At 38.0% G+C, this 268698-nt stretch overlaps 4 protein-coding genes and 1 long non-coding RNA gene across 10 annotated transcripts in view; 3 read left to right on the top strand and 2 right to left on the bottom strand.

The window, feature by feature from the left end:
- Positions 1-8097, top strand: part of ppp1r1c.L (protein phosphatase 1 regulatory inhibitor subunit 1C L homeolog) — a 20972-nt gene extending 12875 nt beyond the window's left edge. For 2 of the 4 annotated variants that reach the window (XM_041575753.1, XM_041575752.1), the window contains exons 5-6: positions 1594-1740; positions 7573-8093. In XM_041575753.1, the coding sequence (XP_041431687.1) occupies positions 1594-1740; positions 7573-7661 (236 nt within the window). In that variant the 3' untranslated portion in view covers positions 7662-8093. Of the gene's footprint in view, positions 1-1593; positions 1741-7572 lie in introns of all 4 variants that reach the window. The other 2 variants (XM_018234600.2, NM_001171735.1) reach the window with 2 other exon arrangements.
- Positions 8098-11861: 3764 nt separating this feature from the next.
- On the bottom strand, positions 11862-132418 carry pde1a.L (phosphodiesterase 1A L homeolog). Of its 2 annotated transcripts, XM_018236013.2 has the most exons (15): positions 132249-132418; positions 131011-131130; positions 43514-43627; positions 41812-41994; positions 40233-40299; positions 38372-38488; positions 36107-36247; positions 34911-35011; positions 34157-34282; positions 26129-26230; positions 25657-25777; positions 24192-24273; positions 20109-20229; positions 18762-18949; positions 11862-12638 (listed from the first exon to the last, which is right to left on the bottom strand). In XM_018236013.2, exons 1-15 carry the CDS (start codon positions 132260-132262, stop codon positions 12586-12588), a joined length of 1650 nt encoding a protein of 549 aa, XP_018091502.1. In that variant the 5' UTR covers positions 132263-132418; the 3' UTR covers positions 11862-12585. The 2 variants fall into 2 exon arrangements, with proteins under 2 accessions (XP_018091502.1, XP_041432612.1); XM_041576678.1 differs by lacking the exons at positions 131011-131130; positions 132249-132418 and adding an exon at positions 98175-98488.
- LOC121398109 lies at positions 98519-111189 on the top strand. The gene is made up of 4 exons (XR_005964113.1): positions 98519-98867; positions 100285-100370; positions 110890-110946; positions 111044-111189. It is a non-coding gene; the product is annotated as an uncharacterized LOC121398109 (long non-coding RNA).
- A 34282-nt stretch (positions 132419-166700) lies between the features above and the next one.
- Positions 166701-205012, top strand: dnajc10.L (DnaJ heat shock protein family (Hsp40) member C10 L homeolog). Of its 2 annotated transcripts, none has more exons than XM_018236017.2 (24): positions 166701-166831; positions 167437-167851; positions 171661-171972; positions 174208-174376; positions 177608-177658; positions 178157-178239; positions 179067-179198; positions 180582-180675; positions 180776-180853; positions 181676-181719; positions 186871-187008; positions 190287-190376; positions 190925-191038; positions 191186-191300; positions 192128-192255; positions 193067-193183; positions 194239-194340; positions 194970-195125; positions 196355-196488; positions 198042-198095; positions 198589-198736; positions 199874-199996; positions 200966-201073; positions 201576-205012. In XM_018236017.2, exons 3-24 carry the CDS (start codon positions 171769-171771, stop codon positions 201585-201587), a joined length of 2394 nt encoding a protein of 797 aa, XP_018091506.1. In that variant the 5' UTR covers positions 166701-166831; positions 167437-167851; positions 171661-171768; the 3' UTR covers positions 201588-205012. The 2 variants fall into 2 exon arrangements, with proteins under 2 accessions (XP_018091506.1, XP_018091507.1); XM_018236018.2 differs by lacking the exon at positions 166701-166831 and adding an exon at positions 166990-167130.
- Positions 205013-236742: 31730 nt separating this feature from the next.
- frzb.L (frizzled related protein L homeolog) lies at positions 236743-248631 on the bottom strand (the record flags this gene model as incomplete). The annotated part of the gene is given in 6 exon segments (NM_001090261.1): positions 236743-237078; positions 238243-238306; positions 238674-238878; positions 239870-239935; positions 244433-244492; positions 248082-248631. Coding segments are annotated over 6 exon segments (960 nt in total). The 5' UTR covers positions 248551-248631.
- Between the last annotated feature and the right edge of the window lie 20067 nt (positions 248632-268698).

Genomic DNA, 268698 nt, shown 5'->3' on the forward strand with positions numbered 1-268698 from the left:
CAAATCCTAACCCCGGTTTGCATATACAATTTTGAGCATGAGCATGAGCTGTGACAAATAAATTGTGACATTTTTGTTTGACCATCGCTTTAAAATCATGTGAATTTAGGGTTCAGATTTCCTTTTTTTGTTACTGAAATGTTTTCGGGGTTGGCAGTGTGGTCAAAATGTAGGCACAGGTAGTGATTGCGTAAATACAACTGTAACATAACAGGTCATAGAGTTGCTACAGGTCCTCAATGCTTTATGGAGAACCTAACTCGGATTGGGGATTAGATACAACTCTTCTGGAAGATTTCTGACAGTTAGGAAAACATGTAACAGATTGATTCATTTATCAAACCTGATACCTGTGTCAGTTCTTCAGAATGAGTTCAGCTGCTTTGAGCACTTGAATGCCAGTCTGCCCCGTGGGATGATTAGTGCTTTGTGCAACTCACTAGCAGCATTGAGCACTAGAACCTGTCTGAATTCTTGCTTCCCAATGCATGTGAGAAGAATCTGGTCCATGGTCCATGGTTGAAACAATTGTTCCAGCGTCAAAAATAAATCGTTAGATCAAAAAGGTTCATTAAGATTAAAAATGAAAGATTAAATTATCCCTATCAGTTTGAACAGATCGATTATATTTCAACCCAAAAGTGGAATACGTCCCCAGCCAAACTGCCCAACAAAATTTCACATATATGGTACTTTTAGAGTCATTAATAAACTGTTTATAAAATATATTGTTAAAATATGTATTGAGCAAAGAGAACACTTTTATTTTATCTTTTAAGGTACTACTTATGGTAGTTGTATAATGGGAGGTGTATGGGGAGGGGCTAGTGTCAGGATGAGAAATAATAGCGAGATAGAATATTTCATGCTACACACACCTTAGACTAAAATGATACTTAATTACTAACCCCAAACTGATCTGAATACTGTTTGTGTACTAAACAGTACTGATTCTATTAACCTACCATTGTAATACATGTTTGTCATCGGTGATCAATTAAGATGAATTATACTGAAAATATACTGCTGAACATGGCAGCTCTGATCCCATGTTTAAAAATGTATTTAAATAAAATTTTGAGGTTTTTTTCAAGATAAAGGCCCATATTTATTAAAATCTTCTTATTCAAATTTAGATATATTAAATATTGTTTTCACATGATAAGCAGTTACATGTATTTTTGATTGAATTGGTCTGGCCCAATATGTACAGTTTTATTATCCAAAATTGAAACACATTTTAAGTAGAGTAGTAATAGTAGAGCTTGTAAGAAGCACTGTGCTCAGACAAACCATGGGCATTCATACTGCACATTCTAGGTTACATCAGCCATTGAATGGATAGAGGTGTGTCTTTTATTCCCACACTTCTTCCTGTAATGGTGTCTAAACTAACCATGGCTAGATGAACAGGCAGTTGTACTGTAAGTTTATGGCAGCCAAGTCTGCCATCTTGTCTGTGCACATTATAATCCATCCTTGCTGCCAATATTTTTAGCAATTCAATTGAAAACTAAAAGTCAGTTTTGGCTCTTAAAATCTGCTTTTCTAAGCATGACCTATTTCACTTGTTATCCTTTGTTGCATATGCAGGTGCTGAGCAGGCAAAGTCCTTTATTTATAATGATAACCACCAATCTTCCAGCATGTTACAGCACATAACTGTTGAGAATTCCGATCTGCTTATGAAACCCAGAAGGAAAGATACACCGTATCCCCTTGAAATTCCTTTTATCCCAGGTAGGGCTGAAACAAGAACAGCATTGCAGAAATAAGAAGAACAATGATAGAGTTGCATTTTAATGCCAGGCATTACATGTTCTTTTTACATATATTTTAGACATTTATAAACATACAGCTATGACCAATCTCGTTTTGCAAATCCCTGAAATAAAAGATGGACAAAAATCAACAGCTCCAGGTTTTCATGACTTTTGTAACTCTCCCCAAAACTAAAAATCTCTTTAAAAGTCTGTGTATAAATCTGTAGCGGATTTGAGTGAATAAAGACAGGCCTGCCAGTACCAGATGATTTCCAAGTGGGCCTAGACCCTAGTGTGTCCCAACCAAAGACAATTCTCAGCAACCCTTTCTTATTTACACCATAGGACAATATTAAACTTTTATTATTTTACATCTGAAACAGACATTTTGTGAGAGTGGTCCTGGTGGGCCCAATTAACTGTAAAAAGACATCTGTGGAAAAACAATTTTGAATTAATTTTAAACTAAAGTTCAATTCTATTTATTATTAAGAGAAGACAACCACCAGCAACCAAGAAAATTGTCCTCTACAAGCTAATGCCAATTGCTCATAAACTCAATAGGCTGAATCTTCTCAGCAAAAACTGTCAGTCCATGGGAAAGAGCAGCCAGGTTAATGGGGCCATACATTCATTATTACCATCAGCCAATTTAAGCCATCTGTCTAGAGGCAAGTAACAATGCATCTGCCTGACTGTCAGCAATAATGTTCTAGGGGCTTATATGCAGTTGTATTTAACCTTCTCACATATTCTTGAGAGCAGCTATCAAAGCTGTGGCTCTCGCTATAGAGAGAAGATATCACGACTGCCAAGCACTTTGAACATTGGAACCAGGGCTGTGGCAGAGGGTATAAGAAACTACTGTATGTTAAAGCAATGGTGGAAAAATAAAACTGCTATACCTAATGAAAAACTTTGTGAGAAGTCCTTGGCTTCTCCATTAAAGACAATACATATTATGATCATCATTCAACCTCATTCCCATGGCTGCAGATATTTTCAACAATAGCCACCACAGTGAAGCCGACAGCATGTGGCCTATAATCTCAGCTTGATTTTTTATTATAGTCCGATTCACCAATTTGGGAAAATTCTCAGATAAGAATTGAGTGGAAGAGAATAGAATTTGCAAAAAGAACTAGAAAAAATGAGCTCTTCCAAAAAAAAAAAAACCTGTGGGTTAATAGAGAATAAAGGAAACAGAGAACAATTATGAGCAGAACAGAAAATAACAGCCTTGTGACAAGAGCGCTAGATAATTAGGAACAATATAACTTTTGACAAGAGCTATAAAGCGAGTCAGAACAAATGCTCTACATGCCAATGAGGTACTAAAGTCAATGGAGTATCACAGTGCTCAGCCTAATAAACCACACAGCTTTGAAAGCAGAACACAGTGACCCCGTTCATTGCCAACATGGCAAACATACAAGGACAAACTATATACCGTATGTGGGATGCTGAAGGCAAAAGCATTAGTAGAGAACAAAACATTCTCACAGTGCAGAGAAAACAATCCCAAATGCAGCCAATGGCAACGTTTCACTCCTTTATCAACATCAACCTTCTTTCCCCCTCCAATTGGTTTTGTTATGCTGCATCTGGAAGCAGCCATATTGCATGAGTGCCCACCAGTACCAGATGTCCGTCATTTTATTATTGCCGATAAATTGTGCTTAGTTGCTCCCAGTGGTATCGTCCCACTAAAACAAATGGTCACATACGATGATGCCCGTAACAGAATGCACATGACAATTATAGCAGAACAAGTCATAGTACAATTCTGTTGGAATGAATGTATGGGTTGTGCTGCATATAAAATAAAAACTGGATACTTGAAGGCATAGCCTTTAGAAATTGTCATGGTCGTATCAGTCGCAGCTCATTTACTGCTGGATGCTTTGTTGTAGTAGTTTTTAAGGGTATGTAATCCTTCTGTAAATCTCTTCTATTGCATTACCCAGGAACCCATATAATAGGCTGCACACACTTAACTACAGATGGAAATGCTTCTCCAATGAGAGTCAGGCCTATTAACCTAATACATCAGTTCATTGACATTCTGAGAGTATGTGTTATTATATTTCAGAAAGGTGACATAATGGTGTTTAGTTGTTTAGTTCTCCCCGGCATCCATCATTATTTACCTTTCTCCCCTTGATGTCACCAGTGGTTCAAGAGCATGTGATATTTGTTTCTGACACATTACACATCACAATAGGGGAAAAGTGTTTAATCTTTCATAATATGTCGATGTTTGTTGGGAGCTTTATCCCAGCAACATTTGAGGTACAAATGGTTCTGCAACAAATAACAGTGTAGCAGAACCATTTGTACCTCAAATGCTGCTGGGATAAAGCTCCCAACAAACATCGACATTGCTTCTCCTACAAGATGCTATACATTTGGTTGCATAGTAAATATACGTGTAGCCTGTGGAACGCTACATAAACAAGACATATTGTCACCTATAGCTTACTTAATGGTCCTATTTTTGCCCAAAGAATTGTAGTCTTATAATGGAGGTCCTACTAAAGTGTTTTTAATGCAGTGGGAAAATATTCCACATTGTTCAGTACCAAATATACCAATTATTATGTTATTTTTAGCTAAAGCACTGTGGTGGCCAATATACTTTATGTTCCCATTGAACTAAAGGTGGCTATTTACAGTAATCCTACCATTTGGCTTTTGGCCCACATGTATGACCACCTTTATATTGTTCTGTTGGTGGCCACCTGAACAACCAGAACTGGAAAATAAAAACCGCAATGCTGTGGCTCCTCTTCAATTTCTTTCAGCTAACAGAAATATTCTGCCAGTCTGAAGTTGATAATGAAGAGCAATAACTTGCCCACATATTAGATCCATTTTCATTTGTAGGGGTGTGTGACAAACTGGCTGCCTGTACACGTAATTTTTGGGGAAAATAAGCTATGGTAGGCAGGTAAGCATAGGACCAGGAGCATAAAGACAGGGACACCATGTCTTCAGGCAAAAACACAGGTTTATTTTGGCAAACTCTTCACAACATTTAGTCAAAGGAACACAGTTCATCAGCATCTCAACAGCACACATTCAAGAAATTTCCCTGTTCAGGGTGGCTTTCACACTTTTCTGGGCTTCTCACTAAGCCTTGCTGACTCTCCCCTCCAGGGATATCAGCTCACAAGCCTCTGGTTTGTTTCACCTTCTGACTTTCCTCAATCGCTTTTGACTTTCAATAACCTGGTCACGTCTCCGTCTGCTCACAGGCAGCACCCCAGCTCCTCTGGGAGTTCCTAACACATACAGGTACCCTTCTCAGTGAGACCTTCCTAACACTTTTACTATAATTGAATACCTTTTCACAGGACAGCCTTCCTGTGGAAAGTAAGCTCCAACATGCAAACTGGACAACTGGAATGGATTGCCTGTTCCTTCCAGAACACTACAGCTTCCTGAGCCAGACAGCAAAATCCTGTACACAGAGAAACCATTCCCTGATCAGTAACATCTCCTTTGCAGCTTACATATCCCACTATGGAGAAATTCAAGGGGAAAGTCCCCCTTTTAGACAATCTCTGGTCACTTTACCACAGGGTGGTTAAGTAGAGTCAGTATATACTGTTTTTGGTTATGTTGAATTGGTTCATCTAAAAAAGGATAATAAAATAATCAGTGGATGAAAAAGGTTTGAGGTAAAGATATTTTTTTGAATTTTCCAAAGTGTTACAACAGAACTAAATATGGGATAAAACCGACGACTAGTTATAGATAATGTTCATAGAGAAGGAGTTATTTCATTTCAGCTATTATGGGGCAGATTTAGCAAAATGTGAGATTAGAGCTCACCATAGAAAAATTCACACCCACAGTCTATTCATTCCTATCAGATTTTTAAAAGTGTATTTACAGTATCTATAGGTGAAAGTTAAGAGTTTACCATTTGATAAATGCGATTCTAAAGCTCCCATAGGAATGAATAGACTGTAGGTCAGCTGTAATCTCACACTTTGATAAATCTGATCCTATATGTTTGTTTTTGTCTAGTCGTTGAATTTGCAGTGTTTATTTAGCATTCAAGAATAGCAACTTGCAATTAGCTTTGACCAATCAACTGCAGTAAGATTAATGATGTCAGGAATATCATTAGTTGCTTAAGGGTGTGGCTCTGGAGTTGCTTAAGAAGTTGAATACGTGGTTAATGTAATAAAAGTCGCTATATTTGCACCATGCCTAGTAACTGTTCACTGGTTTTTCAAAAAGCCAGAATTAAGCATTTGAACAAGACCCATGTGTCTGTAATAGTTATTTCATTATCATTTGAATCTGTTTTTTGCTAGCAGCCAGGGTAGGTAGGCACAGAGCCAAGATGCCATGCATTGGCATGTATTTATATGTAAGTGTGGGCACAATACTCCCAAGCTTTAAAATAGTCTCAGAATGATATTGGATATTTGGGTTATCTCATTTATCATCACCTGAACAGTCTATAAAAGATAACTAGAACAGTGACCTTTTAAAAATAAACATTCTCAGACAATCTGCAAGTCATGTGAATGCTCTAGCCTATATATTTTCCTATACCATCATTAGTACCAACTGTGAGAGGCAAGGGACTTGTTGGTATACTCTGGGTATATATACATAAATGATACAAAAATGTGTATATACATATATATTCCCATACGTTGAAGGGAATATATCAATGTCCTTGTGCTTGAGTTGTTGGATTGTCTAAGCAAATGCTTGCTTGGTTTCTTCATTTTGTTTTAATAATTTTGTTTTGTGTTTGGACATAGTTAAGACATGCAATTAAAGTGTAACTACTGTCCTTAGTATGCAATGTTAATCACAGGGTAACTCTGCAGGTTGGCTAAACGTAACGAATGCTTACTATCAGGTGTTTGCAGAGTAGGTTGCCAGTGGCTTATGGGTTCTCCTTGGCTCACTTTTCTACAGTGATACTAAGGGAAGGACTAACTGCATAGATGCTTCACCTTAAGTGGGTGGGCCAGGGGTGTAACTAAATTTGTAATACCGGCCTGGCCTTGTCAGGTGTTTCACATCTGTATGTAGTTAAAATAAAGCAAACAAAATGCATCAATGAAGCACAGAGAATTGAGGCACAGAGCAAAGTGAAAAAACATGACAGATTCTGTTGGCGATGAGGAAAAAAGTAATCCCCCAGAATTAATTGTTTACAAACTGTCTTTAGTCTTCTTTAATTAAATAAGTCAATATTGATATCAGCAACAATAATCTTCCTGTACCAATACAACTCCCACAGTGGCTTCTGTAGCATGAGCATGACACAATGCTTACTTGACTCTACCTATAACCTTTCAGCTCAGCAAGAAAAATTCTAAACAGATTCCATAGTTGCTGAATATGTTGTCCCGTCTGCATAAAATCTGCCCATGGTCTAACAAGGCAGATTCCTTCAAATAGCATCATCAATTATTCCAAGACACAAATGTAGTGTATTCACTTATGTCGTAAATACACAATCGATGGCAATAGCTTCTTAAATAAACAAAGCCCAAAGTAGGCAGTCAGCACATTCTCATGATATGGCTGGCTATAAAATGCCTTGCTTTATAGCTATTGACCCATCTGCCTGATTGCAAGAGAACCACAATCTCATATTACTGAGGCCAGTGATGTACTGACCCTGCAACACACACACATTAAAAATGGTTCAGACACTGCCTGAATTTACAAGAACATAGAAACGATTGATTTTTTAGAGAAGTCTACGTCAGTATGTCTGGCAAAGGAAAGAAAAGAAATCTAATACTAATTTTCATCTGTCTGTTTGCAGCGGTTAAGCAGATAAAAAAACAGAACGATTCTCCCTTTCCCGAGGAAGAGGAGGATGGAGAGGATGAAGAGGAGGTGTGTGATCACTAAACCAATTGCTTCACCCTTTGGTTTTTCTTTATACAGACTGTATTGTTGTCTACAGAGCCTTGTTCTACGGATTAACACTTTTATACAGAATACACCAGATGCGCAGTGGGAGGGGTTTCTTCAGGTGAAAAAAAACAACTTCCCCCAAAAATGTATATAAATTATAAAAAATCCACTTTACTGTCATCTTAATGGTGCATTTCTGTTTCTGATAACTATTACTTTGCTAATGGTTGCAAAGAGGCCTTTAACCCAATGTAAATATACACACGACTGTATAGATATTAGACAGACTTTCGGAGAAATCGGTGAGAATATAGAAGAAGAAGTCTGCTGAGAATGAATTACAGTTGTGATTCCCATGTTCAATGTACATTGTAGCAAGATACTCAAAGAGGAAGTCCAATAAATGTGACCTAATAACTTGCTTTATAAATTGGTATTTATTTTTTTTTTTTGCTAGCTTCTGATCTTCATTGTTATTATTGGTTAGAATTCTGAACACCATTGTGTGTGTGATATTATAGAATAAGGAATAGACAATCTACTATCCCATGGGAATGAAATGCTGCAACACAGTAAATATGCTTTGGGGTCGCCCCTGTGTCTGCAGCCACACTAGTGGATTCCAGCTAAGACCACAGGCAATACAAGACTATCCCATTCTAAGGGGGGGGATACTCATCAGATAGTTTCTCCTGCAGGCACATACTTGGCAAAGCAGATGCTGCTCCTGCCACATTTGGGAGGTTATTGGACACTATTTCAACAATTCTATTGAAAACATTTGTATGGCTTGATGTACATGATAAAGGGGTTGTAATAGTTTACATTTAAAGTAACTTTTAAGATATTACAAAATGCCCTTTCCTTAGTGTCAATTGGTCTTCATTATTTCTATTATATTGTTTTTTAATTATTTATCTCCCTCTTCACTCTGCAGTTTAAAGATGAATCTGGTTGTTTTCATTGACCCTTAAAAGTGCCCCCAGATCTGGTAACCTTATTGTATATATTGACATAACATTATATAATATAATGATTATTGAAAATGAAATGAATGTGAAATGAATTAGTTCAGCACACACTAGTGATATTGTTCTTTTATCATCACCGGTTGTTGGAAGATTGGTGACATGTTAAAGGGGATCTAAACCCAACTGTAAAGCTATACAACTGCACCCCCAAATTCTGTATGGAAGCAGATGGAAAATGTTATTACAGATGCAAGAATATTTACCAGGGAAAATTCTACTGATCAAACACTTAATTCACCAATGAAAATGCTGATCCCCAGCTTTATGTTAAACATCTTGTTGTTATCATATAATGTTACAAATGGAGAGTATTATGTCATTTTCACCTTCATTTTAATTACAGTCTAGTGAAACATGGGGATAAAGGGCAGACTTGTTTAATGCTAGAAAACTGGGCTTAATGTTTCCAACTCCAATTGCAGGACAAAGAACCTAGAGCCAGATAATGTTAATGAGTGGTCTTCTATGTCACTAACGTATGATTACTATTTATTGCCCTAATGGCCCACTTGACTCTAGAGGAAATAAGTTGGCATCCAATGGGCATTGTCACTCTCCTAACTATTCAATCGGACTCCATGTGCAGACCAGCAGAATTCACAAAAGCATGTGCCTACGACACCGATTTCTCCGAACATATCCATGTACCTTTGTAAGAAATGCAAATGCAGGAAATCATTCACATTTTAAAGCAGACATAAATAAATGAGTAAGATACACTGTTAATATTTTATATTTGTTTCATAGAAAAAATTGGGCACTATTAACTAGTTTTTCAGCACTGGTCAGCAGTATATTCCTGGTTTAATGCCTAATAATAGGGGTCCATCCTTTCCAACCTTCGCATTACTATGCTGGCACCAGGATGCTGCAGGTTCAGCGGTTATTGCCACTGAGAATATGCAACTGCCTTTGAGTGCTCTGTGCTCCTTTACTCCTCTAATAGAAGGCCTATATCATATATCATCCCAAGTGATACACATAGCTTTATCTGTGATGGGAAGATGTGCCGTTTGTATATAACAGTCTGGTCATATGCATTTCCTTGTTAATTGCCAATGCCATTGCAGCTACATATTTTTAAAAAAAGGAATATCAAATGATAACACTTTCTTACATATTGCCTTATGGAATAAATCAAAAAATGGTATAATGCCAAAATAATTTCAGGGATTTGTGAATATTCCTATTTTTTTTTGTACTCAAGCAGGGTAAAAGAAGGATTTTTAAAATAAAGTATTTATTGTCAAATTGGTTACCTTACTTACCTACAACTTATCTTTAGTGAATTGCTTCAGCGCACTGCCAAGCCTTGAAATATACTGGTGCTTCTTTCCTCAAAGACTTCACCGCAAGTCTTCAATATATGTATACAATCAGAGGAATGAGGAGAGCAATCCAACAGCAGAATAACTGCTACAGTGTGATTTATTTGCAATTACAAAACACCTACAGCTTATTTTCTATGCTAACATTTGTAGTATTTCTTTTTTTTTTAAATATGTTGCCTCTATATTTGCAGAATCACACCAATAATCTAAATATAGGAATATGCCTCAGTGTCTCTGCCTGGACAAAGTTTCCCCCAACATTCCATCAACTGAAAATTAAACACTTAAGGGGTTAAGGGAGTAGGACTTTCTTCTAGAAAAAAAAATGGGACTTTATACTATGTTAAATGCATTCAATGATGTCTGGAAGACGTCCAGAAGAAAATAATCCATTGTTGAAAGTGAAATAAATAGCTTTTGTCTATTGCAGTTTCTATCCAAGCCTGAACAGGTCTTTATTCACTTATAATCAATTGAGGCGTTGGCTTGGAAGATTAAATGAATACCTTATAAAGTCCCTTAATAAGCAGCAGTCTGAATAGTGTCCATGTTGTATTATGAATTACATTATGATCTACTGAGTGTGATTTGAGATTCTGTTTGTCTAAAAATTGTATTATGAATTAATCAGAAACAAAATAGCTCACAATGGGTTGGGAGAGAGGTAATGGGCTTAAACTTGTGAGAAAATTATTAGCTGTGTGTACTTTGCCACAAGCAGTATCTGGCTGATTCAACCAGTGTGTTCACTTTGCTTTATAAAGCCCAGAATTATACTTAATAAGCACATTTCTCAATAGCGTACACATCGACATGTTTAATAATTAGCTTGAGCTCCAGTAGAAAATCTTCAATATTTTTACTAGAATTCACTCAATCATTAACACAACACTAATTGCTATGACTGGAAGCTACTTCTGCCCATTTGTGGTCCTATTAAATGTACACTATATTGTCAAGTATGTGGACACCTTCATTTTCAACACCTCCTTCCAAAACCCGGAATATTAATATACTCTCTTTGCTGCTAAAGCTGCCTCTACCCTTTACCCTTCTGGGAAGATTTTCCTCCAGATCAGTGGTCCCCAGCCAGTGACTTATGAGCAATATTTTGTTAACCAACCCCTTGGATGTTGCACTTAGTGGCCTCAAAGCAGGTTCTTATTTTTCAATTCCTGGCTTGGAAGCAAGATTTGAATTCATAAAAAAATGATTTATGGCCAAACAGAACATTCTGTACGCTGCCAATCCACAATGGGCAACCAAATAGCCAATCATAACTTTGTGCCAAATGTTTGGAGAAGGCCCTTTCTTGTTGCAAAATGAGAATTCTCAATAATGTCATTCAATGAAGTAGAACAGGATTCCCCAATCTTTTTTTATCCATGAGCCACATTCCTATGTAAAAATAGTTGGGGAGCAACACGAGCATGAAAAAAGATTCTGGCAAATAAGAGCTGTGAATGGCTATTTGGTTTTCCTTATGTGAACTGACAGCATCAAAACATTCTGTTTGGCAGTACACATGGTTTGTTATGCAACCAAACCTTGCCTCCAAGCCAGGAATTCAAAAATAAGCATCTGCTTTGAGGCCACTGGGAGCATCATCCAATCCAAGGATATACAACATATTGCTCACAAGCCACTGGTTGGCACCACTGATGTACTGGTGCCTGTGTTGGAAATGATGGGTTTAGCCTAAATAGCCAATTTCAATAATAAGAAGGGTTGTCCTTATACTTTTGACAATTCTATGCAAACATTTAAATTTTCTAATAACATCCAGAAGAATCTGGAATCTAGTATGTCTGGAATGAAAGGATGAGCTGGTCAAATCAACATACTTTTATTAACAGTCTGAAAAAGGTGAAAAATGAAGTCAATGAGGAGAACTAAAAGAAACAGTGAAATTCCCAAGTAAATGACAAATTAAAATTTGGGTGGGGGGGGGGGGGGAGACAGAGAGTGCATAGGTCAACATACTAATATTTACACAGTTTTATTATTTACATACTTTCCTCTGGGTGTACCACTCCAACATAAATAGTTACTACGTAATGACAAGGTAATCATCTCATCATCTAGCCGCATGAATACGAATATAAAAAATCGACACATATATTGTCGCTGCTGTGTCTACAGTCCAGAAAGTTTCCATTCATTGAAACAACAGTGCATGGAAGGTTTTTGCTAGTATGTTCAGCCAGCAATCAAAAGGCTAAATGGGCATTTTAACAAACATCAATTTCTCCTGGTGCAAGTCAAGTTTATTGGGTATAGAAGGTTATTTTAGAGCCTGAAGGGAGATATCTGGCTACAAATACATCAGCAATTGTCATTTACGCTTCCTTTTTTTAACTACTTGCCTGGGTTCTTAATTTTGACGAGCAATGACTATCCATGATCATTTTCTCCAGTGTTAAACATGAAACCACTTCTGCCAAGTGATAAACTATGTGCTTCTGATTTGGGGAATCGTTGAGTCTTGTCGTCATCTCTTGTCACAGAGACCCCATCTCTGGATAGCAAGTATGGATTCACATTTACACAACAATATTAGGTTCCTCCAGTGCCTCCTTCACTCTTGTGCATTGATTTCAAATTTCTCTCTATAAAAAAAGAAAGAGAATATATTTAAGTAGCCATCTATGTGTGTGTGTGTTAGAAGTTCTGACTTAATTTAAGCTTTGCGCATCTTTATAGGGTTGGTGGCTGATAAAAAAGTTAGGGAGGGCCTATATTGCAGTTTAGGTCAGACTGTAAGCATAGGCACATCATAAGGTGTGGGTTATGTTAGCAACCAGCCTCACTGGATGATACTAGGACATCCAAGAAAGGTAAAAGAGAACAGTGTCAAACTGATGGGCCCCACCACCCTTGGCCTGCTCTTCCACCAGGACTGTGCCCTCTCCCTTGATCACAGCTGCAAAGTTAAAGAGGTAAAATGTTTACAGTACATGGTAAACTGAATGAGAGGGGAAAACGTGTGGGTGGACATTGGATAATGGGCCCTTGTGTTCATAAAGAGGGCCCATGAAATGTCAGCCCCGTTAGGTCCCAGTGGGCCCTGGACGCCTCTGTCTGACCTTGAAAGAGAGAATGCAGTGGACTTGCACAATGTGAACTGAATGGATCATTTAATGTGTGCTAAAATGCACTGTGCTAACTTCTCAAAGAGCAAGTCAACACTAATGTACTCCATCAGTTTTCCTGTGAGGCATTTTTGTACTCAGATTTTACATTTGAAGGCAGCTTATGCCCCCATTCAGCATGGCCACCAGCAGCTGTAGAATATCTTTGGTGGCCACAGGTGCCTTGAAGCACAAAGTATATGACCCTTTTAACCTCATTGATTACTCCAATGTCATAAATAATAGAACACAGGAAGCCTTATGCCATATATTTTTTTAGGAATGTAATTAATACATATAATGAGAGCTATAAAGACAAGAGCAAACAAAAGTAAACATTGTAATATCAATACAGTATGGAACATTAAGTTTGAAAGCCCAGAGTAGCAGATTTCTGACTGATCATTATTTTATTATGGATAATAAATTAGCAGATCATATCACAGTAACTTGGAAACTCATTTTTACTGCTCTGTCAAGTGCCCTGTAGACTTGAATTATCTGAAAATGAACACAGTGCTCTTTTATTTTGGTGGCTCACTACATTGATTGGGTGTTAATGGTTTATACTGCCACTAATGAAAAAGAATGGAAAAAGAACTTGAATCAATTCTGACAAAATGGCACATTTAGGGGCCGATTCACTAAGGGTCGAATATCGAGTTAATTAACCCTCGATATTCGACTAGGAATTAAAATCCTTCGACTTCGAATATCGAAGTCGAAGGATTTAGCGCAGATAGTTAGATCGAACGATCGAAGGATAATTCCTTCAATCGAACGATAAAATCCTTCGAATCGAACGATAAAATCCTTTGTATCGAACGATTCGAAGGATTTTAATCCAACGATCGAAGGAATATCCTTCGATCAAAAAAAGTTAGGCAAGCCTATGGGGACCTTCCCCATAGGCTAATATTGACTCCGGTAGCGTTTAGATGGCGAACTAGGGGGGTCGAAGTTTTTTTTAAAGAGACAGTACTTCGACTATCGAATGGTCGAATAGTCTAACGATTTTTACTTCGATTCGAAGTCGTAGTCGTAGTCGAAGGTCGAAGTAGCCCATTCGATGGTTGAAGTAGCCCAAAAAAACCTCGAAATTCAAAGTTTTTTACCTTCGAATCCTTCACTTGAAGTTAGTGAATCGGCCCCTTAATGATAAATATGCCAGTTTGTTTTACTGAACCACAGTGTGCAAAGTGCCCCGCTGGACACAATCACCAGCTATTTTTCAATGCAGTGTTTTCCCACCGTTCCAGTGCCTTGGTGATTGCCAGATTGTGCCTGATGCTTTTGGTATTCAAAATGGATGCAATTGTGCTGAAAATATCTGGTTGGCAGAGAGTGATGTGTAAACTATATTCTTTAAGCACAACTGCAATTCACTGGGGGGAACTATCTGGTTTGGAGGGTTCCCCTGCATCTATGGGCGACTGTATGAAATTCAAAACAGGAGGCAGGAAGGACTGGGCAGTGCCAAGTGCAACTAAGATTTTTCATGCAACTGATTGATCCTTTTGCATTGTCTCAGGTCCTACAAGCTGGTCTTAATAAACACCTGTAAGACCATGTAACTGTCCGAAATCCAAATAGATATCTGGCCAGTGCTGAACATCAAAGACAGCAGCAATGGCTACTCTGTAGTAAATAGCTTTGCAGCCTGTTATAGTGATTCCCATAAAATCATAGCTGGGCCTAAATCCTAGTTACACCTCCTGAGCCAGAAACCCATTAGAGCTCAGTCTATCTCGGCTGAATCCCAGCATTCCAAAGAAGAAAATACTGTATAAGGCAGAAAAAAAAATAAATGTAGTTTGAGTGTAATATAATGTAGTCCTTCATTTTAATAAAGCCAGTTCAGATTAGTAATGTGTCGCTATGAACGTTCAATAAATGTAGTTCTAATTAATTTTCTGAAGTGATCAAAATGTAATTGCACAGAGATTTGGTAATTACTTCATTTAACATTAACATATTGTTGACACGAATAAAATAATTATCACATTATCCTATTCCCTATAACCCATGAAATAAAAGGACGCTCATTTCTTGGCTAGTTTAATTTCACTGGCAATTTATTTAACACAAAATGGTCTTTCTCAATCAGCAGTTGCAATTCTTTAATGATATATATTCATTTGATTCAGCAATAGCACTCCGCACAGAAGGCAAGCGGTAATATGAAGCCGTGTTAATCATACCCAAGCTTATTCTTTAGGCACTAATGGACTGCAGATGGCTTTTTGTCTTTGTCATAATTGTAGCAGAGCACATTAGTCTATAAGTTTAAATGCCAAAGACGCTTTTTACAAAGATTTGCACTTTCACAGCCTGGACTCCTAGTGATAATGGTTTCTCATTTCACTTCCCCCTCTGCCTAAGCTGTTCCATGTGCAGACCTCATTGGATGCATTATTTTGCCATATGTTACCTTTATATAAAACACTATGATAAGACAGTATTTCTCTGATTTTGAGGGCACTGGTATATCAGGCTGCTTATCTATATTCAGATTCTATAAATTATAGTTCTATATTCTATAATGGTAGGCCCCAAGCCCCCCCCCCAGCTTAATTATGTTCCAAAGACACATCACTTCTTGCATTTTTCCCTGAAACCCACCAAATGGGGTATCTGAAGATGAACATGACCCCTTCCATCAGCATATAATCAAATATTTGTACATTTCAGACCTTGATATATAGCCCTCTTAGTGGCAGATTATTAAGCCCATACCTCCACAATAGGGAACTGCCAGCACAATAGGAAGCAGTCTTGGAAAGGAGGAGCTTTAACCTCTGTTGTAATAAAAAGTACTAGTTGAAGTAACCTATGGCAATCAGGAAGACCAGAAAATGCTACGTGTTGATTGCTTGCTATGAGTTACTGCACCTGGATAAACTTTGTGCCTTTTATTACTCAACCAAGGTCAGACTGGCCCACCGGGATACTAGGAAAAATCCCAGTAGGCCCTGATCCTGTTGGCTGTTCTGCTGAGCAGCAATCCACCCAGCTATTGGAAGATTCAAACAAAATTAAAGATGGCTGTGTAGTCCACTGTTCAACTGTGGACCCGGGTACCACATTCTGTCACAATACATAATCTAATAATCTTTAAAAGGATACTATTGCCTTTTGTAGGACATGCATTTTCCTTTCATAAATGTTCATTATAACAGATTGAAATGCACAAGGTTCTTTGTTTATTCCCATGTTTGTGTTTTTATATGAGTGCTGTGATTGGTAACCTTGTTTGAAATCAGTTCAATGGTTCCTTTATCATAGTTTGCTGGAACATATAACTTTAAAAATTAGCACTCCCATTTCTCTGACTTAAGGTGGCAAGGTGGCCAAATGAGCTGATCTTAACCCGATATGCCCACCAAAGGCAGGACAATATTTGGCTATTCCGATCATTTCGCCCTAGGGCCAGCGAACAGATTACAATGATGGCAATGGGTGCTGATGGGACGAGGACAACATCAACTAGTTGATCCAATCCTCGACCTCCAAGAAAAATCAAACTTGCCCAATTGATATCTGGCCAATTTTTTGGCCTGATATCGATTGGGGAGTCCTGTTGGAACGTTTCATACAAGAGTATAAAAGCTGCAGAATTGGTCTAATGGACTGATATCGGCAGCTTTAATCTGCCCGTGTATGGCCATCCTTAGGCATCCGAAGCATACACATGCAAGAGAATTAATACCTACCAGCCCCTATGGAAGCTATCTGTACAATTTTATCAAGCTGATATCAAACTGAGCAAATGTTTTGTTGTTTAGTGCTGGATAATTACTGTATGTTTAATGCCTCCAATGCTAATAAGTAAGAACAAAAAACTGGACGGTACATGTACACAGGGTAGGCTGGATTCTCAATGGAGGATAGCCTTGAATATGTGAGCTGCTGGCCCTGCATGTAGTTCTGAATTCAATGAAAGTCTAGTTTTCACTGGATATAGAACACTTTAATGAGGGCCCATTAAAGGAAAACAAAGCCTTCCATAAAGCTCATTGAACTCACAAGCTCTATAAACCAGTCCAATCTAACCTTCAGTGGGAAGCCTGCCAATAAGAGCAACTTGTGCCACTGAGTATTCCAGGCCTACATTTACCAACATTCTTCAGCATTTTATCAAGGTTTTGAACTGGGTTCTATGGTCCAGGAATATTATAGATCAAGGGTGCCCACGCTGAACATGTTGTAGAACAATGAGATGACTTATAGTAACCCTTCACTAACAAACATTATTTAGAACAAAGTACAATAACTGGTATTGTTAACCCTATGAAAGCACTAGAAAGCAAGCCTTTGAGTTAACCTATACACACTCTAAATCCCTATTTATTGCTTGTCAGTAATTTAACATTTTTCTACAATTCTCAATGCTGCATTGATTTGCCTACACAATAACAGTGACAAATGAGAAGGAAATAAGGGTACAAAGCAATGTCTCTATGCTCAGTTACATACTAACAATAATTTGCTGGGGCAGACACTTTAGCAGCTCTGGCTCATGCCTGTGTCTGCATGTGAACACTAAGTGTTTATGTTGCTTTTTCACTATAAAAATCCCTTAACTTAATGCGTTGCCCATACAGACCAGACAATATCCATTAAAAACATATTGTGGCTCAGTTAGACATTGTATTGATTCATGTAATAAAGCACATAATTCCACTGGCACTTCCTGTCCTTTATTGCTGTTGTAATTGTTTTACTCTATATAGCATTTGAATGGTTGATATTTACTAACAAATGTAATTACTCAAAACTTTTGTTATATGGAGAGCTTTTCAATATATGAGACCTGTGCCCATGTACCTGCTCTTGAACTAGACTTCCCACCATTCAAGAGCAGTCAACAATAAAGCATGTCCTCTGTACTGCTAGGCCAGGAGCCCTGGAGAAATATTTTGCATCTGTAAGTCTGAAACACCTACTTGGAAAGCTAGGGCCTCCAAATGGGGAGGTTTTATGGAAGGTCTAATCAAGGCTTATTTTGTGTTGTCATAATTGACTGGCACAGTGTAGACAGGTTGGAGCCTATATGATGGGTAATGCTGGTAGATGGTTCCATAAACGGTTTGTTAAAGTGGCATGGATTAATAACTGCCCATAATAAACATTAAAGGCAAGGGACAAGTCCAAAGTCAGAGCAGGCAAGCAGATTCCAATAAATGGTTCAGTGGTCAGAACAAGAAATCCACAGCAGACAATGAACCAGGCAAGGACTCAGGAATTCAGAGGCAAGAGGCTGGATCTCAGCTAATGGCCAAGAACAAGTAGTAGCTAGTGACATCCTTGTATAGGCCCTTAGTTACTAAGTGACTTTCAAAACTGTGTGACTGAGTGACTTAACAAGATTTAAGTTGGAGACTCCAAACACATAGGATGAAAAGAATGCTCATTACCATTACTAGAAAGGCTGGACTCTAAAAGCCACCAGTGGTGCAAAGGGAAATGTACAGGCAAGTTATTATACAGAACAATAACTTTGCAGTATTTAAGGTGTAGAACATGGGATGTGTTTTTTGGCAGTGATAGGTAAACGCACACTCAGTTTGGGGAGTCAATTTAATGCTAATGCATACATACCTTGAGCAGCCAGTTCTTTCCATCGTTCCTTATTTTGCTGAATGATTTCAACCAAATTGTTTTTGAAATGATGTAAATCTACAGTTGCTAATGAATATTCTGTCGGCGAGCTTCCATCCGTTTGGGAAGTCCGCACACTGGGTTTCCTTTGTAAATCCGTGCCACGAACCACTTCGGAGTTATTCTGGCTGGGGGAGAGTAAGAGTCAGATTCTAAAGAATGCCAAACTCAAGGCACTCACTGTAAAACACTATTGCATTTCACTCATCTCTAATCTAATATAAATAGAGGCACATGAAGAGATTTTGCCTGGTTTCTATTACGGATGCATATAATCCAGTTCGGGATTCAAACAAGATTCAGCCTTTTTCAGCTGAATTCAGAATTCCAATAAATTATGTGACTATTCTCTTTTCCTCCCTAATTTATATTATATAGTGGATTTGGTACATCCCTAGTTCCTATGCAGCTGTTACGGGTACCAGGTGTTCTTAACCAAGAACGACGGGTGAAGAGAAAGTGGAATATTCCAGCCAGTCACAGGCCACATTTAACTTCCTATGATAAGATGAATCTCTTTCACCCCAGTCACAGAATATAAGGTGCTTTCCATTATGAAACTAATGGGTGGCCCTCCGATAGATGGGTGTTTTAAATACTCCACAAGAGCAGATTTTTGCTTAATGGGAAAATATCAAGGATACAGGAAAGATTTATGCAATAACCACCTGTACATTTTTGCAGGAAATAATGTACAAATAGATACTCCTATGAGCTGTTCACCAAGTGTGCAAGAATGTTTATTTCTTGCTGATTTTTTTTTTAACCTTTAAAACATAATCTGGACAGACATAGTGCAGTTGGTGATAGAAATGATATGTTCAACATATAAATAATCAGCGTTGGACAGGGACACAAAATCTGTTCAAGGGGCCTCCACGCAAAATATTTCTCCACCCAGATATTGCTGGACTTTTAACCACCAAGTAGCTTCAATGGTGATTTCAAATGGCAGCTGTAGTCCAGCAACCATAGAAATGGATTTAGGCAACATTGTACAGTAAAACCTTTTCCTATCTATCTATCATCAGGTTTTCCAAGTACCCAAATGCACATATTAACATAGTAAGTTAGGTTGAAAAAAGACACACGTCCATCAAGTTCAACCTTTTAACTTTTTTTAACCTGCCTAACTGCTAGTTGATCCGGAGGAAGATATTACATCTTGTAATATAAGCAGTGGCCACTAGATGGAGATGATGTACAACTTGTAGAAAATCATCTGTGTGAAACAATAGCAAAGAATCAGTTTTAATAGTTCTTGGAAATGTAATTCAACTGACAAACCTGGATTTATCGAAGACTGAATTCTCAGATTTTGCAGCTTCCTCTATAAGAGGAAAAACTATTTTCTCTGTTGAGTCGGTAAGAAGCGTGAATGTCGGCTCCACTATGAAGTCAATAAAACCTGCAATTACATAAATAACATGTCAGAATTTGTATTTAATTCTTAAAGATAAAAAGCATTATTAAATGGACAAGTTGAATGGAAGTATTTCAGTTTTAAAGGGGACATGAACCTTCCGTGGATTTCCAAACCAGATGTCTTAGTTGCAGATGCAAGAGTTTTTCTTGCCAATGTTATACTGTAATCACACATCGAAGGGAGGGTGTAGTGCTGTTTTGGTGCTCTGAGCTACAATATCATTGGTCATTGACTTCAGCTCATATATCCAACAGGAAAAGGCCAAGTGTAAACAAAACAGGGAGTAGACTTTTTGAAGGTCTATTACAAAGCTGTTTGCATTTTCAGTTAAGCTCTCGTCTGCTGGTAGACCTGGGTCCCCTAGGTGTTGGCCTTGCCAAGTAGAAAAACAAATTCCCATGTAATAAATTGCACGTATGGCTCGGCCCCCAATTCACCCTAGTCATGCCATTTGTCATCACAGCCAGCAAATTGGAGCTTTGTGCCTCTTGTGGTCTCCATTTGCCTATAAACCCCTGAACGGACTCTCCCCTGTCTCCCCTGATGTCAGTGCTGTCTGTTAGCACATCAGTCCTCTAGGAGATATTGTGCACTGAAATAGCCAAGGGGCATATAAAATATCTAAAAAGCTAGAAAACATAGTAGTAAAGAGTAAATTGCAAAAATGCTCATAAGAGCACTTTAAACTGATTTATTTTAACTTGTCTTTGTCCCATTTTTAAAAAGTGAATAATAAAGGGGACATGGGCCCACCTGTGAATTTTAATCTAACACTTCTCTGAGCGTTCTTCTGAGTACTTTTGCAATTTACAGTATTATATGTTTTTTTTTTAGATTTTATATTAGTATTCATTTTTACACTGAGAGACAGGAGTATCCTCTGCTGGGCTGGAGAGAACAGGAAACAATTAATTTATTTATGCAGGAAGTATCTTCTCTGCTCAGTTCTATCAGTCACTAATGACAGGAATTAGTGATGTGTAGGTCAATAAAATTTCAACCCGCACCTGACCCTAACCTGCCCTCTCCCATCCGCATTCGACCGTAACCCACCTGCTCCCAACCCGCAGCCGACCCTTACCTGGTCAATACCTCCATTTCTGGACCAGTGCCTGACCCACCCATCTCTGATGTCACAAAAGGGGAGGGGCTAACATTCACATATTAATGGAGACTGCTGGAGCTGAAAGCTGGTAAGGTTGCTGGCAGGGAGAGTGGAACAGCTCAACCCGAACCTGCGCATAACTTGCCAAATGTGTGTCTGTCAGCCCAAACCTGAGACCCGTGGGTGACGTGTGTTTGGCCAGCCTGCTCATCACTCACAGGAACATTAGAATTGAGCAGAGAAGCTTAGGAAGATGCTTCCTGCATCAGTAATCTAAACTTTTGCCTCTCTAACTGGGTGACACCCAGAAAGTACAGCAAGTTTACTCACTATTGGCTTTTCCCCTTTAGGGAAAGCCAATAGTATTTAGTCTATAGATATGTTTCAGAGGATCATTATCCCCCACGTGTTAGTAGATAAATAAATGATTAATAGAGATGTTGGCTGTTGCTCATTATTTGGTGGATGTCGTGCTGCTTACAGTGTGCAGAAAAGTTCTGTTCAGTCTGAGTGGAACATTCATCGGGTTTGAATGAAATTGTAGAAATGTAATTTTTCAGCAAATTATTTTGCATGCAAAGTGCTTGTCAGTGAAAGAAATGCCAGCTTTATAGAGCGAGGCCATGGAGTTTATGCACAAAGCATGTGAGTGAGATCAACTGGAAAAGGCATTAACTAACATTTTGGGGAATGAAGTCTGTAAATTGCACATTTTGATGCAAAAAATCTTAATTTTATTTTAGCTGGTTTTCTCTTCTGTGGTAGTAATAATAATGTAATGCAACAATAATAATCAATAAATGAAAGCAATATAATTAGGAATGCACCGAATCCAGGATTCGGTTCGGGATTCGCCTTATTCAGCAGGATTTGGATTCAGCCGAATCCTTCTGCCTGGCAGAACCGGTTCCAGATCCTAATTTGCATATGCAAATTAGGGGTGGGGAGGGAAATTGCATGACTTTTTGTCACAAAACAGGGAAGTAAAACATGTTTTCCCCTTCCCACCCTTAATTTACATATGCAAATTAGGGTTCGGATTCAGTTTGGTATCCGGCAGAATCTTTCGCGAAGGATTCGGCCAAATCCAAAATAGCGGATTTGGTGCATCACTAATTGTAATTAAACCTTATATCTCTCTTTCTCTGTAACTGTACTGAGATAGTAAAGATGATTGTGAATGGAGAATTCTCTTGCATCTATATTATGTGTGGGACTGGCACTTTGTAGAGCTGGGGTGCACAAGAATCAGCTTTAGCAAATGTATAAGACCCCTTTAAACATTCTGTACAGGATCCAATATCACATCACACTATATTGTATTGTAATGTATTAAAATTTCCCAATTTTTTCACCAGGTCTAGTAACCCATTCCAATAGGGAGATTAAAGACAACTACAGGGAAAACAGACCTTTAAACCATTTGAAGCCAGGAATGCAGAAACACGTGCAAAATTTGGGCTGTATTCCCAGTATGAGAGATAGCAATGAGATGACTGACATTGCACTGGCAAGGATCAGCATGTGAGTGAATGTGAGCTTGTGACCATTAGTATAAGTGAGCATGTAAGCATGAGCATATATACATGGGTGAGAGTGAGCATGTGGACAAGACAGTATAAGTGTGACTGAGCATGTCAGCATGAGAGCATTGGTAAGAGCTCACTCATACTCATGCTTGCACGATCGCTCACAGTCAGGCTAACATGCTCAAAGGCACCCATACTAACATGCTCACTCACACTGACATTTTAACTCATACTCATGCTGACATGCTCACACATTCATCCTGACATGCTCACTCACATACATGGTGACATTTGCACACAACATGCTGACATGATCACTCACAATCATAATGACATGTAAATTCACACTCATGGTAACATACTCATTCCTATTTATGCAGAAAAGCGCAAATTCTTGGGGGCATGATTTCTAGTAACTCCTTACAACCTCACACTCATTCTATATGTTGACAATGTGAGCTCACATATGTGCTGACATTCTGACTCACACTCATCCTGACATGTTTAATCAAACACATGCTAACATGTTGACCTACATTCATGCTTATATGCTTATTCCCATTTATGCAGACATGCTCACTCATACTTATGCCAACATCTTCAATCAGAGGTACTGACATGCTTGCTTACATCTTTGCTGAAATATTCACTCACACTAATGCTAACATGTCTACTCACATTCATGCTGACATGCTCACTCACACTGATGCTAAGATGCTCACTAACACGTATGCTGATATGTTTACTCACAGTAATGCTGATGTTTACTCACACTTTTGCTTATATGCTCGCTCACTTTCATGCAGACATTCTGACTCACACTCATACTGACATGTTCACTCACACTAATGCTGACATATTTACTCAATCATGTGGGCATGTTCATTGATATTCATGCAAACATGCAAACTCACATTTGGGCTGAAAAATTCACTAACACTCATGCTGACATGTACACTCACACTCAGTCTAACATTCTTAGTCCTAGTTGCTTGCATGCACATTCACACTCATGCTCACATAATGTGACTCATGCTCATTTGTGCTCCCATGCTCACTCACTTGTGTTTGCTTACATGCACTTACATGCAGGTCCGGACTGAGAATTAAAATAGGCCCTGGCACTTTAGGTACATAGAGGCCCAATCAGCCCAAACTGAGGCCCAAACAGCCCCCACCAGCCCACTAAATACTGACTTTCTATGGCACCTTATACCAGCCCCTCTGGCATTTACCAGAACCCACAGATTGCCAGTCCGGGCCTGCTTACATGCAAGACTCAAACTTACTAAGTCAGGGAAGAATGTTACCTATTTGTGACTGTGCTACCATTGTGGATTTCCTGTCACAGAGCGGAGAGAATGGAAGCCCTAGTGAAGCCTCTTTATCACCCTGTAAAGTACAAAACAAGGCTTGTTAATAAATGTCCTTTCAGATACACACATCATAAATATGACAATAAACCACTCTCTCTCTCCAGTTGTTGCTGAACTGCAGAATACAACTACACAGAACTCAGAGAAGCAGGTAGGACATGCTGGCAATCAACTATTTTATTTCATGTTAGCAAATGGAAATACTTCCTAACCTGCCATATATAATGGCATTCAACAGTCTCAGGCCATAGAAAGCTTTTGGATGGCCAGATGTGGTCTGCAGAGATCCACTTGGACAAACCCAATTCAGACCATTTTTCCAACTGTCTCATATCTACTGGAACAATCCTGGTCAACAGACCCACAAAAGGGATGGAGTTTATTCACATTTTCTTGTCTTAAAGGGCTAGTTCATCTTTAAATGAATGTATAGTATATCTAATAGCCTATTCTAAACAACTTTTCAAATGGTCTTAATTTGTTTATAGTTTTGAAATTGTGCCACGTTATGCCTCTTTCCAGCTTAAATGGGGGTCACTGCCTCCAGCTAAAAAATAATTGCTATGTGACACAATTTTATTGTAATTGCTACTATTTATTACTATTTATTACTATTTATTACTTATCTCTCTCCATTTAAACCGCTGCCTGGTTGCTAGGGTAAACTGGACCCTAGCAGCCAGAGAGCTGCTGAACAAAAACCACAACCAACAAAACCAACAAAATTATTCAAACCCCACCAAAAATAAAATAATAAAACCAAACTGCTATTTATACTAAAAGTTAGTCCCCAGAAAGATTTAAGCTGAAATGATACGACATACTTAGCTGGGTTCAGAGTAGGCTAAGCCATATATGTATACGGTTAGTGTGTGAAGTGTTATTAATGCCATAGAAGTGACTGGTATCATTTTTGAATTGTTGAATGAACTTTGTCCCCCCCCCTTTCCTTTTTGCCTTCTGTACCAACCTTCCCCTTTTCTTGAAAATAATAAAGAAATATTTAAAAAAAATAAATAAAAAGTTTGTCCCCAGTCTAGACAATTTGCTGACTGATGTTATTATATGTTGCATTTAGCTAAGACAAACTGTATCTATTATAAACTGGTTGTTGGTATGTTGGTTGTTATTACAATCTTAAAGGGGCCCTAACTTGTTGGTGCCTACTGCCTTGGCAGCATTACAGCATAGGTTGGCCATTATACATATGCATAGGAGGAGGGCTGCATGGGCAAGAAGCCTGAAATTATAAAGCGTTGACCAGTATGGTTGATCAGTATGGTGGTCATATTTATGTATAGTTATCAAAATGTATTCTGAGATCCAAGTTGCCCTTTAATACAATATATAGATTGATTCTAAAAATGTCTATACAGTTAATGGAATATTGAACTAGCACCTGTCGGAAGAATTCCTCCATCAGTAGGTTAGTCCATCTCAGGTGCAAATCCCAAGGTTTGGCAGGGTGGCTGATATCTGCAGCATGAAGGATCAGAGACATGGCTTTGGCTTTATCTATCCTGTGAATAAACAGCACAACATAGTAATGCAGATTCACACAAGAAGGCAATGCTTAGCAGTAGTTACAACTATACTATGGAGAATTTCTATACTGCACCAACAGGATCATTTATAGTTCTGGTGACTCCCAGGGCAAACCCAAATTTGTAAGGCTCCAGTATTTACATAAAGTAGTATTGTCCAGCAACAATGGTAAAGATTGGCCCTCCCAATCTGTTTCTTTTAATGATGGGTAAATGAAGATTACAGGAATACCAATAATTAAATAAAATGACATAACAAATAATGAAGATCAATTGAAGAGTTGCGCAGAACAGTACATTATATCCTTATACAAGGAAATGTCTTACCCCTCCGGCTGCTGCAATGTGCTCCTCATAGTTTTTAACTGCTGGAAGTGGCCGGACATATCTGTAGATAAAACCATCTCAATCACCAGTGTTCGTAAATCTCTGTAAGCAATCACAAAATACCCAATGATAGCCTCCGTGTTTAACCTGAATTGATTTTTTTTCTTCCTCACATGATAACTTGAACTGGTCTGAGCACTTATATGAGGGGGGTCTGTAGCATAATTCTACAACAAAAAAGGAACTATTGTGAGAATGAAATTATTATACGAGCTCCATCATTTGAAAGCAAGGAATACAATTTATTAAAAATTCGGTGCCGTTTCTGAAACAATCATGTTATTCTTCACTGTCCCATCTCAGCCATGTGTCTCTCTATATGCAGCTTTGTATTAGAGGCAGTTATTTTGAAAGACAGGCTATAATACATTGTCTAGGTAAAGAGAGCACATTCCAATGTACTAGACCTAAGTGTTAATTAAAATCTCACTCTGACTTCTGCATATAGGGTGACATATTGCTGAGACGATTATTTTAAAAATGCTACATATTTCTTAATTGATTATTTGTAGAAGGTTTTCTTATTTCAATGAGATGAAGTGCATATTAGATTTTCAGAATAGTTCCCCTTTAACCTGTCTGTTATCCTTACAGTTTGGGAAATGGTACACATATGGCTTTAGCCTTATCTCTTATCTAATTTCTGTGATTCTTGCCTAGATCAAATATTTGGTGCTTGGGTCAGAAGTCTGCACTTCCTGATGCTCCTGTGGGAGGCACGGAGGCCTTGTCCCACCCTATTTTGGGGGATAGGGGGTGCTTGAGGCGCTTGAGCCACTGTGCATGTAACAGGTCTCTGCTCACTCAACTCTCTGAAAAGTAGTGCAAGTTACACAATGCAGTTTGCAGCCTGACAAGTGCAAAAAAAATGTCAGATTACAACCTTTTCTTGTACAGGCATGGGACCGTTATCCAGAAACCCATTATCCAGAAAGCTCCGAATTATGGAAAGGCAGTCTCCCATAGACTCCATTTTATCGAAATAATCCAAAATTTTTCTCTGTAACAATAAAACTAAGATAGAATTAATCCTTATTGGAAGTAAAACCAGCCTATTGAGTTTATTTAATGTTTTTTTGTGATGAAGATCCAAATTAAGGAAAGATATGTTATCCAGAAAACCCCAGGTCCCGAGCATTCTGGATAACAGATGCCATACCTGTACTTTGCAATCTGCATGCTGCAGGCCTTATTTTTTTTAACCCTCCAGCACATACAATATTGTTAGATTTACATATTCCATTTACATATCACAATGGTTTCCATTAAATTGAATTAGCAATTAGACAAAGCAAAATGATCTAAATGTTCCCAGCCAGAATCTGCCGGTTCTTCTGCACAATATGAATTGTTTGCCTCTTTGATCTGGCACAGTAATGCAGCTGTTTACAACGTTAATGATAATTGCAATATCTTCAATTAGCCCTCATTTGGGTTCTCTGATTTGTGTCTCAAAGCCGCTCAAGGTTGAACATTTCTAAAGGTTAAACCAAATATGAAAGTGATATGTTACTATAAATATTTAATTGTAGCGTTCCGCTGTGAAAAACAAGACATTCGCCCAGAAACCTGCCAAGCTATCAATAACACATGTTTCTGTTCTAAAGGCCAAGCTATTTATAACAACTAAATGGATTTTTTTTTTTTTACTTTGAAAATATTTCAACAGCTTTGTTGATTCATCATACATTTTTTTTTATAAACAGACAGAAGTGTGACACAAGTTCCGCCAAGCCATACATGGACACCACAAAAGCACCATTGAGACAGTATGTGCCCTTATGCCAGTAATAATAAGGCAGGGAAATACACAATCCATAGAAGTGTGCAGGTGCTTCACCCAGAAATCGTGGATTACAACTCCATCATATTATAAAGGATTAATGCATGCTGGTAGTTGTATTCCAGAAACATCAGGGGTGGATTCTTAAAGCAACAATTCTCAAGTGGGCCACTTAATATATGAGAATCCTGTCTGTTATTTGTACACCCAACATATTGCTCTTAGTTCATGAGATTGTTGTTCAAGTCAGTAAACATATTTATTCTTTATTCTAAAGACCTGATTAACACTCTATTGACCCTTCTTGTGTTTAGTATGTAATCAGCAAGAAAAAGACTCTCTGTAATATCACTAGGTTAGAATACAGCAAGATGAATGAAACAGCACTAGCAGGGATTATTGTGATTGGATAACTTGTAACTGAAAGTGTCATATTTCTGTGCTTATACACCTAGCCAGTAGATGTCCCTGTGTACTAGACTAGACTGTGTGATTGTACTATTCTACTTTCTGTAATTCTAGGAGAGCAGAGTAGAGGTTCCTGCTAGGAGTTGTTATGGCTTAAAAGGGTATTTTTACCTTTAACTTGTTGTATAATGTATTTTTATTCTTACCAGATTTTTTTTTCATGTCTGCCTCTTCCCAGCTTTCAAGTGAGTGCCACTGACCCCTTCAGCCAAAAACATATTGCTCTAATAGACCACAAGCTTATTGTTACTGATACTTTTAATTACTTATCTTTCTTTATAGTCAGATGCTATACTTTTAATCTTCCAGTCCTTCATTCAATCCAGTGCCTGGTTGCTAGTTTAAATCGGTTGCTAGCAACCAGATAGCTGCTATATTCCAAACTCGAGAGCTGCTGAGCAAAAAGCTAATTCATTCAAGAAATACAAAAAAATTAAAAAAGAAGACCATTTGCAAATTGTCTCAGAACAGTCTACATGATACTATACGTAAGTTAATTCTATCAGTTCATTCAAAGGGGAACTACCCCTAGTAGTGTCTCACCATACTGATTCCTGCAAAACATTTTTCTGCACATATTCCTTCTTTCAAAATCATCCCTGCGAGTGCCATGTCAATCCTCTTTCTGTTATCTAACATACTGAGATTACTGTCCAGTTTTTGCTTGCCAATATTACCGTTATTACAAACATCAGGAGAAAGAACAGGTATGGGATTTATTATCCAGAAACCTGTTTTCCAGAAAGCTCCAAAATATTGCCAGTACTAGGACATGAACTTTTTATTGACAGATTTGCTTTTTCTCTGTAATAATTAGACAGCATCTTGTATATGAAGGCAACTACACTGCATAAATCCATATTCATGGCAAAACAAAGTAGGTTTCAATATTTAAGTCTCCTTTATGACTGCAGCCATAACTGTGGTTGAGAAAAATGGAAGAATTTGTGGGCTTCTTGATGCCATTCGTTAAAGATACTTGTGCCTAAACATGCACCTCTTGCTTGTGTGTATTTGCAGGGAAGCCCTGGAGCTACCTTGAAGGTGGTGGTAATTCCATGGTTCCCACTGCAGGCTGCATTGAGAGAAGCAGTAGACATGCATGTAAACTGGAAAAAATAAAGAAATATTTTTATATGTATATAGTTAACACTATGCAAGTTTTGGCCAGCAGGTGGTGCTAAACATCCATCGGAGCCTATATAAGACAGTGCCTTGCTGGGGCACTTACTTATTGGCCTAGAGAACATCAAAAAGGCAGCATCAGACTGAAGTGGCCAGACCCTTGGTGGCAGTTGGTGCTGCAGGATTCGGTCCCCAACCTTTTTTGGCCCAGGGACCGGTGCAAAGGAATTTTTTTTTGCAAAGAACAGGGGTCGGGAGGGGTCGGGTGGGGTTGGGAGGGCTAGCGGCAACTGCGTGTCTAATTCGGTCGATGCAGCGCTCCAGTTCTGGCCCGTGGCCCAGTGGTTGGGGACCCTGAGCTAGCAGATAGTAGGGGCAAGTGAGTTTACTCCAGGAGTGAAAGTTAGAGAGGGCTAGAGAGCACCGACAGCCTGTTTTCCCAACAAGTAGGAATAGTTCGTCTAGAGGTGATTGTACACCAGGGATAGGGATTTGAGCGTTCAGGTGTAGCTTAACTGAAAGCCTATGGCAGTAGCTTGTGAGGTTACAGCAGAGAATCAGGGGTACTGTTCCTTAGACGAGGAAGCCCCTGTACAGCTAATGACACTCCTGCCAATGCATCTTGCAAGACTAGTGCCCTGGAGGTTTCTGAGGAGAGAACGTTTGGGTGTATATGAGTACTGATACTGTGTAAAGAATACCCTTGTGGGCAACCCAAGCCCCATGCTGTGCTGTATGCTGTGCCCTGCAATAAAGGAGCATTTTGAGTTCACCACATTCTTGCATGCCAGTGACTTCTTTGGGCAATAAAGGCGTTACACTTTCATTTCTACTTACGGATAACACACTAGCCATGGGTGCCCCCGTTACATGCGCCTAAACATTAACACGCTGGTCGTGGAGGACTTGAGCCGTGTTGCTATAAGTGTCCCTGTATGTAGTTGCTGAATGTTTTTAAGTGAACTGTTGCAAGTAGATATTAAGTAAAATGCCATTTTACTTAATATTTACTTGCAACAGTTCACTTGAAAAATGATTAATGGTGCAGTCCCTATGTGTTTCAGTAGTTAACTGCAGATAATTATACATTCTTTATTTAGTCACTAGATGGCAGTAATGGTTTTAGTTTTGTTTTTTGTAAACGTCTATATTTTTATTGAGCAGACCTGTTTGGAGGCACTTCCTGTGGAAAGAGAGCGTGGAAAGGGGCAGGGAGTTTCCAATTTGCTTGGCAGTTCTAGTGAGAGGGGTGGCTATCTATGAAGAAAAGTGTTAGGCCAAGAGTCAAAGTTACATGGTACTCTGAAGAAGTTCTCAAATGGTTGGAAAAATAAAGTGTTTGCATGCATCTAGACTGTTTTACTTTTGCAGGACAGTCCCGATTTGCAGCCCACATCCCTGTATCACCTGTTATTTTGTTTCACATGCTGTGAAACATCCTATATTTATCTGCCACCTCCTAGAGGATCACCACAGTCTTGCAAGATGGCGTTAACTAATGTTATAAAAATCATTGGCACCACCCACAGCCACATGAAGACAAGCAGTATTCATTGATGAGCACTCTCGGTGCAGGACTGGTTTTGGTCATGAAATGCTAGGGACAGCCATGAAATGCTGGGGACTGCAGTGTGTCTGTCATAAATTATATCTTATAATGCCATTCCAACCATTTAAAGAGGGGTGCATTTTTGCTAAATGGGGTGTGGTATTTTGGCACTGTGGCTACTAAATGGATGTGACCAAAATGTTGCCACCACTGTTCATTATCTTCCGCTTTCCATTTTTCAAATATTTGGAGGTTCAGTGCGTGCGTGAGAAAGTTCCATGCATCATTGTATTCTGTTGCCACTTACAAAGAACTGGAACTCTGTTGTAAGAAAAAAAAAACTACTAAAGGTAACTGAGAAAAATAAGCTAGGGGTTGTAGTTCTTCTAGCACCGGAATGCTGATGGGTGTGAAAAGCTACTTCAGGGAACAGAACCATTTATAAACATCCTACATGGACAAAAACATGCATTTCATTTATTCAGTGTCTACACCAATGTGCATGCAAAGGATGAAAAACAGTAACACTGAGGAAAATGAAGTACATTCATTGTTTAGTGCAAGACATTTTCTGGAATTAATTAAATCCCATCTAGTAGATAACATTCTTTACCACGGAAAACAGAAGAGTACATACAATTCTCTTCAAATGAGCAAGTGGTAGAGTCCTAAGGGAGCAAAGTTGCATTCCTTAGGGCACAACCATAAGCTTCCTGCAGTGGTGCAGCAAGTGTTAAATACAAGGAGCCCTTGTACCTCATCCTGCACCTTGTGCTGCAATTTTAATTCCTTTGCACATTGCCCCATTTTTTATAAATAAGGCTGACAATCCTTAATGGATTGTAATCCAGTGAAAATGAAAGAATTACATTCCTTGCGTTACTTATTAAAAATTACATCATGGCAGATGCCATTATACAAAATTCAATCAAGTGTGGGAAAAAATAACCTGTAAGTCTGACTTTATTAGTGAGGAAGCTAGGAAAGATTGTCTAGAAATGTAATTCAACATGACATTTTGGGCAGCAAAATAATTAGCAAGAATTAGTACATTTGAATGAGATATAGATTATATCAGGCAAATCCATGTCTTGGGCATAAAGAGTATAGTGAATATGGATGGGACTTTGATTGATGTAAATGCCTTTGATCCAGTATAACATATACTACAATAATTATGTATATATGTTTTACATTCTTCTTATTACATTTATATGAAGGTTTTGAAGATGTTTGAATTAGAAGCACAGATTGTAAAAAATAATAGCACATGTGACAATCCCTGGGATAGGAAGCCTTCAATCCGATATTGCATGTTCAGCCCTCACTAAGCATGAAAAAAAAACAAGTACAAATTCCCATTGACTCCAGCAGTGGAGGCCTATTTATCAAAGGTCGGATTTAAGAGGTTTTTGAAACAGTGACGAAACTCACCTTCTCTAAAACCACGAATGTCATGACATTTATTAAAAGATCCGAATAAAAAAAAGTATGAATGGAAAATTACACTTAACGATGCTCTAAAAAATAAGAATATCTCTCAAAACTCTTAGGGGTAGATTTATCAAGGGTCGAAGTGAATTCGAGGGAATTTTCGAAGTAAAAAAATTTGAAATTCAAAGTAATTTTTTGGATACTTCGACCATCGAATAGGATACTACGACTTCGAATTTACTTCGACTTCGATTCGAAGTAAAAATCGTTCGAATATTTGACCATTCGATAATCGAAGTACTGTCTCTTTAAAAAACTTTGACTTCAATACTTCGCCAAATTAAACCTGCCGAAGTGCTATGTTAGCCTATGGGGACCTTCTAGAGCAGCTTTCCAAGTCTTTAGAGGTCAAAGGAAAATCCTTCGATCGATCGCTGAAATCGTTCGAATCATTCTATTCAAACGATTTAATCGTACGATTTCCGTTTGATTGCCAAATTCGGTAAAAAATCGATGGTCGAATTTCAAAGTATTTTTTACTTCAAAACTCGACCCTTGATAAATCTGCCCCTTAGCCATTCTGGCTGGTGTTCCTATTACAAAAAAACTGCATTGGGCTGGGGAGAGATTTAACACAGCATGGCCTTTCCCAAGTAACCCTAGTTAGAAATGAAACTCATGCATGCACAGTCAAATCAGGAAATTAGGGTGTAGCTACCCCACTAGTGAAACTACCTTTCCTTATCTCTTAATCAGTTAATTCACTAATAATAGATTTTATATTTATCATTCCTTCCTGATTCACTATTGGAGACTAAACATGTTTAAAACATGACATCGCACCTCACCCATTCTGCGGCATTAATTCACATAACTATTTTCTGGGTGGCTATAGAGACCGGGGTCAATTTTAGCATGGCTAGCAGATAGTATAGCCACTTATGGCCATGCTTCATGGATGTGCTAATAGGCAAAAACATGTATACAGATTTTAACCATGACTAAAGAAGTGATTGCTGTTGCCATCTGCCAAAGGATTTATTCGTATCCGTTTAACTGACAAAATTTGCTGCACATTGAAAGACAACACATGTTCCCCATTGTGTTAAATGGAATTCAGAAATGTAGAATCTACGTTGCAGCTATTCTGTAACTTTTTTTTTGCCATTAATGTTGATTCTAAGGTTAAATACAAGTACATTTTTGGAAAAACATTTTTTTCTGCCTTGTTTGTCAGACTATACTGAGGGAGGGTAATTTTCCTACAGTTAAAAAGAAAGTGGTGTTAGCTCCTTAGTCTTGGCTGACGTAAAAAAATGGTTAGGAAATATGCTTTCCAAGGCCAATTTTGTCTGTCAAACACTTTCTAGAATTGCAGAGAATAAACATCAAGCAATAACTGTCTCTTGAAATGAAAAATGTCTATTAATGAATGAAATAAACAGTATAGTAGTTGCATAGTCTGCCAGGGAAATAACACTATTCTGCTTAGACTATATATGTCCAACTTGGAAAGTACAACTAAAAAGTGATCATTGCAGCGTGAAATCAAAATGAGACATTTTTTTTAGTAAAGTAAATTTTAGGGAACAATAAAACGTTTTCTTACCTCCAGTCATCTTTGGACAAATTGATAAAAATATTCATTTCATCATCTTGCATAATGCGGTAGGCAGCACTCACGTGATGGTTTTCAAGAACTGATCGATCATTGTACAATATTGCAACGTCAGACCTAAAAAGAAAGATGTAGACTCTTGAATGAATTAAAGCTGCAACTAAAGCCCCAAGGAAAGTCTCGTTTTATAATTGCTTCAGTGCATATGGCTGTCATATTGCTTCTGAGTTATATCCCCCACGCAAGTAAAAAGCGAACCTCTCTGATCTTTCTTATTTTCCTTCTATATCTAGTCCATCTACCCTGCCTACTCCCGGTGCTCGGCAGAAAGGGTACATTGCAGTACCCCAAGGGCATGACTAGTATCCATGACTTCTGATTCTGATCTGGACAGGGCACAATGCCACTGGCAGAGACAGGAACTAAACCATTAAGATCACATTTTTATTTTACTTGCATATAGGTAATATTAGCACAGGTTTTTTTTTCAACATGATGCAAAATAAATATACAAGGCTTACATATATTCTGACTATTCCTTTCATTAAAAAAAATAGGTTTTAGTATTTATTATGAAGCATTATTTCCCTTTACATTTACATTCTTACCATAAAGTAGTTGAGTTGGTTTAGCAAGAGATTCTGAGTTCTGTATAACCCATCCCCCCCCCACCTTCCCACCTTTTGTTGTAACTGGTCTACAGAAAATAAGCAATGGGATTGTTTTTTTGCTTCCCAATATTTACCTCGTCTGTATATGGAAATTGTTTGTGGTCCCAGTGTGCTCAAAGTCGTGGATAGCAGCAGCAAATATCATTGCCAAAATTTCCAGTTCTGTGAGCCAGTGCTGTTAAATGCAAAAATGACACAATAAGGATGGGGAAGATTCAAAAATAATATTCAATAAATTAGAATTGTTTCATTTAATTTTTTGTCCCATTTTGTTCACCCATTTTTTGTTGTATTATGTAGCCCTATAACCATTTCTTTTCCTCACAAGTATAGCATTTATTTCTTTATCAATACATTTTATTATTATCATCCTATATTCATATAGTGCTAATATGTCTATTACAGAGATCATCATTCTGTTCTATCGTTTTTACATACCGGTATTCCCTTCCCTTTTTGCTATCAACTTTTGGATTTCCCTGTCCACTTTCTCTTTTCTTTTGATATTACTTATTCTTGTTCTTCTGCAAGAATGATTTTAGTATGCCAAAAGCTAACCTTTGCCTGTGTTTATATGTCAGTGAGGATGGAGAAATGTGCCCTTTCATGGGATCAGGGCTGGAACTAGGGGTAGGCAGAAGAAGTACCTGTCTAGGGTGCAATGATAGGTGGGTGCTGGGCTAGTACCTGTTAAAGGTCTTCTGCCTACCCTTAGTCCATGTTTACTCCCATTTGCCACTCTACTCGCCCCTCTGTTCCCCTTTTGCCACCTCTTAATATAGGTTTTAGGGTTCGGGTCAAAACCCGAAAATCTGTGTATCAATAATTTTAAACAAGTCAATGGGAATAAGTAATTTTATCTATTTAAATATTTTTCCAGTTCATTAAACCAATTTTTTGGCCTCTGAATAAAATAATGTACAGTAGTTTTTTTTAAACTTTAATCCAGTTATTGAAATATTTATGTGAATGTCATAGGTTAAAATAATGTGTTATTATGATGATTTTAATATTGATCCATATGTGGATCAATAGATTGAAGATATTTAGATTATATTCTAGCAAATATAGTTTGTCTCCGTATTTGGACATAGTTTTATATTGTAAAACTAAAATTATTTTTTCATATGACCCTGTGGGAAAGATGTCAAGAAGACTTTGGTAGAAAGGCCCTTCAGAGTTTTAATGCAACCTATAGTGGTCCAGATTTACTTGTGTACTTGGTAGCCTACACAGAATATCAAGTTTTAGTGATCCTTAATTGGCTTACCATGATACCCGTATGAAGAATAATATAGTGCACAGTTTGGGTAACGTCAGCGGCATGAACCAGATTGTGGTAGGGATTTTTGTACTTGCTGTAACCAACTTCCAAAGCTTCAACAAAAGATACAAGATTGGAAACAGGAATCTGGAAGTATAAAATATTTCATGTTTTCCTATATTTCCATCCATATATTGTTCATCCAATTCCTTCTTCAATAGTTTAGGTTACTTATTTCCTACCTCAAGGTAAAACATTGTTAACACATGACCCAAACTCAGGCTGATAGTACTGGCCTAACACAAAGACTAATACAGTCATTCCACACAACTGCACAATGAATAGATTTGTAACCAATTAGTTTACACAAGACAAAGGTTGGTCTGTAAAGGTACCAGTTGTAAAGTAATTATATTTTTAAATGTGTTGATTAAGGGGTTTATTGATGCCTAAGGCTCCAAACCTCATAGGATTAGCAAACCCACTTGGAGTTTTCATTTAATCTTAAATAGACCCCCTGTGAATCCATGGTGGGTACTGGAAAGGTCTTTATCCAATAATCCTTCACATTGGCCAATGCAGTGAACAGTTGAACAGATCTTCCAACAATTTAGAGATAATTAAAAATATATGGACTTGTTCAACTAGAACATATACAGAACACACACACATATACAGTATATATATATATAAAACTATTACATATTAAATATTAAATATATAAATATTAAACTATTGTTGTTGTATTTTTAGCATGCAGAACCTTATTTTATATAAGTTTATCCAGTAGATGAGAGTTGGTAATGACTAATGATGTATGGCTTGAGAAAAACTCGACCTGAACCAACCCGCACCCACCACCTCCCCTCTATATACTGTATATATATATATATATATATATGTATATATATATATATATACAAAAATCCAATTAGTTCAGCACTCCAAAAAATCGTACAAAGTCCTGGTGCTACCCCAAGCAGCAATATGTAGAAAATCCAAAAATAAGGATGCACACAGGTATTCCATCAAAAAGTTAAAAAACGTACATTTTATTTAGTACATTTAAAAAAAGCAGGTCGACGTTTCGGTCTGTATCTAAGACCATTTTCAAGACCATATGGTCTTGAAAATGGTCTTAGATACAGACCGAAAACGTCGACCTGCTTTTTTAAATGTAATAGGGAGTAATAGGGTAGCGGTGTGCCGTCCATCTTTTGATATTTATATATATATATATATATATATATATATATATATATATATATATATATACCCCCGCTGATTACATCACTAAAGAGGTGGGGCAAGAGTGGGAGTATAAAAAAGGATGCAGGAAGCCGGCAGTGTATGGTCGAGGGCAAGGAGAGCAGGAAGAAGCACTCAACCCACAAAGGGTGTGTTGAGGTCGCCCCGAACCCTCCCAAACCACTTGTAAGGGGGTGAAATGTTAATTGTTTAATATAATTGTGTACTTAATGGTTAATATAGATACTCAGGTTGGCTACTAGGGGAAGCTGGAGGATAACAATAGGGAAGGTTTCAGGAAGTGAGGGATGAGATGCATCATGGGAGGAAAGATGAGCAGAGGGCACTTTAGCAGTAGAGTCATCTCATGGAAGAGGTACTGAGCCTAGGTAGCGTGAGGCCTATTGGTGAAAGAGTACACTCTAGAAAGCATAAGAGAGTGAGGTAATTAGCATGGGCAACTATGGCCCCAACTAGGAATTAGTGGGCATAGTGTTGCCAGCGAGAATTCCCCCAACCATGGCATAAGTGGAAGAGCTAGGTCTGGAGCCAGAGATGGTCAGGACCCAAGAGTATGTCCCCTCTGGCAGTGTGCAGTTACAGGAAGTATTATATTGAAAGCTGGTAGATTAAGCCTTGTTAATGTGCTACTGCTCTGCTGAAGGCCATGACAATAAAAAGAGAAACTGGTTGACTGCAACTCCCTGCATCGTGTGTCTTTACTGGAGGCTCCCACCGCACCTAAGGTTGGTTATTACTTTTACACATGGGTAAACCTGTGGATATCTGGCCAGCCTGCACATCACTAGTAATGACATTTGACCTCTATAGCCAATTGAGTACTGAAACTACACCTGGGGCATTGGTAAACCCCGAGACTACCAATAAAGTAAAAGAAAAGTATTCACAAGTGCTGTGGATGTGGTTATCAAGTCAGCATAGTTTCTAATGGAAAGACAATTACACTATGGCAGTTGAAGTAATAATAGGAAATGCACTTCACAAAATGGACATTGCTTTTACCTTAAAACGATTAGTAAGGTCATATCTGGTAAACAGCTCATACACCATGAATTTTAGGGCATGCTCTGCACTAGCTTCATTCAGAGTGAATACGTTAAAAGACCATCTGTCAACATCCTGTTGAAATAGAAATGTGTTAATCACATGTAAAGATACATTAATTCACTCCCTTTTTACCTTTACACTTATCCTGTGGAAATAAATGCTTTAAGATTGTATAGAAACTGAATACCCAGTACAACCACTAAATGATTGACAAATGCATTCCTCTCTTATGGGCACAAGTAACCAAAGAAAGCACATTTCATTTTCTGTTTAAAAAAATATAAACCACTTGTCTCAAGGCATTACAATTTTTTTTTTAATAATGATTTCCATAATTTGTAGGGTAATGGTACCCTTACTATAAACTTTAAGGATAATAAAAGCCCCAATGAAATATCAAGACCACAGACACATGAGGCTAAAGGTCATAACATTTTCAGGTAACTTCTAATATTCTTAGGCAGTTTAAGGAGGGGAACATTGTCACTTATCTAAGGCTTGTCATCCAGGTCATGATATCACTATCTACTAGTGACGAGTCTAAAGAAATTGTACACATTGTACTTATTTGAGCAGTTTCATCAGGTAATGTTTTTTTTTTAATTTTAAAATGTCTCTTTAAAGAGTAACTTGCAAGGTACAAAATGTTCCTCCTAAGTTTGTACAGATACTCAGGGTCACTATCCAATTTCTCTTAAATGGTATATACTGCTGGCTTCTCAGAGGCATTAGTAACATTGTAAATGCAGGTTTGTGAGCTTTTGGCATTTAAAGGAAAAGAAAAGGTAAAATCATAGAGAGGGGGTCCAAGCTGTTATGCAGCCCCAGTAATTCTAGTCATTTGCCTGCTACCTGAAACTGATGAGATTTTTTAAGAAGGGAGGCGTCAACTGTTCACTGAGCACCTTGTTGCTATCTTATTTTATTTTATTTTACAAGGTGTCCCCTGCACCAATTCTAGGAGGGCGTCTGCCCATTAAAGAAAATTCAATGTTGGTAGACAATGGCATTGTGGTATTTAAAGTGGACCTGTCTTCCAGACACAAAAAGCTGTACAATAAAAGTAATTTTCAAATTAAACATGAAATCTAATTTCTATTTTTTTATTAAAGCATTCACAGCTGTTGTAAGCTCATTTAAAAATCTCAGCTGTCAATCAAATATTGTCTGCTCCTCCTCTATGCCTTAGGGATTTTGAGTATTCTTTTTGGGTGACTGGTCCCCTTTAAAACACAGTCTGTCTGCCTGGTTGTTTTTTTAAATAAGAGGAGCTTCAGCCAGAGGTAGCAGGTAAGAGACTAGAACCACTGGAGGGCAACTTAGCACCCACTTCCTCAGTGATTTTACCTTGTGCTCCTGGTCCAGAAACAGTAACAAAAAAGGAACAGGAAGGACAACAAATTATCCAATCAGGTACAATGATGGTTCAGTAGGAAAGTCCCTGAAAGGTAAACAGGGGTGACTTTGGGGAGAGAAGGCAAAACAAAGTTAAAGGTGATGTAAAGCATCTAGAAAATGGCTCAACTGTGCCCCTAGTTCTCTAAAGCAAATGGCCCAAACATGCTTAAAGATGGAAGAGGAATCAACCATGAACATCCTGCTAATCAGCTGCAGATGCATGAAGATTACTTTGCATCATTATTTGAAACTATAACCAAACACCAGAAAGGAAAAATGCTTAGCGATTCGGTACTAGAAAAAAGGTACCAGGTACACCTGTAGGTGCAGAGAACAAGGAGCCAGATTTGCAGAGATTAGGAAGGAGTCCCTATTTAAAATTCACCAATTAATCCAGTACATATATATAGGACCATACCTTCAAAGATGCTATCACAGATGATGGATAGGTAAGACCAGCAATATTGGAAGATCGTCTATACATCCTTAGAGACCAGGAGAAAAAAAAGGGTTGTTTAATTATTAAAAATACCGTTAAGTAAATATCAAATTAAAATTAATAAATGACTGACAAGTATACCTGAATTCATTATTCACTAATGTACATTTACTGTGATTTTATTGATGATTGTAGAGTATGCAACATCAGTTCATGAATAATTTGACTCCATTTACAACCTACTTTGAAGTGACTCATTTTATAAAAATCTATTTGTATCAGGGTATTTATTGTTTAAAACTGATTTGCATAATTTAAGATTGTATCTATCTGGTCATTTTTTGGTCACATATCTATCATGGAGTTATTGCAGAGGCAGTCAGGGAGGGGTCTATACACAGGCAGATAAGATAGCTGAAGGACCCCGGATCTGCAGCCTAAAACTGCCCGTGAATGGCCAGCTACTATACAGAATAAAGCTAATTGTTGATTGGTAGGATTTGTTACTTTACTAGCTGTCTCTATACCAGGGGCGTAACTACAGAGGAAGCAGACCCTGCGGCTGCAGGGGGGCCCAGGAGGTACAGGGGGCCCCATGAGGCTCTCATTGATGAGCAATTTGAACATATATTGGTAAAACGGGACAAACACTGAATTAATTTGCTGTGGGGCCCAGCAACATCTAGTTATGCCACTGCTCTATACTATGTCCCTATACTATGGTAATATGATGTAGCAGCCGTTTTACTAAAAAGAGACTTAAAATGTATTTACATCTAAGACTCATTTTTATACTGGAGGGCTTGGCACTGAGAAAATCTCTTCAGTATAGTGGTGTCTCAGAGGCTTATGAAGCTTACTATATGTTTTTCTTTTCATGACTTCTACCATCCCAAAACTGGTTTTGAGATTGATGAGTGTAACAAAGACAAAAGGGCCACCAATTGGCATTAAAAGAACACCTCTGAGAATATTTACATTAAAGGAACAGTTCAGTGTGAAAATAAAAACAGTGTAAATAGATAGGCTGTGCAAAATAAAAAATGTTTCTAATATAGTTAGTTAGCCAAAAATGTAATGTATAAAGGCTGAAGTGAACAGATGTCTAATAAAACAGACAGAATCCAACTTCCTGCTTTTCAGCTCTAAAACTCTGAGTTAGTCAGCGACTTGAAGGGGGGCCACATGGTACATTTCTGTTCAGTGAGTTTGTAATTGATCCTCAGCATTCAGCTCAGATTCAAAAGCAACAGATATGACCCATGTGGCCCCCCCTCAAGTCTCTGATTGGTAACCAGTCAGTGGAAACCTAGAGAGCTGAAAAGCAGGAAGTAGTGATCTGACTGACTTATTATACATCAAATCACTCCAGCCTTTATACATTGCATTTTTGGCTAACTAACTATATTAGAAACATTTTTTATTTTGCACAGCATATATATTTACCCAGTTTTTATTTTTACACTGAACAATTCCTTTAATAGGCACAACACTATTTCTTGCCTGGCCAAACATATTGTAAATAAGAAGAAATGACAAGAACACATTTTTATCTCACCGTTCTACAAATATTCCAGCTTGGACTGCATGCACAATACTTCGGAATTTAGGTTTTTCCTCAGGCCTCCTTTTCCTCATTCCCATTTTTCTGGTGAAGGTGGATGCTAACCAGTCCCGTACTTCCAACGGAACTGAATCCGTATGGATATCAGAAAGTTCATCTTCTGTGTCCAGTAGTCGTCTATATCCACAACAGAAATGCAAAAAAAAAAAAAAAGTTACAGATGTCAGCTAATTAGTTTTCTGTGCCTAAAGTTGGTCATACACCACTTGTGGTCATCAGAATTCCTAATATCCTGTTGGATTGCAGTTACACATTCAAACAGGAAATTTCACCTGTTGTTGTATCTTGCTGGTAGATACATGGTGCAATGGTAAAGAGAAGATTCACTTTCAGAAGGCGTCAACTCACTGTGTGTGGCCACTGGCCAATCATACTGGATCTGTCTGTCTGTCTTAGGACATTTGTTTCAGGCATCCATAGGGTCAGACCCCATCTTGGCTCATTTCAGGGTAATAGAGGTGCAAATACTACTTAGCAAATTAGCCATAGTTCCTAACAGAACAGCAAATGTGTGTTCGCCCTCAAATCTCACCCTAGATAAAGTTCCCCAATGAACCTCCAAAATTCTTTATGAGAGAAAAAAGGCATTCTCCCCAAACTAACCTTTATACTGCAGGTTTTTCCAGTATTTATCAAAAATCAAAGCTCCCAGTTAGGAAGCTACAGTAGTAGGGTCTATCACATATAATAAAATGTATTCATAAATACTTTCTTCCCAGTGAGGCTGTAACCATGTACGGACAGGCCAAAAATATTTACAGAACTATTTTAAGCAATCTCTTCCGACACGTATATTCTTCTGTCCAAATCTTATGGGAAATCTGTCTCTAAAACAACTGGTTCGTTTCCAGGAACCAGAATTAGTATGTCTAAATATAAATGTATCTTATTTATAACCCAATTATTTTTGAAAATAGGTCTTTATTATTAGCACCATATATGTATTCAATCATTGAGATTTGAATTCAGTTTATCTATCAACATAGAAAGTGTTAAAAATAAAACACAAAGAACTAAAAGACTTTTGCAGACTTGTTCAAAGAAAAGACACCCATCTTTCTTTTCATTTGAATAGCAAGCCTTTCATTATTAAATTCATATTTTTTCAAATGAAGGATCATGTTCTTATTAAAATTAAAAATACATATATTTTTCTACCTGTGAAACAATTATAGGGTGCTGAGAGGTGCCGGATTCTTGATGGAGCTGACAAAGCAAGGTTCATACTGTCCCTGAAAATGGCGGTTATTTTGCCACAACACAGGAGGTAAATGTTTAAAGGAGAAGGAAAGGCTAAAATGAAGTAAGCTTTATCAGAAAGGTCTATATAAATACACCAGTAACCCCTCAGAGTAATGCTGCTTTGAGTCCTCTGTCAAAAGAAACACCACACTTCTTTCCTTCAATTGTGTACACATGGGCCTCTGTATTAGACTTCCTGTTTTCAGCTGAAACCTCCAGGGCAGGGCTTGAGCATGCTCAATTTGCTCCTCTCCCCCTCCCTCCTCCCATCCCTGCTGTAATCTGAGCTCAGCGTTGTAAGTGAGCAGGGAGAGACTCAGGCAGGAAGTGATGTCACACCAAGTTTATATGGCAGCTTGTATCCTAAACAAACAGAGACAGTGTTTGATTTTACCTGGTTTCATCAATATACACGGCTTCCAATACTGATGCTGCATATTCTATATTATTCTTTAGGTCAGTCACATTAATATCTCCTTTCTCAAGCTGCTTCACCAAACATCTTAATCTGTAAAAGAAAAAAGTGTCAGAATAGTTTTTTAAAAGTCTGAAACAAAATACAATTTTACCTTAATTAAATATTATGCTTATACACTGTATATTTAATTAATATACAGAACACAGGTATGGGACCTGTTATCCAGACGTGGGGTTTTGCGGATAATGGATCTTTCTGTAATTTGGATCTTCATACCTTAAGTCTACTAGAAAATCATGTAAACATTAAATAAACCCAATAGGCTGGTTTTGCTTCCAATAAGGATTAATTATATCTTAGTTTGGATCAAGTACAAGGTACTGTTTTATTATTACAGAGAAAAAGGAAATAATTTTTAAAAATTTGGATTATCTGGATAAAATGGATATAGAAAATGATCCCAATATACCAGCACTCAATCGAAAAGTTCATGCGAGGTGCAAGATCTAATTGTCATATATACGATGTGGATGGATCAGCACTTTCTTTTTGTGTGAATAATTTAAGATTTATTATTATTCATGGTGAAACACATTACAAGTCAACTTTTTTTGACAGAAACGTTGGATTGTGATGTGTTTCACCATGAATAACAATAAGTCTTGAATTTTTCACGCAAAAATGCTGATGCTGATCCATCCACATTATGGGGCAGATTTATCATGGGTCGAATTTCGAAGTAAAAAATACTTCGAAATTTGACCATCGAATTGAAATACTTCGAATTTGAATATCGAATTTGAACTTTTTTCATCGAATTTGGATATTCTGCGGACGAAGTCAAATTGTTAGATTGAACAGTTAAATACTTCGAATCGAACGATCCGAACAATTTTATCGTACGATCAAACGATTTTACTTCGACTTCAAAAAACGTAGAAAAATGCTGTAGAAGGTCCCCATAGGCTAACATAGCACTTCGGCAGGTGTTATTTGGCGAAGTATTGAAGTCGAAGTTTTTATACAGCGACAGTACTTCGATTATCGAATGGTCGAATATTCGAACTATTTAATTTATGTAAATTCGAAGTCGTAGTATCCTATTCGATGGTTGAAGTATCCAAAATATGAATTTCAAATTTTTTTACTTCGAAAATTCCCTCAAATTCACTTTGACCCTTGATAAATCTGCCCCATGTGTGTGTTTGTATATCTGTGTATATATTTATATTTTTATATATATATATATATATATATATATAATAAAATGTTATGAATGAAGTAAAATAGCACAGAAAAACAAAATTGAAAGTTTACATTTGTTATTGTTAAAATATAGTTTCAACTCATTAATATAACCAAGTATTAATATCAGTACTGACAAGTAAAGTATACCTTTGGTCTCCTTCAGATGGTACTAAGTGCTATGCGTAAAATTATAAAAATCTGCTGATATTTTTTTCCCCACTGCAGAATTTTTCCTAGAAATCTGTTGTAATTGTGCTCATCAATAATCATATCAAAATATTACCTGTGTTGCTGGTCTAGAACATGGAAACAAATCTGTCCCCTTTTGTAAAGGTTTTTAAGTTGCATTCAAGTCATTATGGGTATCATTCAGATGGGGCATGGGTGTTCTCTTGCACACGCTTCAGTTGCATGTGCAAGGGGAGCCCTGTACATTAACCTTAAAAATTCCAGGGCTCACTTGTTGCACCTTGCACTTAAGTCACAGTAATAGGTGCATGGGGCAAATTGGTGGTAGGCACAAAAAGACAGACATAAGTGCATGTTCTGCAGGTCTGATGAAGCTCCAGAATGGATACCCTGATGTTGCAGTTATTGAAGCACACCCCTGTGGATTGATAAGTTAGTTATGCACAAACACACACAAAATTCATGTAGTGCTACTACAACTTGACCATCCACTGTCCTCTTCAGAATAACTGACCAATAATAGATTTAGAATACAATACTGTATATGTTTTGCTTGATGGATCAAAAATATTGTTGGATAGACAACAGGGCCACAAGAGGTATATCACAGATATTATTTACCACAAGGGGAGTTCAACCTCCCCTTGATGGCTTTATATTTTTACAGATACTGTACATGACATTGTTGTTTGTCCTCCTGCTGTAGATTGAAGCAGGCCTGGATTTCATTTTGGGCAGCCCCTAGGCCAGAGGGTCACAAATCACCCCGAGTCCCCGACCCCTGGCATGCCCCCTCCCATTGAAAGCATGCCTCTCCCCTCGTGAGCACCCAGAATTAGATGCTTCGGACAAAATTGGAATGTCGCTGGGAGGCATGCCGCCCCTAAAATTTTGCCACCCTAGGCCCAGGCCTTTGTGGCCTTCGAACAAATCCGAGCCTGTTTTGAAAACTAGCAAGGATAGCAAATATGCACTTATTCCACTGTTATGGGCCTTCCTAAAAGAACAACCCTACAGTGGGAAGTTATACATAATACATCAGTCCATGAGGAAAGCGCTGGAAAATCCATTAGACCTCAGTCAAGTCAAAATCCTGTATAATTGTATAAAACCAATTTTTGTTAATACATTAAATCAAAGCAATATGATGACATTCACCCAGCAGCAGGGAGAGTATTGTGTTAGAACAGCTTCACCCAAATATGCAGATAAAGGAGCAATACTGGGGAGATCTACATACAGTATGCAGAAAGGTTCTTGCCAAAATAGCCAGGTGCTGTATAGATCATCTAGGGACCCTAAGAAACTATGGGGCAAATTCACTAAGCGCCTAACGCTAGCGTGAATTTGCTAGACGCTGGCGTACTTTCGCTAGTGTTACTTCGCACCCTTACGCCTGGCGAATTTGCGCAACGGACATAACTACGCAAATTCGCAAAATTTTTTCTAAGTCCCAAAAAACGCTGGCGTGTTTTCTTTATTATGGGTGATAGGCTGAAAAAGATCGAAAAATTTTTTGGGGCTCCCCTCCTTCCCCCCTACATTTCCTAACTCATGGCAACTTAACTATACAGTGGGCACATGTGTAGGGACAAATAAAAATTTTATTTGATGTTTTGAAGGTTTCCCAGGCTTGTGTAGTGCTGCTACGAATACTTCCATTGAAATTTGAATTTGGCACCGTATGCAAATTAACCATCGCTAGCGAAACTTCGCTTTTCTTGGCGAATTAACGCTAGCGCAACTTCGAAACCTTACGCTACCCCTGAGCGCAACTTTGGATTTTACTGAATTTGCGGAGCGAAAATACGCCTGGCGAAGTGCGGCGAATCGGACGCCAGCGCAACTACGATTTTTAGTGAATGTCCCACTATGTCTTCCAATAGACAAACTAAGGAAATGTTTGTTTATTTTCTTGAGAGAGAATCATATGAAACCAAGAACAGAGAGTCCAATGTGAACAGAGCAGACCTGATCACCAGTTCCGGCCAGCCCAGTCAGGCACCCCAGGCAGCCTAGCCAGTATGAGCGCCCAACAATGGCATGCAAGCGCGTAAAAACGTGCATGTGATTGTGCGGAAGAACGTGTGCAATAGGGACCGCACATGCATGCGCAAAACCCCTGAAAAAAAAAAAGATGCGGCGCAAAAATAAGGACAGGACAAGCAGGGCAGAGGGGCAATCAGGGACCGGACCAGGGGGTAGGAGAGGCAGAGAAGGCGCACCCTCAGCTTTGCGCCCTAGGCAGGTGCCTACTCTGCCTACGCCTACTTCCACACCCTGCTGATCACCATTGGAACAATCTCTTGGGTCATTGCACCAGGATTGCACCAGAAAGACATGCAATAGCTCCCAGTACTTCAATGAAAAGTAATGCTTGGAACACCTGGGAGTGCTAGAGTTACCCCTCTAGGGGGCATATTTATTAAGCTGTGTAAAACTAAATTCACTGAAAAAACGGTGTAAAAAACAGTGTAAAATAAATGGCGAAATTATCAAGGTGTGGACGCCAGATTGATCACCATTATTTTACATTGCTTCTAGCGGAAGTCACTCTAAGAAAAAATGCGTAAAAATGTAATGCCGTTTTTTCCACAGCAAAGCCTGGCAGTGTGTGGTGTATTATCCCATTGTTTATTACACAGCGTACTAAATATGCCCTTTATTGTCTTTAATGCATTAACAGTACAGAACTGGTCAGGAACGTTCTGTAATGTATGTAGCAAATAGTAATGTATGCGGAAATTCGACCTTCATCACAGGATGCCTAGGTAAGAAGTGGAAGATGGTGGTGGCCTACTCTGTTGAAAATTACTACAGGCCAGTACACTAAACAATACCTTTTCAGTTAAATGTATAAATTACTAAGTCTATGGGTGTCAAAAATGACACCCATAGACTTGTATGGCGTTGTGGGTCAGAATAATAATAATAAAAAATAATGCGCGTCAAAATTTTTTCGATGTCGCTGAATTTTTGCCGAAATGAAACGGGTCAAATTCACCCATCCCTAACTTTGTGTATCCCTTATTGTTAGTTCCATATATGGACATACTGAGATCATACTTGATCATACTTAGGGACAATATACTTTTCCTGACACTAAAATTACCTATTGGTTATCACTTTATCATTTTTAGAATTGTTAAAAATATTTTGACAATCCATTAAACTGACCTAGCTGAATGCACTATTACTTGTAAAAACAAACTTTGCTTCTATTCAGGCGCCTGTACTTTCAGTTCAAGTTTGAGCCAAACATTGCAATTTGGCTGGAGAGCAGCCAGTAGGTTCGTTATACTTATGTTCTCCCCAAAAGCATTTGGATGACTTTTGTTATGTGTCAGGATTAAGTTTCTGCAGAGGTGTGCAAATAAAAAATCTAGCACGCCATAAATGTAACCAGACATACCAAAATATATTCTGACGTACAAAGCCAGTATACAATGAAACCATCTCTACTTCACATCATGAACTTGATATTGATGAAAGAAATAAAACAAATAATGTAAATGTGTAAATTTTAGTTTACTTGAACATTTTTTTTTTGCTACAGTGTCTATATATGGAGTCCAATATTCCGTTAATACAAGCATATCATATGAAGAACAGTTGGGTATGACCTGGTTCAGATTGGCCTACCAGAGTACCAAAGGATATGTCAATGGACCTAAACCATAGTGGCTCTCAACCAAGGGCAATTGTCATTAACCTAATCATACTGTATTTCCACCATGGCATATACCATATATACATACAATTTATTTTATTTCCAGAGATTATACATCATTCACATCAGTCTCTGCCCAAGTGGAGCTTACAGTCTAAGGTCCGTATAACATTCACACACACACACACACACACACAGAAGAGACGGTTTTATCAAGAGTCAATTAAAGCATCTGCATAATTTTAGTGGGATAAATCAGAAAACCCATGCAGAGACTAAAGCTGGCCATAAACTCAAAGATCCGCTAGTTTGGCGACATCGCCAAACGAACGGATCTTTCCCCGATATGCCACTAACGACATGGCTATATCGGGAGTAATCCGAACGTTCGGCCATATGGTCGAACGATCGGATTAAGATACGCCAAGGAGCTCAAACCTTCCCGATCAATATCGTGGCCAGATATCAATCAGGAAGACCCGTCGGAAGCCCCCATACACGGGCAGATAAGCTGTCAAATTGGTCTAAACACCCGATATCGTCAGCTTTATCTGCCCGTGTATGGCCACCTTAAGAGAGCATACAATCTCCTTCTAAATAGTGCCCTGGCTGGAATTGAACTGAGGACACCCAATGCAGCAGAACTACACACTGAGCCATCATGCTACCAAATATAATGAAAGTGAGAGGCATCCCTGGTATTTAGGTTCTATGGTAGCTGTAGGAGACCCAGTGAAGCACTGGATGTGACCATATTGTGCCGATTAACCAATCTGACCAATGTTTAAATGAGTATATTTAAACAAATGCTAGAAGAAACAGCAGCCCATTCTTATTTCCGTACATTCTAGTTCCTCATTTTTTGGAAGCTCCATTGGAGTTGCTTTTTAGACTCTGGAAACTGGCTTCACCAAGTCCTATAGATGTTGTGATGGCTGAAATCAGCCAATGCCTATTTGGCTGCATATGTGTCCAACTTTAGACTAGTCTTGTCTAATAGATAAAATAGAGCTTACTAACCGAAAACTAAGAATATAAGATTGGAATATAACATTAGATATATGTATTGCGTGCTTGATTCATTCATTCGGCAACTGTAATTTAGCAACATTTATGCATTATATGATTGTCCAACTTATCAAAGGAGCAGTAAAACAGCAAGACTGAATCCTCAACACTGTTAAGGGGTATTGCTTAACTATAAAAGGATACTGCATTGAGAATTCCAACTACTCGTAGCTCATATTATCATCTCTGAAGACATTTAAAATATTAATGCTAGCTTCAACATTTCTAAGCAGCACTAAATCCACCATGTATTTTTAATTACAGTGTAATATGCATGTCTACATTGCATGGCAATCTCACTTATGATGGGAAAACACAGCGAGTTCTACTCATTTGGCAGATCATTGCTTGATTTGGCCACCCAATTGCTGGGCCAAACTGTTCCAACACCTTCATTTGGAGCCTGGGCCTAAGATCAGGTCATACTGTGGGTGTATGAAGTCCCATCAGGAAAGGACCTCATGAACTTAACAATAAACTGGATGATTTTTGCCAAGGTATGGTTGGTTGGGAAGGTTTCTGGAAAGACCCCATATACAGTGTGGACCAGTATGCTGTCAATTTGGTCTAGAGGGGCATAATTGACAGTTTTGGAAGGGTTTTATGGAAGGTGTCTGTCCCTTAATTTTTAAACAAAACTAGGCACAGTTTGAAAAGAAATTAATGTTTTCCATAGATCCATAGACATAGAAAGCTGACATTGGTTTTTGTGAAATAAGACATACTACAACCACTATTAAAGTCATTTAGGGATGTTTTTAATATGAAATAAAAGTATACACGATGCTGTCATCATCTGTCAAAATATGTTTAATGTTTTCAACTTCTGAATCCATTTGCCTTCAGCTAGCCCACTGAATATGCTAATACACCTGAATGATTCATTTAGAGTTAAAACCTACATGCATTGATCAGTTTTCATGTGTAAGGGAGTCTTGTTGTGAATGATCAGCATTTCTATACAAGAGTAAGTAAGTACAGCCTTCACTGCCTATGTACAGATGAAAGATATTTTCTCATATTGAGCCATGAGAGCCATGCCTTACCATTATTTACAGATTGCCCTTAGCTGCATCCTCTGCTACCTTTCTCTCTGACTTTGAAACTTATCTTTCTTTCTTTCTACTGACAAACCTACAGTTATCCTTAGAGAGCCATCAAAAAATGTAACCTTTCATATTGTCCATCTAAACTTCACATTGGAACTCCAGCAGCGACAGCCACATCAGTGTCTTAAGGATGGCCACTTTCAGGATCTAGTCTTTACCAAAAATCTGTCTCTTTCTGCTTTTAACAGTAATCCATTCTGTGGTGTTTATACAAATGGCCTGCAGTTGTCACTGTCTACATGAGTTACTGTGCATACTTCTTGGTAGCTTAAAAGTAAAAGTTACTGTTGTGTAATGGCTGCATGAGAGACTGCTAATAAAGCACTGTATACTCTTCTCACTCTCGGCTACCCAAAACATAACAAATGGCGACAAGGATGGCTCTTCTACCTCTGCAGCAGCCTGCACCTTTTCTTCCAGACCCTGGTGATCCTACCATACCTATTACTGCTTGGACCCGTATGTTTGAAAATTACATTATAGCTGCTGACCAAGGGGAGATTTCTGCTGCTAGAAAGTGTGCTTTACTTATTCACTGCCTGGGAGCAAAGGGACAGCGTATATTCTATACATTACCATTACCTGATGATACGTATGAAACTGCTCTTACTGCTATAAAGAACTTTTTCGTGCCAAGAGTAAATGTGATTGCTGAAAGATATAAACTCCGCCAACGTGGACAACATAATGGCGAATCCACAGAACAATTTGTAGCAGCTTTGAGAGAGCTGGTTGTTACCTGCAATTAATTGATGGTCTCATTACTACAGCACCAGTGCCTGCCAGACAGCCAGTGTCTAAAATTTCACCACAAAGCAACACTTCACTGGGCTGTGCAAAGAACTTTGTACACAAAGTTAAGTTGAGACCAGATGTAAAACCAGTACCATTCCCTGATTCAGCATGGGAAAAACTTGCTATTGATATTGTTGGTCCATTTACAGATGCTCTTAGAGACTGCAGATTTGCTATAACCTTGATGGACTATTACAGTAAATGGCCTGAAATTGCATTTGTTTCTCATATAACATCAGCTACAGTAATAACATTTCTGTCTACAGTCTTCAGCAGAGAAGGTAATCCAAAGGACTTACTATCAGACAACGGACCACAGTTTGTCTCATGTGAGTTTGAATCCTTTCTGAGAGAAAGGAATATTGTGCATAGGAAATCTTCAGTGTATTACCCACAAGCAAATGGAGAAATCGAGTGATTCAACAGAAATCTGAAAGAAGCACTACAGACAGCAAATCTTACTGGGAAATCTTGGAAAGTATTTACAACAGAGTTCCTACATAACTACAGAGCAACGTGCCATGCAACAACCCAATCATCTCCAGCTGAATTATTACATGGCAGACAGATGCGCACTAAGTTACATGTTGCAGACATCAAACTTCTACAAAATACTGTGCCTACAAAATCATCTACTGCTGACATTGTGAAACGTCAACAAGCCAAATGCAAGGCTTATACTGACAGAAAACATGGTGCCAGAGAAGTACACTTTCAGCCTGGATCTTTAGTCAGAATTAAGAAACCAGGGATACTGAAACAAGGACAATCTAAATTTACTACACCTCTTGAAGTGAGACGCCAGCGAGGACCATACACATATGAACTGTCTGATGGACGCATATGGAATGCAACTTGCCTTGCTCCTGTTAGATATGAGTTTGGAGAAGCTCCAAAGTGAACCTATAAGGCGTACTGAGAGAATCAAAAAACTACCTGCATGGACCAAGCTTACTGTTGTGTAATGGCTGCATGAGAACCTGCTAATAAAGCACTGTTATACTCTCCTCACTCTTGGCTACCCAAAACATAACACATTCTCCCTTAATGATCACCATGTTTCTATTTTCTGTCTCCCACTCTGATACTTTATCTAAACCTTCTCACACTTTTCTCATTCACATACATTCTTTCCTCAACCACTGAGAACAAAATTCTGCTGAACTCTCAAACAAGATTCTTCTGCACTTGTACATATACTAGAGAGTGTCTATGGAGGAAATCCCATGCACATATCAACTTCAGTCATTATAAATTTTCATCCTTAAAGTAAAAAAAAAACCCTCTCTCCTCCCATCCCCAGCCTAGCTGCTACCCTGGGCAAATGCCCCTAAGTCTTTACTTACCCCTCGGTGCAGATTCTGTCTAGCGGAGTTTACGGCAGCCATCTCTTCGGTAATCTTCGGGAATTTAGTGCCATCGATGCATGCGCAGTTGGATCAATCTTCTGGTTTTTGACATGTACGCATGCGCCGAAAGTCACGGAAATTGCTGAAGCACCACTCTCATTCTGAAGATTACTGAAGAGCCGGAAGATGGCTGCCGTGAACTCCGCTGGACAGAATCTGCATCGAGGGGTAAGTAAAGAGTTAGGGGCATTTACCCAGGGTAGCAGGGTAGGGTAGGGGGTAGGTTTTTTTTTTAACATTTTAATTCTCCTTTAAAGGAACAGTTCAGTGTGAAAATAAAAACAGTGTAAATAGATAGGCTGTGCAAAATAAAAAATGTTTCTAATATAGTTAGTTAGCCAAAAATGTAATGTATAAAGGCTGAAGTGAACAGATGTCTAATAAAACAGACAGAATCCAACTGCTTTTCAGCTCTATAACTCTGAGTTAGTCAGCGACTTGAAGGGGGGCCACATGGTACATTTCTGTTCAGTGAGTTTGTAATTGATCCTCCGCATTCAGCTCAGATTCAAAAGCAACAGATATGACCCATGTGCCCCCCCCTCAAGTCTCTGATTGGTTACTGCCTGGTAACCCGGGTAACCAGTCAGTGGAAACCTAGAGAGCTGAAAAGCAGGAAGTAGTGATCTGACTGACTTATTATACATCAAATCACTCCAGCCTTTATACATTGCATTTTTGGCTAACTAACTATATTAGAAACATTTTTTATTTTGCACAGCATATATATTTACCCAGTTTTTATTTTTACACTGAACAATTCCTTTAATGATATGCTAGGAGATGAAAAGAAAGACTTACTTATTTTAACAGCTCCTTTTGGTGGGAAGTCTCTTATTATGAATAGCACTTTTAATTAATTCAATGTGTCTTAACCCAAAGACTTGCTACTGGATGAATTTGATATACCTTCTGTATTTAACTGATTCATTGTTGGAAAATAACATTTAACAATTTCAGTGTGGAAACTGATTCATGGAAACAGGTCAGGAAGAAGGATACAGAGGGAGGAAAGTTTAATTCAAATTGACAGTCTTAATTCAACAAGTGTCTATAATATAAACTTTACAATGTCTTCTGGAAATATGAGTTCCTGGGATTCCCATGCATTTGTTTTTATTCATATACTGCGTTGTCAGTGTTACTACTGCACAGTGAGTTGTGTCACAGAGCAGGTGTTTGGTTTAAGCCCTCCTGTTGTGATCTAACATTTGGTAATGACCGACTGACTTATGATAAGGTTACAGGTACGATAAACATTGTCATAACAAGCAACTTGCTTAAGAAATGGAGTTGATAAGAATAGTAAATCAGCATACACCCAAAATCTTTTCCATTCTTGACAGGCTAGCCCTACAGCCCCAAAGTACCAAGTATCCTCTGTTACTGATTCTGATTGTAGTTTAGTTTATTTAGTGGAATGTTTCTCTGGTTATGAGACCATTATAAACTCCATGCTCCAATCACTACACAGACGCTTGTTCCAATGATTTCTTAATTATTGCTAGATCTGCTACTGCAATTTAAATGGCCTCAGAATACTGGAATATGAGGTAAATAATAGAAATAGGCACATGACATCCTGATTAGAATGTCAGAAGTGAACCTTTGGGAAAGTGAGGCCCAGGTGGTCTATGATAACAAAATGAGGCATTTGTTAAAATGTGTTGGGGACCCCTAAATTTGTGTATGTGAGGCTGATGAGAGATTCAGGGAATGGAATAAGATTGCCAGCAAGTAAATATGATTCATCTCAGTGTCTTCTCAAATTCACTCACTTCCCATTTATTAACTAGGCACACATTGTGTTGCATCTGTAACATGCTGCCTGGAGTTGAACCAGTGACCTGGTGTTTCTATGCTGTCTGCATTACCTCCACTCATGCAAGTAGGCATGGCTTGTTTCACCTGTTGTAAGCCATTAGTCTGGCTATAAAACCCCCTGCTCTGCACTTACTCACTGCCTAATTAAGGTCTATTCTGAGACAGTTCCTTTTCATCTAATTTACTGTTCCTGACCCTTGCATGTCCGACCTTTTCTGATTTGTTGCCTGAACTGACCTTGTCAGTTCTGGATCCTGATTCTGTACTGCTCTGGTTATTTATCCGGCCTGTTCCACGATTAAACTTACTATTTCCCCGTTCCTGCTGTCACACATTCCAGTTCCCTTGCCTGCCCAGAACCCTTGCCTTGGTTCTTAGTAGCGAAGGAGTCCTCCCAATGTGAAAGGCAACTGTTATAAGCAAAAGTGTAAGGCATGAATGCAACCATGTCATTTGGTCTGGGTTTTGGGATACCGAATGTGACATTACATTGGGCCAGACATGGATGCCTAAGGAGCAGCTGTTTCTCATGTTACTACAGCAGCAATCCTGACAGCAGGGCTGCTGAACTTCTCTCATGGTGGGAGATGCAACACCTACTGTTAGCAGGTTTGGGGGTCATCCTCTCTTTAGGTAGCTTTAGGTAGAGGCAGCCTAACACTCAGTGGTAGATATAATGACATAGTACTGATCAAGTCTTCACTGAGGAATGGCAGAGCATTTTACTCCATTTCTGGCTCCTGGTGTTTAATTAATGTATGTAACAATGGGGTTCAGTCGGATGGCTATAAGCAAAGCAATTAAGGAGTCCCTTTGTCAAGTTGTGCTTCAGCAGATTCTGCTATCCACAACTTGCTACATGGTAGGAAATGTGCAGTTCAGGTGCTGGGCTGTTGATATCCAGTGGAATGACACAGCTTTGTGCAGCCAGTTCCAAATGGGGTTCTCTGATGCTATTAGAGATAATTTAGTTAACTATCCTCTGGTCACCTCCCTTGAAGCCTTAATGCACCTAGCCATACAGGTGGATTGCAGATTAAGGGAAATACATCAGGAAAAGATTGTGCAACCTGGTTATGCTCCTGTCAGCAAAGTCTTGATTCCTATCTTTTCCCCCTGTTCAATCCCCTGAAGAGACCATGCAGATTGGGACCACTAAATGATCACCTGTGGAACATTTCCGCAGATGTGCCCTGGGTCTCTGCTAAAGGCCATTTTGTTTGCACCTGCTCAGTAAAGGAAGGAAAACTTCTAAATTTGAATGAAGTTGGGGAGATTCAGGGTGCCCAGGAGGTTATTAGCCTGCCCCAGGAGTGCCAAATAAGTAGAAGTAGTAAAAAAACACTAGTGACCAGGTAAAACTCCACCCAATTCTCCACATGTTCTACTATCTTTTCTGGCCTCACATTGAACCCTTCTCAACTGACACAAGGCACCTGTTAAAATCTCAACTCAATTCTCATCTAATATAATTCTAATCCTAATCCTTATATAGTCTCAAAATAAATGTTTTCATGAGTTTGCTGGGAAACTCAGTACTGTCAGAAACTACTGTTGCTGGCTCTAAGGGTAGGACTACACTGCCGACTTGGATGCGTTTCCGTCGGATCCGACGCTGGGCGACAAAACGCCCGTGTCAAGGATCAGACGGGAAACAAGCTAAGTAATACAAAAGTCGTATGGTGTCGCAGCGTTTGGACAATGCGACATGACTGCGTCTGCATCCAACAGTAGTGTTGCATTGGACGAACACTGCAACACCATCCGACTTTTGTATTACTTAGCTTATTTCCCGTCGCATCCGACTTGACGCAGGTGTTTTGTCGCCCAGCGTCAGATCCAACGGAAACGCATCCAAGTTGGCCCGTGTAGTCCTACCCTAAGTGTAATTTTGTATAGTATAATTTGCTCAAGCATTTTTCTTAGCCTATTATTTTGGACAGAAAGTTACAGCAGATGTATCCTTTTGTTTCTGAAAGTTTTTCAAGGTACAATATTGTAAACCAGATACAGCACCTTAAGGCTGAATAGAATTGGCATAGCTCTCCAGTCACGCTCAATTCAATGGAATTTATGAAAAAGTCAACAACACAAATACTTATCTGTTTGTTTAAAACAAGCACACAAATCAAGGAAATGCATACCATCTGATTTCAACATCCAGGAAAAACAGGTTAAGAAAACCACTCTGAGCCCTAAAGCAATGCAGTTACCTGAAATGCTTTAAGGAGCAGTATATCACCATTTTCAGCATTAACTCAAGAAATAGGACTCGTGCTGAACATATTTTTACCTATTATTTCAACTATGAAATATCTATAGTTTTTGATGTTTCTTGCATTTATCAGGGTTCGTACAAGCACAAACAAATCAGCAGCAAATCTAAGAGTGCCGACACCACCGCATTTGTACAATTATTTTCTATATTGCTCTGGCACCCAGACTTCGATAACCTTATGGTTGTGCGTTCCATTCATTGGTTATATATATATATATATATATATATATATATATATATATATATATATATATATATATATATATATATAGTAGAGCAAAAGAACCGCACTCACAGGACTTTCTAAAGGTGTTATTAGGGGCAGATTTATCAAGGGTCGAATTTCGAGGGGGGGAACCCTCGAATTCGACCCTTGAAGTAAAAACCTTCGAATTCGAATATCAAATTCGAAGGATTTTAGCGCAAATACTTCGATGGAACGATAAAATCCTTGAATCGAACGGTTTTAAACGAACGATCAAAGGATTTTTATTCAATCAAAAAAAGCTTAGAAAAGTGCTGGGGAAGGTCCCCATAGGCTAACATTGCATCTCGCTAGGTTTCAAGTGCCGAAGTATGAAGTCGAAGTATTTTTTAAAGAGACAGTACTTCGATTATCGAATGGTCGAATATTCAAACGATTTTTACTTTGAATTGTTACGATCGAATCATTCGATTCGATCGAATTCGATCGAATTTGACCAATTTGATGGTCGATGTACCCAAAAAAATACTTCGAAATTCGATTTTTTTTTTTCATTCGAATTCATCACTCGAGCTTAGTAAATCTAACCCTAAATGTCACTATGCTAAATAACTACAACATGACTGACAGCACTAGTAGGGATTATTCTCATTAAAGAACTCGTATATCTATAATTAAGTTAGGCATGACTTCTTTAGAGGGTTAATATTATACAAATGTTAATGAAATTGGCAGGACAGGAATAACGAGCACCTAATATTGCTTTAATACCTACAAGAGGTTTTTGTGTTTATGTTTGAGAGGATAGAAGACCAAAAAAACTTGCAACAAACATGTCCCTGGGGAATGGGCTGTTCCTAAAGTGCATCTGAGGTTCTGGCAGAGCACTTAGACAGTGAGGGCTAAAGACAGTGTTTACTAACCAGATGTTACATCCAGTTCTCAGACCTAGTTTGCATTGGGTTAGCATGACTTATTGCACTTTGTGTTGTATTTATTTAAGAATAGAAGAAAGTGGCATATTAATCCAACACAGGAATATCTACTTATAAACAAGAAACTATGAGACTAGAGAGACGCGAAAGTCTGTTGTTTAAAGAGTCAGGTTGTCAGAAATCTTCTGGGTAATACATATCCAATTATAGGTAAAGGGTTATGATTATTTAATCTAGGCCATCTAATCTACATCCCCCCTACTGCCATAGGACAGAACTCGACCCCCCTCCAATAGCTTCCCTGATTATATACAATGAAGACGTTGCCATATCTCAGACACAATGGAGGTTTGGGCATTATTGACACTACAGACTTTAACTGAACTTGTCAAATCAGACTTTTATCAGCTTTAGACTGATGGCTATTTGTGTATTCTTTTCCATTCTTTGGCTTGTGGAAAAGCACCAACAATTCAACATTGTTGCTTCCCATTCATTTAAAAAAGGAGATGTGGCACTTTTTACAAGTAAAAGGATTTTGTGGCAATTTCAAATCTTACACTTAACTGATTCATGCAAACGGTAGGCTGAAGTATTGGTGTCTCCCAAAGCCCCTTAGCCCTGCCAGTCAAAAGCAAGAATGCCCTTTCACACAGTGCAATTCAGCTGCTATCAGATTATGGATTGGTCTGCTGTTGTTGGTGATCTGATATTCCCTATTCCCATTCATGTTGCTCTTTCCCAGATATCCATGAATCAGCCTGAATCTGACAGATACAAATCAAAATTTTTATTAAATACCACTGCTTTGAGTTCTTTGTGCAATAGCATTCGGGCACATAACACAACACCATCATTTGAAAATCAAGGCATGTACAGTTGTCTGTTTCCTAGTTGATCATACAGCTTTCTCCTAATGTCTCACCACACTCTCACCATCAGCCACCAGTACCATCTCTCAGGGTACTCCTTAAACCCCTACCATGAAAGAACCCACTGGTACCAGCCTTCTCACAAAGGTCTCTAGACACCTTTCTCAAACTAAAGGTTTAACCACCTTTCCCTGTTCTGTCTACTTTTGCTCTAACCAGTGGTGTTCCTGAACTGGTAGTATATCCACCAGGGAGATCTTCCAGTAATTCCATGGTTCTCTTAGTGGACTAAATCAATAGCCACTACAGACTTGTGTCAATTGAATCAGACAACTACACCATTATTATTGATGTACGCTGAAAGTGGTAATATTTGAACACAAAAGCAGGGGAAATAGCATGCACTGCAAGTTGCTCATGATTTACCAAAACAGGTGTCGATTCACATATGTACTGGTGCATGAGTGCAAATTGCTATGGATGCAACATGTCTCCACCATTATTCTGAAATTCTGGTAAAATTGTTGGTAAAAAACATGATGATTGTTCTGTCTTCATAAATAAGGTTTCTGATGTTTTATTAACAGATCAAAATGAAAATGTGTTGTGTCTCTAAAAAAGGGGACATATACATTGCAAATACCATGACATTACAATGAGTGTATGTATATCAGGGCATAAAGGATTTATCTGTATCAAGTCTCACAAAGCTGAAAAAGTACTTGACATGACTCCAAGATTGTATATACTATGTATACATGCAAACAGAGAACATCTGGTGCTTCAGATGCATAGGGCTGATGTACTCACTCTAACGTCACCTCTTACTATAAAGCAATATAAACACGAGGCTTGTAGACACAGTTACACGTCATTAAATTGCAAGTGCCATAATTTAAGTGGGTATCAGTTGCACTGAAAGGGCATGGTTATGTTTCTAACTCCAGAAGAATAATAAATCACACCTGTGTTCTCTAACCCAGAGCTGTTTAAGGGGGGTGTTTCCTGTCTAATATTCCCTGCCCTTTGGATATGTAGAAGTGATACTTGATATGCTATCGCTTGTAATAACGGAGAAAGAACTAATAATTGTTCAAAAATCTAGATTAAATGATCCACACTGTTTTTTCATGCAGTGGAAATTTTAGTTCTTGCAAACATAAATTATTATATCTGAAATAGAAATTATAGAGTTTATGTTGCACAGCTTTAAAAATTGATAAGCAATACACAAATGCTTACTTTGTAAAAAAAAACAAAAAAAAACAAGGCAGCAAAGGCAGCATTGTATTTACAGGGAGGCCACAGGTCACGGCTTTGAGGGGGATTTCAGGGAAGATATTCCGGGTGAAGCAACGACTTGATACTGACACGTTCCTATGATTTTTATAGGAAAATGTCAGTATCGCTTTAAGTCAAATTGTGGGTAAAGAGCATTATGACCTGTGCCAGAAATGTAGTTGCCATTGTAAATAATCATTTCCACTTTTTTACATTTTGAATTCTGCAGGGTTTATGTTTCCCTTTATTTTATTTACTTATTTCCATTTAAAATGATCTGGCTTTATTGCAAATATATTACTTTAACAAGCATAACCCAGCAGGCATCCCTCTATAGAAAGGAAATAATGATTTCCTGCGGTAAGAAATCTGTTCCACCACTGTAATTTGAGAATCGTTCTACTGGTGTAATATAAGGAATAACAGTACATAAGGTTACAGCATGTCAAGCTCATCTTACTGCAATGTGGGCAGGTAGTTAATTGTACTAGCATCATTGTGGAAGTGCACGCACGCAAAGTACAAATATCATATTTAATGCCTTAAAGGATACTTCAAAACCTCTGATGGCTTCTGCATGGATACAGTAAATTAAACCAAATTCTGTGTTTAACTATGGATTATTTTATCAGATGAACTCGCTTATTTTAACCATATTTTCCATTTCTTATATAAGGAGCATGAGCAGTTTCATGACTGCAGAATATTGTGGGCATTACAAAGGCCGAATATTAGCAGGAAAAGAAATAAATCTCCTAAGGCTTATAATACATATGGCATTATCTTTACATGTGCAAAAAATACCAATCTCTACTGGTGGCATCAAGTGTTGTAGGCATTTTTATGCTAGCATAAACCAGAAATATATTTAGGAGTTACACTGGTATGCCCCAGTCACCTGCTATAAAAGCCGAGTCATCTTCTTCCTGCAATTTGAAATTTTTTTATGTTATATTAAGGTTTTTCCAGAATGATACAGGAGGTCCTCTGCACTCAACCCATTATCAATATATTAAGGACATTGAGACATTTTGTGCCTTTACTAAAAATGCCTTACCCTTTAAACAAAACAGGGATTGTTTGTCCATATATTGCAATATATTTAAGCTGGCCAACTACGTCAAAGTCATCCCATATCTGACCAGTCCTACACTAATGTTCATCTGATTCATTAAGAATTCTATTGCTTCATTATACATTTTACACAGGGACTACGTTTTACCTGCAACTTACTTGCTGCTTTGAAGGTTAAAACTCCCAAACATGGTTGCACTTTTATTGGCCATCACTGGGATCACCTGACTATAGCTGGACTGGCCATAAAAGGGGTTGTCTTTGACGTAGTTGGCCAGCTTAACTATATTGCAATATATGGACAAACAATCCCTGTTTTGTTTCCCTTACTTGTTATAGAATTCCAGTGTAATTATGGCTGCACACTTAGGGGCCGATTCACTAACTTCGAGTGAAGGATTCGAAGTAAAAAAACTTTGAATTTCGAAGTGTTTTTTGGGCTACTTCGACCATCGAATGGGCTACTACGACCTTAGACTACGAATCGAACGAATCGAACTAAAAATCGTTTGACTATTCGACCATTCGATAGTCAAAGTACTGTCTCTTTAAGAAAAAACTTCGACCCCCTAGTTCACCATCTAAAAGCTACCGAACTCAATGTTAGCCTATGGGGAAGGTCCCCATAGGCTTTCCTAAGTTTTTTTGATCGAAGGATATTCCTTCGATCGTTGGATTTAAATCCTTCGAATCGTTCGATTCGAAGGATTGAATCGTTCGATCGAAGGAATAATCCTTCGATCGTTCGATTGCACTATTTGCACTAAAATCCTTCGACTTCGATATTCGAAGTCGAAGGATTTTAATTCCCAGTCGAATATCGAGGGTTAATTAACCCTCGATATTCGACCCTTTGTGAATCGGCCCCTAAGCTGTGTTCACTGCAAGCAATGGATGAATATTATCCTCCATTTTTTGGAATGGTGTCACTTACATGTGATGTTAATAACAGCCTTAGCTCCCGATTCACTTACCCCAAGTCAGTTGTGACTACTGGTAATAATGATCCAGGTTTCTCTCTCTTCTCATTGTAAGTGCTTGAATGTAATTCATCAAAATAAGGGGAACGTTGACACTCGCTGCATTAGTATGGGATGGGTACAAGTACCCTTCTGAATAGGAGCATATATTTGATGTCCAAATTAAAAGCTTTGTGCCTGCATTCCTAAATGAGCATAGAGTCTTAAAACAACAATAATGATGTATTGGCAAGACTCAATGGCTCATTTACAAGCACCCAGCACAGTTGTGGTGCAAAGTTTACTGCAGTTGTTGTGATAAAAATCTACTGGCTAAAAAGCTGTTTATATCATGTTTTGTGTGATTAGCATAGCAACTATACCACCTGCTCACAGAGCAATGGAAAGTACTGTATAACTAAATTTGTGAGCATTACTTAATGACTCCTTTGGTTATTATTTCTTCTGCTACACCTTTCTTTCCTTGTGTACTTTTTAAAAAAATCTGTCTCCCTATTTTTATCCCCTTCTTTATCTGTTCTCAGACTTAATACATAGGACTAACACAAGTACAGTACAAGCTTAAATAGATGTTTATACTTCATGTTCCCCATTATGCATGCAGGTTCTATAAATGTAAAGACATTTCTGTTTAAAAACACTTTCCATCTATCACGATTATACATCATTTACATTAGCCCTCGCCCCAGTGGAGCTTACAATCTTCCGTGCTTATCATATTCATATATACTATGATCAATTTTATCAGGTGCCAGTTAGGCTGCCTGTATAATTTTGGAGTGAAAGAGGAAACAGAGTACTGGATATTTATAAAATCAGACCCTTAATCAGACTGTTAGCTAAAAAATGTATTATAAAACAGAAGATGTATTAAAATTCAGACTGGGGCATCCTGATGGATTGTCATTAGTTTGAATGTTATTAAATGTTTTAACAATTCCTGGGAGTCAGGAAATGTTTTAATGAATTGGCTCATTTATCAAAGCATTTATTACTTTGATCAACGTATCAGTTCTCGAGAAAGTTTTCAACTGCTTTGAACATTCTATGCCAAGGGGTGCTAGAGCAAAGTGGCCCCTTTTTTCCATGTTAATCAGACAAGAAAAATCAAATGTATCTAATGGCAACTATAGACAGATGGGTGTGATGGTGGATGAGTGTATGTGCCTTAGAGACTAGAATTTTTTCATGTGGTTCCTTGCAGTCGATCCTTCATGTGTTCCACCACACATAACCTCATGAAGAAATGCAAAAAATATAAGGTTTGGTGACACCTTTTATTGCCTAAGACTTTGCAAGCTTTTGAAATGATAGTATTACAACTCTTCTTTAGACTTAAATATGTTTTGTTATATGAACCTTTGCTAGAAGAAATTTATACATATCAAGACAGAATATGATGGGGGTTTACAAGAGTGTGCAAAAGTGGGAATTAGATGAGAAAACAGTGAAGAGACAAGATAAGGGTCCACTGGGTGGGATAACAAATGGGTACGGTTTCCCTTTAAGATAAACTCTGTAAAGGTATAAAAATATGTAGATAAATACAAGACCTATTGCTATATACCTGTACACTGTTTCCCTTATTTACTCTTACTATCTAATTTCTACAAGATGGGAAACTATTCCCTTGCCACTTCTGGGGAATTGCATGAAACCCAGTGCACATCAAAAAATCATTGTGACTTCTCCCATTGACTTATATGCAACCTCAACAGGTCTCAGATGCCGGATTTTCAGATTTTTTAAAAGTCAGATTTTATACTGCATTCAGAGTTTAGTAAATAACCCCCTAAATGTAACAGGTCATTAAGAAATTTTAGCTTCATTTTACACTAGATTTCATGATAGACTTTGCAATTTGCAAAGGCATAAGAAATACCAGTTCCATATCATGGTCCATGATAGGATACATATATCTACATATTTACAAGTGGTTTTAGATGTTTATCTGTCCTTTTAAATGTTAATACAAAACATTACAAGATATTAACCAGTCAAGGAAGTATGAGCCAAACATTTGAGAGAAACAGAATACAGGAATTTGTGTTGCCAACAGTGCATACTCCAGATATACTAGTTGATTACTTTTGAGTTGTGCGTTTATTGTTTATTTCGACATTCTTGCCTTTATCTTTGTCTTGTATCTATATCTTCTGACTGTAATCTGGCATTGGATCTTTATGATGGTTTAAGGCAGTGCTGTCAAACCCTGTCATGGAGTGGGATGAGTATCACCTGTTTTACATACCAAGGAAAAGTGTATACTGTATAACTAAAGGATACTTATATCGATAAGGTCATCTACAGAAGTCTATGGTGTCCATGGGCTGTTGCTGTAAAAATTGTAAAAAAAATTGTAAAAAAGGCCCTCATCCAGTGTACAGATCATGCACAGATGTGCAGAGGACAGCGCTGTATAATTAAAATATGAGGGGTAATTTAGTGCAGGACAGGGTGCATTGTAAAAATGGACACAAGCCATCATGTTATTTGCACATTTGTCCTGAGCATTTTTAAATTGATGCAAGGTTAGGAACGCAGTGCTGTACTCAACAAGGGTAGGTGTGAGGGACACATAGGTGCACCCTTGCACTAGCGGCACAGACTGCAACACAGCCACATACTTAAAACCTGCACAATGGCAGGGCATTGCTACAACACTTCGCTCTGCACGTAGTACTGCATTTCCAATCTGGGACTTGGTTAAGAGTGCAGTCAGATCCCAAATGCAAGTACTTTCCGCACTTGGGGTCATAGTAAATGACACAGTTTATATGTGTTGCAACATTGTAAATGCTACCATTGTGGGTATATTTGGTAATGTGAGTGTGCTTGCATAAGCATAGACTTTACCATTAGATATTATATATGCAGATATCTGTGATTTCATGAATTTTGGTTTGAGCCTCTATAGTCATAATAAGTGTGTACAGATTTTGGTGAATTGTATTTTTTTTTTTTGCAGTCATCCTAGAGGATTCACGTTAACTGTGCACTGGAATGACATAAAATGGAAAATATGTAGTGAATGGAATGGTTTGATGTAAGAATATAAATAAATATTAAAACATCAGTATGCTAATGTCTAGCAACAAAACTCTAGCATGCAGCCTGCACATACACACATCTGAAGGCACGAGGGTCAGTTGAGTTAACACACTGGGTCTTTTTCCCATCAGCAGTCAATGAATATAATAAGCTTTACCCATGTCATAAAAAACACCAATGATATTCAGGCTAAATCATAAGAAAGAAGTAAGTTAGCTGGAAAATACTACATTTATTGACTGTTCCATTTATTATGACTTTGTGGCTTTTGATTTGATACAGAAGGTCTCCACTAGAGTTCTTTTAAGGCTGTGCTATGTGGTTAGCTTGATACTATTGAGTAACTTTGTGGGTTCACCAACATTTCACCAAACCAGGAGATAAGAATTTATTGGCTCAGGGCTGTCCCATTGGAGGTCTATTTGTTATTCAGACACAGAGTTAGAGAACAGAAAGCCCTTGGCAGTGTAGGAAATCACAAGATCTCTTCTGAGGGAGCAAAGTGACATATAGTAGGGATGTACAAAGTGGGGCTGACAAGTTGTTGTTAGATTTCAAATTACAGCATCCCCCAACATCACCAAACGATCGGATCTTTCCCCCGATATGCCATTAACGAGCATGACTATATCGGGGTAATCTGAACATTCGGCCTTATGGCCAAACGATCCGATTACAATGCGCAATGGGCTCCGGCGGGATCGGTCAGGTCAAAATCAAACCTGTCCGATCTTCGCTGGACGAAAGATATCGGCACTCTCCACACACAATCCGAAAATCGTAAGAATCCTCGATTCGTACGGTAGGATCTGTGCGTCTATGGCCAGCTTTACTCAATGCACTCAACACACTTCTGCTAAATCCTAGAGGCATTAACATATTGTCTTAGTACAAATTAGCTATATATATATATTTATATATATATCTATATATAGCTAATTTGTACTTTTGTACTTTGACATTATGTTAATGCTTTCAGTGTTGAGCAGAAGTATTATAGTGCCTATATATATATATATATATATATATATATATATATATATATTATATATATATATATATATATATATATATATATATATATATATATATATATATATATATATATATATATATATATATATATATATGGGGGCACTATAATTTTGCAATTTATGGCTACTTAAAAAAAACAGTGCTTGTCTTCCATTACCCTAAAAGAGTAATTGCCAGCATGACATGATGAAAAACCTGCTGACAAACCCATAATAACCATAACTAGACGCTTATAAATCAAAGCTTAGATGATTAGAACTAAATACTCATTTGTAGGAATTTTTGACATACTGAATATTTCCATTTCATTTTTATCATTACATCACAACTTGTGATTAAGACTTAAAGGTCAACATATAAACATACACTTCAGCAGGGTTTCAATATTCCAAAGATGACATCTCTAATAAAGAATGTCTTTGAAATGCCAAAGTAAATTTACTGCTTGTTTACTACATAACTTTTCTGTGTGTCTGAAATATGAGTTATGTCAGACATAACTGTGCATGAAGTTTACAATTATTTTCCAAATCAAGTATTGTGGTTTTATTTTTGTCGCTGGACTACTATTCTTTATAACAGTGGTTCAGTTTATACCCCCCCCCCTTAGGTCCAACCTTTAGTCAAGGCCCCCTTAGTTCAGACCAAATTTGCAGATATGGGGGGGGGCAGTGCCGCAGTCATTCAGTCATAACACAGTCCAAAGGGTTTCACGGCAAGTCTCCCTTCAAGTTGAGTTTCAAGCAAATTTAGTAGCGCTTATTTGCATTGTGTCCAAATCTGACTCTAACTGGCCAACAGACTGTGCCCCCCACCACCACCTGGCCAGCCCTACAGTTTGGGAACAACTGCTATAGGCATATACTGTATACAAGGTCAATGGAATTAACTCATTTACAAATGGAAGCTCAAATTTGCACACATTTTAACAAAGGAATTCCACCTATACATGTTCCTTAACATTTGCATGCAGTATGAGTCTATTCTGCCTCCTCTGAGAACTGTCTGCCATTTTATGCAAAGTGCATAAGTGTGAAGGAGTTCTGGAATTAATGCCTGCCTTGAGAATTATGTTCTCTTAGCAAGTTACATCTGCATATGCAAGAAGGGTTTAATTACCTGGGGGCATATAACATTCAAGTTTTACATAATTGCATGTATGTCCATGAAAAGGAAACTGTCATACTGCTTGCTTCTCCATACACAGCCATGGAACAGAATAATCTCTAAACTATTCTAATGTGAATGCTTGAGCCAAGGCAGTTATAAATACAAACATAGAACCTTTTTGGCTGCCAGGGACAGTTTCCACCATCTGGTAGATGGAAAGAGGAAGGCAACAATAAAGACCAATTGCAGTCCTTGGCTGCTAATGATCGTCAATGCACGTCACCAGGCAACACAGTTTTCCTTTCAATTAAATGGAATGTGTAATTATTGAATGTACATTGCTTCCACTCTGTAACTTTCTTTTTGCTAGGATCAAAGATTCTGCATTGCAGGCAGTTAAAAGGTTAAAATAAAGAGGGCATGTGTGTGTATTTAACTTACGTGTAAAAGAAACATCAGCTTGTGTTATAAAACACATATTTTTCTTTTATTAGCAGCATTTCTGTAAATGTGTTTGTAATTACAAGCATTATTAAATTAAAACATCAGTCTCCATATGCTAAATCACTAGCAAAGGAAATTATGTGTAGAACATTGTTCAAGCACCTTTTTTTCATTGGCAAATCTGTACACAGAGAGTAAAATATTTTTGGGATATTGTTTTTATTCTCAGCTACAATTCCCACGACCGGACTAAAAGTCTATGATGCCATGCTGCTCATCACTTGACTTTATGGAGCTGCAGAAATCCCAGCAAAATCTATTTTAAAGGAGAATCGTTCCAAAATAAGCAAAGCTAAGGGGGTTATTTATCCAAGTCCCAATTTATCTCAACATTTCCAGCCACAAACTCCGATCTAATACGTGTGGGTTTTTTCAACATATTTATGTTTATATTTTCCTGAAAATTTGCTTTGCAGGAAAAAAAATGAATTTCACGTTTTTTTCAGATTTTTCACTCGAAAACTCAGAATTTGTATGTTTTTTCCCGAAAACTCCGAAATCTTCGGGGTATTGCACGAAACACATCGCACATCAAAAAATCATTGGGACTTCTCCCATTGACTTATATGCAACCTCGACAGGTCTGAGATGCCGGATTTTCTGATTCTGACTTTTCCATCCTCGGGGTATAATAAATTCCGAAAAATTCGTGATTTTTTAAAAGTCACAAATTTTCAGTGATTTTTCATTCAGAGTTTAGTAAATAACCCCCTTAGCGTAATGAACATCATGAATAGTAGAATGATATTGCATTTATTTTATTCTGCAAAGAGTCAGTTAATAAAGATTTTGTAGGTATGATGCGGAATTGGATGACTCGATTTGGTGTCCAAAATTTAGCAGACTGGGATGCTATTTTAAAGGAGACAAAAAACAACTTACATCATATTCCCAGCAGTGGTATAACTTCCAGGGCAACAATCAGACCCATCTCCCCCTCTCCATATGGCCTAGCGCATTTGTTTAGGCTCTGAAGATCGGAGGATAGTGGTACAAGTGTGCATGGGGGGTCCCGGGGTAGTTGGAAATCATGCACCCGGGCCATGTGCCTATAGTTTTGCCACTGAATCCAACATATTAGAAAAGGTTAAAGCATGCCATGATTGGAAGGCTAGCAAAATTAGCTAGGAATCCTTACAAGAGACATAAAACTTTCCTTAAAATTCATCTTTTCGCCCCCTAATTTTCCACAGTAGGTTTGGCAAAAAAAAGGAGGCTTGTCCCTTTACCGCAGTGCTGCTCCACCGATATTACAGCATATTATCATGGTTCAAAGAATGATGGGAGCTGTAGTTCAGCAACCTTAAAGCAACACTGCACAATAACACTTTTCTCACTCAGGGCCAGTGGCCCAAATAATGCAACACCATTGAGAATCCTGCCTGCTCTTTTCTTACATTTGACCTTACATTCTGGGTCTTATATTATCATTGCTTATGAAAAATATTATTTACTATTCTAAAGGTAGGGTTGCCAACTTTTTTGTGTGAAAATGGGCGGGGGGGGGGGGTAGGACAGGGTAGGGCGGCGAGCCAGTGATGTTGGGGGCCAGGCCGGTGATGTCAGGGGATGGGGAGATTGACGTGGGAGGCAGAGCGGGTGATGTCAGGGGTGGGACTGATGACATAACAATCAGTGATTGACTGATCACAATGTCATTCACTTCAATGTCCTGTCTGGATTTCCTAATTTGGAAATCCATATACAATAACTTTTCACCCAGGCATCCCTTCCAAAAACCAGGTTGTGTGAAATCTGAACAGGTGGCAACTCTATCGAAAGACTAAAGCAATATTAGCCCCTCTGAAGTTTGATCACAGTGTTATTAAAGCTACATATTCAAGGAACAGAAAATAATATATTTCATTTAACTTTTATCAGCTCATAGGAGACAATAAGGCATGATCAATGGTCTTGATCTAAAGCAGTGCTGTCCAACTTCTGTAGTACAGAGGACTACATTTTTTCATTCTTACGTGGTGGAGGGCAATAATGAAAACCAGGGTTGACCACGCCCACTTTCAACCACTCCCATTTTAAACCATACCCGTGTTACCACAAGATGTATATGTAATATACTTGATTATTGCAAAAAAAAACATTCACCAAGACTTTTTTTTACTGATTAAGACCTTCCTCTCAAAGTTTGCAACCAAACTGCTTTTGTGAAAGTTTGCAGTGTATGTAATAAAATGTAACAATCGCAAAGCGCTTTTAACGACAAAATATTTAACAAAACTCCAGAGCAGGTGCAATGCAATAAAAGCCTAATGAAGAATATTACTTTGCAACAGGCAAATTTTTATTCTCAAAGTTTTACTCTTAGGGAATTTTATTACCCCCCATATCCACATTAATGGTATATTGCGTTTATTCTATCTGAATAACATTACAAAGCTTTGTAAGGTACATGCAATGCGCTTATTTACTATAGAAGGTTATTAATGCAGAAAGATCTATGCTTAACAAACCCTTTATTGTGCTGCAGTATGCTCTGAAGTATCAAAAAAAGAATCTGTAAAAACAATGAAAAAATGTTCCATAAACAATAGCTGTTACTCCATCTAATTACATTTTCCTTAATTGTTCCCAGATTTGTTGCTGTTGGTTGTTTGTGGACCCTATGATTACAACTGTCATTAATTTATACAGTCAGATGGGTCTTTAAACCACAATAAAAATAATCACGCAAAGTTCATATTATATTGTTATTCCAGCAGAATTGTTTATATGAAAAGTCTCATATTTTGACTGAAGGGTCCTGGCAAACAAACTGCACAGTTAGTATAGGGATGTGTATATAATGCATTGATTGGTTTGTAGGTTTGTATGTAAATATACTGGGAGGCTGAACTTGAAGGACTTTTGTGTTTTATTAAATGTACTATGTAACTATGTAACAATGTTGATGCTATATTACATATCTGAGGTCCTTATAGAGGTCTATAGTTATCCATGATTAGGAAACTATTTAAAGTTCTACCTCCGGTTATAACCAGGCCTTATATTAGTGTCGGAAGACAAAATACAATAATCTGATTACATTATATTGCATTGAAGAAAACAAAATAAATGGTGCATTTATGCAAAATAAGCTGTTAAGATGTATTTAAGGGCCAGGTTTTTCAAAGGTTGAAGTGAAAATTCGAATTAAAACAATTTGAATTTCGAGCTAACTTTTGTGTACTTCGACGCGGAGAATAGTCCAAATTTGATTCGAATTTGAAAAAAATTTGAAAATTTGAATTTCGAAATTTATCATGTACTGTCTCTTTAAAAATTCCACTTCGACCAATCGCTATCTAAAACCTGACTAATTGCTGTTTTAGCCTATGTGGGACCTCCTAGAACCTATTTGGAGTCCTATTTGGAGTCAATTGGTGGACTTCGAATCAAAGTTTTATTTTGGGAAAAACTTTGAATCGTACGATTTGAATGAATCGAAAACGGACCTATTTGATCAAAAACTGACCTGTTCCACAAAAAAAAAACCCTTAGATTTAATTTCGGCTGGTCTTTTTGAAAGTTTATCAAATCCAAAATTCGACCCTTGATAAATTTGCCCCTAAGTTTCAAATGATATAGTGCTTTCATTTGCTTTACTTAAATGGAAACAATCCTCCACGTGTATTTCAACCAATCCCCCCCACACACACAAAGTCCAACTGCACTCTAGTGATCGCAGAGCAGAAGCATGCAAACATGCAAGGGGGATTAATAAAACAGACAACTCTTGTTACATCTGAAACATTCAGCATTTTACAGCTCATTAAAAAATGCCAGACCTTAATAAATATGTCCCATGTGTCCTGGATACCACTTAATAGAATGTAATCAAATGAATGTATACCCTTCTCATCTAAGGCAGCAATATATTATATTATTATAGCCATTATATTACACATTTGCAATTCATTAAATATGCATTCAAATGTAAGAGTAGCCTGATTTTCCTGTTAGTTAGTAATATTCGTTTACTTAGTTTCATTAGCATTTTGTGGCTAGAATATATATTGGAGAGCAGACCATAAGGTCAGGTCAGGAAATTAAGGACCCAACTTTTTCATTTTGGGCCTTGTACAGATATAACATTTCATGTCCCTCCACGATATACAGTATAGTAAACAGTAGTCAAAATTGTTTTCACAGGGCTTCATCACAGGACCTCTACAGTTGTTACAACCTGAACCCCACCGTCAGCCTCTTTGAATTCCCATGTATCATTGTGGCCATTTATATGCCAGCTTCTCCATTTCAAAAATCACATCTGAGGTTTCATTTTGGCAAAAGTGCAAAAAAACAGGTGCAAGCCTCCATATTATTTTGGACTGTGTATAAATGTAGAGAGCGCTGGTCGTGTTTGTCAACACTGTCATAATGTTTGGGCTGGGGAGGTCTAATTCTTGCATTGGGGCATTTATAAATAATCTTACTGTACAGGACTGGTACAGGTATGGGACCTGTTATCCAAAATGCTTTTCTAATAACGGATCTTTCTGTAATTTGGATCTTCACAGTTTAAGCCTACTAGAAAATCATGTAAACATTAAATAAACCCAATAGGCGGGTTTTGCTTCCAGTAAGGATTCATTATATCTTAGTTGGGTTCAAGAATAATAGGTACTGTTTTATTATTACAGAGAAAAAGGAAATCATTTTTAAAAATTTGGATTATTTAGATAAAATGAAGTCTATGGGAGATGGCCATTCTGTAATTTGGAGCTTTCTAGATATCAGGTTTCTAGATAACACATCCCATACCTGTATATGATTTTGAAAATTGCAATTCTGTGTTCCATATATTCTTTCAATGATGTATTCTTGAAAATAGTGAAGATCGTTGTCCAAACAATCAAATAATAAAGAAACTGGGCAGATTTTGTAATGGAGTTGATATTTATCGGACTAGCTGCAATTAAATAGTAGGGAATGAGTGAAGAGCATAGTCAATAGCAAAGTTCTGCACGGCTGTTTAAAGTACTTTCTATTCTCATAAACATGCATCAAACCTATTAGCATAACATAAAGGGAATATGTGCACTGATTTAATCACAGAAACCCTATAAGGACATTACCATTTGGGCAAATGAGCCTGCCAGTTAATTATTAAGCTATATTACTGCCTTCGGGGGAACTGTCAAATGGAAACTTGTATTGTCTTTCAGATCAGTTGACGGTATAAGCAGCACCTTTCCAAAGGCGTCAGAGTGCTAATCTCTGTATTCATGAAGGAAATGAATGTTAAAGAATGTTCAGCTTTGCACTTTAAATTAATTCCGAGACTTAAAGTTCAATAAACAAAACCAACAGATTCCAGGTGGGCAGCAACACAAAACCTTTGTAGATATTATTTTTCAAAGCACAAAAGATGACGTATTATCAGTATTTTTTATGAAGAGATACAGTTACTGTATATATATCTTACTTATTTTTCAGTTATTGTCTCTGAATATTCAGAAGCAAAAGGGTACCTCAACATTCAGCATTCCTTTACAAATATTCTTAAGCTGGCCATAAACTCAAAGATCCACTCGTTTGGCGAAATCTTTCCCCAATATGCCACTAACGGCATGGCTATATCGGGGGTAATTTGAACGTTCGACCGTATGGCCAAACGATCGAATTACGATGCGCCAAGGGGCTCCGATGGGTCGGTCTGTTAAAAATCAAACCTTCCCGATCGATATTGTGGCCAGATATCGATCGGGAAGACCTGTCTGAAGCCCCCGTACATGGGCAGATAAACTGTCAAATAGATCCAAACGACCGATATCAGCAGCTTTATCTGCCCATGTATGGCCACCTTTACTGACGAATGCTCTGGCAGAGGAACTCAGTATGGCATCTATGTGCACATATTATGCTACAACACCATACCTAAGTGTTAAGGGAAAATAAATGCGCTACCTCTCCAAACAAAAGGAATATGTTTACTGTCAACCCAAACATTTTATTTTGAGTGACCCCACCCAGTATTAGTATTGGTGGCACTTAATTCAGTAGAAGAAAACTGAACTTCTAACTATACTGCAGTGTGTGAATTTACATTGTATTGTAATTCTGTAGTAGTATTCTGGCAATTATGTTACACATCCAGTCACTCCAGCCTTTATACATTACATTTTTGGCTAACTAACTATATTAGAAAGTACATTTTATTTTGCACAGCCTATCTATTTACCTGAAAACTGAACAATTCCTTTAATGCAGGTTTTTAAGGATTCTAAGAGCAGACCACAGGTCTCTGCTCTCTAAAACTGAGCAGAGAGGCCTGAGTCTGTTTGCGAACACAGCCAATTGCTCCCTTTTTTTTGCACTTTACACTTTATTATTGTGTTTGTGTTCACAAATGAGTGGGATATATTGGTGCTATATAAGTAAAGAATAACAATCAGTGCAGTATTTAGGTTCTGTGCCACCCTTAGCACCGGACCTATCAGTGCCCATCAGTTTGCGGGAGTGATGTCACATGCATGGCAGCATGTGACATCATGGCCTACAGGGAATTGCAGGCTGACTCCCTCATCCCCCCCAGCCGGATTTGTGCAGGTGGCTGGGGAGGTTTTAGTTTTATAAAAAGCTACTATTTAGGCACCCGAGGGCCATCCCTTAAAGCTGCCTCCCTTGGCACAGGTCCTCTGGTGCCTATATAAAACTGTGTCCATGATAAAAATAATAAAAGGGTTCCTTGTGGAGGTTTGAGCTTTCTAACTGTGTGAAATTAGCCTAATGACCTGTTTAATATTGCTATAGAACAAGTGCTATGGAATAATTTTAAAATACTCATTTCACCAGTATATTCATAATAGTGAAGATCCCTAGCTTTTCCATCAGAAGTTTTCTTTCCTTAATTACCATTAACAAGCCTGCTATCTGACATTAGTATTAACATCATAATAAAATGTAATTTATCTTGAAAAGCAGGGATTATAATGCTGTGTGCTATTCTTTTAGGCAGCATGGTGTAACGTTCAACTACTTAAAGAACTGAGAATTATTTTACCTGGTCTTAAATTAAACTTTTCACATTGTTTAGAGATGAATGGAAAGATCTGATTTTAATTTCTTTTTGCATTATAATAGCCTGTTCTCGAAAAAAATGGTCTTGGTTTGATTTTAAATCAAAGGAACAGGTGGGAGATACCTGTTTAGTATGCAGAGATTCTGGTAATAAAAAAGGTCACACCAGAGAGTTCTTTAGTAAATGTCAACCTCTCATTATGCAAGTGTCTATCATACTTAGGATAACATTTAAAGCTTCTTCAGAGTTCAGATATTGTAGTTTTGAGATATTGGGAGTTTTTGTTGGTTTTATGAAATGGCATATTTTTTTTAAACGTATTGAGAAAACAGAGAAATGGTCAAATCTTTCTTTTTTTAAAGGAGACATTTTGTCAAAAACAAAAATGTACCAGTGCATTATATCCTTTTAGATATAGAAGGAATGTGCTTTAAAAAGTTGTGTATCTGGTTACTTTATTGAAAATGTCTGCAAAAACCCTACCAGTCCAGCCAACTGTTTCACTTTCTGCTGCCTCCTTTCCCAGGCTGTAAAGGGGAACTGACGGCACTCAGCACAGAACTGTATGATAGGAACCAATCAGCAGCTAGACTGACCTGATATGGAATTGAATGATGTTTTTACTTGTGTGACTGCAGGGCTGTGATTGGCTGTCCCCCTCCTATTGTGCTTCTGGCAGGGACTGTTAGGACACGCCCACCCCTCATTTGGAACATAGACATGGACCAGAAAAAATCTATAGGGAGCTCCAATAAAGGGTCAAGAGTCAAGATAATTTGGATTTTAGCACAATGTGAAACCATCACCATATATTATACATAATTGCCTACTAAATTCGTTTTTTCATGTATCCTATATGTCTCCTTTAACTATTGCTATTTGATTTTTCATATAATTATGATTGTTACAAGACAAGTTTTTCATTCGGTATCCCCCAGTGAATTCTAGAAAGTTTTTCCCTGGGCCAGTGCTCCTTTTAGGAAAACGAAATGCACCAACCCAGGAAAACAATTAACAGAGCACATCAGCAGCGACTTACTGACTTACAGTAAAGGCTGCTCATGTTCCACCCACCTGAAGCCCCATCTGTATGATCAGGGGCACTGCTGCTGCTTTAAGGCGAGTTGAAAAACTTGTGCTGCAATTGCGCTCTCTGCACTAGCAATGCGCTCCCCTTGACCTCAGCAGAAGTCCCAAATGGTAGGTGTGGAGAGGGGCAATGGCATCAGAAAGTCTGCGTCAGGCAGCCAGGGGAGGTGATTCACCCCTGTGTATGATGATACAAGTGCAGCTGATGCTGTCCCTTATACACCCTATAGTACAGCAACCCTAATAATAGTTAAAAATAACATAGTATGCCTATAAATAACATATTTATGGGAATAATTAAGGGGCACTGGGCAGATTGCACCTGGGCAATAACAATACTAACCAATAAACGATTAGTTTTTTCAGCCAGCTGCAAGTTGAACAGCGAACACTGAAAGCAATTATCTCATTGGTTAACATGGGTAAATGCCCATTTGCAAATTTGCACTGTGTTTATAAATGACCTTCTTAGCTTTAGTTTGGACTGTTATGACTGGATCAGCAGTCACATTGCCTGTCTATGGGACCAAAACAATCCATTTTTCCTACCATTTGATCATCCTTATATAGTAGCAATAGGGGACTTACTTTAGGCTTATGGCACATGGTATGCTTTTTTTTCATAGATGCTAAGTACAGAAGTATCAGGGAGCAGAGTGATGATTGCTGGCAGGTTGATGATGTCAGTGGTGGGGCAATGATGCAACAGGCAGGGATTTGTACAATTCTAGTGTAATGAACTAATGTAGCACAACAGGCATAAGAGCACAACATGCTCCATTACACGAGCACAGGTAGGTGTATGCAAGCACTAGCTAAATAGCAGTTTAACGGGTGCAATTTTGATTGCACCAATCATTAGCAACGTAGCCCTCACACCTTTTCCCAGTCATTAAAAGACAAACCAATAATTCCTTTGCATATATGTCATTGAAAGGAGTTTTATTCTTATACCTTTTGTTATTAATAAATGCACAGCTGTTGTGAGCACACATCCAGTGTTAATTTTGGGACATGTGGCATGAAGCCCTTTGTTGACCCATCTGATTTAGTTAACTTTCATCTTCTCCATGGCTAAATAATACTTACATTCTCCTGTTTTGCAAAAATGTTAAACTTTTCCAGACAGCACACTCATACTGTAATCCTTACTTGTACGTGGATGAAAATGATACAAGCCAGGCGCTTCCCAGTGGAAAAGGTTACTCCTGTTACAGTCAAATGCTTTGAGCTTAAAGGGCCATTACTGTAGGAAGAGACAGGCTTTTGCATTTTTCATTCGTTATATTAGTGTAAGATCAGTCATTATGTTGAAACAATATTTAATACACTATCAAAACCCATGGCATTATTAAATGGCATCTTGATTTTAAGAGAAGGCTTCAGTTTATCTGGAGGCATCTTACATTAATAACACCTTGAAATGTTGCTTGACAAATAACTGTAGAAAAAATGAATGCAAATGTCCTGGGGTAGCTCTGGCTACTTCTGCAGAAGTGGATTTGTTGTAGCCGGCCCTTTACACAGAAGTTTCTTCTTGTGAGATTAAATAAATCTGTTTTGGATTGCTAATGGCAGCCTGAAAAGCCTGATTCAGAAAGCAGTGAGTGTTTTGATGTCTTCACAATTTAGCGTACTATGTGCCATAAGCAGTAGTATAATAGACTTATTACACAGAATCAACCCAAGGATACCAAGTTTTATGGGTAAACGTGGCATTGAGAGGAATCTTTGTGGTTTCCTCCACATGATTAATTGTTTAGCTGTCTTATTGTATAGGGTACTGTCTTATTGTATAGGGTACTGTTAGGTAAGGAATCACATTGAGGAGGTTCTAGAGCAGGTTCTCCTTGATGGCAGACAGGAGGGACTTTCCCTAGGGAGGCTATATAATGGAGAGATGTAAGGGATGTAAAGTAGATAGGAGTGGATGATGCCAGGGGGCCTGAGGTCTGCCACTTTATAGAGGTATCAAGGTGAGCCAATTATTTAGGCTAGGTAGTGGTATGCCAGAAATGTGGAGCTCACTGTAGGTGTTGACAGATAGTGGTAGACCAGCTAGCTGAACAGTCAAAGCTCCAATGAGTGTAAGGTAGAGGTCAGTACCCTGGGCATACCTTGCCAGTCAGGACTAGGTAGGTCCTGTTGCTGCATAGAAGTTACCCCTAAGCTGTCTCCTGTGCCAGAAACCTGGGAGCTGTAGAGCCACCTGATCTTAAGGAAGATATTCAGAACCATTGGAAGCAGGAGAGGATCAATCAGCCTGGGAAACCTTGTACTGTATTTGCTGTTACTGTGTTCATTTGTGAGATTGTGTGAACCTCCAGTTTGTTTTCTTCTAAATGTTGGACTACAAGTCTTCCATTCCCTGTAAGGGTGGTGTGTTGACTAAATGGTTAAATCTGCCATTTACTACAAAAGCACATGTGGTACTCCATGTAACAAGACTGCCAGTGGACCAGGCTGCTGTTGTTTCAGATAAATTATCTTTCATTTCCATTTTGCTTTAAAAATAACCCTGTTCTGAATAAAGCATATGCACAGACCTGCTTAAAGTTAATCTGGGTGTTGCTGATGTTACTGTTTCTGCTGTATTTGAGTGAATTCCCACAGTACATTTATGTATATGTTTCATGTATACATCTTTCTATTGTAAAACAATGGAGAACATGATTTATAACTGTTTTAAGATACGTTATAAAACATGCAGGTTATCCATTATTTAGGTGCTCAGAAAAAAAAACTATTTAAAATGGAAATAACTTTTATGTGGGACAAAATTAGATTTAAAATTGCATTGAGGTACTCATTAAAGGAGAACTAAACCCTTAAAATGAATATGGCTAGAAATGCCATATTTTTCATACTGATCTTATTGAACCATCCTAAATGTTCAGCATCTCTATAGTAGTAAAGATCCAGGCCTTCAAAGTTGTCACAGGAGTTTCTCATTTTGGATATAGGAGTCTTAGACAAGCACATGCTCAGTGTGCTTTAAGTAGCTGTTGAGAAGCTTAGGAGTTGTCACAAACCATCAAGCAGAAAATGAGGGTTGTCTGTCATATAAGCTGCTGCTACAGGGCTGATTATTCATTCTGATGCAAATTTGGCTTGTTTCTGTGCTGCCATGTACCAGTAATTATTTACTAATCAGCCTCAGCCTTATATTGTGAAATTTCTATTCTATATATACTTTATATAGTGAGTGGGTCCCTAAGCTCAGTAAATGACAGCAGCCCAGACCATGTGCAGTAAATCAGCAGAAATGAAGATGGGGAGCTACTAGGGCAATTTTGGGGGCACAGAACTTTACTGCTAAAGGTCTTTGGTTCCCTTGGGCTCATATAGAAACCTAAAACATAATGTGCAATATTTCTGTCCTACTTCTTTAGTTCAGCTTTAGTTCTTCTTTAAAGGTTCTTTCTATTTTTCAGCTCTATGATCTAGACGTCCTTCATTTGACACAACATCTTTTAGTTCTTAATTCTGCTTTGTGTTTTCTCAAAGCAAAACTCAACCTTCAAGGTGAGGCTAATCAAAAACATGAATGGTACCGAATTTCTCTGTGACAACATTCTCAACAGATATTCTGGTGCCATCAGGTTCTTTTTTCATTTTGTGCCACTTTTTCATTCTAACCTTAAGAACTGGCTACAGTTAATTACATCTCAAAGGCATGATTCACTCTTCTAACGTAGAAAGTAATTAAGTCCCAGTGAACACATCGTTTAGAAACAGGGTGTGGATGTCTAATCTGAGCTCTGAGCCAAGTTACATAGGACACGTCAATAAATCCTGCAATAAAAGGTTTCTTTAAGTGACTAGTGCCTTAATAATGTACAAGGTATTTTCTTATCGAATAAAAGGCTTGTTTATTTCAAAGTAAGTACATTAAAATAGCTAGAAATTATATCTCTCTTTTTTACCATGGTTTAACCAGAATGCCGTTTGGAAGTGGCACACACAGCATGATAAAAAGAGTTGGAGACATTGGATTTCATTGGCAACAGAATGCAACCACCAGCAATGCATTTTATACTAAAACTGGTATCATTAACTACCAAACAGAGAAGAATTATATGCAGCTAATGTGACTTGAAGTGGAAACACAGGGAGTTAGAAAAGTAATAGGATTTTACTATTTATTAATTATCAGCCTGAGCCTCTAAATAATGTCATCGACTTCAGTGAACAAGGTAAACAATGCTGTGCTGCAATGAAGATATGAAAATTATATATATTATGTTTGGGAAAAGCCTTAATTAAAAAAAATGTTTCATTTTTCAAGACTACACTTGGGATCATTATTTTTATAAAGCTAGTATAGAAATAATACATTTTCTTGCTTGTTATAACACAATTAGCAACTGCTTTCTATTCTCATTAGGTGGGAAAGCAAAAAGCTGATGACTGACATCTAAAGCAGGTATCTTCAAAATCATTAGCTGCTACAAAAAGGATAATAGCCAGCCAATTAAGTGATGACCAAAGATGTCCTGTTTCATCTACCAATTTACATAACCAGAGGAAAAGTTGTAAAGCAGTGAAAATTCGCAAAACACGTTGAAGTCAAGTGCTGTGTTTCCCCTGAAACTATTTTCGGTCAAAATACATTGTAGTCAATGGGTGGTTAACCACTGAGCTTTCTCAATGAATAAGAATTTATTTTGCTATCTGGCACACATTGAAGGCCTGTTTTGCCATGGGGGGGGCAAGGTGTTGTGTGGGACCTACAAAATCTCAGATGCCTTGAGTTTTTGAGCAAAATGGGCTTGAATGCTTAAAAGCCTGTTTTCAATTTTCAAAAAAATATGAACCAAAATATTTGCTAGTAATAAAGCCAGAAATAGGGTTCATGTACTGGAAGCACAAGGAGAGTTCAGACACCCTGCTCGTTAATAGCCATTAATCGGTTCTGCCTAAAGGGCCCCATTTAAAGATAGCGCTGTGCATGTTTAGATCTGTAGCTTGGAGCAAGTTGTAAGAAAAAAATACCCAATGAGGCAGACAGGCAGCTGCAGTTAGGCTGGCTGTCCTATCCAGAGTCATCTTGGGACTTTATATCATTAATGTCTAGGGATATCTAAACTGTTCAGTACTGGGGAATAACATAGAATTAGAGACTTTTCACATACACAGAATAGACCCCATTCTCCTCTTCCATGTTCTAAGAAGCATTCATACATATCAGCACAGTACTTCAGCAGAAATGCCTGTTGAGTGCATGCCATTACCTCATTAATTCCGTATTTGATGTTCAAGAACATATTCTTCTTTATGTCCTCTTTACAAAATACTTTTTTAACCTATAATTTCTTTTTCACTGCATCTTTTATGGTTACAAATATAAATGTATTTACGGCTTAATAGGAACTAGTAAAGTATTCTTTTTCATTTTCCCAATTTTATTGCTGCCACCAATTTTCCATTCACATCACCATCCCTGTAGGATTGAAAGGCTCCTGATATATTTGCTTTTAACTGTAGAATAGTTATTGGAAAAATGTGACCTCTGTTACTCTTATAACAGTCTACTTTGATTATTAAAGAAATATTTCCAATTATGACCACCTAAGGGCAGGTTTAGATAATTCCAGAGAAAAATGTGGAATTTAGTGTTAGATTACATGACTAAGCAGAAGCAAAAATGGCAATGTTCCCTAATTTTATTTATTTATTGGTATCCTTTAACCCAGACCTTGAAATAAATTATGCCATCAGTATCATTCATGTTTCAAAAAATATATTAATATGTTATACTACTTACAATCTAGATTTGGGTACTAAATGTGAGCATTTGAATGCTAAGTTAATGCTGCATGGATATTATTCTTTTACCAGGGCACCTTTGTAATGAGATAGGATTTAAAAAAATAAAACCAAATAATAAAAAAAGCAGATGTAACAATTTCAATATGCACATGCAGTCCCCCTCCCAAAATTCACAGTAAATATACTGCTAATCGTTCCATGCAAAACATCTACAAATACCCACAGAGTCCGAAACCATCTGATGCCCCAAAATCCCAAGAGGGAGGCAGGGCAGTTCATTGAGTTTTTAAGGTCTAAAACCTGAATGTAAAGCTTAACAGGCAATGCATCCTCTTTCGTCTCTCTCCTGGGACACAAGAGTACAGTATATGTTTTCAAGAAAGGTATGAATGTTATAGTTTGCGTGAGTGTGCAATGTCTGTTATAAAACCTTTGACTGAAAAGTTCTTATTTTTACGGCAGATAAAGAAGGAGGCCTTTTTTTCCTTGTTTATGACTTTCATTTAATTTCCCCCTATATTTAATAATTGTTTGTTGGCCCACAGAACTTCTTGTACATGTTCAATTAAAACACAGAGTGAAATATCAGACAACATTTAATTTTTTGTGTGACTTGAGGTACAGCAGCCACATGTATTGAATCCCCAAGAAGAACACCAATACCTAAAATAATATTAAATTATGCCCCTTTGACCAATTGCTATCCTCAGCAGCAGGAATTTTTCTCTGCCGCTTAATATATATGCTGTGTTTCATGTACTATTCCCACAGACAAGACATAGGGCTCCATTTTATTATTTTGACGTTTGACTCAACGTTTAATTGAGTTGTCAAGTTTTCTGCTATGTAAGTGATTGTTTTGTGTGCTCTTTGGTATTTTAATAGAACCACATGTGAATTTTTACAGCCGGGTTATTCTTTCATCCTAATTTGTAGAAGGGTTTAAAATTTTGTTGGCTTAAAAAAAAAGTCACTGCTATTTACATTTTAAGACCAAAGAAATATATAATCTTATTCACAAAAAGTAACAGATGTAACATAAAGAACGATTATTCCTTCGATCGTTCGATTGTAGGAATAGCGCTAAATCCTTCGACTTCGATATTCGAAGTCACAGGATTTACATTTAGCAGTCGAATATCGAGGGTTAATTAACCCTCGATATTCGACCGTATGTAAATCTGCCCCAAAATGTGCATACATCTTTTATTTTTCCGAGTAACCTTTTACTCATAACTATAATAGCCGATAATCCTGTGACTTAGACATGGGTATGCTTGCTGTAAAAAAAAAACAATTAAAAACTAAAACGATTTATTACTCATCTTTCTATTAAGGCCTCTCCTATTCATATACCAGTTGCTTATTCAAATAAATGCATGGTTGCTAGGGTAATTTAGACTCTAGCAACCAGATTGTTGAAATTGCAAACTGGAGAGCTGCTGAATTAACAGTTAAATAGTGAAAACCAATTGTAAATTGTCTCAGAATATCAATCTGTACATCATACTAAAAATTAAATTAAATTAAATGTGAACCACCCCTTTAGCAATGGACAAATTCCTTAGTTCAGACCCCTGGAGAGACTGTCCTTTCCCTCCCTTCCTATTGCCATAAAGCAGTTTAGTGCAGTGAGGTTGGTGGGTGTCATCTTGGCACTACTTAATGTCTTCAAATCAATGGCCGACATTCAGCATGCACAGTTTTATCTGCACTAGACCTAGTTTCAACTGTGTAAACCTTGGTACCCACCTACCCTGCAGAACATTCTGATGGCAAAATAATGCAACAGGGTTTTTATGTTAAAATGTTTTAGTGGGCATGGTGCTCCAAAAGACCCCTAATCCAAACATTCCCAGGCCCCGAACACTACAGATAACAGATCCCATACATAATAATATCTAACCCTGTTGTCATAACCGGGTAGAAATAAAAGTTAGACTCTAATAGACTAACAACACAATTTTATATACCTAAATATTGTTCTTAATTGAGTCATTTTTATTTTTTAATTGCAAATCACGGCGGAAAAGAGAGCGTTTATGGCAACTCAAACTCAGTTCTTCATGTAATTAAGATAAAAGAGGCACAAATAATAGACCAGAATTTGAACGTTTACTATTACAGCTCTTTCCGTATGTCAGAAGCAAAGAGCAAATGCTATACTCAAACAGTAATGGGAAATCCATTAAAATATTAATATGGAAGAAATTGATGCCAGATTCCAACTTTACTGAATCCACGGGATTACCAGTAATTGCATCCAGCCATTCTTTTGCACGACAATAAATGCAGTTTGGATCTAGCTCTAGTTTTTGAGCTGTTTAATCAACACCAAAATAATACAAGGCTTGAAAATAATGTAAAGGAAGAGATGACAAATAAATCTATTTTGTCAGAAGAAAAGGGTGAGAGCGACAAGTAACAGATACAGTTGGTTATTGTGAACACATTCTTCATTGCTTTATTAATGATGTATCAGGGAGGCAACAGATCACCACTTAGTCATATTTTTTTAAATTGAAAAGCAGATTCTGTGTGAGAGATTCCAGCACATCTGTTTTTCTCTTGTAAGTTGGAACAGTGTCAGCATGGTGCCTAGTACATTCTGGATGTAGTAACATAGCTACGGAGTTGAAAAACATACGTCAGTCAAGTTTAACCCTCTGAGACATGGGAAATTTTCTTTCTTTTAACTAATGCAATACTGTCTGTGTTTTAAAAGGCAACTCCACCCACATAAGAAAAAAAAATCTTATCTGAAAAAATGAATTTGTTATTCTATGCAACAATCTAATATAAATTAACAATGTTAATTGGTGTTAACAGCAGCATCTAACAGTGCCTTTCTATACTATACTGCATATCTTGACTATATGAAAATATTGCAGCAATAGTTACCGCTCTTCCAGCCACGGCTATAAATTCCAACAATGCCTTGCATGTTGTATGATTAACAGACCTGTGAAGAAGGGGAATTGCAGAAGCATGCAACACATTGTGGGTACTAAAGTCTTGGCTGAAGAAGAGCTAAGAACTGCTACTTGGCATCAAAGCTACATGTAGTCAGGACCAGCAGTGCAGAGAATAGAAAGGGGCAGACTGATCCCGCTTTTATTAGCAATTACATTTTCAAATAATCTTAACTCACTGAACTTTTTTCATTAACATATATTGGAAATTTACTATGAATAATACATATTTCATTAGGCAATTGTTTTTATTTTATGGAAGGAGCTTCACTTAAGTGAAGGGGGAGTTAACTTTTTAATTAACAATGATTTGACAATTGATATTCTGAGCATCAGTGATTTGAAAGTGAGATTGAAACATGAATAGGAGAAGGACTGCGTAGTAATAAAAAGTAAAAACAACAATAAAATTGTAGCCTCAGAGAGAAATCATTTTTGGCTGCCATGTCAGTGGCCTTTATTTGAAAGCTGGAAAGAGGCAAATGTGGAAGGCAAATAATTCAAAAAATATAAAAAAGAAATAATATTAACCAATTGCATATAGACCATTACATAACATTGTAAAAGCTAACTTAGAGGTGAACCACAACTGTATTATTTTAAATTGTATTGAACTGTTGTGCAAATCTTGTAATTGCATGTAAGGTAGCATAAAGTGGTCTGGACACCTCAGCATTAGGGGTGCTCACAAATCCAAATAAATGCCTTGAAATGTATGAGCTTCGCAACAGTATTTATCATGGCCTGGTGACAGCCTTTGGAGGAGAAAGCTAATTAACAGAGTTTTACAGTTGTTGATGTGTGATATGATGAGAGTGAATCAGAATTTTTGTGGCATTCCTTAGGTGAAAGTTATTCCATAATGTAATTATTGATTAGATGGAGTGAAGGATACACCAGAATCAAGGATAATCCAAGGCACAGGCCTGGGGAGAAGGGATGATAATGGAGTTGTTAGACACTTCTGGGATGAAATGGATATTGGATGAGGGAAAGATAGCCATTTCTGTCTTAGAGAGGTTTACTTTAATGTAGCATAGGGACATCCAAGCAGAAAAGGCTAACAAGCAACAAAAGACGAGATCTCGGCTGAGATCAGGAGAGGAGAGATATTGTCAACATAAAAGTGATATTGCAAACCATATGAATTGGTTTACAAATGGAGGAAGTATGCAGAGGAAGTAATAAGGTCCTAGAACAACAGAAAGAGATAATGGAGAAGACACTGAAAGTGCCATTTGATAGATAAGAGGAAAGCCAGGGCAGTGTCACAAAGGATAAGAAAATGAAGGAACTGTAGGGGGATCTACAGTGTCAATAACTAGAAGAAGTGTTTTTTTGTTTTTTATTGATATCCAGATACTAGTTATCCAGTTTAGAGCAGTTACCCCAGAAACGGACAGCTGTATTTAAAGGAATTGTACAGTGTGAAAATAAAAACTGTGTAAATAGATAGGCTGTGCAAAATAAAAAATGTTTCTACTATAGTTAGTTAGCCAAAAAAAAAGGCTGGAGTGATTTGACATATAACATGTCAGTCTGAACACTACTTCCTGCTTTTCAGCTCTCTTGGTGTACACTGACTGGTTACCCTGGCTACAAGGCAGTAACCAATCAGAGACTTGAGGGGGGCCACATGGGTCATTTCTGTTGCTTTTGAATCTGAGCTGAATGCTGAGGATCAATTACAAACTCACTGAACAGAAATGTACCATGTGGCCCCCCTTCAAGTCGCTGACTAGCTCAGAGTTATAGAGCTGAAAAGCAGGAACTTGGATTCTGGCTGTTTTATTAGACATCTGTTCACTTTATATATTACATTTTTGGCTAACTAACTATATTAGAAACATTTTTTATTTTGCACAGCCTATCTATTTACACAGTTTTTATTTTCACACTGAACTGTTCCTTTAAGGGGGTTCAGAAGGCTATTATCACAGAGGAATAGCATCATTTGGTTAAATACTAAGCGCTCAAGTAGTCTAGAGAAAAAAAACAAAAACAAAGCAGAGAGATGGTACAAAGATTTCTCCTTGTAATATACATCTGTGGCAAGAAAGGGTCACATCTATTCTTTGTCTTATAAGAAACACATTAAAAAACTGGAAGGGAAATAACCTGGAAATGTTGAAAGGGAAGTCCTGCTCATGAAATACACTTCACCTATAAAATTCCTTGTTCTCCTGTCCCACAAAAAAAGTGAAGACAATGTAATGTATATACCATATATATCAAGGCATTGTATTGAATAATAGAGAACATTCAGAACATTCCATCTCTGCATATTAGTAATTATTCATAGAGAATGCCATCTTACTTGTCCAAGCAAGAGCTTGTTATATTAAAAGTGCTCAGTCCAGTTATTTATAACTTTCTATGGATAGTTCCTTAGACACACCAGTTACCCACCCCAAAGGTCAACCTTGTATCTTGTTTGATGCTTGTGGTAATAATACTGTAAAATCCTTTTTTGCATAGCACGGACTAATGGTCTCATTTCACTTTAATCATAAATGGTTTTAAATTGCACATGTGTAAGTAAAATAGTTGAAAGCCAAGGCAGAAATACCAATACAGCTGCTTGTTGTGATCTTACATTCTTGGAGTGGAAGTGGAAAGGACAAAGCTTTAGAAATCCAGCACTGATCAGGATTATGAGTTCAAGATAAAAACAGCTTCCAGCTCCATTAACATCAAAATCTGTTTTTCATTGCAGAGTGCATTTCAATAAGATTAAATGCAAGCACTTCCCTAACTCCATTTCTGTTGCAAGCTACAGTCGAAAAGACAAACAACACATTTTAAACAATATCAGGTTATAAAAAAATAAAATTCTTGAATACTTTTTTGTTTTATTATAAAGTCAATTACTGCTTATACTTTTAATTTTCACACTATCATCTATGTTTATTGTCTATTATCTATCTCTATCATTTATTTATCTTTCATCTATCATTCTGTTTGTCTTGTCAGTCTTTGGGCTACTTATTGTATGTCTGTAAATATAATGATTCATTTTATATTTTTCAGTTTATACATATATCTAGCTTTTCTTTGTATAGGCATATACATGCATGAGACCTATTATACAGAATGCTTGGGGTCTGGGGCTTTCCAAATAAGGGATCTTTCCATCATTTTTATCTCCATACATTAAACAACAAATGACCCAATAAGATTGGTTTGCCTCTAATAAGGAGAAAGTATATCCTAGCGTGGATCAAGTACAAGGTACTGTTTATTACAGAGAAAAATAAGTACATTTTAAAAATATTAATTATGTAATCAAAAAGTCTTTGGGAGATGGCCTTCCTGTAATTTGGAATGTTCTGGATACTGGGTTTCTCGATAACAGATCCCATACTAGTAATACATATACACCTGCCTAACAGCTAAAATCCCTGTGGTTATAGATATGGAGGATGGAATACCAATATTACAGATTTTAAACTGTGGGCATTTGATAGCATAACCCCTGCAAATCCAGACTACACTGATGTCACAAAGCATCACCATGTTTTGGTGAGCAACTCTGTACTGTCTGAGCAGAGTTAGCGATATTAGATCTTAATGCCCTAGCAAGGCCCTACTGCATATGTTGAGTAAATAATATTTTGGAAAAGAGGAATAGGGACCCTTTTATTCTAACAAGGTACTTAAACTATAATTTCTCCTACAATTAACTCGACGACCACATCAATTCTGCTTACGGCAACACGTTTAATGTTTAAATATGGAATAAAAGTGGGCAATTAGCAGCGTTCTACAGCAATAAATACCAACATGTGGGCACTGCTGCTTAGCCATACGGTAATCACCTGTGCAGTTAAGCATTTCCGTGCTTGTACATGAATAACTAAACATGTTTCTCAATCACCTGACTGCTTGGACAAAAACGACTTTTGTTCGGACATAAAGCACGACACGGTTTGGTTTTTCATTAACCGGTATTGAGGAATGTATGAGGAACCTCTGTGTTTGGGGTGGGGGTTGGTATATTCTATAAATGGTTGGGGTATTCTTTATTTAACCTGGTGCGTGCTACATGAGCAGTACGTTACTTAAGTGCTTTGCAATTTAGGTACTATTTTAGAATTTCAACATGTAAGTGAAATGATGTTGAAAGCACTGAAATTTGCTGAAGTTTGGCAAATCAGAGCTTACTAATGACTAAAGAGCTACACTCGTCATGTACAATTAGTTTCAGCCACTAGCACATCAATTATGGTGTTTAATGCACCAAAATGGCTTGTATGAAATGTTTCACCTAAATAATCTCTAATAACATCTCAGTGATGTTCTTAATATAGTACTCATCTACTGTACATCTACGATAATGAGCTGTGATCAAGCAGTCAAGGAAACCAATACATTATTCTGTTAGGAGCACACTGCAAACCCTGATTCTATTAAAGGAGAACTAAACCCTAAAAATGAAATTTTATATACTCTCATCTACAAGATCTAAGATTTAGTTCTCATTAAAAAAAATCTCGAGACTACAAGTAAAACAGAAAATAAATAAATGTATATAGTAAAACATTATGTACTTTGTTTTGTTTTCCTATAATCTATTATTCTTATATTTCTCCAGTTCTTCTGCTTGATTCACTAATATTTCTCCGGCTGCAAAAGGATGATATATATATATATATATATAGGTATGGGTTCCGTTATTGGAAAACTGTTATCCAGACAGGATTACAGAAAGGCCATCTCCTATAGACTACATTTTATCCAAGTAATCCAAATTTTTAAAAATGATTCCCTTTTTTTCTGTAATCATAAAACAGTAGCTTTTACTTGATAAAAACAAAGATATAATTAATCCTTATAGGCAAAACCAGCCTATTGGGTTTATTTAATTTTTACATGATTTTTTTTTTATTAGACCTAAGGTGTGAACATCCAAATTACAAAAATATCCCTTATCCTGAAACCCCAGGTACTGAGCATTCTGGATAACAGGTCCCATGCCTGTACATATGTAAATGAGTGTATGACTGGTTGCACACAACATTCTTTTAAAAATGTTCTGATGAAATACAAGGGATGCATTAAATATGCATTAAATACTGAATTGTCCACAAATAATGTCAAATTAGATACAAACCTTAATCTGCATATTAAAACAGATTTCCCCAAAACTACAGCATCTGAAGAAATGACACCTTCCTTTGTCCCGCATTTTAAATACATACTGTATGACTTTTTATGGCTTCAGATTTCAGGACAGTAGGAATGATCATTTTTTAACTACTGGTCTCCCTGTACAGCCCCTTGCCTTGTTTTCTTCTTCTCAGGCATTGTGAACATTTCAACTCAATTGCAGCACTGCAATTATTTATAATTGTCCCCAAATGCAAGTGCTAGTGCACAGAGGGGTGCAAAATCACACCCTTTACTGTTCAGTGCTTGTATCAAAGGCAACCTGCACTCAGCAGTCAGATTAAAATTAAGGCAAGGGGTGCAGAGCGCACCACCAGTAGGTACAAAGCAGCCTTCTCCTGTCTTGTACATATCCTACAGCTGCTTGGGATCACTTCCTAGACCACTTTTGGAACTGCACTTTTGGAATGACCAAATATGGACCCCCATATTTTGTCATCACTTGATCCAGTTTTACATCACCACAGATAGGGACCAAAAAATCTATTCAGTCCTTCACCCTCTCCGCAACACAATTTATGAATGGTCAAGAATTCTACTTAGTTCAGTCTCAACTAGAACAACTTTTCTCTCCTTTTGATAATGAATTACATTTTTTTTACATTTCTCAGCTGCATTTTCTTGCTGAAATGTTTCAGATGTATCAGCATCACTCGAATTCTCTCACACTATAGAATTCTAAAGCGTTCTGGAGAATGTAGAGCTTCGTTGCCATGGAAGTCTATGGGAAACTGAAAAGAACAGCTGTGAGAAACTGGAAATAATTCTGAGAATTCTCACTGGTAAATTCAGGTGAAAAAATTCTAAATGCTTCTTGGTTTTTGATAAATCTGCCCCAAGGTGTAAAGTATTCTGGGGATTCTATTGGTTTCAGTCTCATGCAGAAGAGGCATTTGATTATCAAAGAAAGACAGAAATTCACAAGAGCTTTTGCCAAAAAACCCATAAAAATATGAAAAAAATAAACACAGTAATGAAAATACTCAAATCCTTTGATCAGTAAATATAATTGCCCCCACCTTTAAATAAAATGTTATCCATCCAATTAGGATTATTGAGCCTCCATTTTCTACACGTGTCCTACAGATGGTGTGCACATAATCTTTAGAAGTTATAGCAGTTCGGGGAGATTGTTGCCCCGCAGAAGAGGCGATTAGTCGCCAGGCGACTATATCTCCCCGAATCTGCCCATGTGCCCCTGTCCTTAAGTTCTAAACAAGAAATACGGCGTGTTGGCTGAAACTGTATGGAACATGGCATTACAAATAATTATCTTAAAACCTCCCTTTACAATATGGTTTAAGTCTTGAAGGAAGCATCTCCCAGAAACAGCAGCTCAAAACATTTCTTTCAAATAATTCAATTTAAACTGTTTAGAAAGCTAGCTAAACCCCCAAGAAAACAAAATAACCAAGAGTAAAGGCCATATAGTTTTAATATAATGTTTATGCCTGGCCCTTAATCAGCATTCATTTTGTTTGTTTACAGATGTTTTGCATGGTAGCATATATAAACCATCACCTTAATTTTAACCTTGGAAGCACTTCTTAATCAAGTCTCTGGGGGATATGTATTCACCATGCCAGAAAAGCCATTACAAGCCTCCGAGCTGTTTAATTTAAAAGATGCTGTAAGCTTTATTTGAATTTCTTATGCCTGGAAATATAACTGCAGACTCTTATAGTTGGTATCAAGCTTGTTTAATCGAAAGGCTAACCCTTAGCCTGTTTTTTAATTTAATTCATAGCACTATTCACAAATACAATTCATGGATTAAAACTGATAGCTGCATACAGTAATTAATACAAATATTCAATAAGCAAGTAGAGAGGATTCAACCAGTCTGTTCAATAACTGTGCTTCTGTCCAATGAAGCCAAGAACACATGGGAAAAGTAGTGATGAACTTTAGTCAGACGCAGTGGGTTGCTGCTAAATAAGTGCTTTTATTGAACACTATGGGGCCGATTCACCAAGGGTCAAATATCGAGGGTTAATTAACCCTCGATATTCCACTGGGAATTAAAATCCTTCGACTTCGAATATCGAAGTCGAAGGATTTTAGCGCAAATAGTTCAATCGAACGATCAAAGGATTATTACTGTGATCGAACGATAAAATCCTTCGAATTGAACGATTCAAAGGATTTTAATCCAACGATCGAAGGAATATCCTTCGATCAAAAAAATTTAGGAAAGCCTATGGGGACCTTCCCCATAGGCTAACATTGAGTTCGGTAGCTTTTAGATGGCGAACTAGGGGGTCGAAGTTTTTTCTTGAAGAGACAGTACTTCGACTATCGAATGGTCGAATAGTCTAACGTTTTTTAGTTCGGATCCTTCGATTCAAAGTCGTAGTCGTAGTCGAAGGTCAAAGTAGCCCATTCGATGGTCGAAGTAGCCCAAAAAACACTTCGAAATTCGAAGTTTTTTTACTTCGAATCCTTCACTCGAAGTTAGTGAATCGGCCCCTACATGTTTCGAGCTTAGCTCTTTCTAAAATTATACATGATAAAGAGCTAAGCTCTTGTATGGCATGTTCCTAATATCAACATGATCGATTTGGGCCCCCAGAAAAAAATGTCTGATCTATTAAAAGGCATATACTGTAAGTGGAGGCCTATCAAAATATGTTTTCTTTTAATGCAAAAAAAACTCACCAAACTAGCCAAAACCAAAATTAGCTAAAGCTTAAAAATATGAAAAAAAGCCCCAAACACAGCACAGTATAATTCCGCTCATCCTTTTCAATGAGTCTACCAACTTACAGATAAACTCTATAAATTGAATTTGAATTCAATCGCTTGAATTTTGCTAGGACAACCTCCACTGACTCTACATAAACATGCCAGGATTTTTCACATTTTTGTTTGTGTTTTTTGCAATTAATAATAATTAGCATTTCGGAAACCATACTTGAAATTTTGGTGCAAAAACTATTAGAATCTTAATCAACTGAAACTTGTGTATTATAATAAATAAAGTACCCCCAGTGGCAAAATATCAGGGGATATTAGAAGTTAACTCGGAGTTCCATGACCTGTATAATCCTAAAAATGTGAATCACACCACCTAAAACCTATGACGATACCACAGAAGTCAATGAAAACTGTCAAATGTCAATGGGAACTATCTCCTGCATTTTGGCAAGTTGGGAAATACATTCAACTTCCCCCACCCCACAATTTTCCTCCAGTCATTCTAGTCAAATGGCTTGAAAGCATACACACATACAAAACTGCCATTTGTGACTTTTTCGCTATTTGTTTGTCAGAATTGTATGAAATCATAATTAACACACTTGAGAATATATGCTAATTCACAGAAAAACAACCCATAAATCACAGAAAAAGTAATTGGTGGGATTATGTGTGTTTTTCCTCCCCACAACTACTACTACTACAACTACTATTGACTACTAGGCAATTATCTGCAATGGCTGATTGATCTCTTTCCAACCGTATATGTACAAGAGCTGTAACAAAAAACCTGTACTGAGAATACCTCCCAACAAACAGTAGAATTACTGTGCAACTAGAATAACACCTTTTCATATATACAGTAAATGATTGTTCTGTAGCTTTCATAATTACCTCTAAAACTTAACATAATTGAAAACAACCAAAGAAGAAAATTCACTTCAACAGGAATACGCAGAAACCAGACCAGATATTTGTTTTAATTATTCTAACGGTGGAGCTAGAAAGGACTAAAGAGAGAGAACACTAAAAGCTTAACCAAAGTAGTAGACTAGAAAAGCTGCACGTTTTATTTTGGGGTTCTGTACCACTCATGGGCAACAGCAGCCCTTAAGAAGATGCCTCCAGTAAATCACCATTTTTTTCCCGTTGATTTGATTTGTCAGTTACCTAAGCTTAGGGACCGACACACAATATACTGCATATATAGTAATTACATGGCAGTTCAGTAACCGGTGATTTGTAATGATCCCTAAACTTAGCTTCTTAAGAGTTGCCCAAAGCACACTGAGCATGTGCAGTCTCACTGACATTGCTAACTAAATTCAAGATGGTAACCCCCTGTGCACAACTTTGTTTTGTTATAGAGATGCTGATGATTTTGAATGGTGCAGTCAGTTCAGTATGTAAAATTTAGCATTTCTAGCCATATTCAATTTTAGGGTTTTGTTTTTCATTAAGTACAGATTTAACATTTCTTGCCATGAATAGGACACAATCCAGGGAACACAGCAGGCACCATTTTCTGCAGTGTCAGATAGGGGTGCCCAGGGCCCACAAGGGCTGCCTCCTCAGGGTCCCCCCACCCCAGTTGCAAGCTCCTCTGAGTCACCTTACACTTGACACTACCCACTCCCCACACTTACCACGCATGTATGTATGCCCAGTCAAACCCTGTGTGAGTGATTTGGTCAGTTGACTGCTGCTAATGTGGCACTACTATGATATGAGTATAAATCAGTGCAAGATGTTACACAGAGTTCATAGTGCCAGTTAAGACAATTTCCTCTTAAAACAAAAGAAAACTCAGGACAACGTGTATATATATATATATATATATATCAAACATCTAAAGTAATGCATGATCTAAATATTTACGATCAATCCAAAACAATAGAACAATATGTTCTTTAGCTCAAGTTTTCCTTTAAAAGCAGATGATGGAAACGTGGAGCTGAGAAGATAAACATCAAACAAAATAATGCTATGGGCATGCCAAAAGGCATATTTGCATTGATTGTTTGTTGAACAAATTTGATGAAAAGTAGGGCAAAGGTATAACCACATATTACAAAGCATAAAATAATCTACAAAACAAACTAAATTTCTAGATGATCCGGAGGAAGGCGGAACACAATCTCAGCTGAAGCTGTTTGCCATAGAAAGCAGAAAATCCTTCTTGTGTCCAGAACCATTTATCATAAATAGATTCCCAAGTTGGTCACCAATAAAGTAAAACACATTAACAGTAATACCCACCATAGGGTTTTCAAAACTGTGACTTCTCACTATTTAGCTGCCTACTCATAGCTCAATATGGACACTCTGTTTACTGTTTACAAGTGACTACTATGGAATTACTACTATGAAGGCTTCCCAAAATGAGGGGGGGAGGGCTTCAGTTTCAAAGGATTTTTGCAGCGTGTTTAAAAAGTGGGGGTCTAGTTGTTCTACCAGAGCCTTATACCAGTTGGATGGGAGTCCATCCATACCTGGAGTTTTGTAACTATTAGCTTTTACCCAAATCTCACTTTAACGGACTTACAAGCTGAGAGTTGTTACAAAGCAGCAAATCTGCTTAATAACATCTGATTTTCACATTCACTTTTTATTGTCCGTTTGTCTAATGGAAATAGTAAGAGCGAAATGTATTCTGATTTCTCCCCTTGTCTTATGTGCTACGTATCTTACCTGCAGGGAAAAGGGGGAATGGCCTGACATTATATGGGACATAGTCAGTGAATGTAAAGCAGATATTCCATTTGCACTTTTATCAAGGCAACAATTACACCCCTGATATCACTGGCATCTCCCTGTTCTCTCATAGTCTGTAATACTCGTCTGTACTAATCACAATGTAACAGCAACAGCCCCTAAATATCATACAGACACCAGCACCAAGAGATCCCATAAAATTATGGCAGCACAGGTAACCCCTGTACTAAGCCCTAGCCTACGCCATGTACATACACAACCCCATGTTTAACCCAAGTAGCACCACATATAAGACCAATAAATAATGTGCTTGTATTGATCTATACATGCAGCCACATGCCATTGAGCATCTCAATGCTAACCCATCACATGAGCACAATTTTCAGGTACCTATTTAAGAACTAAGCATAGCTTCACTTTTGTCTCTCTGCAACATTCTTCCCCTGCAAAGGGGATTCCAGAATATTACAAGAAAGTATTGTAGAATATAGACCATAGGCTATATGAAATAGCCTAGAATGATTTTCCTTTCTTTCTGTTTATGTGCTAATATGCTCAAAGCAAGATCTTTCATACTAGAGCAGCTTCACATATTGCCTTATGTTTTCCTTAAAAGGAGAATACTAGAACTCTACTTTACAGAAAAGGTAAAGTAGAGCCCTTAACAGGTATATTAGGAAAGAAGTTCAAAGTTACATGAGTCACATACAAGGTAACTCTTTGGGGCACATTTACTAAGGGACGAATATCAAGGGTTAACTAACCCTCGATATTCGACCATCGAAGTCGAAGGATTTTCCTTCGATCAAAAAAAGCTTAGAAAGCTTATGGGGAAGGTCCCCATAGGCTAACATTGATGCTCGGTAGGTTTAAAGTGCCGAAGTAGGTAGTCAAAGTTTTTTTTAAAGAGACAGTACTTCGACTATCGAATGGTCGAATAGTCGAACGATTTTTAGTTTGAATCATTCGATTCGAAGTCGAAGTCATAGTCGAAGTAGCCTATTTGATGGTCGAATCCTTCACTCGAGCTAAGTAAATGTGCCCCCAAATGTAACTCCCATCACTGATTGAAAGATTTATTGGGGATATCTGAGGACATGACCTGCTTGTGATATCCTACTTGTTGTTAACCATAGTAGTAGAGAATATTCCAAGAGATCATAAAGTTCCCAGTGCTAATTATAGCAATTCTAACCTACAGATTCTTTTTGTATTGACCGTGAACTCTTTTTACATTAAATTCCCAACAAATTTGGTGAGTTGCTGTGTGTGTGTGTGGGGGGGGGGGATTTGAGCAACTCTTCCTCCCAGTTTGTCCCCCTCTGTATAATAAACTAATTTGAATATTGAGTGACAGCACAAACAGACAGAGGGGGAAAGATGTTTTTATTGGACTGGAGAGATGAGTGAGACTTAATCATTCTTTTCTCCTACAATAGCTTGTTAGATATTGCAGACTTACGTGTTCTGCTATAGTATTCCCTTTAACAGTTTAGGTGAAATAGATGATAAAATCTACTGCATGGACATTCATGTTACAGAGTACCAACCCCATAAATTTTAATCTGGGTTACACATCAATCTCAGTGGGATTATTTTCATTTCTTTTGCACTTTCTTTCGCATTTATGCCCTGGAATGCCAATAACTATGCAGCCTAAATTATAACATCTAATTTTGGATAATTCTGGATTTATTTCTGTTTAAACTACCTGGCAACCTGAGTAAGTAACTCTCCCTCATTGTGTCTCAGGTACCAAGCATAGCAAACTCATATTTCCCATGTTACCCTAAATTATGGGCTCATCAGAACACACACACAACTGCTGAAGTGAGCAGAACATTTTATATGCAAACACTCACCTCTCTATGGAAACAGTTCAATAAATGCGCCCAAATTAATGTTTTTATGTACACTACAGGAATTTATAGGGGGACTGCTATAGACTGTAAGCTTTGCAGGGCTATTCCCCTTTCACTGTATCTGAAACTCTGTGTATATTGTTACATAGACTCTACAGTTACAGATGTATGTTTTCATGTACCACTCACGTGTGAGCACATCTGTGCGTGACATGTCTCCGTTGTTTTTTTAAGAGGTTGCCAAGTGTTATTCTTTACAAATATAACTGTATTTGTTCTAATAAAAATAACTAAATACACAGATTATATAATGTTTTTAGATGTATTTTTAAATGTATTTTTTAGCAAGGATCAAACATGGGACAAACTCCAACATGTATATACTGACTAAAAATGCCTGGATAATGTTATTAACAATGATTTTACTTTCCCCCTCAAAAATATCTAACATTTTTCCAGCATCTTTCTTCCTTGAAGCCTGCAATCAGCTAAAACATCAGGATTTTCTTGTTCCCAGCTGTTAAGAGTAACAGGACTGTACTAAAGCCTGGGAACTTGAACACAACATTAAAAACCTAGAGTATTTCTGTAAACTACACAGAGCATGTTCTTATGCTGCAGCTTCCTTGTACTTTCTAAATGCAGTACTCAATATATAAAGAATAAGTGCATTTTCAGTACATACGTAAAAGCAAGAACTTACCTAAATATTGGCTTTTGGAGATGTTTTCTCTTGATGGTAATACAGTCACCCATTTAAATGGAAATCAAGGAAAATTAGCGTATCCAAAAAAAAAAAAAAAATTGCACCAATTAGAATAAAAAAGTAAAAAGTCCAGGGAGAAATTCTAAAAAAGATCTTTCCTTATTGTGCAGCTGAAAGTGTTAAACAAGGAGTCTCTTTTAATTTGGGGGAGATTTCCCTCTTTAACTGTTGAGCAGAATGAGGCCATAAAGCCAGTGAAAGTGTACACACTACTTTGCAGAGCAAACTGTGCACAGACACATGTTTAAAGTGTACTGAGAAAGGAGAAGGGCCACAGTCACAGACATCCAGAGTCTGCGAGGAAAAGTGAAACTCAGCCAAGGGCAGCTGAAGTTTAAAAAAAAAAAAAAAAAAAAAGTGATCAGCTATTTCTCATAGTGCAGCTCTGAGAATGTTTCCTGTTTGTATCCGTCGGAACTCCTCGACATATAGCCACACCATGAAATCTTGACCACAGCTCCTAGCCAAACTTCTTCTTTCTTTCTTGTTTTTTCTCCAAAATAAAAGTTGCCCAGCTGTTTTGCAGTCACTGTGGAAGTGCCTTTGGAAAGTTTGTTGGGTTGAAAGGACAGCGCACAGTTTAATGAAGATGGATAGATCTAGTTTGGCTGGCTGGCTGCACTTCAAAACGTAATTATTTTACAATCTGGCTTTTATTCACTCCTGAATGATGTGCAGTAATAATGATGCAAATGAAGGAAGTTTTCGGAAAGCTCACACCCAGTAAATAGTGTTGTACAATAAGTGGAAATGTTACTGAATGTAAATTAAGTCAGTATAGTTAGTGTAGTGTAAACATAAGGAAGATCAATGGTATGTCCACCAGTTGGCTTCTAACCAGAGAAACAGTACAGACCATGTGACAGAGAGTGTATTTTGTGCACTAATTTTAATGTATTTAGTGCACCCCCTAAGGCCTGGTTGCTGAAAAAAGTGAGTGCATATGAGTCCTCTAATAGTGATGAACAAAAAGTTCGGCAAGCCACAAACTTCCGCATTTTGCCAGAGGCGAAACATTTTTGCAAACCCATGTGGCTCCTTTCGCTTTGAGCGACAAACGCTTACGTCATTTAATCCTTTCCCTCTCCTTCCACATCAACCAAAGGGTCTATATAAGGACATACACATAAATATATTGTTTATTCATTTTAATGTGGAATACAAAGCACTCAGATATTATCTGTTGGTGGTCAGATTAGTTGTGCCTCTGTGTTTGTAAACTAGTTTTAAAAAAAACTTGTCAGGTGACAAAATATTCACTGAAAAAAAGTTTTGCGAATTTTTCAGTGCAATGGGACAGATTCGCTTATCACTATCCAGCACTGTATGCATTACTGCAGGATGCTATAAAATAAATTCATCTTTTATAGCAGAAAGAATACTGACTATAAAAATTGCTGAAAATTTCACCATCATCCTTATGGGCACCCTAGATCTTGAAAAACACACTTTGCCTTTTCAGACATCCACAAACGTTCACTTTAGGATGGTGGCACACGTGGCTACTTGGGGAGATTAGTTGCCCAGCGACAAATCGCCTCTTCTTTGGGCGACTAATCTCCCCGAAATGCCTTCCCGACAGGTATAATGTAAATCTCTGGCAGGATGGCACTCGGATTGCTTCGGTTTTCTGAAGTGGTCCAAAATTTGTTGTGAGGCAACTTCTGAAAAAAACAAAGCAATCCCACTGGCGATTTACATTCTAGCCGGCGGGAAGGCATTTCAGGAAGATTAGTCATCCAAAAAAGAGGGATTTGTTGCTGGGCGACTTATCTCCCCAGGTAGCTATGTGTGCCACCACCCTTAGACTTTATGCCCAAACATGGCATGCAAATAAGAGCACAGAGGGCACAACTAATGTTATCTAGCTCTAGGCATTTGTTTCCCATATGTCTGGTGATAAAGGGTGGCACTCCATATAGATACGCTTTTATCAGCAGACATCTGTACTGATCTGTTTGTGGCTAATAATAAGTAAAGTATTTTTCCTTGCTGTAAGGCACTAACTGTACTGATTAATATAAACAGTCTTTTTCCTTTCCTTTAGGTTCTGAATGGAATGAATACAATAGGCAGGGATCATCAATCCTAACTCCTCTTTTTCTATACTTCTACTTCTTTATATGCCCAAAGGTAATCACTACAATCATTAACAAACCTTAATGAACCAAACTCTAGGAGGGGGGAGTTGGCCTCCCATAAGACATCTAAGGCCCCAAATACTTCTTAAATTATCTGTGTATAGAAACTAAAGCTTGGAGCATGTTTGATGGAATGTGGTCAACAACCATTATACTCACTGCTAATATATTTTTGCTAATATATTTTAGTGTAATTCCTACATTTACATGTTGATACTGTAGGAAATCACAAAAGGAACTACGAGACTGTTCTAGTCCTCCTGGGTATGTTATAGTATTGGAGATGTGTGTGTGTGACCCCTGTTTAGAATAATGGTTGCCATTCAGGCTGTTTTAAGTCATCTGAGCAAACATTTGCAATGGCAGAGTTGCAACCCATTAATAATAATATCAATAAAGCCCACTGCACTGATCATTTCTCTTAGAATGATGCCTGAGGTAAATTGACTATATTGATAATGAACCACATTTTCTTCAGTTTTGTAGGTTATTATAAACATCCTCCCCACCCCCTTCAATAACATTGCCTGAACACTCTCAATAAATAATGATGCCTTACTTTTTTCCAGGGTTTTCATACATTTAACTAAATATTACCCTCAGACGCATTAATAGGGAAGTCAAATAAACCATTCTTACGTAGAGAGGTTTAATTGCAAAGGGAGCTAAAATAAACAATACTTTTCTCTCTCTAAAGTACTGTTTATACGAGTTACTTGCTGAATGGAAAACACATAACATACACGTGCCCTTTTCTCCAAAGTTCTGTAGGGCTACAACCACAAATCCTTCAATTTGGCACACACAAAAATATAAATAAAAAATATAAATAACCAAGACTTAGATAAAAATGTATCTAAGTGGAGTATTGAGGCAATGAAATCCAGCTTTCACAATCAGACAAATACTAATAGAACATTTCCATTCAAACTTCAGAACTAGAATTTGTGATATGTTATCCAGGCTGAAGGAAGCACTTTTTGTTGCAGGTTAAGGTTGTGTCATCACAAATGAAATTTGCACACCTGCCCAATGAACAAAACAACCAATATTCATGTTTTCATTGGTTTTAAGTTAGCGTGACCTAATCTGCTTCTGGAATTAGGTTTTTATTGAAAACTTCCCAAGAAAATAAATGAACAAAACTCATGCTGGTTGATGATACAAATCTTACAGACAACTGAAGTTTCCTCCCCAGTCCACTGGCCAACTGCCAAACTGAGTAAGAACCTCACTGTTGTGCAAACACAATCTAGGCCCAAGTCTCTGGTAACAGGCTGGGGTTTTCTTTTTTAGCAAATGTTTCATATAGACACCTGAGGGCCACACCCGTAAAAATAGTAAAAAATCAATAGTAACCAGAAGAGAAAACAAACTGTATTTATTACAAAAAAGCTTAGGCTCTGACAAAGGATTTCCCTTATATGTAGTTTGATATTAAACACTAAAACTGAAAATTAAATGAAGCATCTGCTGTATTTAGTGCTGTAGAAAGTTTGCTTCTAATCCACTTTTTTTGAAAGTTAAGATTTTTGGTTTGGAAGACAAATGAAAGACAAATGCCAGCATGACTTCTCTTCTTTACTGCATTTATTAAATATTTACTAGCATTTTCTTCTTTTGAATAGTCCTGTGAACGCTGCATTTTATCTGTCAAACTGCATCAAACATGAAGAATTGTCTTTTAACACTCCCAACCAAATAAAAACAACAGCAACTCTGGCCACTGTAAATAACTAATCTTTATTTTGTGCACCCCTGTTTTATTTTTATAATATCATTTTCATTTAATGGGTGGGAGGGGTTGTTGGAAATGTCTACACTATAATTCCAGTTAAAATGTTCAATTTCCAGGTTAGGGCACCCCTAAGGATGATACCCCGGCCCGGTGCAGTTTTCTGATAACTTTTTTCTTTCGTCAAAATCCAGCATCCGATGCATGTGCAGTAAAGCGAAAAAAACCCATCTTTTAACTCTACTCCCACAAAGAAAGAAGGAAGGGAGAGGATTGCTCCCTTGCAAGTGCCCCGGGCCCCTGCAGTTTTCTGCCCCAAGGATTTTAAGTCATTACAATCCTTGGGGAGTGCCCAAACATTTGGCTCCCCCCTTGGATTGGAGCTTTCTTTCTCGTTTTGAGACAGCCCTGCTTGTTGATGCACATAGCAGGATGGGGGGGGGGGGTGACAGCAGGTGCACTTATATCTTTGGTGGGCACATGGGGTGAGTGTCTCTGGTGGGCCCCAGGTACCCCAGTCCAAAACTGCATCGAAATCCTTTTCTCCACATACGATTTGCATCAGATTTGCATTTTAGATCAATCTAAAATGCAAATCTAAATGGTTTACTTAGTGGTATGTGCTGCCTACTAGTGACATTCTTGGCTTTGCTTGTACAGAAATGGGATATCTGAATTACAGACAGGTTATCTCACAAAGTGTTCCTTTTAAACATTTTTTTTTTTAAATTGTTTCTCTTTTCTCTTGTATTTGATGGCTGATAAGTTTATGAAAGGTGATAAATATTTGGTTTTAGGCATAGACTGATTTCCTATTGACACACTGGGATTCAAAGCATCTGAAAAGAAAGCAGGTCCTTTGATAAAGGGGCTTTGTTAAAGGTCTTTTAGAATGGCGTTCCTCCAGGGCATCAGTAAATTATTTACTATAGAGAATGTAAAACATCTGTAATGTCCACATACCATAGTGCACATTATATGCATATATGTCAGGTTAACACATAGTAAGAAGGCTATCTAACAGCAACCATAAATAGTGCCTAGAACAAACATGAAATAAGAGTGCAGATACCACAATACCAACTAACCTTCTACAAAATAGTTCTGTAAATGGAGTAAAAAGCCCTTTGGCCTTTAGGTGCAAATATTCCCTTATAATACAAAAGAGCCATGAATATCCTGTAAATTAAATCCTTATAAATGGTGCTTAGTGATGTCATCGGTTATAATCGGAGCTTAGTGATGTCAATTTTTCACATGACTCACTGAAACTTGTGTATAAATAAAGTACCACCTGTTGCAAAATATGAGGATATTAGAAGTCACTTTGGAGTTCCATGACCTGTATAAAAACTCTGCCTTCAGCCTCTTGTTTTTTAATATGGTCATGGAACTCCTCAGTAACTTATAATATCCTTATATTTTAGAAGAGATGGCACTTTATTTCACTATATAATGATCAAATTACCCTGCTTATAGGGGAAGGGGGTGATTTTTCATTCTCTTGGTGTACTTAATCAAGCAGAATCCTATTTCTCACTTTGCCTTTCTACCAACCCTTCTCTGCACAGGGTAGTGGGGGCGATGTAGTACAGCAACAGCAGGGTTGTTTGCTTTCTCCAATGAGAATCCCACCTAATATGTGTACATCTGGCTGTGTGGTCTTTTGTTTATGCAAAGAATGAAACACAGGTTATGGAACATGGAACAGATAAACAGCAATTTCTTAGTTTTTCATGTTTGATTACAGTGTAAAACTGTGAAATCGATATTCCAGCTTAATGACCATATGTTAGTTAACAGCAAGACGACTGTCAAGTCTGACTTGTTAATCGTAGACGGGCTGGAGCCCATATGTTGGATAACACTAAATGGAAGCATGAGCAGTTTTGCAGCAGTGGTAGCAAAGCCATAACTAAGGGTAGGGAGAAGAGGAATGTGCCTAAGATGCAACAGTGGAGGTTGCTAGGCATGTACCTCTTATGTCTGGTTACCCTTAGTTCCCGCCCTGCCCAGGTGTAACTCTGAGTTGGAAGTAAATGTGAAACCAGATGGGACTAGAGACACAGGGAAGGTTGCATGCACCAACTAGTAGCCATGTGCACACTAACAGGGGGAAGAGACAATGCTGCCATCACAGCTTGCCACTCACTGCTGCCCCTGTTCAATCCTATCCAATCCCATAGGGCAGGATTGAGGGCAGCTTGCCTGGCACCCAGTGGTAAAGGAACCACTTGTGGTGAACTGATTGCAGACTGAGGTCATGGAAGGCAGCATGCAGAGACAAAATCATACTCATAATCATGGCTGGATACTCATAATCATGGCTGGATCACCTATTTTAGTCAGCTAGGTGGATGATTGGACAGGGTTTACACCCCTATTAAACTTAATAGCAGTGTTGCTTAACCCAAATGTTTCTGGGGAATCTGGAGACTAGTGTAAACAGAGCAGGCAGGATCCTAAATGGAGGCTTCTTGTGCATCATCTGCCCATTGACTCTGCAGGACATAGAAAATTATTGTGCAGGATTGCTTTAAGAATCCATCTCTTAAGGTTTCTTGACTACAGCTCCCAAGCTTCTATCTAGGGCAATAAATTGGGGAATGCGGGGAGCTGAATTCTAGAAAAGCTTTGAGTGGAGCAGCACTTCTGTGGAAAGTTTATGTTACCTTTAAGTACAAGTAACAAGAACATAGAGACCTGTGCTGAGTATCGTCTCTTTGTGCAATAATATAATTATCTGTACTTCATGTCTCATCCTTTCTATTGTAATAGGTATGGGATCCATTATCCGGAAACCAGTTTTCCAGAAAGCTACGAATTATAGAAAGGCCATTGGGCTTATTTAATATTTACACAATTTTCTATTAGACTTATTCATCCTGGCTCCTGATACAACCAACTATAGGTTGGGTCAATGTGATTGAGACCTCAGCTTGAAAGCTCCAATGGGCCAGAGACTTAAATATAATCTATGTAAAGCACCATAGAAATAACAGATTATGTTGCAACAGTTTTCCTTTAAACAAAATAAATCATAAAATACAATATAAAATAACTATAATGTTATGTTATCCATTTATTCCATTATTTATTAACATATATGAGCCAGTAGACTATAATTCTAAAGCCCCAAATGTCTTAACACAAATGCCCATTGAGTAATGTTACCACTATATGCTTCCCCTTTCTACTGATATTAAGTATTTTTGAGTGTTCACATACAATTTAATATTCCCTAATACACATTTACTTAGCTGAGTATGAAGACTTAAAAATAATTTGCGGCCAGTTAAACTTCACTTTATCAAGAGAATACCTGTCTTTTCTAATCCTAACGGCTTTTACTAAATAAATAAATACTTCCTTAGTTAGTATTAGACAAACTTCACATGGAGTATTACGAACAAACAGCCAAATAATACAGCAAAAACATGGTTTAAATATGCACTGAAGTTGTAAATACGAATCTATCTATACATATATATATCTTAAATTTAATATTCAATCATTGTAAATATCAGCAATGCAAATATGCAGATATTTGGTAGCACTACACATCATTAGTTTCTTTTTTAAGGGAAAAGGGCAACTAAAGACAAAAGAAGTAATTTTCAAAATATTAATTTTCAAAGCAGGGTGTAAAGTGTAAAAATTGTGTTTACATGTACTGGTACACTATAACCAATCCTGTTGCATGTAAATATGAAACTAGTGTAATGTTTTTACAAAACATTACAATATTGAAGTTGGTATGGTAAAGGTTTCTAATGGTCAATATACTATCATCCCTCTTTATAAGAAATTTTCCTTTTTAATCTATTTCAGGCAGCATATCCAGAAAGTGCAATTTAAAAATGATGTACAACAGGGTTTATATGCAACTTTCATCTGGGGCAATAGATCTTATACTTCCTTGTTTTAGTTACATCAAATATATCTTCTGCTGCAGTTGTTTTTTTGGCAAGACATCTGGATTTCATCAAGTTCTGAGTTACATTTCTGATGGAGAACACATTGGCTGTAGCATAATAAAAAAAAACGAATTTTCCACAAAAAAGTCCATCTTTTATGTCTTCGTACATAAGCCAAGGAAGATTTAAAAATAAAGTGACTTTACTGCTGTGTCCGAATATTTACTAGATTCAAAGGCAAATTACTAAAATCCCCCCATGTGCGTTTTCTCATGAAGATTTTTTTCAACTTGGCAGCTTAGTTTGAGACATGTCCAGCTATAAAGTAGATGTCTGTTTATTTCTGGAAGATGTTTGTATTAGATATAAGAACTAATTTTGCTCATTGAATACACAAAGTCATATATCAGATTTATGTATCTTTCTGCATAGATACAAATATGTACCCCCCTTACGAAAATACAAGGGAAACCAGGAAGTAGAAGCTGTTAAATTAGAACTGTGTCCAGCTAGATTGGTAAGATAACTGCCAACCAAAACATGATACAAGTCAATGGGTTCTCATATTTATTTTTGAGCCACCTGGCATAGGCAAATTGTTGGCTGTTGTTGGAATTGTTGGAAATTAAAGGAAACATATACCAATACATTCTGTAATAGCAAAAGCATAGCACACTGAGAATACTGTGCAATATTTGCTTTCTAGCATTACACTCAAATTATGCTTCAGAAGGGCAGATATAGTTCTGTTTTGGTGTTACAAAATATTGTAATTACTTCAGCTCTAATAGTATGAAACCAAGAGGAGAAAGCTAAGTGTAAACTGTGCAGGCAATGCTCTGATAGAAGGAACCTTTTGCGTTAATTGGGACACTGGCCCTGGGAGACTTGGAAATTTCATTTTTAGAGTGTTCTATCTAAGAAACAGGTTAAAGAGCTGTTTGTTATATTGAAAGTATCCTCCCTAATAGTAAACAAAAAGGTACTATATGTGACCATGTCATTCAGTAACCATATTAAGACATAAGGCATTGGTAGCTTTCTTATAAGACAATATATCTCAAAAGCTACTTTTAATGCACTGTATAACTAGATGTTGGAGTTGCGAGTGGTTCTCTTTCCTAATAGGTGAGGTTTTTCAAGTATAGAGATGCTAAGTGAAGGTGCTTGGGGCAGGGGGAAGAGGATAAGAGGCAAGTGTTGCTTGTGGAACACAATAGTGATTAATGGGCAGATTTATTAAGGTTCGAGTTGTGTTTTCCAGATATTATTCGAGTTTGAGTTCATTTAAGGTCATTTGAGGTATAAAAAACCCTAAATAAAGATTAAAGATAGTCCGCATAATGTTAGGGGGCACATTGTTCACATACAGCAGTTGGCTAAACTATGGAAGGTTAAAGGATTTAAAAAGTGAACACATGTTAAAAGTGAACACATGCTAAACTTTTTGTATGATGTAGAGAGGGATATTCTGGGACAATTTGCAATTGGTATTCATTTTTCATTATTTAAGGTTTTTGACTTATTTAGCTTTTTATTCAGCAGTTTGCAGTTTCAGTATTCTGGTTGCTGGGGTTCAAATTCCCCTAGCAACCATGCACTGATTTGAATAAGAGACTGGAATATGAATAGGAGAGGTCATGGATAGAAAGATGACTAATAAAAAGTAGCAATAACAATACATTTGTAGCCTTAAAGTAGGGATGCACCGAATCCACTTTTTTTGGATTCAGCCGAACCCCCGAATCCCTTGCGAAAGATTCGGCCGAATACCGAACCGAATCCGAATCCTAATTTGCATATGCAATACCGAATACCGAATAGTGTGCAAAAGACACTATCATCCACCCATTTGTACTTTGCACACAGTTGTAAAAGACTCCTTATATTTTCATTATGAAAATAGTTTACCCACTGACATCAGCAAGAGCTAAATAAAGGGGGTTTTTAGTTACAAAGTTATGATCATAAAGTTGATAAGCCACCATACCACGTCAAGGTAAACCCCTTATGGTGGTCCCTAACTTGTTTACCTCTGATAGTATAAAAAGGCTCAGGAGACACTTATCCCAAGTAATGCTACTATCCAGAGAGGTACAAGCCTTTTCATTCTATGACCAGAGGTAAACAAGTTAGGGACCACCGTACAGGGTTTACCTTGACGTGGTATGATGGCTTGTAAACTTTATGATCATAAATTTGTAACTAAAAACCCTTGTTTTTGCAAAAACATGCACTTGTATACATACTGAATTATTTATGAGGCAGGGGACAGGGAATGTGCATTGATTAATTGGCCAAATCAGTAGCACTTCCATTGTATTTAAACATATTTTATTTATTTATTAGCCTTGGAGTTGTTCCCACAACCCTCCTTTTTTGTATTTTGGAATGTTTTCTGTTGTTATATTTATGTAGCCACGGGCAAATAGTTTTATCTTCTGGAGTATTAGAACAATAAAATGTTGCCAAACCACATACCATATGCCAGTTATGTGTTTTTTTTAATTTTTTTAGAAATCTATTTTTGCTTAGTCCTGATGTCTGCTCTGCCCAGAATCCTCTCTTAGACTCTGGTGTGTAATGTAAACAAGAATGACAAACTCGGGAAGCATCATAGTCATAAGTGAATTCTGGCATTAGCCATGGAACACAACTGATATGATGAATGCCCTCTGATGTCAGATGGTTCAGAAGAAAACAAAACAACACATAAAAACCATATCTCTTCACTGTAAGAAAATAAGAAAGCTCTATTCAGTATAAACATTGTTAGGATTATAAAAAACAATTGATGAGATTATAAAAATGAAAAGTTACTGGTTCAGCCTTTGATCAGTTTCATTAGTTCATAACAAGGTTACAGATATAGGGGGAAAAAAAGTTGGGGTATCAGTTATTCAGCCACAGTTCCAAGAATTAGGGATGTAGCGAACTGCCGTTTATGTGTTCGCGAACCCCGTTCGCGAACACCGGCAAAAAATGCGAACAGTTCGCGAACAGTTCGCGAACTTCGAACACCCGCAAAATCGTTCGATTCGAACGATCAAAGGATTTTAATCGTTCGATCGAACGATTTTCATTCGAATCGAACGATCGAAGCCATTCTATCGAATGATTTCATTCAATCGAATGGCTTCGATCGTTCGATTCGAACGAAAATCCTTCGATTTTAGCGGTCGAAGGAATCGAATGGTCGAATGGTCGAACGATTTTTGTTTGAATCTAACGCGAACTCATATTGGCGAACATCGCGCGACGTTCGCGAACATTCGGCGGACGCGAACAGTCGAAGTTCGCGCGAACTAGTTCGCCGGCGAACAGTTCGCTACATCCCTACCAAGAATATCTCAGGTTTTCACCTAATCCTAACTGACCTTCAAACTAGATTTCAGGTGTATCTAGGGAAGCAAAATAGGTATAATCCCCAAATATTATTCAAATTATCTTCTACACTGCTCCAGACACACTTCCTACTAAGGGGGAAATCAACTAATGGGCGAAAATCGCCAGCCACGGCTTCGCCACAATTCGCCAGGCGCAACTTCGCACAGATAACGCTAATTCACTAAGTTGCGAAGTTTCATCGCCGGCGCTGAACGCTTGTGAAGTTGCGCTAGCATTACTACGGCAGGCATAGCGAAGTTGCACTAGCGTTAGATAATTTGCATACGGCGGGAAGTTAAATCTCAATGGACATATATGTTGCAGCAAATACATTAAACTACACAAGCCCAGGGAACCTTAATAAAAGAAAATAGAGTTGTTATATTGCCCTACACATGAGCCAACAGTATAGTTTATGTGCCATATGTAATGAAATGTAGGGGGGGAAGGAGGGTACCCACAAAAAAATGTACGATCAACTTTTTTTGGACCAAGTCCTAACTACTCTATTGCACTTCGCCTGGTCTGAGGTGGCGAAGGCAAGTCTGGCGATAGAGGTAACGTTTAGTAAAAACAAAAACTTAGTGAATTTGCGTGGTAACGCTCTTTCGCCAGAGCGAAAATACGCCTGGCGTTAGAGTGCGAAGTTGCGCTAGAGTCTTTCTCCTTCGCTAGCATAATTATGCCAGCGCCCGTTAGTAAATCGGTGAAGTGCCGAAATGAAGTGCCAGGGTTAGCCACTTCGCCCTTTAGTAAATTTGCCCCATAGTCCCCTACAATACTCCAGCCCCCACACCAGGGGATCAACCCCACAGTTTAGGAACCACTATCCTAGGGAAAGATGGAGTATTTCTGAGTAGATCTGGGTAAAACTGTATCCCCCAAATAACTCTTTTTATGGAAAAATTCCACATAACTGGCATTGCTTGTCAGTGATAGCTGAAATAAACGCCTTAAATTTTTCTCTATGTTCCTCATGTTGAACTTTGTTTGAAATCGACACTGACATTATAAAAGCTGAAAAGATTAGCTGTCAAGTACCTAATTATCTGATACAATGCAGAGCAGCAATTCCAAATATCTCCCACCCACATACTAGTTGCTTCAGTGTAACATAAAGTAGCTGTATAATAGCTGTATAGTACTTTCCATTCACACCGAAATCTGAATTAATGGAAAGTGCAATTACATTCCCAGTCTTATCCTGTTTGCTGGCAGCACAGTGTGATGTGTAAATGGTATTGACTCAGACCTTGAAGACACTGAGCTGTAAAGCAGGTGATTAGTGTCAGAACCTTGTTACCTTAAAGGAGATATATATATATATATATATATATATATATATATATATATATATATATATATATATATATATATATATATATATATACTCCCTTTAAATGGTGTTTGAAACAAAACACTGCTGCACTTATTACACAATGAAAATTTATTTTTGCTTATTTTTGCACTAGGAGTACCATTATTGGAGGCTCCCTGGGGCACTACTGTGGAGTTGTGGTTGTCAAGAGGTATGTATGTGTATCTAAATTTTTATAGCACAAGTTGTAATATAAGATATAGGTACTAAAACTATATTTTTGAGTATCTTACGTCTTAATCTTACAGCAGATGTGAAAGCATGCATGAACTCCTATGGTATCCCGGGGATTTCTATAGTATGATGTTGTGGTTCGGTGCTCAAGATCATGGAGAACAATGTTTTAATAAGTGATTGATTAGGGATCTCTCTAAATAAAAATTGTACAAAATTATATTTGCTTTTATTGCATTACTTTATTTCATGAACCCACAGAATTAACTACTAGAAATAAAAAACTAGCAGACCAATAATCTACTGAGCGTTTGTTGTGGGTTACAACCACAGATGCCAACTTTGCACCTGGGAGCACCTAACCCCCTTGTGGGAAAAGATTGGTCATTGCAAAGAAAAATGGAGCAATAGTTGTGGTTGTAATTGGGGGGTAAGAATCCAATAAATTCTATCTTTCATTGTATAGCTCCAAACAATCTAAAGGGAAAGTAGACAAATTTCTAGAAACAGCATGGAGCAAGTTTGAAATTTACCGTTAATTTTTACCCTCATTTTATATAGGTAACATATTATAGCCAAATAAGTACAAAAATATTTGCATTTATCTGCTCTGTTTTTGTTTGGATTGTATTCTTTAAAGCCACAATGGCCACTCATATTGAAGCACTCTAGCATTCTAGCACTGCTATTTGGGGTACAGAGAAAGCAAAGAGAACAGCAGGAAGAAAGGGTTTAGGAAGGAATAATAGTGAGGACACATCATGGTGGTGAAATGGAATGCCTTGCAGTGCTTTGGTCCTTGGTTCAATTCCAGTCACAGCACTATATGCAAGGGGTTTGGATGTCCTCATTCCAAAACTGAGATCTAAAGCTCTACCTGCTAATTCTGCCTTCACTGTAATTAGTTTTTTTTTATCATTTGAAAAATGTTGGCTTGGTTTAAGTCAGTGATCCCCAACCAGTAGTTCGTGAGCAACATGTTGCTCTTCTACCCCATGGATGTTGCTCCCAATGGCCTCAAAACAGGAGATTATTTTTGAATTCCAGGCTTAGAGGCAAGTTTTAATTGCATAAAAACCAAGTGTACTGACAAACAGAGTCTCAATGTAGGCTGACAATCCACATTGGGGCTACCAAATGGCCAATCACAGCCCTTATTTGGCACCCCAAGAACAGTTTACATGCTAGTGTTGCTCCCCAACTCCTTTTACTTCTGAATGTTGCTCACGGGTTCAAAAGGTTGGGGATCCCTGGTTTAAGTGATAAATATAATTAAAATGACTATAATCATTGTATTAAAGTCATTTTGTCAGACTATAACTACTGTACATACATATATATATTTGTGTGTGTGGCATATGAAATGGGACCATAAATCAGTATGAATTTAAATTCCTCCAATATGGTCATTCTCAGTCTCAGAATTCTATGCAGAACACACCGTCTGATTTACAAAGACAAGCGAATCCCCATACAAGCCAACAGACACAGCTTCACACATTGTACACACAAATCAGCCTCAGACTGACCCATACAACTGGCTATTGATACAAAGGGCAGCTGGACTTCTGCAAATTCCATCAGAGAAAACCAGTATGAGTAGTTGCTGTTAACTACTTCTCTTTGTAATTAAGGGGATTTTTTGGTCTTTTGACTTATAGGAGCAAGTACAGTATCACTCCAAAATGTGGAAGTCTACACTTTCCAGAAGACTTTCCCACAGCCCTGAGACCTTCTTTATATAGAAGAGATACTTCCCCAGAAATCACTACAGTTTAATATACATCAAGCCCACAGCAACAAGTGTTGGCACTACAACTATTCACAACCATGCAATTTGGTAGCTGAGTCAGTCTCATGGAAAATCAAAGGGGTCAAAACATCCTTACCCTAACACTGCTTATCATTCAATCATTCAAAGGAATATAAATATTCTGCGGATGTGACACGATTATCCCTTTAAAGGTGGGTTTGAGGCAGCCATGTTTAATCCACATAACTTTATTGGTGAGTGGAATGACCTGGAGTTGAGAGTCCCTTGTAGGATCACATTTCCCTAAACCAAGAACCTGGGGCTTAGACACAAAGGTCATTGCATACTAAAAAGCACAAATTAAGTTAACATTCTATATAACTGTACCAAAGTTTGTCCCATATCTGTATTATCAATATACAGTATCTGTTTTAATTATAAAATTCAATGTAAATCCTGTATTAACAGTTGTTTATAGTAATATAGCTAACCAACCCAAGGACGTGATCCTGTTGTGGACTGCTAATGATCTACAGTACACTGCATAAGAAATATAAAAGCAGTGTTTCATAGACAGGTTGGAGGCAGTGGTTTATAGATTCCCGGGAGGTACAAAAACTCCAGATGCCAGATGTGAGAACTGCTGGAAGTCTGTTTTAAAGATGAATTTATCATGCCAGAAATAAAATCTCCCATGTAGCAGCTAGCTTTGTGGAAATTACTGGAGAAACAGGGTGTTCTCTAAAACCACAGTTTCCTTGATTCTGTACAGAAACTGTAAAACCACAGGAAACTTCAGTCTTGATAAGATTATCAAGAAAATTATTTAAACTGATGCCTATTCATTTTTATATCAAAGCGTACTTGTTTGTTAAAATAATGTTAAAACCTGGCTGAAAACTATTTTTAATTTGGTTCTTCTACCAATGATATCACAATGCTCTTTGCTGGATGCTATCTAATACACCATGCTGATATCTTGCTAGTGAATGCTGACACTATGGGAGAGCTGTGGGACGTGGAATGAATGGCCGTGGCCACAAAGTCTGAGAACAATGGCAAATTATATACGGTTTGAACTGCAATCATAAAAATAATTATAAGTGAATTAAAATAATAGCCAGGGAGGCACTCACTGGATATTTCTTTTTTTTCACCAAGGCAGAATTCTTTTCTTCCACTTTTTTCTTAATTGTATTGAGGTCTTTATGTCACAGCTGTTACACATTAGATTAGAATATACATTAGAATACAGAAGCATGTAGTAAAGTGTTTAGCTCCATTACTTTGAACTCTAGAAGGGCCTTTTATGACCACTAGGTACAGTGCTAGGTGCAAAAATTGGTGCAGAATTGCATTGATTAAAAATGCCATACACAACCTGCTTGCACCTACTGTGATCTATATTGTCATGCACCAATTTACTGGTTGTGGTTTATTTACTGCATAAGGCACAAGGCAGGAAAGCAGTTAGGTCTGGTGGAATGGAACTGTATCTAACATAACTAACCAGGAAGTAAGAACAGGGCTGCCTTTGTGTGTTGCACCTAGAGCTGACCTGAAGCTACCATCATCCTGAACATGGTGGGAATTCTTTGGTCCCCACAGCATTCAACATTAATAGGTGCAACAGACTAGTGTCAAACTAATTACACTCAAACATCATTTTAACACTTAGACCCAGAGCTGACACAACCCCTCAATATGCAATTCTGTTCACTTTGACTACCCTTTCTTCCTTATCACTTTTACTCCTTCAGTAGATACTACTTCTCCCTACTTCTAGTACATTTTAGAAAATTAAATAGTGGGAAAAGACAGAATCACTTAACTGAATGCATTGGGGAAGTGAATTATTAAAGCCTGGATTATGGTTGGTTATATATTACCATGCTAATTCCACAACTGACAAATGAGAGATGTGGTTAGGATGAAGAGTTACTCAATACACATGATCCCCAATTAGCTTAAACCACAGTCCCACTCTGAGGGTAAATGTAAATGCTCTAATAGAATGGCAGAATCTGTGGACAAGCAATAGTCATTTTCAGCACTTTATTTTTTTTACAGCATAACCAGTAATTTGAATGAGAAAAAACATAAGTCTTGTTGCCTTGGGAACATTATTTAACGGAGTTGGTCTTTTCTTGGCAGTTAAACAATTTTCCATCCAAAGTTTCCAATAATCTTATGATATACGATTTAATTACTCACAGCATGTTAAATATTTCTTCATGAGGAAACGGGGAAATGATCATTTGGATATATCATTTTTCCAGAAGCAGCTTGCTTGTGAATTAGGTTTTCATTGTAATGCAGAGGGAAATAAAAAGGAGCTGACCATAATCTACGATGTTAGTAATCATTTTAAGAGACAGGGTGACACTAGGGTTCTTCTATTAGGTCCTTGAACAAGCAGAAATGTCTCCTCTATTTACATTTGATTTGTGTTGTAAGGTATGATATATATATATCAGCCAAGCAGATCCGCACTCACTTAGTTAACCCTTCCGTGGTCCGCCCGGGTGCCGCTCCTGGGATCCAGATAAATATAGAAAAGAACGGTAGCGCACTCCTGGGACTTGAATAGAAATATACTTTATTTAGACATGGTACAGAATCGACGTTTCGGCTCCCCTCTAGAGCCTTTATCAAGACAAACCACCCTTGCCATTACACCCCTTAAATAACCCACATGAAAGCCGCTCCTCCCCTTGTGCAAAGTTCGACCCACACATAAAACGCTTTCCCACTGACACTTTACATAAAATGTATCCCAAGTAAATTTTAAAAATTTTTTTTTATAAATACTACACAGGTAAAATCTTATCACTGTAGCAAAGGACACCCTGAAGCTCTAGCGTGTATTTAAAAAACAATTGAAAAAACATTGCTCATTAAGGCCCTTCGGTGCCATGGTGTTTAATCTTCTAATCCAATAGGTTTCACGCTGCAGAAGCAATTGTGATCTATTACCACCTCTCCTGGGTTCAGATACATGATCTATTCCAATATACTTGAAGGTAGGTAATCTATGGCCTTTTTCAAGGAAATGCTTGGCCACCGGTTTAACTGACTTCCCATCCCTAAACGCCGTACTGATCGCGTGAAACCTGAACTGCATGTGCAGCTTCTCTGTAAGTGAGGACAGACACACCAACTTCTGTGTGAACAGTTACTTGTTTGTTTTATAGAACTCAGCATAAACACCTCAGCATAGGTACATTTTAATGTGCATTCTTATTTTAAAAAGTAGTTTTTTAGTGTTAGTATCACTTTAAGGATTATTCTGCCATTGAATGTCATCATTTCTATCTTGATAAATGTGTCCAACTGATTCAATTCCTGCTTGTCCAAAGATCCAAAGATCTCCAAATGTGTTCAGTCTAATGCCACCTCTGTGCAAGGAATGGTGACATTACTCACATTGCAATTGAGTAATCTGATCTTAAACCTTTCCCAGATAAAATTAATCATTCTCCTAAGAGTTTCTTTTTTTCATAAGAAGAATATGATATTGTGTTTTTTCACAACAGGGGTCCTATTTCTAATCTAAAGCTAGGTGAGCACCGGCAAGACATTTTTTTCTGCACTCTCAGATGGGCCTTTGTTCTGACTGTGTAGTTGTTGCAGTTCATATGTTTGTGGTTAGTGCTGGGACAGTTCCATTTAATATGCTGTGAGCCAGATACTTTAGAATATAACTGTTGAACATAACCTTAGAGGGGCCGTTTACCTACCATAGCAGTGTTTCTTCAAACAACTGTTGCCAGACTGCATTTTCCAGCATATTTTCATGGGTCATAGTATAATTAGAGCTGTAGTTAACAGGACCGAACTGGGATTCAAAGTAGGCCCTGGCATTCCTAGTACACATAGGCTCAACAGCCCACACCAGCCCACTTAATAGTCACTTTCTATGGCATTTTACAAGCAGCCCCTCTGGCATTTGCCAGAACCCACAGATTGCCAGTCCAGCCTGAGACTAACCATAGGGATGGATTCTAATTACTATCCTCCAGGGCCAGTGGCTGACAAGACTTAAATATCTTCCAATTCTGTTTATACTAAACTTTATATTGCTAGTTTTATATGACCATTGCACTCTGAATGCCTAAATTCACCCTTCTGAACTTTAATCACATTATAATATTGGCAAACAATTTGATTGGCAGTAATCTCAGTGTTTTAGATAATAACAATGACTGATGTACAGCTTGTAAGAAGTACTGGGTCGATAGGTAACAGCATCCAAGGAACCCCCTGATTGCACCCCCCAACATCAGCACCCATCTTGTCACCTAACCAACCAAGGCATCCACCCCTTAATAATAGGATGAAATTATGCTGCTTTTTTCTACCCACCCCTACAGTTATGCACTCTTAACTTTTAAAATATACTGGCCGAGTAATTGCCCTATTTCAGTGTTTGTCATATCTTTTTAAATTAAGTCCCTCTTACAGGTTCAACCTTTAGTCATAGAAAATTTTTTAGTGTATTCGTTATTCAGTCACACAGTTTGGGAACTGTGCCCTATTGATATAATGCCACCAGCGAGAAGAGTACCTATTATTCTTGTCACTGGATGACCCTATTGCATCTGTAATTAGGTTTAAGGGATGCCTATTGTGGAGTGAAATGAGAGAGATATATGGGGGGTTTACACTACCTTAAAGGAAAAATAAAAATGGCTTGGACTGAAAAATATTGTCTTTAATATTTATTCTGTTTTGAGCTGTTTTTCCTTTTCACTTCTCTAAAAAAAGAATGTATTATTTTTTGGTTACCTCACAACAGCATTGGATGAATCACTCATTAGCACAGCTGGATCAGTCAGTTAGTCATGTACATAGAGAAACTGATCCATCCATATTTGCCCAGTGCCCTGCTCTAGAGGAAAAATGAAAGGGTACAAGATGCAAAAACTCCAAATGAAGAAACTAAGAGGGAGGAGAAGTTTTATGCTGCTCTTTGTATTAGCGTTTTACTAAAGGAAGGTGGAATATTACAAAATAAGGGACAGGATACATTGACAGGAGCTCTGTAGCAGCTGAATCGCAAGGCTGGCATGGTGTTGGTGGTGAAGGAACTTCAACAGGCTGTGGGGCTTTGTGGGTGGCCTTAATGTAAAGGATGAGCGCGATAAACATCTCAAGCTTCAGTGCACTGATCACCATGGGAGTGCTTTTGCCTAGGGAATGTCATTCCCTTTCATTACTGCCTTCTGTAACTGCAGCATCTGAACTGGCATATGTCCCAAATATACTTTGTGTGTGAACTGAAATAACTAGTAACACATTCATCACACTAAATAGAAAAGAAACAGGCATTTTTCATTCAGAAATAGTTTAACATTATTGGTTAACCCTAAAGAAACAAAACCTATTACAATCAGCCTCAGTTTGCCTCAAAGGGCTAAAAATTACTTTCTAAAAATGAAATGGTAATTGCATAAGTTCCTAGAGAAGCATGTTAAAATATACATTACATTATGCTTATTTTTTCATGGTTTCAAGCATGGCCATACACGTTTCGGAATGATCCACGGTCAATGATTGGAGGCCTGCAAAGACCAGACAGAAGAGAACCACATTACTTAGTAAATTGACTTTATTTCCTACTCCAACCTTCTAGAGTCGTAAGGCCTTCACACATACTATTTGAAAATGCCAAGTTTTGAAAACGTTAACTGCCCCATTAAATCTGGGGAAAAACGTGGCAGTTACTGGTGTTCTTGTATTCTTATACAATAGGTCTGAATTTATATTCAACCTCAGTAACTGGGTTAATCTGTAACTCTAAAACTTGCATGTTCTTCCCAGTATGAATAAGATATAGTTTGGCCACCAGGACTTGGTGGCAAGAAGAGGGATGGTGAATCAGTCATTGCAAAGGAGCATTGTTGGGCACATTGAAGAGCCTTGAAGTATAGCATTAACCAGTCATGATTTAGGCACATACTGTGTGACCATTAATAAATTATGACTGGTTAATACTACACTTCAAGACTCTCCGGTAAACATATTAGAATTAAACCAAATGAGCTACAGAAATGACGATTTCTGTACAGCAACTGATGAGTCTTCATCTACAACACTGAAACTGAAGCCTACTGAAACCAACTTATATACTCCCACTGTGTTGTGCACAATATCTTCAGTCAACAGGTGTGACCTGATTCATGTTAATTGGTTGTTATGGGTTCAATGGTCTGCAGCAGACTTTGCAAGTATTCCTCTGCTGTGCAAGTGGAGGACCCTTTTAGTTCTAAGCATCTTTCTAATACCTGTATACATGAATTACACATTTTGTAATTATGTTCATATTGAAAACAGCATCTGCCTGTTCTTTGTTGTTCCTCACACTGCTGGTCCTGACTAGATGTATCATTGAAACAATGAAGCAAGGGTAACCTTCCCTTCAACCAAGACTCAATTTCCCACACTGGTTTGCCTTTTTTTAGAAGTGATATTAGATTTTGACTATATTATCACCAGTGCACCCAGTGCTCAATTTTCAGTGACCAGTGCAGACATGCTAGCTAATAATAAAAGTAATATAAAGGCAATACCAGAAACCCAAAGTCTGCAGTCTTACGATAACGATAAAATAAAACCATTGAAAGTAAAGAATGAAATGAAGTAAAAAAAAAAACAAGGCGCAAACAAAGTAATTTAAAAACATATATTAAGCAGTTCTAAAAATACTTGCAGGTCCAGATGTACTAATTGGAAAGATCCCAGCACGCATAAGAAGCAAATGACTCACTGAAGCAAACAGACATTTCTGTTCTGTAGAACAAGTGAGATCTCAGATGTAGCTACATTTATATACAGTAAATATTGGAAGGATCTATGCTATCCAGAACAAGAAGCGCTGCACATCTAATATCTAATAAAATCTGGATAAAGTTTTTTTTGGTGTGTGTTTGATTTACAGCCTCTATTTTACTAAACTGCTGTCTGTGGGCTAGTGTTCTTTTTAACCTAACAGCCAGGCAGTTGTGTGAAGGACAGACTGGAAGGTGATTAGAAGATGGTCCTTAATATAATAATAAGGAATAAAACAATAATAACATTCTACTTCAAAATGAAACACTGTTACGTTTACTACAATTTTTTTTTTTTTTTTTATGGTTACAGGTTGTCATAGACTTCTGCAAGTGAATAAAGGCAAAATGTTAAAAATATTTACCAACTGCAATTTGCATCAGATATCAATCATCTTATGAAAAGAGAATTGGAATATACATTCCCACTTTAAGATTGCATACAGAGTCTAATCTTGTTTATTAGTTCCAGACACTAATATATGTACTTAGACCCTTTCCATCCAGAATAAAGTGTGTGTGTGTGGTTCTTACATGATAATGCCAGGCCAGTCATCCTGGGAACAAAAGCATTGCAGAGGTTCTCCATCATAATTTGAAAGTGAAATATAACTCACATTACATGTGGATTTGGATCTGCCCATCATGTTTCCCTGGATGTTGGAAGTTATAACCCAGGTTATAACCCACTTGTTAGCACCAAAACCTACAGCTGCAACACAGTTGCAATGGGTATGCATGTGGGTTTTTATCATGGAACTAAAGATCTGAGGATGCAAAGCACAGATGTCTACAGTGATGTGCCGCTTTGATTGTCAGGGATTCTTATTTTGAGGACCATAGAACAGATTAGTGCCAAAAAATTAACAAAAAACATTTTATACCAATACGCAGTATACTAATTCGAATTTTTTATATGGGTATATAAAACAGTACCAGGGATGTTTCAGTTTAAAGGGGACATATATCCACCTCTTTAACTTAAAGAAGGAAGGAAAGGCACCCCCATATATTATAATAGCTTACCAAAGATCCCAGACTGGTGCTCCTGTTAACTGGAAATTGCACCGGCTCAGGGCAACATTGGAGAAGCTTCACAGTGCAATATTTTCCTTGTTCTTGAATACTCTCAGAAAACCACCAAAGAGTTGTGTATAGTCAAAACCTACAGTGCTCCATCTGGTGCACATTTGACAAATCCAAAAATACTATTAGTGGTGAACATGTGAACTTTTCCATGGTTTTCCCATGGTAAAATGAATACACCTTATACATTTCAACACAGCAAATAATGCATAAGGCATTGAACATTCCAATAAATATAAAATGACATAACTTCTTCAGAGTGGGGCAAGTATACTGATGGACCAGCAACAGTGAGGGATGTGGGGTTAATGTACTTATGGACCATCAACACTTCTCAGTATGATATATGTTGGGTATATGCCCCCTGGAAAAAAAATGTGTTTACTAACCCTTCTGTTGTAGAGCATGGTATTGCTTTAACAAGTGAGCAGACACACGGTATGGAAGTGCATGCCAAGCCACCAATCCCCCACCTGTGCCGTATTGTAGAAATTATAGAGTATTAATAGTATATCTTGACAACGTTTAGATAAGTGATACTGAATGTGTAAAGTATCTCTGATACATTATCCACATTGACACAAATTACCTGAATGCACACAAGCCGTGTCATAACAGAATCTTGTGAATGGAAGTCATTTATCAAGTCAATGTGCACCTGCTTGCAATTAATTATTACGTGGGCTGATTTGCGGAAGATCTCTTTAAACCGCTATGATGAATTTGTAAAACAGAATCGGGAATGGTTTGATGAACGGTTATTATAATCTATAGTTAGCGGAATTCTTTTTGCTTCTTTCTGCTGTCTCTCTCAGCTGTAACCACAGGATGTTGATAGGGGAACTCAAAACTGTATCATTAATCCCCAAGTATCTAGAAAGTTATTACTTTCCTATCTTGAGTTAAAGGCATATATGGTCTACAGGGTATATTGTCCAATGAAGTTTAACATATGGTAGAACTGGATACGGACCTATTTAATCGAAAACGGACCTATTTGACCAAAAAAAAACAACTTAATTTCAGTTGGCCTTTTTGAATTTGAATTTTGACATTTTTCAATTTGAAATTCGACCCTTGATAAATATTGTTATATTTTGGTAGCCGAGGATGAGTAGAGTATAACAGTGCTTTATTAGCAGACACATGCAGGCATTACACAACAGTAAGCAACTCTAACACCACAAGCTGTATAGAAAGTATGCACAGTATAAGTCTTGAGCACAGTGACATCTACAGGCCATTTGTATAAACACCACAAATATGCCCCTTAGTGTTGGTCAAAAACTGATGAAATGGATGATATACATTATATGTGGACAACAGATGAAATGTCTTATTGGTGGCTAGTATATTAAATTATGCTGGGACTGAGGCTCTTTGCTTTGGCTGGTTCTTTACCCCAAATTAAGTTGTGATGTTATGTAAATCCTCATTAGCGGTGGCAGACAGTGCACATCAACATCATTAATCATCCAGCCAAAAACCCTCAAGGATCTGAATTACAGGAAGGCTGCCTCCATATAAATCTTGTTTTTAAAAATTACTCCCTTTTAATCTGTAATAATAAAACAAATAACTTGTATTTGATGGTAACTAAGCTGAATGAATCCATATCGCCGATCGGTGCCAAAACAAACCTATTGGGTTTATTTTATGCTCAAATTAAGTTTTAGTAGATTTAAGGTATGGCGATCCAATTTAGGGAAAGATCCCTTATACAGAAGCCCCAGGTCCTAAGCATTACAAATTATACATCCTATACCTGTATATAAAAATGTAGGAAAATTCACTACTGGCTACTGGAAAGGTCAGTGCATAGTCAGAAATGCATTCTGTTTGGTTCCTATTAGCACTATTGGCTTCCCCAGTTATCACAATTATGATACACACCCAGTAAACTGATGACAGACAATTTCCTGTTTGGTCTCTCCAATATTAGCCTTTTCATGGTCAAATCTCCAGAGAGTGCTCCCATATGTGGTATTTCTGTAACCCTGAGAACCAGCTTAATTAGTTGTGTAGTAATTTTCAGCAGTTATGTGAAAAGCAAACAGAGCCAGATTCCAACATTTCATGTATTTATGCCTAAAATATATAACAGCTAAAATGTGGTGCATATGATCGACAATAAAGTCTTTGTGCAGTATGTCAGGTACATAAATGTCTGTAATTACCTACTTTTACTTTTTATTATCTAACTGGGTTTCCTCAGGTCCCAGACAACCACAATTATATTATGCTATCAGCAATCTGCTCTGAGAAATTGCTTTGCTTGAGGCAAGTACAGATCGGCGTAATGCAAATTAGGGATGGGGAGGGAAATCGCGTGACTTTTTGTCACAAAACAAGGAAGTAAAAATGTTTTCCCCTTGCATATGCAAATTAGGATTCGGATTTCGGTATTCGGACCAATCTTTCGCAAAGGATTCTGGGGTTTGGCCGAATCCAAAATAGTGGATTCGGTGCATCCCTACTTTATTGCTAGGCTCACAATTAAGGGCATATTTAGAAATAAAATAATGGTGCCATTTTATATGTTAGCTTGGTTCTAATGTAAAAACACACATTTATAAATACCTTTGTAATGAATGATTTCTAAACTGATTGGCATTATTTTTAAATGAAGTGTTACAATTCAAGTAATTGTTGATTTTGCACAACAGTTGACACTTTTGTAGGTGTAAAATATTTTACACAGACCTTAGTTTTCTATCTGGTCATTGACGATACTGTATATATAAATTAATAATGTAAGTGACAAGTTTTGTTGATTTCTATGTGGGTTGTATTCTTCTGTTCACTAAGTAATGTAATTATGAATGTAAATACAGTAAAATGTTTTATTGGCATATACAGAACATATCTAAATCTGGTACAAGCTGGTAGGCAAGCTGTTTTTATGGTGATTGTGTTTCTCATTAATTAATTGGGCTTTGTAATAAAGAACTGGTTCCTACCTTTAATTGTTCGTCATCTAGTTAGCAGATAGATAGATAGATAGATAGATAGATAGATAGATAGATAGATAGATAGATAATGGATGGATAGATAGATAGATAGATAGACAGACAGACAGACAGATAATGGATGGATAGATAGATAGATAGATAGATAGATAGATAGATAGATAGATAGACAGATGAATAATGGATGGACAGACAGACAGACAGACAGACAGACAGATAGATAGATACTGTAGATAGATAGATAGATAGATAGATAGATAGATAGATAGATAGATAGATAGATAGATAGATAGATAGATAGATAGATAGATAGATAGATAGATAGATAGATGATAGATAGATAATGGATGGATAGATTATGAATGTAAATACAGTAAATACAGTAAAACGTTTTATTGGCATATACAGAACATATCTAAATCTGGTACAAGCTGGTAGGCAAGCTGTTTTTATGGTGATTGTGTTTCTCATTAATTAATTGGGCTTTGTAATAAAGAACTGGTTCCTACCTTTAATTGTTCGTCATCTAGTTAGCAGATAGATAGATAGATAGATAGATAGATAGATAGATAGATAGATAGATAGATAGATAGATGGATGGATAGATAGATAGATAATGGATGGATATAGATAGATAGATAGATGGATGGATAGATAGATAGATAGATAATGGATGGATAGATAGACAGACAGACAGACAGACAGACAGACAGACAGACAGACAGACAGACAGACAGACAGATAGATAGATAGATAGATAGACAGATGAATAATGGATGGATAGACAGACAGACAGACAGACAGACAGATTGATAGATAGATACTGTAGATAGATAGATAGATAGATAGATAGATAGATAGATAGATAGATAGATAGATAGATAGATAGATAGATAGATAGATAGATAGATAGATAATGGATGGATAGATAGATAGATAGATAATGGATGGATAGATAGATAGATAGATAAATAATGGATGGATAGATAGATAGATAGATAGATAGATAGATAGATAGATAGATAGATAGATAGATAGATAGATAGATAATGGATGGATAGATAGATAGATAGATAGATAATGGATGGATAGATAGATAGATAAATAATGGATGGATAGATAGATAGATAGATAGACAGATAGATAAATAATGGATGGATAGATAGATAGATAGATAGATAGATAGACAGATAAATAATGGATGGATAGATAGATAGATAGATAGATAGACAGATAGATAAATAATGGATGGATAGATAGATAGATAGATAGATAGATAGATAGATAGATAGATAGATAAATAATGGATGGATAGATAGATAGATAGATAGACAGATAGATAAATAATGGATGGATAGATAGATAATCCAAAAAACAGTACTTTGTACTTGAGCCAAACAAAGATATAAGTAATGTTCATTGGAAGCAAAAACAGCCTATCGGTTTTATTTAATGTTTAAATGATTTTCTAGTAGATTTAAGAAATGGAGATCCAAATTACGTTACAATCCATTATCTGGAAAACCCCAGGTCCTGAGTATTCTGGTTAACATGTCCTTTACCTGTACATAAATAGGCATAGATATAACATTGTACAGACACCTTAATTTATATCCTGCGCTACTTATATATGATAATATATGGTTTGCTGGTACTCCATGCCTTCTGGTTCTACCAGGGTCCCAAGACCCCTACTCTTTGGACAGTTAAGCAAACATGTTTTTGTGGAACAGTGGTTTTCATTCATTGGAGTAGGAATTAACTGACTTTCAAGATTGTGTAACTGTGGGATCCATCCCTTGCCATTAAGCATGCCATTGGGCTTTAGTGGGTCAAGAAAGGGGAAATGAAAACCTTTCAGGCAACCAAGTAATTAGTATGTCCAAGCCCTGATCCCCCAAAGATTGAATATGGACATTTTATTTCAGATTAGACAAGCATACAAGAGTACCATGTCCTGTTTAAAGGAAGGAAGAGAAGTAAACAAAAGCAAATGAAAAAGTAAATGAAAGGGGGAAAAAGAAAAGCTTTTAGTAGGCCGCTTTCTTGCAGACATTGAACATCAGAATGCGCTGACAGCTTTTACAGTTGATATAAAACAGGGGATTGTGACGTTCACAAATTTTACACAGATTTAGAAACTAGATACAGTGCTCCCAAGTAGACTTAATGTAGGTGTAAGCCTCTCTTGCTATTTACAGTTATAAACAATCATGTCTTTCCTTGCAGATAATCTACATAAGGGGAGTAACAGCTGTTTCCAAATCTGGCCCTATATATTTATATTTACATACATACATACACATATAATTAGGAAACCCATATACAGGTATGGGATCTGTTATCTGGAATGCCTGGGACATGGGGTTTTCCAAATAAGGGGTCGTTCTGTAATTTGGATCATCACATTTTGGGGGTTATTTATTAAGGTTCGAGTTCTGTTTTCCACGAAAATTCAAGTTTTCTGGGGAATTTCAGGGGAATTTTTCAAGTTTCTTTTTTATAAAACTTGAATTTTTCGAGATTTATTATACCCTGACCCAGGAAATAGCTTGAATCTGAAAATATACCATCTAAAACCTGTAGAAGTCAATGGCAGAGGCCCCTTGAACCATTTCAAGATGTTAATAGCCTTCATGATGTTTGAGGTTTTTATTTATTTTCAATTCAAGTGATTCAAGTTTTTTTTACCGAAAACGTTTGCAACTCCAACATGCCGAATCAAGTTTTTTCAATTCAAGTTTTTTCTTAAATAAGAATCATTCGAGTTGTGAGTTCATTCAAGGTATAAAAAACTCAACTTTGATAAATAACCCCCTTAATGTCTGATAATAATCATTTAAACATTACATTAACCCAAAACAATTGATTTGACACCAATATGTATTCATACAATTTAGTTAGAATCAAGTATAAGGTACTGTTTTATAATTACAGGGTAAAACTAAATAATTTTTAAACATTTAAATGATTTTCTTGAAATTGACTTAGGGAGATGGTCTTCCAGTAATTTGGAGCTTTGTAAAGATGGGTTTCTGGATAACAGATCCCACAAGTGTATTTGATATGAAAGAAATACAAATATTCATACACACGCACACACCTTTTTTGTGGTTTCTGAACATTCCTTTGTTATTGTGCTTTGTCCCATCAGTTATACAATTCTAAAGTCTTTGGGGTCATTTACAGAGACCACTGACACACTCTCATTTGAATGAGAACCGAGGGGAGCAAAATCATACCTCTTAGTGCTCATTCAAATAACTTGTGTCTGAGGTCTATTGATGCTCTGCACCTTACTCTGGATAAAAAATGCCAGATTGTGGCCTTATTTTGCACCCTCTTCTTGTTTATATTTTCAGATATTAGGGGTCATTTATTGCCTGTTGGGCAAAGTGCAAAAAACGTGAATTAATATGCTGTTTTTTTGCACTTTGTGCCCTACAAGAAGATAAATTGTTGTAGTCTCTGCACTCCATTTTAAAACACAGAGACTGGAGTGCATCCCTTAAATTCACAAAGGTGGGTGAGGGGGGGAGCATAGGCATCACCTTTACCATCACCAACTTACATGTCATTGAGACGCACAAGTTAGGGAGCACTGGTGTTAAGGAAAAAGATGCCTTGCAGCCACCGGAGCAGCTCTCTAGATTTGATATGAGGTGCAGAGCACAGCCAAACCATGGACAACAGTGCCTTTTTAATGAGCACTAAGGGCTGCACTTTTGTATCCAGTGTGTCAGTAAATAGCCCTTATTAATGATCACTTCACCTTAGCATTTTATACAAAGCAAAATCCAAAGGAAAGAAACTACACAGTGAATGATTATTCTTCACTTCAAACAGCTATGGTGTTAAATGAATTGGGTTTCAATCGCCAAATTGGACAATCATAGGCCAAGGTATGCATTGCGCCTATACTGGGTATTTGACAAAAGATAAGTCATCCAAAGCATGCACAGTCATTTATCATACGTTTGTCACCATGGCAATGAATTGCCAGGAAATATAACTCAACTAAAATCTCAATTTAGGAAATAATTTGTTTCGATTCAGTAAGAGTAAATTTTCCATTGAATGTATTGCCATGGTTACGCACATGCTATAAAGAGTCAAGTGTCCTCTGTCAGACCATCTCCTGATTAAATAACTGGGCATTATGAAAACTATGAAGAGTATTTATGATGTATGACCCCCTTGAAACCTGTGTATTGGAGCGTGAAGTATACCCTGTCTACAGAATGGGCATGTAATGTGGTTTCTGTTCAGCAAATCATGGCTTCGCTGGTTCAGAATAGCTCTGGAAAACAGTTTCTTCAGATTTTGACAATTGCTGTTACTGCTAATTACAAAGCAGAAATGTATTTTAACATTTAAATATTGAGGATTCAATAAAAGTATGGAACGCGTTGGCGCAATACCTTCGTGGTTTAAACTTGTTGAACAAAAAATTAGTAATATGAAACTGGCCCCTGCAACCCTTGGTACCTGCCCCCTGCTACTTTCTTGCAAAAGATAGCAGTGATCAGATCCAACCACACAGAAGACTGCAGGGACACACATGGAACACATAAATTGGACAGAGTAGTAATCAGAACCAATGAAGCAAACAGGAGACAACTGCAAACTACACAAGGGTTCTGGGTTCTTTCATGTAGTATTTCAGTGTGCTTCTCAAGGGCCCTGAACCTGCTGTACTTCACTATTGGAGACTGACTGAGCTCAGACTTGTATAATTACAGAATTGTCTAGGCTGAAAGTGATGGTATGAAAGTTAGCCTCCACTTGATCTTCTTTAAAAACTAGGTTGGCTTAGTATTGGCCTGGTTCCTAGCTATAACACAGGGGACAGTGGCAAAATACATAAATACATAAGCAGTAATATCTTTTAAATAGGAGAAAACTGGCCCTCCCTTATTACCAAATTCTAAGAATATTTTTATACGAATAACCACACAGTAATTGTTTGCACATTATGAAATGTTGCCTTAGTACATTGCTAGAATCCATGAAACAGAACTAGTACATAACACATATATGGGCCCATCTACTATAAACCCAGATGCAAGTGTTAGATCATAGGCTTTGTGCTCATTTGAAAAACACTTTTTGTCTGGGGTCTATCTGTAGTCTGCTCCTTGAAATTCAGTGCTAGGTGCAGAGTACTGCCATACAGCAGACTGTAAGTACAGGGCTCCATTGTGGCCTGTGGCCACTGGTGCTCCTTAACTTGTGAACCTTATGAATACCTTGCTGCCAAACACAGGCAGCACTGTATTCATGGTGGAAAATGCAGGTTTCTACACTCCGTATTGGAGTTAGAGACAAAAATACAATGTAGTGCAGGAAAGGAGCAAAGTGCAAAATACATGTCAGATTGTGCCAACTTTTTACACTTTACACCATGCCCTGCACTTAGTAAATGACCTCCATAGTCTAGTGTATTTAAAGATTGTATGTTGTGTGAAGAATATCCAAACATGGACTGGGGAAAGAGCATGAGAGACCACAAACAGACATGGTTTACTTTAACTTTTAAGGAGGCACCCAATATTCCTACAAGGTGACCAGGTACATTTTCCTAATTAACAAAAGAATTTTTTATGAATTGATAAATTCACCAACGCAGGCAGATATTTCAGTTCAACAGAATCCATTTAGAAACACCTTTCTATTCTATTGGATGTTAAGTCTCAATCGCGGCACTGAGATCTAATAACCCTCTTAATTGGTAATACCCAATGCATATTGCAAGCAGGGACTGTGAATTTGGGCAATATCTAAATCTGAAATAATCAACTGTTAATAAGCAGCACAAACTATAATTCATTTACATATTTATATATAAACAAAATATAAAGTCCACCCACCACATCAGGGTACCCATTGCTTGTTGAGCCTATTCTTGGGCATTTCTAGAACAGTTTCTCTGCAATAGCTCCTCCCTGACCACTGTAGTCTATCCCCAACAGAAGTAATATCTAATTTACTGGACTTATTGAACACTAATGGAGCACCATTCATTTTGTTTACCAGCAGATAAATGCCCAGAACAGAGTGTGCCATTGACTTGAATGACTTGTTGACATTAAATCTGTGTTCAGGCAGATTATGCTTTTTTGGTTGAAATCTGCCTCTACAAAGTAAAGTTTGAATGGCATTTCCATTAAAGTCTATGGCATTGGCCAGTGGCATGGGGTAATTTTGGTAATTTCTCTACCAGTAGAAATATACCTGTAAATAAACCACTTTAGCCAAAAAGGTTGGAATCAGTTTTATCATGGTCAATACCTATGACTTAACTTAGGATGTAGAAATATTTTGTTGTATGTCAGCTTTAGTAGATTACAACCCAGACTTCAACTTGTCAAGCCTACATCGAAAACAAAAGAAAAACACTTTCTTCCTTTGTATGATTTTACTTGGCACAAAATGACCATGAATATTTCAGATTCAGCCCCCATGCTTTAATTTCCAGTGCTTTAGGAACCCTACCAGGTCTAGAAAAAGAACACAATTATGTAACAACTATGAACTTCTCCATGGAAACATGAGCGCATTTCTTCACACCATTTAAGCAATACAAAAGCATGTTTTCTTCAAGCAGATGAAAAAAAGATTGTAAATCGCAAAAGACACACAATTTTTTTCTAAAAGAAATCTAAATAAATTTTCAAGGCACGAAAATTAAAAAAAAAAGGTTTACAAAAGGTATTGGCAACAATACATTAGTGTACCAAAGTCAATTTTAACATATGAAAAAGATTTGGATGTGAATACAGGTATAGGACCAGTTATCTGGAAACCTGTTATCCAGAATTTTCTGAATTATGGGAATGCCATCTCTGTTTTAAACAAATAGATTTTTAGATGACTTTCTCTTAAATAATTTTAAAAAATACAGTGTACTTGATCCTAACTAAGATATTATTAATCATTATTGGAGATATAATTAATCATTATTGGGCTTATTTAATGTTTAAATTATATTTTAGTAGACATAAAGTATTTAGATCCAAATTACAGAAAGGTCCCTTATCTGGAAGACCCCAGGTCCTGAGCATTCTGGATAACACGTCTCTCACCTGTATTTGATTTCTCATTGAGATTATTCTCCCAATAGTGGTTTGCAATTAGGAAAAAAACATATAAGATATAGTTTGTACTTAGGGTAGTCACTGCCACTGCACCTTTTGACTGCAGAATAGGGATAGCAACAGCAACAAATGTCCTAACATCTTTCCAACTTTAATGTTCTTGCAGTTTCCCTGCATAATAACATTTTATTCTGAAAAAAGCTCTGATGCCTCAGTTCTCAAACTGTACTTTATTATCAGTACAACATTCTATCAAACAGACCCCACCTTAAAAAATAATAGGAAAAAAACAATACAGGTACTCACATTCCTTGCAAGCGCTGGACCATCTTGTCATTTGACTCCCTTGTTTTCAAATTTGAAGAGGAATATTCTGGGTCCTCAGATTCGGAAGCTGTAGATTCCATTGTGCCGGTCCTAAGGTAACTATGTAGCATTCATGATAACAATCACCAGGGAAAAGCATTCCTTAGTCCATTTCCCACCAGATCAATGTATGTACATAGATTAACAGGAAAAAGAAGCACTCAGTTTATGAAAAGCTCACGGGTTAAAGAGATGAAGGCAGCATTTGCCAGAACGGCTGTCAGAGTGATAATTAAGCCAGCTGTTTTGTCTTGTTTTGCATTCAGCAATTTAAAGTCATTTTTTTCCCCTAAGAAGTAGAGCAACTACATGTAATATGCGGAGAATACAAGCACTCCAGCTCTTCCCACATGCAGTTCATTGTTATTTTCAGTGAAGCATAATAGCACTTTGTAATACCCTAGGATCCATTATCATGTAGAATAAAGGAAAATTACTTAAGCTCTCTGTGAGAGACAGATTTGTGGTACAGAAATAAGAAAACTGAGAGAAAAGGGAAAAAAAACATAAACCAAAAAAATCACATCGCTGACACCTAGGTTAACGAAAAGTCACCCTCCCCCCTTTTTATGTACAAGATCAAAACAGTTGACAGATTTAGTGCGAAGAAATCAAAAACCTTGAGACGGAGAGAAAAAAAGCAGTGAACAGGTTGTATTTAGAGTAATATGTATCATCTGCTTCTGCATTCATCTTTGCAACCTCACACACTAGGTAAATGGCAGTTAAACTAGAAATAATAGGAGAAGCTGCAACATATACATCACATGTCCTCTAAGCCCTTTTGGGCATACAGTGAAAAAGAGAAATTCTCTTAGTTCAAGATAAATGAAACTAAATGAGTCTGTGCCATTATTAAATTCTGCACCGATAATGCCAACATCTTATTTCTCTTTCATTAAATGCCTGGTCATTTCACGCTTCTAAGTGTTAGACATTAAACAGACAGCACTATTAGAACCAGTTCAGTGCTCCCTGAGCATCACATATGGGAATCAAATGGTTTCCAGTTGCTGTACGCCATTAGATTGAAAAAGATTGGCCAATGAGACATATAGTGGAATGTAATGAAGTTACAAAGGAATATAAAGATGCAAACATTACAAACAAAATATTTGTAGTTTTAAGTCTGCACTGGCTACATTTTTTTTGTAAAAAAAAAATACCTAGATCCATACCTGATCCATGACATGCAGCTCTTTACTTCCCACTGTTCTGATCAATGAGACTGCATGGTCCTTGTGTGATATCGGTCCATTCAGCTTGTTGGCTGATCATGCTTTATGGTTTTCAGCGATTTAGCTTTTTGTCCAGCAATTCTCCAGTTTCGGGTTGGTAGGGTCCAAATTATCCTAGCAAACAGGCAGTGGTTTGAACCAGAGATGGGAATATGAATATTCATATATGAATATTAATATATGAATATGAATGATCTTTTTTGCATAGAAAGATTAGTAATAAAAAGTAGCAATAACAATAAAATTGTAGACTCACAGAGCGATCATCTTTTGCTGCCGGGATGATTGAACCCCATTTAAAAGCTGTAATGCAGAGGCAGAATGCATACACATACACACTGCAATACATTTTATCAGGAACCATTTAAACTCCCTGTATGTTTCTGAGGTATTGGAAGAAACCATAGTATAGAAGGAAAAACCAAACAAACACAGGGGAATTTACAAATTCAACCACTGTGCTACCATGCTAAAAGACCAAAGTCTATAAGGTTCATTCATTCCGAAACACATTACAAGGGGAAGGCAAACAAAACTCAAAAACTGCTTCCTGGCTCCAAGATGGCATCCATAATGCTCAGTGGATCAATAAGTGCTGTTCAGTAAATCATAATTATATGAAAGCAAACTCTGAATTTTCCTAATTTTTTTTACTATATATCCCTTTTTCTAGATGGGTGCCCAAAACTACACATGTTTAACATGATATCCAACCAATGGTTTAGTCCAGACAAATTTTACAGTATAATACACCCAGTAAACAAAGTTTCATGTACATAATGCATAAACAAATATGCTATGTGATAATGCATTACTATGAACATCTTACCAAGAAATTAATCAAATAGTCTGGACTACAACACTGATTGAAGTTTACAGGGGAAGGGAAAGAGAAAACCAATCTTCAACAATAGTTATAAATGATTCAGGCATGGGTCTGTTATACCACTACTCTATAAAATGATGCATCTAATACAAACCTAGTAGTATTCATTTTCTTTTAATATCTTCTGATTTATAATGACATTAAAATCCCCCTTAAATCCTATTGCACAAGGTCCCTCATTCACCAAGGACTCTTCCGCTAATAGTGTTTTAAGAGTATTTTCTAGATGCATATAACCCTGCACACATAATCTTATCAACAACCTATTATGCCAAGGTCCTTATAGTTCACTGCTGTGTTCTGCCATATGAATAACATCACATATATCCATATATAGAAGCCTTTGTGTACATGAATGTATGGATTTGCATCTACAGTATGTGTATTTATGTGTGCATGTGTGTGTGATATTTAAAGGAATTCTGTCATGATTTTTATGATGTCGTTTTTATTTCTAAATTACTCTGTTAACACTGCAAATAATTCACTCTAAAATATAAAATTTAATTCCTGAACCAGCAACTGTATTTTTTTTTTGTAATATAGGTCATTTTGCCTGGTCATGTGCTTTCAGAAAGAGTCAGTACTTTAGTATGGAACTGCTTTCTGGCAGGCTGTTGTTTCTCCTACTCAAAGTAACTGAATGTGTCACAGTGGTACCTGGATTTTATTATTGAGTGCTGTTCTTAGATCTGCCAGGCAGCTGTTATCTTGTGTTAGGGAGCTTCTATCTGCTTACCTTCCTATTGTTCTGTTGTTAGGCTGCTGGGGGAGAAGGGAGGGGGGAGATATCACTCCGAATTGCAGTACAGCAGTAAAGAGTGAAGTTTATCAGAGCACAAATCAGGCCACCTGGGAAACTGACAATATGTCTAGCCCCATGTCAGATTTCAAAATTAAATATTAAAAAATCTGTTTGCTCTTTTGAGAAATGGATTTCAGTGCAGAATTCTGCTGGAGCAGCACTAGTAACTGATGAGTTTTGAAAATAATGTTTTTTTTCCTATGACAGTATCCCTTTAATGACATTTCTATTATTTTACATATATGTTGTATTTAATCTATACCATGGGAGGATGATACCAAAACGATTACAAATCTTTCTGAAATATATTAAGCTTGATGCATCCTGTGACCAACTGGAATTATGAAGATACATGTACATGTGTGTATCTGCATGATATTAGTGCCAGCAGTACGCATTAAATTCCATCAGATGGTAGCAAAGGATTTAATCATTTAACAGGTTCTTGTATTTAAGAGCATTTATGGAGACCTTCCAAGGTTATTTTAAGGAAGAAGACGTATTATGATCTACCATATATATGGTATTACCCTAGTTTAAAACCACTGTGATGATTGACCTAGGGAGTAAACTGGTTGCCATTTAGAGATAAGGGAGTTTTTATTTTCCTTTAACCACTGTGGGATTGAATTGTCAGCTGGGCTGCTGGGGGGGGGGGGGGGTGCAGATTGTTTGCCTTCAGCTGGATCAACTTGGCTTAGGGAAGGCTGCATGGAAGTATGTCTATTTTTCATCTACACCATGTAACAAGCCATAAACACTTGCTATCTTTTTAGATATTAGGCATTTATACCTATTTCAGATTGTCACTAGAAGATTGTTTCTGAAAATATCTCATTACTGATTCACGCAGTTAAAATACCCTACCATATCTTCCCTAGGAAATGTGCATTTATAGATCCGTAGGGACTATAAATGACAGTGTTCCCAAAGCATTTTATGCTCAGTTGCAAAAATTCTAACTGGATGCTTTTATAAAGTTGCAGATTTACATGAATATTCATAAAAAAAATACATTGATAGACAGCAGGTCTGTTTTATTTGCTGTGCTGAACTGTCGAGAATTTATGTTGTACACTGTAACTTTTTGCTTATATTTTCATGAAAAATATTTTTTTTAGGAAACATTGGAAACAAAATACATATTCACAATTACATAGAATGATGTCTGTTTGCTCTAGATTCTGTCATGACCAGTGACCTGTTCGTACTGTCTTCATCATGTTTGTGCTCTTCCTCTGTTTTCAACACAAAATCAGTTGTTTCATCAATTTGATTAGTTTATATCCATTCATGTTATAAAAAGTAACATATTTCCTAAATAATATACGATATAGTCAGAATTGATGGAATAAACAGCTTCAAAGCAGTAATTTCAAACTGCATGTGTTTTTATTATGCAGTGCAACACACTACATGTTTCGGGTAAAACCCTTTTTCAAGTGTAAATAACACAGTTAGCTGCAAAGTAGTAAAGTAGTACAACATTTTAAGGCTATGTCATAAAGCCAACCTTTATTGTCCTGGAGGATGAGAGGAAGCAAAACTCATGTATCCTCTCTTGTCTGCATAAGCACGCTAATCCTAAATGCTATAAATCAGTTCGGATTTTGCAATTTCCTAACCGGTTTGTCTGGAATGTAAATGTTTTTATATTCCAGGTCCCAACAACAGCAAATATCATAGATCATTTTCATCATCATAAACAAAATGTGTTTCATCAGCAATGTTGCATAGCTATCACAATGAATATAAACACCCTTTATTGTAGTAGAGTAATGTTTAATTGTTTATTCCCTTTTTACATCGTCCAGCCTACAGATCTTCAGCTGTTTTTGGACTGAGATGCACATTTTGTTGGATAAGCCATTATTTACTTGATATTTACTTTTATTTTAAAGAGAAGCTGAAAATAAAGCCTGTAAAATGATTTGGTATTCTGTTCGATCAGCCTTCTGCTATCAAAGGTATTTGTTCCCATTGGGCCTGGACTGGCAATGCCAGATAGGCTGCCGTAAGATGCCATATACAGTTTTTATATATTATATATATTTTATATATTGGGCATGTAGGTGGCTGTTTGGAGCTCTGTCTGCTCGATACTATAAATACTTATTACTGAATCCCAGTCCAGACCTACTGTTCTTTTTGGTTCTTAGTCTTTTTACCAGACCCTTTTTTTGCCAGTTGCCTCACATGTAGACAGATTATCAGAAATGGCTGAAATTCATTGTAATGAGTTACGCTAGTGGTCTAGGGTGCTGGTGGGGACACCCGCCATGTTGATCTTTTTCCTCCAGGTGCCGTTACTCCTATGGCGCGAACATCGCGTACGTCCAGGGTTGCCGGGCGCGTGACGTCATCATGCTCGTTTGGCGTGAAATTGGAATATTTAAAGGGACTTTGTGCCCAAATTTATTGCCCATTGTTAGGTCTAATCTGATTAGTATCTGGGTGCGATTTCTGTCTGTGTGTATTCTGGTATTCCTGCCTGTCTGAATTCTGCCAAATCCCAACCTTTTGCCTGTCTGACTATTCTAAACTCTGCCTACACCGACCCCGCCTGCCTGACTATTCTGAACTTTGCCTGTCCCGACCCCGGCCTGCCTGACTTTTCTGAACTCTGCCTGTACCGACCCTGGCCCGTCTGACCACACTTATCGTCTACTCCTTAAGCTGTTGTTGCCTTCGGTCCTAAACCTTGGTAACAAATGTGCCCCTTTGCTTGTTCAGAATGCTTGTTTTGCTTCTCTCAAGTTAAGAACTGGCAGCATCTGAGTAGCTGAGGGCTCCTCCCGAGGCCAAAGACGGCTGCTACAGGCTGAAGATTGAGCCATGACTGGGAGCTTAGCACTTGTTCTGAATTTAGGGAGCCGTACATGACATTCATGATATAAAAATACAGACACTGAATCAATCTCACAAGAACAGGAGCAATGACTAAAGTGAACCTTGGAGGCATCAGGGACAATATTATTGACTAAGTTCTTCTGCTGTACATGGGATCTTTTGCAGAAGCCATAAAGAAGTCTTGGATTTTTTTAGGTTAATGGAACAGGCAAACAGAAACACTTCACCTTATTATTATCATTATTATTATTATTATTATTATTATTAAAGGAGACATGTTATCAGTGGTGTAACTAGTGTGCGCCAGACCCCCCTGCAAAAAAAAGTCTTCAGAAGGGTCCTACCCACCTACTCCTCATTGGCCCATTCTGATGCCTCCCGGCGTCCTCCCTCCCCGGAGTCCCTGCTCATAGGTAGGCCAGTGGCTGTGTAGGGAGGGATTCTTTAGAACTATAGAGGAAGCACATGGTCTGGACCCCCTGCTCCCTGAGCCCCTGCAACAATGGGGTCTGCTTCCTCTATAGTTACACCACTGCATATTATGTGAAAAACAAGAATGTGCCAGTGCATTGTACTGTACTCTTTTAAACATAGAAAGACTGTGCTGAGTAGTAGTAGTGGTGTTGTGGACTGATTTATAGAAACCAATAAGAAGCTAACTGATTTTAACTTTGCTTGTGTGAATGCAGGGCTGTGATTGGCTATCCCCTTCCTATGCGCTTCTGGCAGGGACCATTAGAACATGCTGATCCCTCTAATGACATATAGACAGGGACTGTAGCAGATCAAATAAGAACTTTCCTAACAGTCTCTGCCAGAGGCACAATAGGAGAGGGTAGCCACACATGCAAATAAAGGTTTCAGTTCCCTAACGGGTCAGTGGTTCAGCCTTGGAAAGAAAGCAGTAGAAGTTTAACACATGGGCAGGAATACTATGATTTTTTGGAGACGTTTTCAATAAATCAGCCCAAAACACAAATGTTTAAAGCACGTTCCTTCTCCATTTAAAAGAGCATAATACACTGGCACATTCTTGTTTTTTAAACAGTTAAGTCCTATTTAATGGATAACTCTAGAATGTGTGTTGGTATAATTTGGTTAATACTAATATTGATCAATTCCACTGCTATAAAAATGTAAACATCGCCAATAGCCTTTTAATTAGGTCATATGTTACTTCAGACAATCTGTCCAATATGTCCCATGAACACAGGGGCTAAATTACAAAAGAGCAGTTGCTAGTAGCAAGCTGACAGCTGAAGGGGGTATTTAATGCCAGCTCTGAGCAAGCAATAAATATGTGGCACTATCATACAGGTATAAGACCTGTTATTCAGAATGCTCGAGACCTAGGGTTTTCCAGTTTTCCAAGGTCTTTTCTTGATTTGGATTTCCATACTTTATTCCACTAAAAATAATCTAAACATTAATTAAACACAACAAGATTGTTTTACCAGCAATAAGGATTTGTTATATCTTAGTTGGGAGGAAGTACAAGGTAATATTTTATTATTACAAAGAAAAAGGAAATAATTTTTAAAAAAAATTGAATTTCAAAAATTCATACAAATTAAGTCTATGGAAAATGGCCTTCCCATAATTCTGAGGTTTCTGGATAACAGTTTCCAGAAAACTGATCCCATGTCTGTTCCATACTTCCCTTGGTGCAACTGTCTTGCCCATTTACAATATGCATGATACAGACATGCCAAGTCCCTGCCAGGCATAACTCAGAACCAGCGTGGTGCATTGTGGGTAAAAAAGGCACAAGGGGCTTTGCACTTTGTACCTTGTTATGCTTCAGTAAAGGAAACCTTTTGACTAATTACCCTTAAATAAATAATAGTTTTACAGAATATCCAAAAACATTTTCAACAAAGCATTAGGGATGTAGCGAACTGCCGAGTATGTGTTCGCGAACGCCGTTCGCGAACACCGGCAAAAAATGCGAACAGTTCGCGAACATCCGAAAATCGTTCGATTCGAACGATCGAAGGATTTTAATCGTTCGATCGAACGATTTTCGTTCGAATCGAACGATCGAAGCCATTCGATCGAATGATTTCATTCAATCCAATGGCTTCGATCGTTCGATTCGAACGACAATCGTTCGATTTTAGCGATCGAATGGTCGAATGATTTTGACGCGAACGCCTATTGGCGAACGTCGCGCGACGTTCGCGAACTTGCGGCGGACGCGAACAGTCGAAGTTCGCGCGAACTAGTTTGCCGGCGAACAGTTCGCTACATCCCTACAAAGCATTAGGTATTTCTCAAACTGGTGGCTACCTGTAGCAATCACTTAACCCAATTTATCAGATAAGCTTCATATGCATTGAGTTGGTATTTGTCTTCCATCTCAGTTAATCCCACATCCTTGGATTTTACTTATAGTTTCAGAAATCCTTGAGAATGAATTAAATCTTCGCAATTGTATGTCATGAAATGTAATCTTGCTTTTTCAAAAAAATAGATTAGTGGCTATCAAATGAAGGGAAATGAAGGGATCTGAGAAGTCAACGAGAGTGATAAGCCCCTTTGTAATCTTTTTTTATGTGACATAAAAGGATTAAGAAAAAAAATGAAAAATGAAAATACATCTTTCGATTGACTGGCTTTCAAATTGGAGATTATTTAAACTATAACAAATTCAGAAATCCTAACCTTAGAAAGTCTTTAAATATAGTTGCATTTAAAAAAAGTGATAAGAAAAGGTCAAGTACAATGAAATTTTTTTTGCAGTACGATAAACTGAAACATAATTTTTGAACCAAGGCAAAGTTAACACGAACTACTGATACAGGGAGGCCATTCTTTTAGGAAATGCTTCCTCTACTAATGCACCCGTTTTACTTGTTGCTTAGCTAAAGGTCAGAAAACAGGAATCCAGCAAAAAGTCCTATGCCTTTTACCAGCTTTTTCTTTTTTATTCAATACAGAAGACAAAACTTAAAGGGGTCATTTACAAAGAGCAGGACAGGATGTAAAATCCCAAAAACTACAGCAAGCCACCATGTATTCACCTGCTCCACAAATGCACGTTGTTGAACTCCATGTATATATATACTGACTGCATAGGTAGATGCATCGGTCATTCCCCAAATGTGTGATGGAATCTCATCTACTACATTAGAGATGATTAGATGATTCTGTGCAGCAGGTGGCACTATTATTCTGAAATTAAACTGATGGATACTGCAGAGTTTATGTGTTATACCATTCTCTGTGTCATTACTCTATGAACTCTGGCCTGCACGGTATCCAGTGGGTGTTATATCCTGCTGAGCCACTGGAGGCATTTGGGGGTTGCTGCTCAAGACTGTCCATATACCATATACCTCTGCTATTTCCTCTGTCTCCACCCTCACTCTCATTAAGGCAATATGTCTCTAATCTGCTCCCTTGTTTCTGTTCCAGCCTTGTTCCTGAACCCCTGCTCCTGTTCCTGCATTTAACAATGTTTTTCAGTCAGCACTCACCACTTTTCCAACTCTTTCAGCAAACTGGTGCATGTGTCATGTGGTCCACTCACAAACTGGATTTCAAAATCCCAATATATAACAGAGCACTGTTAAAGGTTCCAAATTTATAATGCCTTTATTGGATACATGGCTTTATAATCTTCAGCAATTACAATGTTTCTGGCCTGCTCCCGGGCCTTTTACCATTATTGACCTCTGGATTTAGACTCTGGCCTGTTTCGTGGACATTCTCTATGATTGTACTATTGCCTACCTCTGACCTTGGCCTGTTAATGACTACAGTAGAACTCTGCCTGCCCCAGAACTCTTGCCAGCCCAAGGACTAGCTCTTGTTATCTGCCTAACCTCTGGTGTGTACTGGACTTGATTCCTTGATTCCATCTTATTCTGCATAGCTTTTGTTTATCATTGCTACCATTAAATCACCTTGTTTATCATGACTTCCACTTTCGATCTATCTGACAACACGCCTAACCTGGGTTACACAGCAAACAAGCTCCCTCCTACCAATCTCTCACCTGAGATAGTTCCTGACAATGTGTTAGCTCTATAAATGTAAATATGGTAGCACTGTTTGGGCTCAATGATAAACTGAGGTAATGCTCTGTTTTACATGTTTGGGGTTCTTCAAACCATAGTTTGGAAGCAGAGTGACATACATGACTTATCATTGTTGTCCAATGCTGCTAGGATAATATGTGGATTAGGGTCCATGGATAGTAATGCATGTAATTCTTTGGATGCACACATTTTGCAAAGTACACTGGCATCTTCTGACTTTGAGAGCTTGAAATATCTTTACATCTTTAGTCGAAAGGTGTCCATACATAGATAACATTGGCTACAGCTCATCTGCCCATGGCTACAATATTAGCCTCTTAGCCTATGTATAATCTCACTGTTGGCCAAGGACTAAATGACTAGCCTTATTTAATCCACCATCTGTGTAGCCAAATAAGGCAAAAGCATTTTGTCAATCTAGTGAAAAAAGGGAATGTATGTGTATATGACAATCAGAAATTGAGTGCCAAAAGGGTGTTTTCTTCTAAAGTGCCAGTAAAGTGTGGTTCTGCTCCAGAAAAAATTGAGTGGGTGTTCTTCATGCTGAGAATTGCCAGTACTGGTACTTTCAGGCAGTTTACATTACAGTCAAAGGTCATAGAGGAGCAGCACGAGTTGTGCGAGCTTGTAGCACGTGATATCTCACACAGAAGCTGTATTCCCATTCTGTCCTGTACATTGGCATAAGAGTATTTTACGTGTATTATTGCTTTACAGAGCTAAGGCGCCTCTAAGGCAACCACTAGCCACGAGCAGATTAGGACAAACATGCACATATAACAAGCTATACATAAGTTAAGTGAATGCACCTCCTCCATAGGATAATGGAATAAGCAATGGCTATAACTTATACATTTTCTCTCAAGTTTGTATGTATGTGCTTACAATATTGTGTTTACATTTATTCTCACTTTCTGCATTGTTTAGAATAAAAGGCCATTGCTAAGGCAATGTCAGATGTGTATGTTGTAAGATGTGGTTTTAAAAAAGCTGTGTATTCCGGTAATGCTGAACACCACATATTCCATTATCAGCTTTACTCTTAACCCCTCTATCTTTATGCTGTACACATAAAATGTGTGTCTAAGCTTTTAAGCATGTGGAGTTATAATGTAAGATACTCAGTGAGAGAGCCTGTAGAAATGTGTTCAAGCCCACTCATTAAATTAGTGTCAACTGGAAATAATATGGACATTTAGAAAATATTTAGTATTTAGTTTAGTATAATTTATACTTTTCTTGGAGCATGTGCTCCAGTTCTAGTAACCCAAAACAACCAACAGACAGATAGCATGTACTGGTTTGCTGTTTGATATAGTATGTTTGATTGGTTTCTTTGGGTTGATATATTAGGAGCAATCTTTGCCCTTGTTATTACATTTCCTCCCAAGGGGTACAATAGAATTGCAACATGGCTTCTATTTTACACAACATATTTGGACTTAAATATTATGATGCATACTAGTGGCTGAAGATTCTGTTTACACAACAAGGTTCTTTGCCTATTAACACTATTAATTAAAGGTACTTGTGCCCAAGCACTCTCCTTGCACTTTTGCTGAGCACCAATGCATTTGTTCTACCTCTTCTGATGAATGGCGCACTATTGCACACACTGATGCTGCTGGTGAATCCTAGAGCTACTTCAACCTTGAACATGGAGATAATTCCATGGTCCTCTTATAGACAGCTGTTTATTCTGTTTTGAAGATTCATGCTGGATGTACTGCAATCCCTATGTAACATCCTAGCTGTCGTAGAACCAGTGACCTGGTGTTTTTATGCTGTCTGCATTCTCTACTCTGTACAAGCAAACGGCTACATAGCCTGGTTCATTGCTATTGCTATCCTTGTACTTGCAAGTAGGCATGGTAGGTTTTGTACCTGTTGTTAATCTAGCCACAGGTGATCAGTGTAAGATAGAGTTGCCACCCATCCGGTTTTGACCCAGACAGCCGGTTTTCAGAAGGGCTGCCTGGGTCAAGAAAGCTTTGGTTTTCCAAATAATTGACATGGTGATCAGCCAATCAATGGATCCTGACTCTGTATCGCGCTGACTGTTTGGTTATTGACCCCAGCCTGTTTCCTCTACTACACTCTGCTCTTTCCCGTTACTCCAGTCTAACGTTCCAGTTCCCTTGCCTGCCCAGAGCCCTCACCTTTGTTCTCTTCTTCCTGGAGGCATCCAAGTAGCGAAGGGTTCCTCCAGATGTGAAAGGCGGCTGTAATAGGCAGAAGCGTGAGCTGTGACCGGAACCTAGCATCTGTTCTGGGTTTAGGATAATGAACGCGACACACTAAAAATAAAGCTGAAAGCTGCAACTTGCATCTGGTTTACCAAAACATGCAATAATTTTTGTATTGATGCACCAAGCACAATCATGGCAGCCGCAATGGCTATGGAAAATATGCTTCATTGTGGGGAAGAAATAGAGCTAAATGTGTCTAAAAACTGCACTTTGTACACTGAAACTGGTATGTAAATGTACCTTGAAGGAGGTAAGTAAGCCTTTTATTTTAAAATCCCATAAAGTTACACCAAACAGCCCCAAGAATAACATACCTTTCTCCCTGCATTGAGATTTACTTAGTTTCTGTATTACAAGCAGCTCAACTGCTCTGTTAGTTACTTCCTTGTCTAGCATGAAGCTCCACCACTTTTGCTTTCTGAGCTCTCCTCTCTCTCTGTCTATGAAGATGTAACTGAGGCAGGGAGACAGGTATTTTATTCTGGGGCTGTTTAGAGTTATTTAGAGATAGGAAAAAAGTTTACTTATTCTTTAAGAGGTTTTTGACCAGTACGTGCTGATTGGTTTGCATATGTGACTAAACCTGTAGCATAATTTGCACTTTTTAGTATACTGTATATAACCCCATATGTGTGGAGGATGGAAGTTACCTAACACTGAAGCAGTAAAGACCACTTAGCTTTATAGGAAGAATAGAGGAATCCCAAAAACTGGCCTTCTAAATGGTAAAAAAAAATCAATAAAACCTAGTAGATGTTGCATGCCCTCCTCAATATTTAAGATGCTCTGCAGGCTATTCTTTTAAGACTCAAACCAAACGGTGAGTCACGGTCAAGTACGTGCTGTGTTCCCAGACTGACAAGGTTAATTTCCATTAAGAACTGTGCCAAATGTAAATGATGGAGACTACAGAAATATATTTAAATGCAGCCTTGAGAAGCATAGGGTGACTTATATATGAGTGGCAGCAGGTGACATGGCAGCCCTGAGACAAGCCAAGAAAACAACAGTACTCACTGAGATGGAATACACATTAGACTGAATGCAAATGTATTGCTCAAGGTGCTTGAAATGCTTTGTTTTATTGATGAAGGCCATTTCTATTCAAATTTACATTTTCAAGGTCTTGGCAAAGTCTGTTTTTAGCTAAAACGTCATTGGGAACAAAGGAGCAATGCTGCACTTGAGCAAACATTGGCCCTTTTATATAGCATAACAGGAGCTTGCTGTGATTTCCATTTTGATTTGCTATGAGAATTATCACATTAGATATTCCTTTGGTACAGGAATGTTTTATATTTTCACCTATTATATAGCACGTGACTCTCATACTTAGTAGCAGTGATCAGAGTCTTGGTGGTTCAATTAACCAAGAATTGAATGGAAAGTACTGCGAGTAGCTGTCAGTTGCTTATAAGTCACCCCTCTCTAATCAAAGGGAAGTCAATAGGGCCGGGAAATTTGATGCTAGAAGTCAGAAGTAGAAAAAACATTGTATGCAATGTATGTAACACAGTGCTCTTTATGGTGGGTCACTAACTGTTTAGCTGCCATAGATTGGAAAATGAGTGCCATTTGCAAAAGGACACCCGTTAGTGATCATGCATTGTGCACTTTTCAATTGTTGAACTGCATTTCTTAGCTCACATTCCTCAACTGTTTGGGGAAATATAAAGCATATTTTAAGCAAAACAATGAAAAGTAAGTAATACAACTAGTAAGGGGAGGTGGGGGTACAGAACAAAATGCAAAAGAGATTGCCAAGTGGGAAAAAGTTGCAAGAGAGTCTAGCTGTAAAAGCGAATGAATACCTAAATAGGCAGAGGTGCACTGGAAGTGAAACAGATGCTGCCAGCTGTGGTTTAAAGTAGAAGCTGCTGAGAGATACATCCTGCTCACAATCCAACAATACTTGCCTTTGTAATGTAAATGTCAACTGCGAATACATTTTCAAGGTTATTATTAAATTGCGCCACTGGTTTATTAGTGCTGGGTTCTTTCTACCCCTAGGCAAAAGTGAAGTTCTGATAAAGTGAAAAGTATTGCATAACCAAAAACAAAAAAAGTAAGTGGAGATATTCTGGTACCTCCCAACCAGTATATACTCCTGAAAACAATTCTAAAGCTTTATGAACATTATGTTTCCAAGCTCATTGTGTGGGTGAGTGTTTAGGGAATAGTGATCATAACATGGTCTCCTTTGAGATTATGTTGCAGAGGCAATTCTATAAGGGAGTAGCTAAAACACTACATTTCAGACGTGCAAACTTTGACAGTAAATGGAAAATGCTTTTCACAGGGTTAAACACAGAACAAAATGGGTAGTCTTTAAAATGCTGCTTAATAAATATACGTCAGTATATTTCCCTTGTAAGCAAGGAACATCGTTGCAAAGCAAAACCTTTTGGTTCAATAGTGTTGGTGTTGAGGTGGGTAAGAAAAGATGTGCTTTTAAAGGAGAAGGAAAGTCTAAAATCAAGTTAATCTCTAAGTGTTGGCCATGAAAAAATAACCACAAAGCATTCCCTCATTATTTTTTACATAAATCTGTGTGCTGCAATTTTTTTTAAAAAAAGTTTAAACATGTATATAAAGACATACCTATGCTGCAGTCCATAAATCCTCCTCAATAGGGCACACGCATGCGCAGAACTTCTCAGCCGTGCCCTGCGCATGCGCACTAGGCTCCTGTGTCTTCCCTGCAAAGCAATGACGTTGAGGTCACGTGCTACCTCCGTTTTCATGGATGACCTCTCTGCCCCTGCCTCATTCACTCAAACACCAATCGCGCTCCTGCTTCCCTGTTGTTTGGAGACGCAGGGAAGCTTTGAAGCTCCTGCGCTCACTCTGGATTTAATTTACAGTTTGTCAGCGAGCGCAGGAGCTGAGGAATGCAGCAAAAATATAAATCAAACAGAGTGCGGGTCTGTCTGAGGTCTGTATAAATGGTAGTTGAAATCATTCATAACAAAATGTAGTTGTTACAAAACGATCATTTCAGTCACGAAAGAGGAGCATGTGCAGGAAGTGATGTGCATTTTGAAAATGGCTGCGCCAAAATCTTAACAGCACTGAAAGTTCTAAACGCGTGTTCACATAAACAGCAAGGATATTGGAGTTCCTAATCCGGTGTTTCAGGAGGGGGCCTGATGGCAAGCCTAATGAAGTAGGTCTAATTTTTTTTGTTTCCTTCTCCTTTAAGACTTTCAAGTTAGCTGGGACAGCAGAATCATTTATAAGGTACAAGGAGGCCAATAAACCATGCAAAAAGCATAAAGCTATCAGGCAAGCTAAAAATCGACATGGAAAAGGATATTGCAGCAAGCAGTAAAAAGAATCCAAAATTATTTTTTAAATATGTTAATAGTAAAAAAATTAAGCAGGAGGGGGTGGAACCCTTAATATCAGAGTGGGTCAGCTGGTTGATGAGAACAAAAAAAAGCTGAGATTCTAAACTCATATTTTTTGTCTGTCTACACAAATGAGGAACCAGTTAATGAAGGTTTCCTTCTTAATAGTCCCAATTCTAGTAATTCAACTAATGATGCATGGTTCACACATGAGGAGATTCAACAGAAATGAAAACAAGATGGTATTCATCCCAGGGTAGTTAGCGAGCTTAGCTCTGTGAATGCCAAACCTTTTTACTTAATTTTTCAGGATTCATTGAGGTCTGTCATAGTACAGAGACACTGGCGAATTGCAAATGTTGTGCCGCTATTCAAAAAGGGATCCCATTCTCAGCCTCAAAACTATAGGCCAGTTAGTCTGACGTCTGTGGTAGGAAAGCTTTTCGAAGGGTTAATAAAGGATAAGATACTGGACTTCATAGCAAATCATAATACTATGAGTTTGTGCCAGCATGGTTTTATGCAAAATAGATCTTGTCAGACTAACTTCATTGCTTTTTATGAGAAGGTGAGCAGGGACCACGATTCTGGGATGGCAGTGGATGTGATTTACTTAGACTTTGCTAAAGGATTTGATACAGTGACATACAGAAGGTCACTGGTTAAATTAAGAAATGTTGGCCTGGAACATAGTAGTTGTACCTGGATAGAGAACTGGCTAAAATATAGACTACAAAGAGTGGTGGTAAATGGAACATTTTCTAATTGGACCTGTGTACCACAAGGCTCTGTACTTGGTCCTTTGCGTTCCAACTTGTTTATTAATGACCTGGAGGTGGGCATTGAAAGTATTGTTTCTATTTTTGCAGATGATACTAAATTGTGCAGAACTATAGGTTCCATGCTTGATGCTGCCACGTTGCAGAGTGACTTGTCTAAGTTGGAAAACTGAGCAGCAAACTGGAAAATGAGCTTCAATGTTGATAAATGCAAGGTTATGCACTTTGGCAACAATAATATAAATGCAACTTGTACACTAGATGGCAATGTGTTGGGAGTTTCCTTAACTGAGAAGGATCTAGGGATTTTTGTATGTAATATGTTATCTAATTCTGGCCAGTGTCATTCTGTGGCTACTAAAGCAAATAAAGTTCTGTCTTGCATAAAAAAGGGCATTAACTCAAGGGATGCAAACATAATTATGCTTCTATATAGGTTCCTGGTAAGGCCTCACCTGGAGTATGCAGGGCAATTTTGGACACCAGTCCTTAAGAGGGATATAAATGAGCTGGAGAGAGTGCAGAGGCGTGCAACTAAACTGGTTAGGATGGAAGACTTAAATTATGAGGGTAGACTGTCAACGTTGGGGTTGTTTTCTCTGGAAAAAAGGGGGACATGATTACACTTTACATTAGAGGACATTATAGACAAATAGCATGGGACCTTTTTACTCATAAAGAGGATCACCGCACCAGAGGCTACCCCTTCTGAATAGAATAAAAGAACTTTCATTTGAACCAACGTAGGTGGTTCTTCACAGTAAACCGTTATGTTCCATGTGGTAGGGCAAGTAGCATACCCGCAAAGTGGTCAGGTTTTGGGCAGAAAGTTCAGATTTCCTATCATTCAGGTAGTCCATGGGTAATCCTTCTTAAAACCTGGCTAAGGTGAGAAACTCCCCCACGGCTGTGGACCGTTATTATTTTCTCTCTATACTTCCTCCCTTGACAAACTAATCACCTCTTATGGTTTCCTCTATGCTGACCATACTCTGTCTCTCCTCTCCTGATCTCAAACCAGAGCTCTTAACTCTGGTCTCCTGCTGCCTTTCCACTATCTCTGCTTGGATGTCACAATGTTACCTTAAATTAAACTCTCTAAAACAGAAATGTTTCTCTATCATAGTTATCAATTCCACTATCACCCTGTCTCCCCAGGCTGGGCGCCTTGGGGTTATTCTAGATTCGGCCCTGTCCTTCAATCCACATATCCAATCACTTATTAAATCATCATGTCACTTTCACCTAAGGAACATATCCAAAATCCGATAATTTACCACCCAAGATGCCGGCAAAATTCTTATTCACTCTTTCGTCATATCACCTCTAGACTATTGTAACTCTATTAACTGGCCTTTCCCACCAGAGATTAACTCTCCAGTCCATAGTGAACACTGCTGCCAGGCTTATATACCTCAGCAACTGCTCCTTGTCTGCTATGCCAATCCCTGTACTTGTTTCCACTGCCTTTCAGAATAAAATTCAAATTACTGACCCTGACATTCATAACTATGCCCCACCCTTCATCTCTGAACTCATCTCTAGATACTCACCCACACACTTACTATGCTCCTCTACTGACCTGCTCCTCAACTCTTATTTCATTACCTCCTCACATGCTGGCATGCAAGACTTTGCAAAGGCTGCAACCCCTCCTCTGGAATGCTCTCCCACAGTCTGTCCGACTTTCTTAAAAACATTTGGTGATTATGTGCAGAGATTTAACATTTCCCAATATATTCAATGCAAATAACTTCAAGTATGGCACTTTGGGGCTGTACCTTAAACAACAGCCTTTTATTTGTTAATTTTAAAAATTGATAAGTCCGTTTTCTAAAATGTGTTTTTGATAGGGTTGCAACCTGTCGGGTTTGACTTGGACAGCCAAGTTTTCAGAAGGTCTGTCCAGGTTATACAAATGAGTGACAACCAGTTCAGTTCTTCCGGATCACCCTTTATGTGCATGATGTCACACACGTCTACGTAGGAGACGTGTTTTTAAATGGTAAGACTTTTCAAAATATATATATATTTACATCAAAGATTGATTGCCAGGTTAAGAGACACAGGAGGTCCCTGCCCTATGGAGCTTACAATCTACAACACTTTTGAAAAATTAAACAATCAAACTTCATATCAGTGTTAATATTGACCTTTATATGGTTGAGCTAAAGCAGCTGCAAAAATCTTTTTGTTGATACCAATATCACAGTGGTGGTAGTAGTGTGAGATTTCATGCCCTGCAGAAATTGTAACAGCTTGTTGGTCTGTAAAAATGACAGAGCCATGGACCTCAGCTGTTATCATATTGTCCAAAAGGGAACAAATTGGCACAAAGTATAAAAAAAAACTTAATAATTGGAATCTTCTCATTAGACATTCTGATCAGTCTGCTTTCATCTTTTTTTAATGAGGAATAGTCATGTACACACTTGTTGCTGGTCCTGCATACTTACTTCTTATACATATACATATCAGATTGCAAGTTTCTTTTGCATAATGCAAACAACCTTACAATTTCTACATGTAAATATTGTGAGAAGTTTCCTCTTGGAAATATAGTGCTTAAAGTGTAATTTCTCATTTTCATTTTCCATTTGCAGTCAGCCACGCAGGACCATATGTTAGCAAAGATGGTTTCCTAAGTAGCATGAATAAAAGTTTCATCTTTTTGTGTTTCCTAACAGTGAGCAGATGAGACTGAATTATTTCAATGTGGAAAAAGGAGGGCTTCTGAATTGTGAAGGGCAATATAAACTCATGTTTATTTGCAATGGAAATAACTAACCTATTACACAAAGGTTTTATACATTTATTTTTGCCTCCTTGATTCTGAAGAATATCAAAGGGGAGAGAGGACAACTACTTGACTAAACTGGAGACAATTACAGAGGAGTATTTTTTTCTTCATCTGGATAAACTAGAAGTAAGGGATGAGTAATTTTTTTCCTGATACTGATTTGGGTTAAATTTGCATTTTTGCAAGTGGTAAAAAGTTTTGCAAATCTGCACTACTATTTCGCCATGCATCTTGTTGAGCCGGGAAAAAAAAACGAACAAAACAATACCCACTGACTCCATTTTGTGCAAGAAAATATACTAGAAAAAGATGACTATAGACAACATAGCATTTTGCTATACACAATTTGTTTTGCTAAACAGGCCAATTTCTCTCAGTTGCACTTTATGGATGGATTTCTTTTTTCAAACCAAAAGGTGTAAAGGGCAGAAAATGATGTCAGTGTAGAGAGCTCATATAACTTCTGTACACCCAGAGTTCCCAGAGTGTGAGTTCTGGCAAATGCAAGATGGGCTGCTATAAGTTGCCATAGACAGTCACTATTTAGTGGGCTGGTGGGGAACTGTTTGGGCATCTGCATACCTGAAATGCCAGGGCATTTTGATTTTCAGTCCTTATATAGCTTGGGGATGAACTGAAATGAGAAATGGGACTACATTAGAAAATAATCTATAACAAACAAGGGAAACTTGTGCTCACCACTATTTTTTAAAACCATTAGGCGGGGGTGCAATGAGGCTGTGACCACAAAATACATATAGTCAAATACAAGAGTCCTCTGCACTCAACCCATTATCAATATATTTAAGACAGAGACATTTTGTGCATACTGCTACTAAAAAATGCCTTACCCTTTAAACAAAACAGGGATTGTTTGTCCATATATTGCAATATATTTAAGCTGGCCAACTACGTCAAAGTCATCCCATATCTGGCCAGTCCTATGCTCAATTTTATCTGATTCATTAAGAATTCTATTGCTTCATTATACATTTTACAAAGGGACTAGGTATTACCTGCAACTTAACTTGCTGCTTTCAAAGTAAACCTCCATACTTGGCTGCCCTTTTATTAGACACCAGTGGGATCACCTGACTATAGCTGGGAAGGGTGGGAGCTACAACATGGAGCTGGTCACTGCTCCTGTATAAACTATAACAAACAAGGGAAACTTGTGCTCACCACTATTTTTTAAAACCATTAGGCGGGGGTGCAATGAGGCTGTGACCACAAAATACATATAGTCAAATACAAGAGTCCTCTGCACTCAACCCATTATCAATATATTTAAGACAGAGACATTTTGTATGCACAAAATGTCTCTGTCTTAAATATATTGATAATGGGTTGAGTGCAGAGGACTCTTGTATTTGACTATATGTATTTTGTGGTCACAGCCTCATTGCACCCCCGCCTAATGGTTTTAAAAATAGTGGTGAGCACAAGTTTCCCTTGTTTGTTATAGTTTATACAGGAGCAGTGACCAGCTCCATGTTGTAGCTCCCACCCTTCCCAGCTATAGTCAGGTGATCCCACTGGTGTCTAATAAAAGGGCAGCCAAGTATGGAGGTTTACTTTGAAAGCAGCAAGTTAAGTTGCAGGTAATACCTAGTCCCTTTGTAAAATGTATAATGAAGCAATAGAATTCTTAATGAATCAGATAAAATTGAGCATAGGACTGGCCAGATATGGGATGACTTTGACGTAGTTGGCCAGCTTAAATATATTGCAATATATGGACAAACAATCCCTGTTTTGTTTAAAGGGTAAGGCATTTTTTAGTAGCAGTATGCACAAAATGTCTCTGTCTTAAATATATTGATAATGGGTTGAGTGCAGAGGACTCTTGTATTTGACTATATGTATTTTGTGGTCACAGCCTCATTGCACCCCCGCCTAATGGTTTTAAAAAATAGTGGTGAGCACAAGTTTCCCTTGTTTGTTATAGTTTATACAGGAGCAGTGACCAGCTCCATGTTGTAGCTCCCACCCTTCCCAGCTATAGTCAGGTGATCCCACTGGTGTCTAATAAAAGGGCAGCCAAGTATGGAGGTTTACTTTGAAAGCAGCAAGTTAAGTTGCAGGTAATACCTAGTCCCTTTGTAAAATGTATAATGAAGCAATAGAATTCTTAATGAATCAGATAAAATTGAGCATAGGACTGGCCAGATATGGGATGACTTTGACGTAGTTGGCCAGCTTAAATATATTGCAATATATGGACAAACAATCCCTGTTTTGTTTAAAGGGTAAGGCATTTTTTAGTAGCAGTATGCACAAAATGTCTCTGTCTTAAATATATTGATAATGGGTTGAGTGCAGAGGACTCTTGTATTTGACTATATGTATTTTGTGGTCACAGCCTCATTGCACCCCCGCCTAATGGTTTTAAAAAATAGTGGTGAGCACAAGTTTCCCTTGTTTGTTATAGTTTATACAGGAGCAGTGACCAGCTCCATGTTGTAGCTCCCACCCTTCCCAGCTATAGTCAGGTGATCCCACTGGTGTCTAATAAAAGGGCAGCCAAGTATAGAGGTTTACTTTGAAAGCAGCAAGTTAAGTTGCAGGTAATACCTAGTCCCTTTGTAAAATGTATAATGAAGCAATAGAATTCTTAATGAATCAGATAAAATTGAGCATAGGACTGGCCAGATATGGGATGACTTTGACGTAGTTGGCCAGCTTAAATATATTGCAATATATGGACAAACAATCCCTGTTTTGTTTAAAGGGTAAGGCATTTTTTAGTAGCAGTATGCACAAAATGTCTCTGTCTTAAATATATTGATAATGGGTTGAGTGCAGAGGACTCTTGTATTTGACTATATACATTAGAAAATAATATTGCCTTGTGATGGGAAATAAAGCAGCCTGAAATATAAGGTAATAAAACAGAAATGAAGACAAACAAGAGGAAATAGGGATAAACAAAATGTCTAGCCCCATGTCGGATTTCAAAATTGAATATAAAAAAATCTGTTTGCTCTTTTGAGAAATGGATTTCAGTGCAGAATTCTGCTGGAGCAGCACTATTAACTGATTCATTTTGAAATTTTTTTTTCCCATGACAGTATCCCTTTAAGTAAATTGTCTGTGGGTTCAGGAATACTGTCTGAAGTAGTCATCTTTCTTTTCATGGCAGAAACATCTCAGTGCAACAACACAAACAATATAGCATTGAAATTTTTTTTGTATAAGCACACATATTTCAGCACTTGCTAGGACCCACACATTACTCTTCAAACAGTTATGGACCCTGTTATTCAGGGGGGTTTCCCGTAGAAGGGATTTTACCATAATTTGTATCGTTATACCTTAAGTCCACTAGAAAATCATGTATATGTGCGTGTGCGTATATGTGTATAAACCTGTATATAAACTATAATGCTCTTGTGATTGTGTATGGTTAGTGAGCACCACTGAATTTTAAATGTCTCATTTGGGCACAGAAGTACAAGGAAGTTTGCTGTAAGAGGTCAAATTCCAGTCTGAGAACAGATGTACTATTTACTGTAGAACTATGTACTGTAACAAATCAAATTTTTGTCTTCATACAGACTACAAATGATCCCAGATCCGATTAAAGTAACATTGCAATTAGTTTGAGAGGTCCTTACAAAATGAAGCAAACAGGGATTTTCATGTTGAACTGAAGCATATATATATCTAAGTGAGAAGGAAATGACTCCATGACAAGCAGGTGGCTTACTGAAACAAAGGTTTGCCAGGCTCGTTAGATACTTGGAGATTTACATTAAATGTGATACAGAAAGAAGTGAATAACATGGCTGTTAAGTATTAAAAAGGAGCTTGTTTAGAGAGTGAGGTGAGCTGATGTTGAACACTGACTGGGAAACATGTTTGATATGATATAATTTACTCTGGAGACTTGTACTCTGTTAAAGAGAGCTTTCAGTATAGGATTTAAAGAACAGGAAGATCTGGATTGGTTTTCATATAAATATGTCGGCTTAGCTTCCCTGTGAAACACACAGCCATTCCAGGCATCAAGTTTGTCCCACAAGAGTGTAACTGAGACCCAATCATCAGATGAAATAATCAAGCCTTTTCTGTTGTTGTTTTTTATAGATATTGCACACCTTCCGTAGCTTTGAGGCATTGGCATTTCTGAACCCCATTTCAGGCCCCCACCCTGTCAAGTTCTTACCCTATCCCATGGAAAGAGTGGTTCACAGAGTATAACACATACAAAATAACAGCTAGAACCAGTGTTGGACTGGGGTGTAAGGGAACAACAAGGAATCCTTAGACCTTCTCTCCAAAATATTTTTCTTTCTCTCTACACTCATTGTTTTTGTTCTCTTACTCGGTTCTCTTTATATACTCTCATCTGTCTTTCCCTTCATTCTCTTATCTCTTCTTGTACAGAATCATGGAATGGATTTAGGCTTACATAGGGTACATGGCTGTGTGAGGAGAGTAGCTACTGGAAGTTTTCCTATTACCCTGGTGGACCAGTCCAACACTGGCAAGAATCACTAAAACTCTTGGCCAGTGTTTAAAAATTTTCCATTCAACACAAACAGCCATATGATTGAAATCTTTGTATTCATTGTTAAGGATTCTGCTTTCAGCATAAACACTATTAAATAATATTTCTTGGAAGTTTATGGCAAAGGAATTAATGTCTCCCAATTACCATTTGGTCATTAGATGCTAGTGTCCACTCAGTTGACTGCATACAGGAAGCCACTGTAAAGTTTGTAGTATGGGGTAAGCGCTAGGACCTGTAACCTATAGTAGGTGTGGAGAGGAAGGAAGAGCATTTTTCATCGACTGATATATAATGGGCCAGATTCAATTCAGTGAGAAAACTCTATTGAAGTGTATGGGAAAAAAGTGGAACTGTATTTGGAGAAAAGTTTTTTCCTCCTCAAACTGAATCTCATCCATGACTTCATTGAATTCACTGAATTGAATTATCTGAGAAGCCCCTGTGTCCCATCCAGGTCCTGTTGGATCAGCATGTGCTTAGTTAGGGCTGGCTAGGTACAGGTTAGTCCTCTAATAGCTTGCCACAGAAGTGAGAGGCAGTTCTGCTCCCAAAAAAAGGTGTTGGTGAGGTTAATGATGCTGTGATTAAGCCACAGTTAGGGACTTCATCATAAAGAACTAGGACCTGAGGTGCTGCAGTAGAGGTAGCATGGTGATTGTGTGGCACCGTATAAAGACAGAAGGGGAAACAGACGCTATTGGGCAGCCCCCATAATTTCAGGCAGCCGTGCTGTGGGTTGTGAATGTGCTTAAGGTATCTATAGTCACACAGTTAAGGGCCACCAGTGCTGGGAGAGGCTGCACTATTTGTTCATGACTGTAAAGAGTTGCCACAATAAAAGGTTATGTTCCCTACATGCTACATGTGTGCACGAGGTGTTCTGTTCTAATTTAAGGCCTATAACATCTGTATTCAGAGCAAGATTCGTCAGCTATGTCTGTCTTTCATACTGCAGACTGGACTTTTTCAATGCATCAGTACAAAATCCATCTAAATGAATTGTAAATAATATAGACCATCTCCTGCCAATATTATCTGCTTTCTTTTATTGCTTTTTATCTTGGATATCATACAGTGCCGGTATGAAGGCTGAGCTTTAGAACTGATGCACTAAATTACATAGCAACAAGCTTATTGAATTCATCACCTGAAATCAACTCGCCATGACACCGACAAGCTTTCATTCAGGAATAACTATCCTAGAGGCACAAAAAATATAGTTTCCTCCTGGTAGTGTATAATTAAAAGTGTACCATTGTATCATTCCATGCCGCTTGATACACCTTTTCCTTCCTGTTCTTTCCCTGAATGTGTTAGAATAGACTGACAATGATATCACTGTTTGCCATCTTCTCAAAATACCCAGATACCTCAATTAATGCAATTCCACAATTCCTAAAAATGCTAAAGATGAACAGATGCAGGGTTGGCATGACCTGCCATAGTTCCAGTGAATCTGCCAGTGGGACCAGGCCATTGCGGCCCTAGTTCATGATAATTCCCATTAAACTTTTTTATTTCTAGCATAGTTCTATGTACCATCTAATACCTATGACATGTATCACTATATGCATCTAATAGCTGTGGCAGTAAGCACCAGATGTCAGGGCCTGTGGCGGGCCTTATGAAGCCAAATCTGATGCTGAGCAGTATGGTCAAGGCACATTATCCAAGCTGGATGGTATGTAATGTACTGAACATCTTCTGTAGAATGACCAAGTCTTTGTCTCCTTTATTTGTTCATAAATTATATGAACAAATTAAATGATAAACTCTATGATTTATTGTAGAGAAAATAGTAGATGTCAAGAATGTTAGGCCATATATAAATTAAACTGTAACAATTTGATTCTGAAATTGAGGCAGGACTAGTTATGTTTTGTACTGTAGAGACTGACTACATTACCCACAAAAAAAACCTTATGTATCCACTTTAAAGGAACAGTAACACCAAAAAAAATAAAGTACTGTTGCCCTGCACTGGTAAAACTGATCTGAATCTGATTTGCTTCAGAAACATTACTATAGTTCATATAAACAAGATGCTGAGTAGCAATGGCGGAAACTGAAAAAAAGTCTCTATGGCACAGGTTAAATAGTGGACAACAGATAACATTATGTTCTATAAAGCTTATCTGCTATCTGTTGTGTAACTTGAGCCTTTTCTCCTTTCAATGGCTGACCCCATGGCTACACAGCAGATTAATTATATAAACAATAGTAGTGTTTCTGAAGCAAACACAGCAGTTTTACCAGTGCAGGGCAACACTGCATTATATTTTTATTACTTTAAAACAATTTAATTGTTTGATTTTACTGGTCCTTTAAGGTTTCACAGTCCAAAAAATATAAACTATGCTTCCTTATATTAAGATTATAAAATCCATCTCCACCGGAGGAACCATTAAAGGGAGTGTTCAACTTTAAATTAACTTTTAGAATGATGTAGAATGTAGAGAGTGACATTCTGAGACAATTTGCAATTGGTTTTCATTATTTATTATTTATGGTTTTTGAGTTTGATCCAGCTTTTTATCCAGCAGTTTGCAATTTCATCAATCTGATGATAGGTTCCAAATACCCTCGCAACCATGCACTGATTTGAATAAGAGACTGGAATATGAATAGGAGAGGACCTGAATACAAAGAGGAGCATTAAAAAGTAGCAATAACAATATATTCGTAGACTTACAAAGCATTTGTTTTTTAGATGGGTCAATGACCCCCATCTAAAATCTGGAAAGAGTCAGAAGAAGGCAAATAATTCAAAAACTATAACAAAAGAAATTGAAAGCCAACTGAAAAGTTGCTTAGGATTAGCCATTCTATAACATACTAAGGGGCCTATTTATCAAAGGTCAGATTTTAGTGGTTTTAGAGGTTTTTGAAACCATTTCCTGTGCCTACTGACCATGCCTTACCTTGAGCACTTTTTCATCTCCAATTTGTGCCTGTATGTTAGCCTTCAATCCACATAGACCGCAAGCTCTGTGGGGCATTGACCTTGTTTCCACTTGTTTCTTACCACATAGCACTTACCCTCTTTGTCCTGATATGAGCTCTGTGTATATTTATTATGTGTATACTTTTATATATATTGTACTTTTATGCACTGTACAGTGCTGCGGCTTCCTAACAGCGCTTCACAAATAAAGTTATACATACATACAACTAAACGCACAAACTCTAAAACTACGTATGTCATGAGATTTATTAAAAAACCAAAAAAGTACAAACAGAAAATTACATTTAACTCTGCACTAAAAAATCTCAATTCCTCGAAAACCTCTAAAAATTCAAGTTTTTCGGACAATTCTTAGCAAAAAAAGACCCTGAAGCCTCTAAAAGTCCAAATTGATTTAGAGCGGTCGAAAATGATCAGCGCAGCTCCCATTGACTTCTATAGGACCTGGACAATTTTTACCTAGCGAAGTTTTGTATTCTTGTTTTTTACACTAAGGGGGCTATTTACTAAAATTTTCATTTATTCCTTTATTTTATTAAAACAAAGTCGACCTAACTCCCATCTGCGAATTTAACTAATTTATCAAAAAATCTGCTAAAAAAAAGTCGATGTGGGGAAAGTCTCGAAAATAGTGCAACAATTCGAACCGTATGACTGTTTAATTTGACATTCGAATCGTACGATTGTTTTGAGTTGTCACCTGAAAACCATTATTATGTTGTAAAAACCAGAGAAGATCACAATGTCAAGAAACATCTTCAAATTGTAAAAGGGTCATACCATTGACTTCTACATGACCTTTGACAGGTTTCGGTTGTAGTTTTTTCAGATTTGTCTATTTAACAGCTTTGGGGTATAATAAATCTGTAAAAAATGTGAACCACCACTTCTACATGACCTTTGACAGGTTTCGGTTGTAGTTTTTTCAGATTTGGCTATTTAACAGCTTTGGGGTATAATAAATCTGTAAAAAATGTGAACCACCCCTCTAACTCACATATCTGTTGAAATAAAGTAGCAAATACTCCTTATCTGGTAGTTAAAATATATCATTTATGGGTGACTGCAGCTTCCACTAAATCTATTTCTTAGTGAACTCCCTTGCATAATGATTTCTGTTCATTTGTGCACCAATTATCTGGTGCACAATATTTATTGGATAGCATCCAGGCCTTATGAGCAAATCGTCACGTGTTTTTACAGACAATGCAGTGTTTTTCTCCATAGTTCTAGCATAATTTTGGGCACAATTGGGCTCACTACATAGGCTTTTCGTCTGCATTTGCATCGGGATGGGTTCAATTATGGTGTGCACTGGAGTGGAGCCCGTTTGCATATTTGTGATTACAATCCCTGACCTCTTCACTGAGAAATGCACCATCCTGGAGTATACTCCTATCAGCACCATACCACCATCTTTGGCACTTCCAAATGGAAAATAGTAAATACTGACAAATAGGCATCACTTTCCTTGTCCTTTAACAACATCATTGGTATCTAGTTCACTTAATATCATCCGACCCGCATCTGCATACTCTCTTAATAATTTCATAATAATAATATACAGTATGTGGCATCCTAACATGAACTTTAGCAACAGTATGTTGTACAAGGTTGTCCCTCTCTGCACCAGCATAATAAGCAAAGATAAACTGGAGTGTTCATGTCCTGTTTTTTTTTCAAATAAATATCAGGTATCATGGTCATTTTATTATCACTCAGAATCTGGTAGATATATTGTTATGGAAATAAATTCCTGTGTATAACATTAAATTCAACCATAAGCTTTCTGATAGTTTTACTTACAACCAAAGAAAGTAGCTCTGGTTTGACATCTAGTGGTAAATCTTGGAAGTAATACATACTATAGCAAGAATATATATAAAGACCGAAAGACCAACCGAACAGCACTCAATAACTAGAATAAAGGCCCCCCTAGTGCTTTTATATGGTCATGGAACTCCTCTGTAACTTATAATATCCTTACATTTTACAAGAGGGCGTACTTCATTCACTATATATTAAGCTGGGCTGAATCCAAGCGGGTTCCCAGCATTCATACTCACATCCCCAAACAGTGGGTATCGGTCTGCCAGTCATTGCACGTGTCTGTCCACACATATATACTATCCCGGTATACGCCACTAGGGCCAAATCGCATTTCACTCCGCTCTCTGAGCTTTCTCAAGCCACACCGAAATTAGCTATCACATGACGCTCCTGAAACACACTTTGTTTTAAAGAGAATCACCCAGTCCATGCCCCTACCTGTGCATTTGCATCCATTTAGTCCACACCTGTGCATATCTACACCTGCACACAAGGACTCACTGAGGCCATCAGTCATCTTTAATTTGAGAATGACTATTGAGCCTATTAATATCTCATAAGGAAGATCTATATAAAGGAAGAAGGGGAAAGAAGGGGTCTTCCTAAATAACGTTCCTGCATCAACAATATGGAGTAAACATATTAACATGACTTAATCCTCCATAAACAAAAAGGTAAGTATTCACTGAAATCCTACCAGCGTGGCATCTATCTACCTAAATAAAGTAATTAAACAGCATTTCCTAATTAAGGCATTCTGGGGATAGTGTCCAGGTTATATATCCAGCATGCCTCAATTTCTTCCCCACTACCTTTTGAAGGCCCCAACACTCACAGGTATCACAATGTCTGGCCACCCAGCTTATTTGGTTTCTCCTCAAAATATCATGTTCCAGTAGGCGTGTCCTTAACCTGTGTTGGGTCTTTCCTGCATACCAGATACCACACCCACATTGTAAAAGGTACACCACTCCCTTCATATCACATGTAGTTAATCGGTTCTCAATTTAACGTTTCTCTCATCACCTGTATAACTGAACCATTGCAACTCCTCCTAATTTTAACTATGCAATGTAACAGATTTAACTATCCTATATGTCTGCCTATCCTTCCCCCTATATAGGAGGCTCTGCTTTACAGGTTTATAATTAGCACATACTAAATTTTAAAAAAATTAAAATTTGTACAAATTTGCCTATATGAATAGGGGAAAATGATGTATACTCTTCTCTCGCAGTTTTGTTTTTTACAGTTTTCACAGTGGTCACTGATTTTATTTTAACTAGTTACAATGTCCCAAAACTGTTTAGCAAACAGAAAGCCAGCTTTAAACAAGCAGCACACCTACTTTTTGAGCATGAGCTCAATGAAAAATTTTTGTGGTGAGAATGCTATTTTTTTTTAATAAAGAAATATCTGAAGTTATTATTTCTTGTACTAAACAAGAAAAGAAGTATGAGAAGTTAGTAAAGCCAATGACCAGTCCACAGGTAAACCCTTTGTATAATGACATGTTCCTTACTCCACAGAGCAGCGAGAGGGTTTACGAATTGGAAGCCAGTTAGTTGGTGTGTAGGTGCCCATGTGCTGTTATACAGAGGTATTAGTATAGTATGCTTTGTTTGTGTGTCTTTAGAAGATTATCCAAAACCAGAAGAATTCCGAAGAGTGAGTTTTGTTTTACAATCGTAGAAGATTATTGGGGGAATGTAATTAGTTGCAAAGAGAAAAACAATTCACACCAATAAGAAAAAATAAGGCACTATTCGCAATGTAATATTGTTCCTTAAACTGTTATTGCATTGCAAATTTTAATTGTGCATCGCAAAGTTTTAATTGTGCACCTTTAAGAAGTGTTTGAAGGTGGCGTAATCTTTTGGAGACAAAATAACAACTTTTTCAGTAAGAAGTTTTATTACATTTACTGCGCAAATGGTCTTCCACTGTCGGAAGTGGTCGCTAAACAGTTCCTGGGTTCGCAAAAGCTATAAATTGATGCCGAGATGGATCTTCATTGGTACATTTATTCCAGACAAGTTTATATGCACTGTCAGTGTCAATACTGCTTCTGCTGACAAGGGACATTCCATTAACCTGATGCTTGATACAGGTTCAGCTGTTTCTATACTACCAAAAAGATATTTTCCTGAAATACTTTGCAAAAGATTCGCTTGTTTCACCTGCCCTGAAACTGGTCAGTTACTTAAAGGATCCAATCCCTGTGCTTGGTTGCTTGCCAGCGACTGTACAATTTGTATCAAATACTGCAAAATGTGACTTTTAAATTGTGAATAAGGGTACTGGTATACTTGGAAGGGATCTATTTGCTGCATTAAACCTACAATTAGTTGATGGTCTCATTACTACAGCACCAGTGCCTGCCACACAGCCAATGTCTAAAATTTCACCACAAAGCAACACTTGGGTTGTGCAAAGAACTTTGCACACAAAGTTAAGTTGAGACCAGATGTAAAACCAGTAGCATTCCCTGATTCAGCATGGGAAAAACTTGCTATTGATTGTCGGTCCTTTTGCAGATGCTCCTATAGATTGTAGATTTGCTATAACCTTGATAGACTATTACAGTAAATGGCCTGAAATTGCATTTGTTTCTCATTTAACATCAGCTACAGTAATAACATTTCTGTCTATAGTCTTCAGCAGAGAAGGTAATCCAATCAGACAACAGACCACAGTTTCTCTCATCTGAGTTTGAATTCTGAGAGAGAGGAATATTGTGCATAGGAAATCTTCAGTGTATTACCCACAAGCAAATGGAGAAATTGAGCGATTCGACAGAAGTCTGAAAGAAGCACCACAGACAGCAAATCTTACTGGAAATTTTGGAAAGTATTTACAACAGAGTTCCTACATAACTACAGAGCAACGCGCCATGCAACAACCCAATCATCTCCAGCTGAATTATTACATGGCAGACAGATGCGCACTAAGTTACATGTTGCAGTCATCAAACTTCCACAAAATACTATGCCTACAAAATCATCTACTGCTGACATTGTGAAACGTCAACAAGCCAAATGCAAGGCTTATACTAACAGAAAACGTGGTGCCAGAGAAGTACACTTTAAGCCTGGATCTTTAGTCAGAATTAAGAAACCAGGAATACTGAAACAAGGACAATCTAAATTTACTACACCACTTGAAGTGAGACGCCAGCGAGGACCATACACATATGAACTGTCTGATGGACGCATATGGACTGCAAGTCGTCTTGCTCCTGTTAGATATGAGTTTGGAGAAGCTCCATTTGATGAAGGACATGTTCCTACTCCTGATGTCAACTGTAATAGGCCTGAAGAAAGTGGACCTATAAGGCGTACTGAGAGAATATGAAAACTTCCTGCATGAACCCGGGACTATGTGATGTGAATAATATATATTATTGCTTTAAGATGCATTGTTGTTGTTTATTACATTTGCCCAAATGCTTTCCTACTATAGGGGGAATATGTGGTGTTTATACAAATGGCCTGCAGATGTCACTGTGCCCAGACTTATACTGTGCATACTTCCTGGCAGCTTGAAAGTGAAAGTTACTGTTGTGTAATGGCTGCATGAGTCTGCTAATAAAGCACTGTTATACTCTACTCATCCTCAGCTACCCAAAACATAACTTGGTATTCAGAATGGTTGAAAACTGACTAGCAGGCAGCACTGTTGTAACAAAATTCATTCATATTAACTGTACACTATGAATGAATATAAAATGCAGAAGTACTGCAGAATAGCACCCTCATTCACTTATTTTAAAGGTTTACTTATACTTTGCATTTCCCCATGTAGATGCCCCCATTTGGAGAACAAAATGCATTACAAACGAAAATTTGAAATTGGACCTATGACTAAGGGCAACACATTCGGTCCTGTTTTTTTTCAGAGCGATACAAATTGTACAATTTTTATGTAGTCTAGAGCTGCTGCTTGACTTTCTTGCATATCATGGGAAGTAGTTTTTTTATTAGAGTACATCATATCTAGCCTGAAAAGAACATTATATCATGTGTATAAAGTAGAAAAGAGATGAAAGCACCTCTAGAGTTCACATGGAGCCAATATAAGCATTGCTAAATTAAATGCTGTATTTGGAATTGCGTTAAAGCCTTCTGTGGCCGTTACTGCTACATTTACATGATTGCACACAAATGTGGCCAAATGACAAACACAGTAACGTATAAGAGACAAATGTACAGTATATATTCAGTGTATATATAAGTCCATCTCTACTTCTAATAGAATTCAATTAACAAGGCCTTTCTGGCCCTGTATCCAATTTCCAGGGCACTTTTTGTTTCAAGAAGGAATGATAAGACCAGTCAGAATTGAGAACTAACTTTCCCTCTATAGAGTTGTTGAGACAACTCACCTTCCTTCATGTCTAAACAATGACAATTAATATATTGTACAGGAAAAGGCTAAGCGTGAAGTAGAATATGTAATAGCTTATTTACAACTTGTTATCACATGTAATCTATTATTTTACATAGTTAAAAAGACAACACACCATCAAGTTCAACCCCTCCAAATAACTCTGAATGCATATATATATATATATATATATATATATATATATATATATATATATATATATATATATATATATATATATATATATATATATACACATATACCGGCATCTACAGAATTATCAATACACTTACACATATACAGTATATAATGACAGTTGCACATCACATTCATTTAAGAAACACGCAAAGGTACAAACATTGATATAGTTGCCCTCTAAAATTAATATTTCTCTAGAATAGACCTTTGCTGTATTACGTATTCAACTTGGGGAATTGTTTCGGTGAGTGTAGGGGAGCTCAAGATGTATTGTTAGTGTAGAGTTGGTATGTGTATGCCGTATACCCAGTGTCTTCTTGTAGTTTAATACTTTAACCTAAGCAACATGGCCAATCTAGGCTGTTGTACCAGGTGTAATGTAAGCAATGCCAAGAATATCCACTAGATGGCAAATCTGAACAGAGGAATCTCAGTAATCTTCATAATGTAGCACAGGCATATAGCAGGAATGATCAACCAATAGTCCCTACAGGGGTTGCTGAACTACAGCTGTCAGCAGACCCCATGCCTGATACATTGAGAATCAATTGATAAAAGTGCCACTTGAATTAAATTTCAAATCTCTGTTCAGGCATTTAAAATTTGTAACCAGCATTTTAGCATTCCAAAACCATTCATCCTGCAGTATAATCCTGTTCTTTTAACAACCTCTAATCTGTAATGTCACTACCTCAATAATTTATTTATATTCTCTGTATCATTCACTTTAAGGCCTGAATCAATTTAGCAGAAGCCAGCTGATTAACAGACCTACATAGTTACATAGTTAAGTTGGGTTGAAAAAAGAGCAAAGTCCAAGTTCAAACCCTCCAAATGAATCCCAGAGCACATACCTACATACACCCACTGAAACTATATACTGTACCAATATCTATATTAATTGTAGATTTTAGAATCACTGGCGGTGGACTAACCTGCTACACTGTTTCTAAAGTCACAACCAAAGAACAGAGAGGGCTAGACAAATAATGCTTTCAATAGAAATTATATTTACAAATCACTCGAAACCCAATGAAAATATTTAATGAATATAAAAATGTTGCTTAGCATTATATGTTCTTTCATTTTGCAAAAATATACGTTTTTTTGCGTGGAGGCTCCAAAAAAAATTCAGGTCAACTCCACCCTGTTGAATTTGATGCACTTGATACCGATTATAGGTGATACCCAACCCCCACCCAATCGCATGGACAAATTACTTGTGAGAAGCAAGTACGCACATGCACGGTGGGGGCGCAGAGGGTGATTTGTGGCTGGGGGGCCCTGATGTTGCAGCCTCTTAGTGGGCACTAAGTTACTGTCTCTTTTTATTCCTCTTTTCAATAACTTTCAGATACTGACTTAAGATGGCCATACTTTCCCAGGATCTGGTTCGGAGGTTTGCCTGGTTTTGATCTGCTCACCTTAGTGATGGGCAAATGTCTCCCATTACGCTTAGCCAAAAATGTGATACACGGCAAAAATGAGCAAAATGCTTTTTTTTCTTGCAAGCCATGCAACTTTTTTCCCCAATACATTGGAGTATATGGGCATTTTTTGCAATGAAAAAGTTTGCTTATCACTAGGTATATATACACAATCTCAGAGTCAGCAGACCAGCCTGAGATTGGTCTGTCCACACTGAAAAGGTTATCGGCCAATACTCCATGCCAGCAAGCGGCAAGTGCATAAGCAGATAAGAGATGAGCCTTTGGATTAGTGATGTGCGGGTTGACCCAAAACCCTTAGTGACCACTGGTTGGGTGGGTTTGGGTTAAAATTTGACCAATACAAAAAAGAAAGGTTGTGGGTGCACACCTGAGGCCAATTTCAAAAAGTCTAATTCCCTGTCTCAATGATTCAAGTAAAAATGCTAGTGCATATAGTTTTGAAACAGGGTTTTTTAGTTACAAAGTTATGATCAAAAAATTGATAAGCCACCATACCACGTCAAGGTAAACCCCATACGGTGGTCCCTAACTTGTTTACCTTTAATCAAAGTAAAATAGGTATCTTACCTCTCTTCTTAATAGCATTACTTCATGTGAACAACTCCTATGCCTTGGTTTTAAACTGTGTGCTAAATCCTCCCCCGCCAACTGCTATGCGGCTTTTAAATGGGAGAGACTGCCTTCAGGCTAGATCCTCCCATGCCGCTAGCATTTTCGGCTTTTAAGGGAGAGTGATTGCACAAACCAAAGCAAATAATTAAAGGGACAATAGGACCACCAAAAATCTAAAAGGGTGGGTATGAGGGTGCAACAAACCACATGGAACTTAGCCATAGCTCCCAGCAATTACAAATACAAAAAAGAAAGGTTGTGGGTGCACACCTGAGGCCAATTTCAAAAAGTCTAATTCCCTGTCTCAATGATTCAAGTAAAAATGCTAGTGCATATAGTTTTGAAACAGGGTTTTTTAGTTACAAAGTTATGATCATAAAATTGATAAGCCACCATACCACGTCAAGGTAAACCCCATACGGTGGTCCCTAACTTGTTTACCTTTAATCATAGTAAAATAGGTATCTTACTTCTCTTCTTAATAGCATTACTTCATGTGAACAACTCCTATGCCTTGGTTTTAAACTGTGTGCTAAATCCTCCCCCGCCAACTGCTATGCGGCTTTTAAATGGGAGAGACTGCCTTCAGGCTAGATCCTCCCATGCTTCAAAACTATATGCACTAGCATTTTTACTTGAATCACTGAGACAGGGAATTAGACTTTTTGAAATTGGCCTCAGGTGTGCACCCACAACCTTTCTTTTTTGTATTTAAAATTTGACCAGCCATTGTGGGTTAGGGTTGGGTGCAAGTCAGACTGGGGAAGTACACTCCTCCTCTGCTCCCAGTGTTGGATCCAGAGGTATGCCATTGCTCATTAGTAGGATTCAAAGTGAGGTGAGGCCCATTTAGTAGTAAAGCAGTATCCCGTACATTAGTAGCATACAGATCAAGAAGACACAGGTCGGGTGTGGGTGCTACATTTTGCTGGTTAGATTGGGTGCAGGTTAAGGTTTTAAATAGGGTTAGGGTCAGGTGCAGATTGAGTTCTTCCTGAAATACATATCTCATTGGTTGAGTCAAAAGTAAAGGCAGTTCTTGGGAGTGGAGGAATTACCTGTAACTGCTTGAGCCAGAGGGGGCACTCACTAACAGCACAGGGTATGCTTATGAAAAATGTTTTATTCCCACAGTGGGGCCCTAAAAATGAGCTTACTCAGGCCCCTGCAACTTGTAGTTAATGCCACTGTCATTAAGAGTTGCCAAGGGGGTACAATATTCACCCCTCCAGCTTTAGTGCAACTTAAACTCCCAGCAGCCCCTCTGGCCTTTGATGGGCAGATAGTGGAGGCCGTCCAGTCCATGTGTAACATTACAGCTTAGACCACCCACAAGTTTCCCCTATTGTGAATCTCTTTCTGAAATGGATGTGTATATTCCCTTTCCTATTTGCTTCTCTCCCATAAGAACCGGCAGCAGCAGCAGCACAAACAAACGAGCGCCAGCTCCCTGTGCGACTATTTGCCTTCCCCACCTCCCGGATCCATGCCATTGGTACATCCTGCTGAGCCACGTCAGGCAAAAGTCACTGGGGCAACCTGGCATTAAAGAAACCCCCGTGAAAGGGAGGAATTGGAACTGTCTACAACCCGAGTAACAATCAGCTCCGGAATGTTTATGCGAGTTCGTCAGTGAAAGTCATCAGCAGCCAATCCCGAAGCGCCAAGATAAGAAAGCCCCGCCTAGTCTCCCAGAGACCTTTGGTAAAGCAGGTATAGCAATGCAGTAGAGGGCGTGTACCTAGTGCTGCTCATCATCCAGAGGTGTTTAAGACACTTCCGGCATGTTCCACGCTGGTTTGCCGGTTTGTGAGTGTCTGCAGGTAAGAGCTCTTCCTATGTGCGCTTCATAGAGTCGCTGGCTAATTCCTTCATGCCCTGCGCGGGATCGCTTTCCTGCCGCTGCGCTTTGTGGCTCCCTCAGTGTGGCATCCTCTGGGAGACAGTTACACGGCTAATGGGCTCAAACTGCTGCGCGATCATCTTACATGGAGTTCATTTGAGCTGCATGTCACTTAAGGCTGCCCATAGTAACAGTGATTATAGGTTTTACCATGGTCAATATATATATACATATATATATATATATATATATATATATATATATATATATATATATATATGATGCAATGCATGTTTAATGATTTTTCTAATTAAAAATCTTCATATAAGAAACGGTGTGCGTGTAACCCTTGGACTATTGGATTTCACGATCTGTACACAGCACCCGATATTGGATTGGGACGAGTGCGGACTTCAACGGTGGAGATATATATATATATATATATATATATATATATATATATATATATAAATAATAAAATACACAAAAGCCATGAATATCTTGTAAATTATATCCTTATAAACAATGAGTTCTGATGTCATCAGTTCTAAACGGTGAGCTCAGATGTCATTTCTGTCACATGACTCACTGAAACTTGTGTATTATCATAAATAAAGTACCCCCAGTTGCCTTCGGCCTCGTGTTTTTATATGATCATGAAACTCCTCTGTAACTTATAATATCCTTATATTTTACAAGAGGGGGTACTTTATTCACTATATATAGCGAGAGGAGCTCAGCGGTAGAGAATGATGTACTGTAATGTTTCCGCACTGGAATACCTTGACTCTCCCTCATTTATTCTCTTAGTTATTCTATCCATTCAGATCCTCCCCATCATTTCAGTTTTGTGTCTATACTAATTTCCCAGCCACTGTTATACCCAGTAGAGTAACTGCTCTTCAGCCAACCAAAATTGTTGGTCCCCCCCTGTACCTCATTTACCGCAGCCCACCCCATGAGCAAAGGGTCTCACAGCATAGAGGGGAATGTGGGAGCTTTCGGGGCCTGCTCATAGTTCCACCACTGTGTGTACACTTGGACTTACATTTTGCACAGAGGTGGCAACTTCACACCCTTTTTAGATAAGTAAATACACTTCCCTGTACTCCTACACAATGAATGCAAATAAAAGATAATAGATTTAGGCACTATTTAGCTTTTATCAGTTAGTTATATATAAGGGGTTGCTACTGAGCGTTTGTAAAGAAAGCATTGGAACACTCTCACTCTTACTGGGACCCCTTCTTATTTGTGCACCTCTAAATTTATTGTGTCTCATTAAAAATACACTGTCTCACAATCTCTATTCTGTTTTACCAATTTTTACTCTTAGATACAGATTCACAAATGGTAGCAGTCTTGCTGAGTTCAAGACTTTTTTTTAGGAAGTAGTATCACTTGTGCACACATATACCATGCAGATAAGCAAGATTGTTTTGTGTGCATTTTGGCTCAGCATTTTGGATGCAGTTTTTTTCTACCAGTGGTGCCCTGGCCATTATCTATTATCTGGTGCAGCTTTGCTAAAGAGAGCATTACTATGTATATGAAATAGTTATAATTAAACTAATCCGACTGGCAAGCTGCCTTTCAGGAGGCAAATATTCAAGGGCATTTATATAGACCTCAAAGATCCTATATTAATCTGACTTCTAGTACAATCCATTATGTATTCAGCTATTTGATACATTTGCACTTTAAAGTTTAAATAGCTGTTGTGCAGTCTTAGGCTAGGGCCACACGACACAAATTCTCTGCAGGCTGAGAATCCACTGCTCCTCTTCTGCTGCGCTGCAGGCACGGCAGATTTCGGTTTGAAATGCAAAATCTTGGAATGACTGGTCTCAATGTTCCTTCTAATTGGCCTCAAAATGTGTGTGCATGTGCAAGAGTAAACACCTTAGAGGGAAGATTGACTGTACCTTGGCATTTTAATAGGCAGGACAGACTGGCTGTATGAGTGGGCCCTAACATGATTTCTGGCCCTCAATAATGAGCAGCTTTAAAAATGTTTTGGGGTCCTAAATTGAATTTGCTGTGGGGCTTAGTAACATCTATTTACAGACTGCTTTTAAGGGGGTTTTGTTCAAGTTACCTTTTATTATGAGGCAGAGAGTGAAATTCTGAGACAATTTGCAATTGGTTTTCGATTATTATTATTTCTGGTTTTTGAGTTATTTATCTTGTATTGAGCAGCTCAACAGTTTGAATTTTGGCAATCTGGTTGCTTGGGTCCAAATTACTCTAGCATACATACATTGATTTGAATAAGAGACTGGAATAGAAATATGAGTAATAAAAAGTAGCAAAACTATACATTTGTAGCCTCACAGCGTATCTGACGTGGTTACTGACCCCCATTTGAAAGCTGGAAATAGTCAGATGTAAAGGGCAAATAATAAAAATAAAAAAATAATGAAGACCAAGTGAAAAGTTGCTTAGGCCATTCTATAACATACTAAAAGTTGAGTTAAAGGTGAACCACCCCTTTAAACAATCAAAATCTGGTGCATTTACATCAAAGGGTGGAAAATTCTGTTGGCCATTGTATCCCTTTTTCAACACATGTTGGGTTGGGGGTGAGGTCATCAGTCAACACAGAAATGCAAATGACCAGCCTTTTCTTTTTGCCTGTTTTGTTACCTTCTGGTGCAGTGATCAGTGCAGCGTGATTTGTCCATCAACTTGTTTGGCCAAATCATACAGGATTTAGTCGGCATGTGTGACGTTCTACTAAACAAATTTTGTGGTCCACTGGTTTGATATAATGGTTTGTTCCAATGCTGATGTTTCTGTAAAAGTGTAAAAACTTCTCAACCTGCCCACTTTATTTAGTACGTGATACAGATAGATGTATGTTTGCATTTGACAAAATAGGTCTTATTTAAAAAAAAAAAAAAAATCACTGATTTTACCAGTGGTTTCTTAAGCTTTTAAGTTCTGTTAGTAAAGTACTTTCCAAGTCTGTATGATCTGGTACAGTTGGGTATTATATTCAACACTACATATTTAAAGGCATAAATTTGAACTGGCACTCCAGAATTTTACATCTGTTTACATTAAAAACATCATGGCGTTTACCGATTGTTTCCAGACTAACTCCCCCGGGTTACCTGTGTCAAACTTCCCACAACTCTTAGCCATGTTCTCTGCAGCTGTACCATTAGGCAAAGATTGGATGTGCTGGAACAAAGTTAAGCTTTCATAGTTTTGATTAGTATAGCTCTAACTTCATATTTTTCTTTTGGCTCACTGTGTTATTGTTCCTTTAAGCTAATGTAATTACAAGACAGAACATAAAAAGCCTTCTCTTCATTGCTTTAAACTAGTTTGGCCAAAGGAAACGTTATTGGCAGACTTGCTTGAGCTTTTTTTACAATGCAATTTATAATGTTTGGTCATTTGTGTTCTACAGAACTAACTAGTTATGCATTGGCTGCCAGGTTGGCTACTCTTGACGAACACAGCAGCTTATCTGTGTATGGGGCTAAAACAACAAGCTCCCTAAGTGATATCTCATTGGTAAGGATGTAAAGTTCATTGGTTGAGAGTCATCAGGTTTTGGATACAGTCCTTTTCTGATGGATTTTCATATAGCCACTTTGTGAAACAATTGCCTGATTGAGTCCATCACCTTGGAGCCATCTTAGACAAAGATACACTTGTTTGGCTACCTCTCCCTTTTTTGTGATTCATGGATACAAAAAGTGGTATAACTAGCTTAATTTCTTGTTGGAATGTAGAAATGTATTCAATGTTTTAATATTTGTTCCACTCAATTTACAGATTGCTGAACGAGGAAATGCTACCAGCAGACACAGTGCTTTTTATCTGATTGCTAACATTCTCTAGACATTTTGTGTTTGAAATTCCTGGGATCTGCTTGAACAAACCATGGAACACTCACCCAACACCACAACCAGCAGTTGCATATTAAAAAGGACCATTTTGTACTTGATCCTCATATCTCTGGCTGCACTTGTTTACTGTGATAATGACTACTATGATTTACTCGGTGTGTCAAAAGGAGCAACCAACAGAGAAATAAGACAGGCATTTAAGAAGTTGGCTCTTAAATTACATCCTGATAAAAATACGGTAATATATATGTTTTCTTAAATGACTTATATTATATATTGTTAGGGGGCTTAATACCCTCACAGCACAGAACACCTCACATTGCATTTTGCTCAAGGTGGTACAATTTGTTGATAGTCATGGGCCTGATGTCTATTCATGGTTCTTTTTGCTATGGTTCTTCAAAAGTATGGTTTGGTAATCCACAACATTTCATCAACTTCTAACACTTCTGCAGCAATCTGTGGAGGCAGATTTGTTTTCCTGCATCTACTTGATTATGTAAAACACAGTGATGGAAAAACATTATTTAAACTGGCTCAGGCCTCCATGGTTTTTGTTTATCTCCAAAAAACTTAGCTCAGCTGGGGCAATAGTACTGTTAACAATATCATCATGTCATTGTTAAATGTCCACTATTATTAAAAAAATAATCATATACCTCCTTTAACAGAGGGGATTATAAGTGTTCTATTTAAATGTTAATTTGTGTGTTTGCTTCAGAAGCGTTAAAGGAGAAGGAAAGCTATGGAGACATTTTATTGTCAATAGATTAGCTGTAATAGTGCAAGCTAGAATACTATATTTAATCTGTAGAATGTTTTACCATACCTGAGTAAAAAGCTCTAGAAGCTCTCTGTTTTAGGATAGCAGATGCAGTATTAGCTTGGTGTGACATCACTTCCTGCCTGTCTCTCCCTGCTCACTTATAGCTCTGGGCTCAGATTACAGCAGAGAAGGGGGGGATGAGGAGCAAACAGAGCATGCTCATGCCGGGGCAAGGTGGTTTAAGCTGAAGGCAGGAAGTCTGATACAGAAGTCCATGAGTACACAATAGAAGGAAAGAAATGCAGTGATTCTTTTGATATAGGACTCAGAGCAGCACTACTTTGAGGGTTTACTGGTATATTAGGTGGAACATTCTGATAAGGCTTACTTAGTTTTAATCTTTTCTTCTCCTTTAACGTATTTCTGTTAAGACAAAATATTTTGTACTTAAGGGAGCAGCTATACTGGCCTGTAAGGCTACTTTGCACAGCAGTTAAGTTATTGAAACTACAACATTTTTTTAAGCAATTAATGGAACATTGAGGTCAAAAATTGCAGTTAGAGACAGGCATCACTTGACAATACTAAGTGCTGCTTACTAGTCAGAGCATCTGCCATAGGAGGAAAGTTTCATATTGATTTAAACTAGGAAGTTATAACACTTTTGCTCTCTGAGGCTATTGTTTTATTACCGTATATACTCGAGTATAAGCCGTCCCGAGTATAAGCCGAGGTACCTAATTTTACCTCCAAAAACTGGGAAAGCTTATTGACTCGAGTATAAGCCGAGGGTGAGAAATGCAGCAGCTTCTGGTAAGTTTCAATCTCGTTTTTGGATGACTATTCTTAGGTGCCGGCTACTATTCTTAGGCGCCGGCTACTATTCTAAGGTGCCGGCTACTATTCTAAGGCGCCGGCGAATACTCTTAGGCGCCGGCGAATACTCTTAGGCGCCGGCGAATACTCTTAGGCGCCGGCGAATATTCTTAGGCGCCGGTGAATATTCTTAGGCGCCGGCTACTATTCTAAGGTGCCGGCGACCGTTTTTGCGCTTGACCCGAGTATAAGCCGAGGTAGAGCTTTTCAGCATATTTTGGGGGCTGAAAAACTCGGCTTATACTCGAGTATATACGGTATTGTTAATTTTTATTACTCTGTTTTTATTTTATTTCAGCCTCTAATTCAAATCACTGCTTTGTTGCTAGGGTAATCTGGATCTTAGCGACCAAATAGCTGCTGAAATGCCTCCCTATGCTGAAGGTACAAGACCTGCACTGTTGGACTTGGAAAACCTTACTTCCAATAACTGCAGTGTGTTATTTTACATTTTATCTATTTGACTGCTCTTTAGCAGGGGTACAATGGATAAAAACTCATAGCCAAAATAAGAGTGTTCCAGTAAAGAAACAACTGTGGAACTAATAGATTTCATCTAATAATAAAGTGTTTTTCTTTTTTTGTGTGTCTGGATCCTAACCTGAACAAAAACATCTATACTTTCCTCAGCCTTCCACTACGATTGAGTGTGCTTAGTTCCCCACGGATATTTGTTTCTTTAACAGTCTCCAAAATGAAATATTGGTTGTTTAAAATGTCTATATTATTAGAATTCCTAACAGTTGAGTGACCAGATTGCCTTAGAACTTTGTTCTGTATATAGGCAGTTTAAGGTACTCTGAAATGCATGTAATTATCAATTTGTTGCAGAAAGATCCAGACGCACATGATAAGTTTTTAAAAATAAACCGAGCATATGAAGTCCTCAAAGATGAAGATCTCAGAAAGACATATGATAAATATGGGGAAAAGGGTCTGGATGACCAACAGCAAGGAGGAGGAGGATACGAGAGCTGGAGTTACTATCGCTACGATTTTGGTATATACATAAATCATTTTAACAAGTATTTCATTCATTTAGAAGATCATGCACTATATTTTTGGCTGTTTTGGAAGCAATACACATTTGTGGCTGCCATAACACAATGATTGATAGTGCCACAGTGACTGTCATTGTTGCTTTGCCCCATTGTAAATACAGGTATGGGATCCGTTATCCGGAAACCCATTATCCAGAAAACTCTGAGTTACAGAATGTTCATCTCCCATAGATTTCATTATAATCAAATTATCCAAATTTATAAAAATGATTTCCCTTTTCTCTGTAATAATAAAAATTACTTTGTTCTTGATCCAAACTAAGATTTAATTAGTCCTTATTGGAAGCAAAACCAGAATATTGGGTTTATTTAATGTTTACATGATTCTCTAGTAGACGTGAAGATCCAAATTACAGAAAGATCCATCATCCTGAAAACACCAGGTCCCGAGCATTCTGGATAACAGGTCCCATGCCAGGACTTGTATTTGCTGCACATGCTTTAGTTCTTTTAGTACTTTGATTTTCTCACACACTCCTTAAACATACAGGAAGGTTAACTGACTCCTGATAAAATTAATCATAGTGTGGATATGTGATGAAGCCATAAAAGCAAATGTTCCACTGGGATAGTTAATGGTTTGGATGATATATAATCTCTGTGAAGCACTGCAGGATTATGATAAACACATTTGCTAAACTTGCTTCAGATTGCTGGGTTGGATTTTCCCTCAGGTGCTGTTTGTTATTTTGGTTCACTCTGCTGTGTACTGTTTGGGAATAATTCAGTGCAAGTAGCAAATCAGTAAAATAGTAAGTGCTCAGACAGACTTTTACTTGTAGAACAAACCTGGGGGGAGGGGGTGATGTATTCCTAGGCTTGTTAATTTCCTATTTAGATAATTATTTTTTGACTGTTTCACTGACTTTCATGTAGTGTAAGTGGAGTCCAACTGTGCTCTCTGTATTAGTGATATTAGTGACCCTCCTGTCCCCACAGGGGCAAACCTTCAGGCAGAAAAGCCTAGAAGCACCCCTGCAGGCATAGTGCTTATGTATATAGTTCATATGAGTGTTGATCCCAAAATGTGGAACTGGACACCCTGGGGTAGGCATAAAGAAGTGGTATGGGGCTCAGTTAGGGTATGATTTGAGAGAGGGTCTCTTTGCTCTGTGCCCAGCATAAAGGTCAATAATGATTGATTTTTCATGAAATCCTATTTGTTTTCCTAAATATTCTATTGTGACATATGACTGATATATATGTGACCATGGTATGAGCTAAGTCTGAGCCCTGATCAATGCAGACTTTACCTGAAAAAGTCTGACAACCGCTGTCATATGGTTTATGATACAGTTCTAGAATGCTTACAAGTTTTTTATGACTTTTGTGTTTTATATTAAACTATACACAATATACAATAATGTGCTGTAGCATGGATTAGCAGTTTTCATGTACTTCCCCTGTAGCCCTACCAAGCAGGACGTGTGTTTCACCTTTCAGGCCATTGTTGCTGAGTTTAATTGCCTTGTTCCACTTCAGCAGGCATCTCATTGTGGGCCCAGATTTCTTCTTTCCTTCTTGAATGGCACATTTGCGTTTATTGAAAGTTCATAAATAGTCCCAAAGAACAGAACAGCAACCATTTGTAATATTAGAATAGAATTTAATAAGGGGATTTCAAAACAGTTTGATACTGCTCCAGAGTTTAGCATAATGTAATTCTTTATGTTCCTTCAGAAGCAAACAGAGTGTTATCACCAGCCGAGAATTGTAACCTGTTTCTCTATTTACATGGCTTGTGCCTTAGGAAAACAAAAGCTGAAAAGTGTTTGGGTTTAAACATTAAAGGGGACCTGTCACCCAGACATAAAAAGCTGTATAACAAAAGTCCTTTTTAAATTGAACACAAAACCCAAATTCTTTTATTATTAAAACACCCATACCTTTTATAAACACATTTAAAAATCTCAGCTGTCAATCATTTATTGCCTGCCCCACCTCTATGCCTTAGGTATAGAGGCGGAGCACGCGGTTACTTTCACTTTCCATTCTGCACTTCCTAGATGTCACTGCTCTCCTCACATCCTCTCCATACTTCCTTGCCATCTAACTTTGTAACCAGTGTACCAGCATGGGCATCAGGTGCCTCCGTTTCATAAACAAGATTTTGAGATGATGCAAAGCTTACCTAAATAATAGTGTTTACAAAATGGCTGCTGCCTGCTTTCTCTGAATTATCAGACTGAAAGGAACAAGATTTAAATATTTTATATAGTGTAAGGAAATTTTATTTTACTTGACTAACATGATAAAATAGCATATGAAATGATTTCTTAGGGTGACAGGTCCCCTTTAATGATACTGGTCGATAATTAATGTGTGATATTGAAGTTTTGTCAATGTATATATGTTTATCCCTCTACAGTTCTTGTGGTTTGCTGTAAGAACTTCTAAGGCTTATTTGTTTTTTTTTTTAGTGTTGTACATACCTGTTTATGACAGCACATTTTATATAAATATAATTAATCATTTTATATAAATAGGCCAAAATTGATGTGATGTTTACAGGGTTTGCTTTGCTAGTGTTGTGCTATCTGTAGACAAACTAGGTGCTCATATATTTAAAAGACAAATCCAATGAATTTGTATAGTGGAAGCCACTCATGGGTTGATTTTTGGGATATTCTACCATTCTCCCTGAAACTGTGCAGTGTGGCCTCATGTGGATGCCCAGCTTGCACTTATTGGCCAAATACTATATTGTTCTGGGTTTGCTGTTGAGCCATGCATGTGCCACTCATTTGCCAAATTTTTATTTTTAAGTTTTTCCATTTGGCTGATTTTTAATATTAAGGATCTGGTATGATTTTTTTTTTTGCTCATCACTTATTAGTTCATGAAGCCAGACAGAAATGTACTGGTGGCAATAACATGATTTGCCAAAGACTAGAGCATAGCAGGTTCTCTTAAATGCAGGCTTGGAGATTGTGGAAGAAAACTCTAGGGCACCAAGTCAGATTTATTTGCAACTGCGACTTGAATTTGTCAACAAACACTTCTGATTCCCCACAAGGGGGCAAAGAACACGTGGAGCATCCATGTGAGATATCGGACTGATATAAGACTGATATAATGAAAATTTTCTCAAAACAAGAATAACCCTTAATTTTATTACGGTTTCAACTTTGCACTTACATTTCTTTAATCCTCTATTTTTCACTAATAAGGCATTTATGATGACGACCTGGAAATTGTCACTTTGGACAGAGGAGACTTTGGTAAGAAACAACGTTTTGTTTTAGTTTTTTATCAAATAAAAAAAAACCCCAGATAATGTTTGAGTTACAATTATTGTATATGGGACTATTGTTAGTAAAGCCAACTGCTGAAATTATGCCAGTCACATCCCATGAATAAGAAATATTTTCATCTAACTAATAGCTACAAACAGACATTGAGTGGGTATTCAGTTGTGTGTTTTAGCCTTGTAATGTGCATTTGTTGTCCCCTTTTTTATGGATAAACGTGCAGTAAGATCTATTGACATACATTATCTCATGTACTGTAGGTAGGTTAATATATCTGCCTATTTTGCTTCACTTTCTTCTTGAGAGAATCTACTGATTTCTGTGTGAGTCTGGTTGTACAGAACAAAGTTGCAGCGTATGAAAACTTTATACAGCTGTTAGTATATTGAATAACCTATATTCCCCTTTGAATTTAAAGCTATAATGTTAGGGCTTAATGAATGCAACTTTAATTTTCTTAACCTGTAGATGGTGCAATCGATTCAGGAGAGGTGTGGTTCATCAATTTCTATTCTCCTGGATGTTCACATTGTCACGATCTGGCACCAACGGTAGGAAACCTCCTGCCTTATCCTTATGCAGAATCGTTTTTTTATGGATCCTTCTTGTAGCAACTATTATGTGGCCTTTTTGGGATAATGTTTTGCTTTTATCTTTCTGTGCATGCAGTAAATTTCAGAGCTTATATTTAAAAGGGAAAAATCTGCTCACGATTTAAGGCTTTTAAAGTCACATGTAGCCATGATATGCTATTATAACTTGATGAGAAGAGCCCAAATTTGCATCCTTTTTTACTTCTTTAGGAAACCCCACGAAAATGAGTTTGGGTTGAAAAGCTCCACTACTGGCTCTGTTAGACATTTCCCATTTAAATCAAAGGAAGGTGGCAGGGTGAATTTTTTAAATGTCATGCACCAAAGGGTTTTGCTTCTATTTAAATACTGTAAATACCAGAAAGTGAATATTGTTGCAATAGCTCCAGTTTCTAAAATTGTAAATATCCTGTCACTTAGGTAACAGTTTAGATATTAACGGTGGGGTTTCTGCTCCTTCCTCTGTCTATACTTTTGTAACCTACATTTTATTACCCCTTTCTTTGTTTCTCCAATGTACAGTAGTATTTATCGATTTTCAAATCAACACCATTAAAATGTTTAATGTGTATTAGAAAGTAACTTAAAATTACATTTTGTACAAAAAAAGTCACTATAAAATGACTGCCATAGATCAGAGTTTTCTGGATAATGGATTTCAAGATAATAGATGCCATGAAGTGTTTCTGGTAAACTTCCAGTAAAATATGATGCCACTGCACCTTTATCAATCACTTATCAAAGCTGACAATTTCAACTTATTTTTTATTTATTTATTTTTTTAGTGGCGACAGTTTGCCAAAGAAATGGATGGACTCCTCCGAATAGGAGCGGTAAACTGTGGTGATAACAGAATGCTCTGTAGGAGCCAAGGAATTAATAGCTACCCAAGTCTCTACATTTTCGAAAGTGGAATGGTAAATATAATTAATTCTGTCTTGTGTCTTTTCCAGGAATGGCTGTAATGGTCCTAAATTTATTTGGAACTCCTATGATAAATTCTCGATTAAGCTGGCCAGAGACGCAAAGATCCGATCGCACGAATCATAGTATGATCGGACTTTCCCATCTCCTGACCTGCCACTAACCATTCCGATCAAATAAAGTACAAAAGAAGGGATCAGCCAATGTTCTGCCCCTGACAGCAATCGTACGAAAATTATGTCTGACCAAAGCTAGTGACAGTCTCCCACTGAAAATCGTACGGTCGGCAATACACGCAGAGATATTACCCGCAGCCGACAGGAATCTTTTAACCTGTCCCATCAACCAAACGACCGATCTCCGTGGGACGAAAAATGTCGGGACTCTCCACACACGGTCTGAAAATCATACAAATCCTCGATTCGTACGATCAGATCTTTGCGTCTATGGCCAGCTTAAGAATGAATTCAGAGCTTTGAATCTGAACTTGTATTATTTATCTAGAGGTTGGAGCTTGCATGCCTTCCTTTCGTGCTCTGAGTTTGTATGAAGTTGTTTGATTGTGCCCCTAACACTCAGTCCTCTACTGAGGTGCTGTTTGTTCCTGGTGGCAGCCGGCACAGCTTAAACATGTGACAAATATTGTCCTTATATCTAGAATGAAGTAAGTTGGATAACGGAAGCTAGAATGAGGTGGATGGATCATATTAAATGCATTTCTTTGGGGTTGCTTTATGTAGCCTAACATTTCTTCATTATACAGTACATGATATGCGAGCAGCTAAGTACAGTGCTCAATATCAAATCTCTCATTTTGCTGACTCCTAAACTTGACCATATTCACACCTTGTGTCCTTGTGCTTTATTTACGTTATAAGCTATATTGAGCAGGTCCTGTTACCTCCTGTATCGAGTGATATATGTATTTAATCTTTGTATGCATATACACAAATTTATTGTTCAGCACTGCAGAATATGTTGGCACTTTTAAAATACTTATTTATGCACATATTTGCTAACAGTACCTCAGCCAAGCACTGATAGTTTACAATGCAGTGCACAATGTAGTTATGATTCACAATAGGACCACAATTTTGGCAAATGTTCAAGGTTGTGTCCACCTCCCTTCTGCTCTAGAAGTGTCCCCTGCCTTGTAGACCGCTTAGAATTCCTCTGCACTATACAGCCTTACACAGTTGAATTTATGTTGTATTTTGTATCATTAATTTGTAGCATACTATACTATATCATGTACAGACAAATGGAAATGTAATTGTTTTGAGTCATCCAATATTTACTCTTACTGTTTTTCTAATAAATGCTAATGTAAAAAAACTTTAGCCTTTATCTTTATTTAGTTATTTATTTTTAATTAGAATCCAGTTAAGTTCTATGGAGATCGTTCCAAAGAAAGACTGGTTAATTTTGCAATGCCGTATGTATCCAGTACTGTAACAGAGTTATGGACAGGTACGTTTATTATTATCTTTGAATTGCATGCTTTAAATGAATTTGGTACATAAGGCAATATTGCTATTTTTAATATTGTTTTTCTTTCTTTTTTTTAAAGGAAACTTTAGAAGTTCTATAGAGGATGCATTCTCTTCTGGTGTTGGCTGGCTAATCACTTTCTGTAGTGATATAGGAGGTAATTTTCTGTCCTTTCTCCAACCCACAAATTCTAGTAAAAAAAGAAGCACTGTGAATAATTGATATTCACAGACTGGAAAATACCCTTTATGCTATGTCTGCAGAGTTTGCGGAAGATTAAAGGGCACCTGTTGTGTAAATATGTTACCCCTCAACCAAAGGTGCGGGCTAATAGAGCCTGCATTCCGGTTTGGAATAACAGTAGTTTTTTTTTTTTTCACACTGGGAGCTCCTTCCTGGTGCGGGTAGCCTAGCGCTGGCGGGGGCATCTTTTAAATAATAAAAAAAAAAAACTACTGTTATCCCCCAACCTATTAGCCCGCACCTTTGGTTGGGGGATAACATTTTTACCTAACAGGTGCCCTTTAAAATTGGATTTTTTCCCACAGAATTTTAAAACATCTTATACTAGTATAAAGCTGTAAGCTTAATGCCAAGCATAAAAAGAAAGAAAACCAGATTTATCGGATTCAGCTGAATCCTTCTGCCTGGTCAAACCAAATTCGAATCCTAATTTGCATATGCAAATTAGGGACGGGGAGAAAAATCTTGTGACTTTTTGTCCCAAAACAAGGAAGTAAAAAGTATTTTCCCCTTCCCACCCCTAATTTGCATATGCAAATGAGAATTTTGTTTCAGTATTCGGCCAAATCATCTGCGTAGGATTCGGGGGTTCGGCCGAATCCAAAATAGTGGATTCGGTGCATCCCTATTGGATACGTTCTATGTCTGCTATAACTTCAGTTGCTCTTTATATATGTAACAATGTGCTTTTCTGATCAGTTGCATGCAACTATAATTGCTATTGTTTTTATTACAGATTGCCTAACTTCACAGACAAGAACAAAGCTTGCAGGATTGCTGGTCAGTAAATCCTTATGTAATGATAAGCATTTAAAGAAGGATCTAACAATTGCTTGGAATGTACTCCCTGAATTTGCCCTTTTCATACAATTATTATTATTATTATTATTAACATGTATTTATATAGCGCCAACATATTGCGTAGCACTGTAAACTAAATGTGATTATACAACTACATCACATGAATTACATATATAGAATATATGGAGTAACAAACATCACAATCAATACAGGTACAAAGAGGTGAGGAAGGCCCTATGAATAGGCATACAGTCTAAAGGGAAGGGAGTAATACACAAGGTGTGGGCAAGATCGAAGTAAGTGGGTGAGAAATGTGGTATTGTATGTGGCGTTGCGTTTGGTAGTTAAGCAGAGTGAGGGTAGGCTTCTCGAAAGTAGTGCGTTTTCAGAGATTTTTTGAAAGCAGAAAGGTTGGGAGAAAATCGGACAGACCGTGGGAGAGCGTTCCAGAGGAGGGGTGCAGCCCTTGCAAAGTCTTGAATGCGAGCATGTGAGGAGGTAATGAGAGAAGAGTTGAGTAGCAGGTCAGTAGAGGAGCGTAGTAAGCGAGTGGTGAGTATATAGAGATGAGCTCAGAGATGTAGGGTGGAGCAGAGTTGTGAAGTGCTTTGAAAGTCAGTGTCATTAATTTGAATTTGATTCTGAAAGGTAACGGAAGCCAGTGCAGGGATTGACAGAATGGCGAGGCAGAGGAGGAGCGGTTGCTGAGGTGTATGAGCCTCGCAGCAGTGTTCATTATGGACTGGAGAGGTGACAGTCTCTGGAGGGGGAGGCCAATTAAAAGAGAGTTACAGTAGTCTAGACGCGATATGATGAGAGAGTGAATAAGAATTTTGGCAGCGTCTTGGGTGATAAATGATCGTATTTTGGATATGTTCCTTAGGTGGAAGTGACATGATTTAATAAGTGACTGGATATGAGGAGTGAATGACAGGGCAGAATCTAGGATAACCCCAAGGCACCGGGGAGAGGGGGTGAGGGGAGAGGGGGTGATAGTGGAATTGTTAACTATGATGGATACTTCGGGGATGCTACTGGTGTTAGTTGGAGGAAAGAGAACCATTTCAGTTTTAGAGAGGTTTAATTTAAGGTAGCGTTGCGACATCCAGGTAGAGATAGCGGACAGGCAGGAGGAGACGCGAGTTAGGAGTTCTGGGTTGAGATCAGGAGATGAGAGATAGATCTGAGTATCGTCAGCATAGAGGTGGTAGTGGAAACCATATGAATTTATTAATTTGCCAAGGGAGGAAGTATAGAGGGAGAATAGTAATGGTCCCAGGACAGAGCCTTGAGGAACTCCAACAGAAAGAGGTAGGGGAGAAGATGATACTCCATTGTAGGAGACACTGAAGGAACGATTGGTGATGTAAGAAGAGAACCAGGACAGGGCTGTGTCACGAAGGCCAAGCGACTGGAGGGACTGGAGGAGGAGAGGGTGATCTACAGTGTCAAATGCAGCTGAGAGGTCAAGCAGTATTAGTAGTGAGAAATGATTGTTGGCTTTAGCGGTTAAAAGCTCATTAGTTAGTCGAGTCAGGGCAGTTTCCGTGGAGTGTTGTGGCTTAAAACCAGATTGTAGGGGGTCCAGCAGGTTATTGTCAGAGAGGAATGAGGTAAGTCGGTTGTAGACTAGGTGCTCAAGTAGTTTAGAGATGAAAGGTAGCAGAGAGATAGGTCGGAGGTTGTCAAGATTGGAGGGATCAAGAGAGGGTTTTTTCAGAATGGGGGTGACAAGAGCATGTTTTAGTTGAGAAGGAAACAGTCCAGTTGAGAGCGAAAGATTAAATAGGTGAGTTAAGGCTTTGATTAGACAAGGATTGGTATTGCGGAGAAGTTTTGAGGGAATTGGATCAAGCGGGCAGGTGGTAAGGTGAGAAGAGGCCAGAAGCTTTGAGACTTCCTCATCAGTGACAGGGGGGAAGGAGCACAGGAGAGACTGGGCAGTGTGGAGGGAGGGTGGTGGAAGTCTAGGGGGGTTGAGTAGTGTAATGTCCCTTCTGATAGTGTCAATTTTGTTTTTGAAGTGCTCAGCAATATCTTAAACAGAGACAGATGTGCATGGAGGGGGTGGAGAAGGGGAAAGGAGAGTGTTAAAGGTGGAGAAAAGTTGTGCTGGTTTTTAGAAAGGGAGTTAATGAGTGAAGTAAAGTATGTTTGTTTGGCTTGGAAGAGGCTGGTGTTAAAGGAGCGCAGGGCAGATTTGTAGCTCCAAAAGTCTGATTCTGAACGGGATTTGCACCAGCGACGCTCAAGTGCTCGTGAGTGTCTTTGGAGCGCTTTTGTATGAGCAGTATGCCAAGGTTGGGTCGAGAGCGTTTAGTTTTTATAGGAGCAAGCTCATTTAGGGTGGTGAGAGTACTATAGTAGACAGAGGTAGCCACATTAGGACATGAGATGGCTGAGATATTAGAGTGAAGAGAGTCAAAGGAAGAAGAGAGATGTGACACGTCTACAGCTTGCAAGTCACGGTAAGTACGTGTTTGGGGAATAGCAGGGGGTGAGGAGGGAGTTAGTGAGAGTTGAAATGTGAGCATATTGTGATCAGAGAGGGGAAATGGGGAATTAGTAAAATTGGAGGTTGAACAGAGTGTGGTAAATATGAGATCCAGAGCATTACCATTGGAATGAGAGGGGGAGTCTGAGCACAAAGATAAGCCTAGGGAGGAGGTTAGTGAAAGAAGTTTAGAGACAGAAGAGTTGTTGGTGTTGTTAACGGGTATATTAAATTCACCTAATATGATGGATGGGATGTTAGATGAAAGAAAGTAAGGAAGCCAAGCAGCAAAGTTGTCCAGAAATTGTGCAGTTGGTCCTAGTGGTCGATATATGACAGCAATGCAGAGTGAAACAGGAGAAAAGAGCCTAATGCAGTGAGCCTCAAATGAGGAGAATGATAAAGAGGGAACAGGTGGAAGAACTTTAAAAGTACAGCGGGGAGAGAGAAGCAAACCCACTCCACCTCCAGGTCTGTTACCAGGTCTGGGAGTATGAGTAAGGTGTAGGCCCCCATAGGACAGGACAGCAGGTGAGGCAGTGTCAGTAGGAGAGAGCCAGGTTTCAGTAAGCGCAAGTAGGAATTTGCAATGAAATGGTCGTGTATAGCGGTGAGTTTGTTGCAAACAGATCTGGCATTCCAGAGAGCACATGAAAGATTAACTGGGTTTTTGGGTATAGGAGTAAGTGTTCTGTACTGTTTGAAATTGCTCCGGAGAGAAGGAGCTCGTGGTCGTGATATAACTGGGATGGGGTAAGGGCCAGGGTTTGGGGAAATGTCCCCAGCTGCCAGCAGTAGAAAGGAAAGATAGACTAAGTGAGAGTGGGATTTATAAGTCCTTGGTTTATATGAAAAGGAGGAGTTTTGTGGAATAGCTAAACAGAGTACTTTATAAACTTCATGTGTGGAGAGGGAAGGAGAGGAGAGTAGAGAGGCTGAGATTTGTATAGAACTGGGATTTGATGGAGGAGGTAGTGAAAAATGTTTTATGAAACATGAGAGTGAAAGGAGGAGAAATGCAGGATAAAGCATGTTTGGAGTAAGAAGTTACAAACTAGCAGGTACAAACAAATCTGTTTTCTTCTTATCCCAGATGGTTCACTGTTGATTGCAGGGGAATCCGGTTCCTTTTGCCTTGTCAATGCCTTGTCCAACTGCCTTGTTTAACTGTCATTTCTAAGCACTTGTGAAACTTTAGCACTTAGGAAAGGTTAGCACTCGTGCCATGCCCCAGACACGAGTAGTACAGATGAAGCCACTTGGATTTGTGAGTTAAATGCGTCATGACTCAGAGTTAATTGAAGAAACTGTGTTATCTAAAGTTATCTTAACTCATTTAATGCATTTAACCTTTTCATTAGCATACCAAAGCACCATTGTTCACAATGGTGAATGCTTTAATTAGATGGGATGTTGTGTCACAGTTTTCTGTGTTAAATGAGATAAATGGGATATCTGTGTTTAGTTATTCTGTGTCAAACAGACAAACCAAAGTGGCTGCATCTGTAAGTAGCAATGGTGAATGCCAAGAATATTTATACAAGTTTAAAGTGGACCTGTCACCCAGACACACAAATTTGTATAATAAAAGTCCTTTTCAAATTAAACATGAAATCCAATTTTTTATTAAAGCACTCATAGCTGTTGTAAGCTCATTTAAAAATCTCAGCTGTCAATCAAATATCGTCTGCCACTCCTCTATGCCAGTGGCATAGAGGCGGGGCAGACAATTACTTTCACTTTCCATTCAGCACTTCCTAGATGTCACTGCTCTCCACACATTCCCCCATTCTCTTCACCATTTAATTGTGTAACCAGGACATGGGGATGGACATCAGATCCCCCATTCTGGTGCACAAACAAGATTCTGAGATGATACAAGGCTTGTCTTAATAACAGTGTCCACAAAATGGCTGCTGCCTGCTTGCTATAATGTTGAAATCCCAGACTGAAGGAAACAAGAATTAAATAATTTATATAGTGTAATTAAAGTTAATTTTGCTTGATTAATGTGATAAAATAGGATTTTGAATAATTATTTTGGGTGACGAGTCCCCTTTAAGGGCAGCTATGTTATGGGTTTAGCTCACTGTACCAGGCTGAAGGCCATTTTTAAATTATCCTTCTAACATTTTTCCCTCTAACTCTTAATATTGTTTGGCTCTCCCTGACATCAGATGGCCCTCTGCTCCAAATATTTTTTTCTTTGGCATATAATATGTTTCCCCTGGGAAGCTCCAGCCCACTTTAGGATTAACTACCTCATAGTTTAACATAGTGTGCAGCATAGAAGTTTGGTGATATTTTATTTCAACAAGAAGACAATCCCATCCTTTCTCACCCATCTGATAACTGCTATGCTGATCCTCTTCAAACCAGTGCGGTTCGCAACCATGCTGCAGCAGGAGCCATTTTGAAATAAGTACAAATTGTATATTAACATTAATGCTGTTGTGATGCACTGATGCTTATAAAATGTTTTATTGAAACAACTCATTAAAGAGTAACCTTTTTTTTAAAAAACCATCCAGTGACATTTATTTTTAGAGAATAATCCGCTCATACGCCAAAGCCTTTTGCAGACATTTCTGCTGCAGTGTAATGCTCTTATCGTTTCCCTTTCCTTTGTTTATTAGGAAGGTCTTGTTAAAGTGGGATGGATGGACTGTGCTACCCAGGGTGATCTTTGTGATAATTTGGAAATTACATCAAGTGCTACAGTTTACTTCCCACCCGGTTCCACATTAATGGACAAGGAGAAAGGCGATGTTTTGGTAATGTATATACATAATATGATATATATAAATGTATATTAATGTAGCATATCAGATAAGCACAAACATATCATTATATATAAAACTATTTTCTTGGCCCACGATTGACTGGTTGATACAGTAATGTTTTTAGTTTGGCTGACAATGGCCTACTTTATCACTTCACATAGTACTGTTGTGTTAAAATCCCTTAATCTTATGCCATAATAGATTGTGACCTAATATCTTGTGGTATGGTCTGACATCACTAAGGTCGTAACTAGCCAAAGTGATGCACTGGGACCCGGGTTCAGGCCACAGGCTGATTTAGGTCGAGCTCTTCCTGCTGCCCATCCCACCCACCGATTCTGGCCGCGTCTATTTATAGATGCACGCCTGCCCGCTCCCTCCCTGACGTCAGAGACAGGGGCAGGTCAGATGCGATTATATAAGGGAAGCAACAATTTGTCGACCTGCAAATCACTACTAGCTGAAACTCTACATATCATGGATCACAGTTTTAAGGGGTTGTTCACCTTCCAAACACTTTTTTCAGTTCAGTGGTTTTCAGATTGCTCACCAGAAATAAAGACTTTAATTTCCATCTTTTATTTTTTTTTTAACCATTTTTCTAATGTTTAATGTTCCTGTCTCAGGTGTTTCAGTCTGGCTGCTCAGTAATCCAGGTGCAGATTATGAATTTACAATTTGCTACATTTATTTGATACCAGCTATTGTATCAATCTTAACAGCTGCTTTAGAAAGACATAAAAAGGGAAGGTGAAAATTTAAACTTTACACTTCAATATTAGGAAAACCGTCACAAATAGAAAATGGAAAGTAAATGGCAAAAAGTTTATTTCTTATGAACTATCTGAAACCAACTGGACTGAAAAAAAGCATTTGAAGGTGAACAACCCCTTTAAGCTTTCTTGTAGTGCATACAGAGAAATTATATTTCTTTAAGCAACCCTGGGGTTTAGTGGGACTTAAGGTGGCCATAGACCTAGCAATTCGATCTTTCTTGGAAAAGGTCTTTCCAAGAAAGATAGTTAATTTCAATGAACACATGTATAGCTGAATCGTCAGGTATACAGATAAAAACAATACCTGTATCTGATTCAGCCCTAACAATGGCCAATGTTTAGGTGCCTTCAAAGGCACCCAATCAAAATGTTCCGTCTGATCGATGAGCCGACCGATATCCAAGTCTTCTGCCTAGATCGGTCACCTCTTTTCTCACCATACACGCACCAAATATCGTACAAAAGTTAGTTTTGTATGATATTATCTGTGCATCTATGGCCACCTTTAGACCACTCGCTCTCTGGTTCTCTGCTCTGTGCAGTTCATTGCTTACTTCTCTAATATTGTCACTTACTGTGCCAATTGACCTTTCACTCCTGCTACTCACAAACTGCAGGCAAAAAAAATTAAAGTAGGTTTGTTATCTCTTCTGATAAAGCATCCAATGACACTAAACACATCAGGAGGGTAGAGCTCAGGGAAGATGGAGCACTGAGGTACATTTGTCCTTTTGGTATGGTTAATTTGAGTTTTAGATACATCTGTGATTTGTGCATCAAATAAATGTTTCATATGTGATACAGCCTGCTTCTTGTATTACTATATTATTTATTTAGGGTTAAGGGCAGTATTCAAAAATGTACAGTCATACAAAAACATTTGGGAACCCCTCTCAGCCTGCATAATAATTTACTCCACTGGTATGTCTTTCATTTCCTAGGAACATCTGAGTACTGGGGTGTTTTCTGAGCAAAGATTTTTAGTGAAGCAGTATTCAATTGTATGAAATTAAATCAAATGTGAAAAACTGGTTGTGCAAAAATGTGGGTACCCTTGTAATTTTGCTAATTTGAATGTATGTAACTGTTCCATACTGATTACTGGCAACACCAAATTGGTTGGATTAGCTCGTTAAGCCTTGAACTTCATAGGCAGGTGTGTCCAATCATGAGAAAAAGTATTTAAGGTGGCCAATTGCAAGTTGTGCTTCTGTTTGACTCTCCTCTGAAGAGTGACAGCATGGGATCCTCAAAGCAACTCTCAAAAGATCTGAAAACCAAGATTATTCAGTATCATGGTTTAGGGGAAGGCTGCAAAAAGCTATCTCATAGGTTCAAACTGTCAGTTTCAACTGTAAGGAATATAATCAAGAAATGGCCACAGGTACAATTGCTGTCAAACCCAGGTTTGGCAGGCCAAGAAAAATACAAGAGCAACATATGTGGAGGTTTGTGAGAATGGTTACAGACAACCCAAAGATCACCTCCAAAGACCTGCAAGAACATCTTGCTGCAGATGGAGTATCTGTACATCGTTCTACAATTCAGTGAAATTTGCACATAGAACATCTGTATGGCAGGGTGATGAGAAAGAAGCCCTTTCTGCACTCACGCGACAAACAAAGTCGCATTTAGAAAAGCCACAAAGTGTTTTGGGCTGATGAGACGAAAATTTTGTTATTTGGTCATAACAAAAAGTGCTTTTTATGCAGAAGAACACCGCATTCCAAGAAAAACACCTGCTACGTACTGTCAAATTTGGTGGAGGTTCCATCATGCTGTGGGGCTGTGTGGCTAGTTCAGGGACTGGGGCCCTTGTTAAAGTTGAGGGTTGGGTGAATTCAACCCAATATCAACAAATTATTCAGGATAATGATCAAGCATCAGTCACAAAGTTGAAGTTACGCAGGGGTTGGATATTCCAACAAGACAATGACTAAACGCACTTCAAAATCTACAAAGGCATGTATGCAGAGGGAGAAGTACAATATTCTAGAATCATGGAAAATCTATGGGATGATTTGAAGCAGGCTGACCATGCTCGACAGCCATCATATTTAACTGAACTGGAGAGATTTTGTATGGAAGAATGGTCAAAAATACCTCCATCCAGAATCCAGACACTCCTCAAAGGCTATAGGAGGCGTCTAGAGGCTGTTACATTTACAAAAGGCTCAACTAAGTATTGATGTAATATCTCTGTTGGGTGCCCCAATGTATGCACCTGTCTAATTTTGTTATGATGCATATTGCATATTTTCTGTTAATCCAATAAACTTTATGTCACTACTGAAATACTACTGTTTCCATAAGGCATGTTATATATTAAAAGGAAGTTGCTACTTTGAAAGCTCAACCCATGATAAACAAAACCCCAAAGAATTTAGAGGGGTTCCCAAACTTTTTCATATGACCCTATCAGTTGGCTTACTTTTAAGTACTTGATATAATTGACTGTTGTCTGCTAATCTTGTCTCCTTTTTTTCTTTGTAGTTTCTTAATTCTTTAGATACAAGGGAGATCTATAAAGAAGTGCTTAAACACCTCCCTGATTTGGAAAAGATTTCTCCAGAATCTTTACAGGTAAACAAAAAAAATGTGGATTTGTGGCATTCTTAAAAATGAAGTGTATTTCGCTTGGTCTGCATTCTAGTTGTGCTTATTCTGGCCATGAATAAAGCATCATTTGTACATATTCCACTTAGTTCCTTAGTCATTTCTGTTTCAAATAGCTTAATGAGCCAGTGAAGACAAAGACGCTTTGCTTTATTTTTCTCAATGTGGCTAACACCAAAAAACTATAAGGAACATTGCCTGTTTTTGTGCTGCCCCCTCTTTGTGATTAAAACAAAGATGCATTCTTGTTTTATTGTGCTGATGGTAAGTTAAATCAACTTAAAACCACTAACTATCTGGTTTATAAGCAGTCGCAATTTAATTGGCTGTTTTGCTTTCAAGAAAAAAAAGACACATGATTAAAACCCCAAACAAAAAAGCCAAGAAATGTGCACACAGGTACATACACAGACATAACATGGGTTACTGGGGCACTGTTTTCTTAAAATCTACAAATATGAAATGAACCATTGTAAATCATATTTTGACTGTAAATTATATATATATATTTAAAGGGCAAGTTATCCCATCATCGCTGGCTTATTTTTTTTACATTTGGAACAGATGAACAATCCAGTCTTCCAGAGCTCAAAAAACTGACAGTTCTCCTCCGTAGTGAACATGTCCAGGTAGGTGACTGCCCACAGGGATCATGTCAGTGGTGCAATTCAGCTGGCTGGAAAGGATCCCACATGCCTATGGAAAAAAAAAATAATAAGATGTGCTTAAATTTCAAAATTGGCCCTTCATTTTCTTTCCATTTCCCTCATCTTTAGGTTGGCAAGTTTGATTGTTATTCCAGCCCTTCAATCTGCAGTCAGCTTTATATTCGCAAGCCATGTGTTGCAGCATTCAAAGGGAAAGGCATCAGCACCTATGAAATACATCATGGTGAGAAAGTGAGAGAATATTTCATTGTTGACATTTCATCAGAATGCTTCTGTGTAAATAGGACAAGCCTCAACCAGATATTAGAATTCCTTATTTGCAATGACATACTGCTTATATTTGTGTGCTACTTAAAAAAAAAATAAGTAGGTCTGATCTTTATTATGTTTGCTTATTTGCCTTCTGTTTGCACAAGACTAGACCAGAGGACCCTATCAGATGCACAGATTTATGTTAGTGTTTAAAGTTAAGCCATTATTGTGATATACCTAGTGGGTCTGGTGCAGTAGGCTGAATCTCTCCTTACCAACAATTGAAGTTGCCAGTTGTGGGCTTTCCAAGTACAAAGGAATATCACTAAGGGGTCAATGCCCATACCTGGCAGATGTAGGTAAATATTACGGGCTCCAGGTGCTTTAAAACAGAATCAGCAGAATATTTCAGTAGCATTTTAAAAGCCTATTCTAGCATATGAGATTTGTCTTACAATTCTGTAATATACTACACAGACCAATATAAGAGCACAACTTACTGTGTACAAAGAACATCGAACCACTGTATAATTATACATTTGAATGGAAAGTGCCATATTGCTTATATTGGCCACGGTATCCTTCCTAAACTCCTGTAAAACAGTGCAATCCATTTATGACCACTGGGTGATGTTTCAGCATTGAGAGAGAGGCAATTGCTTCTGCCAAGAAAATTATAATGAATCTTTCACTCAAGGGTATGAACAAGGACCATGAGGGGTTTTCATTTATAATTATTTTGTTAGGCTTCACTTATTTGTGCGAAAAGTTATAACCGTTCTCTTTGATATGTTTTAGGGAAAATGCAGCTGTATGATTTGGTTTCCTTTGCCAAAGAAAGTGTCAATTCCCATGTCGTTACACTGGGACCCACAAATTTTCCAGGAAATGACCGAGATGCTTGGCTTGTTGACTTCTTTGCTCCTGTAAGTACAGTAATGGTCAATGTTCACTTTTTTGATAAAATTAGATTTATGATATTGAATTACCATTTATTCCTGTATTGTGTATTTCTCTTACCTGGCATAGTTCTGTTTAACAATGGGAGACAAAGAGTTACTTACTGCTTTAAGACCAGCAGCTTGTGTAATAGGTGTAGCTCCTCTGTCTACGTAAAGAACTTGGGGTTGGCCATCAGGCATTATAGGGTGTATGTTCAGAATATAAAAAAAAGTGCAGATACATGATTAACAGATTAACTCTCTGAGTTTGTTGATATATGTATATGCTTCCATAGAGAAGACACAATCAGATCAACACAGTTTTGTAAGTAGAGATATTTTAAAAGAGATGTAAAGGCAAAAACTTTAAATTTTTACTTTCATTACTGAAAAAGAAAGTTTCTCCAATATACGACAATCTAAAAAATCTGTTCCTGATTTGGAATCCTGCTTTTATGCTTTGTTGAAAAGGTTGCCATGTAACCATGTCTAAAGCATAAGTAAAATCCAGTACTTTATTAAGAGAATATATATATAGAGATATATAGATATATATATATATATATATATATATCTATATATATCTATATATATATATATATATATATATATATATATATATATATATATATATATATATATATATATAGATATACATATACATATACATATATATAGATATATAGATATATATATATTTAAGTATTTGACTATAAAAAAGTATTGCTTTTGACTGTTATAACATTTAATTCTATAACCCTATGGAAAAATCTGTAAACATTGTTGTCTTCATTAGTGGTGCCCTCCATGTCGTGCATTGCTACCAGAACTCCGGATAGCATCTAAACGTCTTTTTGGTCAAATAAAGTTTGGAACGTTGGACTGTACCATCCATGAAGGACTCTGCAAAACGGTAAGTGGAGGATCAGTATCCTTTAGACAGGCCCAGACTGGCAATCTGTGGGTTCTGGCAAATGCCAGAGGGGCTGCTATAGAAAGTCACTATTTAGCGAGCTGCTGGGACCTGTTTGTGCCTCTTCATACAGACCTGCCTTTAGCAATGTTTTATTGGATGTAAAAGGCTTATCTTAAACCTGAGTCGCTGGGGAGTAGCGCTAGCCACCCGTGACAATCGCTTCTCTTTAAACCAACAGACCCTGGGGGAAGTTTTTTTTGCAGGGAAATCCCTGTGAAAAACAAAATGGCACCCACTAGCGATTCAGGCTTTCCTCAGCCTTGAACATTTTTCTACACATTATGATGAATCTGATCTATGCATTGTATTTTTCTTCCTATCAGGCTCTTTTTCAAAATGATGTGCATTTATCTCATATTTCAATTGTTATGTGAACTGCCAAGGAGATGATGGATATTATTGACAAAAACATTGAACACTGAACCATTTTTGTATCTAACGGTTAATATAAAAGAGCTGACAGTTTATTTTTATTGCCATACTTCATCATTGTATTTAATATAACCCAGTGATCCCCAATCAGTAGCTCGCGAGCAACATGTTGCTCACCAACCCCTTGGATGTTACTCCCATTGGCCTCAAAGCAGGTGCTTATTTTCGAATTCAAGGCTTGGAGGCAAGTTTTAATTTCATAGATAGGAAGAAAAATACAATGCATAGATCAGATTCATCATAATGTGTAGAAAAATGTTCAAGACTGAGGAAAGCCTGAATCGCTAGTGGGTGCCATTTTGTTTTTCACAGGGATTTCCCTGCAAAAAAAACTTCCCCCAGGGAAGTGCCAAATATAATCTCCTGTAGGCTGCCAGTCCACATAGGGGCTTCCAAATAGCTAATTACAGCCCTTATTTGGCACCCCATGAAGTTTTTGCATGCCTGTGTTGCTCCCCAACTCTTTATTTTTGAATGTGGCTCACTGGTTGGGGACCTGTGATCGGGCCTAAGGAAAATAGACACTTGTTAATTGTTTTGTTAATTTTTATTTTTGACAGCACAATATAAGAGCTTATCCCACAACAGTAGTGTTCAACCAGTCCACCGTCTATGAATATAAAGGACATAATGATGCTGAAGAGATTCTGGAGTTTATAGAGGTATATTTCTGTTGTCATTACTGGTCCCAGAGGTTATACAGCCAGTCATCCGCTAATATTACTGCTCTATTGCATCTAGAATAACTAAAGGAAATTATTATTATGATTTGTTGGACATTGCCTTTACATGTCAGCAAAACCACTCCACCTTTTTGACTTATTGAATAATCCTAGGGATGAGCAGTTGCAGTGATAATGTTGCATAACCTACTGCAGGACAAAGTGAAATATTGTACAGGTCATTTACAAATCGGCTTGGTTTTAATATTTTCAGTTCACTTTTCACTTTTAAATGAGTATTTAATATGTTGTAGATATGCCTATTCTAAGCAACTGTTTTTTTTTAGTTTTAGTCCTGTTTTGACTTATCCTCCTAATTCTGTTTATTTTAAGTTTACCATTTTCAAGGCTATTTTGTTGGATCTTATTATTGGTGTCCAAGTTATATTGAAGTGCATTTTAAGGAAACATTGAATCCTTTTAGAATAAATATCTCTTGCAGACACCCGAAAAACAGAAAGCTACCAGAATATGTGCTGATTTGCTGCTTTGTAGCAATTCCTACTCTTTTTATGGCATTATCTCCTTGATGTTTTAAAGATTAATTTGACTCATCCTTGATCATTTAGGACCTTCGTAATCCTTCAGTTGTGACTCTCACACCGGAGACTTTTCAATTTCTGGTAAGAAATCGGAGAGCAGATGAGATCTGGATGGTGGATTTCTATGCTCCATGGTGTGGACCATGCCAAGCACTAATGCCCGAGTGGAAACACATGGCAAAGGTATGAGCAGAAATTTTAAAAACCTACAACCCTTTTGGTTTTTTGGTTTTTTTTTGTTTTTTAATATTTTTATTAGTTTGAGATTAAGTGGCCGATTCATCAAGGGTCGAATATCGAGGGTTAATTAACCCTCGATATTCGACTGTGAACTAAAATCGTTCGACTTCGAATATCGAAGTCGAACGATTTTGCGCTAATCCTGCGATCGATCGATCGAAGGATTTTAATCCAACGATCGAAGGAAAATCCTTCGATCAAAAAATCACAGGCAAGCCTATGGGGACCTTCCCCATAGGCTAACATTGACTTCGGTAGCTTTTAGCTGCCGAAGTAGGGGGTCGAAGTTTTTTTTAAAGGGAAAGTACTTCGACTATCGAATGGTCGAATAGTCGAACGATTTTTAGTTCGAATCGTTCGAATCGAAGTCGAAGGTCGTAGTCGAAGGTCGAAGTAGCCCATTCGATGGTCGAAGTACCCAAAAAATACTTCGAAATTCGAAGTATTTTTCATTCGAATCCTTCACTCGAGCTGACTGAATCGGCCCCTAAGTGATTTGATGGTAAAAATATAGTAAAGTAATGCTTGGCCTTACTTTATCAACAACCCCACTGCACATGGCTAGTTTACAGTAGTTTCTCTTGTGTAGTTGTCCATTTATTAATGTGCTATAGCAAAAAAAAAAATAAGGTGGCACCTGTTTATATGGGAAAATTTTTATTTATTGATTAATAATAGAATTCATAAAATAAGTTTAAAGGGGATGTTCACCATCCAAAAAAGGGTGACACCCTTCCTGCAGTGATTCTAATAACTTACCTTGTGTCCTTGCTGGTCTGAATTATTAAAACATTGGTCATCAGTCACATGCATAAGTCTAAAATCTATTATATGGAAAGCTGTTGTATTCTTTGTTTGCTACAAGATTGTCCGGTTAATACACTGTAAGTTTCATTAGTTTGAGCTTTGTGCAACCAGCTATGGATATTGAAAATGTGTATAGGCTTACTGCTGAGTAAAGAAATATTACTCCCTGCTGAAGATTGGGGTTTTCAGAATCAAATCTAATAACACATAACTCATATTAGGTTAGTTAAAACAGCAGGAACTCACCAACAGTGGAATGTTGTCCAGGTGTACTATATGTTTACAGTGTTATTCATTTACTTGCAAATGTTTATGATAAGCCAGGAATAATTTTTTTTTTTTTAATTCCTTTTCTTTCCTTAAAGCATATAAATGGCTTAATCAGTGTTGGAAGTGTGGACTGCCAGAAGTACAGCTTATTCTGCACTCAGGAACGTGTAAATTCCTTTCCAGAGATTCGATTTTACCCTTCCAATATAAATCCCCATCATACCTACTAGTGAGTTCATCATTTCACCTAGATATTTTTGGGTTGTCTTTATTTGCATGTGTGTTACATCTATTGCTATGCTTATGTTATTAAAGGGGTTGTTCTCTTTTGAGTTAACTTTCAGTATGATGTAGAGAGTGATATTCTGAGGCAATTTGCAATTGGTTTTCATTTTTTATTTGTGGTTTTTAAGTTATTTAGCTTTTTATCCAGCAGCCCTCCAGTTTGCAATTGGTTACCCTAGCAACCATGCATTGATTTGTATAAGAGACTGGAATATGAATAGGAGAGGTCTGATTAGAAGATGATTAATACAAAACATGAAAACAAATCCCTATAATGTCACACCTTTCCCGGGATTCATTTTTACCTTCAAGTGTAAAAAAAGGTTAAAATATATCCATTATTTATTATATCAAGAGCCACACCTAGGCTTATGTAATAAAAAGGCACAATTTTATTGGTAACAAAAAACCTTCCAACAAATATAAATCATTAAAAACATTTAAAATAAGCTACCACTATTATTATTATACTGAGTGCTGGGGTAGTGGTAGACGCGATAGTGCTGGGCTTGGTTATTTTAAATGTTTTTAATGATTTGCGTTGGCATGATTTTTTTTAAAAAAAAATGATTCAGACCAATTGAAAAGTTAATTCGAATTGGCCATTCTATAACATTATAAAAGTTAATTTTAAGGTGAACCACCCCTTTAAATAATTTTTTAGTATATAAATAAGGAAATAACATTTAGGGAAAGATCCCTTATCCAGAAAACCCCAGGTCCTGAGCATTCTGGATAATAATAATACAATACCTGTATTATAATATAGCCTGATGTAAAATCTATTAAGAATTATATAGTCAGTGTTGTAAAATAAAAAGATATTCAAAATAACCGTGGTGTTCTCTGACCATACATATGCAAGGCCACAGGTCCAAGTCATGGTTTATAACCACAGGTTATGTTATTTATTATGATAAAAAGGTTTTAGTTGGTTATGACACACATGACATTACTAAGCACAGTTTATAAGGATACATTGTACAGGGAATAATGTACCCCCAATGTAAATTACCAAATAATTCCATGACCATATAAAGGCACAAGACTGCAGGGAAAGTGCTTTTATACCAGCCATGGAACGCTCAGGTTAGTAATATGATATTTTAAAGTGTATGCTGCTGATATAATAAATAAGCTTCCGTTAACAGGCCATGGGAAGATGAGATAATATACTCATATTTTAAAATAGGGGGCTAAGATCACTAAGTATCATTTATAAGATTTACTTTTACAGATTAATCATTAATTTAGTGGTTTATAAATATTGGAGCTACCAAAGAGTTCCATGACTATGATAAGGCAATGGCTTGTGGATCTCTAAAGTAATGTGACACAATCAAGTACAGATTATATATGGCAAATGATAATTGAGGAGTATATAATTTAAGTTGTTCTTGTGTCTTGCATTTGTATACCCATACCATATCTACTGTGCTACTGTAAAGTGAACATATACTTGTTTAGCATGTTTATCTCCATGTTTGCTTCTTTTAGTCGTTATACTGGCTGGCACCGAGATTCACAGACACTTAGAAATTGGGCACTTATGTAAGTATTTTCCTCTATTTATGCAGGTAATAATCCTGAATTTTGAAATGTGTGTTCAGTCTATTAATGTATTTTCTGCATGTGGGGTGGCTTTTCTTATAGGAAGTGCTGACTCTTTAGTATATTCAGTTTCATTTAATATCTGTACTAGTGGGTTTTTTATCTTCATCTCCTATTTAAATAACAGTATTTTGGCTGAGTCAGTCATTTCTATTGCTGATCTCCTTTTTCTGCCAGTTCCTTTTCATGCTTATATTATATTTTCTAATGGGGAGTTGGTACTTATAAAGATGTAACAATTTGCTCTAATTTCCTTTTTTTTTCCACACTATATTCTATCTTCTTTTCCCCCTTTTCATTTACCTTTTTAGATCTTCCTCTAATATCTACCATTTCTAGATGCATCCTAATATTTACACGTGACTTGTACTTAAATTTTGTGGCAACATTTTAATAAAACTGTCTTCATTGCTTCTACTCAACTGCCACATAGGTATCTACCTAAAGCATCTTTTGACCTAACGCCAGAAAGTTTTTATGAACAAGTGATCAATGGAAAAGATGACTGGGTCCTAGATTTCTATGCCCCTTGGTGTGGCCCATGCCAGAACTTTAATCCAGAATTTGAATTGTTAGCAAGAGTAAGTATTGGCATTGGGTGCTTGAGGCTTGTGCAACATTACTGTCCATTACAAGGAACAAAAAGCAGCACGTTTCTGCAACTCTATCTGTTGTTTGTAGGACTGTACATTTTCATAGCCTAAGTAAAACTGAATGTTTGGTTTTGCAGAATTATTCTAATCTAAATGATATGCGTAATCCCTTGTCAGATGGTTAAAAAGGATTTACAAATCGTTTTTACTTTATTTGTACTAAATCTAAATCTCTGCAATGCTTCATCTATCTGGCAGGAAAACATGAAATAATCACAAAATGATTTATGCACCAGCAGTGCCTTCATTTTTTTTTTTTGCACCATTTACTCTTTACATGTTAAAGTTCAGTTCCTGTCACCTTTAACTAGCTTGTAGTATTCGGATCTTACTGTGGTCCATACACAGATTTAAGCTGCAATTTGGCCCCCTCACACCAAGTTGGACGCTTTTCTCCAACAGGCCTGCCAGGGTTAAAAATCCTATCGGGCGATGATTGCATCAGCTTATTGATGCAGTCATTGGCCCAACAGCCTGCAGTCCCGTCGTTGTGATCTAATTGTTTGGCATGAGATCTGAACAATTGGATCAGCCCAATATCGCCCACCTCAAGGTGATTATATTGATAAAAGACAAGGTCTCCATATAGGAGGGTCTTTCAGCTTACTGTTAGCTTTAGACTTTTTTTAATTACATGGTAATGGTATTAAATTGTTAACTTAAAGGAACAGTAACTCCAATAAATGAAAGCGTTTAAAGTAAGGAAAATATAATATCCTGAGGCCCTGCACTGGTAAAACTGGTGTTTTTGCTTCAGAAAGACAATAGCTTGTTTATATATACTATAGTTGCTTTTCTGAAGCAAAGCCACCAGTTTAACCAGTGCAGGGCCACAGTATATTATATTGCCATTCCTTCAAAAAAAAACTTAAATTTTTTTGGTGTTACTGTTCCTTTAACAGTGCAGAATTTTGTAACAAATTTACTTATTTCCTTAAACTGAAGCTTTTTTTCACTTTTGTGATTGTAACATATTTGCTTATTTCCATGAACTGAAGCTTTTTTCACTTTTGTGACTTATACTGTTTAAGTGTCCGAAATAAAATATTTGTCTTTTATTCCCAGGCTGTTAAAGGTAAAATTAAGGCTGGGAAAGTGAACTGTCAGGCCCATGAGCATCTCTGCAATTCTGCATCCATCAGAGCTTATCCGACTGTAAGGCTGTACCCTTACAATGGATCAAAACAGGTAAATATTTGCATTTCTGGATTGGATTTCTGATTTGCTCTCAGAAAACTATAGCGACACTTAATTTTGTAATTGTGTTGACAAACAGATTCATCGTTATTCTTCTAAAAGGTTTCAGAAGGGGATTAGCAGTGATCAAGAAATGTAATAATATTTTATCTGTAGTCTTTATTGGCCATTGGCTGAATGAAGATCATTTAAGGAGGTTTCACTAAAGTCACTGTAGAGATTACTTCCCATTAAGGGTCAGGGCACACGCTCAGATTCGGGGAGATTAGTTGCCCGACAAATCTCCTCTTCTTCTGGATGACTAATCTCCCTGAACTTCCTTTTCTCGTGAGGCGACTTCAGAAAACGAAGCGATCGGAGTGCCATCGTGCCGTCGATTTACATTCTAGCCAGCGGGAGGCAGTTCGGGGAGATTAGTTGCCCCGAAGAAGAGGAGATTTTTCGCCGGACAACTAATCTCCCCAAATCTGAGCGTGTGCCCTGAAGATTATATGTTATACAAATCTGCGACTGAGAATGCTGAAAAAGTTCATGTACATATTGTAGTAACACTCACAAGGTTTACCCAGATTTGCTTTCCAACAATGTTCCAACATAAGGCCATTTGTGTTAGTCGCTCATTTTAGTTGCACACTTTCCAATGAATCTGTTCAGTGGCTGTATTTTGTATGCACAGTGGGGGTCATTTATCAACACTGGGCAAATTTGCCCATGGGCAGTAACCCCTGGAAACCAATCAGATTGCTGCATTTATTATTCTACTTGCAGCTGGCTTTAAAAAGCTTATCACTGATTGGTTGCTATAGGTAACTGCCCATGAGCAAATTTGCCCAGTGTTGATAAATGAGCCCCAGTGTGTCTCGGGTTATATTCTTGTATTGTATGTGCAGCTTCCTTCTGTCTGAAAAAAAGGACAGAGAGTCTACCTTGCGGATCTTACAGTCTATTTTTGCCTTGCAGAAAGATTATTTTGGGGAACAAATAGACACAAGAGATGCAAAAGAAATAGCCCAAATCATAACAGAAAGAATAGAAGCAATTAAAAGGGAGATGGAAGCTTATAGTAAGGTGAGTACAATGCAGTAGAGAAACATATGACTTACACAATGCCCTACTATTGCCTTATTATTGATATAGCTCTGTCCAATAGGTTTGGGGGTTAGGGGACATGCTAAGAAAGTATTTTGTATGGTTTTTAAGTTATTAATATCGCTGTCCTACTTATACCTGTCAACAGAAATTGCTGTCTGTTGTTCGGGTCACTGACCCCCCCCCCCTAAACAAAATCATTATTTCAGATTATTTGTCTTTTCAGGCCATTCCATATTAATATTTAATTCTCACTGCCAAACTGCTGCTTCTTTGTTAGGGTTTTGAACTCCTGGGGGCCTGACTTATGAATTAAATAATTTGGCCACGTTTTTTGGGTTTTTATTTAAAATATTTCCTGTGAATGCTGTATTGTATGGTACAGTTTTCGTTCTCCCCATAGGCGCCCAGGCTGATGCAGCTTTATATTTGTATTATATGGCTGTCGTATGATAAAATACTGTTTTTTTTTCTTTTTAAGGATGAATTGTGATAAATGGTAAAGGTATTTTAGATAGGACTTGACTGATGAAATTCTGTGGATCATTTATGAAGAGATTATTATAGAGATTAATGGACATGCTGGCAGTCTGAGTGCAACACGAGTGGGAAACAGCTGCTGAAGGAAAGACTTCTCACTTCTTTTATTTTACATCGAATCGCTCAAACTGGATTATTCCTCATCCATTTTGAAACTTTTTCAGAATTCACGTGCATTTCATATTGCTAAACTCAAGTGCAATTCACCTTCTCACTGACCTGGAAGTAACTTTCGGTTGATCTAGATGGAACCTACTATGAATCCAGCTCTTGGACATCTAGCATGCTGGTGGAAGGTTAACTCTTAAAGGGGAAGTTTATAGGCTTGATCTTTTATCGGTTTAGTGTTTCTTTTTAATATTCTGAATGGAGGAGAAAGAGAAGGCAATACTATAAGGACATATATTTTGGAATTTGGATCCTGATAAATAGGCTGGAGTAGGGTGGAAAATCAAATCCTAAATCGTTCAGAAATTCAGAAAATAGCTTGTTCCAGTGCTGAAATTGTTAAATATGGGATCATGGTTAGATTTTCTCTTTCTGATAAGTTTGGATAATGTTTGTAAAAAAATAACGATGCTTCATAGATCTGCCCCTTTTTCACATTTCCCTCTCATTTGCATGGAAGGCCAATGCTTCTCCGGTCTTCATGCTTTGTACTTGGTGCAGATGCACAGTCAGGTTATTCACAATGACCCATGCTTGTTTCTAATGTCTCTATGCTATTTTGGGGCTATCCTGAAGGAGGTTATAGTTTCATTATAGCCGTTTTTTTACCTTAGCCTTATGGTGTTCTTTATTGTGCCTTTACTGAAGAGCCAGAGGAATGGTCACTGGCTGCTTAGATACAATTCTGAGAATTAAATTTGACATGACACCGGGCAATCAAGAAAAACCTTTTACTGAAATGGAGAATTGTTCTTTCATACTTATCTATAAATTGTATCACTGCCATGAACAGTGGAATTAGGATTGTAGAAGTGTTGACACTTTCTTGAAGACTTGATGTAATTCTGTCAGTAAATAACCCAAACAGCCTCTAAGTAGGGAGAAGCTGTTGCTCTTCTTACTTTCACATATGCCAGTCCAACAGAAAGGGCCATTGGCAACTGGACTTGACCTCCCCCCCCCCACCACCATACCCAGACTGTGAGGCATTATAGTTAAAATCAGGCTGATTAACTGGGCATGTAAAACTACCTTTCCCTGGTTTTTCTGGTGAAAGAGAAGGACATGTACAGTAATAGTGAGTATATAAAGCCAAAAAAGTTCAGAGCCATATAATGTTTTAATTGCACAATATAATTACAGTGTCACCTTTTCTGACATTTCCCCCCCTCCCTCACATATGATTTTAAGCCATTATTTATGATACTCTGTCTTTTAAAGCAAGATTTCTTTATAGGTCATATATTAAAGTCATTACAGATCCAAATTGTCCCATAACTCTTGTGTTTTTAATCAGTGACTGTAATAATAAAACCTGGGTAGGTATTTATGACTCCTCTGGCCTTACTGTAGTCTATATCCCCTGGGTATCAGGAATTTGTTCTGTTGGTACATACACGTGGTCTCATTTGTAACATGTAAATATTTAAGCTTTTTGCTTTTACTACAGCTTCCAGACGCACCCCAGCAGGCTTCAGTCAGTCGAGGGGTACTGGTAGTTGTATACAACAAAGCAATGGGTGATTGTGATGGGCATTCTCAGAGGAGATAGATAACATATCCCTTACAAGCTGTTTTATGACAAGGTTACAATTTATAGTAAAAGGTGGTTTATTTAAAAAAATATGTTATGGAAAAATTGCAATTTGAGCTGTTGAGTGTTGGATCACCTTAATATTTTCAATTCCAAATTGAAAGTAATCTACAACCAGCACCTTGAATGAGGTTTTTTTTTAGGGAGTATGCCTTTTTTCCTGCCGAGATCTGATCCAGTATTTTAAATTGTTCTCCGGGACTATTACATTGTACTAGCAAACCTCTCACCTACCTTGTATAGTACTATATTATACAAGTACTGCCATTAGAAAATGAACATTATTGTGTTGTTGAGGCATGGTACCTGTAATGGCAGTAGTCAAAGTCAGTGTTGCAAACGTTTAAGACCCCTACCTTTTCTCTAGTCGGTGGTGCATGAAGGAGGGGCCACAGTTCCCAGGAAGCTTTGCATGAATCTGGTCTGGCCAATCATTTAAAGTTATCACATTAAGACCATTTTGCACATTTTTGCTCTTGCACATGTTTTTCCTTATGGTATTCTATGATCTGTTCTATCTATTCCAGGTTACATATCTATTCCTATCAGGGTACTGTGAAGTCACCGGGTGGGCATGCCGATATGATTGCTTCCCAGACTGTGGCTGGCTTTGCTAGTTAAAAACGGAGCAGTGCTGGGGCCTAGGCCTGAAGCCATGTAGGGGGAGATTTAGGTATAATACCTATTTGCTCTGCTAGATACCACTGAAAAGCCATCTTGATGGTCAGTCAGGATTATATATCAAAACCTTGTTTATTTATTTATGAAAAACTATTGTTAAATTATAGACAACAAGCGCAATGGAAAGAGCATTGTTCAGTTCCTTTTTTAAAATGTTAAAGCTCACCAGGTTTTCTAATTTCTAATTTTTCAATTTTAATCAATGTGGTTTTCTAAATTTCTAATTTTTCAATTTTAATCAATGTACCTCTTCAAGTCAAATTTTTCATTTGCTTTTCCTTTAAACATTTAGTAGCAGTACATTTACCCCCCCCCCCCCCATGTTATTTGATACATATTTGCACCGGGGGCACTTTATAGAGACACGATTGCGTCGTTTTGCTGCTAAATTTCATTAACAAACAAACTTTTACATTTCCTCTATTTTAAGGGATTTCAAAGACTTGGTATACTCTTTTATGTTTCTCCCTATGTTTCTTGCTGTCTCTCTTCTGCCTCAAAATGATACTAAGTGCTAATTAATGGGGGTTTTGTTTTCATTTTAAACTTAACTAAAACGGTTATCATCGTCTGACTCTGACTTGGTATGTTGTTACTGGTCTTTTGGTTTTCTTTAAATCATTTTGTGGCTACTTAACCATTTTCACGCTCACTTAACCATTAGTATTTCTGGACATTCCTCCAAATTTTCTCTCTGTTTCCTTTGCCATCTGGCGCCCCTTTATCTTCTCCTGCAAAAATGTCCTGCTTTATTGTATATATTGAATTTAGTCTACCAGCATAGAGGTTCAGCAGCCTTATGACAGCAATGATCCAGGGCTTCCATAGAAGCGTCCCATGTTGGGCCACTTTTTGAGTGTCCGTTGCACTGCACACAGGGCCGCCATTAGAAATCACGGGGCCCCGTACAACAAAATTTTTGGGGCCCCCTGGGCCCCGCCCACACTGACGACCAAGCTCCACCCCATATCCCGCCCACTCCACATCGCAGTTAAAAGACCACACAGACATCAGCGCTAAAAAAGTAACCCCCCCACACACAAGTTGTAAAAAGCTATTGATGGTCAGGGCCCCCTTATAAAAAATTGGGGCCCCAAAAAAAAAAATTCAATTTTTTTTTTTTTTTTTTTTTTTAAAACATTGGTGGCAGGGGCCCCCTTATAAGTTAAAAACAAATTGGGACCCCAAAAAAACTAGTGGCAGGGGCCCCCTTACAAGTTAAAAAAATTTGGGGCCACCAAAAAGAAAATTAATTTTTTTTTAAAAAAACAAAAACAAAAAACAATGGTGGCAAGGGGCCCCTTACGAGTTAAAAAAAAAATTGGGGCCCCAAAAAAAAAGTTTTAAAAAAAAGATTGGTGGCAGGGGCCTATAGAATATTAAAATAATACATTGGTGGCCAGGGGATTAAAAAAAAAAAAAAAAACACAAACTGGTGTTCAGTAGGATTGAACTCATGGCTCCAGTACTTCAACTTCGCCTCCTTTCGTGACTTCGGGTCTTTTCACCGCTTCAGGACTTCAATTTCGGCTGTTTTCAAGACTTCCGGTCTTTGCGCTGCTTCAGGACTTCGGCTTCGGCTGTTTTCGTGACTTCGGGTCTTTTCGGCGCTTCGTGACTTCGGGTTTTTCCGTGACTTCGGGTCTTTTCAGCGCATCGGCTTCGGCTTTTCGGCACTTCCGCATTCGGCACGCAAGAGGCAAGACGTACGGCTCGGGCGCTCGTAAGGGGGGCCCGGATCTTCAAAAAATGCAGCGCTGCCGGGCCCCCCTTCATGCCCGGGCCCGGTACGCTTGTCCCCCCTGTCCCCCCATGATGGCGGCCCTGACTGCACATGCTCAGTGTGCTCTCTGCTCTGGCCAGAGTTGAGTAACTAAGCTTAGGAAGTTATCAAGCAGATAATGAGCTTCATTTGTCATAGAAGCTATTTATACAGGGCTCTTATAACATTTTGATGCAGAATGCTCTGGTTTCTGAGCTGCCATGTAATGGGAATCTAGGTCAACTACTAATCAGCCTTGTATTCTGACATTAATATGATATATATTCAGTATCTTGCGCATTGGCCCTAAGCTCAGTAAGTGACAGCAGCACAGAGCATGTGAGCTACTGGGGCATCTTTGGAGACACAGATCTTTACTGCTAAAGGGTTGTGGTTGCCTTGGGCTGGTAAAATGTAATGTCCAACAATTCTAACTTACTTCCTAGTTTAGCTTTAGTTCTCCTTCAAAAGTGACACTTTGTTTTCCTTTTCCCATGCCATCGTAATTTAAAGCATTATCTACTTGTCTGGGTTGTATCACGACCTATATATTTTATTATAGTCAGTACTGTTGGACTGATTAAAGGGCATAGGTATTTCTAGGAACTACTTAATTTAAAAGGATACGGTTATTACTAGATTTCTATTAGAATGTTTGTTTTTTTTGCTCTGAAAAGTTTCCAGTATGTTAAATGACATTTTTAAAACGCCCGTGGAGTTGTTCCCCTGCATTAAACATGGTTTCCTTCTTGTCTCTGCCAATTGAGATTGTTAGGATTCAAATGTCTACTGATTTTTCATAATTAAAACAATAGGCAAACCATATGTTCACAAGCCCTATTCATTAAAACGCATGTTGAACAAGGAGGGGTAGGAAAAACTGTTGTTTTTTTTTTACAATGAATCAACAAACTGATGTTAGAGCAACAATGTCCCTCATTATATGGAAATGTTATTATATTATATCACCTTGCCAAAATGTCTTTATTAAAACTTAAAAAAGGCATTCATGTTGGAAATGTTACCAAAAAACGCAGTCAATTCATTCGGTTACATTGTTTCTTCTACAAAAATCTGAATGTAGTTGCAAGGAAGGTTATTAAGACTGGTCTGTTTTTTATTTTTAAATACAATCGCAGAAAAAAATGAATGAATTCACAACCTATTTAAAACCTAAACTGATAAAAATGTAAACATGCTTAGTCATAGGGAAAAAAACAAAAATATTGGTAAATAATGCCTGAATGATGAAAATACACAACCATTGACTTCTATGGAAGCTCGACAAACATTGGAATTGGAAAAAAAATTTAAGATCACCTTTTCCATTCTCTAATCTTGTAAAGGTCACATGTAGGCTCACAGCTGCGAGGAGCCGTTCTGAACCCTCAAGGACTGGAGCCCACCAGGTTTTTTCCTGGTGTCTGACACCTGGCTGCTAAAGCACCTGCCAGGGCTGGTATTCCGAATGTAACGGCAATGTACTTGGTACATTGTACAGATGCTGGTGAATTGGAATACCCTTCGATTGTGCTCCACTCCTGCCCACTTAAAGGGATACTGTCATGGGAAAAAAAAAAAATGTTCAAAACACATCAGTTAATAGTGCTACTCCAGCAGAATTCTGCACTGAAATCCATTTCTCAAAAGAGCAAAGAAATTTTTTTATATTCAATTTTGAAATCTGACATGGGGCTAGACATTTTGTCAATTTCCCAACTGCCCCTGGTCATGTGACTTGTGCCTGCACTTTAGGAGGGAAATGCTTTCTGGCGGGCTGCTGTTTTTCCTTTTAAATGTAACTGAATGTGTCTCAGTGAGACATGTGTTTTTACTATTGAGTGTTGTTCTTAGATCTACCAGGCAGCTGTTATCTTGTGTTAGGGAGCTGTTATCTGGTTACCTTCCCATTGTTCTTTTGTTTGGCTGCTGGGGGGGGGGGAAAGGGAGGGGGTGATATCACTCCAACTTGCAGTACAGCAGTAAAGAGTGATTGAAGTTTATCAGAGCACAAGTCACATGACTTGGGGCAGCTGGGAAATTGACAATATGTCTAGCCCCATGTCAGATTTCAAAATTCAATATATATAAATCTGTTTGCTCTTTAGAGAAATGGATTTCAGTGCAGAATTCTGCTGGAGTTTGGGTTTTGCCAATTTATGTCACAACTCACCTCACGCAACCCAGCTGCAAAGTATTCTAAAGATGGCTCCTCTAATTACGCATCAGATCAGACAGCGGCTCCGAACAGGTAAAAATGCTTTTCCTGGTTGTGGGTCCAGGTTGGTCTGGATTAAAGGGAATTGGACCAGCACAGGACACTTCCTCCAGCTTTTATATCACCCAGCTGAGCTCTGGAAGGGCAGAGCAGTGCCCCTAAGCTTATGCTACAAACTGTCCATGCGCAAATTGTTCCCCCCGATTTGTGATCTGAAAACATGAATAAGTTACGCACGTATAAGAAAGTGAGAATCCAATTTTATTAAAATACATTTGGTTAGCTATGAACATTGGTGTGGTACAAGATAGATGTAGTGGAGAGCCTTCTGCTTAAAGAAATTTTAACTTGTTTTCCACTAGATGGCACTCTGGTATTTGGTAATGTTTTGTGATTTTTTCCCTGTAATAATGTGTGATAGATGCATTGATTATAGCTTTTATACAAACTGTCATATGTCATACTCGGCACTTGGCAGTGGCCCGCTTGGTGAGCAATGTGCTGCCCACCATTTTCAAGGATTTGATCATATTTTAGGAATATAACCACAGGAAAGGGCCTTATTATGCTTTGTAGAGTATAACACTTACTAAAACCACCAGACCCCATGTGCATCACATTAGCCTTCTGGACCATTGTAACAGCTGTATATGCTGGGTGGGTAACTGTAAAGGGATATTGTGTGTACACACACATCTTTTAGAGATAATCTAAGACTGTTCTGTCGAATGTGATCTGGTAACCGTAGCTAAATCCACTGTAAGGTTTGACTCAGGATGAATAGAGAGGGCACCAGCAAAGGATAAACTGACAGGAGGTACATTTCAGAGTGACATTGGGCCACTATATGCGGTTTTTATGCAAGCATGCTACCACCCAAGAGAAGGAAGTCTGGTTACTATCATGGCATTACTGGAAAAGATTCATGTGTTAGAATGGCTGCAACAATAAGGGAACAATCTACACAGAGGGATGCCAGAAAAAGTTAGTGAAAAAAATTGAACTCTGGCTAGAAGCTTCACATAAAGAAATCAAAGAAAGCATCCTTGGATATTGGTTCTGGCCATTAAATGGATTGTTTACCTTTAAATTAACCTTTAGTATGATGTAGAGAGTGATATTCTGAGACAATTTGCGATTGGTTTTTATTTGTGTTTTTAAGTTGTTTAGCTTTTTTAATTTAGCAGCTCTGCAGTTTGCAATTTCAGCTGTTTGGTTGTTGTGGCCCAAATGACCCTAGCACCCATGCACTGATTTGGATGAGACTTGATTATGAATAGGAGAGGCCTGAACAGATATATGAATAATAATAAGTAGCAATAACAATACATTTGTTGCCTTACAGAGCAATTGTTTTAGATGGGGTCAGTGACCCCCATTGAAAACTGGAAAGAGTCAGAAGAACCAGGCAAATAATGTAAAAACTATAAAAATTAAATAATGAAGACCAATTGAAAAGTCTAACCAATTTTTAACATACTTAAAGTTAACGTAAAGGTGAACCCACACCTTTAAGACATGAGGAAATGGAATTATAAGAAGAAGGGTTAATACAAAACAATATAAATGTTTGGGATACTAGAGAGAAAAAATGTCATTGAAGGTAATAAAGAGAATGAGTTATAGAATGAGGCACAATGGTGGTGCTTAGCAGCATGACTCTGGCACTGGTGCTGAAACAACACTTTTCCAGGACTTGAATGGTTAATGTCTGGATCTGCACTTCTGCACTTCTGCACTTCGTGACCCAGAAGGGCAACACGGTAGCAAAAAATAAAATTGAGGTTTGTTTAAACATACCAAAAACTGTTTGGAAGCTGGTTACTCTGTGCCATTTAGTACAGATCTCAACGTAAAATGATCCCAGTTGCTAGGGAGGATACCTATACCTAGGAACGGTCACCAAAAAAAGTGCATTTATTAATATATTAGTGATGTGCAGGCCGGTCCAAAATCTGCGGGTTTACCCATGGGTTGAGCAGTTCCTGTCAACTTTTGCGTGAGATATTCAGGTCATAAGTGGGTTCGGCCCAGCTCTTCGTTCCGCCCTCCCCACCTGCAACCTAACTATGCCCTGCTTCCACCTCCAGCAGCTTTTATTCATGAGTGTGCTTGCTCCACCCCTTCATGACATCAGAGGTGGGACGGGGTGGGTGCAAATCAATAAATAGGGGGGGATTGCCGGGTTAGGCTGGGAGTGGGTTGACTATTTGTTGACCCACATATCAGTACAACTTATGGCACTTCCCGACAGGGCTTGACATGACATATATAATAACATGACCTGCCATATAATAGCAACTCGACATGTATAAAATAAATTCAGCAACTCATTTTTTCATAATCCCAAAAAACTGGAAATAATACTGTTTATCAAAGGTAACATTTAAAACCAGACTCTGCAGCTACAGGCTATGTGACCAGATATGGTAATCGGACAGTTTTTGTATAGAACCCATGATCTTTTTATTTATTTTTTTTCTGTCCGATGACCGTTCTGTTGCCACAAAATGCGAAGACATCGCTGTCCCTCATCAATGAAGACGGTGTACAGTGCTGGTTTCAAATCTATGAATTCATTTCTTCATAATACAAATGAGCCGTGACGCCTTCTTCATTTCTAGTTTTCCTAATGGAAATACTTTATAAGGGAAACAAAAATCTTCTTATGACCTCCCCGCAATGTTCATAGCAGTGTCATTGCTGTTTCAACACCAGAGCTTTTGACTTTACAACGCATTTTACACTAAGTTTTGAGGGGAACCAAATATTTGATGCAACTTTAATGCTTTATGTGTTTTTGTGCATTATTTGCATGGGGCTGTTCAAGCCCATAAGCCGTTGGAGTTCTAACCTGCTGCTAATAGAGAATCCCACCCAAGCAGTTTCCGACTGGGACACCAGAGGCCCACCCAAAAACCTTTAGACCAGGGGCCACTCTCAGTACTAATATTCTTCATCTCCTCAATCAACCTCTATTCTCCTAGTCTCTTTTCTTTACATACTATAATCTATTATTCCATCTATTTAGCCTCTTTGTTCTCATAGAATAAGGAATGGCCATGAAATAGGCCAAAAGTTTAGCAGCATGAGGGCCCCCCGACACCTGGGCCCACCGGGAGTTTTCCTGGTATCCCTGTGGGCCAGTCCAACTCTGCACCCAAGCCAAACCGATCACCCTCAAAAATGTAATAGGTCATTGTACTGTTCCTGCAGATTTGGCTAGAGATGAGTCTTTAATTAAGATGATTTCAATGGACTCACCTGGTTTGAAGGTAAAGCATCAGTCAATCTTAACAATACCCGTGACTCTGTTTTATTGCCTCTGGAATTTCACACCCGTTGGCAGTATCACATAACTAGGGGAAAAAGTGGATCATTCCCACTAATTGCACTAGAGTTTGGTAGATTCGATTCTTTTCCTTGAATTGCTTCTTGCTTGAGTACACAATTAGCATTATTGCTGTGCTATTTGCTATATTCTGTTACTGAAGGAGGCCTTTCACAATGCTTTGATGGGATTACTGCTTTACTCCCTGCAATAGAAATTGGGTTGTATGTGAAGGAATATTTACAGGCTGTAATGCAAGCTGTGCCTCATTTACTTAACAGCGTTTCATTGAGACTGCTATGTTCATTCTTTTCATTACACACAATACAATTAGTTTCATGTCACTGCTGAGAATTTATTGACGTTTGTGTTGACACGCTATCTGCAATTTGACTACAATTGTCATCTAATTCTGATCCTCAGTTGCAATCTAACAATCTAAGGGGTGGTTCAAATTGACATTCGTTTTTTGTATTTTTCAGAATGGACAATTCTTAGCCACTTTCAATTGGTCTGCAGTTTTTATTGTTTTTGAATTATCTGCCGCCTTCTTCTTCTTCTGGAGGTCACCCCAGCAGCCAAAGTCTGTTGTTCTGTGAGGATACAATTTTATTGTAATTGTTGTTTTTCATTAATCATCTTTCTTTTTTTTCCAAATAGTTTTATTGTTTGTTTTATTTACACCTACAACTTGCCCAAAGTGGCCATAGCATGAAAAGAGGTTGTACAAATATATTTGTCCATCATTTGACATCATGCATGAAATAATGATGACATTTAGGACTACACATCATTATACAGGCGATAAATCAGTGGACACCCCAACCCTTTGAGAAGATCATGGGAAGACCTGGAGCCCATGACTCCCCTATAATTCACATTTCTGCACAGTTTGTACCTCTCCCCTGATTGGCCCTGGTCCAAGTGCACACCGTAAGGTCTTTTACATCTATGTTATACCAGACCTTGTCAAACTGATCAACCATATTTTGTGTCTGTGCTGTTAATTAATCCATTCTACAGATATATATTTTATTCTATCATGCAATTCTTTTTCTGTTGGGGGTATAGATGATTTCCAGCTTTTTTGCTATCAGTTCCCTTGCTGCTGTTAGAATATGATTAGCCATTTTCTGGGGGGTTCAATTTGTGAATTGTATGTCCCATTATGAATATCATCTGATCATGGTCACTCTCTCCACCCATCCCTTAGGGTGAAGGCACATGGAGCTACTAGTAGCAGCTACTTGTCATTGCTACAAAAGAGAATAGTGATAATTAACCCTGCAAACAACTGCCTGTTAGTAGGATTACCACATCACCCCTATTATATTGGCCACATTAAATCCAAATCCTGCATTACTAATTAGTAATTAATTTAGATGCATGCTGCGTGGCTGTACATAAATCAGTTCATTCTGCAATATGCATCTAAATGAATTACTTCTTAGCCATGCAGAATGTGGATTTAATATGTGGCTGGTAATAAGCGGGTGAGGTGACAACCCTACCTGCTTGGGTAATTTGGACTCTAGCATCCACAAACCTGCTGAAACTCCAAGTGTCTGAACAAAAAGCTAAATAATTCAAAAATCACAAATAATAAAACATGAAGACCGGTTGCAAATTGCCTCAGAATATTATTCCCGCATCACACGAAAAGTTAATTTAAATGGGAACTATCCGTTTAAAAACAAACTTTTTCTGAATTTGCAATAATACTGACTCTTAACTTTTGGCTGTTTTTTTTAATCCGCTTTAATATGGTGGCTCCGTGGATAGTACAGCTGCCTTGCAATGCCGTGGTCCTAGTTCTGACCTGGGACTGTTTGCAAGAATTTCTGTGGCAGGTTAATAAGCTCCTTATTTGTTTGTGTGTCAACACTCCATAAACAGAATAACATAATAATCAGTTCAGATAAAACTGGTTTTCTACCATGATGTAACAAATAACATGCTGAAACCTTAAGAATCTGCATTATTTAAATAACCCATCATAATTGTCTGATTAAAAATGAATCACAATTGTTGGTAAAAAAAAATAAAAAAAAACTTTTGTGAACAGTTTTTGCCTTTAGCTGATGGTGAAGTCATTGGGAAAGAAAGGTTCCGATTATGATTTGCCAGATGCTAAAGATTCATCCAAATGCAGCATTTGCAAATGTCCCTGTGATGCTGTTGAATATTGAAACTAATCCTGGATTTGGCCGATCCCTATGTCAAATTTTTTTTTTTTTTTTATCATTCCTTAATTGCTTTCTCAGATGCTAAAAAAGAGACACATTTAAAAATTCTTTACAACAAAGTGAAGCAGAGTATTGCATAGCTTTAAGCCTGTCTAACTACTCTTTTGCCACCTGTAACAGGATGATCATCATTTGAGATGGCTCGATACAAACTCCACTCCTCACAAAGGAATTTTGTAATTAGACCCACAGCAAAGATCAAGATATGTCCCGTTCACATCAGATGATTTGCACAACACACATTCTGTTAGATTATGAAAAAACCTGTTGGGTGCTAGCATGGATGGCTTAACGGCTGAATCCGAATCCTGCTGAAAAAGGTCAAATCCTGGCCGAATCCCGAACCGAATCCTGGATTCGGTGCATCCCTAGTCAAAACATTTTTAGCCATGCACAAAACACCTGGTTCTTTTTCCCCCTCATTTCACTAACTTAAATATGCAAATTAGTCCTGATTTGCTTCAGTATTCATCTGAATCTTTCACAAAGGATTTGGGATTTTGCCAAATCCTAAAATAGTATATTCGGGGCATCCCTATTTTTTGGTCTTATTGTGTGTCTGCATACATTTGGCCATTTATAAAATGGAACAGACAGATTGCTACTATGTTCCTTTAGAATGTCCCACTGCACACCTTCATCATCTAGACTAGACCATGCACTTAATGGGTATGTGGTTGGTGGTTTTACCATTAATAACTAAAATCTGAGACATAATAAATTGATGGAAACATTTGGCAGGCGGTAAGTACAGGGCCTGCTAGATCTTGTGCCTGTGTAGAACATCTTCTGTAATTCAGTCCTTCCTTGCAGCTTATTCAAGATGGCTTCCTAAATAGTTGTAACACAGAGTCACTAATATAGGAGCTGAGGATTTACTTCTTGAAAAATACTTTATAAGGGTGATTTCCAATGGTGTAAAAGTCCCTCTATGCACCATCCCTACTATCAGATATATACATAATACATACATATATGAATACAGAGTAGCAATGAAAATAAATCCATAGCTTTACAGAGCATTTGTTTTTTAGATGGGATCAGTGACCCCCATTCAAAAGACCAATTGAAAAGATTAAAATTGGCCCTTCTATAACATACTAAAAGTTAACCCCTTTAAAGGGTTCTCCATCTGGTGAGGCAGTGCTATGGCATTGTCTAGTGCCTCTGTCACTCGTTATTTTTATAGAACCACAGCAAGACTATTTCTTTACAATGATCCAGTCCCTTGGAGTAAACAGTCTTCATATTATTTTTAACAAAATTATTTCATTTTCTAGATACAGTTTCCCTCTTGTGACTCTGTTAACGTGATCTATTCCCCTGAAGTGCTGTAAAGTCATTTGCAGTCGACAGTTTATAGAATTCTCAGCGGCTGTTTCCTGTGCGAGCGGGACCAGGTACCTGTTTCCCTCACTATCCTTCTGGGAATTTAGGAAAGCTCCGTAAAATGCTTTCAATTCATACGGCAGGATACAATTAGACTTACAAATTTCTTGCGGCCGCAAATTACATGTGTGAAAATATGCTCTCCAAACATAACACAGAGAGAGACAGAAAGGAGTTAATCAGTGGTGTGTCTGTGTAAGGTAAACTGATCCACTAAATGTTATTGCACTCAGTAAATTTCAATCATGTCATACTGAATGTGTTTTACTAAATGACTGTGATTATTACTTTAAGCTACCACTGGGATAGCTACTAATTGGCTGCAGTGCTACTATTTACTGCTCCACTTCAATTTGCAGCTGAATTGCTGTTTGGGACAAAATATGGGCTTAGTAATCATTATATTGAAGAATTAAATAATATGGACATTATTGTATATAAAATGAAAATAAATACATCCATAAGGAGCCGGCTATAAAAAAAAATGTATTGCTGATAGGGGCATCGAGTTTCAGGTTGCTTAATGAAAATATTATATAGGGAACTAGTTACCCGCTACTGTAATATATAAGGATGCTAAAAGTCACTGTGCTGTTCCATGTACAGAAACAAAGCTGAGTGCTTTTATACAAGCCAAATGACACTTGCAATATTTAAAGTTTTCATTGATTCATGTGATAGGGAACATAATTAGGAATTCAATTTGTATGTTCTAGACAATCACTAACCTGGCTTACAACAAATAATAATAATTGTAATGTTACATTAAGACCACTTACTTTATTTTACTTTATTTCATGCCTTCTGTATGTTTTTTATCTACCTTGAAAAACCTAATAAAAATATGTTACAAAAAAGTAATTAGGAATTATAACCAATGACCTTACTAAATACCATTTATACACAAGAGCCATGGCTGTCCTGTAAATTATATCCTTATAAACGGTGCTTAGTGATGTCATTGGTTATAATTGGTCATAAGACTCACTGAAACTTGTACATTATAATAAATCAGGTGCAAAATATAAGGCTATTAGAAGTCGCCTTCGCCCCTCGTGCTTTTGCATGTTCATGAAACACCTCGATAACTTATAATATCCTTATATTTTACAATAGGGGGTACTTTATTCACTGTCTTTAATTATAAGTTTTGTGTAATATATAGTGAATAATGTCCCCCCTGTTGTAAAATATAGAGTAATATTCATTGTTTCGCATGTAGCACTATAACAGAGCTTACAAAGACACAATCATTAACAGTTTGTATAAAAAGTACTGTTGGGTGCGGGGTGGAATATACTAAGGGGTCTATATACTAACATTTAGTATTTTTTTTTTTTGTTTTTTTTTTTTTTACAAATCATAAGATGAGACTGTTGATAAATGGGCTTCTAAAAGTTTGCCCAAATAGAATTATTTCTGTGCCCATGTAGCTGACCATAAGATAGACCCTGTATTTGAAAGGCAAAAGAGCTCATTTACCCAAACGCAAATCATTTTTTTTTTACCCAGAATGTCTCATAATTTCCATGGCACAATTGCATCCAGTGAGTCGAAACAAGCACAATTGCTCATTTCCAGAGTTAAATTAATGCCTGTGCCTGATTCCTTAGGAACTTGGTGTGTAGGCTTCAAGTGCTGTGTAACGTGCTGGCAGGTCCGGACTGAGAATTAAAATAGGCCCTGGCATTTCAGGTACACAGAGGCCCAATCAGCCCATACAGAGGCCCAATCAGCCTCCACCAGCCCACTAAATACTGACTTTCTATGGCACCTTATAGCAGCCCCTCTGGCATTTGCCAGAACCCACAGATTGCCGGGCCTGGCTGGCACTATACAGATAAATGAAGAGGAACATTTAGGATCAGCGTTTTGAATTGTCTGTCATCTTTTTCTTACCCGACTTCTTATTTCTACTAACTGCTCTGTCTCACTTCCCCTTTCTTATCTCTCTTGTCATGTGGTATCAAGTTCATGGCATTTTTAGGGAATGTAATCAGGGGAAAAAGTCACATATAAGCAAAAGTAGCATTCGTTATTTTAAAATCCAAAAAAAGGTTATTACATTGTGAATCTTAATTGTTCATAGTACATTGTTTTATAGCCTCCTTAAAGGTGTCATTTTTTGGGTGCAGAACTTTTTCAGTTAGAAATGTTATTGTCTATACTGGATTGCATTAATTTAATGGCTTTCATTTCATTACCGTTAGAGTTTATTGTGGGGGATGAATTCATGTTCAACCAGTTTTCCTCTGTCCCTCTGTACATCCTAGCATTGCATAAAAATTCCTAATGTGTAGTAAGATGATTTATCTGGCCCAGGTCATAGTACTAAATTTATCATAAGGGTAATTAAGGCTTGAACAAAGACACTGGATGGAACATCATTTGGGGAACTGATTTATTCTAGAAGGCCTGATTAAGTAAACAGTAGCTTATTCTAGCATTCAGAAAATGTGACCCCCCCAGAGGCAGGCGTTGAAGCAGTTTATACAAGAGATTGTGACTTGGGTCCTAAGAAGCATAAAACCATGCATCATGCTGCCATTAATAAGGGTCTGACTCATCCGGCTGTGCACTGAATGGAGGAGCTCCAGAGAATGGCATACCTTCCAGTCCTTTTTATGTGAGATTAAATTCATGCTTTGCTGGTTTTTGGAAATAGCACTCCAGTAATACCTGCCTTGTGCTCAGAATGTGGAAACAAGATTACAGGGCCTGAGCCTGCATTATATCAGCCCAACAGATCATGGGACTTAGAGAAAGCTAAGCACACACAAGCAGTGTCTGTTGAGGAAGGGGGTTATGAAGTACAGGAATAGTTCATCACTGAATTGCACAGTATATCCTTATTTATATAGCACTGATCTTTGAGGCATACAAAGTCCATCACTGGCTGCCATAGGGAGCTTACACTCTTGTCTCACTACCATAGGCACACAACGCACAGTTCATTTCACCCAAAGCCAGTGAATCGACCTTTTTTGTATTTCAGATGAGAAAGATACATACAGGAGGTTGATGGAAACACATGGTACCTACATTAAATTTTTTTTTCCATATTTTCTAAACCACTCAGCCCACCAATACTTGTAAAATACAGTAAGGATCAGTGCATGTTCAATAATTTATGCCAGGGCCCCAAACCTATTTCACCCATGAGCCACACTCAAACATAAAAAGAGTTGGGGAGCAACTCAAGCATAAAAGGTTCCTCGAGGTTTCAAATAAGGGCTGTGATTTGGTAGCCCCCTATGATTAAGTATTCATTCCAAAGGATGTATAGTCTTCATTTAATTGGCACACAATAGAAATGAATGAATAAAAGATGGTCTATTGTCTATGGCTGAATCATTCATACAGTGCTGGGAGTTTTGGTGCAGCAATATTTGGGTGCACAGATGCATGTCAAGATAAATGCAGTGCCAGCTTTATGTATAAATACCGCCATCTTGTATGTTGTACGAAATGATTTGATGTTGGTTTAGCAAGGCATAGATAGCCCTTCATTGAAAATGTATATACACTGCATATACACTTCTCAAATGTGACTGCAAACATGACAGTCAGAAGCAATACAGACAAACTGGGAATATACTGCCAGGATTAGTGTTGCCCTCCTGATTGCATGACTGCAATCTGTTTCATTTAAAAAATCCCACAATCGCATAAGATTAAAAATCGTATAAGATTAAAAATAACACATTCCCTTCCTTATGCTGAATTAAAGTAAATTAAAGGCCTAATATGATTAGAATTCCAATTTTCTCACTCTCCGGCAGACGTTGCACAAATGCACACATCTATACATTTCCTATCACAATGATTGCTGTAGGTGAAAGTATATGTGTTTAGCAGATGCTCTGGAATAAGTCTGGGATGCTATAAAAGCTGGCAATAAAAGCAGCCAACATTTCATGTGCCCAAGTGAGAAAGCCAGCTCTGACAAAGTTTGCTCAGCATTCATTCTAACACATCATTTTCACTCTGCCGCATACACGGGCACCTGTGAATCAGTGCTTCAGCTTGTTTCTTAATGTATGTAACCTCTTTGTATACAATTGTGCTTACCTGCCCTTATCCATGATGCCTCACATAGACCTCTTGTCTACTTTGGTAAATGCAGACTTTTGCTCTATTGCCAGACTTTTTTATATTTAAGTTGGGTGTTTTAAAGGTGGTGCTCACCTTTAAATTAATTTTTAGTATGATGTAGAGAGTGATATTATGAGACAATTTGCAATTGGTTTTCATCTTTCATTATTTGTGTTTTTTTTTAAATATTTAGCCTTTTATTCAGCAGCAATCCAGTTTGCAAATTTAGCAATTTGGTTGGCAGGGTCCAAATTATCTTTGCAACCATGCACTGATTTGAATAAGAGACTGGAACCTGAATAGAAGAGGGCCTAGATAGAAAGAGGAATATTAAAAAGTAACAATAACTATACATTTGTAGCCTTGCTGAGCATTTGTTTTTAGACTGGGTCAGTGACCCCATTTGAAAGCTGGAAAGAGTCAGACGAAAAAGGCAAATAATTCAAAAACTATAAAACATGAAGGCCACTTGAAAAGTTGCTTAGAATTAGCCATTATATAACATACTAAAAGTTAAATGAAAAGCGAGCCTCCTCTTTAAAGAAGTAGTGCCATAAATTATTGGACAACCAAGTGGGCTTCACCGATGAGATCTATGCCCTGGGCTCACTTGTACCTTAAAGAAGCCTTCAGCACAGCTAGAAATGAAAGCTCATTCAAATTCAGGTCAGTAAATTCTATTTGTAAGTTACTTCCTTCTAACCCAGTGTATTGTTTGACTTGAATTCCCTTTTACATTTGTAAATGGTATGTTGGTAAGTGCAAAGGGGCATTTATCTCTATAAACCTGGTTAAATACAATTGGAAAACAGTAGAAGGGAAAACAGCCAATTTAAATGTAAATTGGTTGGGCTGTAGGAACTTTATATCCATTTCATTTTCCTTTTGATTTTTATGAAAACATATTGGCAAAGGTTATTTAACATTAGACCTGCCATGACACTATTTCTAGTGCCCACCACCCACTTTAGACATCAGGGGATGATCATTTCTGGATACAGTTTGGAAACAGTCCAATTATGACTGTAATAAATGAGGATGAAGCAATTATATGTCAGTACACAACGTCACCAACTCCACACTACCAAACTTTTTTCCCAATATAAAACCTTATTTACAGATGCAGCACATAGTTCAAAGTGCAATTTCTTTTTTTTTACCCACAATACAGCAAGCAAGTATTTTGCAAGTTTTTTACCACTTTGGTTGGATTTTGCAAATGATGGACATTTGATTTACTGCTGTATTTCTTGGTGCAGGCCAATATGTTCTAAAATGGAACAGACCTGATAGGAAACACAGAGCAACAAGTCAGGACGTTTGTTGCAATGAAAATGGATGAATCATTCATTTGGTGTTACTGGTCCTTTAAATGTGAAATGTACCAACTGTACAGAACATGTCATTAAGAATAAATCTATTTCTCCTCAGTGTTTAGCCGATCACACTCAGGGAGCTGCACGTTTCTGCCAACAAGTCAGATCAATTTTGCTTAATTTACCAAAACCCCTGCGAGAAAACACAGAGCCCTATTCATTTGTTGGGCAGAAGCCTGTGTGTTTTCCCTCATACACACACAAAAAAAATACATTAAAATGAGTAATGTGCGGCTTTTCCCATCACTGCATTTATTGTACCAAATGGAACAGACTTTAATTGATATTCATAATTAATTTACTTGATGCAGATGCCTGAAGTTTCATTCCTATTATTCTTGGCAAAGGCAATGCTATCCAACGAGAGGCATCAGGGCCGGATGTGGCCCTCCAAGGCATTTTTATGTTTAACTTCACAGATGTCTTTGTATGACATCATCATTTAATACATTTGCACCCCCCCCCCCTCGACTTGGTTAACCAATATTTGTCCCACTGTGCACAGCACTGAGCTCATATATAGGTATAGGTAGCAGTGTGCAAAGTGCTGTGGTTTTTATATTTGCAAATTGAATCCTACTATTGTAAAATGGCTGCAGCCCTCTTTGCTTAGTTTAAGATCACCGAGACCTGCATCTAGCCCCTTGAGTATAGTTCTGCTCTATCCATGCAAGCGAATGCAAGTAGGCACCATCAACTAACTTGTGTGTCATTTAGATGCAAGTTAGGGAGCAGCAGTAAGCGCAGACCACAAGAGAACCCAGTACTATGGGGGACAGCAGTTTTGGATTCGGGTGAGTGGAGCCCACTGGGGCTTTTGCTCGCCTAGCTCCCCACTCTAGTTGCTTTACCTTCTTTAAACGTCACTGCCTTCACCGACCACACACTGTATACCTTACACTTTCCCCTTGCAGCTGAGATCAGGGGGCAGGGGCGTGCCAGCGCCTGCAGTTCTCAGCAGAGGGAGTGGGTCTGGGCTGCTGGGCGCTACTGGGCCCACCTGGTTTTTTCCCAGTGTCCTGTTGACCCAGTCCAACCCTAGCAGACAGTAAGGACAGGGCTTGTCTGTGCCTCTTGATGCTGTGCTCTGTTATTTCCACTTCAAAATCCTTTGTGCCGTAGGGATCAGTAAATGATTCATTAAGTCTAGGTGCTAGATGATTTTGAAAAAAAAACAATAACACAGCCCAAGAGCAGTGGTTGGAGATCCTGTCTGAAAGTTAGCTGTAGGAGAGAGACAGTAACTTAACTATAGTTTGTGGGGCCCGGGTGCAGACCTTGCAGCTGGGCCCTCCCCCCCAACCTCCCCTCCAGGAACAATTTTATAGCGGATTCACTGCCAATGAGCCCCAAAGGGGTGCTGGCCCAGGTGCAATTGCAGCCCAATAGTTCAAACACTGGAGAGAGATCCTGCCATGAGGCACAAGGTAGCGCGGCTTCAGGTGTCAGTATGCTGCAGTTTACCATGGACAGCAAAATTCTACCCTGACACTGAAATGATGTTGTTATTTAACCATGCAAGGGCATCTTCTCTCTACATTAGCGATTCAGCTTCACCTTTGCCCATACAGAGCTAAAAAAAGTAAAGGAAGGTGCATAAGGTTGGCCCATCTCATGCACCATGCGGGGCAGAAATGCTCCTGCTGGCAGTTGCCCAAAGTCAAGTAATCTAAACATGTTTTAGAATTCAGATGTATGAACTACATACATCAACACAATCGGCCTGCGCTCATATGCTTATATATTACAATAACCTTTACCATTTGCCATGAATACACAAGAAATAGAGTATGAGACAGAAAGGCATTAAGAAAGGGCTAATGTTTGGCCTGAGAGATCTCTCCTGGGGTGAAATAATTCACTTGACCACAGTCAATGTTTTTAATATTTCAGTACAAACATAGTTCAGTGTATTCAGTAAGCTGCTGGACGAATGCCAACCAGGTGGCAAAGATGTGATCTGAAAACAGATTCAGCTTGTTAGTGCCAAACATTTTACTTTTTGGCTTAAATTCTGTTCATTTATGCAAAGCGAGATCCTGTTTTTCTTTAAAAGAAAGAAAGAAGAAGGGTGCTTTTGGGACATAAAATGCACTTTCTCCGGGAATATATATTTTTTTTATTTCTACCTGAAACCAACACATAATACCCTGTTTTTTACCCTTTGGTTTCCAGATGTTGCAACAGCTCCAAGACTCCTCAGACATATTGTCATAGTGAAACCATATTGGAAGTTGTAGTCCAGCAGCATATAGACACCCTTAGTTAATCAACAGGAATGTGACTAAAATATAGATGATACATTTGCAACATTATTTTCTAAAGAACTGTGCCCAGTGCTGGGGAATGCCAATGCTTATATAGTTTTTTACATCTTTCAGCACAAGTTATGAGTTATCAGCAGAGCTATGCATACTGTTAGTTTACCATCACTTTTGGCTGGCTATACCAAGCACATCTTATTGGGATAATAGTTGTGTCCCTTCTGGCATCTTGTAGGGTTATGATAGCACACAAGGGGTTAATTGCTGCCATAAGGATACAGTGCAAAGTGCAAAATACAGATGCAAGTTACAAAAGGTCATTTCTGTTGCAGAACACTGTGCAAAGAGCAAAACAAAATCAGCAGTTCTTTGCACTTTTGAAACCATTTTTAAAATAATCAAGTTACCCCCCTCAGAGAAATTTGTCTCTCTTCATTCTATCTTCATGCAGTAGGTGGAGTCAGTTTTTGATTGACAGTTAGGTCTAATACATCCTTTGGGGGGTTGCACCCTTAACCCAGGTGCTCACTCTTTTTCTGATGGAAATCCTGTTTCTCTGCCTGCAGGGTGTTTGCAGGGAGTCTGTTATTTTGTTAACTTTTGTTTGTACTGGAGTTGGTTATTTGAGTTACTCTGCTAAGAAAGAGAGTCCACTTAAAAGATGTATTAGACCTACCTGTCAATCAAAACCTGATTAAAGAGTGCATAAAGAGTAAGGTTGTGGAGTGTAAGATACTGAAGAGTAACTTGATTATTTCTTAAACGGTACAGAATTTTTAATTGATGGTATTTATCAGTGAGATGAATCTTATATTAAATTGCCATTTTCGCGATAGCTCCCTGTTAACTATAAGGTTTACTTGGATCAAGTGTAGATAAAAGGCCTAAAAGTAGCTTATACTATAAATCATAGTGCCTGAGATGAGGAGTCCAAGCAAAGTTCTGGGGTCTAGCAGGCCATACAGATTTTTGGGTCAGGGAAAGCAGCTCAGATGCTCAGATGAGATTTAGACATAGGCCAAGGGCAGACACAGTACAAAAAAGGTGCAGAAATAAGCCAGGCCATAACAAGGATGCACAACAGCACTGGGTAACACTTGAATGAACTAAGATTACCTAGTGACTTGTAAGCATCATCATCATCCTCATAAAGGCCTGCCATCACTGAGAACACCTCCCTGCATACAGGTATATGTGCATGGATATAATCATGAATGCATCAAACTGCACACCTGCACATGGGAATGTAAGAAATCATGTGCGCATGAATGGAAATAAGCGGCAACCTGGTGAGTAGCCTTACACTTTTTTCTGGAAATCCATTTGGGGGATTATGTTCAGCTCTAAATAATGTCAAAATATTGCAGTAACCTAATATGCCGCTAATATACATAATCAATAATGATTACTACCCATGTATGTGCATTTGCTCCCTATGACACCACTGAATGCTTTCTGTGCATGCCTGCCCAGAATTTAAAGAGAGCATTTAAAAAATCATGAGAATGTTGTAGGGTTACGGGAGACGGGATTCAAAAAGGCTGTTATCTGTAAGCTGTAAATATGGTGGTTTGGTACACTTTGGAGGAGTTAAATTGCCATTCCAGAACTTTACTGTGGAATACCAAGTTTTTCCATGCAACTCTGGAGTACAACTTACAACCAATTTGAAGTTGGCATACGTTTTTTGAAATCGTTAATTCAATTTTGCTAGTGTTAATTCAGAAATATGGAGTTAATCTAGTAAAATTGCTTTACTCCAATGATTTGATGTCAAGGACAACATTTCGAAGTATAGTGGAGTTTAAAAAATGTAGCATTCAGACAATTGTGAATTGGCCTTTAAAGGGCATGTAAAGTCTAAAATAGAATAAGGCTAGAAATGCTGTATTTTGTATACTAAAAATAAACATGAACTTACTGCACCACAAGCCTAATCAAACAAATAATTGATGCTTTCAAAGTTGGCTACAGGGGGTCACCATCTTGTAACTTTGTTAAACATCTTTGCAAGACTAAGACTGTGCTCATGCTCAGTGTGGTCTGGGCTGCTTAGGGATCGTCATAAACAAAGGTGCTTGAGTTCTGCATGGCTGGGAAGTAAGACGGGGGCTCCCCCTGCTGTTCATAAGTTTCCCTGCTCAGCAGTTAGGGACCATCTGACAATTCCTATCCACAGCAGTAAATAAAGGGAGAATTTCACTGCATACAGTCAGGTTTCTTATAAAAACGGTATTTTTTAATTAAAGTATATTGGAGATAGGTTTATTTTTCATTAAAAAAAGTAAAAATGGGATTTTATTTTTTTGCCTTTACATGCCCTTTAATCACTTTCTGGAGTGAAATAACAATTTTATTCCAAATTAACTCCAAATTCTTCTTAACTACACTTTTGTGAACTCTCCCTCTCCCAGGTTTGTATTCTCCCACCATACTGGAAAATGATTGGCTGGAATTCCTCTATTTGGATCAACCATGACTTTCACTGAAAGATACATTGTCTGACATTTGCTTTATGTATATAATTAGTTCACAGGCTGAACAATCAAGTAGGGCCAATTAACTTTACTCAACTTGTTAGGCTGATGACTGAGCAAATATGAAAGGAGATGGCAGGGCTCTTATTTCGGGATGTGGTTGCACCATTTTCAAGTGGAAAGAGGAGACATCAGCATGACATCTATTCTTATAAAGTCCAAACTCACCAAAACAGTCTGCCCGGAAATGTGCATGAAAAGCCATGTTTCTTTCAAATTCCACTTTGTTTATGAAAACAAGTCAAACAACTAAAGAAGAATTGTGTTATTTTTCATAACACAATCTTCTGAAGGAAAAACTAGAACATGTTAGCGATGTGAGCCAGCCATGCATAGAGACACATGTTGGATGCAGTATAAGGGAAAACAAAACTAAACACATAGGGTTTTTTTTTTTTCCAAGACTAGAAATTGTTTTAAAGTCTGCATACACCAGCAGTGAGAACAAGTCTGGCTTTTCTGACAGAAACCAGAGACAGAGACATGACATGAGGGCAGTTGGGTTACATTTGATTTACCATCTGAGTGCAGGGATTAGGATGCTTTAAAGCCTCCACATTGATAAATGACTTGCAGACCTTAACTCCTATTAAAGGTTCCACTGTGTGCCTGAGAACAGTTTGAGCCCAATTACCAGTACTTTTTTAAAAGCTGCAATTATGACAAATGCCCTTTTAAAAATGAATCTAAAATCCAGGATGCTACTGCAATAAATAATGACGAGAAACACTGAATCAACCAGGATGAAACCGCTCTCCCGGGCCTTTGCTGGAGATCTCTCAAACTTGTGCTGTGCACAAGGGGTTAATGTGGAGTATTTAAGTCTGCATTTCCAATAGAAAGGCTCATATCATAAGAAAGCCTGATAGTTGTAGTTAAGGGGCAATTAATACTGCAATTTGAACAGATATGAAAACAATCACGTTGTAAAAGTCTGCATGGTCATCACACTTGTCAACTTGTCATGTCAGGTGCCATTCTTCTCTGAGATGAACTAAATTTATGATCCAGGGACTGCCATGTCTGTAGGATACGGACAAGCAAATCCAAACCTTTGTTGTCATGTGACTTCATTGGGAACTGAAAAACAGGGATCATGGGCAGAAGCATATATACAGCGGCCAATGCTGAAAGTATTAGGGGCGCACTGTGCCTGAGTGGGAGGGAGTTGTATAGTTTTTTTGCTCACAAAAGCTGATATACTAATAAACACTGATCATAATGGATCGGTTCAAGATAGTTATTATTATAAGAATAAATCAATAGAACCCTTCAACAGTCCATTGGAGAGCGGCATCTGGCCTCCTCTCAGACAGCCTTGATGTAGGACACTGCACTTAAATTTCAATGGTCCGATTGACATTTCAATGGAAGAGGATGCGAGTATTCCATAAAAGTTTTCACAGCATAGCTCTCCAAATTGGGCAGCCCAAAGTGAAAGGTACGTGTAAAGCAACTTAACGGTCAGTATCATTGAAAATGTTTCCTAGATGAAAATCTTCATAGACACAGTATAATAAATTAGCATAAAATCAACAGTAGCAGTCCAAAAAAGTAAGATTCTTTCATGCACATTGTCTAATGCCTTTAATAATACTTGACACAAGACTGACACCTACCAACTGTAGAGCTGCGATTAAAGATCACAGAGAAGGATTTTTAGAATAGTGGTAATATAGAACCTTGTTCAACTGACACATTCAAGCTGGCCTTCAAGGTTCAACAGTTTTAACTTGCACCAGCTTCAGTGAAATCAAGCTCTGTGGCGGGAGACCAAAAAATTTTTGCCGCCCATAGACCTTAATGGGCTTCGGCAACCTTTCCCCTACGGCAATTTTTTTGTGAATTCAAATGGGTCAAATTCAACCAAGCCTGCAGAGTGGTTAGTGAAACAGAAAGACCATCTGGAGTTCAACAAAACATACCTGAACAAGCCAAAATCCTTTTCAGATAATGTCCTGTGAACAGTTGAGATTTTTGTAAAGCACAACATTTGGAAATAATAATAAAGGGTTGACTATTGTCCCTTTCCAATCCAGATAAACTACGTAACTATCTCATTGTTTACAGTAAACAATAATGTTTTTAAAAAAGAGAACAACATCCCTACACTCAAACATGGAGGAGGTTCACTGATGTTTTGAGCTGCTTTTCTGCCCTCTGCCCTGGGTACCATGAGTCTGTTCATGGCATCATGAAATCAGCAAGGCATTTAGGAGCAAAATATAAAACCCAAAGCTGGGTCTAAGCACACAAGAATGGTGAAAGACAAAACATTGGACTGTTCTGAAGTGGTCAGCTCTGAGCCCAGCTCTAAATCCCACTGAACTTGTGGAGAGATCAGAAAACTGAAGTTGGTAGAAGGCCTCCTTCAAATCTACGAGAACTAGAGCAGTCTGAGGAGTGACTGAAACTGGCTACAGGAAGAAGTTTGTTTTAGTTTCAGTCTAGGGTGTCAAGAATTTTGTCAATGTAATTTAACCCATTCATTCAACTACCTCATATAGAAACTTGGAGGATCTGATACATAAAATAAAAGCATCAGGAAGTATTAAGGCAAAAGTATACATCTCATGCAAAGACAATGTTATGATATATTTAAAGTGAGTATAAATCCAGGTGTCAGTACCTCTCTAAGATTTACACACACTATTGCTTTGGCTGACGTAACCATCTAGCAAATATAACCTGCACAGTTTTAAAGCGGATTTTCCAAAAGAAAACTGCACTCCCCTTTGCTTCAGCCCAATGATTTCCAGAGGCATTTCCAGTGCAGCACAAGCCAACAAGTTGGACAGAGTCCCATCTGCACCTCAAGGGGTAAAAATTAATTAAGACTGACTTTCTCAGCAGAAAGAAAAGGCTGCTTTATTTTAATCTTGGATGAAGAACTTTCAGCATTGATTGGTATTTAAATCATTGAATGCCAAGAATATTTTAACAATAGTCACTCTTTGCCTTTTTGTAACAGAGAGGTTCCCAGTCTTATTTAACTGCCGAATGTTGTAAAAAAAAAAAAAGGAATTCGTTCAAGTTGTTCCTCTGTGATAGAAAAGGAAGCCTCCTGCCACTTTGGAAAGAACCGGGATTTTCTGATCTATTATTATCTATTATTTATTGGGTCTCGAACTTTAAGATTAAATGATTTTAGCAAATATGTTATGTTTCATTTATCAAAATCAAATCTTGTGATTATTTGGTAACAGCAAAGGAGGTTGATTTGTTTTTATTCCAAGAAGCATTTCTCTCTTGTTTTGGGAGTACATGGGACTCTGGACCAGTGGAAACACATTCTTTGGAGTGATAAATGGCATTTCACCATCTTAGGTTTGGTAGATGCCAGGATGTATTAATATTGGTAGAGGACAAATACTGGACTGGGGCTGTTTTCCATTGTTTGGGCTAGGGTCCAAATTAAGCCTTAAAACAGTGATCCCCAACCAGTAGTGAGCAACATGTTTCTTACCAACCCCTTGGATGTTGCTCACAGTGGCTTCAAAGCAGGTGCTTATTTTTCAATTCTTGGCTTCAGGGTAAGCTATAGTTGCATAAAAACCAAGTGTACTGCCAAACGGAGCCTCCTGTAGGCTGCCAGCCTGCATAGGGGCTACCAAATAGCCAATCACAGCTCATATTTGGCACCCCCAGGACTTTTTTCATGCTTGTGTTGCTCTCCAACTTTAAACGTGAATATGGGTAAAAAAAAGTTTGGGGATATGACACTTGACCAGACCAGACAATTTAACCCCAATGGTGGAATAGACCTTAAAAATATGGGACAAAATAAAATTAAAAACAAGATTACAATCCCAACACCAACTGGCAGCCCTTATAATAGGCAACCCGGACTTCATCCCAGGCTTAGATGAACACAACTTTCGGTGGTGGAAATCTAGAGGACTCACAGTTCTGAAACAATTTTATGGTCTGACTGGACCATTACAATTGGAAAGAATCCAGCAACATCACTCTCCAGCACCAGTGGAACGGTTCCCTTCCTACAGATACAACATTACATGAAAGCTAAGTGCAGCAGAATGGATACCCTTCCTTTATCGTACCTAGAAATTATATGCCCTACCTACCCACATTCTAGAGTACTATACCGCTTATACCAAACACTGAAACAGGCCAATACCCCACCACAACTACCATATGCTTGAGCCTGGGAGTGAGACCTGGGCAGACACCTTGAGAAGCAAGAATGGCTTAAAATATGGGACTCAAAAGCCCACAGTTCAATCAACACCTCCCTCCTCAAAGCAGGGTATAAAGTTTTACTACGCTGGTACTTAGTCCCAACCGGACTACACAAGATAAACAATTACTATGATCCCCAAAGCTTCAGAAGATGTGGAGGGCACAGTATACCACATAGTATACCACATAGTATACCACAAGGTACAAATATTTTGGACAAGGGTATACGAAATATTTTCTGTTACTGGGATTAACCTCCGTAAATTACTAGATCAAGCTCTACTGGGGAACAAAATATCGACTGTAAACAAAAGATTAAGAGCTTTGATTACCCCTTTCTTCACAGCGGCTAAACAAACTATTGCTAGATCATGGAAGTCCCCATTATTTACCCATACAACTATTTAAAAACAAACTGAACTGGATTCTGGTCAACGAGAAATTGAATAGTATACTAAATGATAAATAAAGTCAGTTCAAAAAATATGGGACCCATGGGTAAAATATAATCCCCCTGATGGGTATTTAAATAATTATACATGGAAGGTTCCAAAAGGCTACAAAAAAAACATCGGAATAACAAGAATTACTGGTACAGATAGGTAATTTTTCCTTTCCACCTCCCCTAGGTTAAGGAAACCCTGTGACCCGGAGAGTAATTAAAGGAGGCACCACATAGAATGTTTGTTATGTTTGTTAGAATGATTAAGATCTGGGTTTGAAATGTTACCTTTCTCATGATCTTGCATCTTAATTCAATTTTGGTTTTCTTATATAACGGAGCAAGGAATGGATAACTGGAAAATCCCAGTCATTTTCTTTTTTAACTACCACAAAATGCTCCCTTTTACAATGCAACACAGACTCGAAACCATGCAAATGGCAGGCCAGACGTCAGAAAAGAGACCCTGACTGCCACCACTTCCATACCAATCTTACATTTCCTACCTCAAAAATTTAACATTGGATATACAATTTGCCACGAATTCCTGTAATGTAACTAATAATCACCAATAAAAACCGTTAAAAACGTAAAAAAAAAAGTTTGGGGACCCCTGCATTAAGACTCCCACATACTCTAGAAATGGTACATAGCTTTCATCACTACTTCCCTTTGGTAGGCCTGTGTATCTTCCAATGTAGAAAATTAAGTAAAGGCAGTCTAATATTGTACTATTTATCCAGACCAGAACCCTTCCTTGATAAGTACCAAAAGTAATTATAAATGTGTATGTACAATTTCCTATTGTTAGGTATTATGAAGTTCTATTTAATAAAAACAGGTGAAACACTAGTAATTTCTCACTTCTTCTTTTTACTAGTGATGGGCGAATAAATTAGCCTGAGGTGAATGAAAATGTTGGAATTGCTTGATTTTTTCGTGAAAAAGTTGGAATTGCTCGATTTTTTTTTTTGGGAAAACTTTCGAATTGCTCAGTTTTTTTGTGAAAATGTTAAAGTTGCTCGATTTTTTTTGTGAAAACGTTAGAATTTCCAGATTTTTTCGTGCACTGTCTGATTTCACTATTTTTCACAAATTTTTCGCAATTTTGTGAATTTTGCAGGAAATTCTCAAATTTACATTGGTGTTGTAACACTTGCATGGTTCTTGTGCAAGTGTTACAATACCAATTATCAGTATATTGTAAACTGATACTTTACTTCCTTTACAAGATCATTCTAATTTTAATGCTTCCTTTGGCTGGCCTTTTAAATCATTGTGGAAGACTAAGGGAATCCAATTCTTGAAGCCTGTTGTGGACTCTAGTAATGGGAGTTTGATATCCTGGCAGTCTCCTAAAGTTAAATATGCTCTTCCAGAAAATGATAAATTAGAATATTACCATGCATAAATCCATACCAAATTCTAGTTGGTTATCCTTAGAACAATATCCTATCCAATTCCCCTTGACAAAGGCTAAGTGCCGAAACATTGGGGCAGTCTCATCCTTGGCAAGTGTATTCGTTTCTTGTGGTGTTTTCCTTTTTGCCTTGAAATACTTTGCTGGGTGGTGTGTATATCTTTGCTTATCCAGGTGTATATGTACTATACTGAATAGCAAAAATGTTTTTGATTTATGTTTTACTATTTGAAATATAAAGAATGTTTTCTCATACCTCCAGTTGTCTGTAAAAAAAATTCTTTTGAGTGTGCATGCCCAATACACTTTTCTATTCGAGTTTTTGGGTATGTACTGTGGGTTTACCCTTTGGGCCAATTGCACCTCGCTCACATTCTATTTAAGAGCAGTGCTAATATAATATACTCCTTTGTAGTCGTGTTTGTAGTGCCCTCCATTAATCTTTTTTTTTTTTTTTATAAAACTTTTATACGCTGTTCAAATACTAGTCACATTATTAATGTTTGCCCCATATGTAATTGTCTTAATCCTGAAACTTTTCATTTTCTTGCCCCTTAGTTCCTTACGGCTAGAAACTGAAAGGAGGATTTCTTCCTTTCTAAACATCTCATTGAAGCTTTATCCATTAAAATGCTTATTAAATCTTCCAACTGATATCATGAAATCTTTTAAATATTCTAGACAAAATAAAAAACGAATCAGATTCAATTCCTCCAAATGCTATTTGCGGCTGTGAGAAAGTCAATATACAAATGCTGGATTGCTCTTCCGCCCAAAAAATCAGACATTCTTATGTACCTTCTGCTCATTTGAGAGTATCAAATTTAGATTTAGTACAGTAAAATACAGAAAAGATTAAGTGGTTACCGTACTTTGATTTATTGAACAAAAAAGAGAGCGATAATAATGCTTGTTTGAGATTTAACGATTAAACTTGAAATTAAGTTTGAAAGTCATGGTATCGCTTTGTTTGGTTATACAGGTATGGGAATACAGGAGCCGTTATATTGAGGTAGTGCGAGTCCACATGCAGGGAATCTGCGGGCCGGTGAGTCCAAAAATAACCGCTCTGGCCGCGGCGTGCAAACGATTCAATAAGTTAGAGACGGACTCCACCGAGTAGGATAGCAATCAACGTGGAAACCAATGTGTTAAAATTCTTTGAAGACTTTATTGAACATCACTTTAAAATCACAAGCTGGCAGGGGATGTGCGCTCGACGCGTTTCGTGACTATTGTGTCACTTCATCAGAAGCATTCTCTAACTTCTCTAAAAGTCTCTAACTTTTTGAATCGTTCTACAGGTATGGGACCTGTTATCCAGAATGCTCGGGACCTGGGGTTTTCTGGATAACGGATCTTTATGTAGTTTGGATCTTCATGCCTTAAGATTACTAGAAAATCATGTAAACATTAAATAAACTGAATAAATTGGTTCCAATAAGGATTAATTATATCTTAGTTTGGATCAAGTACAAGCTACTATTTCATTATTAGAGAAAAAGGAAATCATTTTTAAAAATGTTGGTTATTTATATAAAATAGAGTCTATGTAATTCGGAGCTTTCTGGATAACGGGTTTCTGGATAAGGGATCCTTTACCTGTACTTGTTTTCTTTTTTGTTTATACACTTTGAGAATTTATTCATATTACTTTATTGATACTTCTAGTTTCACTGCATGTATTTTTTTTATGTATTATGTTGTGGCATCGACTAATTGACTTTTGAACTCAATCTATACCCACTGACATCTTGATAGTTAATATTGTCTGTCGTTAATCTGGTGGTTTATTCTTATTGATGCCAATAAAAACTTAAATAAAAATCAATGGATGAAAAAAGGCTTCAGATATGTTCCAACTCAAAGAAATCATTCTTGTTGTTTAAGTTGGACTTATCTAATTATATTAGTGTGTTTTGAGAATGAAGAGCATGGTGCAAATATATACCTGGGTTTTTTTCTGCCCCATTAGAAACATGTCATTGTGTTTAGTAGTGTTGAATAAATAGAAATGGGACAAAAAGTCTAATCTTTCTAAAGCAGAACAGGGTTACAAGAATGAAAAATGAATCATGATGTGGTAATATATAACCCCTTTGCAGTATTTTAAATTCTGAGATTGATTAATTTGATTGTAAATTATATTATGATAGATGTGGAATTGTACATTTTCTTAACTTTTTGAACCTTCCCACTTCGTAATGTATTTGTGCCTAAAAATCGCTCAGTTCTTTAGACTTTCTTCCACCTACTTTTTATTGAGTCAAGTAAGCAGCCTATTGCTTTCAATAGCCAAGTCTGTCTCTATGACACTATGGACATGTATTATTCTGTGGATATTCTATCATCATATAGTAACATCCTTTAATCAGAGGTGTATAGAGGTGATGGAGCAGGCACTAAAAGATAGAGGTTTACACACATATCTCTACTGAAATTGATTTAAAGTAATTTTTATATTCAGCTATATTTTTCCCTCATATGCCAGAGGCTTGTTTACCTTTAATTAATGTATGTTTTCAGACCGTACACCACCAATGGTGACTTTTGTTCTCAGTTTGTGATTGTACATGCTTTAAATAAGAATTTGTTTCATTCTTATTCAAATCTCTTGATTTGACGCTTTTCCAATCACTCACAATTTGATACATTAGTGCAGAGGTTTTCAAACTGCGGGACAGCTTCCCAAGGGCAAATCCAATTTTTGAAATCTGAACCTGACCCAGACCTGAACTTTTACCCACTTGGATCCACTACCTGACCAGCAACTGCCTTATCTGCAACCCATTGACCACCATTAAACAGGAAGTGCTGTTCTTGCAAACTGGAAGTTATATCATCAGAAGTGGGCAGGGTCAGAAAACACATTTTAATTGTTTAAAAAAGTAAAACTTGCAATAGATAAGACCCGTTACCTGCAAACCCGCATCTATAACCACAAGTCCAACCTGATTTTTTGAAGGTGTCCGACCCCCTGCAGGACTTTACCCCAGTGGGCATTGGCTGGGTAGAGGGCTGCCCCAAACAATGTTCCCTGTAATTTCTTTTTGGCAGTTGTGTTCATGCACACCTTCAAAAAACAGTGAGTGTATGGTTCAGAATTAGTGCAAAATGATGGGGGTCATTTACTGACACAAGTGCAAGAGCACTCTTATTCATTTAAAAGGAATTTGTGCCCAGGGTCTGGCAGTGCTCTGAACATAAAAGTTTCATCCTACTGTGTCAGTATAATGCAAAAAATGAAATAACCAATACCTTGTTCAGATGCGGGGTGATCCCAAATTTATTGTAGTGCTCTTGACATGTGAGTCATGTTCAAACGTTTCGGGACAAACAAATGCCCTTCCTCAAGTGACAGTCCTACTGTGTCAGCCCTGTTCTTTCTGTCTGCGGCAGGGCAGGTGGAAATGAATGGGCTCTGTGGTGGCCTCTGTCCACCAGTGCTCACTAACATATGAACCTGAACACACACGTCTTCCCTGCCCTCCCCTCAAGACAACAGTGTTGCTGAAAGCAGGCAGCGCTTTATTGAGATGAACACAGGTCTGTGTTTTTGCGCACAGAAACCTGTTGCAATTTTTTTTTTTCCCCAAAGCAAGGCACAAAGTGAAAAAGCATGGCAGATTGCTCTCATTTTTGCACTTAGCACCCTGCCCTGCACTTAGCAAATTAAGCCCTATTCATTACACTTTTTGTGAACCACAAGTTGTTGTGTGCACTCAAAGGTGCCCTAGACGACCCAGCTCGCCCCAACTTCCCCTGTTGCATGCGCAGTGACGTCAGACACTTATGCACATGCGTGGTGACATTGTGCAGTGACATGTATGCGCAACAACGTCGATCACTTACGTGCATTGTGGTGCTGCCGCCGTTCTCCATCTCAAGTTGTGTCTGGTGAGTCTGGTCTAAGGGTAGGCAGAAGAGGCCCCCCAAATGTTATGCCCTAGGCAGCTGCCTCTTCTGCCTACCCCTAGTTCTGGCCCTGGTTGAAATAGGCAGTTTATAAGATTGAAAAGCTATTAAAGGCCAAGCAAACCAGGATTTAAAAAAAAAAAAGAAAACAAAATCCCCTTAAAAGTGCGCCCCCCCCATCAGTATTGTGCCCTAGGCGGGTGCCTACCCCTAGTTCCAGCCCTGTGTGCACTAGCCTAAAAATTTGTGTGAGCACCTATGAGTGATGCACAGTAACAAACATTGGCCAGCTGGTTGGCCAGCTTTTCTGCAAAGGCTAAAGGGAATCTTACACTGAGCGCACTAATATTAAAAGTTTCGTTTTGTGATCATATTCAGACCTCCACATGTAGTATTAACTGCCTGAATTTTTGGGGGTTATTTATCAAAGGTCGTTTTTTTGAGATTTGTGAGGTTTTTTCTACCTCGAATAAATTCACAACTCGAATGTTTGCTTATCTATGAAACAATCCAAATGTACAAAACTTAATTGAATGCAATTGGGAAGATTATAGGCTAAAAACCTCTAATACATCGAATGTATCGAGTTTTCGAGTGCAAACCAGCATAAAACACCCGAAAATCATGAAGATAAAAAACATCTTCAGATGATTAAAGTGACCACTGCCATTGACTTTTACATGAATACGACAGGTTTTAGCTGGAGTATTTTCCTATTCAGGCTTTAAGCAGCTTCGGGCCATAATAAATCTCGAAATATTCTGGGTTTTTGTCCCTGAAAAATTCAAGTTTTTTAGTGAAACTACACTGAAAAAAACTGAAATTTTTCGAGAAAACACAACTCGACCTTTAATAAATAACCCCCTAATCTTTGTTAATCTTCAAGAAAGTCTTTTTGATATATGAATAACCCCATGGAGCCTATGTCACTGAACTGAGGTCAAAGAAGAACCTCAGCTATGAAGAGTCCAAGCGTTGTTAATACTGCATTACATACATACAGAGACTGCTGAAAGATCGCTCCCCGGAGTGCTTCGGATTATGTGTTTTGACTTTCCAAAAGCCCTAATCATATGAGGGTTTCATAGAAGGTTGGTATATGGGCTTCTTAGAGAAATACGGGTTTCACACATGCTGATATTTAGGACTTAATATTTATTTAGGCAATTTTTAAAACAGAATTGACAAAGTAGGCATTTACCTTCCCAACAGTGACCATACAGTCTAAACCAGCTCTTCATTTATGATAAAATATTCAGATTTAGGTGCATCCTACCTGTCATCTAACTAAAACTGCTGAAAGTATTAAATGGAAAGTGATCATCATTTAAATGTGATCTCTCACTTGTTCATCTACAGGAAAAGCAACATTGGTCAACTTTTCTCTGATTTACCATTGCAATTAGTTCACTTTGGCCAAGTATCAAACACTTGTCACCATTAGTTGATCAGAAATGAATTGAGCTTCTTTAGGCTGAGACATTCAGTCACTGCTCTGTCACTGGAAGTTGAATAAAACAATTGCCTGGGAACACGTGCAAATATAGTTATAAAAAAAAAGAAGGAAAGGAGAACTACAATCAACTAAACCAGCTTCTTGTAGTAAACAATAGAATATAACGTGCTGTAGTGCAATTTCTTTTTTGCTCTTCCAACAATGCAAATCTTAGTTTCAAAGTCCATAGAGTTTCCATACACCTTTCCGTTAGTCTAACTACGCGCTTGTCTGGAATTGCTGTTTTTGTTGGGAATTGGAGCCACGGGGTCTTTGCTTTTCCTGGGACGTCGAAGCTTTTGATCCCAGCGCTGTAATTGCAAAGAAAAACTTAAATTTTAAACATGGGGAAAAGTAACCACATATATACAGAGGTAGAAATACATTGTAGAGGGCTGTACCCACATATAGGCAGGTATACATTAGTCATGATTCTTATATTTTCTTGTGTGGGTTCTAGTGTATTAGTGACCCCATCTAAGATTGAAACAGTGGAGTTTAGGCCAAAGCCAGGGGTCTATGTCACAGACAAGATCATGTGGCCCAAGCCCCTAATTATATATATATCTATATCATATCTATATCATATCTATATCTCATCTATATCTCATCTATATCTATCTATCTATCTATCTATCTATCTATCAGGTATGCAACAGGCTCTTCATTAATAGAGATTGTATGTCTAGAGCAGGCTGGGGTAGGCATGGCTGAAGATAGCACAAGTCAGGATGAGGACCCTATAAATGAGTATATAAATGCAGGACAGCAGAGTTACAGGAGCATTAGACAGAGAAGACTGTGAAGTTGAACATGCCTGGATTCTAGTGATGTGCGGGTCGACAAAAAGAGGTCCCACCCTTTCCCAACCCACACACCACCTGAACCCCTACCTGCACTTCTATTTATAGACCTGCTTGTGCCTATAAATAGTGGCTGATGGAAGCAGAAGTAAGAACTGTAAGGTTGTGGGCAGGGGCAGCAGAAAAAAAGAGCAAACAGTGTGGGGAAGTCAGCCAGAACCCACCCAATCCACACATTACTACTGGCTCCAATGTAAAATAATAGTTGGGTTAGTAACCAGGCAGCACAGCCACTAGTACATGGTTACCACCATAAATGATTGTGCCTGAAGTGTTCAGAATTGCCCCAGATAGTTAATGCCCAGCCATGTTTTCTGAGTATGATACTTATTGTTCTATTGCTTTTGAACTGCACTATTATATACTTCATCACCTTGGTTGTTTAATATACCCCTTACTGTTTCCATGAGGATTAAGCACCACACCACACAGTGATATTGCTCTATTGTCCAATATGACTGCAAGGACTTCCCCTGGGTGTACAGATTGGAATTCTTGCACAGTGCTTTATGATTTCTTAGGATACTACATAGGGTCCGAACTGACATAAACAAATATATTACGGCATTTCTGCAGTTTTATGCGAGTAGTTAAAAAATAGCATGTTCTTACCTTGACTTTCTTAGCAAGACGATCTCTCCATTTTTCGGCCAAGGATCCTTCCACTAGTAGAAGCCTGTGTTACATAGAAAAAACAGAGGTCTTTAATTGTCTGATGCCCTGGAGGGGTGTCCTGGCATGATGAGGGGCATGGCAGTTATATGAGAGTAAATGACATTACATAGCATGGAAACTACTCAGGCAATGGGTTTAAAGTTAAACATTTTACATCAGGTCTAAACACCAATAGATAACAATTACAGCACCTACTGCTTTGAAATGTTTGACAGCAAGCATGTGATTGGTTGCTTTTGGTTAATACACCTTGTGTAAATATTTCTCTGTACATGTACATTTACATAAAACTATAAGTATAAAAGTATCCCGGCACAGCCCTAGTGGCCTTGTAATAAGCATAATTTCAATTTTCGGAGACATTTTACCTGGTACGCTCTTTGTCTTCATAGCCCATAATTATGTATTCCTCATTGGCAACAAGCTGGGGGCACAAGCAGCCTGAGTTGGTGTACAGTGTCACTGTGTCTTTAGGAATGTTCACTAGGGAAGACTTGAGAATCTCCTTTACTTCCACAATTGCTGTTGCGTCGTGGCATTTCACTTTCACCTCTTTCACTTTTGCTCTGATTACTAATGATAGAAAAGAGTGTTTCAGATTAACACAACATGATGTCTGCATTGTATAGTGAAGAGGCAGTTTTCTAAGAGTGCTCTAAAAATATAAGGCTAGTGATAGATATGGCAGAACTCGGTCTACAGAGAAATGCAGACTAAGAATAAGGCCCGGACTGGCAATCTGTGGGTCCTGCTGTAAGATGCCATAGAAAGTGGTGGCTGTTTGGGCGTCTGTGTAATAGGAATGGCAGGGCCTATTTTGAATCCCAGTCCAGTCCTGCAGTGAGAATCCCCTCCTCCGATGCTCCTCTGCTGTTCCATTTGCCGGCACCTGATTAAATTGCCTCCGCTTGGGTGGAGGTAGATGCTGTGGATTTCGGAACTGAAACGCTAGATTTTGCATTTCACTCCAAAATCTGCCACAACTGCCTGACCCTAGGTGGAGGCAATGTATAAAGGTGCAGGCACATTGGACAACAGAGGAGCAGATTCCTGCCCAAGATCCGCTACATCTGTCTCTAGCCTGTCTCTCTTTTTGGATACTTCGACCATCGAATAGGCTACTTCGACCATCGAATTGGACTTTGATTCGAATAAAAAATCGTTTGACTATTCGACCATTCGATAGTCGAAGTCTCTTTAAAAATCCTTCGAATTCAGTACGTCGCCAAGTTAAACTTACGGAATTTGTATTATAAGGCTATGGGGGACCTTAGTTTTTGGCACTAAATAAAAATCCTTCGATCAATCGACGAAAATCGTTAGATTGAACGATTTTTATTCGAACAATCAAATGCTTATTTTAGCACTAAATCCTTCAAATTCGATATTCGAAGGATTTCAATTCGATGGTCAAATTCGAGGGTTTTAACCCCTCAAAATTCGACCCTTGATAATATATACTGCACAGGCCCCTCTTTGGCACACAATTCATGACACACAACAGTGTTAAATGAAGCTAGGAAACAGTGGTAAAGCTCACACCAGTGATAAGATCTGTACTTACCATAATTGTAATTATTCTTGAGATACGTCTTTTGGGAAGCCTTCATGGGCTTGCATTTACAGTGCTCTATAAAAAAAAAAGGTTAAAGATATGAGTTTATGTCTCAGATTAGCAGCAATATATGTCTTAATATGACCTTTGAGACAGTATTCCTTTTTTTATAAGTTTTATTTTGATTAAATGTGAAGTTATAGCTCAATGTGTGCTCAGATAAGTCATGCCTTCATGTTTAGTGCTATAGGAGAAAGTAAATTGAAGATATAAACCATATTTATATATTTCTATCCGTGTGGTGAATATTGCAAAAATCTTTTTAGCATTTCTGTCACATGGAGCCTGAAGATATATACGAGTCCCAAGCAGCACTCTCCGTTAATAGGTAATATTTAGTACTTCTTGAAATGATGCAAATAAATCTTAACATGATTCTCTCTCTAAATCTCTAAATGATTTATTCAGAGGTAAAATGGTTACATGGAGATCTGGCTTTAACATCCGAAGGAAGAAATAGTTAAAACAGTCCAAAAATAACAGATAGGAGCGAGTAGCTTATCTGGAATTGAGGTGCATGCACTGAACTATATGTACATTTAACATAATCAGAAGTATTGATTTCTCCTTTTTTATATTTTTTCAGAGAGAATCAATTGTGTAGGTTTTTGCTCTAACAAACATCCCAGTGCAGTGAAAGAGTTATGTGCTCTGCTGGCCTAAGGTGGATTTCTTTTTTTTTTTTTTTTTTTAGAAATGAGGATATTTGGGACTGCAAACCCACTAGGCTGGGATTTCATTCTGCAGAGGCACAAATAAGAATATATTGAATGAATAATGCATTATACCAGGAAAGTGATTTATGGAACCTATGCGATTGTGAAGCACAGAACACTGACTTTCTCAAACAGATGTGATCTGGGTTCATGTTATTTTGGGGCTGATTTGCATCAAACAAAAAAAAAAAGGTTTTTAAAGAATGCACTTATATATTTATTAAGCATGAGCTCATCTGAAATGATGGGTTCTATTTACCAAGGGGAGAAATTCTCTAAATATAACGTGATCTGTTATAAGGAAATTCTCAGAATGTATGGCTGTTTATTTAAGAACACATTTTTGGGGGGCATATTTCTCCATGACGCTATAATCCGTTATCCAGAAAACTCCAAATTATGGAATGGCCGTCTCCCACGGATTTCATTTTATCCAAATAATCCTCTGTATTAATAAAACAGTGCCTTGTACTTGATCCCAACTAAGATATAATTAATCCTTATTGGAAGCAAAACCAGCCTATTAGGTTTGTTTAATGTTTACATGATATTCTAGTAGACTTAAAGTACGAAGATCCAAATAACAGAAAGATCCGTTATCTGGAAACCCCCAGGTCCCGAGCATTCTGGATAACAGGTCCCATACTTGTATATTCTAACTTTTAAAAAGTACTGCCTCTTAGGTGGTGAGAATTATAAACTAGTACCAGTATGGGATAAGGAAACCCAATATCCAGAAAGTTCTGAATTATGGAAAGGCCATCTCTCATAGACTCCATTTTATCCAAATAATCCACATTTTTTAAAAGGATTTCCTTTTCTCTGTAATAATGAAATAGTGCCTTGTACTTGATGGTAACTAGGCTACATCAATCCATATTGGGGGCAAAACTGTCATATGGGGTTTATTTCATATTCAAAAGATTTTTAGTAGATTTAAGTTATGGAGATCAAAATGACATAAAGATTCCTTATATGGAAACCCCCTGGTCCCGAGCATTCTGGATAATAGATGCTTTACATGTATCACATGCCGGGGGAACTTGTTTTTAACCAAAAGCTGCCATGGATTTGCAAGGATGTCATTAATATTAATGGTGTTGCTAAAAGAACATCTGTCACTTGTCAAGAAAAAATCGCAACAAAAAAAATCTACTCTCCAAAATAAAAAGCTGCACCTTATGCTAAACAATAGCCACCACACAGCTCCATATGTATGTTCCAAAGTCCGCATACAAAACTGAAACAATTACAGCTAAATATTCTGAAGATACAACACTCTTTGTAATTATTATGCACCTTTCGTGTTATCAGTCCCTTTCCTTTTTAAGTTTTTTAAAGACTCAGAATGTTCTTTATGTTTTATAAAAAATACAGTGTTGCCCTTTAAGACACACGTTTATGGAATGATGTTGATGAGTTTCATAAAGTTTGTTCAATGACACTCTGTTGGCTCAATGAGGTTTGGATGCCAAATGACCAAAAATGGATACAATGTTTAAGCTACTGTACAAGCATGGAGAAGTGAATGAACAAAGGCAGTTTTATAAAGGCAGAGAAAATCTAACACCGGCTAAATGTTATTTTGGATGGCAGCTGCAACCCTGGCTCTCTGCTGGTTTGGATTTCAGACCACTTTCTCTCCCCGACCAGAGCTCGGATTCAGTAAGACATCATCTGAACAATCTCTCAGTGCTGCTCTGTTTTGAACCCTGGAGTCACCAGTTATCTTAGTTACAAAGTTGCCTTCATACTGCTTCCATTGAACAATCCAACAGCTTCAGCTGCAAAGACGGTTATGACCTGAATATTTCCATAATACATGTAAGAATTTTGTTGACAGTTGAGTAAATGCCACTTGTGTTTGAGATACAATAAGCTGGGGAATTATAACATAAAATCAGGATCAAGCACTGACACAATAAGCTTCACTAATATTGCTGGTTTCCCCATTGATTAAGTTGGGACAGAGTTTTAGTGCTGGTATTTTTTGCACATTAGTCACCCCATTGTTCACAAGTTATGTGGTCTCCAAGTAAAATGGTATTATCTTCCATAACAGTGTTGCTCAGTTATGAGTTATCTAATCTTGCTGAATGATAATGCCCAGTATACTCCAACATATTATCAAGGGTTTAAGATTGTTGTGTACTGTAGTCCAGCAACATCAAGGATGGATTCCAAAGCAACTGTTACCCATTATTTCAAGGCCAGCAGACAATGTAGGGGGTAGACTAAGATAAATAGCAACGTTTTTACAACTTCTAGTAACCGTTTTTTAATCAGCAGGCAGCAACTACTGCTCAAAAATGTGATTGGAGGTTACTAGCCCTAATATTAAAGCTTTTATTACATGATACTTTTGTTGCAAGAAGATCTTCCAATGAAAATCCCGCAAAAATCCTGAAAATTTCCACAGCCCAATGTTATGCTTACTGGAGAAATATATGGAAAAGTCCCGTTAAAAGGAAAAAATGTAAAAAAAAAAAAAAGACTCCTGTACAATAGTGTACAGTGCAAAAAATGGTGCAATACTCAATGTTTTTAGCTGGAATGCATATAATATATATACACAGTTTACAAAATGTTTAGTAGCCTATGATTAAGTGGTTAACACGAAATGCGTAAGGCTATGGATACAATAAATTACTTTTCACCTTGAAAACCTTTGCCTGGTGGAAGTCTGCCTTTTTGAGTGCCTGCTTTAAAGAAATGTATATTTTATGTTTAGTAGCCTAATCCAACAGAGGTAACTGCATTTGCCACCTGTTTAAAAGCAAATATCTGATTCGTTGCTTTGAGTTATTAGACCTGGATCAAATTAACATTTTTATTATATTACCCCATTAAGGCTCTGGCTTACAAACCCAGCAAAATAAACTGCAACATTCTGATATAAATCACTATATTTTTTTTACCCACAATCCAGTATGTTTCTGAGAACTATTGTGTTATAACAGGTACCTGTTAAGTATCATCAACTGCAATTTGCACCAATATTTACACAAATGGTGTGTTAACGTTGTCAATTCTCACATGCATTATATACTATACATTTGGTAAAAGTCAATAGTGGCTAAGGATTCAAGGGAAACCTGGAATTAGCCCCAGGTTCAGGTTACTGGTAATTCCAGCATTGCCTAGCATAATTCATCAGAGTAATTGCACTGGCACATCACAAAGTGGTAAAAAGAGTTATTGCACAGTTTTCCTTTCGTAAATTAGCTCTTGTTAGTCAAAGGGAACTGTCATTGTTCAAAATTCATCAGCCACTGCATTGTGTTTATCTTTTGTTTGGGATTAATTCATCCTGGAAATCAATCTCCATATTCCAAGGAATTTTCATATTTGGGGTGATTTACTCATTATGGTAACATTTCCCATTGATATCAATAACTCTGCATCATCCTCATTCTGTCATTTTTAATTCTGTTCACCTGTTTACCAATCAGTACAGGTATCAATGCAAAAGGTAAAAAAAAGAATTTATCTTATATGAAGGAAGCAGGCGTAACAGAAATGTATCTGTCCTAACTAGATCCATGATATATCAGGTGCAGTTATTAAGTGAAATGAATGCTCCCTTGTAGAACATGTGAAGGATTAGAAATATCCTCACATTATGTACTTACCAAAATATATCTGTGTTCAAACAAACTACAGGACTTATGGGTAAATGGCGGTATTATAAAGGAATTTCAGATGTAGTCAGTGCTAATTTTAAATCACTCAAGCAGAGGATGGCGCATTGCCACATAACATTGCTGGGAAATAAATAAAATGGAAAGAAACTTACCACCTGCCGTGCTTCCGCAATTTCCATTGTTTGAATCCATGGAGAAGTCTGGCATTGAATCTTAAAATACATAAAGCCAATTTAGTATCTGAACTCATATAAACAGCATATTTCTGATATATTAAATATATTAAAAATGACTGCTAATTATATAACGTGCGTGTTTCTGAGCAACAATCACCTGTGCAGGGGGACCTGGACTTCCTACTCTCAAGTGAAGCCATTCATAGTAGGTAGTTGGGATCCAAATGCCCAAGGAAAACATTTGGAATTTATTTTTGAATTTCAGGCTTGAAGGCAAGTTTGCTTGCATAAAAACCAATTGTACTGCCAAACAGAGCCTTTATATGAGCTACCAATTGGCAATCATAATATTTGGCAGCCCAATGATTTTTTTTTAATGTTTGTATTGCTCCCCAACTCTTTTTACATTTGACTGTGGGTCACAGGTAAAAAAAGGTTGGGGACTCGCATCCTAGTCCATTCTCTTTTTACAGTCTTTAATCTAGCCTTCTCTCCTAGTTTGTTCTCTTACAGAACCGAAGAATGACAATGATATAGGCATACAAAGCAAAATGGTTGGTCCACTGTAAGTTTTCCTGATATCCTGGTGGGCCAGTCCAACACTGCTTCTGCTAAACACAGCTTCATCTTAGTCTTTCTGGTTGCTCTGTACAATCTAAGTCCTATGCCCCATAAACCCCAAGAATGAAAAAGGTGGCAATTAAGAGAGACAGTCCCGTATTTAAGACTTTATCTATCGCATGAAAGCAGCAGTTCTGCATGACAAGTTAGCATCAAGTTATTTAAGCAATTTCTGTGTCTGCACCTACATTTCCTTGATGGGTTTATAAACGTATTTTTTAGCTTTGTGAGGCAATGCCACATAGCAGGGGATATATGTGAGAAATGACCGCTTTATGAAAGTCCTTAGTACAATAATAAATTACTGAAGGAAACAGCTACAGAACAAGCAGATGCAGGTCAACCAGATAAAGAAGGATTCATCTACAATCTTCAAAGTATTGGTTCCTCCAGCTATGAAGTACAACTCTTTAGATCTGTAGCCAGCCTTGCTTTGAGTTACAGTTTCAAACATAATGGTCACACCTCTCTGTTTAATGGAATATGTACGCTGTATAATATGTAGTTCAATGCTTAATGCTTGGTTGTTCTTCTGCAGAATGCAGTTGCAATGGCAGCCCTTTAACGTTTCTGTTTCTGGATGACTTCTAAGGAGCCTTGAAAGGCTTGTAAACTGACCAACAAATACATGTACAGGGTGGTGCTGTACATTAAGAAGTGTCAGATGTGCAAGGTATCTTTCTCTACTCCTCACATGCAATGTGTAAGATGAATGGAACTCTAGCTGTGTCTGGGGGTTTGTAGATTTTTTTTATACTACTGAAGGTCTGGCCCATCCCTCATTTTTTTGGAGGCTGATATAAGTGCAGGTCAGTTTATATTCACTAAATGCCAGACTGGCTATTCATTTATCTGACACCAGAAATGTTTAGAAAAGTATATTACCGTAATCCTAATGTAAGTTAACAGGTGAATGAGTTTTAGAATTGTATAACCCTGGTCTATAACTATATTCTTTTATTGCCTTGTATTTATTTTTAAGATATTAATTTCATTCTGTTCATCACTAAAACATTTAGGATAGGTTACTATGTCTTAAAATGAACAGGAGTTATGTATGCAGTGCCTATAATTTAAGCAACAGGCTATAACAGTATACACATGGCTTTAATCATACTAATCCTTTTCAATAGAATATTAAATCAGTTTTCCCCAGCAACTATATGATATTTATGATCCAGTGCTTGTCCAACATTCACTAGGAATGCACACCACAAATCCCAAACAATTATCATCCAGCCCTATCTTTACATATTAAATATATAGGTATGCCAATAATCAGAGCTTTCTATAACCAGCTCAAACTGTCTTCTAGGCATTATTGCCTTGACAAGTCAGTGTTGATAGATAAAAACCACCTCCATGAGTGTCTCAGCCAGATCTGTATTGTATGGCCACAGTCATAAGGACAATGAAGGCTATTTTCTAAATGTTGAAAGAAATAAGTGTCTATGCCCAGGTATATACTTGGAACGGTCAGTGTATGCATCTAAAGCTGGTGGGGGTGTTGGGAACTGTATATTACACCAACTGGAGAGGCCATAGGGTGGTCATTTGGAAAGCAGAAGAGAAATAATACGATCAATCAGAAAAAATTCTCCACTGAAAGACAGTTTTTTTTTGTATAATGAAATTGTGCAATTCTAAGTGACTTTCCAGTATGCAATAAATGATTTGATAGATAGAAACAAAGCTAGATTAGTAGATGATAGATGGATAGATAGATAGCACAAATTGGAGCTTTGGCCATTGACTAGTAACAAATAAATCCATCTTTCCTATTCTCCTCCTTTCCATTCAGAGCAGAACACTTGGGCTACTGACAAAGGCTCTTGGCTGACATTGTGCATTAGGCTAAATAGCTCATCAAAAGAAGTTATGCAACAAGTGTTTGCCAGACAATGAAAACTGGATAAAGGAGCTTTCCATCTGATTTCACAAAGAAGTCTAAATGCACATCACATTGTGGCAAATATCATACCACCACCACCATTTATTAAGCTACCTTGCAGCTGCCCCTGTACATACTTATTCAATATGTATGAATATAAATCAAAAGCCATCACCAAGGGTCTTGCAGTATCAAAAATAGTGTATTGTTGCTTAATATGTACAACCAATGTTTCGGTCCCCATTGGGGACATAAGTCCAAAAGTAACCGCACTCTTACCCTGAGTCCAATGGCGGGTGCTAGGTCAAATTGTGATGTATAATGTATACAGTGGACCAGCACTCTGATAATTTTCCAAACAATTTTATTGAGTGACACGAGTGATGACTCAATAAAATTGTTTGGAAATGGTCCACTGTATACATTATATATATATTTATATATATATATCATAGCATGACCTCAGGTTTCTACAGTGGCTCTGAAGTAGCTGCGGTTGTTGAGTTCCATAACCTGGAACTACAAATTCCAGTGCTTCATCAACAGCTTAATTGTAACTGGGGGTGCTGGGAGTTGTATTTAAATTACATCTGGTTCGTATTATATAAATGTAGCCTTCCAAAATGCAGGCACTATGGAACTCCGTACCCCAACTGTTGGCTGTGAACAGATATTGGAGTTTGTTTAACAAAAGCTAAAGGGCAACAGAAAGGGAGACTCCTGCTATAGACCATATTATACAAATCTTTCCACACTTACGAATTCTTTAAAAAAATATATCCGTCAATTCAGTAGACAAAACAAGTATTATAGAACTAACATTTGTCTTTGAAGTGCCTGCCTTAAACAGTGCATTTAATAGTATATGGGTATGAATGATTATTTGGCTATGTAGTTATGTGATGTGCAGTTTAGACTTTCATTGGCCTACAGTATGTTATGTTCTACCGAGCTGCATTCACAAGCATCTCTTATTGGTTAGATGGGTCAGTGGGTATCCCTTAAGATTTTTTAACCTCTGCCACATACTGTGTAAAAATTGTCGCTAAACTTTGTATAGGAATCTAAATGAACCAAAATAGCTTTTATATGAATCATTTAGAGGTAAACTACCTGTTCCTTGTTCCACTGTGACGATAGCCTCTGGGGAGATGCAGACTCCTCTGTCATATACGGGCAGCTCTTCACATGCCAGGCTCTCTGGCCAAGTGTGCCGGTACTTTATGAGAATGGGCTCACAGCCGGCCCTGGCCCTTTCGCACACGGACTTGCAAGGCTTAATTGGTTCATGCTGGAAATCGATGGTACAAATGGGGGCATACATGGCACACAGAAAGAACAAAAGGTCCTGGCTACATTCAGTGGTCAGCAAACCTTCAAACTGTTCAATTGCCAGGATGGCATTGGCTTGAGTGCTGTGGTGGAGATGGTTGGGCATCTTGGTCATGTTCCATGGCATAGATTTGCACATGGGAATCCGCACAGGCTCACACGAAGCACAGTAAGCATTGGGTAATAAGAGAAGCACCAGTCCAGGTATGACCAGTAGCAGTAATGAGTCCACTTTCCTTGTTCGAGACATTGTTATTCTGCCCAACCTGTATGTGTAGGCTTACTTTAGAGGGAATACAGGGAATACAGGGAAAATCTGGGCACATGTAAAAGCAACTACAACTCACCCCACCTTATAGTTTATGGGCAAGTCAAAAGCAAGGAGTTAAGTTTATCTTTAGTCCCATCCAATACAAAATGAACAATTACTCAGATAATTTAAAAGTGCAGAATTAGATAAAAATCCAAGTCCTTCAATCCTATCTGAAAGCAATCAATCATGTGTCAAAATCAACAAACCAAATCCATAGGGCTAACCATTCACCTCTGCCAGGAGTCCTGTGTGAAAGTGTCCCTTGTTCTCCTCTCCCAGTGCAGGAGTCTGTAACCAGTCTCAGACAGCCCTTGCTCTTTTTCACTTCCAAGCCCTCCACTCAGAGCCCCTCCCCTCAGCTGCCTTAGCCCTCCCCTGTCTGTGATTGGGGGGGGGGGAGTTTGATTATATTCTGCAAACTTTCCAATCTTCCGAAAAATTGCAGATTAATCATACACTGTGCTGTTTAGAGCATGAATCCTCCTGATGAGGTCAGCTGTACATGTTCCTTTTAACTTATAATAATTGCTGCTGAGTGGGGAGCCCTTCTCTGTGGGCACAAAAATCCCTGCTGTCAGTCAAGTATGTTCTGTGTGAGAGAAAGCAGAGCACAGAAAGTTCCACGCCTGGCTTGTGTAATATTGTCATAAATAAATACACCTGCTTGGATATGCTCCCTGCTACAGAATTTACTTTCTGCTTGGGAAAATATTTGGAAACAGAAAAATAATTCATAATAATTTAGTCCAAAGTTAGTCTGTGGTGCATTGTCAGCATTAGGATACTGGAGTCAATATAAACCAAGGGACTTTAGAGTGTACTAACCCTACAAAGTGACTTGTCCATCCTTTAGAGTACACCAGTGCATATTATATGTAATAAAATATATTATCTGACAAATAAAATAACTATCTAGTGTCACAATGACATATACTGCAGCGCTTTACAGACATTGTACATCATTCATATCAATACCTGCCCCAGTGGAGCTTACAATCTAAGGAGAATTTTATAAAGAGTGAAGACCAGCACCATATATTGCACATCTCTGGCTCCCTGCTTATTTAGCATGAAATTTGCTGCCACTCTAAGGGCAGAGACACACCTTTTGATTCGGGGAGATTAGTCGCCTGGCGACAAAACTCCTCTTCTTTGGGGTGACTAATCTCCCTGAACTGCCCTCCATGCCTTCCCGCCGGTTAGAATGAAAATCGCCATAGGATGGCACTCGGAGTGATTCATTTTCCGAAGTTGCCTCACAAAGAAATTTCGGGTGAAATTGGAAAAAAAGGCACTATGAGTGCAATAGGCTGGCGATTTTCATTCTAGCTGGCGGGAAGGGAGGGGAGGCAGTTCGAGGAGATTAGTTGCTCTCAAAGAAGAGGAGATTTGTCGCTGAGCGACTAGTCTCCCCAAATTGCAGCGTGTGTCTCTGCCCTAAGGGTTATGGTTTATGCACGTATGACATTTTAATCTCAGGCATAACTCAACTTCGAACTGCCATGACATGGCTGAAGTCACCTACCGTTACAATAAACAGAAATGACTGGAAAATTGTGTCTTATTTCCCTGTGTGCATTTTCAGATGTGAACCAGAATGCTTTGGATCTAGGGCTTTTCTGCATATGGGATCTTTCCATAATTTGGATCTCCATTCTTTGTCTGTTAGAAAATCATTCAAACATTAATTAAACCCAATAGCTTGGTTTTGCTTCCAATGAGGACTAATTATATCTTAGTTGGATTCAAGTACAAGGTATTGTTTTATTATTAGAGAAAAAGTTAATAATTTTTCAAAATCTGAATTATTTGATTGAAACGGAGTCTATGGGAAATGGCCTTCCCATAATTTGGAGCTTTCTGGGTAATGGATCCCATACCTGTAGCAATAGTTTACCAAGATTCCCATTGCAGTTGGAGGTGACTGCAGCTAAGCAACACACGTTATTCCATGGTCAGAACTCTGCATTAACCCACTATATGTGCCATAAGCCTAAGTATATGATATGGTACTGGGCTTTAGGTGTCACCTTTTTAAGTAGCTGCCATAGACTAACATTGCATCATCTAACGAGTTCTCATACCAGCGCCTGTCTAGAGATAGTTTTCGAAAAAACTATGCTATATGCTTACATTTCAGGCAACCGCAGGTATCAGCACTGTTTTGGGTGCTTCAATTTTGGGCTCCTTCAAAAAGGGGCTTGAAGAAACTGAAACAGTCTTGCATGTCATTACCCTGAGCATATGTGTAACTGTACAAATAAACCACATAAACCTAATTGCGTTAATGGGAGACACAGGGGTGTCACTTTGTTGTTACAAACTGTTTTTACACTTCTAAGGAGCACTGAAGTGATTAGGAAACAACCTCCCTCCTGTGGATTTTCACATTGTGGGAGAGTCTGATTGATATAATAATCTTACAGAAGAAAACCCCACAAACCCATTATCTCTTGTGATAAGGAACAGAAGCAACGGCGACAGGCTCAGGGAGTTAACGGGCAAACATTTCCAGAGCCAACAAAGCCTATTTCCTATTAGCCATTTTTCATGCATTGAAGGTAAAGGGGAAATCATTCATTAATTTTCTTCTAAATAATCTTAATCTGCTGCTTTGTGTCCTTTGCGTGGAAGCTGCCAAAGACTAGAGTATGACATCCATACGCCTAAGGGTACTAGCAGGTGAAACGTTTTGGTTCTTGCACTCAATCTCTTTCACCGCAAACATATATCTAAAGTTAATTTCTACTGTGATTCATTTTTAGCGCCAGTGGGTAAAATATATGCATTGCATTGTAGACCAAAGTTGTCTTGAGAAGCAACATTGAGCTACTACATGATGCATATGTTTCACTATGAGCGATTTATATTAGATTAGGTATAGGTAAGAAAATATACCATCTGCCATATTCCTAAAACATTAGTGGGTGTAAATAGTGTGCAAACAACAGTCCAATTCAGTCCAGGGACTAGACCTTGTCTTCAGAGATTTTGTAAATAAAATAACAGTAGTTTCAGTGGTTACAATCAGCGGCACCATCAGAAATCTTGGGAACCCCATACAATTAAAAGGCAAAGGCCCCTGCCCCCACATGATCAGGGCTGGGGGACCATTGTAAGAATAAAAAGAGCCTGGAAATTGCTTTAACTGCCAATAGTAGGGGCTGAGATATGGATACATTAAAAAACCTTAAGACCTAAATCCATCAAGTGCCCTCCAGTATTCCAGGATGTCCACCTCCAGATGGTGGCCCTGCTTGGAATAAGAGACCCATGTCCAAATCATTGCTGCAAAAGACTTGAATTCAAAAACAAAACAATTGTTCATGATTCTGAAAGAAGAAAAATAAATGTAATGAGTCACTTCCTCTTTATACAATGGAGGCATTCTCTAATGCAGACACTCAATGGAGGCCCTGCCAAAGTAACCGTGGAATAGATAGCTGCCTCCTCTCTGCTCACTAAGTACAGTCAGTGCCTCAATTCTGTAGGGAAAGTATTTCATGTGATTTAGGGACCTACTGTTTTACACCTGATTTGGAGGCAAGAATAGCTTTCTGAAAGCCGTTTCCCAGTGATTGTTACCGTTCAGCTAAGAATGCACTTGGCAGACTTGCATAGATGTTAGACAGTCAGAATGAAACAACAGTTAGCAGGAAACTCTAAACTTGATTAATGTATCCCTTCTTCATTCAGCAGGCACAAAGGTTACAGACTATGTATTTATGTGTGGGCCGGTCATGTTTTTATGCATTAGCAAACTGAAATGAAGTAATAACGGCAAGTGGAAACGTGGGTTGGAAACAGATTATCAGTGTTGAATTATTTTCTTTACACTCTTCCTAAACTGAAAATCATTTATAATAAAATGAAAGCCAGGTCTGGGTTACGGAGTTAGCGTTAATTGTTGTCATCCAGGTAGAATAATGGAATCAAACAGATTCATGGCCCAGTAAAAAAATTCTGCTCTTTTCACAAATTTAAAAAAAAAAAAATGTGGATAAACGGATAAAAGTACAGTATTAATATTTGGCCTATAGTTTTTCTTCTGTGCTTTATCTTGTCTCTTATGATTTACTCTTTTCTTTTAACACATTCTGCTACCTCTGCCAGTAATACCAAGGTAATGGGTTCTTGACCAAGATATTGTTCCCAACACTTCTATCTGTGTCATTGTCTCCAACAGGGATGCAGCTGCAGCAATGATGTTATTAAACAAAGACAAATTAGTCAAATAAGAGCCTCACGTTAACACCTCATGTGTATTCAATAGCAGGGATTAAATGAGGTGTCAATCCTATTTTCTTCTTTGAGTGTAACACCTCAAACTACAGAGCTGTGAGAATATACAAATTGATTGGATTAGTAGCTGCCAAGGATGATGGTGTGGTAGCCTGGAAATGGGGAGTCAGCTGTGGAAGGTTCCCTGGGTGCATGATGGCTGGAAATATGGTACAACCATGCCAATATTTTAGCAAACACATGTCTGGTCGGACCAGTTTTATGGCAGGGCAGATATGGCACTTGCTGTGGAGCCTCCAGCATAACAGGGTCCCCTTAGGAGAGAAAATAAAGATAAAAAAGTAATTTATGAAAGCAGCTGCAAGTGCAGTCACATTATAATGGATGCAAATTGAGACCACTAGTTAAAGGTACTTGCATCCAAACACGTGTGTATACTGTGCCAAGTGCAGATATTTGTTGCTGGGGAACCATAAAGTTACCACCACCTTGAATGTGGAGGTAATGCCAGAGTGTCCACAGCAGGTTGCATCAATAGGAGCAGCAGATTTCTGCCAAAAGAATCACATGAAAATTTAATTTTCTCTCTGTTCCAAAACTGATACAATTCCAACAAAGCCCTGAAAATGTTAGCCAAAACTTGCTGCAAATAAGCTAGAATTGTGGGAAAGCATAGTGGTTTGTGGCTCCACATTCCTCGTGTGGATGTAACTCACCCTTAAGGTGGCCATAGACGTAATAATTACAATCTTTCCTGGAAGAGATCTTTGCAGGAAAGATCATTTGTTCCAATACAAATGTGTAGAGCCAAATCGTCAGATATACAGGTAGAAACAACAGAACCTTGCTGCATTTCCAGGGGGTGCATTTTACTCTAACTCCAGCCCTACCATCTGGCCTTGGGTTATATTTCTGACCAATGGTAAAAACTGCTGGCAAATTGACAAATATGAAAGACTGTCTCCAACTGAATAATTGAAGATGGAATTGAGATGGAAACTTTGAGGGTTTCAGGGCATTGTGCATGATCTTTCAAGCTGAGGAACAGAGAGTTAAATCTCTCAGAACACAAGACAAGGCAGTTTTGTGATTCTCTATTTTGCTATTTGAATATTCCTGTGTTTAGCTTGGAAGCTTAGTAGATCTGGTGGATTTTAGATTATTCCCAACAGCAAATGAACTTGACAAGGTGTAAGTGTGAAGATGGAAATGCTAGGGAATTCTGGAACTCATAGGTACACATGCTCGCAGAACCCTGTGAGTGTGTTGTGATTTATCAGGCATGGCGCACTGATTATCACTCCTAAAGTATCCAAAGCTTTCCATTCGCCAGTGGATGCAGAAATGAGTTTTTCTAAAGTTTCTCATTATCGTCTGTATTTTACTCTAATTCCGTTTATAAATTTTAAGTTAAGGGTAACTTTTGACTTAAAGGTAAACCCTTGTGAGTCACAAAAAGGCCAGCTATTTTCCAAACACAAACTTAGGTGCAGATTTATCAAAATTTGAGTTTAGAGCTTAATAAATAAATACGCACCCATGTTCTGTTCATTCCTATTGAACATTTAGAACTGTATTTATCAAATGGTGAGTTCTACCTTTCACCCAATGACTAATACAATTCTAAAAATCCCATAGGAATGAAAAGAATGTGGGTGAGTTTTTATTTATTAAGCACTGAATTCAAATTTTGATAAATCTGCCCCTAAGTGTGTTTGGGAAATAGCTTTTTGTGACTCACAACGGTTTACCTTTAAGTTAAAAGTTAATTTATAAAACTGTTAGTTCTTAGCAAATTTAGATTGGTCTTGATTTTCTATTTGTTATAGTTTAAATATCTACCTCCTGCTTTGACCTCTTTTCAGCATAAGTTGGGTGTCACTGACTGCAGCAGCCAAAAAAACCCACAATTGCTCTGCAAGGCTACAATTTCATTACTTATCTTTATATTCAGGCCCTTTCCTTTCCATATTGCTTGGAAGCATCTCACTAGGTGTGGTGCTCAGCTGTTGAGTATAGGTAGGAGTCCGTAAATAAGCTTTCCATGAGGTCAATGCTGATGTCAGAGAAGGCACAAAGAGAAATAATCACGGCACAGTCATAGGTTTGGTATCCAGGACTGGTTACTGTCTCTCAATGAACATAAGCTGCTCTGTGTTACCCCAGATTCTAGCGAATGCTGCTTGGAGAAGACAACCTGTGCTGTTTCAGATAACCACACCATATTACTTGTGGACTTTCCCAGGGCTACAGGGCCAGTATAGCGCCATAATGATGGCTAAATTTAGTATTTATGGGAAAAAAAGCGAATACCTTTTGTAATAGGTAATATGTTATCACTAAACTACAACTTACAGAAATCTCTAACATATTATCAATAGTTGAAACAGGCTGGAATCTATAGTAAAGGAGCAATAGTTCATGAATATTTTGGATACTTGATACTGTCATTTTTCTTTTTACATAAATATGTAAATCCACTGAGTGAAGTTTGGTTTATTATTGTTTCTTTATTTCATTATTTTATTTACTATGCTACCTATTTTCCTTTGGAATGTGTGCTTTTGAGTATATATATATATATATATATAGATATTTGTTTGTATCTCTGGCATGTTATACAGCATTGTATATTATTTTCTTTTGTTATCTTGACATACTCAATCTGCGTAATATATTTTATCATGTTTATGGAAAACGCAATAAAATTATGGTAAACAAAAAAAAAAAAGGGATATAGTTATGGAATCCTAATGTAGAGACCAGTATGGGTCTGTTTTCTAAAACCCGCACCCGCTTAGCCCACCGTCATCACACCTGTGATTGTTGCAAATGCAGTACCACAGTGCAGTCTGTGCATGCGCCCAAAACAAAATAACTAATAAATTAGCCAAAAGTGTCCAGTGGCAGCATGGGAATCTCTATATAGATACTGAATGTGCTAGGTAAGGGCCTTCGTACTTATATAGAAAATAGGACCCTGCCTTTAAATGTGGATAGCCTACTTTGGAGCTAAGGAGAACAATGAGGGAGTTTATATAAGTTTTATGTCCTTCCTCCCATGTTCAAATTGTGAATATCTCCCAATATGCATTTAAAATAACATTACTTCATGGAGGAAAGAAAAGGAAATGAAGCAGCCTCACATTAGTAGTGATTTTCAATCCAGTTGCAGAAACACTGTGCGACCCTGATGAGCTGCAGCAAGAACTAATCACTCCGTCACTGGCACATACAGATTGATGAAATGCCATGTAGAATACAGTTCAGGCTATGTTACTAATGAATAATTAGGGCAATTATAGGCAATTTTACAAATCGTAAAGGAAATTGAACAGATCTAAATGGTTTGTCTTAATCAAGAAGTACAGTTATTCCAGGTACAGACGCCAAAAGTCTAGTGCCCTGTACCTACAAAATCACAGCACACTCACAGAGCCAAACCGCCACGCACCTCCCCTGTGTATACATGCCTACTCGTTATTCCAGAATTCCCTAGCATTTATATATTCACACTCACACCTTGTCAGGTTCATTTATTTTAAGGAGGGTTGAGGCATTACCCTGGCGATAACACACATGAAGACATTATAAACATTTCCCATCTATAAATGATAATGCACACAAACTTGGGAAAATTTTACATCTGCGATATATTGAGTTTCCAAATGGCATACAGGACCACAAAAATGCTCTGTGATTATAGGTTGCTGCCATAGATGTATGCAGATACACAGATCTTAATATTTTGTGCTAGGCCAAGTAAATGATGAGTGGACAGAAGGCTAAGGGCAGACACAGTGTTGGCTCCGCTGCTCTCAGCCTGTGTATTTTTTCAGGCTGAGAGAAACGCATCCGATCTGTGACCCAGCTCCATACAATTTAACTGCTTCCACACAGTCGCATACAGCAAACCAGAGGTTGGCCTGAAAATACCTCCTGCATGTGTCTCCACACAAGCAGAAAAAATATGCAGGCTGAGAGCAGCGGAGCCAAAGCTCTGTCTGTCATTGGCCTAAGGTAACACACAAAGTACTGCAAACAAAAGTGGATCAGGAGAAAAGAAATTGTGGAATGAAAGACGTAAAGAGCAGCAATCTTGAAAATGTGGATAAAAAATATTGATGGGAAAGAACAGTAAGCAGAGAAGACATGCGTGTTTTACATGCGAATCTGGGATGCATTTGACTAGGTCTGTGAAATGTGCATTGCATCTCCTTCATTAAAATGGGACAGTATTTAAACCAGCAATCTTTCCAAGGTCTTATTCCACCTTCTAACTGTTCAAGGTTAAGGTAAAATTCATCATTGGGACCGTACAAGCACTTAACTGAGAAATATATATGGAAATATTTTAATGGTATACAGGTATGGGACTTGTTATCCAAAATGCTTGGGACCTGTGGTTTTCCAGATAAGGGATCTTTCTTTCTATTTTGATCTCCGTGCCTTAATCAAAAATTTTTTTTAAAAAATGTGTTAATTTAATTTACAAAAAAAACCATATACTTTAAAATCGCAAAGTCTTTATTAAGAAATAACTTACCAAAACTCTGCTTCAGCCCCTCTTCAGAAAAGGTGACAGGGCGAAGATCCATTGAGCGGCATCTCTTTCCGTGCTATTGTCAGTGCACCAATCACTGTATAAAAGTTTCCTATACACAACATTATTCCAGGGAAGAAGGATTAGTGCTTCTCTGCACCCCTGGCTGTATTTCTTGGGAAACGGGTCATTCCGGTACACGTTGCAAAATGCAGCAGCGCTTCAAGCATGAGCTTTCTGTGGATAGGGGCAGGCTCGCTGCTTCGCTTTAGCTGCTAGCACAGAGCAGGTGTGTATTTCTTGGGAAACCAAAGCAGTTCACCTTCAGCGTAGCAGTCTGGTGCGCCTTTCCCTATAAAAACCTGCAGATCCCATGCTTTTGGCCGTTTTCTCCATCACCAACACAAGGACACCTACATTGTGTATCATAAGCAGCGTATTTACATCGTATTTATTGCCTTTTGTTTCCAGATCAGTTTTTACTCAGTAGCTGAACAGAAGCGCTGAGCAGCCAGACCTGGCCTAGTGCTGCTGCACTTTGCAGCCGTTTCCCAAGAAATACAGCCAGAGGTGCAGAGACGCACAATACTTTCTTATCAAGCTATGTTGTGTATCTGTCTCTGCTCAAGATATTGCTGAGCACTTCAAAAACAAAATTGACACTATCAGAAGGGACATTACACTACTCAACCCCCCTAGACTTCCACCACCCTCCCCAGTCCCTCCTGTGCTCCTTCACCCCTGTCACTGATGAGGAAGTCTCAAAGCTTCTGGCCTCTTCTCACCTTACCACCTGCCCGCTTGATCCAATTCCCTCAAAACTTCTCCGCAATACCAATCCGTGTCTAATCAAAGCCTTAACTCACCTATTTAATCTTTCCCTCTCAACTGGACTGTTTCCTTCTCAACTAAAACATGCTCTTGTCACCCCCATTCTGAAAAAACCCTCTCTTGATCCCTCCAATCTTGACAACCTCCGACCTATCTCTCTGCTACCTTTCATCTCTAAACTACTTGAGCGCCTAGTCTACAACCGACTTACCTCATTCCTCTCTGACAATAACCTGCTGGACCCCCTACAATCTGGTTTTAAGCCACAACACTCCACGGAAACTGCCCTGACTCGACTGACTAATGACCTTTTAACCGCTAAAGCCAACAATCACTTCTCACTACTAATACTGCTTGATCTCTCAGCCGCATTTGACACTGTAGATCACCCTCTCCTCCTCCAGTCCCTCCAGTCACTTGGCCTTCGTGACACAGCCCTGTCCTGGTTCTCTTCTTACATCACCAATCGTTCCTTCAGTGTCTCCTACAATGGAGTAGCATCTTCTCCCCTACCTCTTTCTGTTGGAGTTCCCCAAGGCTCTGTCCTGGGACCATTACTATTCTCCCTCTATACTTCCTCCCTTGGCAAATTAATAAATTCTTATGGTTTCCACTACCACCTCTATGCTGACGATACTCAGATCTATCTCTCATCTCCTGATCTCAACCCAGAACTCCTAACTTGTGTCTCCTCCTGCCTGTCCGCTATCTCTACCTGGATGTCACAACGCTACCTTAAATTAAACCTCTCTAAAACTGAAATGGTTCTCTTTCCTCCAACTAACACCAGTAGCATCCCCGAAGTATCCATCATAGTTAACAATTCCACTATCACCCCCTCTCCCCAGGCCCGGTGCCTTGGGGTTATCCTAGATTCTGCCCTGTCATTCACTCCTCATATCCAGTCACTTATTAAATCTTGTCACTTCCACCTAAAGAACATATCCAAAATACGATCATTTATCACCCAAGACGCTGCCAAAATTCTTATTCACTCTCTCATCATATCGCGTCTAGACTACTGTAACTCTCTTTTAATTGGCCTCCCCCTCCAGAGACTGTCACCTCTCCAGTCCATAATGAACACTGCTGCGAGGCTCATACACCTCAGCAACCGCTCCTCCTCTGCCTCGCCATTCTGTCAATCCCTGCACTGGCTTCCGTTACCTTTCAGAATCAAATTCAAATTAATGACACTGACTTTCAAAGCACTTCATAACTCTGCCCCACCCTACATCTCTGAACTCATCTCTATATACTCACCCACTCGCTTACTACGCTCCTCTACTGACCTGCTACTCAACTCTTCTCTCATTACCTCCTCACATGCTCGCATTCAAGACTTTGCAAGGGCTGCACCCCTCCTCTGGAACGCTCTCCCACGGTCTGTCCGACTTTCTCCCAACCTTTCTACTTTCAAGAAATCTCTGAAAACGCACTTCTTTCGAGAAGCCTACCCTCACTCTGCTTAACTACCAAACGCAATACCACATTTCTCACCCACTCAATTCGATCTTGCCCACTCCCACACCTTGCGTATTACTCCCTTCCCTTTAGACTGTATGCCTATGCATAGGGCCTTCCTCACCTTTTTGTACCTGTATTGATTGTGATGTTTGTTACTCCATATATTCTATGTATGTAATTCATGTGATGTAGTTGTATAATCACATTTACTTTACAGTGCTACGCAATATGTTGGCGCTATATAAATACATGTTAATAATAATAATAATAATAATAATAGGAAAACATTTTATACAGGGATTGGTGCGCTGACAGTTTCACGGAAAGTGGGAGCTAAAAAATCCAGCAGCAGATAGCCAAGGAGAAATTGAGCGCCGCTGGATGGATCATCGCCCTGTCGCCTTTTCTGAAGAGGAGCAGAAGCGGAGTTTTGGTACGTTTTTTTCTTAATAAAGACTTTTTTGTTATTTTAAAGTATAATTTGTCTTGGTGTTTTTTTTGTTGTAAATTAACACATTTTTTTTAAATTTTTTTATGATGTTACTGGTCCTTTAAATCTACTAAAATATAATTGAGCACAATAGAATTGTTTTGCTTTCAATAAGGACTAATTTTATCTTAGTTGTGATTAAATACAAGGTACTGTTTTATCATTATAGAGAAAAAAAGCAATTATTTTGTTATAATGAAATCTATGGGAGATGGTCTTTCCATAATCTGGGTAAAAGGTTTCCGGATAATTGATCCTAAACCTGTAGATTTAGGTATATGGGATAATTGTATACTCTCTGCAATAAATCCAAACACTTAGACATGTTAGAGGAGATTTTCTATTGCATATACACAATACAAGGAAATACAGTCTTTGCTAATTAATCACTAATTCTTAACAAACACAACATGTTACTTCCTTTTTTGTTTGAATGGGATTTTTTAGAGATAAAGACTGATTAGTTTGTCTCAACTGAGCAAGGCTTAATGGAACAATATGTACAACACAATCACACAGTAACAGCCCGACAAGTTGCTTTTGCTTTCTATTGTTATTTTAATGACTTTCCTGTCTAATTAATTGGTAACGTGGCAAGAAGTGAAATGGGCCTTAAGGTAAACACGAATACCACCCAGTTTCAGCCTTGCTAGCTCTTGTGTTGATCCAGAACCAAGAAAACAGTACAAGGTCTGATTTTTTTTGCCTCTAGCAGGAAATCCACAAGTATCTGGTGACTTATTTTAATTATACCATCATTGTGTACAGACTCAGACCCAAAAGTAACAAAAACATAGCACTGAGTTGCCTAAAATAATAAAAAGTGAAAAAACAAGGAGAAAGAAGCCTGAAAAGGCCATCTAGAATTTCACTTATGGGGGATTGACTTAACTATAAGGGGAACCAGGAAAAAAGTTACAGACTACAAATTGTAGGTGGCACACTGCTTTTTCACAAACACCTTTAGGGCAAAGAGTAAAAAATGTTTTGTTTCACCAGATATTGTTAAAGACCCATTGGTATGAGTTTTTTAATGGGGATTTTGGTAGCTCCTTCTGTCTGGTTATCATGTGTCATAGATTTCACCAGTACACCACTTCATTTGCATGGGCTGTTTATTAAAGTCCTTTTACTTTGATTTATACAAGGCTTTGCTTTCACAATAATAATTGTGTACTATGTGTATAGTTGATATATGTTATAGTTAAATTTTCATTGATCCAATTTCTCAAAATATATTATTCCATATTAAAAGATATGTAAATCCTACATTTTCCTACCATGTATATAAGTTTTGCATATCTTTCCCTCCCAACCAACATCATTTGTACATATACCCCCTCCATTTGCCAGCGCCATCACATTTCCCTTAAGCAAGTAACAGCTTTTCACCCATTTTCCCCCTGACAGATCATCAGTCACATTGACACCTGCAAACAGGACATGTATGCTGTAAAGTTCATGCAATGCAGACTGCAGGGTTACACGGGTACAATATACTTTGATAAAAAGTTCTGTTGGGTTTGAGCTCTGTAATGGTTAAGCTAAGCTCAGGAGAGGTGGCTAGGGAGTTTCTATGGGAACTAGCAATGCTATCTCTCCATTGGCTGCTAGACTGGAGGGTGTGTTTTTCGTAATCTGAGAAGAACTGAACATGCTCATGAGCCAACAGCCAAATTCTGAGGGAGGGGCAGAGTGGGTTAGAGGAGCAGAAGAATTTCTAAGCGATTAAGGGAATGCTGCAGCCTTACTGTTACGCTTTTAACAGCCAGAGTGGGTGTGTGTGTGTGTGTGGGTGTGTGTGTGGGTGTGTGTGGGTGGGTGTGTGTGTAACCAGAACAGTTATTATTATTAACATGTATTTATATAGCTCCTATATATTTTGCGGCGCAGTTCCCTAACTGAGGTTGTTCCAAAAAACCAATATCTAAAAGAACTGCTTCTCAAACCTGCTCTACAGCAACCATTCTTCCACTAGATGCTACTTGAGTCCTATCCAAAACACTATTCCTACCTGTAACTGCCAATAAAACCTTCTGCCAAACATGTGTCTTATCAACACCTGCCTACTGAGAGAGATCTAAAGCACCAACCATATCAAATGTCTACTTATCTCAAAAACTAAGACAAAGGCACAAAACAAAGATTATTATTAACCTTGTGTATAGTGCAAACATATTCTGTGGCACATTACTGAACTCAGCCTGCTTAGGTGTAAACCAGCAGCTATTGGATAATTCATTCTGTTAATAAATCCAGGAAATAAATAATTATCACTTGTCAGTTCCAGTGCTGATTAAAATGCCACATGTTCAGATAGTTACTCCAGCTGGGTACCATGCACTCGCCATGTCAGTTCTAAGTGTTCCTGCATGTCTATGCCCAATACACTGCATCCCTCAATGTGCCACATTAGCTTGTAAAGAAATGTCTGCGGTCCAATGAACTGAACTTTGAACCCCTACCAAACAAAGCCACAGCCTGCCACCAACCAAAATACAGCATCATAATAAAACAAAGAAGGAAAAGTATTGCCAAAGCTTGGGTCAACTTAACAATAGGGAGCAGATAGGCAAAGCACTAGACTATAGTATAAAATGTGCCCACACTGTGGGACATTTAAAGATGATACCTTTTGAGACACAAAGGGCAAGGCTAAAAAAGGCAGCCTGTGATCAAACAAACAGCCAACAGGTGTGTCTTTTGATTAACATAGTGAGCAGACGCAGACTAAAGGAGGAGGTACTCAAGCAAGATCAAAGTAGGATCTCATCAGAGAAACTTTCTGTCCAAGTAATAATCTGACACACAAGACTAGAAAGCCCCAATAAGGTGGAAAAACAGTTGCCCCCCCATTACAAGGAAGGGTCGGCATCCATATTTATACACAAATAGCAAATGAAAAGGACAATGACTAAATAGTTGAAGCCACTAATTTAAGGGCAGAGACACACGTCCAGATTCAGAGAGATTAGTAGTCCAGCGACAAATCGCCTCTTTTTTGGGCAACTAATCTACTGGAACTGCCTTCCTGCCAGCTAGAATCTAGATCGCCGGCGGAATGGCACTCAGAACTCTTCTTTTTCTGAGGGCGCCCCCGAAGTCTCCCTGTGAGGCAACTTCAGAAAACAAATCAATCCGAGTGCCATCCCGCCGGTGATTTACAATTTAGCTGGCGGGAAGACAATTTGGGGAGATTTGTCGCCGGGCAACTAATCTCCCCGAATCTGCCTGTGTGCCCTGACCCTTAACTGTTTTGGTGTAAGTGTGAATCTTTGCAGTTACTCATTCCAACAGAAAGTACATTTACATAATGCACCATTATTAATGCAGCCCCATTGGTTTTGTTTGTAGCTGTCCGAGATAACAGATTGTATACCATTACTAATTAACCTCTTTTGCCTGTAAATTGGTTTGACAAGGTTCTTCCTCTTCCAGAATGACAATTAGCTCTCTTTAAATACCAGCAAAGAGCAGTAGCCAAATCTAAACAAAGCCACTGACATATATGAATCTATCAGAAAATTGACATTAAACCTCTGTTCATTATGCAGGCATTGCATAAAGGATTTTCCATAACAGCAAAATGAAAGAGAAAGATCAGGGAAAAAATGAATTGGCAACATTACAATTAATTTGCACTCAGTTTTAAGAAATTGCAAAACACTTCATATTCTGTTTAGTATTTATTTACACAGCTACTTCATTTTTTTCCTTTAGCTTCTTTGAAATATGTGTGATACTTTAGGGTGAGTGAGAAGGGCTGTTTTGACCAAAGCTCTCTTCTAACTTATATTTTGAGATTAGAACGTTATCTGAAAAGTAATACAAATCATCTCTGCTCCAAAAGTAGCCCCCCCCCTTTCCCAAAATATAAATCGTAAAGCAGTGTCAGTCACCCTCACAATCCCCATTCTGAGAAGGCAAAAAGATGCTTTTGTTAGTAGGAAGAACATGCTGCCGTACAGGTTTCATTCCTTGTAATTATAGTATCATCTGGAGGTGCAGAGTCAGCGTCAGTATCTTGGAGGTACAGGCTAGTGCATGTTTTTCCACATTGTCCTGAAGATGATCATGGAAGAGAGGCTGAAAATAACACAGTGACATTTAACAGGCCCTTAATTAAAACAGGTTTATTGGATTAAGATTGACACTACCCACACATCAAGAGTCAGCAGCTAGACCATTGGATTATTTCAGTTTTGATAACAGCGAGAATAATAGGGAGACTGTGGCTAAACACGTTATAGAGGTGGCATTGGCAAGATAGAAAGCAGTAATGGTAACCAACACAGCTGACCCCATCCACTATCCAACCAATCAGGTCATAAACTGCACAGTGAACAAGGGGTCATATGTCATGACCATCTTTCTATGTTTAGACAGACAGCCCATTGGTAAAGATTGGCAGGCTTCATATACATACTAGAACTGAATTGTAGACAATCTCCCTGAACTGCCTTCCGTCTGCTATAATGAGAAAATGCCAGAGCCAAAGCACTCGCAGTGCTTCGATTTCCGAAGTTGCCCGAAGTTGCCTTGAGGAAACTTCAGGCGACTTCGGAAATCGAAGCGCCGCAAGTGCATTGGCACTGGCGTTTTCTCATTATAGCAGACGGAAGGCAGTTCGGGAAGATTGTCACCCCTCAGACTGCAGCCAGGATTTTGAACGATGCTTGCCTACAGACAAACCTGGCTCCATGGAGTAGTGAAGTAAATACTAAGCAGGTGCAAGAATAATATTCTCTGTAGGTTGTTTTGTTAAATAACTTGCACTGAAGGATTAAAGGCAATTAGGAAAAAATGTACAGGAATAAAATTAGGGTGCAGGTGCAAGCTATAATTCACATTGCTTCCATATAATCTATGCTAAATGAGTTCTATATGACTCTATATAGCATTAGGTCGAAGTCAACTGGACATTTAGAGTTTTTTTTTTCCTTTAAAACATTTCACCACTTGTCCAAGTGGCTTCTTCAGTTCAACTGAATTGGTAGGGAATTCCCCCCCCCATATTTAAACCCAGATATCTGTGACTTTACTACCCTCAATGCTTTAAATGCCAGGGAATTCCCTACCAATTCAGTTGAACTGAAGAAGCCACTCGGACGAGTGGTGAAATGTTTTCAAAGCTTTATAAAAAAAAAAAAACCTCTAAATTTCCAGTTGCCTTTGACTTAATTCTACTTGATACTGCTTATGTCCTGGATAAATGAGAATCTTCATAGACTTATTCCATATTACTGCTTCATACAATAACAAAAATTAAATCAGATGAGCAGCTATTCGAGAAGATCTTAAATTGGAAATTAAGAATATTTTTAGATTACCCTAATTTGCAATTGAAGAATTGATATCAGCGGTGTAACTACCATACAGCAGATTTGCAGGGTAGCCCTGGGGAGGGATAGCCTGGATGGTCATGGGGTCTGCTGCATGGTAAAAAGCTCCTCTGAGGCTGTCCATTGCTAATGCATGCATGGGAATTGTACGTACCATATTTGCAGATATGTTTGGGCAGGCTAAAAAAGCATTAATATGAGTATGTGTATTTTGAATCTACCCACAACATTCATGAGAGCTCTGCTTTTTGTTTTGTTCGTTAGTGGTAACTTGTCAAATGAAAGATAATCTCATAGAAGAAGAAAAGGCTTATTCTGAGGGGTTGCCAATGTTAGCCCCCACTTATAATAACTAACCTTAATGCCAGAGCGCCTCTTTGCAAAAAAAGACACCAGCCTGGGGTACAACTGAAAGTAATGATATGCTGCCATCTTGCTTTCTGAAATCCTTGCTGCTGCTCTGGGCTGTGCACATGTGCAATATAGCAAAAACTTGGCATTCCATTTCTAAGATTGGGAGCAAGGTAAGTGGTGTTGTGCTAACTACATTACTACCCCAGGCTGGTGCAGTTTTTTTTACAATGAAGAGTCTCAGCCTGAGGTCTGAGGTTACTGATAAAAATAACTTGGGGCACCTAATAAATTGCCATCCCCAGTGATTAAGCCTTTGCTTGTCTTCTTTCTAATCAGCTGGGCGCTTTTCTCATTTGCACTGAACTTCAGCCACAGCTTAATGTATAAAACAAAAAGCAATATCAAAGCAGTTCGTAGCCTTGTATTCCCCCATCACACCCCACAGTCTTCTTGCCATTCTTCAACACAAGCAGCTATTATAACAGATGAACACAGAGCTGCTTTTCTTTCATCATAAAAAAAAAAAAAAGGGGGTGTTTACATAAAATTCAGGCAGGAGCGCTGTGCAATGTTCAGACTGAAGCAATCCAGAATCTCAGGCTTTATGGTAGTGATCAAAGAATAAATCTGGTCAGCTTTCAATTTACTGAAGCAACTAGGCCAGTACGTTTGGCAGAAAGGGAAAAAAGTGACCACTTTAATCATGAATCATCCTTTAAAATCTCGTTTGCTAAAGGGGCGACTGCTTTAATGGCCATTTCCTTCATGGATCATTCTTCAAAAAAATATAAACATTGGTTTGGCACAAACATCCCACGAGTATAGAAGCAAAACATAAGATGAAGGATATTCTAATAGTTTAAACAATGTAAAAAAATGTTTTTGTATCTAAAAAGAAACAGAATGAAGCTCATGAAAGTGGTTTCATCTTTAAGAATCTTACCTTTAGCTTGTGGAGTTCCTTGGCACTCCTGCCTTGTGCCTCTAAAATTAAGCATTAGTTAGTGGTGTGCCTATATTGAGAGCACTAAGTAGAATTAAGCATTAGTTAGTGGTGTGCCTATATAGAGAGCAGTAAGTAGAATTAAGCATTAGTTAGTGGTGTGCCTATATAGTGAGCAGTAAGTAGACATATTGGTGAATACCAAGGGGGTTATTTACTAAACTCCGAATTCAAAAACCACGGAAAATTCGTGATTTTTTTTTTCCCCCTATAAAATCAGACTTTTAGAAAATCACAATTTTTTTGTAATTTATTAAACCCTGAGGATGGAAACGTCTGAATCTGAAAATCCGGCATCTCAGACCTGTCGAGGTTGCATATAAGTCAATGGAAGAAGTCCTAATGATTTTTTGATGTGCGCTGGTTTTTCGTGCAATAACCCGAAGTTTTCGGGTGAAAATTCCGGGGGAAAAAAAAATCGTGAATTTGTGAAAATCGGATGAAAAAATCTGAGAAAACCATGAAAATCTATTTTTTTTTTCATGCAAAGCAAATTTTTGGAGAAATGCAATAATAAATAAGAGTAAAAAACCCATGCAAACAATGATGGAACACTGTTCAAGTAATTTAAATGTTTTTAAACACGAAGGGCATCACTTTACCCATGAACAAGTCAAATAGCCAACAATGGGGTACACCCATCCTCTTCAGTTACGGGTTTTAAGCCATTGTGGAATTAATACATGTGTATCTGGAAGGTTCATCTTCTGGTGCATCTGCATAGTGCCATAACGTCCACCATCAAGACAAAAGAACACTCCAAGCAGCTTCATGAAAAGGTATGAAAAGGTGATTGAAAGGATAGGAAAGGGTATGGATAAAAATTGGCAATTACTAAATATGCCTTAGAATACATTTAAAGCAATCATTAATGTAAAGCAGTGTGCATTGATGCTTTTAATATTGATAATAAAGTGTGATTTTTAAGTCAACGTTCTCTTTGGTGCTCCGTGCCCAATGGTTTCTACGTGAACTTTACTGCAGTCTGGGATTGCAGCACTTGTGTAGCATAAAGAGACTCTAGTATAGCTGATGAGTGCTCCCATAATACCAAAGTTTGGACTAAGTGTTTCACCAACCTGAGCTTTAAAGGAGAGAAAAAGAAAGCCACCTGAATTAAAAGCCAAGTGACATCTTACCTAATCTGCCAGAAGGTTCTATGGTCTAAGGCAGTGATCCCCAACCAGTAGCTCGTGAGCAACATGTTGCTCTCCAACCCCTTGGATGTTGCTCCCAGTGGCCTTAAAGAAGGTGCTTATTTTTGAATTCCAGGCTTGGAGGCAAGTTTTGGTTGCTTAAAAACCAGATGTACTGCCAAACAGACCCACCTGTAGGCTGCCAGTCCACAAAGGGGCTACCATTAGCCATTCACAACCCTTATTTGGCACCACCCAGGAACATTTTTTGTTCTTGTGTTGCTCCCCAACTCTTTTTAAATCTCAATGTTCCTCACTGGTGAAAAAGGTTGGGGACCCCTGGTCTAAGGAGACCAAAACTGAGCTTTTTCCCCCATTCACACAGTTTTCTTCCATCAAGAGAATGAGCCCAAGACTAGCTTAAAAACAAGAATGTTAATGTGCTGGAATGGTCGATTCAGAGTCCAAAAAATTAAAGAGAGGATTTGTGGTTGGACTTGAAAATGGCTGTTCACACACACAACTCCCATGCAACCTGACAGAGCTTTAGCACTACAGTACAAAATGGAATGTTCACTGTCCAGATGTGTAAAGCGGATAGAAAGCCGGCCACCCAGACTCAATCCTGGAATTTTGCCAAAGGTGCATCTACAACACATTGGAGCTCAGTTATAAAC

Source organism: Xenopus laevis, chromosome 9_10L (genome assembly GCF_017654675.1).
Source record: "Xenopus laevis strain J_2021 chromosome 9_10L, Xenopus_laevis_v10.1, whole genome shotgun sequence".
NCBI classification, from domain to species: domain Eukaryota; kingdom Metazoa; phylum Chordata; class Amphibia; order Anura; family Pipidae; genus Xenopus; species Xenopus laevis.

Coding starts and splice junctions, on each gene's coding strand:
- pde1a.L (XM_018236013.2), bottom strand. Junction 41,995..43,513: donor GTGTATATTGATGAAACCAG/GTAAAATCAAAC, acceptor TTGTGGATATAG/ACGACTACTGGACACAGAAG. Junction 25,778..26,128: donor ACATTGCAGCAGCCGGAGGG/GTAAGACATTTC, acceptor GTTTATTCACAG/GATAGATAAAGCCAAAGCCA.
- dnajc10.L (XM_018236017.2), top strand. CDS start 171,769: ATGGAACACTCACCCAACACCACAACCAGCAGTTGCATATTAAAAAGG. Junction 190,377..190,924: donor TTTCTCCAGAATCTTTACAG/GTAAACAAAAAA, acceptor ATATATTTAAAG/GGCAAGTTATCCCATCATCG. Junction 194,341..194,969: donor AGATTCTGGAGTTTATAGAG/GTATATTTCTGT, acceptor TTGATCATTTAG/GACCTTCGTAATCCTTCAGT.